We start from the raw sequence: 288,358 nt of genomic DNA, 5'->3' as shown, positions 1-288,358 counted from the left end.
AATTAGATTTACTACGAAGATTTAGTCGTACTTGAGTGTATGTAATTAAAAGATACTACCCTGACGATGATTAGTAAAAGAAGTGGTTGAACTATTGAAGAATCAACACAAGATTACCAAGCTTTATTTTATTTATACATTCATAGTTGTTATGCAAGTAAGAGATTGTAAATGTAACAAGTTGTTTTGGTGTTTTTCAATTAGATATCGTAATGCCTGCAGGGAAGAAGACCAAAGAGGAAGAAAATAAGGAATTGCTTGAAGAAATGGCCAAGAGTGGCAAAGGTATCATTGACAGAATTCTTGGCGATGTTAGCAAAGCATCAGCATCCAAACAGTTAGTTCTGGGATCTGTGTCCGGATGGTACGTATTTTATGTCCTTATTCTAATCGTAAAAATAATATTAACCTCTTAAGCGGGAGGACCACTTAGAAGCGTCACGGCCAATTTAACATTTGTTGGGTAAACCGCTTTTAAGCTGTTTTAAAGCTTATTTTCTTTTTTGTAGACTGCTTATTTGCGTCAAATTGGTTGAAAACAACCTGCCACCTATTGAAAACATTCCTGGTTGCTTCCTATATGATGGGTGTTCCTTTTGCGTATTATATTGTATCGTGCATTGTATTTGTTACAAAATGGCTGCCACCACAAATTCTGCAACGGGCGCTATTCGAAAGAAATGTGTTCGTGACGAGAGTATAGCAAATTTGCTCAGCGATTTGACTGTAGTAAGTGAAATTGAACTGATAACTCTGAAGAGTATTATTCTAGTGAAAGTAGTAGCCATAATGAGTTTCATGATGATTGTACTGTTAGTGATGCTCCATTATCAATCCAGTGGATAGACTTTGGACGAATGAAGAAGAAGAATGGGCTGAAACAAATCCTGTTAAAATAAAGCTGCTGGGTGATCTTGTAACATCGCAAGATATTGTATAGAAGCCATCTTCAGCCATGTTTTTTAGTAAGAAGAAGAAGAAGAAGATAATAAGCACTCCCTTCTTCAGTGACGTAATAAGTGAGCAGCGATTCCACCTTCTTCTGAAGTATTGTACCTCAATAACAACCACGAGTATAAGCCAGGCAGGGAGCCAGATCCTAAGCTTTATAAGATCAGACCTGTTCTTGATGATCTCGTATCAAAGTGGAAATGAATTTACACATCAGAAAGGAATATTTGTGTAGATGAAGGTCTACTTCTTTGGAAAGGGCGATTAGGTTGGAAGGTATACATAATAATAATAATAATAATAATAATAATAATAATATGTATCTGGTTTACATAATATGTACCCTGCTTTGTTACATGTAATTCTCTGGTGAAATTAGCTGTAAATAATATAAGTTACATTACATACTTGATTTTCTAAAAGAAAATTACCCAACATGTGATAAACCTACGATTAAAAATTCTCCGCTTAATGGGTTTTCTAGAATGTTTTTTCTTCAAATCATTGTGTTTCAATTCAAGTCAACGTTTAAAAATGTTGAGATTTCAAATTTGTTCTGTTGTTTCCTGTGAGATGCGTCGTTTTCTTTTTAGAAAGTTTTCCCTTTGCTTATTCATGTAATATTCGGATTAGTTCTTGAATTACCTCTTAATTCATGTTTCCTCTGTCGAGTTTGCGTTTTTTTTTTTTTTCTGATTAAAATTCATAATTGTACACATAACAATTTATGATGATCATACGAAATTCGCCGTAAGTACTGAAATACTTCTTTTCCCCAAACGCAAGAGAGGAAAACATACATTAACAAGCAGTTCAAGAAGTATGTTTAAATAAATCCCAAAATAAAGTCCGGGTAATTAATTTTTTGTCCACGAGCTTTCACGTCGAGAATGGCCTGAAACAAGAAGATGCGTTGTCGCCATTATTATTCATCTTTGCTCTGGAGTACGCTATAAGGAAAGTCAAAGATAGCAACCAGGCCTTAGAGCTGAATGGTATTCACCAGGTTATACGCTGATGGTGTAAATTTAATAGGTGATGATAGGAGAACAATAGAAAGAAATGCAGAGGTCTTATTAAACGCTTGCAGGGTCATGGGTTTAGAAGTAAATGCAGAGAAAACTAAATACATGGAAGTTCACCGGGATCATAATATGGCAAATTATAGATATATCAAAATATCATATAATAATTTTGATAAATTGAATACTTTCAAATATCTAGGATCAGTATTAACGGACAAAAACCATATTCACGAAGAAATTAAATGTCGACTAAAAGCCGGGAATTCGTGTTATTATTCAGTTCAAAATCTCTTGTTGTCGCGAATTCTGTCGCGAGGAATTTGAAGTTTAAAATATATAAAACGTTAATTATGCGGGTCAATACATTTCAAATTACCCAGGCAATGATGCCAGCATTTTTTTTATATTCCTGATTTTTTAATCATGAGTTCCCTATAGGTACATAGACACAAAATACTGTTTATATATATATATATATATATATATATATATATATATATATATATATATATATATATATATATATATATAATTTTTTCTATCATACAAGAGAGTCAGTCAAACTTTTTACTGTGAAAACTTGGATAAAATGTGTCAGTCGTTAATTTTGAAGTCCACTAGTTTTATGAAGGAAAGAAGACTCACTAATGATATGTTATTCCTGTGTTGAATACTTATATAATTACCTCCAGTACAAATTTTAGTCCTGAGAATGCAGTTTTTTATAGAGCTTTTCCGGAATGGCCGAAAGCCTTTTAACGTCAATTTTCTTAGGTCAATATCTAGAAAGGGACTGAATTCAAAAGAACTGAAAATTTTACAGAATATTCTTTATACAAATAGGAATAACTTTTTTAAAAAAACTGAGATTCAACTGCGTTTAGAGTAATAGAGCAGTGAATTTCAGTAAAACCGCTATCTTTCTGCACGCTCGTGCAATGCCACGGTGGCAAACTACGGCTTGAAATTATTACAATTGATATTGGTCGAATGATGTTTAAATCTGTTACGGTATGTTTTTCACTACCGGTAACATTAGATAAAATTCTGTATTACAGTATTCCTTGTACATTTTATCGGTAGGTTATATTCCTTGTACATTTTATCGGTAGGTTATTTTTATAATAATATGTATCACTGCTGACTAGCATATTGTAAATCAGTACCGACAATATAACATTGATAGCTACATAACGTAAGTGATGTAGCATGACGGCTCAGATGGTGTGCTTTGCAGTCACTATATTTATCTTGTTAATACTACGGAATTATACTACGATAAAATGAGATACATTATTTATTATTTCGATTGTAGTCAATAATAATGAAATTGTTTTAAATCCAAAAGTTATTCGGCATTAATTCACGAAGAAATGTTATAGGTTATTTTTGTTTACATAATTTTAGGCCTAATGTTTGACCGGAATAAAGATAGAATTTATTGTTAATATTTATAGACATTCAAATTATATTTAGCATAACTGCCATGATTCTCATAAAAGTACGAACACCTTAATGTGTTCCGTGACCAGCTTACCTGGTCTGAGGTTTTGAAGTCTGACCTTGCATGAATTGTGCGTCTTTTTGAAATGTAAACAAACGTTCGCCATGTTGGTATGTCTCAAAGTGGGAATAGCCAAATTAAATAGTTAATATAGAAGAAAAAGAATAATGAAATATGCGGAAATAAATAAATAAATTCTCTTTTCTTTTGTTAAAACTGATTTTATATATTAAGAGTCATAAAAATTAAATATCAATACTTATTATAGTTAAATCTAGTGTTGTCAAGAGGGGGTGTGTAAGGTGTACAGAAGATCCTATAAATAACATAATAGTGAAAGAGCCCAAGAGCCCTTCTAAAATATAAAAGGAAAATGTGCATCTAAAAGAAAATTTTGGACCGTAAACCCTGTCAAAACCAGAAATTTGACTAACCTGGCACACAATTAGGCAGAATGGGGCTCTTGGGAAATAATAATAATAACGAGTAGTGTTTCGTTTGGAGACGGCCTATCTTTAACATGGCAATTCAAACGGAGGTTAATCAAAATGAAGAGAAGCCGTCCAAGATGTTTTCTCGGTGCTATTCAGGGTAATTTGGGAACAAGAAGGATGCTCAGGTAATGTTGGAACCAACGAGACAGTCAACCAGGTGGTAAAATTTTGGTACTGTGTGAGCATCTCAGAATACAGGTCAGTGACTTTATCCTCCATTTTGTTGACTTCTAGAAGTTGCATGAGAACTCCTCTTTAAACCACTTGAAGTATTAGTGACTTTGGGGTATCAGTGACATTGTTTTGATGACTGAATTCAAAATTGTTAATCAGGGACAATAGTCAATTCTCCGTTATGTATGTGATTATGATGAAGAGTTGTTAAGCGTATCGCTAAGTCACACAATTTCAGACAGTCTTTAGAGGGGAAGGAAATGAGTAATGACAAAATCTAATAGTCACGAACTTCGAGTCTTATAATTAGCTGCTGCTATGAGACCAGATAGTGAAAGCTCTGCACATTGTCTTGATGTTGACATCTTAAAAGCATGTTATTTGATAAATATATATTGATACTGTTGACGGTATTTATTCCATAATCACTTTAAGTTAGTTTTTTTTTTCTTTCTTTCATGAGCGTTGTTGTTGTGATACGGTTAACATAAATTCAAAATTCCACAGAAATTTGAATTATGTTGTATAATCAAAACCTCATTTGCATACTTTCGAGAAACTATTGAAAAACAAATTTGTTATTCCTGATAGCGTAAATAGATGTTGAGGCAACTCCAGCGTGCAATTTATTTATGTGTCTGATTTCTTTTATTATTGTGTGAATTTCGTATGATGTGAATATATAAATATATATAATGTGCAAGTTATCCGCCCTATTAAATATGAAATGTGGTTTCAATATTCGTACTAAATGAGGTAGAAGTAGGATAGCTATAGGTTAGGTTAGATTAGATTAGTTAGGTAGATTTCTTTCTTATTGTGTGTTATATTGCTTTGATATTAATGTCATGCACGGTCTTGCGGATAACTAAATGAATATCGTTAAATGAAATGAGATATAAATATCAAGCTTTTGCCCTCCGTAAAAGGGAGTGTATTCAGTATTTCAAATATGCTGAATTATAGGGAAAATAATAGTAACATTTTTTTTTTTTTTTGTTGTGTGTTTATTGATTGGAGATTATAAGTATGGGCACGCCTGGTGAGATATGGAGCTAACCTCAACTGTAAACTATACTATGTTTAGTGATAGCAATGAGTTATTTTCCTTTTCCAATTTCTTAAAGGAATTTTGTTATCCGTTCTTGAAAATGACTCCTTAAGAGATGAAGGAGTATTGTTGTTATTTAAAGAATATGAAATTGCAATAAAAGATATACAAATATTTAAAATTTTATTTGGTCAAATCGAAAACAGTACATATTTGTACATACAGTTGACTGATTAATATCGTCTTCAAGCTGAAGTACTATAAATAAGATTAATGATAGTCTTCGTTTAAGTAAAGCTTAAAGGTTTCGATGCTGGGTGTCGCTTCAGCAAGATCTTGGAATTAATGACACGACATTTTTTTTTAAATAGTCAGATGCAATAAACGTTCGTTAATTTTAAAAATAAAACTTGTCTGGTCAGAATTTGAGTTAATCCTTTTAGGCCATTGTGGTTGTTCTGTACTGCATTGGATTGGCGCGCGAATGGTGGTGGTGGCCACACTACTCTTCGGGCATCTGTTCAGTGGGGTATAGACGAGCCAGTAATTATGTCCTAAAAGGAAAACATCATGAATAGGATTTTTTTTTCTTTCTCCAAAATTTATTTAAAATTTTATGATTCGTACTAGATATAAATGTAAAATAAAATATCTACATTAAATTAACATTAAAAAAAAATAAGCGTTTACAAAAATGGCGACCCTTTAGCCATGGATATATGGGAATAAAATAAAAGCGGGAGTGTACATTTACTGGCACGAAACCTTTAGGGTAAGTAAGCGAAAAGCAAATGAGGTTAAATTAGTTTCTTTTCTTCCCCCTTTTGATCTGTTTGAGATTGTGTGACAAGCGAAATATGATATTATAATGTTCATTAATTTTGACGAAGAGAGGTGTGAGCCAGATACTCATGCGTGTTGTGGAAAGACTCGAATTTCCGATTGTGTGGAATCTGTAGGATGTGATAGTTGTGGACAACTATTCCACACAACATGTATTAAGTTAAGTCAGGCTGATGTGACAAATATTAAAGAAAATGAAGGTAAATGGATTTGTCAAAAGTGCTCAGCCATGAACAAGACGAGTGATAACCCCAGTGAAATTGACAGAGAACACACGGTAGTGTCACGTAAATCGGTCCCTCAAATTGAAATAGCAGGAGGGCCGCTATTGGAAAGTCTGAAAGGTATAATAGGAAGTTTGGAAACAAAACTGGACAAAAAGTTGTCTTCTGTTGAGAGTTTGGAAACAAAACTGGACAAAAAGTTGTCTTCTGTTGAGGCTCAATTGTCGACTGTAAACTCTGAAATTCAGTCAGTAAAATCACAGTTAATGCAAAACTTAAAACAGGTTAGATTAGAACTTTCGGGTGAGATAGCTTCTGCAGTGAGTGATGTAAATAAAGTCAAATCTGATTTAGAAAAATTAGCAAATGATGTTGAGAAGAATCGAGAGGTAGTATCCCAAGAAATCAATTCCAAAATTGACGATGTGAATAGTGATTTAGGAAAATTAAGACTTGACATAGAGAATTGTCAAGAGAATTGTAATGTAAATTACAATCATGTAAAGGAACAACAAATTAAAGAGTATAGAGACCTGAAATATGCAAATGAGAAAATAGCTAACAATGTGAAAATTTTAGAACGTGACACAGTAGCTGCGTTTAAACACAGTTTAGAAAAATGCCGTGAAACTAGGGAAAGTATTGAAAAGACAGTAAACGAAAGGTTTCTTATGGCAGAAACTAGATGCGAAGGTCTCATTACTGAAAATATTAATAAATTTGAGAAAAAGATAGAAAAGTTGTCGCGTCGACTCGATAATCAGGAAGCTAGGTGCGAGCGGGTAATCCGGGAGAACTCTCTTTCTCGTAAGGGTCGAAGGACACGGGTAGAAGTTCATTCCACTCGTGATAAAGTAGAGGAACCAATTTCTGAAGGTCCTTTAGAAACATTATTGAAAGAGTTCGCGGTGACAGAGACGAATAGAGAGAATACCAGTAATGGGATAGGAGCCTCAAATGATTGCTCAACATCCGAATCCGACCAAGGGAAGGATACGGTTGATGAGCATAATATGCCGAGAAACTCAGAAAATTCCTCCGCGAATAGGCGAAAGAAATATATCCGGCGAAGATGTAAAAGTCAAAGAGAAATTTATGCAAATCGGTGTGACCGGGTTAAACCACATGATGTTAATTTAGATTCTGGTACGGATATGTATGATAAGTTAGGAATAGTCGAAGTACCGGCAAAAACAACTCTTGAAGAGAGTGACGAAGCTGATGATTCTCCACCACCTAGGCCAATTGGTGCGTATCTTCGGGAAATGCACAATTTTCCAAAATTTGATGGTAAAATGACTACTTCGGGTAGAATATTCCTGGAGGATTTACTCCAAACCATGAGTATGTATCAATTAAGAGAAAAAGATCGAAGATACATTATAGCTAGGTGTCTGGAAGACTCTGCGAAATCCTGGTATCGTAGTATTTCGCACAAAATAAGAACTTTCCGGGATTTCGTCAACCTCTTCAGGAATCAGTATATATCTCCTCGGATGGAGAGGGCGCAGAAACGCCATCTCTATTCGATGAGATATGACAAATCTAAGTTTTCTTCTTTATCTGACTTTGCCTGGTCGATAATTGATTCATATCACTTGGTCGTAAGTTCACCGTCAGATTCGGAATTAAAGGACTTAATTCTTGATTGTCTACCTGCTGACGAGAAAAAAATATTAAAATTGGGTTCTGTAAATTCTGTTCACGATTTAATGATGAGATTAACAGAATTGGAGGGTGAATCTACTGGTAACTCCGGAAATGCGTCAAATTTGAAGATTCAATTAAAGAGACCGAATATTAGACAAACTAGTATAGGTCAGCATAAGCTTTTGAGAACTGACAATTCGGCTCAAACGGAACCTATAAACATAGAACCAAAATCTGAAAAAAATTACTCGACTGGAAATAGAAAGAATTTTTCCAGAAATAAAAATTATAATACTCAACGTAGAAATGAACGTGCGAATAGAGGATTCGGTTCCTTTAACCAAGGTTGGCGTTCCGGAACGAATAACAGTAATTCTTTTGTTCCAGGAATAAATTATGGGAATATTCCCCCACCATATGTGACCAATATATATGGAGCGAAGCCACCATTTGGCGCATTTCCTCCGGTCACGTTGTTTACACCGAATACCTCTCTACCGGTTCCGGGAATTACTACAGTGACATCTACTCTGACTCCTCCATATTCTGCAGTAGGAGTGTATCCAAGTAATTCTAACGTTTTCCAATTCGGTAATTCGAATAATAGTTTTTATACTGGACCGGAAAATACAATATACAGTCGCCCTCAAGGGTAAGGCGTCTGTTTTCCGGAACTTCTCTCTCTCAAAAAAAAAAAAAAAATCTTATTGAAATTACAGAGATTAATTTGACTTATAAACATCTTAAGAATGCAGTTTGTTTCTAATCGTTAAAAAAAAAAAAATTATTGTTTGGAGCATAAGATGCATCATATTCTTACTACACCCTATAATCCTAAGGCCAACGGAATCGTGGAACGTTCCCATCGGGAATTAAACCGAATTATTCGATTAATGTGTTACGAGAATCACACTAAATGGAAAAATGTATTAAAAGATGCTCAAGATTTGTTAAATTATTCGTACAACAGCGCGATAAATGGTACTCCAGCTGAACTTTTCATTTCATATTCAGCTATTGATAGATTTAAAGAAAGTTTCCCTTGGCCATTGGAATTGCAGGGGGTAGAGGAATAAGACCCACTTTCTTTCAGATGCATATAAAAGAATCACTCATAAATATATGCCCGTATACACTGGTCCTTATGTAGTGGTTCGAGTTCATCACAATTCTGTGTTTTTGAAAGATTTGAAAGGGAGAGAAGTACCGAAACAAAATTTAAGTAATGTAAAACTTTTTGATTGTTCGGCGGAGAAGGGAGTAGATTTATTAAAGGATTACAAACAAAAAAAAATTATTCAGCTTTAAACATGCTTCATATTTTTTTTTTCTTAACGGCCGGGGAAAAATGTTACGGTATGTTTTTCACTACCGGTAACATTAGATAAAATTCTATATTACAGTATTCCTTGTACATTTTATCGGTAGGTTATTTTTATAATAATATGTATCACTGCTGACTAGCATATTGTAAATCAGTACCGACAATATAACATTGATAGCTACATAACGTAAGTGATGTAGCATGACGGCTCAGATGGTGTGCTTTGCAGTCACTATATTTAAGTCACTATATTTATCTTGTTAATACTACGGAATTATACTACGATAAAATGAGATACATTATTTATTTCGATTGTAGTCAATAATAATGAAATTGTTTTAAATCCAAAAGTTATTCGGCATTAATTCACGAAGAAATGTTATAGGTTATTTTTGTTTACATAATTTTAGGCCTAATGTTTGACCGGAATAAAGATAGAATTTATTGTTAATATTTATAGACATTCAAATTATATTTAGCATAACTGCCATGATTCTCATAAAAGTACGAACACCTTAATGTGTTCCGTGACCAGCTTACCTGGTCTGGGGTTTTGAAGTCTGACCTTGCATGAATTGTGCGTCTTTTTGAAATGTAAACAAACGTTCGCCATGTTGGTATGTCTCAAAGTGGGAATAGCCAAATTAAATAGTTAATATAGAAGAAAAAGAATAATGAAATATGCGGAAATAAATAAATAAATTCTCTTTTCTTTTGTTAAAACTGATTTTATATATTAAGAGTCATAAAAATTAAATATCAATACTTATTATAGTTAAATCTAGTGTTGTCAAGAGGGGGTGTGTAAGGTGTACAGAAGATCCTATAAATAACATAATAGTGAAAGAGCCCAAGAGCCCTTCTAAAATATAAAAGGAAAATGTGCATCTAAAAGAAAATTTTGGACCGTAAACCCTGTCAAAACCAGAAATTTGACTAACCTGGCACACAATTAGGCAGAATGGGGCTCTTGGGAAATAATAATAATAACGAGTAGTGTTTCGTTTGGAGACGGCCTATCTTTAACATGGCAATTCAAACGGAGGTTAATCAAAATGAAGAGAAGCCGTCCAAGATGTTTTCTCGGTGCTATTCAGGGTAATTTGGGAACAAGAAGGATGCTCAGGTAATGTTGGAACCAGCGAGACAGTCAACCAGGTGGTAAAATTTTGGTACTGTGTGAGCATCTCAGAATACAGGTCAGTGACTTTATCCTCCATTTTGTTGACTTCTAGAAGTTGCATGAGAACTCCTCTTTAAACCACTTGAAGTATTAGTGACTTTGGGGTATCAGTGACATTGTTTTGATGACTGAATTCAAAATTGTTAATCAGGGACAATAGTCAATTCTCCGTTATGTATGTGATTATGATGAAGAGTTGTTAAGCGTATCGCTAAGTCACACAATTTCAGACAGTCTGTAGAGGGGAAGGAAATGAGTAATGACAAAATCTAATAGTCACGAACTTCGAGTCTTATAATTAGCTGCTGCTATGAGACCAGATAGTGAAAGCTCTGCACATTGTCTTGATGTTGACATCTTAAAAGCATGTTATTTGATAAATATATATTGATACTGTTGACGGTATTGATTCCATAATCACTTTAAGTTAGTTTTTTTTTTCTTTCTTTCATGAGCGTTGTTGTTGTGATACGGTTAACATAAATTCAAAATTCCACAGAAATTTGAATTATGTTGTATAATCAAAACCTCATTTGCATACTTTCGAGAAACTATTGAAAAACAAATTTGTTATTCCTGATAGCGTAAATAGATGTTGAGGCAACTCCAGCGTGCAATTTATTTATGTGTCTGATTTCTTTTATTATTGTGTGAATTTCGTATGATGTGAATATATAAATATATATAATGTGCAAGTTATCCGCCCTATTAAATATGAAATGTGGTTTCAATATTCGTACTAAATGAGGTAGAAGTAGGATAGCTATAGGTTAGGTTAGATTAGATTAGTTAGGTAGATTTCTTTCTTATTGTGTGTTATATTGCTTTGATATTAATGTCATGCACGGTCTTGCGGATAACTAAATGAATATCGTTAAATGAAATGAGATATAAATATCAAGCTTTTGCCCTCCGTAAAAGGGAGTGTATTCAGTATTTCAAATATGCTGAATTATAGGGAAAATAATAGTAACATTTTTTTTTTTTTTTGTTGTGTGTTTATTGATTGGAGATTATAAGTATGGGCACGCCTGGTGAGATATGGAGCTAACCTCAACTGTAAACTATACTATGTTTAGTGATAGCAATGAGTTATTTTCCTTTTCCAATTTCTTAAAGGAATTTTGTTATCCGTTCTTGAAAATGACTCCTTAAGAGATGAAGGAGTATTGTTGTTATTTAAAGAATATGAAATTGCAATAAAAGATATACAAATATTTAAAATTTTATTTGGTCAAATCGAAAACAGTACATATTTGTACATACAGTTGACTGATTAATATCGTCTTCAAGCTGAAGTACTATAAATAAGATTAATGATAGTCTTCGTTTAAGTAAAGCTTAAAGGTTTCGATGCTGGGTGTCGCTTCAGCAAGATCTTGGAATTAATGACACGACATTTTTTTTTTAAAATAGTCAGATGCAATAAACGTTCGTTAATTTTAGAAATAAAACTTGTCTGGTCAGAATTTGAGTTAATCCTTTTAGGCCATTGTGGTTGTTCTGTACTGCATTGGATTGGCGCGCGAATGGTGGTGGTGGCCACACTACTCTTCGGGCATCTGTTCAGTGGGGTATAGACGAGCCAGTAATTATGTCCTAAAAGGAAAACATCATGAATAGGATTTTTTTTTCTTTCTCCAAAATTTATTTAAAATTTTATGATTCGTACTAGATATAAATGTAAAATAAAATATCTACATTAAATTAACATTAAAAAAAAATAAGCGTTTACAAATCATTACAAACAATAAATGATCAAATATTTCTACTTTTAATTAACAATGGGCAGTGCAACTACAGTTAATGTGTTAAAACTGCGGAAATTACTCATCGAATACAAGCACAATATGGTGGCAGCGGTTTATTGCGAAGGAAGTTCTACGAATGGATAGATCGTTTCAAACGAAAGAACTTCTTTTTACGTGACGAGGAAAGATCGGGTAGGCCATCGACGTCAACGACTGGAGACAATTTGAAAGTCATTGAGGATATGGCGATGGATATGACAGTGGACGAAATCGCGATTTTCATATGTTTGGACCATTGAAGAAAGCGCTCAGGGGAAGAAGAATTGCAACCGATGCAGAAGGTATTGATGCGATCCAAAATTGGTTACAGGTGCAACCGACGGAATTTAAAAAAGTTGTGAATCGTTGGAAAAAGTGTGTTGAAGTGCAGGGAGATTATGTAGAAAAATAATGTATGTTTCTGTTTTCTATCATTAGAATAAATGTACATTTTATGCATATGATTGTCCGTATATTTTTCTGTCTGCTCAAAGATTTGTTGCGTTATTTAAGTTTTGGAATCCTTCTCCTTTTCCCTCTGTGGCACTAACTCATCGAACTACGTATCCAATTTAGTTACATTTTTTGTTCTTTACGTAGAAATTCCAATCCTCCCCATCCGCATTACTAAAGTGAGTGTGAGTGAGTGTACTATCGCGTGATGTTTTCTACAAAGAACTAGATACTTGATCAGTTTTGTGTGTAAGTGAAAACAGCATTAATTAAATTAAAAATAAAAGAAAGAAAAGAAAAAGATAATTTTTTAAAAAAAATTATTGTAGAGTATGTTATGCTTGTACTTTTCTATGTCCTGTAGAAATTTTATTAGAGTAATATGCAGTGAAGTATTATAAGGTGTCAATAATTCATCCCTTATTCCGTAAAACTCAACATGTCCGCTCCTTCTTAGTCCACATTAGGTCAAGTTCGCAAAACTATTATACTTGTGTACTAGCTGTGCATACGTATTGTGCTCTTCTTTTGTGTAACGTAACAGTAGCCCTTTACAAACTCTACATAAACATTAAGAAACAAATATAAAATAGTACTCGTGGAGGACGCGTACCGCATACAGCAACACCACATCTAATTAATTAACATCTCTCACTAAGTATTTGTACACTCACATCCAGTATAACGTATTCAACTCTGTACAGTAAATATCAGACGCAATTACTTTATTACACCTATTCTAAACTGACTTCTTGGGTTGAGTTGATTTCGAGTTTAATGTCCCTTTCAGCAACGAGGCCATATAAGACACTGACTCCTTGGGTAAGAAATAATGACACTTACTTATTGTAAAAACATAGCACCACTTCAGCGAACTAAACCTAATCACGATTTCCTTAAGTGGCTAATTCCCATTAACTAACTCTATGGCCTATGGCTCCCAGAGGTTTAATGCCGCGCAGTGGCGTAGCATACTTTTGCGCCCCCCCCCCCGCAAAGTATAGAGAAGGGGCCCCACTTGTAAAGCCGACACAAGTAAGGTGGAAGTTCTACTTCTTTAAAACTTTATTCATCGCAAGACTTCGGGGCCCCTATACATCGGGGCCCCCCCGCACTGCGGGGGTTGCGGGGGCAGCTGCTACGCCACTGATGCCGCGTTCACCAAAGCTTTCCACTGACTTCTATCCTTAGCTAACTGGACCCAGTTTCTACTTTGTATTCCTATCTCTGCGAAATCCATCTTCAATATTGTCCTCCCATCAACGCCTAGGTCTTCTAATGTCGTGTTCCGATTGAATTATTAGTTAAAATTTTGAAACCGTTTCTACTTTCTTCAGGGTGTCTATTGGTCACGAAACTCACGAATGTCATGAAAAAGTCACGAAATCAGAAAACAGTCATGAAACTAAAGAAAAAGTCACGAAATTTAGGTTTTGGATCACGAATTTTTTTATGTGTACATATATAAGTACAGACCGGAAAATTTTGTTCTATAAAATGTCAAAATTCACCACCAAAAATGTTTATAGTCGGCTTTAGACGCTACCAAAGCGCTACCAAAGTTGCTTCTATCGCATGTATGAAAATTCGGCCTAATTCGCACCCAAATTCGCACTTGAGAATGTTACGAAATTTTATGGTTTGGTAAAGAAAAGGTCATGGAAAAGTCACGAAATTTCATTTTGAAATTCTAGTAGACACCTTGTTCTTCAATCCTGGCTACAAACCGTATAAATCACGCAGTTCCTCGTTATAAACTTTCGCTATTCCCAATTCCCGTTCCTCTTCGGTCCGAATCTTCGTCGTAGGATCTTGTTCTTAAATACTTTCAGTCTGTGTTCTTCCCTCAGCGTAAGAGAACATGTTTCGCAACCATACAGAACAACAGGCATGATTATCGTTTTATATATTTTAAGCTTCAAATTTCTTGTCAGAATTCGCGACAACTGAACTGAATAATAACACGAATTCCCTACTTTTAGTCGACATTTAATTTCTTTGTGAATATGATTTTCCTCTGTTAATATTGACCTAGATATTTGAAAGTATCCATTTTATCAAAAATATTATTTGATATTTTAACGCATCCATAATTTGCCGTATTACGATGCTGACGAATTTCTATGTATTTAGTTTTCTCTGCATTTACTTCTAAACCCTTGACCCTGCAAGCGTTTAATAAGACCTGTACATTTCTTTCTATTGTTCTATCATCCCTTATTAAATTTACATCATCAGCATATAACCTGGTGAATACCATTTAACTCTAGGCCCTGGTTGCTATCTTTGATTTTCCGTATAGGGTATTCCAGAACAAAGTTGAATATTATTGGCGATAGCGCATGTTTTTGTTTCAGGCCGTTTTCAACATGAAAGCTCGTAAAAGAAAAAAAAATCCTACTCGGACTTTACTTTGGGATTCATTTAAACATATATTAATTAACCTAATTAGCTTTTTCGGTATTCCAAACTACTTTTAATCGATATGTATTTATTTGAATTAATTTATAATTCTGGATAGTCTTTTCAGTTTTGAAGAAATCACACTACTGTTGAATATAGTTTATATCTCCATATTTAATAAATTCGTAATTTTGTATTTCCAGGTGCACAGGTTACCTCTCGATGAAGGTTGGCAAAGTGGTTGCCTTAGGATTAGGAGGCGGAATAATCCTTCTGCAGTATGCCAACCACAAAGGCTATATCAAAATAAACTGGGATAAAGTCTATAAAGAAGTGGATAAAGTTACAGATAAAATTGAAGAGAAAGCAAGCGGGGAAGCTCCAAAATGGATGGACAAGGTATTCAAAATTTATGTATATATATATATATATATATATATATATATATATATATATATCTTTGTATATATGTATAGAAGGCATGTACTGCACTTTGTCAGTGAATGTATTGTATATTCATGTGCTAAAGTTTGTTTGTAGTAGCTACTAGATGGAAATTAGACTATTGTATTGTAGGTTGCAATATACAGGGTGTCTCAAATAATAGTAAGCCCAAATTGAAATTCAGTATAATACTCTATTTTTTGGTTTATACGTGGTGTTGAGAAACAATACCCACAAACTTTACGAAATAAATAATTCGCCACACGGAAACCTACACAAAAAAATATAGACCAACTTGAGTGCAGAAATGCGTCGTATATTGTTATAATTCGTCGAAAATTGAGAGAAATTTATTTATTATTTTTTTTATTTCAATGCACTTGACAGCTATATGTTCAATTTAACTAGTGGCATAAAATAAAGGTAATTTACAACAAAGGAAAGCATACAAAATACTAAGGGAAATATCTACAAATACAACACTTTAAAAAATATTATAAAATTATAAGAAGGATGTGTGAATACCTGAATATAATACAAGAAAACAATGCTAGAAATACAAAAAGTAAAAAAAGTACTAATACGGATAATACAAATGATGTGCAAATACATAAAAAATGATGAAGTAATGATGGAAATACAGAGTGGCTATTGATAAGAGTGCTGCCGTGTCGTGACAAAACGCTGTAACTTTGGCGGAGCAGTTTTGCGAAAATGAGCCGTAAAGTTTTCATCCGAAAATGTGATCTGTATCGTGTAGAACCAGTGTAACTAGGAAATAATGGTCAACCAATCAATTTTCATCAAATTTAATCACACAACGTGCATTTACGTAACATTACATGTAAAAACGTGTTTCCAAAGTCAAGGTATACTGGTTGTACACGATACAGATCACATTTTCGGATGAAAACTTTACGGCTCTTTTTCGCAAAACTGCTCCGCCAAAGTTACAGCGTTTTGTCACGACACGACAGAGTGGCTATTGATATAAGTTTCAAAGCGCATTTGTATACACTCAGCGGCGGATCCAGAATGGGATCAAGGGAGGGGCTAAACCATAGTTTGCCGCTTTATCCAGTGTAAAACAGGATTGAAGTCCTTTTTATCCTGTGTATACCTGAAGGTCAAGGGGGGCTATAGCCCCTATAGCCCCCCTTACATCCGCCCTTGTATACATTGAACATTGTTACTTTTAATAATTTCGAATTATAGAAACATATTGATCAGAAGGCATAGAAAAATCAATCTTTGTACGCTTCATAATTAACTGAAGATTGTGATTACATAATCTAATTGCTGGCGAATGTTGATGCTGAATGATATTTGATCTGCCTTATAGAAAATGATCAAATAATAATAATAATAATAATAATAATAATAATAATAATAATAATAATAATAAAGTCATAACTCGAGAATGAAATGTTGGATCAAAGTTAGGTAAAAGAAAATAGGGTTAGCCATGAAACATTGGAGAAAATTCAGGACGTCTTCTACAAACGAAAAATGATAAAACAGGAACTGAAAACTGGTACGCATTTTATATTTACTGGTTACATTAATTGAATCTGAGTCAAAATGATTATTTTGTTTTTCTGTCCGACCGTGATCCAACATCTTATTCTCGACTTAAGATCTTTATTGTTCCTTCCAGTTGTCGATAGACTAGAATTCCGGAATACATTTCTGCACCCATTTTGGTCTGCAATTTCTTTCAAGTTTCCGTGTGAAAGTTTATGGGTGTTGCGTCCAAACATCCTGTATATTAAGTATATATATATATATATATATATATATATATATATATATATATATACATGGTGTATTATGGCAAGTGTAAGTCCTGTCTCACTAAAGGAGGCGTCGGAAGTGTTTTTTCCCCGCCTGCGGACACAGGTCTGTTCTTTTTGCTTTATTTTGGAAGTTTCGAGTAATATTACTGTTGTGGTGTTGGTTCTAAATTCATCAATTGTTGATTGAATCCTCATGAGTAGCAGTCACACACCGACGGGTCAGGGAGTCGAAAGATTGTCACCGTTCTGTACTCGGACTTTTTTTTTGGGGGGGGGGCGTAAGATCTACAGAATCTTCTTTATTGACTGACGTACATTATGAATTACATAGTTGAAAGTAACCATGTAACTTTTCTTCTTCATCAGCTAATCAACTAATTAATTGAGTAGTTGTTCGACGTAACACTATTCAATAGTTTGAACAGTTTGAAGTTACGGTTTTGTTAAAAGCAAAGTTATGATCCATGTCATTTTTCTGAACATGTGATAAGGTCTCCACATATTACCGTAGTTTTTCAGAATGCCAGCAGCGACCGTCCTGAGAATTTACATACCATCGTAAATGAAACGAAACCTCAGTCTGATATAAACAACAGATTAATTTTCAACATCTTTAGTGCAATTTATTCCAACATGCTTCTTTATCCTCAACTTTCACGTTATAAATAACGTCAACTTTGTTTAATTTCATACCCAACCTTATGCTATTATTCTATAATACGAGAAGCGCGGCTCAGTGGTAGAGCGTTCATCTTTGGTGCATGGAATCCTTTGTTGGATCCCAGCTCCCGCCAAGTGAGCTTTTTGGTGGACAAACACCATGTGCATGGATTTTCTCGGGGTTCTCCCGTTTCCTCCCACTGTCTCCATTTCATTCATTTCACAAAAGGCCACGTTTTCACTATGTTTAATGTGAGGATTAACTTATTTCTTATAAGAAAAGGGATTACACGGAAAGGAAGGAACTAATCTACATGTTAACAGTCTATCAGCGCAGTAGTTAACTTTGAAAAAGTTGCCAGAGAGTGATAATACTGTAATGGTAAGTTTTTCTTCCCCAAATACAAGATAAGTTCTTTGTATCTTTAAGCATCTGATGAAACATTTGGTTTAGGCGAAATGTTCCTCTTGCAAGGCGTTTAATTTCATTTAATTGAAGTTATTACCGTTTTTTATTTTTTCATATTAGTGCTTTAAATAATTTGATTTGTGTTTACATAGCTATGTTGTTCTTCCTTTTTTTAACATTAATATTTTTTTACAATTATTTTTAGGTGCATATCAGGGTGGGATAACAAATGTACTGTTAAAAAACTCACTAAAATGTTTGAAATATATTTCAATTTCACTTAATCTTATTCTGTCTTTATTAGTAAGCTTTACTACGTAAAACGCGTAATGTTTGCAGTAAAAAAAAAAAAAAAGTTTTTGAAATAGTCCGTGTGTAAATAACTGTCGTAAGAAACCTGGCTAGAGTGACTGCTATTAATTGTTATTGCAGGCACGTCAATTTGCACAAGAGAACTCTTATTTGGCTGCTGGCTTTGTGGGGGGATTCCTTTTAGGAATGGCTACTTCCTAGATGTCTTATCACCCGCCCTTTTATTTTAGGTGAGACGCATGCTTTCCTTTCATTTTAACTTTTTTGTTTCGCCTATTAACCCTTTAGAGACGGGTGTGACGTATAAACATAGCCGATTGTTCTTCCGTTGAGAGCAGGTGTGGTATGTAAACACATCTGGACGTCGTCGCCTATTAACCTTTAGAGACGGGCGTAACGTATAAGCTCAGCCGATCGTTCCCTTGAGGGCAGGTGTTGTATATAAACACATCTGGACGTCGCCTATTAACCCTTTAGAGACGGGCGTGGCATATAAACTCAACCGATCGCTTCGTTGAGGGCAGGTGTGCTATATGAACACATGGACATCGCCTATTAACACTTTAGAGGCGGGCATGTCATATAAGCTCACAGCTAATCGTTCCGTTGAGGGCAGGTGTGGTATATAAACATCGGCGCAGAGGACGATTGTGGTTTATAAGCCTCTTTTGTTTTTAATTTGTTAAATAAATCACTCCATACCCAATTATAGGCTTGCATGGCATTTGTGTTTTTTCATCTCTGAAGAAGCATTTATAGCCGTCCCTAAACCCTTTAGAGACGGGCGTGGCATATAAACACACAAGAGATCGTTCCGTTTAGAACGAATGTGTTATATAAGCTTGGTCCACACGCTTGAACAAATTTGACAAATAAGCCATTTTATATATTGCAATATAATAAAAATACAGTTTGAAATTTTTATTCATTTTTTTTTTTTCCGTCTCTGGAGAAACACACTGCTTGAAAGAACAGCTGTCCCTAAAGGGTTAATTCAGTGGTAGTTTGTAAGTGTTTGTTTATATGGTTATTGATTTGGAAGTAGTTTTAGTTCTAGTTTACCTATTGTTCAGTTAACAACTGTAACAAAAGTAATATCGTTCTTCCTTAGAACTATATTTTACATTTCTTTTCTTTTCGCAAGTTCATGCTCTTTTTGATAACCCAAAACGCAACTAAAAGTATCATCTGTAACTTGTTGTTAACCATATTTTTTTTCAATACTTCCTTTGTTTGCTGTGGTGTAATTTAGTTCAGTCTAAGATGGAGACCGCGGTAGCTTAGTGGTAGAGCGTTTAGCTCTGGTGTATGGGGTCCTGGTTCATTCCCAGCTCGCGCTGTTGACTTTGTGGTGGACAAACACTGTATGAGTGAATTTTTTCTGGTTGATACCGATTCCTTCCATCTTCTTTCTGCTATTTCACTCATTTTCATTATCACTGTCTCCCTTAACCTCGATGCATAATTGTGGGATATTAACCTGAAAATTTCATTCCATTTATTCAATTTAAGAAAGATCTCAAATGTGAAATTTACTAGTTATTCCGCTCAGCCTTCCCGCTGTACACTCATGTCCAAAATGATTGTCGTATATCTATAACTGTCTTCTTGTGAGAATATAATTTGATAATTTTGCAGGGTACTTTTAATATTGCTACAACGTGTATAATCGGGAAATGTATATTTGTGATAAATTTCATAGGAAAAGAATTATAAATACGAAAATTAGAATGAGTAAAACAAAATGTTGCTAAATGGACAAGAAATTTTTATTTTCGCTTTATAGTTCTTATTTACTGCTCTTTTGACATGAAATTTGCTACGTACATGTCTTTGCCGATTATACACATACTAACATTATAAGAAATAACGGGCAAATTCGTTATCAAATTATATTCCTACAACAGCATATTTATAGCCATGCGACAATAATTTTGGACATGAGTGTACAATTACCTTTTTACACCTGGCAGGGATTTGAACGAAATCGTAGACCCTCATGTGAGGGCTCCGACGATCTCCCTAATTGTCATAGAGTCAGGATTGATTCATCGTTGGAAAGCTTATGGAACACAAATTCCAACGAGGTAACATTTGTACAATTCCCACCCAATTCGTAGAAGAAGAAGAAACAAAATGATACATAAAATGCAAAAAAAGTAGGATTTGGGGGGGGGAACACATCTACGTTACCTTTATTCAGTCTTTTAGAAGAAATTTTGCGTCAGTAAAAAGAAAGGCGTAATGAATTCGTTTTATGTAGGAAATATTCTCCCCAACCACCCAAAGAAGGTTACTCATAGAAAAGGTAAAATAATTGAATTTGATACTCACCCCTCCACCACCATAGTATTGCGTTATATGCACATTATTTTTGCTGCACACGTCATGTATAGGAACAAGAATTATACTTCTAGACCAAGTTAATGAAAAGATATCTTGTGTTACATGGAACTGTCCTGAAAATAAATGACACGTCAAAAAAAGTCATGTTAATTGACCTCTGTACCTTTGTATAATCATAGCATGTCTTTATGCATTTTATAATAGTGGTGTGCCCATTCACAACTACAGTGGTACAGTCCGCAGCAAAGAAACCTGCAACATGAGCACGTGAGTTTATTGTGAACCTACGCCTAACAGCGCATTGAATCAACATAACATCAAAGTGGCACGAATCACGCCAAGAGAATTTTCGACGTCCTCCCCTGCACACTTATTTTGGAGCAAAAGACTTCATCGTTTCACAATAAAGTTACATGCTCATGTTGCAGATATTTTTGCTACGGACTGTACATCTTCAGCATACCCACCGCACCAATTGAAATTCCACAAGTTATTAAAATACAATAGCCTCCTAAGGACTAACATATTAATCATCCTTTCTTTTATAACTCTCTCAAAGGACGAGCATACTTAACATTCTTTGATTCTTAACTTTTGCGTGCTCTTGCTCAAACTATCACTACTTAAGATATCATTACTATAAACAAATTCTAAAAAAGATAAACACACATCAGGATCTATTTAGACAAGGCCAGTTTCATAAATGAAAGCATTTTCTGTCTCAGTACAGTACAGTACCGTTAATTCAATTTAACATTCCAGTAATGTTTTTATTGTTACAATTAATATTGCGACGAAGATGTTCTCAACATATGTATTAGTTTATACTGGGCCCGTGAGAGCAAAATAAAGCATGGGCTTCAAGCATCTGGTGTTGCCAAATCATATACCAGAATGGTATGCCATTATAATACTTAGAGCCAGAGAGTTTAGATGCTGCATCTTAATTTTTGTTTACTATTGAAATGCTCAAATTAGCTTGTCTTACAAAGAAAACATGAAATGAATACTACTAACTGTTGTCTGGTTGCATGTTTCAAGCACCTTTTGTCGACATCATAACCTTTTTACGCTTTTAAAAGATTTATTTTGCTGCCTTTGCTTTTTAAACGAGGAACACAGAACATATATTGCATTACTTTCGGTTCAGTGCACTCCCCGCCAGGCAAATCCACTCTCCTCGATTTAGGGCGGACGGATCTACTGCTATATGGGTAACTACATTCAACATCTTTTTCAGTTCTGCTTCAGTTATAAGAAAAATTTGGAATGAAATTTTTCACTCCTAAAATGTCTAGATAAAACAGCCAATCGAAAGGTATTAAATAGGAAGGGAAGGGAGGTGACATCAAACTGGCCTATCACGACTGTCACCAATCGATATTATTGAGTGCTTTTGTACATACAAATATTTACGTAGTGATCACAGATGCAGCTTTAGAGAGAAAAATATATATTAAATGTTACGTGTTTTAACAGTTTTGTGGACTTGTGACTTGAATAACATTGTGTTCTGAAAATTATTTTAGGGAATATATATGATGAAATTAACTTTGATGCTGTTTCTTTGAAGATTTACATTTAAAATTTACACCTTTTCCCCCAAATTTATGCACCCAAAATTTCTAGGAAGTCAAAAAGTTCCCGGAATTTCGTTATAACTATTTATTGCCACAATATAGGTACACCTTCGCAAAATCGGCTTCATAATAGGCTCCGTGAAAACATACACATTTGTTTCACCGCTCCTGTCATTGCTGCAGACAGCGCTGAAAATCCTGTTTTGGTATGTTGCGAAGTTCAGCTGTCGCGTTGGTTCAGAATTGGATGTGTTCTACGGTGGCAAAACGGTTATCTTTGCCTCGCACAAACGAACATTCCCCTCCTCTATCAACGTCCCTATTAACCGGATTTAGCACCAGCGGATATCTGACTCTTCTCCAAGATCAAAAATGGCCTCAAAGGTAACCGTTTTGCCACCGTAGAAGACATCCAAACCAACGCGACGGCTGAACTTTGGAACATACCAAAACATGATTTTCAGCGTTGTTTCCAGCAATGGTGGAACAAATGTGTATGTTCTCAGGGAGCCCATTTTGAAGACGATTAAGTGAATGTGTACCTATATTGTGGTAAGACTATTTGAAGGCGATTAAGTGGATGTGTACCTATATTGTGGTAAGACTATTTTGAAGGCGATTAAGTGAATGTGTACCTATATTGTGGTAAGACTATTTTGAAGGCAATTAAGTGAATGTGTACCCTCCGGGAACTTTTCGACTCTCCTCGTATATGTACACTCATGTCCAAAATTATTGTCGCATGTCTATAAATATGTTTTTATAGGAATATAATTTGATAACGAATTCGCCCGGTATTTATTATATCGTTAGTATGTGTATAATCGGAAAATACGTGTATGTGCAAATTTCATGTCAAAAGAGCAGTAAATAACAACAATAAAATGAAAATAAAACTTTCTTGTCCATTTAGCACCATTTTATTTTACTCCTTCTAATTTTCGTATTTATAATTCTTTTCCTATAAAATTTACCACAAACATACATTTCCCGATTATACACATAGTATCAGTATTAAAAGTATTCTGCAAAATCATTATCAAATTATATTCTTACAAGAAGAGTTATAGATATGCGACAATCATTTTGGAGACAAGTATACTTCAGGAGTAAAAGAACGAGTTTCCGCTTTTTTTTGAGGAAATTAATTTTTATTTTATTTTTTATTTAAGTTACTGCTCGAGATGTAATTTTAGGCGATCTTTAAGTGGCATAATGCCTGAAATCTAAAACCTTAAACTAGTTTTGTAGATAGCGAGTGATAAAATGTCGGATGTCCTTATGTTAAGTCTGGTGGAGAAAATCACGTTCTTCTTTCTGTTATAAAATTTAACAAGTATGGTAGCCGACCTTGTATCTCTGAAGTAAAAGATATCTTTTTGTACATGTGGCACCCAGTACTCATTTTTTGCACTATAATACGATTGTGCATTGCATTTTTGCTTATTTTTTCCAGGTTGAGAGGTTTGTAGATCGCAAACTGGATAAGGCAGAAGATGCTCTGAAAAAAGGTGAACGCAAAGCCAAACGATGGTATAATATATTTACAACAGGTGAAGAGCCGGATCACTTACGAGAATTTGATATTTTTATTTTGTCTTTTGCCGCTGGACTAGCAATTGGCGTTGTGACGGGGAAATAAACAAAACAAGAAAAAAAAAAAGTGTGATTCGTGTGGAAAAAAATCGAAGAAATGGAGCTCATAGTTTTTGTAGTAGTGTGTAACCAAGAATCTCGTACAAGTTCACTCCCTTAGAACAAATAATACATTTACTCTGTCTTAACAGTTTATGATCCTTTTGAAAAAATAAAAACATTTTTCCCCAAGTTTTAAGAAGAAAACAACCGTAGTGATAGTATTCTTATTATGTCAAAAATGAAAAATCATTGTTAATAATCGCAATATAAGTACCGGTAAATAGTTTTCCTATGTTTAGTGAAACAAAGATTGTCTAACGTTTAAAATTTCTATTTTGTAGCCATCAGCTATTATGAACTAATTTCGTGTCTTGTAGTGAGATTTCTTCAGTTTGACAATAGCTGAAATGTCGATTTCTTTCTTTTCGTCCGACGTTTCAGGTAGTAAGTAATGTATTAATGAATAATACGTTGCTGTCAAGTTTAGTTGCCTCATAGTCCTAGTCACTCATATATTTTGTTCTACCAAGCAGCATTCATTATGGTATGTTAGATGACTTAAAGAAAAACAAAAAAACCGAGATAAGACTGATTTTCATTCGTAAGGTACTGAGTGTTATGCAGTGATTCTCAACCTTTCTCCAGTCGTCCCATCGAGAAGATTAAACTTAATGAAATGGAAAGATTTAGTTCCCTCGTACGGTTGTGATATCCCAGGAAGTAAATTATTCAAGTAGGTCTTTCTGAACCGTGCATATTGGAAAAAAAAAAAAATCAAATTAATAACGTTAAGATACTTCACATCTAAAACAAACCAGGAGGGACACTTGTGACTCATTTTGTGTTAACACAAGAAATGGTCTCAACTTAAATGAAGACAGTTTCAGTGAGTCATTTTGTATTAACACAACAAAAGGTTTCTTAATTTAGACCAAGGCTGTCTCAATGAATCATTTTGTATTAACACAACAAAAAATCTCTTAATTTAGACCAAGGCAGTCTCAATAATATATATATACTGGACATAATTAACAATTTTTCACCTAATTAAATCTAAGAAGTGATTCCTATTACATGCGATGTGAATTTTCCAGTATAGGTGCAATTTTTTTAAAATCCATTTCTTTATTCATTATTTGTTTGCCGTCAAATCGTGTCTTACATTGTTTAAAAATGTAGTTTTTTCATGATGTTTACTAGTGGTTTCTGAAAGACAACTACGCTTACAGAAATATTATTTTTGCTTATTCTTGGGTCTCCCTTTCTTCTTTAGTGCGTGACAAATTGACGGTAGTTAGAGAATCGAATCTGTACTCTCATAAATTTGATGAAAAGAATTAAGTTGATTCTTGCAGGATACTTTGAAATCATTCTAACCAGCAGCTTCTAAAATTTAAAATAAAAACTGGTTATAATTAATGCATTATCGAATAATTGCTCATATACCGGTTTTGCGTAAGTTGTTTATTGGGTTCTGTGATCGAAAAATTAAGTCTTTAAATCAACGTGTGCGTCAATTGTATTTATGGACTTCATTTTCATTTGAATCAAAAATGGACGTACATCTCCGCATAAATATGAAAAGAAGAATATCGTATGCATCGTACATGCCACTTGTCTTAAATGTTTGTGACAGTTATGTCTTAAATGACAACCTAAAAACTTCTTAAGCTTAGATTTAAAAATAATAATAATAATAATAATAATAATAATAATAAAAATAAAGTTTTATAGTTGGTATAACACAGATGTTTTCTTTTTGGATAAATATCAAATTGAATTTGCTGTTACTTGGATTTGTAACAGGCATTTTTCATTATCATATTAAATAGGTTATACTCGAATATTATCGTGGACTGCCTGATTCCCTTGCCTTATGCAACACAAGAGTTTTGTGACTTACAGATAGGTTGAGAATCGCTGTTTTAGACCAAAAAAACAAGTGAACGGTATTATATACATATAAACTATTTATAAATCTTTTGGTAATTATGTAGTTAATTGTTCATTTTATTCTTGTCAGAGAACAAAAAACAATGTTAATTCAAGTGAAAATATTGTTTATTTGCAGCTTCTACACTGATTATTATATATGAAAAAAATATAAAATTTTGTCTTAGTACTCATAAAAGACGTAATTAAATGCAAGTACGGAGGGGGGGGGGGGGGGAATAGGGTCGAAATGTAATTTCGTACTTAAAATATTCTTTTGTGATCGTTAAAATGAACTCGTAAGTGGTAATTTTGTAAACAGTTGTGAAAATTTTAAAAGTATTAATGAATAAACAAAATGTATTTGTAATATATTGTGCAAGTTCATGTTGAGATGAATGTGAGATGCTGCTTACCTGTATTGATAATAACAATAATAAAAAGTTTTGCTGTACAATTTACTTTGTTTTTATTGTATGAGGGTGGATCATTAAGTAACGCACAATTTATGTAGACAAAAGTGTAATAGCTTATACATCAAGAATATTTACAAAGTAAGGGTTCATGTTGAAGTTATGTACTTTTCAACATAGCCGCCAAGTGTTTCAACCCATTTCTCTCATCATCGCGCAAGTTTGAAAATACCCTCTGTATAACTCCATCTTTTGAGAGTATACTCATCTGCGCAAAACTGATTGTATGAAATTTTAGTTTCTTACGCATAATCATACAGTTTATCATTTGCCAGTTATTGCAAATTGCCTATTCAATGGTGAACCGTGACATTCAGTTCATTTCATGCTGTTAGTGTACACGTGGCACATTTGAAATCCATGAAGTTTTCATAGCCTCTTCAAAGAATATGTACCAGCTGGAGTTGTTGCTACGGTTCATACAGTCTTCCTCATGCACACATACTGTTTGCCTGTGAATTTAACTTTGGTTTTGTCCTTTTGACCAGAAGAATCTCTTTGCTCTTAAGTAGACAGCTGTAGCACATACAACATCTTTTCTCAATAGCTCATACTTCTGCCGCTACAGGTACATCTGACCGAACAACTGCCAACTACATTGCGAACTCTCAGATTTCACATCAGTATAATTGAAACAGAAGTATTTTAGAAGTAAATAATTGAAGTATAAAGCTTCATTACCACAGCACTCACTAATTTTAAGAAAACCAACCTCAAAAATTATCCCGCAGATGGGGCTATGTCTGGTATTCAGACCTTTGCAAGTGTGAACTAGATCGAACGTTTGGCAATTTGAACCCTGCAAGTAACATAATTATGAACTGTGCATGTCGCAGTGAATGAACACTTACGGCTGCCAATCAAATGGTCGGACCTGCAGCATCATCCGAGAGTGTCAACTTCCTGCTGTTAGATATATATATTTCTAAAAAATCAGATTTTCAATTCCTTGTAATTTTGTTCCTATTCTTTTGAGATTGCAGTTCAAAATCTCTTATCGTCGCTAATTCTGTCGAGAAATTTGAAACTTAAAATATATAAAACGAAAATCATCCCTGTTGTTCTGTATGGTTGAGAAACATGGCCACTTACTCTGACTGAGAGGAAAACGTAGACTGAAGGTATTTGAGAACAAGATCCTGAGACGAATATTCGGACACAAGAGAAACGCAAATGGGGAATGGCGGAAACTTCGTAACGAGGAACTGCATAGTTTATACCGTTTGCCAAACATTGTTAGGATCATCAAGTCTAGGAGGCTCAATTGGGTAGGTCTTGAGGCCAGAGTGGAAGAAAGTAGGAACGCTTTCAAAATTTTAACTGCAATATCAATCAGGAAACGACCATTAGGAAGACCTAAGCGCAGATGGGAGAATGTTATTAAGATGGATATCGCAGAAATAGGAATACAAACTAGAAACTGGATCCAGTTGACTAAGGATAGAACTCAGTGGAGAGCTTTTGTGAACGCGGCATTGAACCTTCCGATTCCATAGGCGATAAGAGTGAATGAGTTATTTAATTCATTGGAGATTGATAATATGATCATAGTATGCTACACGAAGATAGAACATTGGTTTTCCTTTATAAAATACCTTGCATTGCATTGGCCCGTCTACAGGGTTGGATTAACCCAACTGGAGGGCCGGGGCTGTGTGTGTGTGAGTGAATGAGAGAGAGAGAGAGAGACCGACCCCTCCTGACGTCACCTAATACATTTCTGTAGAAGTACAGTAGGAAAGTTAAAGGGAATATGCTTCACATTTTTGGACATATTTTATTTTATGATAATTTTATCTTCATGATTCTTTTTAGATAGCGAGTTGAGATTTTGATCAGAATTGAGTCCCCTGTCGACCTGAAGGCTCGGCGCTATAGCCTCCCCTTAATCCCGCCCTGCCCGTCTATCAACCTTGCGTTATGGCTGTTGTAAAGGCCTCCATAATTTTGATGTCCGTGATACTGGAACACCCTTGGTTGGTAACACTAAATAAAGAATGTGCTATTGTAAATTTTGTTTAATATGTAGATTTGAAATATGTAATAACCGGATAATATAACTTTATGTAGGGTTGACTATCCGATTAGTCGGTCAACATTTGCATGGTGCACTTCTGATCAAAAAAGTAGGCTACCTTCCAGAGATTACGTCCAAGAAAACGACCCTAGATCCTCACGAATTCCATTACGTCTGACTCATTTTCACTGCAGTGGACTTTGTGATGGACAAATACCGTGCTCGTGGGTTTTCTCGGGGTTCTCCCGTTTCCTCCTACTTTCTTCATTCCACCATTTCATTTATTTTTTCATCATCACCGTCTCCTTTAGCCTAACCGGCATTACGTGGGACGTAAAACTTGAAGATATCATTTCATTTTCTCTGCATTTTCATAACATATAGGGTTGGAAATTGAACGATAGTATTACCGTATGCATACCCTAGTTCGGTTGACCTTATTGTGTACGACCAAAACATAGGTGCTATACAAGAAAATACTGTAATTTTAAATGGCAAATTTGATACATGATCTGTATTCCAAATCTAGAATGATTTTTAAGAAAGAGAGGTCTAAGTACTGGCAATGAGACTATGATGACTTTTTCAATTTGAAGCGTAATATAGGTTTAAAAATATTACGAGGCAGCCGTGGTAGCTATGTCCTCTATTACACTAAGAAAATGTCAGAAGGTGAGTAAATTGTTTGCACTAGTTATAACGACTTACCATCTGTTTTGCATGTTTTGTTGTTTCATTGCCAATTCGAGTGTCGTCACAACATATCCAATGAGCGTTCTTGAAACCAAAACCAAGGAGTACTTTATCAAAATCTTTTCGAAATCAGCACAATGCAAGCAGTATTATTTTAAAATAATATCTTTCCTGAAAACATGTTACTTTTCCTATTCATCTGTTGTATAGAGGAAGGCCGGTCTTTCTTTCTATAAGAGTTGAAGATCTCAAGAAACAGAAGTAAAATGACATCTACTTGCTCTGACAGTGTTACAATCTTCATGACACTAAAGACATATGTTACAAGAAAATAGAACATGAAGTAAATCAAAGTTGGGAGTATCGATATATTCCTAAGTTAATATATTTTGCTGCGCATACAGTGATGTCTTTTTCTCTCTGGACCCTTAAAACAATCTTTTTTTTTTTTTTTTTTTTTTTTAAAGCGAAGCAGTTAAAAGTCATTTGTTACTTATTTTCTGTTGTACTTTTTTGAAACATCAACTAATTCTTGAAATCCTTGAATCCAAGTAATCTCCGTAATTACTAACGAAAATAAAAATTCAAATACTGATATCAAGAAAGATTAAAACAAAAGAGTTCGTTTTTTTAATATTTATTTATTACATCTATTTTTGAATTAGGACTCAATTTACTGTTTTAAGGGGACAAAGTGGCTCAGCGGTAGCGTGTTCACCTCTGGTGCGGATCACTCATTCTAGTGATGATTTCAATAATTCACTCGGGGGAATTTACTTTTCAAAGAAACCTCAAGTTCTGTTACACATTCATTCTTCGTTTTATGAGGAAGGTGGTAGACATTTGAAAAACGCACATCGTATCTTTCTCTGAGCCGTTTTCCTACTTAGCGAAGCAGGCAATGTTCACCTAAACGACAAATGACGTACAAATATGGCGGTCATTGTTTTAAGCGCACGAGTAACAGACCGAAATTTAATCTCAAATTTCGACTAGTTAGAGTCAACGCATGAGCAAAAGGAAGTGTTTTCCATAATCAGCTAGCTCTGAAGTATTGTATAGAGCAATAAAGAAATCAGTGGAAATTTCTATTGATATTAATGGACCTTGTTTGGTCTTTCTTTCTCAAAGTAAGCTCTGACATTATATACAGTGTGTCTCAAAAGTTCCCTGATATAGGGTAATTCTGTTATTATCAGAATTACAACAAAATGTAAAAGGGGAAACCGTCCTCAAATATGATGTTTTCAATCTAAAATGAAGGAATTTTTAAAATCGGAGGAGCCACTTGGGCTGTACACTTTTTATGCGCCCAGTCTTAAATGAAAACACAACGTTACCATTTACCTGGACCCACAATATAGATGAATGAAGTGGCTGCCTTTTACGCTAACGTATCGATGGGGCATGTTTGAAATGGAGGCTGGCTATGGACACGTTAGTGTAAAAGACAGTAACTTCATACGCTTATGTTGTGGGTCTAGGAAAATGGCAACGTTATATTTTCAGTTAACATTGTGTGCATAAAGAGTATACAGCCAAATGGCTCGTCCGATTTAAAAAAAAAAAAAAAAACTTTTCACTTTAGATTGAAAACATCACATTTGAAGACGGTTCCCCCTCTTACCTTTTGTTGTAACTCTGATAATAACAGTTACACTGTCAGGGGACTTTTGAGACACCCTGTATAATTTCCCTACTTTCATCCCTAATCGTAGCATCGCGTCCAAACTTTTCAAAAGATCTTTTACCTTCCGTCGTCATATAATTACTTAACCAAAGTACAAGAGGATTTCAAATTAATTATTAAAATAAAGAATAACTGAATATATCATACATGTGAACATGCCGGCGTAAAAAAAGTAAAGAACTTAGAGCTGCCATTCGTCTCGGAAAGTCCAAGACCGTCATAGAATAGAGATCTGCGTCCCGAAAATATTTCTCGGGACGCTTAAATGTTCCGGATTTCAGCGAAGAAGAAAGGAAAGGAATGTTATAGTTTGCTTTTCTCACAGGAGTAAGTATATAATTATTCTCTTAACAGAAATAAAGTAAAAATTCAACGAAAGAAGTCTTTGAAGATAAACATCGCCGAACATATTGCCAATGAATTAACCACTCAAAATAAAAAAAAAAAAAAAAAGAAAAAGAAAACGTGTGAAAGGAACATCATACCTTGAATGAGTTAAAACAGACTCTAAATGCCACGCAACATAACAAATAATGAGAAATTACTTAAATAATGCTTATCAGGGGAAGGGGATAAATCATCTGCTTACATTTGCTTAATTAGGGAGCAGGAGATCTACTAAAATAACTAAAAATGTGATTACCTAATACTTGAACAATTCTATCTAATGGAAGAAAATAAATTAGTATACAGGGTGGCCCAAAAGTAGGTATACAGTCCCGTACTGATCAACTCATTGCTTCTATATCATTTATTATTGTTATACATTAGGTAGACTTAATTTCTTTATTATTTGTTCTTAATATCTTTTTACTTATATCTTAAGCCCGGAACAGCGAAGCAAATAAACCTATAAGCTAGAATGTTATACTTGATCAATGCAGGGGTGCATACCTACTTTTGGGCCACCCTGTATATCACTTCTTTTCATTTTAAGCATTTCAAAGATTCTCGTAATTTAGTAGCGTCCCGGATTTTCATTTTTGAAATATGACAACCCTAAAATAACTCATACAAACATCTTCACAGAATCCAAAATAATAACACACAATAAGAAATACACATGCAACTTTAAAAGTTCCACAAAACACAGAAGTTCAGTTTTATATACACAACCAACACAATGTTAACTAATACCGAGTGGAAAACATTCTTTTGCCAATCTTATTTTCGACCTTTTGGTTAAAAAAAGAAGGAAGAAGAAAATCTCCCACACATCGCTTGGTCAACAGGACACATGGTACACTCTATTCGAAAAAAAAATGAGCTAATTGATTATGGTATTTTGAAGTTAAAATTATCTAAGTTCGACTTGCGGTATCTTCAGAAACAGTAAACTAAATATGCCAGGTTCGAACCCCCTAAGCCAATCCTCGCAAACGGGAAAAATTGTGCACACGTATTTTTCTTCTTTAAGTGTAATGAGACATGTTGAAATGTTATTAAGTGTAGAAGAATAGTAACCTGCAATGAAATACTTAATGATACAATATTTCGAAACCATATGAATACATATGAACACATACTCGTTTTGTCATTTACGTTTTTAAACATTTGCAGTGAAAGGAAAGAGAGTAAACATAGATCTCGTATTCATAATAGAATTAAAAAGCCAAAGGAGAAAAAAACAACAGCATTTGCAACAGATATGAATGTCATTGTCTTGGAAATTCAGTTATGTTTCTTCAGATGGAGCTTGGCAACATTGTTCAGTGGTAAACAGCTGAACTTCTAATCGTAAGTTCGATTCCGGTTTGGGTCTAGCTTTTTGGTATATAATGCTATTTTACTCGATGTATCAATATTTAAATAAATAAAATAAATTATATATATGACTATTTCAGAACAAGTAATTATTATGTGTAAAATATAACATCTGAGATGCAGTGGGTGTTGACAACGTCGGCATATTATATATGAATGTTTAACGCAAATTAAGAAAATCGTGTAATAGCAATAAATAAGTGTGTGTAGTGTATTTGTCTGCAGTTGTGTGTCAGAGAGGAGTTACCTTTCAATATTCTCATTACAACACAGAATTTAATGTTAAAATATAGTCAGAGGCGTAAAGTGAACATGTAGGTATAAACAGAGAATATCCAAGATCGGATCGTCGCTCCAGACAGAAAACTCACTATCCCCAATACCATATCCAGACAAAGTTTACGATCTCCACAACTCACTTTAAGAGACTGATGTGCTTTAGTAAGGAAAAGAGAACTGAACTTCTTTCCATAATTTTTCAGTTCAATACTCGGAATTGCTTGTAGAAGGAGGTGAGGCTTTGGTTACGCTTTCTTTTTGTGTATTCCAGACGCCTGGAGCAATTTTAACCAAACTTCCTAACATATTTCCTACAGTCTGTAGAATAGTACTCTTGGGGTAAACTCCCGAGCACACGTTTGGGGAGTATGAGGCAGTATATATAAAGATGATCAAAAGTAATCGGTTTTAATGTGGAATCCATAGTTTTTAGTTCCGCTAACGAAATCGATCTATATTAGTGTCGAATCATTAGTCTTCAGCGTCGCTAAGTTAATTGGTGGCAATTTTCTTATGCCATTTAAATTCAAGTTCAGCACCCAGTGATAGCAATACCTCTTAGCTCTCCTAGGGGGAATGAGCGTAGTAGACATAAAAACGATTTTTTAAAAAACGACAGTTATTTATCCATAATTTTGGGGTCGCTTAGATAACGAGGGACACACTAAATGCCGTTTAAGTTGAAGTTTGGCTTCCATTCGTATCCTGAAGACGTTTGTGAAATTGTGACATAAAAATAATTGAAAATGACCGATATTAGTGTTAAATCCATAGCTTTCGGGATCCCTAAATTGATTGGTAGCAGTTCCGATGACTTTTGTGTTCAGCCTCCAGTAGGATAAAACCCCTAGTACACCTAGGGAGAATGGAAAAGAGTAACATATAACACTAACAAAAACGACTGATATTAGTATAGAGTCTATAGTTTCGGGGTTGCTGAGATGAATAGCAACACTTCCGATGCCGTTTATATAAAAGTTCAGCCCCATTAGTTGTCATGCGCGGCGAGAAATGGAAACGTGAAATCATAACGAAAAAATACTGATATTTGTATAGAAACTATAGTTTTTGGGGTCTCTAAGTTGATTGTCGACACTCCTAATACAGCGTGATTCTAAATTATGTCAACGATAAGGAAACATTCTCTAAGTGATAATACTCTATCAACAATGAAATCTCTATGGAAATACTTTCAATATTATCCTTAAGTTTTGTTTGGAACGAGCGTAGTAGTTTAAAATTTATCCACTAGGTGGCAGAGTGATTAGTTCCAAGATGGCTGCCTGTGTTGCAGAGAGATCATTTTGCGTTTTACAGTTTCACGTTTGTTGGTCTGTTGTTGGTGTTCAACGCGAGTTCCGCACAAAATTTCATAAAGATCCACCATCAAAGAACTCCATACGTAAGTGGTATGACAAATTCAACAGAACGGGATGCATTTGTAAAGAAAAATCGCCCGGTAGGCCGTCTACTTCTGAGGCAGATGTCGAAAAGGTTCGAACCAGTTTCCAACGCAGCCCACAAAAGTCAACAAAGAGAGTTAGTAAAGAGCTTCAAATGCCTCAAACAACTGTTTGGCGTGTAGTGCATAAACATTTAAAGATGTATCCGTATCGAGTGCAGTTGTTACAACACTTAACACCTAATGATCACACGTGTCGCAAGACTTTCCCAGATAGCAGAAACAGCTTGTCACAAGCATGATATAAGGTTGTCGTGACAAGGATGTAAGTTTGTTCCAAGCTTGTTATGACAAGTCTGTAAGCGTATATCAAAGCTGATTCAAGCGACGAAGTTGACAGGCGACAAGCATATTGTAGGCTTATACTGTAAGAATGTTTCAAGCTTGTCACCTCAAGCTTATTTCAAACTTGTCACATAAAGCATGTTACAGGCTTGTGATCTCAAGTCTATTTCAAACTTGGTACATAATGCTTGCTACAGGCTTGTCACCTCGAGCTTATTTCAAGCTTTCCATTTCAAGTGTAGCACATGCTTGATATGTCTCGTTTATTGCAAGCTTCTCAGTAAAGCTTGATACAAATTTATTTCTGCACCTGAGAAAATGATTCAACTGGTTGGCGTCATGTATAATGTTTGATATGAAGGTTAGTATAATGTTCAATGTGTAAGTTACATAAATGATTGTGTGTATTCTTTTGCCATCTGAGGGTGTTTGGATATTGCCACCACTTTATTGGCATTCTTTTAAATATATATTGGGGAAACCATACCATACTTACTATTAATAGTAAACAGTGGCGTATTTACGATTTTCTTTCGGGGGGGCTTTGCTAACTTTTGGGGAGGGCTTTGCCTGAAAATGTGAAAATTCTGCAAGATATTTCATATACTTTACTATTGTAAGTAAGATTTCGGGGGGGGCTTAAGCCCGGAAGCCCCCCCCCTAAATACGCCACTGATAGTAAACATAGTAGTAAGCTATGGTTAGGGGAAACCATACCATACTTACTATTAATAGTAAACATAGGTAGTAAGCTATGGTTTCTGCAATATTTTTAAAAGAATGCCAATAAAGTGGTGGCAATATCCAAACACCCTCAGATGGCAAAAGAATACACACAATCATTTATGTAACTTACACATTGAACATTATACTAACCTTCATATCAAACATTATACATGACGCCAACCAGTTGAATCATTTTCTCACGTGCAGAAATAAATTTGTGTCAAGCTTTACTGAGAAGCTTGCAATAAACAAGACATATCAGGCATGTGCTACACTTGAAATGGAAAGCTTGAAATGATAAATTGTAATAGACACTGTAAGGCAAAAGAATTAAATTGTAATAGACACTATGACCCAAATCTTACGATTTGAATTGGCCTGTGAAACATGAAGTAATACTCAAAGAGGCCCAGATAAAATCTGTATCGGCCTGGTCCTGAAACGTGCCTTTCGCGAGAAATGAAGCGCCAAATCTCTGAGACTATTCACCAATCCTACAGATGGCTCCAATTTCTAAACAATCGACAAACGTCAAGCGCTTTGAACCAAGCTTGAAATAGGCTTAGTAGAAAGTTGATAAATTCAAGCTTCTTTTCAAGTTAAAAACAAGCTAAAATAAACGTTGATTGTCGCTTGTCGCATCAACTGTACATTGCTAAGCCAAAATCAAGGGAAAGCGACCCTTGATTTAAGCTTACGTGCTATCTGGGTTTGTGAGTCATTTCAAGAGTTGTGCAGTGTTGATGATGATCTTTTAGGCAAACTGTTTCAGTGATGAGGCTACGTTCCATGTGACAGGAAGAGTGAATAAACAAAATGTTCGCATTAGGAAAACTAAAAAGCCTCACCAAATCTGTGAAATTGTTCGTGATTCACCGAAGACGAATGTGTTTTGTGCAATTTTATCTTCAAAAATTTATGGTCCGTACTTCTTTGACGAAGGAACTGTGACTGGACAAACATTTCTACAAATGCTTACTACATGGCTTGTGCCACAGCTCGAACATGACAGTGCAAACTTCATCTATCAATTGGATGGAGCTCCATGTCACTTTCATCACAATGTCAGAAATTTCCTCAACAACAGACTGTCATACCGCTGGATTGGACGGTCAGGTAAAAATGATCATCAGCTTCTACGTTGGCCACCAAGATCACCGGACTTAACTCCCTGCAATTTTCTTCTGTTGGGCCATCTAAAAGACATTATCTACAAATACCCTCTACCCCAAGATGTGAATGAACTGAAAGAGCGCATCACTGCTGCAGTGCAAACTGTTGATGCAAACGTGTTGAAACGGGTCTGGGCGGAATTGGAATACCGAATAGATGTATGCAGGGTAACAAAGGGGGCCCACATAGAACATTTGTGATGTACTATTTTCATTTTTTTATCACAAAAACTTGGAGAGATTTAGTTTTTAACTGTAAGATTTGAAGCTATTTGGATGATTAATAAAAAAAAGTTATGAGGAGTTGTATTCGTTCACATCATTTTGAATCACACTGTATCATTGAAATCTACGGTCAGCTCCGATTCGTCTCCCTGGGGTGGTGGGAAGGGATTGACATGTAAATATTAGTGTCGAATCCATCTTTCTCTACGTCACTAAAATTAATAATTACAATACTGATAGCGTTAAAGTACAAGTCCTATCACCATCGGCATGAGGATAAAGAAAGGGCTGGACAGTTAAATGTCTCAAATAACAGATTATTGTCAAATCTATAGTTTGTGTTCCTTAAGCTATTAGATTACAATCGTGATGACTGGACGAACATGTCAGCTAGATTGGGAATTTACAAGTGCAGCACAAGTGTGTTGCTCGCACATTTATAAATATGTTTATGTATGTATGTATTGCGTATGTATGTGTGTGTGTATGTGTGTGTGTGCTTGTGTGAATTTCCTCGTGGCTATATGGTTAGCATATGCGCCTTGGGCGCGAGAGACCTGATTTGTTTCTCGGTGGGAACTCATGTAATTGTTATCCCGTGTTTAACTGTAAGTGATGTCTCATATAACCACACACATCTATGTTCAGATGTGGGGCGCCATCCATAGATTTTCGCCGTGGACCGAAAAGTGGGAAGCACTACCACAGAGCAAAATTGCCACTGGGCAAAGCTATAGATTTTTAAACTTTCTAATACATGCTATCCCTTATACGTAATGTAACTTGCTTGGTCAAGTTTAATGGAGGAAATAAATCTCTTGCAATAGTTCGAGAACAGAGAATGCTCGTCAGGTATTCCGCCCCTAGCACGAAATTTCTTATGAAAAACTCAATATTATTTATGTACTGTTTAAACACAATATAATTTTGTGTAAATATAACAAACAACAGCGGTGGTTACCAGGGCCCGATCTAGGGGGTGCACGTGCACTCCTACGTTCTAAATAGACCCTATATACTATCTAAAATGAGAATCTAGCAGTGAAAATAGCAACACTTTCCGAAACTCTCTGCCGTCATGTTTACGTTTTATAGTGCCACAATTGCCACATTTAGCTGGACAAAATTCATAACCAAAGAAATCACAGTGAAGGATGTACAAAACCACGCACAGAGGGACAAGCAAGAGGTAAGCAATCACATATCCTCACTGGAAGAACTAATATTGTGTTCGGTAGTATGATAAGCTGAAACGTATGTTTGGCACATGGGAGGAACTTGTAACAATAGACGTATTTCTTCGGAAAGATGTTCACTGTGTTTGAATGTAAATTTGTTAAGATTTGTTATGCAGAGATCCGATGTGATTAACAACATGTACATTAAGTCTTTTGTGTTGTTATAACGAGAACATATCCTGGCATGATATTCGCGGAACCTTCGACAGTCTTTATTCCGAGCTTATTGTGCCTCCTTGGAAAGCTGTTCAATAGGAACCAGCGCAGATTCAACGATGTCCTTACCATGTATCAATAATTTATGCACAGATAGCCGGCATGTAATACCAGTTTTACAAGTCCACATATAATCGTGCAATATGCAGAGAATACATACCAAACACGTCACAGTTAATTGCATAACCTCCGGCAAAGGTACGTAAGGGAACTGCAAATCGTTTAATCAACTCTTCCTTGATGCCAGTAATGGACGCTGATGATGATGGATTCAAGAAAAACTTGCGGGCAGTATTACCATCATTGCTTGTTTCGTAGCCCGGTTTTGGCACATCCACCACGAGACCCATTTTCTCGTGAAATCGCTTCTGAAGTAATTTCTTTTGTTGATCAACATTTGGTTGGTCCCTCTTTCTCACTTGTCAAGTTTTGATATCCACTCTATATGCAATGTGCAACAGACACTCAAAACATCTGACCCAGGAATGCAAATTTGACAATCTGAATTCAACTGTTGTTGTGTCAGGTGGTATGCTGTGGTTTTGTTTAGATCGTTCATTTGCTTTGGAAATGCGCCACGTATGTAACATCGTTGATATGATTATTTTGTGATATCACTACAGACCTTCCCATCTACCAAGGTCAGCATTATTCTGTGGTTCACTACTATTTGCTGATCATTACAGGTGATAGTTGCTGTCGGGAGCAGTGGCGGCGGTTGGACGTTAGAAGTGGGGGGGGGGGGCAAGACATGGTCTGAACAATTGTATATCAATGTTAGATTTCCTGATTGTTTCTAACACTGTTTCATGAAAGGTTGTATAACTAATAGGATACTATGTTTTTTCACTTAAAATGTTGTATATCGTATTTCTATTTTATTAAGTAAATTCATAAGAGCAATACAGATAGGTACTAGCCCTTTATACTCTTAAAAACGAAAGTGTAAGAAGAGATTTGAGTTCTTGCTCATAAACATCTTAAAATTATGTCTGGAAAATTGTGATCAGATTATTTAATAAATTTGTAACATAAATAAATAGAAGGGATAATATTAATCATAATAGTAATGAATAATGACGCTTGTTTTGCACAAGTTATATTGAAACTGGGAATTAATTAACAATTTATACTTTTAATTCCACACGTGCCATTAAATGAATGATTTAAGTCTTAGAAAATGAAATACAGTAAGTGCTGCAAGCATATGCTACGACATTTAAAGAAATATGCAATTGCAATATTAATTGCTTTGAATTGCAATTAAAACGCAATTCCTGTAGCTTTCTTAACTCCATGGGAAGACAAATAACCAATATGTACTCACGCAACGGCAAATATCATATGGCACCATTTTTTCTATGAAACAGTAATACATACAAAACCTTTACCAGGGTGTCCACATTCTGGAAAATAAGTGCAAGTCAGGGAAAGGTCAAGGAAGTAAAAATGTGTGAGGTGAAGTCAGGGAAATGGCAGATTGGTCAGGGAAAGTCAGGAGAAAATCGATTCAGGTCCGATGTTCAATTACTGAATTTATGAAATAGGGTTGATTCTTTATTGTTACTGGATTCAAAATGTGGTGTTCTCAATTATGATATTGTGGGAGTCAGTGTTCTCTGATGTAGTCGCTGAAACTAATTTTCTGCAAAAAACACATCTAACTACATCCTGAAAAATGAAATCTTTAAGTTTAACGTCCCACGGTTATGCCGGTTAGGCTAAAGGAGACGGTGATAATGAGAGATGAGTGAAATGGTGGAATGAAGAAAGTGGGAGGAAACGGGAGAACCCCGAGAAAACCCACGAGCGCGGTGTTTGTCCACCACAAAGTCCACACGGCGCGAGCTGGGATCGAACCAGGGACCCCAAGCACCGGCACTGAACGCTCTACCACTGAGCCACCGCGCCCCCCTTAACTACATCCTGGTATATTTGCTCAAAAGGGTAGACGCTGTTCTAAAAGAATTGCATGGTGCCAAGAGGATATCTGGACAAGTGGCTGAGAACGCGAAGAAATAGTATCTCCAGCTCACAGTGAAAGCTGAGACTGAAGAATTTAAGGAACACTCGAATGAATTCATAGCCAATGATAGAGATGGTATTGGACTTGATGAGGTTTTTTTTTTTTTTTTTTTTTTTTTTTTTTTTTTTTTTTTTTTTTTACATAGTCTTAGGAAATGGGGAGAACTTGGTTGACTTATGGTCAGTTATGAAATGTGTTTTGTCTTCTTTCACGGAAACGCATTTTTTGAAAGTCGTTTCACAATAAATAAAATTCTCATTGTTGACAACTTACAAGAAGAATCTCTGGTAACTCAACGGATCATATATGATTCTGTGATGAGAATAGGTGGATCATCAGGATTAATAATTACAAGAGGTATGATAAATTCAGTGACAAGTTCAATGAGACAATATCAGGTGCATCTGGAAAAGAAAAGAGAAATAAATGCTGGAGACGAGAAGAGGAGAGAGAAACGGACAATTCAGCAACAACTAAAGGAACTGGAGGAAGAAAAGAAAATTAACCTACGAAGACAAGGACATTCAGATCAATGAGGAGAAAACTATGCGAGAAAATATGAAAACAAATTTCTAAATTTGTTGCATTTAACAACTGCACCAGCAAAAGTATGTTACATAATGTGTGTGTTCTTTTTTTTTCTTCTTCTTTTTTTTTAATAATCAGTAAAATCATGGATGAACTGTTTATTGCTATAGGCAATATTATAATGCTGTGTAATTGGTATTATAATGTGTATTTTTTAATATCTTAAGTACTCTGTATACTGCACACTTTCGTTTGTAACTTTACATTTTGTGTAATATGTAGGCCTAATCAATAATGGCCTAATGCACATATTTGTAAATTTACATTCCTTTGGAAAGAAAATTGAAAACGAAAGAAACAGAAGTGGAATAGAACAAAGCCAACTATGGGGAATGTGGAGGCTGGGATTTCTTTCTTTTTTCTATATTTTTAAGTTATTCAGGGGTCAGGGAAATCTGCAACTTTTGTCATGGAAAGTCAGGGAAAAGTCAGAGATCTTTTCTCCAAATTGTATGGACACCCTGCTTACATTTCCAAATGAAATTATATAAATTAGGGTACTTCAAAAAAGTGGGGGGCAACTGCTCCCTCTTGCCCCCCCCTAATCGCCGCCCATGGTCGGGAGAGCTTGTATTTGCTGCTGTATGTTTGTAACTTTTGAACGTGTTAATTCTGCTGTTTCTTTCATGAACAGTAACTTGATTGGGCGATAATAGTGTATTGACGATGGCAGTGGATTTTACCAGAGTGTCTCTCCATCATATTGTAATTTTTAGAGGCACTAACGAAATAATAAACATGCATCGTCATGTATGTCTTCTGTGTTGTAACTATACTGTTGTTTGTACGCGCTCTGACCTGACGCGATATCACCCCCCCCCCTGAAGAATATTGTCATTTCCACTCCCTGATTGATCTTTCGCAGTATAGTACTGTCGCTGTGGTGATCAACCATTCGATAGTATGATCAAGTAACGCTTGCAGCTGCATTTCCGCTGATACATCTGCGATAATAATGTCATCTTGGTAACACACTTTCTTTGCCTTTAACAGTTTATGGTATGACGAATAGATATTTGCATTTTGAACTTTTGCCTGGTTATCTTGTCAATTTCGCGTCAACGTCTAATGCAAATGTTTCATCATGTTAATTGGTACCGTTATCTCTGGACTCCTGTACGCCTTTTTGATTCCCTACCCCCTCATTTGTGATCAAAGAAGCATGTTTTTCTTTTGCACGTAAACCCATGTGTGCTGCATACACCAACTTTTACAGCCGTCGTTTTTTTGTACTAACGACTAGAACCGCCCTCTCTTTTTTTCTCAATTGCTTCTTCAAACAGTTTTGTTGGACGCCCTACAGGTGTCCTCGGTGTCCCAGCTATACTATATGTTCCTGGTCGTCGTAATGTTGCTGCATTCCATACATTTCCAGGAAACTCCACTGCACTGTCGAGCCATTTATCATATTTGGTCACAAAGTTATTCATTACACTATGACAATTTTGCCGTTTGTCTTTGACATGTACACATAAACAGTCCGTAACCTTTCTGACATATTCTGCTACATCCTCATCACAGTTTTGTAACCTTAATTTGTCTATTACACAGGTGTAGATACTATTAGTCCTTTTGCAGATGTTGGGTTCACCTCTCCAGGCGTCAAACAACTAGTTGTGGCAAGGTACCCTCCATTTCTAAAAGTACAAGATACAACAATTATGCAGACATATGCACGTAATAGTTACAATGCACACACTATAATCATTACACATCTATAGTTATTAGAAGCTGGAGACTGTTGGAGAATTGTGTGTAGTCATCAAATCATTATACATATTCCTAAATACAGTGTACGTTCTTATTCGCAAGTGTTTCCCATCTTGCCATAGTTCACCCATATATCCACGGCACTCCTTATTCCTGTCACATGCACGTCATACCTTCATCTATAGTCGTCACACCATATACCTGGTATTGACCCACAGCTGTCTGTGTCATATGCTGCAGACATAGGGTCTAGCACGAAACCCGTTGATCAGCTGATTCTACATTGCGTACAGTGCGTCTTGTTCGTCCGACCCAACACACTTCGCCATATCTAATTGGGGACTTTGCTGGTCTTTTCCCATAAGTTGGGACCTTGCCCCAAGAATTCCCACTGTTTCTCGGAACTCATTTTTATACATTTTGTCCACCTAGATTTTGGTTTTGAACCACTGTGCGTTTGGAGCTTAAAAGAAAAAGGAGTCTTGTAAAATCAATAGTTTTTCGATTTTCTGAAAGTTGAAGGAAAAGGATTCACCAAGCAAAGCAATATAACACTTGTCAAGTAGGGAAGAAAACGGAAGCCAAGAAGAGAGAGGGGCAATCTTTCCTGCACATCACTTGTGACTCTGTTTAAAATACTAACCCCTCCGCTTATTTTATGTATCAGGGTTCTCAGGTGTAAAGAATATTGTCACATGTCATTTGGAAGAATCTCAATGAGGCTGGTTATTTTGGTAGCTGTGGTGCACACCCTCAGAAACTCCTGGACCCTGGTGGTTACTATTCAGCTTTTGCTTCCATATATCCTTCAGCATATAGTAGTAGCGTACGCATAATTTCATCAAGGGGGTTCAAACTCTCAACCATATCCTTTCAGGACAGGGGCGTCATTTCAGACTTTGCTTGGGGGGGGGCAAGAGCACCACCGATATAAGACTTTCACGTTTTGTACTACTATATTAGTAAATAATCGACTAAAGTATATGTATTTCTCAAACTCTTGGGGGGGCGGGGGCAATTGCCCCCTCCTGCCCTCCCTAAATGACGCCCCTGTTTCAGGACATGCGTTATGTTTGTGTATATATCGTTTAGTGATTTAGTGACCTACGAATTTTTGATCTAATACTAAATAGCAATTGTCTGTTGGCAATCCTGCAACGTGGGTGTTGGTGCAATGATGTAATACTTGGAATGAGTTCTGTTTTTATATCAATGTCCATATTCTGACAGTTCTCTTACTAGTTCCTTACTTTTTTGTGTATCATAACAATTCGTATTTGTGGTTGCCCCACTTCATCATCTAATCAATATTTTATAATTGTGACAAGCTGTTCGAGATCAGGCACTTTTAGTTCGTCCGTGTCATTCACTTTTCCTTATTTCCGCAGTTTTACTGCAACTTTTTAAAAATTATTTTTTGTTTAATAAAAAATTTCCGTAAAAAATAATACTTCCTTTACAGTTAGTAATTTATCCATTAACTTTCCTTGAAGAAGGTTATATATATGGAACCCGGAGTTGTTTCAATGCCTCGTTCACAAAATTTCTTTAGTGACTTCTATCCTTAGCCAACTGGATCTAGTTTCTACTTTATATTCCTATTTCTGCGAGATCCATGTTAATATTGTCCTCTCATCTGCGCCTAGGTCTATACTTAATGGATGTTTTCTGATTGGATTTCCAGTTAAAACTTTGAAAGCGTTCCTACCTCCATCCATTCTGGCTAAATGACCTGCCCACCTGAGCCTCCTAAACTAGATGACCTTAAAAATATTCGGTTAACTGTGTAAATTATGCAGTTCTTCGTTATGAAGTTTCTGCCATTCCCCATTCCCGTTTCTCTTGGGTCTGAATATTCCTCTCAGAATCTTGTTTCGGAATCTTGAGGAAATACTTTCAATTTTTTCCTCAAAGTAAGCGACCATGTTACGCAACTATACAGCACAAGAGGCATGATTATCGTTTTATATATTTTAAGTTTCAAATTCCTCGGCAGAATTTGCCACGACAATAGAGTTTGAACTGAATTATAAAACGAATTCCTTGTTTTCAATCTACATTTAATTTCTTTATCTATATGGCTTTGGTCTTTTAGTATTAACCGAACCCTATATACATGGGCGTAGCCAACAGGTTTATCTAGGAGGGGCCCGCCGTTTTTTACAGTGTACAAAGTAAAAAAAAATTGTTACGGCTAATGATTTAGAGGCTAAAAAAACCGGAAATGATGTAGCAGATGTGGTAGCAAGCTTTGCGTTTAGTTATTCGTTACATGGAAGGAATACCATACTACTTTTCGATAGGTAAGGACAGTAGCGCACGCAAGAATTTATTTCCGGGGTGTCCAAACACAATATGAGAGTATTTAAATTAAAATTCCTAAAATTGACCCTAAAATTAGTTTACATTTACACAAAAGTCAAAATTTCAGGGGGGTCTGGACCTCCAGAACCCACCCCCTGCGTACGTTCCTGGGTATGGATCGGTAAATTATGATAAACTATCGGTATCGGTACTTTACGGTAAATTATGAATTTTATGTGTTTTTTTTAAATGACTGAAGCGAGGTAATCTTACGATGATGTTTTAAAAGCTGGCCATTTGGGGGGCCCTGGCCCCCTACCCCCCTCTCTCTCTCTCTCTCTCTCTCTCTCTCTCTATATATATATATATATATATATATATATATATATATATATATATATATTTACAGGGCCGGAACCAGTATTGTCTGAGGGGGGCACCAATAACTACCAAAATAACCAATCACACTGAAAACTCTTCAAAGTGACATGTGACAATATTCTTTACCCCTGAAACACTGATGCATAGAACGGAGGATAGTATTTTAAAGAGGGTAGCAAGTGTTATGCAGGGAAAAATGTTCTTCTCTCCTTCTGGCTTCTGTTTCTTCCCTACTTGACAAATGCTGTATTCTTTTGCTTGTAAATCCTTTTCCTTCAAGCTTCTGAAAATCGACTTAAACCATTGCTTTTGCAAAGCTCTGGTTTAATTTTAAGCCCCGAACGGAAACATGATGGCAGAAAGATAGGAAAAGTGTTGGTATTTTCACTAATATTATATATATATATATATATATATATATATATATATATATATATATATATATATATATATATATATATATATATATATATATATATATGGAGAGAGAGAGAGAGCAAAAACGAAGCTAAAAAGAAATGAAAGGAAGTTCAACGTGGGTGCTGGTGCGTCTACGTTGGAAGCCAGCGATTTTTTTTTTTTACATGCAATCATCCTGAACATTTGATAATTCTTTTACTAGCGCATTCATCTTTGATTCTTTTATAACAATCCATCTTTGTGCAGCCCAACCTCTCCATTTAATTAATATTTTGCAATTGTTCCAACTGTCCTCAATCAGGCAATTCGGTTCGTCCATGCCATTTATTTCCCTTTCTTTTCTTACTTTGAAGTTTTAGGCTAGTTTTAGACGGAAGCATTTCTCGTAGCAAAAATCGTATCATCCTACCATGTAAGGCTAGTTTTAGACGGAAGCATTTATTGTAGCATTTCTAGTAAAAAACAATCGTATTATCGATATTCCATTTCCCCAAGCATTTCTGGTCCGATTGTAGCGCCGTGGTGTGTTAAAATGAAGCGAAAGATTTTGTGTCAAATATCCATGGTCTTTGTTTTGTGTGGGAAATTGAATTGTAGTAGGGATGCTCTTTGCCCATATACTTCTTTATGGTTTTCATTTTTTAATATAACCGGCGAGAACTGTTGTTACAACCACTATAGCGTTAGCTACCTCACGGATTTTCAATATTCCCAAGTACAATTTCCTCTTAGGGGGGGGCGAGCGCCCCCTTTCCCCCTGATGGGCGCCATTGATCATAATCAATTATTTCATACAGTCAATTTTACTGATTTGGACGACGTGGCTCAAAAGCTGCTAACGTAGTAAGTCTTATTACCTAAATTTTAATTTCAGAAAAGAAATGAAAAGCGTAATGCGTTATTCTGCTAGTAAACTGCAAACTGTATTTTGGGTTGTTAAAGTGAATAGTTGAGAATTTTAGAACTTTTGTCGCAATGACTTACGACATCCACATTATAGCAGAAGGATATTCAAGAGTAACAGAGACTGGAGAAATGGTTGCGAATTGTACTTGCACTTTAATTAAAGGTTCTGAAAACAATGTAATAGTTGACACTATGACAGCTTGGGATAAAGATATTATAATTAGAGGTAAAGATATATATATATATATATAAAGAATTACACAATATTAGGGTCAGGTTCATGTTTACAATAGGAACTGACTAGAAAGTAATTCCTTCTAGATTTTTTTTTTTTTTTTTTTTGGTACATATAGCCATCCCCGCTGGTCTAATGACTAGGCATGCGTGCTCTAGCATCGGTGGATCACTAAAAAATTAGGGTAAACTTTACACTGCTCACACCAGTTGGTATCCTTACGCAGACACAAAAAATTGCACTCTATTTATTTTAAGAAAATGAGTCCAAATTCCCCAAACCCTAAGCTAACCCGACTTGTCCCTGGTTTACGATATGCTATATTCATTTATAGGCCTAGTGGTTCTACTATTCGATGAACATCTGGAGCATGTACTGTAAAGTTTAACCAAAATATAATTTCATAATCATTCAGTGTCATCAGTTATCAGTCTCCTTTAGCTGAAAAGACACCCGGGTTCGATTCCCGGCGGATCTCGTGGTTCGGATTCTTCGTTAATCAGTAGGTCCACGTCTCATATAGCTTCGCTGCTGAACGGGACGTTAAACTCCCACTCAACCGAAAAGACATAAACGTGAGACGTTAAATTTAAAAAGAAAAATATTTGGGAGCTGCGGTGGTAGTTTTCACCTCTGGCGCGTGAGTACCTGGTTCAATCCCAACTTGCACCAAGTGAACTTTTGTTGGAAAAAGACACTGCATGGATGTTTTGGCGTTCTCTCGTTTACTCCCACTTCAATCATTCCACCATACATCCACCTCATCACTGTTCGACGAATGGACTTAGTATCTTCCCTACATCCATTGACTTCTCCGGAGCCAGTACTGTGACTTATAGTGAGCCGTTGTAAACGACCTTGTTTATTTGTATACCTATTTTCTCTGACGCGCCTGCTCCCTATGGACGCACCCCTTTGCTACCGCTCGGCCCCCTGCTGCGTTTCTGCCTTGACTCGCTTAGGTAGAATTCGTGGTTTTTAGTGGCCCCCCCTAGTATAAGTTCGTTAGTGTATACTGTAGTGTTTATGTCATACGTGTAGACTTTATATATTCATGATCATATTACAGTTACAAATAACAAACCATAATCACTCTCAAGTAAGACAGAGTACCAAGTGAATTAGGGGAGAAACTATATCACCCCAAATCGATTATCAATATCTTCAATAATCGGTATATATATATATATATATATATATATATATATATATATATATATATATATATATATATATATATATATATATATATATATATATATATATATATATAGGTGACTGGGTAAGAGTGCACTTTACGCCGAACATTCATTGGAACCGATTCCTCTGAACAGTTGAGAGATAAATTCCCAAAGATGATCCCGTCAATCGAAGCAATAGAAAAATAAATTCCGGACAAGTTCTGCGGAACACCTAATAAGCAATCACAATGGTAACTTCGCACCAGCAAACTAAGGTGTATCACAACAGCAGCAATAGATTACGATTGTTAACCAATGATCTGCCACACTCACCAAAAATTTACTCTTCAGTTGCTACGAATAATGGAAATATAATTGAGAACTATCGCTAAACTATTCCGAGAGATCAATTCAGGTAAAACGGTGACTATCAATTTTCAGATCTAAATGATGGGCTCCCGCTCCTAACCCCCCCGCTCAAGAACCAGAAAAAACAACACCCAAAACAATAAATAATAAAACCACTATTATAAATCTAAGGTAAGAAGGAAAAAAATAAAGTAACACTCACCAGTAATTATAAATCAATCCAGCATGACGAAGAAAAATGAAATACATTTCACCAATGGAACAACCGGCAGCAAACCTTCTTCTCCATAAGTAATAAGAAAAATGAAGCATTAAATTATCAGAACAATAAGTTAAATTTAAATTCCTCTTTAAATGCAACCACACATTCTCGATAGACTGTGTATGTGCACCACTCTCGGGATCAACAAAGTTATGCGAATGATTCACAGTCATATGAGTCCACTGTCTCTCATCCAAACCCTCGTACACCTTCCAACAATGATAATAACGGAGTCAGGACGTACATCGTACATGCTTAGAAATAATTTCTAAAATGGAATCAGCACTGCATGAGTTCTCGCTACACTCACTCAAAAATATTTCATTAGTTTCACAGCAAATACCCACTTCTGACTACGGCACATTCGACCGACGTTAAATTTGCGTCTGCCGAATTCACTTCAGTATCACAAACATGTTTGAACACACACACACATACAATTTACGGTATATATATATATATATATATATATATATATATATATATATATATATATATATGAACAACGAAACTCGAAAATGGTCTATTTAAATCCTGAACAATATCAAAAGAACGAAACGACATCGAAACTGACTTCACTTAACACACGTGACTACACTTGACACATGTTCAACGTAAAACATTCAAACATAGAACATGATCAGTCAAGAATACATAACAACCAATCAACGACTTGAACACAACCAATTAACCACAGCACACGACACAATATCAGTGCCATCAAGCGCTAAAACACCAAAACAACATTCTCAACAGGAGGAACAAAAACACCGATTCCGTACCTGTTCCAATGACCGTGATTCCATTCTTCCAATGCCAGATCCAGTGACAAAATCATTTGTTCGGCATAAAGTGCACTATAGCCGGTGACTTTATTGGTTTAATTTAGGACGACATAATTGTTATAAATAAAACGTTCTGTTTACAAAATGCGATGTAAACCGTCGAGAAAACTGTTTTTCACCTTAAGTTTGCACCAACGTATGTTAGGTGGTTAATAAAAGACAAAAATTGTATATTATATATATATATATATATATATATATATATATATATATATATATATATATATATATATATATATATACCGGTTCAGGCAAGGCGAAGGGATGTGCCAGTATGAACAGGCGCTATAGCGACGTTAAATATACGCTAAAATGAAAAGTGCAAAGAGGATGTAGTAACCTTTGTTCTGTGGTTACTAGGATCTAATTTTTTGAATTACAATTGTGTAGCACTGAAGCGCTTTGAAATCATGTTTGTACATACATTCACATAGGTTTAATGTTTGGCGCATACATATATAACTTCATTTAACAATGTTTATGCTTTGCAGGTGAATACATTTTACCTTTGATGATGTCGGGGTGTCCAAGCAGAAAACAGGATGGCGATGCAGTTTATGTGAACTGAGTAGCTGGATGCCGACATCAAGATTGGAATAATGTATGGCTGTTCAGAGACAGGATTTGGTGGCGTAATAGTTAACTAGAGCCTGTCTATTTCACCTGTGCCCTCGGAAAATATGCGAGACATACTCCGTCCTTACCCCTGCCAGCCTCTGACGGAGAAAACCCTCCCTTTGCTTACGGAAAAAAAGTGAATGCCCTCTACTATGTTGTCAATTTATCATTTAGTCGTTTGGTCTTTAACGAGTGAATATCGTAGACTACTTAGAATGGCTAAACAAGACAAAGCAGAGGGAAATCAGTGAAATAATTCATTGTGGCAACGCTTTCGCATCCAACAAGTAAAAGATCTCGGCCGCAGAAACATTTCCCTCCTTTTTCGATGGAGGTACGTGAAAACATCGACAGCAGCGCCAAAAGTGCCACCCCTAAAATAAAAAAGGCTCTAACCAGCAAAGTGTGCTGGCGACATAGGATTTAATTACGGACCAGACGTGCATATTTTCTCTCTTTGTATATCATGACATTTTTATGTGTAGTAGTAGGAATTGATCTTCAATTTTATTCTAGGCTAAACTGTTACAGTTAAATTAAATAACTGTTAAATATTTCAATCTATTTTCCTGTTATTTTGCAGGTCTTGCTGAGTGTAACGTGACGCCAGATGAAATCAATTACGTCATCTCTTCTCACGGTCATTCCGATCACTTGGGCAACAATAACTTGTTCCTAAAAGCGAAACATATTGTTGGATTTAGTGTATCTCATAAAGACACGTATTACATTCATCCTTTTGAAACAGGTAAAAGCGGCTTTTCCCTCTCTCTTTTTATTTTGTAACTTTTAAAATAAACAGCCACAAATAGTTGGTTATATATTGCCCTAAATTCGTTAAACGGAATTACAGAACTATTTACAACATAATTCACACAAGAAATATCCAAATGATAAAATAGATTTTAAACATATATAGGGTGTTTCAAAAGTCCCCTGACATAGGATAACTCTGTTATTATCAGAGTTACAACAAAATGCAAGAGGGGAAACCGTCTCCAAATATGATGTTTTCAATCTGAAGTGAAGGAATTTTTTAAATCGGACGAGCCGTTTGGGCTGTACACTCTTTATGCGACCAGTGTTAAATGAAAATGCAATGTTGCCATTTACTGGGAGGTGGATATATTGTATAAGAGTATGGTGAATGGGAGCATGTTTGAAATGACACGTTAGCGTAAAAGACAGTAACTTCATTCGCTTATGTTGTGGATCCAGGTAAATGGCAACGTTGCATTTTTATTTAACATTGGACGCATAAAGAGTGTACAGCCCAAACGGTTCGTCCGATTTAAAAAAATATCCTTCACTTTAGATTGAAAACATCATATTTGGAGACGGTTCCCCTCTCACATTTTGCTGTAAATCTGATGATAACAGAGTTGTCCTATGTCAGGGGACTTTTTAGACACCCTGTATTTTTCAGAGATTTGTCTTCTACAGATTGTATATGTCACCATACTTTTACGTCTGAACTCTTGTATATGTATTATCTCTTGAAATCAACCGTAACAGTCTTATCTCCATTGAAACGTTAAAAGAACCAAATACACACGTTGTCCAAGTGATTAGTAAGTAACAGCAATCTGTTTTAAAACATTAAAAGACAAGCAATTCAATATCAATTACTACTAATACGTAATAAGACGTGTCAATATAAACTACATTGTGCTAATAATGCTATAATGATAAAGATGCATGATGTAATAACTCGGTAGTGCAAATTACCTTGTCAGGCGAGAAAGAGATCGGGGATTTTATTAAAGCTACTAAAATTCAATGATTACTCTCATTCCTAGTCTATCAATTTTATTTTAACACTTAAATGAATTAGACAAGTTGAATTGGATTGGTCCTTAGAAGTGAATTTAAATATCTACATAAATGATAGTCTACCTGAGAATTGAACCAATCAGCTTGCGTAATTACATGAACATTTACATAAATCAATTAGCAATCAAAGATATTATTCCTCTCTGGTCATACTCAATAAAATTCTATTGATTTTAATGATCTAAAAGTTAAACCAAGAGTTAACCTGAGGCAACAAATATAATTATAAGTCCTGGCACAAAGCCCTAAGGTGCGTGAGGAATACAAATTGGGCTAATGCTACCTCTGGTAATCATTTCATGCTTATTAGAAAACAATAAAGAGATATTCCAACTTACATGTTTCTATCCTTACAGCTATCCAATAATGATATGACAAGACAAATAATTGACTCGCGACAAACTACTCGGTTAACGCGACTCGCAAGGTCTCGTCGGTAAAAGGCAACTTCTCCTTTGGTAGTATTTACCAGAGTTTTTTATACACAATTTGTGTTTCACTTTCCATCTTTCTGTTCTCTATTTCTGGACTATCCTAACCATAAAAGGTTGTTTTCTGTGACGTCAGTACGGAAGTCCTTGTAATTCACTTCGTAACTTCACAAATATTTTGACACAAGTATACATCTCTGTTTCACAAATAGCTTATGTTTTCCCTTTCACTTCAACTTGTTTTGTTCCTAAAAGTAGTTTATATCCGTATAGCATCCGTGAATTCGCTTTCTAGACATTTTTAAAATTAATTGTTTAATAAAACACTAAAAAAATTTTGGTCTAGTGTCTATATTCACGTAACACTACATTTCTTCTCCTTTTTCTTTCTTTCTGGTTCGTACCAAATTTAAAAACACTTTCTGCCCTTAATATTAAAACGTTATCATCACAATTTTTAAATGCTTCTTTAATCTTTCTCAGTTTATTATGGAGTCTTTTATGTTTGAACTTTGAAACCAATAATGGGTTGTTGAATAACACATTAAGAGAAAAGATGAAACTGAATGTAAAATATTCTCTTATTTGTTTCATAATGGATGTGGGCATCCCTGAGGAGCAGTCGTGGTTTGCATCTTTCGATGTAAGTTGTGAATAATATGACAGACATTCTCGTGAATACGAAAATAATAATGACACGTTACCCAACTTCTAGTGCAACGTTAATCACACTACAAATCGTCTGTAAATATGTAACGTAATGTTTTGCAAAAGACACATTACCTTACAAATATTTACCTTTTTATTTCATACTCACGTTTTTAGTATTGAACTGCTAAATTTTTAGTAACTAGTTATTAATTTAACACTACTGGTAGTTTTGTACTAGGGATGTCTGGATAAGAAAAAATATATTTTTTTAAACTAATTGTCCATATAATGCGGTATTATTTATCTGAAAATAATTTTAGGAATAATAATTATTATAAAAATAAATCAAAACATTGCGATCTTGGCCAATAATTAGTTTTTGGATCAGGGGCCAGAAAATTTTTGAACGGCCCCTAAATCAAGTTTTCGTATTTTCTGCGGAATAAGCACATCATACTGAGTTAAGTGAGAGTTTGGGTTTGGCTACACTATGTGTAGTTCTCCAGATATAAGACTTACAAGAAATTTTTTGACTGAAACGTATTAGATATTTTGATCCAAAAATAGAAATAGAAATTAAACACGGGAATAAAAAGAATATGTTACCTTGTGTCTCCGTGTTCCTTACTTTAATTGAATATTTCCTTCTTCTCTGGTAACGTCATCTACTTCGATTTTGTTACTGAGTCACAGGATCCTTACTTTTATATTTCGTATTGTGAGTTTTGTTTTCTTTTAAAGAACTATGAGTGCAAAGTATTCCGTGACTTAATTTCGATTTTTGACTACCTTTAACAATTATCCCTGTATTTCTTTCAACTCATTGTTTTGTTAATAATTCATGCAGAATTCCGCGATATGTCTTTAAAATTTAGTCCTTAATCTACACTTATGGAGTCAATTATTAAGGGTAATGAGAAATCGAAATTAAATCACTTAAATACTTTAATTCAAAAACAAAGCTCTTATAGTTTCTTAATATTTCTTTATATTGTTAACCTGGCTTACTCTAAATAAAATTGTTCATGGGGATTGTAGTATTTGAGTAATAGCCAGATTAAATAAGAGAAATATCTAAGACTTTTCTTTAAAATACACTCCTAAAATTTGAGCTAATTTGGACAGTTTTTATGCTTAGATTAATTAGGGCAATATTTGTTGCTGTCTGTAGGGGAAATAGTAACGACTTTGTGTTTATGACATTTCAGTGTATTAGAATAAGGTTTTAACATAATCAAAATGGTTTTTAAAGAGTGTTAGATTGACTGTGTTTAAATTGTCTGGCATTTGTAGGAATAAAGAAAGGAATTAGGCCAATAGAATGTCATGCCTGTGTGATGCTGATTCCTCGTTGTCTGGAAGATCCAAATTCACATCTCAGCTCCCGGTCAATACAAAAGATATCCTTCAGAATTCACAATGTTTGTTGTTGAATACACATAATATTATGTCCTTTTAGATCTCTAAAGTGCTGTTCAAGTTCGAAGACTCTAACACAATCATAATGTTATCTGATAGTCGTATATAATGATTCGTGTAACTTCTCACTTCTAACTATACCCTGGCCGGTGAACGATGATTTCTGACAGCTTCGCACAAGGCCACGGCGAGCGAGCAGAAGACAGCAGGTCAACCAATCTTAGGCTCACAACCTGTCGCGTCTCCATGGTAACCATCGCTCATTGCCAAACTTTCCCCCTCTCACCCTCAACGAGGAAGCAGACGATTCTCCCCTTGCGCGAGAAGCACATGGCAACACCGCACTCCTCAGTCGTCCTCGCGAGCTGAGCTGTCAGAAATCATCGTTCGCCGGCCAGGCTATAGTTCAACTTTCAGTCTTTTCTCCAAATCTGTTCTGAGGATCTACTCCTACGAATCTCCTCAAGACTCTCCCTAAGTCTCTCTACTGCGATTTGAAAGGAATCGTTTTATATGACCGAAAAACGTGAGACTGCAGATTTCAAAGAAGTTTCTGGACAACGACCGCGTTAGCAGCAGGTGGGACCTCAATTGAGAAAAACATTCTGCTGACCAAAAACCTTTAAAGATTCCAGGACACCAAATTCCAGATATTCTAAATTCTGCCAATCTAAGAAAATACTGAAAAGAATTAGTACAATGATTTTACAATATTTCAGACATTTGCTGAGATACATATTTTTGAAAATAGAACGCTGATTAAGTGACAAGTTATTTAACAAAGTCTTATTATGTAAATTCTTTTGATGCAGGGGGCGCGGTGGCTCAGTGGTAGAACGTTCCTCTCCGGTGCTTGGGGTCCCTGGTTGGACTTTGTGGTGGACAAACATCGTGCTCGTGGGTTTTCTCGGGGTTCTCTCGTTTCCTCCCACTTTCTTCATTCCACCATTTCACTCATCTCTCATCATCATCGTCTCCTTTAGCCTAACCGGCATAACCGTGGGACGTAAAACTAAAGATTTTTTTTTCTTTTGGTGCAATGTATTAGCTTGCAGTAGTGTTTCAAAACAGTAGACAGATATCTTAATTAAAGTGAATAAACTTTTCTTTTTAAACCTTTGCAGGATAAGAAAATTTAATAAACACAAAAGATTATGTAAATAAAATTAAATTGAATTACTTTTATAATATAACATATCGTAACATTTCTTTGTTTCGAACCCAAGTACCTTAACATCACTTATATATATATATGGTTATTTAATTTCAGATGAACCATATGTAATAGATGACGACCTGAAAGTAATTCCAACGCCTGGTCATACTCTTGCAGATGTTACTGTATTAGTAAATACTAAAAATTATGGAGTGGTAGCTGTTACAGGTAAATATCAAAGCTCTCTCTTTAATATAAAACTCGTTGAGCAGATAAATTATGGTAAATTCTAAAATACTTCTCTCCCGACTTTCATATCCTCTTCTGTTATCGTCCTACATTTGAACTTTTTCAGAAAAATCACACACTATATGTGGTACGAGTTCAACCGAAACCATTCCATTTGACATGCTTGTAGGCCTTCACTTGCTACGAAACTTTTGAAATATTACAATGTCCAGACCTTTGGCTCCTAAGTTATACAAAAACAAAAATTAAGCAAAGAATTATTTATTTGTTTGTTTATTTTATGAATTTGCGTTAAGAGCCTGCTTTACAAAAAAATAATACAAAAGTTACCATTTTTCTTTTGCTTGTTTATTCATAAGTGAAAGGAGATAATGAAATGCAACTTACCACATTCATAGATAATGTTATCCTACAACAGCAAATATGAACCTCAAGAATTTTCAGTGTTGCCATCCATAGAAATTAGTGTTGCCAGAAAACAATTCCTCTAAAATCTAAGTTAAAGCAGTGACAAGAGGAACGAACTCAGTTGCATTTGATTATGTACAGTAACGGATTTGTGTATAAGCTAAATAAGCTATAGCTTACGGCCCCACTGTCTTGGGGCCCCAAACAACTTTAAAAAAACTGGATATATATTTCCAAAGTGTAAGAAAATCAATAAATAAAATATACATATACTTAGCAACAGTGCTTCCTGTTGTGTAGGCTATGATTAAATAATGGAGCCCCTTCTGGTAGCCTGCTTTCTAAAATATCACTAGTTTCTTAATTTCTGTATATGTGGTGTCTGTGTTCATTTGGACATATAAAGAGCTCCATCAAACCTTAATTCGGCTTTGATTATGTATCATGTCTTGGAATCCTGTGAACTACTTTTGTAAATAATACTTGTATTTAGTTTGTAAAAAACAAAATAGTTTTTAACAGACAGTTATTAAAATGAAATAATATTATTTAAAAAGTCCCGTGTCCTGGAGAAAATAAGGGTTATTTTAGAAAAATCATATCTTCCGAAGTTCTTACTCTAAACGTTTGAAACTTTTAGAAATGAGAGAAAAAATACCGATCTACTAGAAGATGGCGATCTATGTACAAGACATTGCAAACAGTGATTTTATTTCTTGCAAAGTAATAATGCTTGTGTGTTGTGAATGTTAATGCTAAACCTTTAGTTCTCTTTCTACAATGACTGAAAGGCATTTTTGGACCAGTTTTTCCACTAAATAATTCACAAAGCACTCAAAATTACTTTTTCAAGTAAGAGAACATACAAAATTCATTTTTGATTGGCATTTTAAATTTTAAATGGAGTGTCGTTCCCGAACGACACTTGGATTTAACGTAAGTTTACAGCATATTCCGGAACTACAGTAGGATTGAAAGCGTTAAGTAGCTTTGGTAATTAGATTACCTAACTGATGTGTGTCATTTTACGTGCCGTAGGTGATCTTTTTGAGAAGGAGGAAGACATTGAGGATCCGTCCATTTGGAAGTTTGTGGCTGGGAGTGATAATGCTGAAGCACAAGAAAGAAACAGGAATTCAATTCTCTTGAAAGCTGACTATATCGTTCCTGGCCATGGCCCTATGTTCAAAGTTACAGACAAGATGAAACGAATGGCTAAACAGTTTCTGGATAGCCGGATCAATGCGACGTTAGTATAAGAGATTGTTTTGGTATTATTAAATCATCTTTTTTTACAAAAAAACAATCAGTTGATTTTTATTAATAAGGACTTTCGTTTACCAAAATTCTTTCATATATTTTTACCCTATATGTCCGTCTGCCCGGAAGACACAAAATCTTAAGAACTAACTGATGGATGACCATCAATTTTGACCAGGATGTACAGGATTGAAAGGTAGGAACCAGGTTCGGTAATGATAGTGATCCATCCAGTTGATCCCGAGGTATAAACAATCAAAAGTCCCTTCCCTATGCATTTCCATGGGGTAGTATACCAATCAGCAAGACAGATCTTGTATTACGCAACACTCACAGCTTTGCTGTTATTGAGGTTGCCTACGAACTAGGCAACCAGTTCAATTTTTAAAGAATTTGATGTAACGAAAGCTCCTTTGTATACATTTCTATGAGATAGTATACCACTCGGCGAACCACATCTTGTGTTACGCAATACTCGCAGCTTGGTCGTTAATATGGTTGCCTATGAATCAGGCATTAGCTTTCAATTTTTAAATAATTTGTTTTATTGAAACTCGTTTATATATTTACCCTGTCTGTCCATCCGTCTGCGAGAAAAAATCTCAGGAACTGATGCATCATCATCAATTTTGACACATCATGGTGATAGCAAAAATCGTTGCTTAAATCCTTCGGTCACTAAGTTCAGGAATCTTCATTCTCTGTTGGAGATTGGATCGACGGGGGCCATGGGAGGTTTGCACTAGACCAGCCTTTCAGAACATTTTCCACACTGTGGCCCCCTGTAGAGTCTGCAATACATGTGAAGAACCCCGTGCCATATATACAGTTAGTATTTATATTTCTTCTCCATGTTAGTATATATATAATATGTGTGGGTGGCAAACTCATGGTCTCGGATCGAACCAAGGTCTCGATTTAAAGAGGTGAATGCTACACCATTGAGCTATCATGCACCTTAATGCAATGAAAAGACTAGGCACATCCTACGAGGAGAATTTCCAGATAAATCGACTACTTTCGAAATCTAGTTTGAGAACCAACCTAGGACTGGAACTCATAACATTAATGTGGCACCAAGCACAGCATTAGAGGTCGATATTCCAGAAGGATTTGAAGTACGTATTGTGTTACGAATCAGAATGTCTTTGAATACCTACTTGCAATCCCCATTTCACAATGCGTTCTTGTTTCTGTTTACGTGAGCTGAAAAGTGAAAGTTTTATTTATACTATAATGTTTCTAAATGCCACTTCAGTACTTCAACGATACGAGTAGTCGTGGGGTGCACTCGCTGAGTGAAATAGCACATGACTATCACGTCCCATGGGCGTCTCTGGGGGCGAGGGGCACGCGTTCCCCCCAATATTTTGAAGTACAAAATATTCAATATTTTATTCTAATTTAATTTATGTATTAATGACATAATAACATATAAATAATAATAATTATATTTATTTGGAATATAATATTCAAGCTGTGAAACCATTATAACAAAGTTCTTGATATACTTTAGAGGGTCCGTGAAGGTAAGCAGAAAGGTAACAAATGGAATCGAAGATAATAAACAGTTTGAGCTAGGTAGTACCATTTAAATCACTTCCTTTGATGCCCCCAATTTTAGATGTCAGAGACGCCAGTGGCTCGTCCTCATTGTGTGTAATATCCCTAATAACTCCGCTCTACTGTAAGTGAGGAGCAGAGGTATTACCATTAGCGAAGAAGTTATGGGTTCCATTCCTCTTAAAGGATTGCTACTATAATTATTACAATTGCGCTATATTGGGTAAGTGCTTATCCCTAGCTGTACTATTTCAGATTATAAATCAATACCATTTTTTTTTAAATAAAAAAAATTATAATCATTATTCGTATATTCGAGGATATTGTAAAGTTTTATTCATGCTATAAGCAGAGTGCAATGATAAGAATTTAAACAATCCCTTGACTAATACATGTATATTCATGGACAAAATGACAAACTTCTTACTAAACATTTATGTTCTGTAACCTTCCGGAATAATAGTACAATTTCACGCATATTTTCTCCCAATAACGGATACTTCACGATCGGCTGTAAAATGATGAACGCAAAAAAGAAAAGTATAAACAACACTTACCTCAAATGTCTGTACTAGTTGCTTGGTTAACAATGTTTCAAATTATATCATGTAAATGAAAAAAAAAAAAAAAAAAACTTTTTCTCCTAAATTTTTCAGAGTTCCAGACATTTACACATCGCTTCTACTTCATATACAAACATGGTGCCTTTAACAATGAATTTATTGTTTCGTTGAAAATAGACAAAATAACAGCACTTAAGTAACGATCATTGTTAAATTTTGAGTAGGCAACTTTGTTATGACGCAAATTCTGAGGTATGATCATAAAAATGTGGTAAATAATTTTATTAGAAACGAAGTAATAAGCTTACATGTAATTTGATTTAATCTTTTGTTTTTGGTTGCCAATGCACTTATCCCAACGTTGAATCCATGACTGGAAGGTCGTTCGGCTGTTCTGTCGTGGTCCTCTAAATGTCAGGAATGATGTCAAAACTTTTTTTTTTCTTTTAAGCACGTTTTAATATTGGGAAAGAGACGGAAGTCCCATGGTGCTGTATCTTGAGAGCATAGCGAATGTGAACAGACAGGAATATTTTTTTTTTTTTTTTTCGGCCAAAAACACGGCGATCAAAAGCAAGGTGTGGAACGGCGAGTTCTCGTGGTGAAGAAGAAAGCCAATAATCGGCGGTTATAAAGCTTTCACGGACCCATAGGAGATGTCTAGTTCTCGAATAGTCATTCGCCAGTTTGAACATAATCATTTGTGTCACTTTTTGTATGTTTTCATCTGTTTTTGACGTCGAAGGACGTCTCGATCGTTCCTGGTTTCCAACCGTCTCCTTGTTGCTTTTGAATCGCTCATACCACTTGTAAACAGACTTCAATGTCACCACTTCATCGCCATACACTAATTTTTACATTTCCTGAGCTTCTTTGACACTTTTTTTTTTTTTTTAACTTACACGGGATGTACACGGTTCTGAACATGGAATCTGGGGTCAACCTATATATGTTCAGAAAGTACGGGTCATATAATGTAAGAATCCGCTTGCGAAAGTTCCGTCGGGCCTAACCCAGCCCTCAAAATAAGGGAGTGCGACAAAACATTTGAGCTACCCTGTTGACCTATAGAGCAAATTACTTGTAGCGACCTCTAGAATATTGTTCAGGTGGATTTGACACGACTCACATCGAACGACATAAATATTTAGTGTGAAAACCTATTTCAACCATTTGGTCCTATACATCGAGACATATAAGGAAAACGAACATGAATCCGTGACTTACTCTCCAAGACGAGTAGTGTAATATGTCGCGTGCTATACCCTGACAGGCATCTCTAGAATGTTTACTCGGACCCCTTATTTTTGAAGGGGAGTGCAAGCGGACTGGGTAAGCCCGACGGAACTTTTCCAAGCGGATTCTTCCATCACATAACGCATACTGTCTGAACATATATTGGTTGACCCAAGATTCCATGTTCAGAACCGTGTACCTGTTAGAACAAAACTTAAGGTTGGCGCGCGACAGACAACTATTAACGCATGCACAATCTTCTACCTCTGGAAGCCAACTAACATGTCACAACTCGTTCAAACACTGACTGTACCAAAGGTTTAGGCTACCGGGCTTATTAGCTGAAATGAATACAACATCGATATATGGCAGTGTGCAACTACATTCACTATTTTTGAATCACACCTTGTAAGAAGGTATTATCTTGTACATTACCTTGGAAATATATATCTCGGGCTCGCTCCCAATCTAATTTCAGTTTGCCAGGAATGATAAACAAAATAACACTGCACTGTTATCATGCAGCGAAACAAATAAATAAGGATAAAACTACTGGTCGTACTGTCAGCAAAATCAAACACTATAAAAATCTTTCTTTTTTTATTTAAAACATACATTTATCTATTATATATATATATATATATATATACAGTGAAAAGAATTTTATTTATTTCAAAGTTACTCTCAAAAAATACTGAAATGTACGGTAGTTGTATACAGAAACAAGTAATTTATTTTTGTTTTCCTTTTCTTTATGGAACGTAGAAAACGGATTTCGGTACCACTAAAGCATTATTTGCATGAAACATAAGTACGTGAATTTGGAAAGTTCAACATACTATTATGCAACAAATTTATCAATAATAATAATAAATATCATTATATATTTACTTCAATTCACACACACTTACGCAAATTAAACTTTTTTTTTTTGTGAAAATGCAGAAGTTCAGGATCCTACTCATTTCCAACATTGTTAAACTTTTTCTTATTTCTCTCTCTTTTCAGTTTTAAATATCTGACCATTCCTGAAACGAAAATAGGCTCCTAACAAATGTATAATAGTTCATTCGTTCCATGGATTTGTTAATGATGAATTTCATTTTTACGCAAGTTACAGTACTATGAAATAAAAATAAAACCTATTATCTTAGTTGTATTCAATCCTATTCGAACCAATACTTCGGTGCGAGCGGTCCCGCGTTTGATTCCCGGCGGAGCACTCGGTCGAAAAAGTGTAAAAAGCTTTTTCAGGCCAGCTTCTTGAATGAGGTTTTCCTCATTGCCACCAGGCAAATGCCGGGGTGGTACCTACTTTATAGGTACCAGGCCACTTCCTTCCCTAATCCTTTCTTCCATCCCTTTCCTCAGATAGTGTCATCGCCGAGGGACGTCATCCTTCCTACGTGATGGCCACATGCCCAGAGCACAAAAACCTAAATCGAACCAATCAATACTTGAATTGGTACTTCGTCAGCCTCAAATCATCGAGGCTTCGGACATGGCGGGAATATTCTATTAGTACCGGTTATTAAATATTTTAAGTGATTTTTCACGAATATTTTAAGTGTGTCTACTAAATTTCAAGACTGGCAACACTGTAAGAGCCATCAAGCGGCTATTGTGTGTAGCTTTTAAGTACCGAGAGTGTTGTGCAAGACTCCACGAATCTATGTTCCGAATTTTGGAGTTACAATGATTTCAGTGTACTGTGTTTTCTTTGTTCGTCATGGATAGTAAAGTGAGCAGAGAGTAGCCATCAACTTTTGAGTAAAATTTGGTGAAACAGCCACGGAGACCGTGGAACATGATTCAAACAGCTTACAATAATGATGCTCTTTCTCCAGTGAACATTTTTGTGTGGCATCGTCGTTTTTGCGAAAGTCGGGAGGCGATCATGGACGATCTTAGATCTGGCCGTCCGGTAACCGTTCAAACTGACGAAAATGTTAAAAAAACAAAAAAACAAAAAAAAAAAAAAAAAGTGCGGGAAAACCTGGCTGAAAATTGTTGTCAGTCCCTCGGGATGATTGCGAAGGACTTGCACATTGGTAAGGATACTGTTCTGAAGGTCGTGAAACAAGATCTACAGAAGAGGAAGATTATTCCACATTTGTGCCCCACAGTCTGACAGCAAAGCGAAAAGACCGGGTGTCGTGAATCCAACTGGCGTAAATATGTTCCAGAATGGTTTTTGGTAATGAATCACTTGTCCACGTTGGAAGGAAATTTTGACTCAATTTCGTACATCCAAAGGGCTGTGACGAAGGAACTTAACACTGTCGGACAAGAGGACTTCCAGAAAGCAATTCAGAAGCTGTACAGCCATGCAACTGCCTGTATACAACAAGGAGGGTCATATATTGAAGATTGGCAGCCAATCAACGTAATTCTCTCTAGCATTATTTTCTGTAATGCCAATCTTAAAATTTAGCAGACCCATTATGATATATATCGAAGTACCTAACCACTGATTGATCAACGCGTCGGCCAAACTGCCTACACTTGAACAATACATAGGATTTATGATGAACGTATCATGATGGAATATTTTTTTTTGTGAATTCGATGTGGAAGGAGACGAGATGGGAGGACATTTTTTGATATTTGACCTATAAGGAAGAGGGGTGGAGATGCCTATATCTTGGAATTCCTTGGACTTAGAGAAATGAAATTTGGGATTGACTTTTCATTTAAAATAAACACCGTATATATTTGACATAAAAAGACTGAAAGAGGTGGAGGACGCTATCTTTAATCGCTCAGCCCGACAGAAGTTTGCCGATAAATGCATGAAGTGTGTGCTACGAATAGCCACACATGTCACAGGGTATGTGTTATTCATTAAACCTTACTCTCCCCATGCTACGAACGAAGATTTCTGCTAGTTTGGGGTGTTAAAAAAAAATATAAATGCTCAATTTTAAAAGATAGAAACAAAAAAGAAGATTCAAGAAGCTGAGAAGACATTGACAATGTCCGCAGGATTCTAGGCGGACGAAATATTAGTTCGAATAGGATAAAACATAACTAAAATAACAAGTTTTATTTTTACGAGTGATTATAAATTTAAATCTTGCAGTATTTTTACAGTAAAAAAGATGCAAACAAGACTGATTACAGTTTAACAGCTAATAAAAAAAAAAATATTAAGCTTGCTACACATCTGGAACCACAGCCATGTACTATTGTTATTCAACTACGTGTATAATTCGGACACTTTCAGGAACCAATATAGAGTCAGTTAATTACAAACACCGTTTCATATTCTGTTGACAACAATGTATTGTTTCGGACATCCCATGAAACTCTTTTCTGATAAAAGGAAGAATTTAACTTAAAAAAAAAAAAAAAAAAAAAAATCCTGTCGGACCGCGTCAGTTTCTGGCTACCATATTTACGCACGTCAACGCAATTACATGAGAACCTCAAGACAGATTGGTTGTTTAACAAATGCGATAAGCCAGAAGTTTTAAGTACACTTAAGAGCCTGTAGTAAAAATAATAGAAAAGTTACCATTTTCTTTTGCTTTTTTATTCACAAGTGAAAGGAGAGAATGAAATACAACTTACCACAATCATAGATAATGTTATTCTACAACAGAAAATATAAATCTGGCATCCATAGAAATTACATTACAGTGTTACCAGAATAACATTTCCCCCAAAATTTAAGTTAAGGAACGAATTCAACGAATTGGAATCATGTGAACTATTTTTTAAATAACATTTAATTTTAATAACTGTATGTTAAAACTATTTTGTTTGTTACAAATAAAATACAACTATTATTTAAAAAGTAGTTTGCAGGATTCCAAGACAACATGATACGTAATCAAATGCAGTTGAGTCCGTTCGTTTAGTCGCTGCCTTAACTTAGATTTTGGGGGTAAATGTTATTCTAGCAACACTATAATTTATATGGATGGCAACACTGAAACTTCTTGAGATTCATATTGTCTGTTGTAGAATAGAATCTATGATTGTGGTAAGTTTCATTTCATTATCTCCTTTCACTTATGGATAAAAAAAGCAAAAGAAAAATGATAAATTTTGAATTATTTTTAGTCTGTCAGGCCCTTAAGGTTTATTATTCCGACGGTTCTACGCCATGAACATTTTTTTTTTCATTTTTTGCGGTCAAATTAACCCAATATTAAAATTACAAAGTTTAACAATGGAAAACATGAGTAAGGCTAGTAATTCGTATACTGCAACAGAAGCTAACAAAAAACAACAAAAGACGTGGAAAATTCTCGTAATATACAATATCTATATACATACATGACAATAAATTACACTGAGAAAATGAGTGATTGTTGTCACCATAGATAACAACGAAAGAAAATAATACATATTGCACTTCACACTCGCTAGATATTTGATTTTTATATGTAGAGTTCTTGTATTTTTTACAAAATGCGATGAAAAGGTCACAAAAAAGTATTTTTTCTTAAAATATTCAAAAGCACGATTATTATGCCTCAGAAGTTATTTCAAATTAAGTGAAAACATGTATAATGCTTTTTAGTATCATAATAGTAGTTAGGGAGCGGATTTTAGGTACTTTCTTCGTTACCTTTGAATCTAATTAATGGTTTTGCTTTACTTTAAAATATATAATTTCATTTTTAAACACAAAATGTGTGGTTAACGTAAAAACGATAAAATGTATATATTTTACACATTCAAAGCAACTTCTTTTAAGTAAAGATTTTTTTCCAGACTTGCAAACGTATTCACAGCAAAAATAGCTGAACCATCTGTTAAAGAAAAAAAAGAAGAAAAAAATGTGTACCAACTCGCAACATTTTTCTTCCCCTCGTGGAGACTTCCGTTCTTATCTGGTTACTATAGCCCACTAAGAATTACTTGATCACTGAGTGAATTAGAATTATACCGGAATCAGTGCCGTTCCGTGAGGGCAGAGGGGTTGACGGCTCCGGGCGCCGAAGTAAGGGGGCGCAAAATTCGGGAGGAAAAAAGAAAAGATATATATAAAATGGAAGGAAAAAGTAATAAAAAGTGCCCAAAATCAAGGAAAAACATTTGAAAATTTTTTTTCGCTTCGTGTCAATCATGGTGGCGCTTCGCGGCTGGTCTGTTGACCTCACTCATATGTACGGGAGCGCCGTCGTATACTCTCGCCCCGGACGCTGATTTTCCACGGCACAGCACTGAGCAGAATATACCGTAAAAAATCGTGACATATCCAAAAGAGGAAAATAATAATTACAAGTGACTTATTCTCGATCAACTGTTGTAAACAGGTCTCAACAGAACGCTGTTACTTTTATCTTTCTTTAATTTCAACGCCTGAGACATGAAGTCATTGTTGATTGCTGACGAGGTATAGCAGTGCTACTATTCGCTTCTCACATCATAATCACCTTGAAACTTATAGTGTTATTATGTATGAATAAGATCTTAGTTCTGTAACTGGATTTCTTTTTTTTTCACCCCAGCATTGAGATACCATGATTTCTGCGTGTTACATTAGGAAAAATACGAGGATTTGAAAGCTGTTTTATTGCCGACGTTGCCTTCTTTCCTTTGCCATAAATGTGGGATAATTTCCACAAAAGAAAATATATATGCGTAATATTTATCGCTCACGGTATACATATATATTAGACGGCGACGTCTATGACGGGCAGAATATGTCGCTCGCGTAAGAATTAGAATTTCTGTTTTGAAGCATCTGCGAGATATCTCTGAATAGATTGTTGCGACTTCCAAGTGAGGAAAAATAACATTCTGCTTAACTCTCGTATTTGGAACGTACGTCTGTTTTCCACAATGTCTGATCCCAAGTTGTTTTCGGCTGTTAGAAATATGTCTGCACATAAAACTATTTACACAATCTACGCACAAGTGACGTAAAGTTCCGGAGGGTTATTTCTCATATCAAATGGAAGAAAAGCCCTAATAATCAGATCTATCAGCCGCTAAAAGTGCGAAAATAATAGTAGTTGAAGTGTCCAAGTTCTTCAAAACTATGAGACTTAACTAAAGAGGTTCGAGAAATAATAAGCTACTATGAGGTTCTATTTACTAAATATCCAAATATCTATGTTAACGAATACGCAGTATCTGCAAAACGAATTTCAGAAGAGCAAATTCTTCCAATCATACCTTCTTCCAAAATTACTTACATAGACACGCACGACTCGCAAATAGGACAGTTTTAAAGGATAAAAAGCTTTCTCACGGCTTCAGCAGCTTATGAGTTCTTCATTTATCATATTATATACGTGGGTCTGTCAGAAAAGTTAGCTGCACTCCTTCGTAAATATTTTCGGTCAAAGGCTATTTTGATGAGACTGTGGCAACACTGCAGACATATAGCTGTATAGTGTGACGTAACGGCTTTCATGAAAGCAAGCGGAGGTGTTCTTATAATGAGTCGTAAACATGTCTCGACATCTGCAAGTGGCGTCCAATGCCTGCAGTGATTCGTTTTTTTGTGGGTGAAAAGGTGTAAGTGCACTGAAATTTATCGGTAGTTGCATGAAGTGTATGGTGAAAATGCAATGTCACGTTAAGCTATCGTGAAGTGGTGCAACATGTGAACGTACAGATATTGACGAAATTGGAAACTTTTCACAAAGTTTAGGCCAGAAGTGTGGGATCATTCTCCTTATAGCCCAGACCTTTCACCGTGTGATTTCCATGTGTTTGGTCTCCCATGAAAGAAGAACTTTCAAAGCGACGATACCATTCGGATGACGAGGTGAAAGCTGCAGTCCAAGAATGGTTATCGGGCATTGGACGGGATTTCTTTGCAGAAAGAATAGAAAAGCTTGTACCACGCCTCGATAAATGCTAAAATAACGGAGGTAATTACGTTGAAAAGTAGATTGGGAATGGAACTTTACGATACCAAAAAAAAAAGTAAAATTTCAATTGTTTTATTTTCTTAAGCAGTGCAACTAACATTTTGACTTACCCTCGTGTATAGGCAAGCATATATTATATATATATAAACACGAGATTTGTCTGATGAATTTATCCAGACGCTGAATTTTTCTTTTCTTTTTTTTTTTTTAATTTAAGCACCTAAAATAAGTCCGCTCCCTAATAAGCATAGTAATTATAACAACAATAATAATGACAATTATTGACAAAAGGGTTTTTTTCTTTTTTCTTTCTTTTTTTTTTTTTTTTTTTTGAAAATACAACAAGATGACATTTCTGCATTTATGCACTTCACTTCGAAACAAACTGTTTAATAATTTCAACAAAGTCAATACAAAAAACAAATGAGAATCGTTAGAATTTTGTTTTTTTTTTTTCCCTCCACTTCTTGGATAATGTTCCATCATATTTATCTTGATGTGATCAAGTAATGAAGGATGTTCTTTTTAGTAGATTACAATAATAAACTTGACATGTAATGTAAACACTAAAACTCACCTTCCATAGTGTCTTTGGTGCTACACAATATGTGAATCACAGCCATTTTTCTTTTTTCACTGTTAAAAGACGTTGCACAATCGCTTAATACCGACCAGAGAAATTGTGCTCTTCCAGCAGGACAAACACTGGAGATAACTCTCAAAAGAAATCTCTCATTATATTAGTAATAGAATTATGTACAGTTACGCTCAAAAATTGTTCCGTTTTTTCCTTCTTTAAAATTTTATAAATCGTCGCCTGCAGGTCCTTGTAATCTTACTCTCGTCTGCACAGCCATACCAGCTCCAAGACCCAAATCGCCGTCGTGTAAGGAATCACTCTGCAAACAGTAAATAGCCTTACTTATAGCCTACTACCAAATCACTAAATATAACATTTTAACACATATATATTTCAAACGCAAAGACAAATAATAAAATATTCTAGAAGGACTAGAAAAATAACACTAATGTCGCAGGTAAAAAGTGTCAACGCTTGAGAAAGAAAAAAAGTTCTAATTGTGCTTTTTATACTACGAGGGAGGATCAGAAATTAAGGTTACAAGGCCCATATTTCTCGAGTTTCATTTGTTATAGGAAAATGAGGAGTATGTGGTAATTTTAATATATGCAGTTGGCAACTGTGCAGAATTTCAGCCACCTACGGCGCTAGTCGTACGTAAACACAAATGAGGCTCATTTGGGAAACTGGTCTCGCGAAAAAAGTTTCCTCAGTTATTTGATTTCTGTGGGCGAAACATGTAGCCATGGCTGAAATTCACTGGCAGCTGGGAGAGACTGTAATGTCTCGTCAGCATGTTGCAGAATAGTGTCGAAAGTTTACGGCTGGTAGGATAAACGTCACCGAGAAGGAACGTGGTTGCCAACTCAGCACGGTGTAAACATCATCGACCACCCTCTCTCCATCCCGGACCTAGCTCCGAGTGACTTTCACTTGTTCCCGCACTTCAAGAAGCAACTCGGAGGCCGTCGCTTCGCTTTGCTTCAGACGAGGAGGTGAAACTCTTCGTGACAACGTGGCTGAACACGCAAGGACAGGATTTTTACCAGGAGAGAATCTTCAGACTCATCCCACGATGCAACAAATGCCTCAACCGATATGGAGACTATGTCGAAAAATAACATAATGTATGCAGCTACTATCAGTTGGCTGTATGAAATAATATATACATGTTCACGGCAGACTTTGTAACCTTACTTTTTGATCACCCTTCGTAATTTGGTGATGCTATATCTAAACACATCCATCCACGTCGTCACGAGAAAAATGTCAAATTTGGGATATAAATATCTCAACTTCGGAGTCACTTTTCTCGTGAACCTGTAAAGGGATACGTTTAAAAACAATTCGCTTGGAATCAACATCCCTATATTAATATAAAAAGCGCAATTAAAACTTGATCTACCAGCGTGGGCACATTTTCACCAGTGGTATTAGCTTATTTCTTTAATTTCTCACTTTCGTACGGCATCTCTAACCCAAAGATGCCATTGTGAGCTATTTTCTATTGAGAAGGACAGTACAGCCGAGATGACTGTAAGGACAGAAAACAAACTATTATAAAATTGTAAAACCAGAGTGGTGTAGTCGGTGTCTACCTAGCAACAGGGCAGGCCGGATTCGATACTAAAGAAGAAACATTTATCCTTCTAATGCGGTTCACTCAGACTCTGTAAAATGGAGACTGTAGACTGCAGTTCCCTAACTTTTCCCGATCACGGTTTACATATTTCCAGACCTATAACAGTTTGGCTGAAACCTCAAGAAGTTTAAGACCAGTCCTCTTTTCATAATACCCAATGTAAGTTATGTAACGCTAATAGTATGCTTCAGTCGATGCTTAGGATAGAAAATCGTTTCTAAATCTAAGGAGAGAAAGACTATTTTCCGTCCAGTGGTTCATATTCTATTCTAAGTTTGTTTCATCATATATATGTCAATCTAAAACGCTGTTTTACTCTTCCACCTTCTTCGTTCTGAGTTTTACGTATGAAGAAAGCATCGAATGAACAGACAGAATGTTTAGAACAAATATTCTGCCTTTGATTCACACAGGAGAAACAAGGAACCTCGTTCAGTTTGACATTTGAGTTCAGGGCGCGTGTGTGTGTTTCTTGCGCTCTCTTAAGCAATACATTTGTTTTATTCAAGTGTTTGTGTGTGTATGTTACAGCTGTATTTTAAAAAAGCCGTTTAGTAAGCTTAGTACAAGTGATAATGAACATTGAACTGGGTATTGTAGTAAAGAGAGGTTTTTTTTTTTTTTTTTTTTGAAAGGTATGCGTCTGAGGGCAGCAGAAAAAGCAATTTCAAAAGTATGTCCACATATACATATATATAACACTGTACAGTTGTAAATTTGTAAGAAAGAAACTGTTTTTTGATATCTTAATTTTTGACGTTAATGTTTCACGTTATGCTTATAGACGAAAGGAAACGAAATCCGACAACATCGCACTTGCATGCCATTGGCTTTCGCCAGACGTCAAGAGGTTTTAGCCAGACCGTAATGTAAAAAAGCTACTACATTTTTCCCAACTAGGGAGAAAGGTTTCTTAATCTGCTATGCATGTGCAGAAGTTTTCAAAACAAACTGATTTATTTTATAAAATTTCCCCTACCCCTAACAAACAGCCACGTAAGGCGAAAAGAAAAATCCGCCAGACCTACAATTCTCAAGTACTCTCGAAACGGAAAACATAACTTGAACAGGGTTGACATCAATATCAATTTTGAGGCACGTACGAGCGCTAGCCCTTTGCTCATTACAACGATGTTCACAAATTTCTAAAACCCTGCCGCTAGCTTGTAATGCATGTAAAGTCACATACATAATTTTATGGATATTTCAGTGAAAGCCCTGCTCTAAACGATTTCTTTTAAAGTGAAAATATCAAATTGCTGGCTCTAGTTCCAAGTGTCACCATTTTTTTTCTTTTTTTTTTTCTTTTTTACTATATGAAAAATGCTAGCTGTAGCAAAATAAAGGTTTAAAACAATCCACTGTAAGAAGTAAAAATCCGTATTTAAAATTCTGACTTTTCCAGCTCTTCTTAAAACTCCCTGATTTTTTAGGTTTTCTAGGTCGGTGGGAATCCTGAACTAGAACGTTTTATTCCGTTGTTCTAATTCTCCTTACTGGTTAGTGTAGCGTCGAAGAAGAAGAAAAAAAGTCACTGAGTCAGAATCCAATAACTTAGTAAAAGCACATACTAAAAAAGCATTTATTTCTCTCACTAACGAAAAGTCTTTTCAAGCAAAAGCATTGTAATCATATAGTAAGGAAACAAAATAGTATGCACAAGAAGATTGGAAATTATTTTCTTTACAACACAGTTGGGAAGAAAGAAACTTAAGTTGAGCTTGAGTACAACACAAACCTACAAATAGTTTTATAACATTCAAATTAACCCGATATACAGTGTCATATATTCATACATACACAGATTTTTTGCGAAGTTGGATCGAAGTATGGTAGGAATATGAAGTATGGATTCCTCTAAACAAATATTTTTTCTTAAATGACTGTAAAATAAGCATGCAACTCTATCCATCACGACTCTGGAACTCACTAAAGAAATAATAAACACTTCTGACCAGAGTATATACACTTGTTTATTAAAAACTAAATTACAGTGTATCGGTTTCGACGTTGTCTTCATCAGACACTAACCCTGATTCGGTTACACTGGGTTAACCCTGATTCGGTGAGTTAGTGTCTGATGAAGACACCGTTAAGTTGTCGAAACCGTTACACTGTAATTTAGTTTTTAATAAACAAGTGTATATACTCTGGTCGGAAGTGGTTAAAATAAGCATGTGACGTAAGCAACGTTCTCAAACTAGAAACACAACTTTGAAAGTCTTACGGACTTCGAACGACAACCGTGCGCCAACCATTTTGATTCATTGTCTTATGTCAGATGTTTATTTTACATGTCACATAAGTAATGACATCTGTTGAGAGGTAACCATACTACGTATTGCTACCTTCCTTCGAACAAAGTTCAAAAGTTTACGTACAACAGAGAGTCTGTCCGGAAAGTAGTAGGACTGAATCTTTCACGCCGAAACGTGGTGAAGGAGGGCGATGTTACTGCGCTGGTTGGGTGGTGAGGGGTTTTAGCTACCAGCGCACCAGTCATATTCAAGCCTTCATGAAGTGTAGATCAAGTTTAAGGTGAATCCCTTTCAACGTGCCTTGTCACCTCCACAATGAATAATTTGTTAGAGCAGCGTTAGACGGTGAAGTTTTGCGTGAAACTGGGTAAAAGTTCCAGTGAGACCCATGACATGATCAAGACTGCTTATGGGAGTGATGCCATGGGTCGATCAAGTGTTTTTGAATGGCACAAATTGAGCAAGTCGAAAATGAAATGGTGCTGATCATATTTTTTGACTGCAAAGGAGTGGTTCACAGAGAGTTCGTACCGTCCAGTCAGACTAAGAATGATGCATTCTACGTGGAAGTACTTAAAAGATTCAGAAAACGAATCGCCCGCGTCCGTCCAGCAATCGCTAGATCACGGAAGCTTCATCACGACAATGCGCCGAGCCACACCATCTTTGCTGACCAAATATGGCATCATACAGCTTCCCCAGCCATCCTACAGTCCAGATGTCGCTCCTGCAGACTTCTTCCTCTTTCCCCGACTGAAAAGGGTCGTGAAAGGACGACACCACGGCTCGGTCCAGGCCATTCAAGAGGCCGTAACGAGGGAGTTGAAGAGCATTCCAGTTTCTTCCTTTCAGGGAGGGTTCAGTGATTGACAAAGTCGCTGAAAACGCTGTGTTGATGCATAAGGGGCAAATTTTCAAAATTATTAAGTCGCTGTGTCAAAATTGTAACTTAAAAAAAAGTTCTACTACTTTCCGGACAACTCTGTATATGCTAAAATATCTATACACTATTTTTACGCACGTATGTGACTGTTCGAAGTAAAACATCCGCAGCAAAGTATGTTTTAATAATAATAATAATAATAATAATAATAATAATAATAATAATAATAATAATAATAATAATAATAATAACACTTAAAACTTTACTTTAAAAAATACAAATAGGATATATAAAGTCATTTTGTAGCAAAATACAGAATGGTTGAAGACAATATTAATTAAAATATTTCTTTGATTCCTTATTTAGTATTTGCATCAGGATGAATAAATCAGAAAGGAAGTTAAGTAAAATACTAATTATTGTAGGAAATTAAATACATTTTACATAAGAGCTACCATCATATCAACTACATCTTTAATTGCTTGAAGAAGCAAGACATTGTTTGATACCATTCTTATGTTACAGGTGCATTATTTGCTAATTTAAATTTACCTGACCATCGATAGATCCATTAACACAATATAGATCTAACCAAGTTTATGGCCTATGGAATCTGGAGGTTCAATTCCACATAAAGAAAGCTCTCCACTGACTTCTGTCCTTAAGTCAATTGCAATCCAATTTCTGTTTTGTATTCCTATTTCTGCGAGATCCACCTTAACTCTTTGTTTACCAACCACGGTATGGGCATACCCAAGTGCTATTGATTTCGTTGTTACTTAAGTAATAATATTTATTTAAGAACGGTATTCTTTGACTTTTATTATTTATATCTAACTAACCAACTTTATGTCCTATGGAACCCGGAAGTTCAATGCTGCCTTCACAAAAGCTCTCCAATGACTTCTGTCCTTAGCCAACTGCATCCAGTTTCTACTTTGTATTCCTATTTCTACGAGACCCATTTAATATTGTTTTCTCTTCTGCGCCTATGTCTTCCTAATGATCGTTTCTCTATTGGACTTCCAGTTAAAACTTTGAAAGCGTTCCTAACTTTTTTTCCATTCTCGCTACATGATCTGCCCACCTGAGCCTTCTAGACTTGATGACTCTAACCATGTTTGGTAAGTGGTATTTATATCTATTAAGCATATTTTCGAAAATGCAACACTAAAGCTCATTACATTATTTTGTAGAAATTTGAAATTAATTAGAGTGAGGTGCATGTATATCCCAATTGGTAACTGAAGCAACAAATATTTATTTGAACTCTAGAATATTTCTGTTAATACGTTTTTAAAATACTCATTTACTTTGACGGTTATAGTTACCCCAAATATCATACAGCACATTTCTAATCTAACCGCTATTTACTTATGCTTACGGTACTTCTGACAATAGTAGCTTTGGAAAGCAATTTTATATCTGTTCTAAAACCAGAGATGGGATTGATGACTTAATGTATTAGAAGACTATATAAAAAAAGCGTTTCTCCAAACCTACTACTACTACGTGCGCATTCTAAATACATTTACAACGGAAAGAACTGAGTTTTCTATAACTGTACCATATTACCTTTTTAAGTTCATTGATATTACTACCATTTCTTCAATTTAATACGCACCTTACGATTTATACGGTGTTGTTTTGAAACACCCTGACAACGTTCGGGAGGTGATTCCTGACACTAAGATCAGACAAAAAGTAAAGACAAACGTGGGTGCACAAATGCTTCCTTTCGGAGTTATAGGCTGCCGAAAACATGAAATTTAAAGATCCATAGCTCCAAACTATTGGACCTACCTTAGTCAGGTCAAGACTTCGCTTAGAAACTAATATGTGCGCTATCAAAAAATACATGTTTCAGAATCGTAAAGTACTCACGCAACAATTTTTATAGAAAGAATTTGGCTACGGGCATATAATTTGAAGTACACACCAACTACCTCAAAAAAAATGTTGCGGACGTATTGCAGGATTCTGAAATTTGGATAAGGCACATCCTAGTTCCTAAATCAAGTCTTGACCCGACTACGCTAGGTTCTATAGTTTTGGAGCTATGGATCTTTGAACTTGATTTTTTCGTGTTCTCGGCAGCCTATAACTCCGAAAGGAAACATTTGTGCACCCACATTTGTCTATATTTTTTGTCTTACCTTGGTGTCAGGAATCACTTCCCAAACGATGCTGGTGTTGTTTTGAAACACCCTGTATAAGTTAAGAAATATGATAAAAAATAGAACTACAATCTTGAAAATCTGGAGAACAATAATAATAAAACCATTTCTAGTACGTATGATGCTTGTCGGTCGCTAATAGACATTCGGTAAAATTGATGACACAACACGCAAAATCTAAATTGAAATAACATTCGTTTAAGATGCTTTTAAAAAAATAGTTTTTGAAAAATTGAAGATGTTATTTGTAGCACAAAAGAATAGAGAGAAAAAGGTAGGAAACTGTGTACCATTGTAACTTTTATAAATGTATACTCAGAGTGATTCAGAAACGTTGGTGAAATATGTGGGATGCAACTTCAGAGAAACTAGCAAAAAACATGCCTCGTACCAGAGGCATGGAAAAAATTGATGCACAACAACGTGAAAAAATATACTTCGAAACAATGGATGTATACTACAAGACAAGTCAATATTTGAGGAATGCACTGAGATATCAAAATAGTTAAGGATTGTTACTACGCTCTGCACCGTTGTTCTTATTTTCGTAAATAAATACATTACTGTGAACAATATGACAATTTTGAGAAGTCAAAGTTTCTATAAATATCTTAGTTTGATTCTAACTAACTAACTCTATGGCCTATGGAACCCGGAGGTTCAATGCCACATTCACAAAAGCTCTCCATTGACTTCTATCCTTAGCCAACTGCATCCAGTTTCTATTTTGTATTCCTATTTCTGCGAGATTCATGTTAATATTGTCTTCCCATCTGCGCCTAGGTCTTCCTAATGGTCGTTTTCCAGTTGGTCTTCCCGTTAAGACTTTGACAGCGTTCCTACTTTCTTCCATCCTAGCTACATGACCTGCCCACCTAAGCCTCCTAGACTTGATGACCCTAATAATGTTCGGTAAACCGTATAAATTATGTAGTTCCTTGTTATGAAGTTTCTGCTATTCACCATTCCCGTTCTTAGGTCCGAATATTCGTCTCAGGATCTTGTTCTCAATACTTTCAGTCTAAGTTCTTCCCCCAGAGTAAGCGACCATGTTTCACATCCATACACAACAACAGGCATGATTACCGTTTTATATATTTTAAGCTTCAAATTCCTCGACAGAATTCGCGACGACTTTAACTGAATGATAACACGAATTCCCTTGCTTTTAGTCGACATTTAGTTTTATTCTAGTCTTAGATTTCTGTAATTCCTCATTTATATAGTTCCAAGCTCTCGACTTTCCCTGCAATCTTGGTCACGAAGGTTAAAGGCAGGAAGAAAAAGAATAGAAACATTAAGGAATAAAAATGGAACGAACTTACCAAGGGAACAGCTGTGTTGTACAAAAAAAAATATGTTGTCAAGTGCATCAGCGATCTCCAGATGAAGCTGATACGAACTAAAATATGGCAGAATCAATTTGTGCGCCTTTCTTGTTTCTGCTATCCCACTAGGGTTGCCAACTAACCGGTACCTTTGCCAGGCTCAACCATTACTTCAAGATTTAAGATACAATTTTAAGGATTATCAATAGGCGGTGTTAATTTTATTTTTCACAGTCGGGAACTCTATATATATTTCACCAACGTTTTTAAATCACCGTGTATGATGTAAAAATTATGAAATAGGAACTGCACAAATATTATGAAGCAAGCTAAGACATACAAATGGAAGAACGAAACATACTCTTGGCTGTACCAACAGCTTGTTGCCCATTGCCACAGGGATTAGGGTTAATCTGGAAAAATAAAACAGCATCAAAAGTAAAGCAAATGCACACACATATTGCATGCTTTCACATACTTTCATACTCACAAATGTTACCTACCTATTTATCTACATATTGAACATGCACATATCCACACACACACACACACATACATACATACATACAACAGACAAAATAAAAGAGCTACCACTGGCATCAATGTATCTGCTAAACAAAAATTTTATTCAAACTTAATCAAGTGAAAAATAAAGAATACTGACTAGCAAGAAACAAGAGACGGGTATAATTATCGTTGAAAAGAAATAATTAAAAATAGATAAAATGCAAGCAAATACACAAGCTTATATTTCAATTACAAATTTTCAAGCTAACAGTGAAAACAAAATTACGAAGCATTAGCCTCATTCAAATAACAATATATAACAATATTAATTATACTTTACTAAGAATAGTTTTAATGATTCACACTAAGGAGTACAGTCCCCGACAAAAGTTTATACGTACCTCAAAAAGTCTGTTACCGAATTCAGTATTGGTAAATTAGCAAAGAGTTATGCTCTCTACGTTAAAGCAGTCTATCGTTCGTTCCGAAGTTAACAAGGAGCACGTAAGGAATGTATAGAATGGGAATTGGGAAGAAAATGCTCCTTTTTAATGCTCTAAAACGCTCTACATAAATTTCATTTAAAACTTTCATTTTAAAACCTAATTCCATATTAATATATATATATATATATATATACACTTATGAGCAGTTGAATTTCAGATAGTTGCTGCTCTCCGGAAATGGCGCTGTGATGGGCTCGGAGAATTTAACAAAAGGGACATGAGACCTCGTACGGGTTGTATAAATAACACTTGATTACGACATTGCGGCGTATTTATCGAGGCCAGACGTATAAACCACTCCATTTCTGACGCCGTGCAGGTAAGGGGCTTTTCAAGGGCCACTGTGTCAAGAGTGTACCGTAAGTTCCTGAATTCAGGCAAAACTACCGTCGTCAACTGTCATAGCTATGACGCGTCGATGACAGGAGTCGTCGTCGGCTAGCTGAAATGATAAGAGCGGATAGACGAACCACAGTGCAGCAGATCATTCATCTATTCAATGGTGAACAACAATGACGTCTAAGCAGCCATACCATCCAGAACCATCTCCTTGCCATGGAGTCTCATGATCGAACCTCTGCTGAACATTTCTCTGCAGGAATTACGACTGTCGTCAACAAAGGAACACCGCCATTAAACACTCGAAGCATGGAGAAAGGTCACCTGGTTATATGAGTCAAGGTACCGTTTGGTACACGCCGATGGCCGTGTACGAGTGCATCGTTACCACATGACGCAATGGATTCTCCTTGCTAGCAGGATACAGTTCAGGCTGGTGATATCCTTGTATGAGAACTGCTCATATGGGATGCAGTCGGACATCTGACAACATCTCTCACCAGAGAACGTTATAGGAACCTTGCTAGAGATCATGTTCACCCCTTTGTTCGCCCCTAGCATCTTACAGGCGACTTGTGCCTACAACAAAACAATGTCTTTCACTCCCGAATTGTGGCTGACTGGTACAATGTACACTCATGGAATGTGAAGGTCCTTCCCTGGCACCAGAGGAGTCCCGATCTCAATCCCATTGAGCACAGCTGGAATGCTGTCGAGAGGGATGTGCGTGTCCTGAAACCTTCTCTAACAAATCTTCCTTTATTATGAGAGGGTTTGCAGTGGATCAGTATAACTTCTCAACACTTTTCATGTCTTGTGGAGTCCATGCCACGCCGCATCTGCCGTCATCAAGGCAAAAGAGGGTGCTACATGATACTAGCTAGGTATGTCAAATAAAATTGCTCATAAGTGTATAATATATATAGAATAAACCAATTATTTTGAAATACCCTTGTAATTTTTAAACAAATAATCCAAAGAGGCTGAAATTTTGCACCATGTACAGTAAGTATCAGCAGCGGGTATAGTAAAGATTACAAGGGTATTTCAAAATAATTGGTTTATTCTATATATATTATACACTTATGAGCAATTTTATTTGACATACCTAGCTAGTATCATGTAGCACCCTCTTTTGCCTTGATGACGGCAGATGCGGCGTGGCATGGACTCCACAAGACATGAAAAGTGTTGAGAAGTTATACTGATATATATCCAGGGAGTTCGGGAACAATGCCAAAGAACTATTGGAAATGAATCCTCACATGAAAACATGAAAGAAATGACAGGCCTACTTGGGTACACAAACGCATCATTTCGGAGTTATAGACAGTCGAAAATTGATCGAAGCGATATGAAAAGGGAAATAACTCCAGAACGAAATGTGAGATGAAAGAATAATGATTACTTGAAAAGCTTACATTGATTAAATTTACTGGTGGTTATAGAATATATGCCACGTTTCATTTCCTGATCTATTTCTGATTTCAGAAGGCCTTGTGAATTTAATTTTATGCTTCGAGGATAACCCTGTTGCCGTCTCTGTTCCACTGGTGCATTAATGGAGTATGTTCTTTATTTTATCGTTCCTACGAATTTTCGGAGAGCTTTACTTTCGAAAAGACGTATTTGTGCACTAATATTGATCACTTTTTTTTTTTTTTTTTTTTATGTTTTCGTGTAAGGATTCACTTACAAAGTACATAAAAATACTATCATACTTCAAAATAGTATTACTTCATTTTGGAGAATCGTATTTAAATGAAATTGGTTACATTTGAAAGAAAAACTCAAATATTTTTGTGCATGTCAACAATGGACAACAATGTCACTAATTAATGTGATCAAACACAGGAAAAGTAAATTCACTCATGTTTACTTTTGATTTTCGCAGACACAAAATTTCGCAGATATCAGGCGTGAAACTTCCAAAACTTTTAGAACAAAGAAACGCGATTTTTTGAAAGCTAAAATTAAGGAACTCGAAGATAATAGTAAAGATAAAAATATTCGGAACATGTATAAGGGGATCAGCGAATTTAAGAAAGACTATCAACCTCGTGCTTATATATTAAAGAAATCTGATTGTACAGTTCTCACTGACACAGATAGCATCTTAAATAGATGGAAAGATTTCTTTGACGATTTGCTTAACGCGCAACCAAAAACTAGTGTGCGTGGAGAGAAGGTGATACACACCGCAGAACCGTATATTCCAGAACCCAACCGAATAGAAGTAGAAACCGCTATAAAGAAATTAAAGGAACCAAATCTCCGGGTGTAGATTAAATTCCGGCTGAGTTAATTTTCGCAGGAGACGAAAAAGTGTGGAACAAGATACACAAACTCATCCTCCTTATCTGGAACAAGGAAGAATTGCCACAAGAGTGGAAAGAATCAATCATTGTTCCAATTCACAAGAAAGGCGACAAAACTGACTGTAATAATTATCGAGGCATGTCTCTTCCGTTAACATCCTATAAAATCCTTTGAAATATTCTGTTAGCAAGACTGACCCCATACGCAGATGAAATTATTGGAGATTATCAGTGTGGATTTAGACGAAATCGATCAACTATCGACCAAATATTTACCATTCGCCAAATACTCGAAAAAAAAGTGGGAATACAATACCCCGGTACATCAACTATTTATTGATTTTAGAAAGGTGTACGACTCGGTTAGAAGAGAAACATTATACAACGTTCTTACAGAACTTGGAATACCGAGAAAGCTAATTAGATTAATTAAGATATGTTTAAATGAATCCCAAAGTAAAGTCCGGGTAGGAAAATTTTTGTCCGCGAGCTTTCACGTCGAAAATGGCCTGAAACAAGGAGATGCATTGTCGCCATTATTATTTAACTTTCTGCTGGAATACCCATAAGGAAAATCAAAGATAGCAACCAGGTTCGTCATTGTTAGGGTCGTCAAGTCTAGGAGGCTTAGGTGGGCAGGTCATGTAGCTAGGATGGAAGAAAGTAGAAACGCTTTCAAAGTCTTGACTGGAAGACCAATCGGAAAACGACCATTAGGAAGACCTAGGCACAGATGGGAGGACAATATTAAGATGGATCTCGCAGAAATAGGAATCCAAAGTAGATATTGGATCCAGTTGAATAAAGATAGAAGTCAATGGAGAGCTTTTGTGAACGCGGCATTGAACCTCCGGGTTCCATAGGTCATAGAGTTAGTTAGAGAGTTACTTTTGATTAGTCAATATCGGTTCATTATTGGATATTTAGCAGGCAGTTGCTGTTTGTGCTGTAGCTCACTTGGGAAGCTTTTGTTTCTGTACTGTTATGCCGTAATGGTCTAACGTAAATTTATTTCCTTTTGTTGTGTTGTGTTATTAAAGAATAAGTTTTAAAGAGTTATGGCGACCCCACAAGAACGAAGTTGGTGTGTTTTGGAATATCACAGCACACAGACTCTGGTGCAGATTCATTGGACTTTTAGGCGAAGGTTTCAACATCAGGTTCCTATACACACACGTCAATTTTGAAGTGGGACTGTGATTTTGTAGAGCGTGGCTGCATATGTCATCAAAGGAAAGGCGATTCAGCGTGTATTGAAGCATGCGTAGCGTGAATGGGAATATCGTTTTGATGTCTGCATCGCCACTCGTGGGGCTCACATTCAATGTCTATGAGGTATAGTAAATGAAACCAATTTAATTTAAATGCGATTACGCAAAGCGATGTAATACCACTTTAAAGATGATAGCATTTTTATGGTCACGCAGTATTTTGTTTTTTGTTTCCGAACATCCTCTATACCAGTGCTTTGAAACGAAATATCTTTTAATATGTTTTGACTACCCCTAATTCGTGGGTATGCGCAACTTTACGCATAAGAGCAGATAACGAGTTTTTGCTTATGACTGCACGTTCATCTCTCAATTTGAGTAACACGAGCTCGCCTTCTGATATTGGGAAACATAACTGTCAAGAAAGTTACATGTACACCATTAGCTCATAAATACTACAACATTTTGAAAGAAAGTTTTCTCGCCATTTACGTCAATCTTACTACGCTACTAAAAAGTCACTTCTTAATTTCGACTGAATAATACTGTAAAATATGGATGCAGGACTGCCGGGGATTCGAATTCAATCGTGATTATGTACTACATTCTGACAGTCAACACGATTAGTTTTCTAGGTACATCGTTTTGCAGTTCATTTGTAGAGCCATTATCTACAGATACATCAGATTTTTTTTTCTATGTGTAAGTATAAATTTTAAATTTATTTTTATTTCCATACCCACAGCATTTGTTCTGCTCACAGAAGACCTAGATTCAAGTCTCTCGCTATTCAGCGATCAGGATTTACTCAAGTATTGTGGAAATGCGCCCTTACGGGTCAGAGTAGAACAAAGAAAACTTGAAGAGGTCGATAACTTTAAGTATCTGAGAATTATTATATGTCTGAGTATCTGAGGACGCTTACGGTATCAAAGAGATCAGGTCAAGAATTGCATAGCCAAAGAAGCATTCAACAAGAAAAGACCACTCTTAACCCTTTCGGACCCCGGTGGCCAATGGATGAGTCACTTTTTTAATCCGCTCCTGTGTAGACACTAATTACGATATTGGGATATATATATATATATATTGTTGCCTAAATATGGTTGGACCATAGTTTATCATATTAGTTTCTTTTTCTTCTGCGTGTCGAATTTTCTTCTCAAATTTCAGCCCAAAGTAAAAAAATTCGAGAATTTTCGATTTTTCTTTTATTCCTGTAGCTTCCTTCGTTATAGAGAGATCTCCTTAAGACTTGTCAGGAAATACCTCAGACGGATACCTAATTTTTGGCATCAATTGGACCGGTCCGCGTGCAGTGTTGCCAACTAGGGAAAATAAAGTTTCCCTAAATTGAGGCAAAAAAAAAAAAAAAATAGATATTTTTGTTTATAAATGCGTACCTATAAGTCCGAGCGCAAGTCAACCTACGCCATTCGAACATTGGTCCTTACCAAATAAAAGCGGATACAAATCGTTACAATTGGGTAATTACGGGGCGCACGAAAAATTCGTATTTAGGTTCTAACCCTTGATTTTTCTAGTTTTTCCCTAGTTTTCTGTTTACCGTAATCTATTATTTGTAATTAGAAGCTTTGTTTCTTAAATATCGCCATGATACTTGTAGGATATAGTAGTGGTGTAATAATGTTCATTTTTAGATAGTTTGCATCTGTGTACTAGCAGTGTTGTCAGCTACAGGAAATTCCCGATTTTGGGGGAAAATTTAAAAAAATATCCTTTTTTGTCTCTATTATTTCCCTCTTGTTGGGTACATTCGAAAAGACGTACCACTGTTTGAAAGCCTTGTCTTTATCCTACATAACATACCATAAAAAAATCAGTAGAATAATTAGGAGAAGTACAGCTGAAGTTTATAATAAACTATGTTCTGTAAATGGTAAGAAAATGAATTTTTGAGGTAGAATAAGATTTTTTTTTTTTTTTAATTTCATGTTTACTTTGTTTGATATCGCCATGATACTTGTAGTGGGGTACAAAGGTTTATTTTTAGATTGTTTGCGTCTGTCTGGTAGCGGGAGCCCAAAACATTCTCGATTTTAGGTACAAAAATTCGGAAAATTTCCCCTTTCCCCCCTCTATTATTTCTCTCTTGCTGGCTACATTGGAACAAACGTACGACTATCTGAAAGCCTTCTCCTTGGCCTACAGAACACACTATAAAAAGTTTCAATAGGATAATTATGGAAGCTGTAGCCCCCGCATATGTTGATTTTTCCCTCTGAGGCGTAAAAAGAGTCAAAATTTCATTTATATGATGACCAAGAATTTTTTCTTTCTCTCTTTGTATGGCAGTCAGCGACTTCAGATTTGCGCTGTATATTATCAATACGCCAAAGAATTTTTTAGGTGACTTGGACCCATGTGGCAACAGTGGTGCCAGCTGTAAAAAAAGTTGAAATTCGTTTTTTTTTTTTGTAAATTTTCAGCCCTACATTTCCCTTAATAATTTCCTTCCCGCTGGCAACACTGCAATGTAACTTACACCAAAATATAGTTACATCCCTCTTCTAAAAGCAAGGTGTTAGCCATATCAATCGAGTAAATAGTTTTTGAGTCATATGTCACTAACTGAAAATGTAGGAAAAGGCCAAAAATGACCTGGGTTGGAAGGGATAAACTAGCAGGCTTAATATTGGATTAAGGAGGAAGTTGGTCAGGTGCTATATATGGAGTACTGGACTGTATGGTTCAGAAACTTGGATTTAACTGATTTAATTGTTCTTTTCTTTGAAACCTCAAATGAAAGTTGTTTCACCTCTCAGAATATAATTTAGCACTTTTTTTTCGTGTGTCCAGTTGAAAAATGACGAATAAGGTTTAAACTGTTGTTAACGTATCTCTCTTACAACGTTGCTTAATAGGAATTTCAAGTAAGCAGTAAGTTAACTAAGCAAGTAATCTTATAAGCTAATTATCACAACACTAACTTCACCAGTGCTTTTCAAGGGTAAATACAATTCTGTAGAATTAGTTCTCAGTTATAAAAGAGTGCATGCTAGAGATATAGATGATCAAGAATTCAAACCTCATCATTTTTCAACTGAGCACACGAAAAAAAAGTTCAAAATGAAATTCTGAGAAATGAAACAACTTTGATGTGGGTTTTCCAGAGCTATTGATGAAGGCAAAAGAAACTACTGAAAAGTTTAATCAAAGTACATTTCGATGCAGTAAATTGTTAGATAGAAATTAAATATGCATCAGGTCATATTCTTAATTAAATATAGTCTTGTCTCTTAATTACTATTCAAGAAATAGGTATATATTCATAGAAAGAATTTATAAGAAGAGAAGAGCAGCATAACTTGAGGTAATAATATAACAGGTTGCTTTGAACGTTTACGAACAAACTCTGAGAAGTGATTCCTTATGTCATTATGAGGATTGTGATATAGGCAACTTAGGCTCGGTAGAACCTAGTAACGACACAGGATTTCCGAAAGTCTTGAGTAGATCATTTAATTGGAAAATTATATGGTTTTAAGGCTAAAGTTACCGATTGAATGAGAGCAAATCAGAGTCCGCCAGAAAAATGTATCCACTCTTTGTCATCCCGTATCAGGATACTGGCATTGACAATTATTCTGAAATTTAAGTATGTTGTACAGTGGCGTGACGTGGCCCTTTGAGGATTGTTACCGGTTGTTGATACTACGAATAACTCTAGTTTCAGTAATAACTCTAGTTCTAGTAATAACTCAGTAATAGCTAATAACTCTAGTTCTAGTTTTAAGATCAGAAAATTTAGTGTTCATTTTTTTCTTTCAGCGTACCAACAATTTCGAAATATAGACATTGGGAACGATTTTTTTTTCTCAAATCCCATTTCATTTGGACTTGATATTTTAAACAGTGTGGTTTTTCAAGTTTCTAAAATGCTTTCCATTTTCTGCCAAATACAGTCGAAACTGTCCCTCAATGATCTTACATATCCTTCAAAACCATCCATTTTCTTTTTGCAATAGCCTACATCATGAATTTTCTTTTGTAATATATTGAACAATATTTTTAAACTTGATAAAGCAAAAGAAAACAGATAAAAACAGGAAATTAAAATTAAAACTTCGAAAGTTTTAATTATATCCAGCTGCACAAACTGGTTTCAGAATCCCATTCGCACAAGACAACTATTATCTAAATTTTTTTCTATTAATACCATTTATGCAGCAATAAACTCTTAATTTAAAAAAATCTCATAAGCTCGAATTAACAATGAGAAACTTCATTTTGAATCTAAGTAAACCTGTATTAAATTTGTTAAAATATTCTATGGAATCGGGCGAAGATATATACTGTATATGTTAACATATAACTAACGCATTTCGAAACATACAGTCTTGCAGTAGCAGGTATTCAACGCTATTACTATGAAATACCTGGTACTTACGGTATATTTGTCTTAGATTGTATAACATTCTTGCAATAACAGGTGGTTAATGCTATTACTATGGAATATTATACTTGCTGTTTGTATTTGTTGAAAATTGTATACTGTAAGCACAATGAAATAACCGCATGAATAGAGGAATTACAGCTGTTTCCATCCTTGAAATGGGGAAGCAAACGAAAGAATATAACAGAATGAAGACGCTGATGAAATTCTAGATTCTCCTTGTTTTGTCAGGGATCGTTCCTATTTTTTCTTGATCCATTCAGCTGAGCGGTATCATGAAGGGCCATTCCGAAAGTCCAAATAAATACGAGAGCGCAGGATGCTTCTAGTTGGCACGCTGAAGGGTGCTTCTGGAGTGAATGGCCGCTATCGGGGTTCGCGTTACCTGTGAAATCTATGGTATCAACAAACAATATGTTCGTATTTGGCGTTGGCACATTGCGTTCGTTCAATTTTAAATGCGGCATAGGCTGCCCAAACTTTAAAAAGAAGAAAAGAAAAAGAGAAAATGTAAACATTTTCCCATGTTGATAATGAAATTTAGAGACATATGAAAACAACAGAAAATTGTAATTATTTTACCGTTACCGCCGGTAACAGCGGTAATATGCACTTCACGCCCCTGATGTTGTAGTATGGTTTTTCTACCAACAGATGTCAGTACTGTCAGCATGGTTAGTGAGATGAGAAAATGATAGGAGCACGCTTGACCTTCGAGAACTAAGTACGTTTTAAAGTATTTTATCAGGTTTGGGGATGCCATCGAAGTGCAGCGTCAGTGGAGAGGGGAGTTTGGTACTGAGCCACCAACCCGCCTAACAATCAAACGCATTGTTGACAAGTATGAGGCGCATGGAACGACGTGCAGTCGCTGCAGCTACAGCGGTTAATGTATCAATGGACATCAATGCACATGCCTCTGTGATCTTCTGGCGAAGGTTCTCGAGCGTCCCAACTGAAAAAAACAATTGACAATGCTGACATGTGTTGGTTGAAAAGCCACACTACAACATACTTAAATTTCAGAACAATTATCAATACCAGTACCCTCATACAAAGGGTCAAAGAGTGGATACATTTCTCTGGCGGACTTGTATGCTGGACACGATCTACCATCTTGGAATCTTCTACATTTTGGAAATGTGAACAGTATCATGTGGGAGCCAGAATTTGCAGACAAAACCATTTGAAAAGTCAGTTTTGTAATATATATGTACATACATTTCATCATCTGGACCTGTCACCGTCTGAAAAACTTGATGTGTTTCAGTAGCAGCGAAACTAGCTTTACCTCCATCACTTGAAAATTTTGAGGGGGCGTGCAAGACTATGGGCCCTCTCGTTCCGCGGGCGGGGGCCGTTATCGCTCTCACTGATGTGATTTGAAAATGAAGCCAAGTGCTGTGTATGCATCCACGACACTTTTCCCAACTTACATTCATATTAGTGAGTTCTACACAGAATCACTTCTCAGTTATATACAAATCTACATATATAAAGGGACATTCATTCAAAAAACGTAAAAAGTAGTCCATACAACAAGAGTTTCATCCAAAATGCAGGAAAAAAATCTACTGCAAATGAACAAAATTATAAATACAACAAAAAACACACATTTTCAATAATATATGTATTTTTTTAAAAAATGTGCTTCCATACAGCATGCTAGTAAGCTTACTATTGTAAAACATACCACTGGGTGTTATTTTTATAAGAGCTTCCCCTACAAGGCGTTTTTACATAAAATTTTGAGCTTCCACACTTAGTTGGCTATGTATATCAGCATCATCCTGGAGGTAGCATGCAAATAAAATGGATCAAGTAACAAAGAGGATAATCAAAATTAAATGTACAGTTTTTTCTTTTCTTTCTTTTGGATAAACATGGAAAGCGGTACAAGTGTATGATGTTCTCGTCTTAAAATATATATATATACACACACAATACATATTGTCTAACGTATGGTAATAGTAATAGAAGCTGAAATCGTGTTTATCTATGCATTATTACACTGTATCAGTTTATGGTTGTTGGTAACCTTTGTTGTCTGGTCTTTTAAATTAACTAGAAAATGAGTAAACAACTCCCAAAGACTAAAAAATAATCATTGACCGTGTATCCAGAAAGATTATTTCTTCGTGATACGATTTCGACCCTCTCTGGGGCGTTCCTAACTCTCTCTTCTCTTGCTGCTATTGGCTTTCTTTACATTCCACATCCACATAGAGAATATACTTGAAAACATCAGAATCTGCTGAAAACCCAATAAATGATGGAAATATACCATAATAAAGGGAAGAAACCACTTACATATGTTTGAACAAATGTACTCTTTCAACACAATGGCGCGTAGTGAGCCGTATTCATATAAAAAGCACTTTTACACTTATCTACACTCAGCTTGCTGGAAAAAAAAAATATTTGAAAACTTATATTGATTTATTTGTTTAGCTTACAGCTATGGTTTTGGTGTCATTTTGTAGCAAGATACATCAAAAAATGAAATGAAATCGTTAAGTTTTACGTCCCGCGGATATGCCGGTTAGGCTAAAGGAGACGGTGATGATGAGGAATGAATGAAATGCTGGAATGAAGTAAGTGGGAGAACCCCGAGAAAAAAACCCACGCTCACGGTGTTTGTCCACCACAAACTGCAATATACATCAAGTTCTTAACCTTATACTTAAAGAGATTCAATGTTGCTTGCATTAGTGAGCGGTACACATCTCATCTGAAGTCGATTTCTTGCCAAACCTGCTGCCGCATGTCAGATGTATCTTTTAATTCTTGCGCCATTTGTAATTTGTATGGTTTGAGAGGCAACCGTTTTCTTAACACATGCCAAACTGTCATGGGTGGGACTCCCAGCTGACGAGAAGCACGCCGGGTTGATATTGTTGGACTGTTCACAAAGCCTTGTCTTACTTGCTCTACAACGTCTTCAGACGTAGGAGGACGGCCTGAAGATCTGTTGTGTCTTACCGAACATCCAGTTTCAACAAATCACTTACGCCACTGATAAACAGTAGGCCTACTGGGAGGATATTTACCATACTTTGTACGAAAATTATGTTGCACAGTTGTCGCAAACTTGGCTTCTTTAAACCAAAACACACAGCTAGCACGCTCTGAAGCAGTAAAGGCAGCCATCTTTACTCCAACTGCCGCTAGCGCTTGCGATGGCTTGTTTTTGAACTAGAGTACTACTTGAGTCAAAACCTGATGTATTTTGCTGCAAAATAACACCAAAACCATGTCTGTAAGATAAATGAATAGATCAATATGAGTTTTCAAATTTATAACGTTCTTTTTGATACACCCTGTATTAAAAGATACAGGGGTCGTTGGGGAGACGTCGATGATATATATAAAGATATGTTCGCGTCTGTGAAGTTTTCTTGTTATTATCTCTTATTAATTTTCCAAACGTTTAATAGATCTCTATAAGTGAAGATATGTGAGGATGTACAACAAGCAACACTCCAAAATTGATTGGATTCTCAGCAGATGTTTTGAAGAATGTCCTCTACGTGGATGAATAATTAAGAAACGAAATAGCAGTAAGAGAGAAGTTACTTACGAAGGCCCCAGAGGGTTGAAATCGTATAAGAAGAAATAATATTTCTCGATATATATGGCCAGTGCTTAATTTTAATCTACAAATATGTATTTCATAGCGTTCATTAGCCACAACCACGTAAGAAATTAAACATACAATGAAATCTATTTTAAGACAGGCAGCCAACATTTTCTACTAAGATCAGTCGTTTAGAGGGGTGGTCTTCTGAAAAGGGGTTCAATAAGTAAGCAAAAATTTCCGAAGCAGGAATAAAATTCAAATAGCAGGAGGCTTCAACTGATTTATTTTTGAGTTCAACGTCCTATGATTATGCATCGAGCACAAGGAAGACGCTGATGACGACGTGGATGATAATCCTAGAACGAAGAGAAGGTTCACTTAGTGAAAGAGCTGGGATCGAACCAGGAACCCCATGCACAAGAGGTTAACGCTCCGCCAGTGAGTCACGTGTCTCTCTAAGTGGAATCCACAATTTCAGGGCAATGGAAAACAATTTACCTTCACAAATCACCTACAAAAATATTAGTCAGAAGCATCAATTTTTCATACAGTACTTGTACTGCACAGTCTTTAGTTAGTTCACGCATAACTACACTTATCTGTTAACACTCGGTTTGGAATTAGAATAAAACTGCAGATAAACCCGGTACGCAACTCGTATCGGAACCTTGTGTTAAATGTGTACACTGTAATATTATTATTAAAACCTGCTTGAGGCTTACCATACGAATCAGACAACGTAAAAATCCACCCCTGTTTTCACAAATATGGCTGTAAAAAATACGCTGACTATACGAGGGTATTTTCAAACATTTTGAGCCTGACACTGAAATATCGCGCCACTAGTAAAGTTCGTGGTGAATAGTGCCATCTATGGAAGAAATAAGGTATTAGTTTCAACTCTCTACCTGCGTCAGTTCCTTGGAGGAATTGATACGCACAAGAAGCTGTGTGTCTCGCATGCTGCATGACATGCTCCAGTCAACGCGGCTGTTGTTGACTAGAGATCAATGAAAGATTGTGGTTTCGATGAGATTCAATACTCACTATACAACCCAGATTTAGCACTGGAGCCTTGGCAACATCAACCGTGTGAACTGGAGCACTATCATGCAGTGTTCATACTCAATGCACAGCAACTGATTCAAATGACTGTGACTCCAACGAACTGACGCCCCTAGAGAGAGTGGGGCGATATTTATGTCAGACCGGAAACTTTTGGAAATTCCCTCATATATATATCTAAAACCCGTTCTTTATTAATTCCAGCGACCTTGATACAGAGGTGTCATACTACTAAGGTCAAACAGATTATCTTCGCCATAATGTACCAACAACAAAACTATGCACATATATGCATTCCATGGAGACAAGCAAGCGGTGTGATAAAGGGGAAGTTAAAAGTGCACTCATTTGAATCTTCAAAGAACATGCAGATTAAAATTCTATCATCATTGCACAAACGAACTTCAATTCAATATATTCTTAAATATTATTTAACGGCTTGTGAACAGATTTGAGTACAGTTAACGATTTATCACTCTGTGTTCGAATGTATGTCTTAATGAGTCTTTAGAAATTTCAAATAATTTTACTTCTTCAATTGTTTCAGTTTAGTATGGGATCAATCCATTTGAAATCACCCAATTTCAGATTAAAAGATTGCTGACAAAATTTATTATTTTAAATTTTTGTACACAAAGTTGTACTACATTCAAAGAGAAGACAAGACCAAAAAAAAAAAGAAAAAAGTTTTCATGTTCATTTTTTTGTGTCCATTTTGTACAGACACGTAAGTACTATACAAAACTGAAATATTGCGCTGTTATTTTTTCTAAAGATATTGATTTAAAGAAAAACATCTGAAAGGGAACTTAATGTGTAATATTTTATGTCTGGTGCACATTGAAGCCTGTTACATTGCAAATATCTTTAAAACCATGCTCAAAATTAAAGTTTGGAAAACGCAAATTGTCCTTTCCGAAATAAAAATTTCCAAGAAACAAATAAGACTCACCGTTAATTTTCCCGCTAGATACAGGATTCGTGATATATTACTTCTTATAAAAGTTTGATACCTGAGAATCATACTTTTAGACTTCCAAACTATTGTATACAAGTATAAATGTCGGAAGTCCTATAGAACGGCTTTGTCCACCTATCTGTCGAAAGGTATCAGAACAAAAACTCAAACAGATATCAAGTTTTTTTTTTTTTTTTTTTTGTTTGTTTGTTTTTGCAATAGCGTCCAAGGAATAGGTTCCATTTCCTTCGTTAACTCTCTGTACAAACCTGAAGTGGTTCAACTTATTCATTACCAGTTTCAACGTTTACCACCATAAAACGAAAACGGAACCGGAACCAGGTAGCGACAAACGGTTTCCTGCAGTTAACTCATCGTTTCAAAAAAATATATAATCGAAACCCGCAACACTCTACCAAAACTGGAAATGGTTCAAATTTACTATTACTTATGGTTTCAATGTTGATTTATTTCCATAGAGCAGAAATGGAGATATTGAGATTTGGCTTTTCGCAATCGATTCAGCTTTCTAGGAATAGGTTTCGTCTCCTCCACTAACCCTCTATTCAAACCGGAAGTGGTTCAAATTAAGAATTTCTGGTTTCAATATTTGTCGCCATAGAACAAAAATGGTAATAGATAGCGACAAAAACGATTTTTTTTCTAATAATCGGCTCAGAGTCTCAAGAGAACATATAATCGCAACCCGCAACACTTTACCAAAACCGGATGTAGTTGAAAGTTACTACTACGTCTAGTTTTAATACTGATTTCCATAGATCAAAAACGATAAGGGATAACGAGATGTAGTACCTTGCAATCGATTCAGCTTCCCAAGGACAGGTTCCATCTTTCTCGTTAACCCTTTATTCAAACCGGAAGTGGTCCATATCAACAATTTTTGGTTTCAACCTTTATCGCTATACAATACAAATAGTAAGGGGTAACGAGTAGTGGCTTTTTGATACGGATTCAGCGTTCGAGGCACAAGATCTATCTGTAATCTTGTTACTCTATTGCAACCAGTAGTTATAGATGTACAGTTTAAGTTTGAGTATTGAATTCGCAGTCTACCTAGCTTCACACTGTGAAACGAAAACATTTGCTTTGTTCTGGGTCTACAAACATTGAAATTTTTTTGAAAATTGGCTATGTTCAAGCTGAAATATCTCAAAAGAAACATACTTGAAAAACCTTAAATTTTTACAAAATCAATCGTTATTTGGGTAGTAATAACTGGTTAAAATTTGATAACTGAAACTTTATTTTATTTTATTTTATTTTTTTTTTTAGTTGTTGTTTATTTTGTGGGGCAAAATCGCAAGAAGTGGTGCGCTGTGCAAATACGATAAAAATTTATTGTAAATCAAAATAATAATTCAGTAACTATCTAGTATATTTTTAGACTTCCAAACTAAGTGTCCGAAGTTTTAAACAACAGCTATATCCATCCATCCGTTTGTCTGTCTATCTGTCGACAGGTCTGAGGGCAAAAACGCTGAGAGATCGAAAAGCTGTTTATGCAATCGTTTTAGTCTCCCAAGAATAGGTTCCAACTCCTTCGTTAACAATCTATTCAAACCGGAAGTGGTTCAAAGTAACAATTTCCGGTTTCAACATTTATGACCATGGAACAAAAACCGCCATAGATAGAGATACGTGGTTTTCTGGAATCGATTTAGCGTCTCCAGAAAATATGTCATCACAACTGCAACACTCTACCGAAACCGGTTCAAATATAGTAGCACTTCCAGTTTCAATATTGATTTCTATAGAGCAAAAGCGGTAAGAGATATTAAGAAGCATTTTCTTACAATCGATTCAGCCACCCAAAAATACGTTCAATCTCTTCCGATAACATTCTATTCATACCGGAAATAGTCAAATTAACTATTTCCAGTTTCAACATTTATCCCCATAGAACAAAACGGTAATAGATTGCGACAAGCAGTTTTCTGCAATCCATTCAGCGTCTCGGATGAGAATATATCATTACAACCCGCAACACATTTGTGTAACTGACAGCATATTCTTTTTAAGACGCTGACTCATTGCTGAAATCCGGTAGTCGTTATCTATTATCGTTTTTTTTTCTTCTATGAGGATCAAGGTTAATACCAGAAACGACTGATTTATACCACTTCCGGTTTGAATAGGGGGTTAAAAGAAGAGATCGTATCTATTCTTGGGACGCTGGATCGAGTAAAAACCGCTTCTCGATATCTCTTACCATTTTTGTTCACATCAGGTCAGTACTTACACAGTAATAAAGCAGGGGTGCCCACAGAGGGGGGGGGGGCTATGACGCAAAGTGCGTCATTGAAATATTTGGGGGAAGTTAAAATCTATATAAATATGTTTGAGGGGATGTAAAAATTAATCGAAAAGAATATTTTTTTCATGGAAGAACACCTACGGATAGACAATTGGGGGGGGGGGTACGTCATGGACATAAGGGGGGTGGGCACCACTGAATAAAGTACCATGTATCAGCCGAGGACGCTACCAAATACAGCGATCTTTATCTCCACTGAATTTCGTTCAGATCCGGCCAGTAGTTACCCAGAAATAAAGTACCACATAAAGGCGAGTCGAGCGTGTTCCTAGCCGAGCTTGGCCACCACTTTTTTATTCGTTTGGCCATGGGTATTTGCCGACAAAATTTGGTTTACAGCCGGCCAGTAGTTACCGAGAAATAAATTGCCACACGCACAATCTGGAGTGAAACTATAAGCCTCCGTATGCTTACGTTGGGAGTTAATCTGATCGATTTTTAGTTTAGTTTCCCTTTCAGCAGCGAGGCTATATGAGACGTGGACCTACAGTTTAATATGGAATTTGAACCACATGAGCTCGTACTGGGAATCGATCCGGGTCTCGCACGCCAAAGGCGCGTACGCTAACATTTTGGTAGTTAATAACAGAGCTATGACATTCACCGTAAACATTTGTAAACTGCAAAATAGACTTATACTGCGCGTATACAAAATGACTACTAAAAACCTGAATGTCTTTTTAAAAAAAAGTAAATGAATGAATGCTTGTTTTCAACCCAAATATAGTGCAACTTTGTGTACAAATATTAAAAAATAATAAATTTTGGCAACAACTATCATTGGTTAATTTGATATGGATTTATCCTTTCGTCATTTTTTTTTTAAATTTGTTTCGTAGTTTCAAAGCTAGAGTGAGCAACATTCAATCCATAATAAAATCCTCTGGTTCAAAAACCTCTTATGACAAACTTGACACATACAATACAATGTTTCTTCTAGTAAAAGTCTACGGAATCAGCATCTTTTCTTTTTTTTAAAAAAAATTAAAAAAAGAAAGAGAAAAAAGGTTACCAACAGCACATTTTTAAAATCTAAATGTATAAGTGGGAATTTTTCTTTCAATACTTGTGTTAATTCGCTAACTGTTCAAAGATCTTTACTTAGCACATCATCAAAATTGGGATCAATTTTGGTCTATCTGTTCGTAATTATTATTCCTGTTGCAGTTGTTAAGGCTGTACTTACGCTTTCGGAACGTAAATATTGATACATATGTTTTGTTAACTTTTCTTAAAAAATCGATTTCAGAATTCTGATCTGAATGTTATATAAGGTTATCTGAGTGTTTCTTGCTGTACAGAATGAATATCTATTTATAAATTTCATCCTGTATTACAATACAATACAGTAGACTCCAGAGTATCCGGTCTAATGTGGCGGAAGGGCAGGCCGGATAACAAAAAAGTCGGATAGGCCGGAGTTCTATGAACTCAGGGGTGCCCACAAAGGGGGGTTATGACGCAAACTGCGTCATTGAAATATTTGGGAGGGGGGTTAAAAAGCTGTATAAATATGTTTGAGGGGGTGTAAAAATTTATCAAAAAGATGATTTATTTTCATGGAAGAACACCTACGGATAGACAATTGGGGGGGGGGGGTGCGTCATGGACATAAGGGGGGTGGGCACCACTGATGAACTCATTTCTTTATGAACATTAAGCATACCCCAAGAACAATTTACGAATACAGTGCTGTACGTACTGTATAGTTATAATCAGGAACAGCGGCAAATATATTGTATTGAGGTCTCTTACACACTGACGACGGACGAGGTGCAGAACGCTGCTCTTTTCCTGACACAACTTGGATTTTGCACACGACACGTAAAAGGATCGTAGCAGACCCCGCTTCCAATGTCTTGGCAATGTTGCCAATGCAACGCCTTGCCTTTCTCATTTAACTACGATAATAGAAAACTAGGCCAGATAGTCGCGAGCTGGATACTCGGGGGTCTACTGTATATTATTATTTACCTGCCATTAGATTTATAAACTATAGACGCAAGGTTTCCAAGAATGAATGGTAGAGTTTAGGAAGAGTGTTAGGGAACACATTTACTTCAGCTATTTAAAAGGTTGCTCGAGCAGAACGAAACTCTGCATCATCTGAAAGGCATTCTGTTACGCATACGCCGCTCAGGAGGCTTCTACGAAGTATCTGATGAATCACTTCCTAATTCCAGAAGATTATAGAACCGTTCTATTGGATAACCATTTTTGTTGAAACGATGGCACTGAACTAGCTGTTCCTTCAGCTTTTGTTTGGCAACATTTAAGCTCACAACTGCCGACTACAAAAACATCTCAAGAGAGCATTATCAAGCATACTGGCGATCGTTCCTCCTTCGAACGCTCCGACCTGATGTCGCAAGGGGTGAGAACTGAGCTGAAGAAAAACCATTCGTATTGGCCACTCACCAAACAACGATCATGCAACTACTTGCAACCATCCTATGGAAAATGAGGTTCACAGCATCATGCATACACAGCATTTCTGTAGTATTCTATCAGTATCAAATTATTGGGAACGTACGGTTCTGTAACGAAGAACGGCGTAGTACCGTACAATATTATCATCTTCGGACGCTCCTGCGTCTTTTCAATACAGATGTGTAGATTCTCACTACCCCAATAATGACATATGTTTGTTTATAACATGAAACAGCACAAAACACTGTCAAACAATTCCGACCGATTATATGTTATATCCGAAACATCTCCGTAAATTCCCTCTACCTGTTATAGTTGATAATTGCTGAATTAATGTTGTTCCTGACATCTAAGGAAGATCCTTCTTCAGAACAAATCCAATCGTATAACATGCCATTTTCACGAGACCCTTGATGCACTGATTCCTATAGACTTCTTGGAAAACATAGGATTCGAATCCCTTCTTTGAAAAATTAATATCTAATGGAAATCGATGAATGAATCACAAACTTAAGTGATGCTCCATCTTGTTCAAACATGACTGTAAGTGTGTCGGTTTTCCTGTCCTTTTGATCTGAGGAAAGTAAACATTCTGTAGTGTGTCCAAGTCATGTTGTTATACTGTTAATGATTGGTACAATGAGGCAAAAATAGTTTTGTAGTAGTTTTGTAGACTTATACTGAAATTTCAGTATTGTGAAGTTCTGCTTAGATAGAGCAAATTATACTCTGGAATCGTTTTCCCACTATAAAGTTTTATTACAAAATCCTCTTTTCTATGAACAGCATGTTACAAAAAATACTATAATGTAAAATCCTCTAATACTTGGGTAAAATATGCTATCTTAAGACCCGAGTAGCCTCGAGAAGGATTTGCGCAGAGTTCCGAGCAAACTAAGTGGAGTGAATTTAGGATCTTCAATGCTCCGAGCACGCAGAGCCAGTTCCAGGCAAGCAGGGTGACTGAAGTTAGGAATCCCACAGAGTTCCGAGCAAAATAAGTAGGCAGGATAAGAGGCCTAGAACTCCGAGCAAGCTAAAGCCTTTTGGGTTACGTAGCTCCCAGAGCTCCAAGCAAGCTAAAGGAGACGAGGTGACCAGCCGTAGACTGATACCAAATGTGGAAGTCCTTCTGGATTTATAGCTACTCCAATGTGGTGGTGACGCTGGAGATCCTTCTTCATCACATGACTAGTGGTGCCATTAGTGTCCCTGTCGTCTACTATTATAGTAGTTTGTAGTAGGACGCGCATGGTATTGTTTATAAATAAAAACATGTGTTGATTGTTTGTAAACAGATCCATGTGAGGGATATTATAATATGGATTTCACTGACTTTTCCTGAATTTACGGACTAAGCAAGCAAATTTTTCCTCACCCGTGACATCGCGAACACTATCATTTATGGTTAAGTTACATATATATAAAAATAGGCTTCCACTGTGCTCAAGCCGTCCACCACTTTCCTTTTTATTTCATTCTTATTAAAAATACAGTATAAGCCTGGTTTCTTGCTGTTATACTTATTATGCTGTTTTACGAATGCAATAAAACATTAGTACCAAGCAATAAGTATTCACTAGCGATTCTTTAATATATTGGCATTCATAATTTTAGAGTATCTCTTTGATTTTCAACAATTAACAAGTAAGTGTTTTTCTTTTGTGGTTTAAATTTTTTATTTAATTTATTCTTCTTTCAAAGCTTGATGTTTTAACACCTTCCGGCGCTGCCCAAGCTTCTTCACTTATACAGATATTTTTTTTCACCTTTTTCTTATCGTTTTCCTTTGGAATCTGTCTTTGATTCTTTCAGGTCTTCTTCACATCTTCTGTCGGCAAAAAATCTAGACTTTTGCAAAGTGTAGCAGGTTTTCCTTACTTTTGGCATATTTTGTAAAATTTCTCTGACTTTCAATGTTAGTGTAAACACTGGTCAGACCACATCACATGCTAACTGCACTATTTCATTTTCTCTCTTCATTCCAGATCTCGTAGCGCTGCTTGTGGAATACAGGTCTGCACTTTGTTCGAGAAATTTGCAGCTTTGGAGCGCTGCTTAGAATCATGAATAGTGTGTACAGAAATAAAATGTCAAATATATATATATATATATGTATATACGGGGTTTGTCCGAAAAGTAGTACAACTAAATTTTTCCCGCCAAAAGTGGTGCAGGAGGAGAATGTTACCATGCTGATTGGGTGGGTTTTAGCTATCAGTGCATCAGTCGCCAGGCCTTTATGGAATGTAGTTCGAGTTTAAGGTGAACCTCTTACGAAGATGCCCTGTCATATCCACAATGAATCGTTTGTTAGAACAGCCTTACGCGGTGAAGTTTTGCAAGAAATTGGGTAAAACTGCGAGTTAGACCCATGACATGATCACGACTGCTTATAGGAGTGATGCCATGGGCCAATCAAGAGTTTTTGAGTGGCACAAATTGTTTCGGGAGGGAAGAGAGCAAGCTGAAGATCAGCAACGGTCAGGACGCCCTTCAACGGCACAAAGCGACAAAAACTTTGTGAAAAGGCGAAATCGTTTGAATCCCGACCGCAGATTGAGTGTTCGTGATCAGAACAATTAAACTTGCCCAACACTATTGTGAACGAAAGTCTGACCGAAAACTTTGGAATGACAATGTGTCAACCCACACCGCCTTTGTTGTCATAGAGTTCCTGACCAAACATTGCATCACACAGATTCCCCAGCCACCCTACAGCCCAGATGTCGCTCCTGCAGACTTCTTCCTCTTCCCCCGACTGAAAATGGTCATGAAAGGACAGCACCATGGGTGATATCAATAAAACGGAGAAGTTACTCATTACGCCCAATTTTGAAGTAGTTACTCGCATTGGTATCAATAAAAAGAGAACTGAGCACTAGTCGTCTCGGCTGACCTCGGAGAAGCCCCGCCCTTTTGAAGTAACCACACCTCTATTCTCGAGCCGAGTAACTACTCCGCGTTTGATATCAATAAAAATCAAAGACTCCTCTGTGATGCTAGTAACTTCTCCAAATTTGTGGAGCAAGCTAAATAGGTGACTCCGTGCGAAATATGGCAGAGTATATGATTGTTTTACTACGTAGAAAAACTTATAAACTGCATAGAAATGTTGGAAATGGAGACTACAAAAAGCATTATAAGTTTATGAAAAGAAAATGTAGTGATTAGCACAACATTTTTTAAAGGAGAATCAACCGAAATTCGGGGTGATGGACTACGTAATGATGAAAAGGTGCGGGTTTTCTTCAAGGGCGCCGATTCTGTGGGGGCCCGGGCTCCCCAAAGCTCATGTGGGTCCCTATTGTATTTATGAATATACAATATTGGCATAATTAGAGTGCAATTTGTCTTAAAATCCTGGTATATATACCTTCTGCATCTGAATGCCCTCCCCCCCCCAAATTTACAGAGAAATCGGTGCCCTTGGTTTTCTTGCGTTACGTGAGTGATCAGGGATTCCAGGTCGGAATGTCAGGGGATTCTGGTGTGGCTTAAAGTACTGTCTATGACTACCTGAAAATGGATTGTTTCCGGAAGTGTGCGTAATATACAAACAGCAAAGGCAGAGTGGCAAGAACAATATACATTTCCGGGTGCTATCGGAGCACTTGACTATACACAAGTGGCATTAAAGAAACCTAGTATTTTAGAGAGTAATACGTTAATAGGAAGAACTATTTCGTGGCTAAGCGGTTAGCGTACATGCCTTTGGCATAGGAGACCCGCGTTCGATTCCCGGCAGGAGCTCATGTGGTTTGGATTCCACGTTAATCAGTGGGTTCTGTCTCATATAGGCACGCTACTGAAAAGGACGTTTAACTAATAATCAACTCAACTCAACGTTGATAGAAAGGGTGTATACATGAGAATGTATTTTGTTTATGTCAATGCGAAAGGGGACACGTATGGTGTGGAAAACGCAATCAGATGGACGAGATTTATGACGTGGGTGGCTGGACTTTTTTAAAAAGAAAACAAAGGAGCCAAGTGTCTGATTTCGTACTTAAAGCCAAACAATCTACAAAGACCTTGGACAACACGTGATATGCGCTTGTCGTGTGCTGGATTCCAATCAACATCCATCAGCTCAAATAGGTTCATTCCCATGGTTTCAGTACTACTTTCTTCTTTCCCGTTTTTTATTTTTATTTTTTTCTTATTTTTTATTTTTGTTTTATTCTCGCTCGATTATTAAAGATTCTCTTTTGAATTTGTGTCTCAGTCGTAGATGTATTTGATATTTCGTTGCATTTCACTGTAATTACCTTCAAAGTTTCGGCTTTTCTTCGTTTACTTTCTGGTAGCTGTGACTTTGAAAGTACCACTGGAAACTCTTTTACAATATCCACAAATGCACTTTGATTGAAGCTATCGTTGCTACTTGCCCGTTTCATGGCTTTTAAGATACTACGCCATAGGTTACAAACAACGAAATGACTGCGCGATGAATGGGAGAAATGAGTAATCACTTTTTTTATTGATACGACTCAGTGCTACGTGCAGAGGAAGCGCGAGTAAACGTTCATAAATCTGGAGCAGACTAGACCTGAGTAGTGTCTTGTTTTATTGATACGAAATTGAGGGAGGAGATTACTCCAGGTGCAGTTACTCCGATTCCCGAGCAGGTCTTCTCAGGAGTAGTTACTTATTTTTATTGATATCACCCCATGGCTTGGTGCAGGCCATTCAAGAGGCCGTAAGAAGAAGCTGAGGATCATTCCGTTTCTGCGTTGCAGGGAGCCTTCAGTGATAGGCAGAGTCGCTGGAAACACTGCGCTGATGCAGAAGGGGCATATTTTGAACACTATTAAGTCGATATGTCAAAATTGTGAATGATTTAAAAAAAAAGTTCAGTCCTACTACTTTCCGGACAAATCCTATACATACATATATATATACAGGGTGTTTCAAAACAACACCGACAACGTTTGCGAGGCGATTCCTGACACCAAGATAAGACGAAAAGTATAGACCAACCTGGGTGCACAAATGCTTCATTTCGGAGTTATAGGCTGACAAAAACATGAAAGAATGAACTTTAAGGGCCCATAGCTCCAAAACTATGGAACCTACCGTAGTCGGGTCAAGACTTCACTTACGGACTAATATGTGCGCTATCCAAAAATACATATTCCACAGTCCTAAGGCACTCACACAACAATTTTTGGAAAGGGAGTTTTTCTACGGTCTTATAATTTGAAGTACTCACAAAAACCACCTCTATAAAAATTGTTGCGAAAGTACCGTAAGATTCTGAAACATGGATATTTGGATAGGGCACATAGTAGTTCCTAGGTGAAGTCTTGACCCGACTACGGTAGGTCCCATCATAGTTTCAGAGATATGAACCTTTAAAGTTCATTTGTTTATGTTTTCGGCAACCTATAACTCCGAAAAGAAGCATTTGTGCACCCAGGTTAGTGTATACTTTTTGTCTTATCTTGATGAAGAAATCACCTCCCAAACGTTGTCGGTGTTGTTTTGAAACACCCTGTATATCGTATGACGTATCTCTCACAACCACCTCACCAAATTCCACCATTCACTCTTGGAAACCCCGTATTAACATCTGCGCACAACAGAACACTAAAATAACGTGTAACAGAATTTGGACTAAAGTGTTTTCTTATTTGATCTAAAAAGACTTCTCGACACCAGTGCACACAGTGAATTCTCAAAGTGACAAAAGCCTAAGGCTTAAGAAACTTGAGATGAAAAGGTTTTAAGATTGTAACTGACGAAGTCTTTGGCTATTTTCATTGAAAGAAAAGAGGCAGAGCAAGAGGATGAATTGTAAGCTAGTAATGTTACCCTCAGTTATTTTAACGCTTTGTGCACCAACTGTTTTTCCCAGCACGCGGAAGTGTTTTGGTGCTTTTCCGAAATTCAGGGAAAAGACTCAATTAAGTTATTTTTATTTTAAAGACATTTCTGAAAACTACAAAGCTCAATATCAAAATGTAAAGAAAGGAAAGAGATGGGTATGGTCGTTGTCCGTCCTACTAGACAATAGTTCCACTATGAGAAGAGCTCATCCGCTCGTCCGGAAATGTGTTAATAGGTTGTGATTTATAGGATTGAAATTACTGTTTATTCACTGAATACGAGGGGATATCAGAAAATTTTATTTATCTCCGAGAAGCTATTGACTGATTTTGCTACAACTTGGTCCGTGTCGACTTTAGACCTTTTATGTGCGATTTAGTGAAATTAATTCATATATATGTCATTCACTTTCTTTACAAGTGGCGCTAGCTGTCAGTAACGTGCAACATGGAGCAGATAGAAGCCCCTTGCGTGATTAAGCGTCTGCATTCGAAGGGTTACAATACCCAGCAAAATCATAGTGAAATGAAGCTTGTGTATGCTAAGGACTGACCAACATATCACACTGTCGTGAGGTGGATGAGGAATTTCCACACAGGTCACATGTCCCTTGCAGATGGGCCAAGACCTGGACGATGATCTATTACGGACGACGCCGAAACAGTGAGAAAAATCGAAGAGCTGACTCTCGAAGACCGACGAACTCATAATATTACGCAGCAAAGTCAACAGTTATGTGGAATATAATTCATGAAGATATGCACATGTTTAAGGTGTCAGCACGTTCGGTTAAGCGTTTGCTGACTCCTCTTGAGAGACCAACACAGTGTGACATGGCAAATCACCTGTTGAATCTTTTAGAGCAATGTGACATTTTTTTTTCTGTCTGACAATTATGGGCGAATGTTGGATTATTTATATGATCGTGAGACAAAAGAGATGAGTAAGGAGTGGAAACACTCCACTTTACCTCTCCACGAAAAGGTAAAGGTGCAAAAGTCTGCTGGTAATATGATGCTCTTGGTTTTATGAGACTGTCGTGGAGTCATTCTTTTTTTCAGATACCTTCAGAAGCATGGTACCATCACTGGCACATACTTATACAGGTCAAAACACGATGGCAGAAACATGTAACTGTGTTCGGAGACTATGCAGAGAAGTCTTAAGACAGAACATAAAACTCAACACTTTGTCTCTACTAGTTCATGGTTTTCGATAAGCCCTCGTGTTAATAACAAAAAAATCTGGCGCTGAAGTTCAGAACCAACTTTGGCCGGCCAATTGATACTCACTCAATTGGATATCAACTTTCAACATTAGCTTATTTCTATTATTCTTGCTTTACACTCCGCTTCTTGCATATTCAAGTTGGTTCGTTTTCACGGTGCAAGTTTTCTTGCTTATTTTCACAATGGAAGAACTATCACTCCTAACAATAGTACAAAAAATAATTATGAAGGATTGGTTGAGGAGTGGAGATGACGGGCGTGCTCCAGTATCTGGAAGCAATGACACTGCTTTTTATGACATATTTCCTAGGCGCTAGATGGCATAACGAGTCTCTGTACCATGATCACCTGATTTCAACCTCATGGACTGTGATATATGAGGGACGTTCAGAAAATAATTGTACTAGAATTTTGTAGCTTTCAAAAAATTTATTAAAAAAAAAGTTTATATAGTTACATCAGAACATATGTGAACTATTTTTTCACGTAGTCGCCATCCCTCTCGATGCACTTAGTGAGATGAGGGATCATTTTTTTTTATGCCTTGGTCAAAGAAGTCTGCCGCCACCTCTTTCCCCAATTCTTCACTTCCACCTTCATTTCCTCGTCAGTTGAAACTTTCTTCCCACCCATGTGCATCTTTAGAGAGGTGAACAGATGATAGAAGGCGCCACGTCAGGGGAAAGTGAGGGGTGGTTCAAAACGTCCCACCAAAATGACTCCAAAAGTTGCTTTGTTGTATTGGCCGTATGCGGTCTGGCATTGTTGTACAGAAAGCAGACTCCTTTCGTCAGCGGTCCCCTCTTGTTCTGAATTGTCCTTCTAAATTGTTTTGATCTCGTTAAAAACTTCAGATAAAGATATTCCCTTCACAATGAGATAATGGATAACGCTGCAGATCTACCACTTGGCGGCACATTTTATCGACATCTTTCACGGGAGGCGTTACTGTGGCCACAGTTTGTCGTACTGACGCGTTAATGGGGTCTCTGGAAAGGATAGGAGCTAAGCTACACGGCAGTGTGACCAACAAAGCAATAACAAGGTCCCTCTGTCCGCGAGGGCCCCAGTACACTTATTTTGTGGACGTGCCTCGTACAAGATATTTTAAAACTTCTGAAGTGCATACAGATAGTATGCGTACTCATTGGCGTACTAGTGAAATTAAGGGATAACGAACTTTTCTCTAGGAGGAGGATTAGGAACCGATATATTTACCACATCTTAACATGAAAACCGTCTGGTCGATCGCAGTCCTTCGTGGATTTATCTGCAGCATATATTACATTAAGGTAATATATTTTACACAATCTGATACTTTCTAACCATCTGAATGTGTATGTAACAAATATTCCAAAGATATGTTTGATTTGATTCCTGAAAACCATCGTTCAAGTTCATCAAACTATATTGGAATTATCTTCTTTACATAATCCATGACATTAAATCTCTAAGGTATCTTAAATTACTAGCCATTAAGAATTACATAGTAATTGAAATAACAAAGCAGATAATGGAATATACAGCAAATTTTTGATAACTAATTGATTTCCCCTTACTTACCAGTTTTCATCTACACCAAGCTGTAATGTTTCCGCATAGCGTCTCCGTAACTAGAAGTCACCTAAGTGTACATTAGAAGAAAAAAAAAGCATTGCCTTGCTAGCAGAAAACAGCTGCAACAAAACATTTCGGAAAAACTTACGCATTTTATTTTCCGCATGAAACACACTACATGCAAGTATGAAGAAAGAATGACCCAGGTGCTTAAGTAAAAATACATTAAGCTCAGCTTTTTCTTCTTCTTTTGTTCTAAGACTTACCACAGATATTTATGATGCACTTGAAACAAATTAATAACTGCATATTTGAAATAACAATACGAAGAGGGATACCATACTTTCCGATCAGTCCTTGCAGAAAATTAAAAACTCACCCTCTGGTTGTGTCCATACGAGAGTTCATTTTCATCAATACAGAGATCAGAATCTGAGTCACGTCTTCCTGACGATCTCGTCTCCTGGAACAATTTACACAAATTATTTTAACTTCTTACTAAGATATTTTATATCGAATATATGAAAAATCATTATTAATATAAAAATTAATTCATTCAAGTCTATTGAGAAGTATAAAGTTTTATTTAAAAAAAAAAAAAAAAAAATGGTGGAAACAGAATGTGTTGATCTTAAAGTCTCATACCACAAACCATGCATATTATATACACAGAATGTCTCAAAAAGACTAGTCTCAGAGGGAATATTGAAATGTCGTTTATTTAGAATACAGACTAGCCTTTGGCTAGCTGGGGGCTCTACCTCCAGACCTCCCGACTTTGCTCGCCCTACGGCCTCACACCTCTTAAACCCACGATTCCGCCGAATTTCAATTTTTTTTTCCTATTTCAACTACCTAAAAGATACGATTTTGTATCCCAAGAAAACATCCATTAAATAACATGGGAATTTCTTCCTCCCCCCTTTGACCCCTTAGAAACTAAAAATGTTAACTTTTGGCGATTTTCCTGTGGGTTAGTCCTGGAAGGCTACACTCATGCCAAATTTCATCATTCTAATCCTGCCGGAAGTGCTTACACATGTTGGGGTGTGAAAGATGTACCATATAAATAACATGGGAAAGATTTTTCAGTTCCTCATAAAACCACTCTTAACTTGGAAATTTTGGTGATTTAATTAGGTAACGCTAGTGCCGGAAAGATACAATCATGTAAAATTTCAACTTTCCACGTCAAACGGAAGACCTGTTATTTTATGTCAGTTTATGTAGTTTTATATATAGTTAGGATAGTTAAGAAAGGAACTGTAGATATATTAAAATCGTTCTTCAGGTATGAAAAGCATTACGGCAACAAATGCTCAAATTGATATCCCTTACTGAGTCTTGCAGTAACGATCTAACTATGGGAAATTGGTACATTGCGTATCCTGTAGAAAGAAAGCTCACTTTTCATTTATGCCAATGTTTCTACCTGAAACAAAGGCTATAATATAGTTACGTTGTACCTTTTAACTATGTGTACTTTAAATCTGTAACATTTGAATATTAATTCCCTATGGGACCGGACTTTTGCGACACCCTGTTTATGTACTAGTGAAAACGCACAAGTTTTCGTCGTGTACATCGTCTGATTCGAACGAAACTCTCACCATCCAGTTTGTGTCAGAAGGCAAGTTGACTCTGTACGAGAGTTAATTGGGAAATAACCAGTGGCTATGGACAAAAGTGTTTATGCAGGACATATATTATACTGCGAATAAAGAAGCCTTACTTTATTTCTACACATGAGAACCAAGATATGGATGCATTTGTCATATTGCTTTACAACATTAAAAAAAAGTATCCTGCATACGAAAAAAAAAAAAAAAGTGTGTTCATCATTGGTTCTGCTACGCTTTCCACTCAGAGCCTTCTTAAATGTCAGAAAAAGATGGAAGTCGCTGGCGCAGATCGGGACTGTATGGGGGATGGGCAAGGAGCTTCCAACCGAAGATGGCAAGATCATTTTGCATTGCTGCCGTCCAGTAAGCCAGACCGTTTCCCGTGAACAGCACACTTTACTCTTGTTAGTGTCTGAAATGCCGCTGCGCATAGATTGTTCCAACGCCCACACATGCCAGGAAGAAAATGGGCCGTTCATCCGAACTTTGTCAGCACCATTTGCAGGATCTTGGTCTACGTCATTAAATGACATATGGCTGGATGGCTCTTCGATTAAAGCGATATCTTGTTTGGCCCATTGCTTGCGATTTCTCAGGTAAATAAAGAAAGAAACTTATCTTCCGCCCTCCCTCGTGTGAGATCCTAGTAAACCGCCCATCGCTCCAGAACAAATTGATCGTAGTCCTATAGAGGGCAATTTGAATGTCGTCGGGAAATAGCATGAATGTACTTAAGTGTATTACACAAACTGCGTCTGAAATTTCTGGACTGTCAAAGAACGTTACTAAAAATTTAAGTGACTGCTAGAAACCAGATGATCCGATAAGTGACTGACTAGATGGAATATAAAAAAACTATTGCTGTATAATTTTTCTGTGTTTTCATGAATTTGGGAAGAAGTGGGGGCTTTTGATATTTTCATACAGGGGAACATGCATCCTTAATTACGCTACTAGTAGAACTCCTGTTGACAGAACACAAAATTTTAATCACACAGCTCGTATTTTATAAATTCTACCGTACACAGACACCTCCATCTCTTACCTGTGTCATTTGTTCCGTTGTGGTTAATAACCTGGCTATTGGATTGCAACAAACGGGTAGCGTTTCCAACAACGTTGGGCGAGCGTGGGTGAGGAATGGTTTCATATATTTTACATCAAAATCACCCCAGATACGAGCCAACCACGCTTTTTCATGTACTTTCGGGTCTCTTGAAGCATCATTTGTATCCTAAGAAAATATAAAAATAAATATTAATTTGAATGAAAAGGTTACAGTATTGATAATAAAGAATTACATAGTCACACACACACACACACACAAAATAAAAGTTCGGTAGAGTATGGATTCGATATATTTTCCAAATTTCAAAATCTCAGGACGATTGACCGTGTAAATTCCTTTTTATGAGCGAAAAACTTGAGCAATTTTGGATAGGGAGGATACATGTAAAACAGCCATACAAAAAAACGAAAGTTCTGAGTATGGACCCCATGGAATGGTCATGGAAATTAGTTTACTTTAGTAGAGGCAGATACAATAAATTCTTAGGTTAATAATCTATGAAGAATAAGCATGTTAAGTACACAAAACAATTCACTTTTCATAATTATTTCTGTATTAAATTTGCACATTGTAAATCTAACGCCACAGCTAATATTTGAGCACAAATATTTCTGTAAATTATGTAATTATACAAGACATGGAAATAAAGCACCAACATGAGTCAAATTAAGGGGACAAACTACTAAATATTTTTCAAAAGCTAACATTTTTTCTTTTGCCAGTTTTTCGTAAATGAAAAGAGATAATGAAATGTAACTTACCTTAATAATAGGTAATGCTATTCTACATCCGAAAATAAGAATCGGAAGAATTTTCAGTGTTGCCATTCATAGAAATTACGGTGTAATCAGAATTTGAATTACACAAAAATCTAGGTTATGGCAGCGGCTAGAAAAATGAACTCAACGGCAATTGATGACTTATCATGCTGTCTGTGTTCTTTGTTAACTACTTTTTAAATAATATTTGTATTTATTTTGTAATAAGGAGTACAAAATAAATAATTTTTAATAAACAGTACAATTAAAATTCAAATATTATTTAAAAAGTAGTTAACAAGGAACATAGACAGGATGATAAGTCATTAATTGCCGCTGAGTTCATTTTTCTAGTCGCTGCCATAACCTAGATTTTTGTGTAATTCAAATTCTGATTACACCGTAATTTCTATGGATGGCAACACTGAAAATTCTTCCGATTCGTATTTTCGGGTGTAGAATAACATTATCTATTATTGAAGTAAGTTACATTTCATTATCCCTTTTCACTTACGAAAAACTGGCAAAAGAAAAATTGTTAGCTTTTGAAAAATATTTAGTAGTCTACCCCCTTAAGGAATAATCACAGAAAAATTAATTCTGACACAAAACGGCAGACATGCGTCTTAATCTTATAAAATTTTCCACTTATTCTAATTTCGCCTTCTATAATACACAATTTGTCACATTTTAGAATGATTCGTATACTTACATTAGCTTATCACTGGGAAAAAGGAAAGTATTGTACGTTTCATCGGAACGTTATGATATTTTATCGACAAACAAGTAACGACTAACACAGAACATCGATGAGCATAAAAAAATACCTAAACTCTATTGTACACAAACATACGAGATTCTAAAGATCATGTGAAACTGGAATGGAACTATTTTTCGCGACCACTTTCAACCAACTTCAAACCCACAAATAAATATACAGGTTGTTTTAAAAAGAATGACCTGATTTTAGATTGCAAAATACAAAATCTTCAAGTTTTAGCTACGCTATTACAAATGCTCTATGTGTCCACCAGCAGGCTAAATTCCACCATTTCATCGAAAGCGCGAGGCCGACCTGGACTCTTACCTGTGCACAAGCATTCTGTCTCTTTAAATTGGCGATACCAACAACGAATGTTTTTTGGGTGCAGGCCGAACAATGCCAAAAATGCCTACGAAATGCACGCTGGACCGAAATCACTGACTCAGTCTTTGTAAAGTGCAGCACATAAAACGCCTTCTGCTGAGCAGACGCCATCTTTCTTCTAACTGACTGCAAACTGAGAAGACGCATTGACTGACATCTAACGGTGATTTTCTGAAACTCTAGGCCACGCCCATTCAAACAACACTTACTTCCTTGCCGGCACGTCCCATGTTCCATAATTATTACCGTCCAAAATCAGGTCATTCTTTTTGAAACACCGTGTATTTTAAATATTTCTTGACTGTGCTATATACAATTCAATACAAGATGAGCACTCTTATGAATGGTCTTATTTTCGATTTTTTGTTCTAACTGGAAATTTAACCTTTGATTATTAGTAAGGTAAAGGTATAAAGGTTCTCCTCTATTTGGAACAGGCCAAAGACTGGGTGAATGTGAAACTATACTTTCTACACCTACGACACATACAGTAGGTAATGTAGTGGCGACCACACCCCAGCAGTTACTCGGATATATTGACTTCACAAAGACTCGGCGAATCCCACAGTCACATTTGAATCTTAGAACACAAAGGACATAAGCGATAATATAACACATAATACATGGACATTCAATGTATGTATATTTCACAAACAACACAGAAAAGTGCTTCAAAACAGTCAGAACTTTGTCTTAAAACTACAAATATAAGAGGCGCGTTCGGAAAATAACCTCGATTGGTCACTGTGCGTGAAGTAGGGCTACCATCTTTGCATCGATGTGCGCGGTAGATTAGTCTGCATCCAGCCGTGGTAGAACAAAAATTGTCTGATCACTAGTTGCATATTTGTAGCGTCTCAAAATGTGTGCTGCAATAGAAAACCCCGCCAAGTGCGAGGTAAGAGCTATTATACGTTTTCTTACAGCGAAACAACATTTTGCAGCAGCTATTCATCGGGAACTTTGTATCGTGTATGGACCAAGTGTGATGAGTTAAGGAGTTGTTCGTTCATTTAAAAGTGGACGAACAAACATTTATGACGAAAAGAGGAGGAGCAGGTCATCAGTGGTCATTGATAAACTCTTTCAGAAAATTGATGCAAAAGTTCGTGAAAATCAATGTTTCACAATCTTGGAGCTTTCCGATGAATTTCCACAAATTTCCAGGACTGTGTTATATGACGTCGCCTAAGATGCAGTCACAGGCTGGCTCAAGGGACAGGCGGGAGATTTTTATGATGATGGAATTTCTAAGCTAGTGCAGAGTTATGGTAAGTGCTTGAAGGTTTATGGAAACTATGTTGGAAAACAGAGCAAACAAGTAGTTTTGAGATGTATGTAATAAATTCTTCTTATTTACTTTGTTCCTCTTTTAACCAATTTCGAGATGTATGTAATAAATTCTTATTTACTTCGGTGTTCCTTTTTTAACCAATTTTGAGATGTATGTAATAAATTCTTCTTATTTACTTTGTTCCTTTTTAACCAATTTCGAGATGTATGTAATAAATTCTTCTTATTTACTTTGGTGTTCCTTTTTTAACCAATTTTGAGATGTATGTAATAAATTCTTCTTATTTACTTTGTTCCTTTTTAACCAATTTCGAGATGTATGTAATAAATTCTTCTTATTTACTTTGGTGTTCCTTTTTTAACCAATTTTGAGATGTATGTAATAAATTCTTCTTATTTACTTTGTTCCTTTTTAACCAATTTCGAGATGTATGTAATAAATTCTTCTTATTTACTTTGGTGTTCCTTTTTTAACCAATTTTGAGATGTATATAATAAACTCTTCTTATTTACTTTGGTGTTCCTTTTTTAACCAATTTTGAGATGTAATAAATTCTTCTTATTTACTTCGGTGTTCCTTTCTTAACAAATCGAAGGTTACTTTCCGAATGGCTCTCGTAGGACAGGTAAAAGCGTTTCAATAGCTGCGAAGACCTGTATTAGCAACAAAGCAACGAGAAAACAACAAACACAATACTTTACAAATATGAATATATATTAAAGCACAACAAGCACAAGCACACCAGCACCAAATAAAAACAACAAAACAAACAAATAAACAAACCAAAATACTCCATTCAAAACTTAAAGCTAAAATCCTCAAATAAACAAGTCTGTAGTGGAACAAAGAATAATATTTTATTTCATAATAATAAAGTGAATAGGAAATACATTACTGTATTTATTCTTTAACTCCCATTTCTTTTACATATTTTCGGTTCTACAAGATACAATAAATTATTATTTAACAAGAATTCTAGGAATGATTCCAAAAAATGGATTAAAAGATTGCGATCTTGGACAATAATTTTAGGAATGATAAAAAAAATAATAATAAAGCATCAAAAAACTGCGATCTTCGCCAATAGTTAGTTTTTGGATCAGGGGCTAAAATTTTTGAACGGCTCCTAAATCTTTTTTTCTTCTTTCTTAAGGGAATAAGCACATCATACTGCGTTAAGTGACAATTTCGGTTTGGCTACACTATAAGTAGTTCTCCAGATATAAGGCACACAAGAAAATTTTTGATTGAAATATATTGGAGCTTTTCATGCATTTTTGGATCAGGACCCTCCCTACAGCCCGGATCTCGCTCCAAACGACTTTCACCTATTCCTGCACTTGAAGGAACACCTAGGAGGCCGTCGCTTCGCTTTAGACGAGGAGGTGAAACACTTCGTAACAACATGGCTAAACACGCAAGGACTGGATTTTTACCAGAAGAAGAATCTTCACACTCATCCCACGATGGAACAAGTGCCACAACCGATATGGAGATTATGTCGAAAAATAGCCTAATGTATGTTCTATCTGTTGGCTGTATATGTTGTATGAAATAATATATACACGTTTTACTGCAGGCTTTGTAACCTTACTTTCCGAACACTCCTCGTAATAATATGTACTTAACGCATACTAAGTACATGGATACGGATACAACAAAATATACAGAGTCATGGTGAAAAGTTGCGTTCACATAACTGTACACATAAAAATAGTATTGAATTGTAATTTAATGAAAGATAACGAAACTGGTAGAAATATTGTGAATCAAAACGTAACACCTGCTACAGGGATTTTTTGTAGAAATAAAAATATCGAATTCAGAAACCTTCGAACGAAAAAAACATGAGCATTCAATTAACAGAAGAAAATAAAATACTTTCAAGAAAACAAAACGATACGAAAATCTAAAGAAATTTTCTAAGGAAGATATCTACAACAAGCGAAACCATGAAGAAGTGCACAAAACATTCGTCCTGTACGCTGAATCTTTTCGTTCTTTTTCCTCCATATTTCCCTTTGAGTACAATACAAAGTGTATGAAAAGCCCTGGACCATAGGGCAAATCCATTATGAGTAAACATACTAAAAAGTGGACAGAGAGGAAAGCTCTTGTAATGAAGTATATGTTGTTTGTGTGACTGTGATATTTCTAATTCTGGACAAAAGGTTTAGATATGACAACACTGTATACCTTGATAGTGGGGATAACGGTCACTGCATTTAGAACTGATACACTGTCAGTAAGATGGAGTATCACCACACTATGCTATACCAGTGTAAGAGTGGCTGAATGAAACATTCCCTGATCGCTAGATCGGACGACGTGGGTCTGTGACTTTTTCTTATGGGTTGTTTTAAAAGACGAAGTGTATTAATATCATATATGCAATTTGGCCGAACAACGGAAAGCTATCACCACGGAGTTCCACAGGATACCAGTGCGGGTTTATCAAACTGCTTGTGACAACGTTGTTCTTTGTCTCCAGGCATGTATCAATTTAGATGGTGGATTGATGGATCATGTCATGGAGAACAGAGATTAAAATTCTTGTAAAGAAAGATATGAGAGTAATGTGTTTATGTTGCTAGTTTCTTTACCGCAGTCTTTGAAAAATCATATTCATAATTACGGACCATCCTGTATTTTTTTTTTTTTTTAAATCTACAACAGAGAAATTTTCCCCAACAGCACCAGCCATTTGAGCTCCACACTAGTAAGATGGTATATGTTCAATGAAAAAGCATCGTTTTCAGTTCAGCAGATTGTTCAAACGGAATGTACGAGTATCCAAAAACGAGAGGGGAAACGTCTACATTGTTCTGTGAGAGAACCCAGAACACCGAATTCGTTTCCCAAAATGCTGTGAAGGGTAAAGGACACAAATCTGCTGATTTGGCAACGTTGCTTTTTTTTTTTTTTTTTTAAACATAGAACGTTTAAACAGTGTGGATTCCAAACAGTTGGTATGATTGGAGAAATTCCACTTTTCTACTGGGTGGCCCATAATTGTGTATATAATGTTTCAAAGACTGCGGTAAAGAAACTAGCAACGTTAACTTGAATATAAACACATTACTCTCTTACCTTTCCTTACAAGAATTTTAATCTCTGTTCTCCGTGGCATGGTCCATCAATCCACCTTCTAAACTGATATATACCTGGAGACGAAAGAGCAACGTTGTCACAAGCAGCTTGCGAGGCCCGTACTGGTATCCTGGTATTCTGTGATAGCTTGCCGTAGTTCGCCCAAATTGCCTATGTGATGTTGACACACTTTGTCCCTTACAACACTCCACAAAAAAGGCAGGTGGTGACAAATCGGGAGATCGAGATGGCCACTCCACAGACCCACGTCGACTGATCCAACGGTTCGGGAATGTTTCTTTCAGCCACTCTTGCACTGGTATAGTGTGGCATACGCTAACAGTAAAGTCCAGTGATAGTTATCTGCACTCTCAGGCTACACAGTGTTGCCATATCGAAACTTTTTGTCCAGAATTACATATACTACAGTCAGCCACAGGGGCGGATCCAGGGGAGGGGAGCGATCGCCCCCCAGAAGAGGAAATTTTGTTATTATATATATATATATATATATAACCCATCCCAAAGTTCGGAGACCTTAAAAGTAGCGGTATGACAACCCACCGCTCCCCCCCCCCTTCCCAGAAGTCGGCCCTGGATTCGCCCCTGCTCAGCCATACTTCATATACATAATTAAGGAGCACCCTGTACATTGGAAACCACTTACTCACAACAATTTTCCTCTCTTTCCAGTTTCCGTATCTTTTTTCACAACGGAGTTGAACTATGGCCCCAGACTTTTGATACGCTCTGTATATTTGTATTACTTTTCCCTGCACATCTGAATATTTCTAAAACAGTTTTTTTTCTCTTTCTTTCTCAACCAAGGATCTATAGCAATGTTCCCTTTAACATTATCTTACGTTTGAGCATCACGTTCCCTCAAGAAAATCAAATAAATAGAATTACTGTCAACGGCATGTTTACAATATAAGCTACAGAATACAAGTCCTGAGTTCCGGCGAACTCATCCTCCCAATCGATTTCAACCCTAATCAATACACAAGATTAGTAACTCGCAAAGAGAATAGACTACGTTTTATAACGATTAGTTTTTTTTTTTTATTTTTGCTCTTCTACGCAAATTATCCTAATAAAGACAAATATACACACAGGAAACGACTTTTTTTTTTTCAGTAGGGCGAGTCAAATATTTTATAATATTTTAGTCTCACGTATTTGCTATATTGTCAAGTTACAACAAAGCTGCCCAGCATTCAAATCAGAGAGCTCCTTCATGGCTAAGCGGTTAGCGTACATACCTTTGGTGAGGAAGACCTGGGTTCGATTCCCGGTGGAAGCTCGAGGTTCGGATTCCACGTTAATCTCATGTAGCCTCACTGCTGAAAGCGACGCTAAACTCAAAATCAACTTAATCATTCGAAGTAGAGGCCATCGCGTGTGTGTTACTCTGTCTGAAGCTATGGGAGTTCTTCGATCCAATGCCGACGGTGTTTTTACCTTGTTCTTTGAGGTGCAGAATTCCTTTCACCTCTTCGTGGTTGCTGAAGATCGGGGACGTAGGAAGTGACTCAGAGACCGAAACAAATAATAATTGAAAAAGGTCGGGCACCTGTTGGAACGAACTCTAATCGCATTATGCCCTCACTGTCGGAAAAAAACAGTGAGCATAACTTTGATATTCGATTTTGATTGACGTGCCTTTTTTTTTTAGGGCCAGGAAAGTTACTGGTTTTCTGTTGGAAACTGAATTTTCGTCTCAAGGCCATATCCATAGACCCAGCTTTTATCATCATTTACAATCTTGGACATGAAGTTCGGATCTGAATGAAGACGATCCTTTAACTCCGTACAAACTGACACACAATCTTCCTTCAGTTCATCACTCAAAAGTCTGGAAACAAATTTTGCATTCACTCGTCTCATCTACAAAGTATCGGTTAAAATGCTTTACACGGACCCGTACGAGATAATAAGTTCTTTGGTAAGTTCTCGAATAGTTATTGGACAGTTTGAACTAACAACTTTTGCCACTTTTTGCACTTTTTTTTTTTTTTTTTTTTTTTTTGTTTCTAAGGTTAATAGACGTTACAAACGTTGCTGGTTCTCTACCGACTCATATCCGCTTTTAAATCGCTCATACTCCTTGTAAACAGTCTCCAAGAGTTACAGCATTTTCGCCATACATCAATTTCACATTTCACGAGTTTCTTTGGGACTTTTTTTTTTTTTTTCAATTTGAAACATAATGTTTACACGTGTTCGAAATCCATAAAACGCGACAGACACGATAAACACAACACACACAACTTCACTCTCGCTGACTGACAAGTCAGAACGTGTTCCAACTTGCTGCTGCCTGTCGCAATGAATCAGACTCTTTGACAAATTATATCACATGGTTGTAGCGTCGGCAGTTGTTCCAAAAAATAATTCATTCACCGTATTTTTTTTCACACCTTGTACAAAAAAAAAGACTCAAAAACTGTGCATAAGAATTTATGCTCATCCACTAAACCGCACAATATTTTAGAAATTAACCAGTTCTCCAATTATCTCATAAAACTGGTTCGAAACATTGGTTGAGAAACGGAGGGAAAACTTAGCTGTGAGCTTCAAATGCTAGGGGGAAAATTATGCAAATATGGGGGAAAAATAAGTACGAAAAGATACAGCATAGTACTTGAAAGTGCGTCTGGACACATATTCTGTACACGTCTCGTATGGTGACAGAAAGAAACCACACAACACTGAGGAATGTGCCAAAAAAAAAAAAAAAAAAAAAATCTCACCGCCTGGTACGTTTTATCTTGACCAAGACTTCCTGTTTCTGCATCAGTACAAATTTGGTCTCGGGATGCTCCTGCCTGCAAAGAACTACCTTCAGAACTTACACAATTACACAATAAACATCTATTTTTCACACCATCTGTCTTACGGAAAAGATAAAGAAAAAAACTTCAGCAACAGATACGCCCTAAGAAAAAGAAAAAAACGCTTCAGCAACAGATATGCCCTAGACAGAAAAAAAAAGTAAAGCACATCTTTCTGCTATGCAATTACAGCTTGGAAGTGTCGACAACATAAAGTAATGCCTAAAGTCTCACTTTCAAGTTGCTGTCAAGAAGAGTTAAGTAAGCGAATTATTTACAGGACACCAAGCATGAATTACGTTTTGACTAAGATAAGCATACTGTACATAGGGTCCTGCACAAAGTTTACCACAAACTTTAAACATAAATGTTAGTACAAAAGTCATTTAGAAATTAATACTTGTTTTATAATTAATAAAGACAGAAAAAGCAACAGTTTCTTCACGAACGCTTTATAATGCACACCCTCTATTATTCCATAATTCTCAGTACAGTAGTTGGACTTTTTGTTTAGAGAGGACTAATTTTTCTTCTTCTTCTTCTTCTTTTTTTTTTTTTTTTTGCTGGATAGTGAATTTGTGGGCTGTTATTCCTTAGTAATATTGAAGTCTTGAATTATTATTATCTAATTACAATTATAATATATTAATTTGTTTTACATCAGACATTTGACGCAAAGTGACTCTTTTACTTCTAGTTCGGTTATAAAATATATTAATCTCAGTTACGTGAAAATATTAACTGAAAGCCTCAGGTACATTTTTTTAAATATAATAATTTCCAAATTCATAAAGATCAGTATTCAAATTTTGATTTTATACTACTCTAGTGCTTAGAAAGTTAATTGAAATTAACTGTGTGTTTTGTGGCATAATAACAGTCGAGCTACGAAATATGGCAAAAGTACTGATTTTGAAATCTTTAAGTTTTACGTCCCACGGTTATGCCAGTTAGGTTAAAGGAGACGGTGATGATGAGAGATGAGTGAAATGGTGAAATGAAGAAAGTGAGAGGAAACGGGAGAACCCTGAGAAAACCCACGAGCACGGTGTTTGTCCACCACAAAGTCCACACGGCGCGAGCTGGGATCGAACCTATATATATATATATATATAAAAGGATGGTCCTTAATTTTCGATTTCCGAATTTCTTTGCTCCCAACCCCTAAATTGATTCCATGTCGGTCCAGATTAACACATGGAAAAAATTGGCTCAATTGAAAAATATTTAGCCGATCCCCAAGCGACCTAAACATCTGATTATATATACAATATATAATATATGGCAAAAGTTTGGAATATACTCTTGTAACTTTGAAACGACTGAAGGGAAAGGGATCATATTTTGGCTAAAGGTAATGGAGATAGATCCACACCTGAAACTGAGTAGTACGGTACCATGGTGGCGGCCATCTTCAAGTCCGCCATCTTGGATTCAGACCCAAAACTTTAAATAGAATTGGGGTTGTGTGAATATCGTTTTGGGGTAGCTTTTCTCCACAAATACACATCTGTTTTTATTTCTGACTAATCTCTGATTGTGTAATAGTAATTACCTTCGAAACATAAATATACATGTGTGTTATTTTCTGTAACGAAACCGGAATGCGCTAATATCGAAAGTTTTAAGGTGTGGGTACCCTAGCTGCAAGTAGCATAGAGAAGGTTGACAGATTAGCGATATTTGTAACTTTTAATGTCAAAGAACAATTTTCAGACATCTCTGAAATACCATCATCTGCAGGAGAAACAAGCTACAGCTCTTTACGAAGCAGTGAAGAAATGGGACATAGAACACAAAATAGATGGCGCTTGTACAAACCTTGAAAAGAAGTTTGATCGTGATTTACTGTACCTATCGTGCACACATCACACATATTAGCGCACATACTAGTTCCTAAGTGAAGTCTTGACCCGACTACGGTAGGCCCCATAGTTTTGGAGCTATAGACCATTAAAGGTTTTTTTTTTTTTTTTTTTTTTTTCATGTTTTCGGCAGCCTATAACTCCAAAAGGAAGCATTTGTGCACCCAGATTCGTCTATACTTTTCGTCTTATTTTGGTGGCAGGAATCACCTCCCGAACGTTGTCGGTACTGCTTTGAAACACCTTTCATATATATAGTTGGTTGGTTGGACCATTATAAAAGTAGAAAGTTTCTTAATATAGGACTCCAAAGATGTATTACTAGATACTGAACATTAAAAATCTTTTTGTTGCAATGTCTCAAACGCATCTTTGGGTGAACACGTAATCAAACAGAGTAAGACACCCACGTAAACTGAAGTAACATAATCGCTCTCGTGTTTTATAAATGAATTCTTTTCATGGCGTGATTTCCAAAGAAACTGCAAACGAAATTAATGAAATTTCTAGTTTTACGTCCCATCCTTTATGTTATTTCCTTTAGGCTAAAGGAGACGGGTGATTAATAGAAGTGAATGGGAGAAAACTCATGTATACGATGCTGTCAACCACAAATTCACATAGCCTAGGTCGAACCAGGGATTCCTAGCAACAGAGGTCAGTGTTCTACCACTGAGCTAACATGCCCATATCTACTGTTGGAGTAAGTACTTATATTAATTCATTTTATTGAACGAACTCTCAGATAAAGTCTGCGGAACCAATTTACACTGGAACCAATAACAGCAACATTGACAAAGAATGTGAAAGAAAATCAGCCACGAAATTTCAAAGTTTCATGTTATTCCTAGAGTGGAAATGAAAATCTTTAAATTTTACGTCCCATGGTAATGCCGGCTAGGCTAAAAGAGACGGTGATGATGAAAAATGAATGAAATAGTGGAATGAAGGAAGTGGGAAGAAACGGGAGATCCCCGAGAAAACCCACGCACGCGGTGTTTGTCTACTATGAAGTTCACTTGGCGCGAACTGGGATCCAACCAAGAACCCCATGCACCAGGGGTGAACGCTCTACCACTGAGCCACTGCGACCCACTAGAGTGGAAGTGAGAGAAAATATCAGTCAAAATGGCTGACCACTGGATTTGATCCTAGGACTTCTCAACTGCGAAGCAAAAATACTAACCACTAGCATTACGCTCCCTTGGTATGAACATAATGGTAACTAGCGTGGGAAAGTCGGCACCGGTTAAGTGGTTATGCATGTTAAGAGGATTGTGGGCAATCCAGGCAGTGAGTAATGGAACGATCAACAGTGTGGTTTTCTAAGAAATAAACAGCAGACCTGAGTGATTCACTTGTCGATATGGTTTATTGTAATAACAGCGATATATCTTTCTGCTAAAATTGTTATCGTATTAGCTTCACACTAGTGGGTCTTATAAAATTGTACTGTTAGTACGTCCCCATTAATCATTATAACTACAACGAAAGCTATTTTTTGCAATAGATAGTTACAGCGATTATCTCGGCTGAGTTTGTTAGTGAAGACAATGCGTTAATATCTTAACGGATACATCCGTTAGTCGACACGTTAACTCTTTAACAACAAAAACGGCAATTTACGTACACCCGTTAGTCCGCACGATAACTTTAATAACGGTAACTTACGTACACCCGTTAGTCTACACGATAATCCTTTTAATAACGGTAACTTACGTACACCCGTTAGTCTACACGATAATCCTTTTAATAACGGCAACAGCAACTTACGTACATCTGCTAGTCCGCATGATCGCTCTTTAATAACGGTAACGGGAACTTACGTACACCCGTTAGTTCAGGTAACTCTTTAATAGTGATAACGACAACTTACGTACATCTGTTAGTTTGTACGATCACTCTTTAATAACGGTACATCCGTTAGTTCCCACAATAACTCTAAATTCGTCCACAATTTCTCTTTAACGAAAGCGATATTTTTAATTCCGGTTTTCTCTGCAATAGATAACTAGAACGATTAATTTCGGTTGAGTTTGCCAACCCATTAACATCTTCACGGGTAACGATGACTTCAACGATGGCTATCCATATTGACATAGATGTAAGTTTCACGTGATCCTCTTTACTGTCTTCGCCAGTTTATTTTCTCTTCAAATGTTTGCTAACATTAATGCAACACCACTTTCTATGCCCCTGCGCTCTGTATTCTGAAATTTTAATTTAAATTCTTTTGACAAAAAGAACAATGACACAAAACTTCCATTTACACCACTTTTATAAATGTGTCACCATGGGGCTAGTTTGGTTCTAGAGCGAAACCATTGTAATTTGTCAACAAAGTAAAGCAACTCACCAAGTCTGACCTACAGCCAGTCCTGGTCTCTAGTGATTTATATTTTCGAAAAGGTGCAAAACTTTTTGGAAACAAAGCAGAGCTATAAAGGAGTTGAAAGCAAAGAGGTTCTTCGTAAAAGAATATACAAATGTAGCAAAAGACACAGTACATATACGGATATCTAAAAAGACTACATGAGAAAAGAGTATTAAAAAATGCAAAACGTTTTGTTAAAATTTAATTGTACAATTTTAAAAGATCTCTTATTTGACAGGAGGTGGTGAGTTTTGGACTTACAGCAGTAGATAAGTTAAGCTAATAACAATTATTTAGGATAATATTGCAAAGCTAATAGCACATACAAATTGTCAGAAACACGTACGTAGAAACCTAAAAAAAAGACCTTTTGAACTTAGGATTATAATCAGACACTGCTCTATAAGCACAGAAGACATTTCTTCAAATACATCAGAATTCTTGTGGCTTATTAACAGATTCTTTTTTAAAGAAATCTTTCGGGTAAAATAGTGTTCGGAAAGTCGTATTTCATTGATTTTAAATTTTAGGAAACAACAGAATAACTACTTTGAAAAAATACTAGTACTTTGAACTGTTGAGTAGTATTTGAAGATGTGCACTGGAAAGTAATTTAGTTATATGTTACTGTTATTTCCTGTTGAAATTATCTGGTGAAGTTTTCCTCTATGAGAATAGAAGTTGAACATTTTGTCTTTGATATGCACAATTTATACACATGAACTTATTAAAGCTACGGATGATGTGTGACGATTCTTTGCCTCTTCTCATGCTACTCGTGTTATACTTTTAACATTCTATGATTGAAGTAACGTGTATGTGCGCCGAACGTACTAATTAACATTACTCACCAGATATAGCATAACCAGGGTGCTTCAAAACAATACCTACAACGTTTGTAAGGTGATTCCTGACACCAAGATAAGACAAAAAGTATAGAACAACCTGGGTGCACAAATGTTTCCTTTCGGAGTTATAGGCTGCCGAAAACATATAAAAATGAGATTTAAAAGTCCAAAACTCCAAAAGTTGAGTTGAGTTGATTTTGAGTTTAACGTCCCGTTTAGCAGCGAGGCTATATGAGACGTGGACCTACTGATTAACGTGGAATCCGAACCACATGAGCTCCCGCCGGGAATCGAACCCGTGTCTCCCACGCCAAAGGTGCGTACGCTAACCGCTTAGCCACGAAGGAGCTCAAAAAACTCCAAAAGTATGGGACCAACCGTAGTAGGGTCAAGACGTTACTTAGGAACTAGTATGTGTCCTATCCAAATATTCATGTTTCAGAATCGCGCGGTACTTCCGCAACAATTTTTATAGAGGAAGTTGGTGAGTGCTTCAAATTATATGCCCGTAGCCAAACTCCCTCTATAAAATTTGATGCGTGAGTACCTTAGGATTCTGAAAAATGTATTTTTGGATAACGCACATATTAGTTCCTAAGCGAAGTCTTGACCCGACTACGGTAAGTCCAATAGTTTTGGGGCTATGGACCTTTAAAGTTCATTTTTTTTATGTTTTCGGCAGCCTGTAACTAAGAAAGGAAGCATTTGTGCACCCAATAATTTATGTCTTATCTTGGTGTCAGGAATCATCCCTCCCAAACGTTATCGGTGTTGTTTTCAAACACTGTATATATATCATAATAAGGTGCTGTGATTTGTATTCCAAGCATTAGCCAACCAAAAGTAAAATCCGAATCTTTGGACTTCACATTTTTCCGAAATGACATGTTTCTCGTATTTATTAGAACTTTTCTGCTAATTTGGCTTGATTATTTGCCAGAGTTCGTATACATTTGACACACCTTGTACGAAGTCAGTTCTAAATTTAATACAGAAACTGACAAGCCAGTTTCAATCACTACTAACCTTCAACAGAATTTCCGAAGATATTCATGAATAAAATCCACGCGTTACTTGTCGATTTGCGCTTTAATTCTGAATAGTGAACACAGTAAACGAATAACTGATAAAAATATAAGTCTAATAAGGTAAAGTTAGGGATAGCTATAAATATTCAGGGTTCCCACTTATTTAGCAAGCACGAATTCCTTGACTTTTTCAAATATATATTAGTGATGGGAACAAAAAACAGTTTTACGTTAAAATTTGTCAAAAAACCGTTTTTTCACCTAAACCGGTTGTCGGTTTTCTAAACCAATTACCGTTTTGACCGGTATCGGCATATTGACTTTACGGCATTGTAACATGCGTCGAAAACACATATGAAAGAAGCTTAAAAACAACTGTTTATGTTGTAAACGGATCCAGTTTTCGGAGAACTACGAAACTCTATTCTGGTGAGAAACCGAACCGGGTTTTGGAGAAAACCGAAATGTCGGTTTTTCAGATTTCGTTTTTTCTAGAAACCTGTTTTTCCCATCCCTAGTATATATATATATATATATATATATATATATATATATATATATATATATATATATATATATATATATATATATATATATTTCAATCAAGGGATTCCTCATCTATTAGGGATTGTAAATGTACGTACTCAGGGTGTCTACTAAAGTTCCAAAATGAAATTTCGTGACTTTTTTGTGACCTTTTCTTTACCAAACCATACAATTTTGTAACATTCTCAAGAGCGAATTTAGGTGCGAATTTGTCCGAATTTTCATGCAAGTGATAGAAGCGTGCTTTGTTTGCAATTTGGAAGCTTTAAAAGCCGACTACCGACATTTTTGGTGGTGAATTTCGACGTTTTACACAACAAATTTTTTCAACCTGTACTTATATTTGTACAGGTTTAAAAAATTCGTGACCCAAAAGCTAAATTTCCTGAGTTTCATGACCATTTTCTGATTTCATGACTTTCGTGACCGATAGACAACCCGGTACTGTATATGTGTGTGTAGTTACAGAAATTTTGCAAAACAAACTATTTTGTAAAATATTTCCAACCAAATAGCCGGGTAAGAAAAAAAAAAAAAAAAAAAAAACAAATAGCCGGGTAAGGAATATATATATATATATATATATATGGGAAGTGAAAATCTGTACTTAAAATTCCTGGACTTTTCCAGTTTTTTTCTGCTTTTCATGAAATTCTTTGACTTTTTTCAGGCCGTTTTACGAGTGAGTTGAATTCCCTGACTTTTCCAGGTTTCCCAGGGAACCCTGATATTATATATCTTAAGATACCCGCTTCCCTACAAGCTTGTGAGGCAAACCAATAAAGCTTTGAACAGAATAGCATCATCATCGGTACCTTCACTTGCAGTCAAGCTCATAACAGGGAGGCAGACACCTTAAGGTTCTTCCACTTTCCCTGTCATCCCTATTTTCACTCTCATTGTGTTTATTGTTTTCAGAACGATTTCAGAATTAGAGCAAATATTTAACAAATAATACGTCAATTTTATTCAAAAGTTACTACGAATTTTTTTCTCCCGAAGCCAGTTGTGATTACTATTTGCTCTTTGCTGTTATGATTCTTACTAGCAGCAGTTTTACCTCTGAGAAACTTCTCATACTAGTAGCATGCACTAAAAGAGCGACTAACAATCTCAGTTTATCTCTGAGAAACTTCTCACACCGGTAACATACAATAACAGAGAATAATAATCTCAATTTATCTCTAAAAAAGACTTCTCATACTGATAGCTTACTCTAAAAGAGCGAATAATAATCTCAGTTTATTTCCGAGAAACTTTTCACATAGATAGTATACACTAAAAAGAGCGAATAATAATTTCAGTTTATCTCTGAGAATTGTAAATTTTCTATTGGCAACCCACATTACAAAAGAAACACTGGTGCAATGACACAGTCAAAATAGTTAAGTACAGTACACACACATGTGCAACATTAAGTGTGCCTCTGCATTGTGTGTTTTAACACAAGTTTTGCAATAAAAATTGAATCTAGTAATAATTTTGCGCTCTTGTTGAACAGAAAGCAAAGTGTGATTTTGAATCCTCTACAAACACAAACAGAAATCACCTTACAGAAAATACGTGAAACAAAATAAGTTGCTTCCCAACATACGCCATAACACTTTCGGTATAGCGAGAGAACTTGAGGTGCCGCCAACAGATTGTCCCCATTTCTTTCTTTTTTTTTTTTTTTCTTTCTTTCCAAAAACAAGTGAGAAAGAGAGAGAGAGAGATTCCACACGAAATATACTGAATCATAAACAGCTTACCCGTGAGTTGGTTCCTTGACCATTACATACAATATCATCACGATCCTCGCTTGTATTGTAAAACAAGCTAGCACTTTGTTTTGGTACCTATGGAAAAGAGTAGGTAAAAGGAATTTTTACGCATTAATATATAGCCCTAATTAATTCATATCTCAAGAGCTCCGAGATGGCTTCAGTAAACATTTTTTGTATAAAATAAAACACAAATTCTGACCAAGGCATATACTATTTAAGAGGTCCCATTACGGCGAAATTAAAATACCGCTAATTTTACAGTAATTATGTGATATCTTCAAATAGATAAAATATAATCGAAATGTGGAACAAGTGCGCTGCAGACAATATTATTTTACATGAGATACCGTTATCGCGACTCACTTATCTGCTTTCGATTTCCAGCCATTTAGAAAATCGGCATTTATTTTTGCGTTTATAAATGGCTACAAACGGAAAGCTACTAGGTGGCGCGTCACAATAGTATCTCATACAAAGTAATATTGTCTAGAGCGCTCTTGTTCCACATTTCGATTATATTTTATCTATTTGAAGATATCACTTAATTACTGTAAAATTAGCGGTAATTTAATTTCGCAGGGATTAGGCCTCTTAATAACTAATATCGTTACACTTTCAGCAAAATATGTGTGCCATCATCAAACACATTATGTTTTAAAATTCCCTTATTTAACTGAGCGAGAATCGAACCCAGGACCCGCAACTTGTAAAACCGACACTTGAGCCACTACTCTAAGATAATGTGTCTGATGAAGGCAAAGATACCTTACCGAAACTGTAAAACGACATTAATTATTAAATAGTATATGCTTTAGTCAGAATTTTTCTTTCATTGTATACAAGAAGTTCGAAAGCTATAATGAGTGGTGTTCAAAAATTAAGTTTCATTGATTTCCGTCAAGTTATTCGCAGAGGCTCAGTATACTGAGTGACCCATACTAGGATTTATATACTCTCATTTGACTAGCGTTGCACGAGACATTCACTGTACTTACGGCTGCGTACGTTAAACCAAGCCTTACCTTTTTTAGTTGAAGTTTTTTCCTAGATTATTTACCAAACGCGATTATTATAAAAGTATATAATATTTTAATAAATTTATATTTAATTAAGATTAGTTAAAATAGTTTGTTAAGAATTTCCTTGAAAGAAGCAAAGTGACATCTGGAAATGGTTAAAAGGTTTAAAAGAAGGACAAAGTGAAAAAACTTATACATTAATATCCATTAATATACATTAATATGCATTAAAATTGTTAAAACACAAGATAAAGATATGTAAGCGAAGCTGTTTCATCACCATATTACGGTTTTCTTTTCTTTTCTTTTTTTTTTTTTTTGTTTGTTTGTTTACCTGAGACTAGCATCAACATTTTATTAAGTTCTTTATTCAGTTATTCTATGATCTTTAACTTATCTATTCAGACTAGTTCCTGTTTTATATAGTGGGATTATTACCTTTACAATATCTGTATTTAAAACATAAATTTTAGTACTGCTAAACGGATTCTGATTACTTTCAGTTTCCGTACCCCTAACTTATTCCTTTAATGTTACATTTATACAGCGGGCTTGCAATATACAATTTCTCGCAACTAAGTACAGTGACTTCAGATAATGCAAAACCACGCTCAGAAATTCTAATCATTATTTTACTTACAGATTCCTTTAATTTTTGAATTTTCTTTACTCTTCCAAGCTTTCGACTCTCCTCTGGAGTCTTGGTCATGGAGGTTAAAAACAGGAAGAAAAAGAATAGGAACATCAAGGAATAAAAATGGAACGGACTTCTGTTGATCACTGACATACTTGACAACGTGTTTCCGTACAACACAGCTCTTCCTTTGTTAAGTCCGTTCCATTTCTATTCCTTGATGTTTCTATTCTTTTTGTTCCTGTTTTTAATTTCCGTGCCCAAGACTCCAGGGAGAGTCGAAAGCTTGGAAGAGTAAAGAAAATTCAGGAATTACAGAAATCTGAAAGTAGAATGATAAGTGCAGTGAATTTCTATTCACCCAAAAGAAGTTTCAGTGCAGTTCTGACTATAATTAAAGAGAAAACTACTTAATGTGACATTATGTTTTTGTTAGCTAGTGCTGTTGACAAGTAATTTAAAATCTTTTTGAAACCACCCTGTATATTCCTTTTCAAAACATCCCGTTGAATGAAACTCATAATGGGGAAAAAGAAGGCAACTGGACCGAGAATTGAATTCAGCTTTTTTTTTGGTTTACCATGTTGGTGCGTTATAACCCATGCACCACCCGATCAGTCTCCTGATGAGCTACAAATATATTCTTGAGAACATGCAGATCATACACTATACTATAATTAATATTATGCCTGGATAACTGTGTCTACGAGTATAAACACGAAGTTGTACAAGCAAACAGTCTATGTGATCGGAATGCGTGAACACCAACTTTCCGAGAGAGTGTATGGCCAGTCTGAAGACTGATCGGATATTGTAATGGTTAGGTTAGCACATCGAAACAATAAGCTATAGATGAATTTGCTTCTTCATCTCTTATTACTCTTTGAATTTCATTTCTTTTTCAGATGGTGGCAAGTCACTCCCTGCATACATAGTAAATACAGTGTGTTACAAAATTGTCTCACAATATTTTGGGAATTGTGTCACATCAAAATAAGAAAGAAGTTCATATGGACCTGTGCTCAAAAGTGGATAGTTTCGGAGTTATACGGTAGCGAAAACGTGAAATAAGTGAACTTGAAAAGATCATAGCTCACTACTATGTGACCTATCGTAGTCGGGTCAAGACATCACTAAGATATGGTAAGAGAGCTATCCAAATATTCATGTTTAAGAATGCTTCGGTATTTCCACACCAATGTTTAGAGAGGTAGGTGGAGAGTGATCAAGTATTCCCAAACAGCCTATCTAAAAATGATTGTGCAAGTACTGGAGGTTCTGAAAGTTGGGTATTTGGATAGTTCACATAATAGTTTCTCAGTGATGTCTTGAACCGCCAACGATCGGTCCTATATAGCAGCGTTTCCCAACCGGTGTGCCGCGAGGAAATCGAAACAAAATTATTAATTCTATAGCAACCAACTTGCAAAACATAGGAAAAAATGTACATTTTTGTATTTCACATTACTATGAATTTCTACCATGGAAAAATTACTATAATTGTAATATATTATTCTACATCTATTACTGTGTAGCAGACAGTATTTCGGCTCGTACACATTTCCACGTTTAGCTACTATGTTACGCTTCAATTGAGAGTCATACTAACACCGAGAAATGGAAGCACTTGTACGGTACAGGTCAAGTGAATGTTCGTAGAACACTCTTTCGCACGTGAATGACAGAACAACACTTTGTTCAACAGCTGTGTTTTGACTTCGACGCATTGCAAGCTGTGTGATTGCAATAATATGCACCGGTTTTGGTTAAAACAGTAAAGTTAAAAGTACAAGGCATTTGTTTGTTTGTTCGTTATTTAGTGATCTTCGTTCTTACTGAAAGGTTGGATACAGTTTTCGAAAAAGAAAGCGTATTTTTAAAAATCTGAGTTCTATATTTCATTACAACTAGTTGAACCTGCGCTCTCTACACAGCGCATCATTCGCATATGAGCATAAATCTCCTTATCATTCCTTACAACATCTGTACATGTCTCTTTACAGACACAAGTTAAAGACGTATTGATTAAAAAAAAAAAAAAAAAAAAAAAAAAAAAAAGCCAAGGGGTATCATAAAGGGGAGATTTTTCTGAATATCTCGCACCGTTTGCAAGATTTGAGTTTGCTTCCGGTTGGAGTTTCTAATTCATGTATGACCAGTGTTTTCTTTCTTCTTGCATGCATTATGTAATAAGCAAATATATTACATACAAAATTAATATAATGTCAGTTATATATGGTGTTCATTGGGCAAAACACTCCCAAAAAAAAGGTTCATCTTAGACTGGAGAAATGGTTATCCTTCCTTTTCCATTATTATTTGGCCATGAAACAAACGCCTGAGACATATACAACCTCTATATACAACAGTGTGGTGTTGGAATGTATAATGCTTAGGATGTGATGCGTCGAGTGGTTCGTAGTAGTTTGTTTTTAATTTCAACACTTCCAATGTACCCGTAAAAATGTAATAAAGAAATAATGGCCATGTTTTTTTTAAATATTCAATTAGAACTGGACAATCTACACGAAATTTGCAATCGATCAGTGAAAACGTCATCTTTCTAGAGCCTGTAGTTTCTGAGATCTCATTGTCGAAAGGATGGGCCGCAAACATATAAATGTAGTTTTAAAGAGCTCCAAAGATGGCAGCACAATTCATTTGCATTTATTTCGGAGAAGGCTTACCAAAGGCAAAGGCCTTTGAACAATAATTTAAAAGGATAAACTTTGTGAAAAATATTTCTTTAAGTAATTTATTTAAAGTACATTTTTTTAAAAAAAAAGTCTTTGTTATAAACGTGAAATCACAAATAACCGTAAATCAAAGGTTTGAAAGCTAAGGTTATAGGTTAGAGCTCGGTCGCTCTTAGTTGGTGCTGTAGCATTTTAATAGATAGATTGTGTTCTATTTTAAAACTAGAATAACAAATAAGCACAATGAATCAGCATAGGGGAAAACCAGTAATCGAGCTTTCATCTCTGTGAGGAGAACAGTAATCACAGAAAAAAAAACATGGTATTTTATAATTGCAAATAATAATAATAATATCTATGAGTGTGCCACGAGAATTGAAGTGACACCCGTAGTGTGCCGCAAGTTGAAAAAGGTTGGGAAACGCTGCTATATAGTAGTGGAGCTATGCACCTTTAAAGTTCATTTTTTGACGTTTTCAGCATTCTATAACTACGAAACTAGACACTTCTAACCATAGGTCCATATGAACTTTTTTCTTAGTTTGATGTGAGAAATTATTCTAAAAATATTGTGGGAGTTGCTAGCTTTTCCCAATGTGGAACAAAGTGCTTTGAGAAGTTATAACAGAAGTAGTAGAAGCTCTATTCAAATGATGGCGAACAAACGCTGTTTATTATTCAGTCAATCAGAAAAAAGATCACGTCATCCGTCTATCTAAACACAACAATATTATGTTTCAAGTTCAGACAAATATCTTCTAGTATTTTAGGGAAATTACGTAAGAGGGTAAGGATAACTATAAGTACGAATGATATTCTGTGTTCCTAAAAGGAAAACTTCTTTGAAATATAATACAATAACTACACATAAGAGTATATTTGATAGCTCTGCACTATTCCACGTCCTGTCATGTTGCTTGAAAACAGGGTTGGCAAAAATCATTGTTTTTATTGAAAAAAAAAACTGTTTTTTGGGGGGGTGGGTGGGGTTAAACCAGTTTTTTGGGGTTTAAATAATTTGCTCTATGCATTTGTATCACATATGGACAGAAGTAAGTTTGTTTCAATTTGGTGTTATTATGCAACAACCGGGTTGTGCTGGAAGGGGTGACATATAAGCTTAAAGCGGAGTCCAAACCGTTTCTTGACTTACATCCGAAACAAATTGTCCTCCATTTGAACTCGAAACCGGGACTAATTGGTCACAAATGTGATACGTCTGCCGATTCACTCAGGAAGGACTCCTGATACGTTGTACTGATCTTTATATACTTTTAATATAATTGTCAAATTGTCAAGAGGCATTTGAAAAGGACAAAAAGATAAACAGTAGCACAAGTGAAACCATTACACAGAATTACATATGGACAATTTCAAACTATTGCAGAGCACAGAAGAACTAATTAAGTCCAAGTTAGTTCACTAAAGAAATACAACGACTTAATTTGCATATCAGTAAGAAAAGTGAATAAAGATAAGAATTATTTGAGTCCACTTTGGCTCTGACCCATTTATACATAAATAGATACCAAAGATACTTCTGATTTCAGTAAATGCCTCTTGTGGGGTTTCTATGACCTTCCCTTCCGAAAAAAAAAAGTACGGTATTTCGATGTATTTTATCAATAGTAAACATTATTAAAGCGAAACAATATTGAGAATTTTTCTTTGATCGCAATTGCATAACAATAATAATAAACTCTTTGAGTAATGAATGGGGAATTTAGGTCTGAATATAATACGAATAATATGCGGGAGTGACACGCGATAACCCACAAATGTGTGTTTATCAAGATTTTGCGAACACTTAAACTTTTACGAACATTTTTCGTTTTTTTGGTTTAAGCCAGTTGGTTAAAAAAAAGCTTTAAACCACCTTGGTTTAAACCAGACAACCGTGCTTGAAAATCACATTCACGATCTCTTAATAACTGGCACGCTTCTTACATGTTGGGAAAACTTCTATGATGAATTACATCTCGACTACGGATATTTTTGTGATGTGTATGAGGGGTTTCAACTGTATTACATTGTATTGTATCTATTTAATCCTTATCGTAAGCATTCTTCACAGAGTGAACATACAAAGTGGACATGTCAAAAATATTACATGTATGCATCTTTACACACTGACATCTTGCGTACAGTATTTGGTTATTTGACTTAAATAGGATCGCAGCTTATCATTATTCTCATTTAGATATAATACAAAATATATACACGGTTTTTCAAAAAGAATATCGGAGTTTTAAGACTTTCTAATATTTATTACAATTAACTTACAATTATAAATAATACCTCAAATGATAGAGCAACTCATTTGTACGCACGCATGTGCATCCACTCTTCCTGTGTCTGCCGTTAGAAAGCGCTAGTAGCAAAGATGGTGACTAGTGAGGAGAAAGTTTTTTTTGTGTTTTACATTTTGCAAAATCTGGATCTGTAGTTACAATGCAACCGCCTGTGTGGAGAATTTTATGGAGACGCTTATAACTTAAGTCCTTATCGTTTGCAGTGTTTACAAACTCGTAAAGCCTACAGTTTACATACCAACTTTGCAAATGAAATGTTGCTGCATGACGATGAAGACTGTCCAGATCGTGTCGCCTTCAGTGACGAATTGACATTTTACCTAAGTGGCGATGTGAATACTCATAATGTTCGCATCTGGAGGTCAGCAAATCCCCACGAGATGTTACAGTTACAACGAGACTCCCCTAAATTAAATGTTTTTTGTGCTATATCCCGGTGGAAAGTTTATGAGCCTTTCTCACCTATAACTCGATATGTGCCGTGTGACGAATGGTACTCACATTGAACACTTGCAGCAAAAACTATTTGAATTGCTCTTTAATTTGATGTATTATTTATAATTGTACATTAAATGTAATAAATACTACAAAGTCTTAAACCTCGAAATTCATTTTGAAACACCGTGTATGCAAAACAAACATCTTAGGAGCATTAACTTATAAAACATTACATTACAGATTTTAATTTAATGAACTATACACATTTTTGTAACTTAATATTATTATTGATTCTAGACCTGACAGATATTCGTTTACCGAGTAGAATCAGTGCTCAAGTAGATAGTACTTACCTGCTCTATGGAAACTAATTCTTTTATTTCTTAAAGTGGAAAGAAGTCTGTTATAAACATTCAATGCCACAAGAAATATGATTTTCTTGTTTATTTTTAGACGTGAGGACTCTACATAAAGGTCCGACTTTTATTTTGTGTTATATAAATGAACACATGAACTGATCGAAAGTTGCCTGCACCTGCTTACCTTTCCTTAGAAATTTTATAAGTTGATTCACATATATAAACACGGAACAAATAAGACACTATGGGACTTAAACATGGATCAGCATTAAGTTCGAAAATTAGTTCCTGTCATAAACCTTAAAGCTCTATTCTCTAAAACGAATATGGAGTTTAGTAGTGCGGTAGATAACAAGAAAATTATACCAAACTTCAACATTGCATGAAAAATGCAAAATAAGTTGTGAGCAGAACATGTTGACCTGACACTATTTTCTAAAACCTTTAACATGTAACAGATTTGAGCCAGCTCGATGGATAATTTTTAAATGTGGATAACTAAATAACTCTATGGCTTATGGAACCCGGAGGTTCAATGCCGCGTTCATGAAAGCTCTCCACTGATTTCCATCCTTAGCCAATTGGATCCTATTTCTGAGCGATCCATCTTAATATTGTCCTCCCATCTCCGCCTAGATCTTCCTAATGGTCGTTTTCCGATAGGTCTTCCAGTCAAGACTATGAAAGCGTCCCTATTTTCTTCCATTCTAGCTACATGATCTTCCCACCTGAGCCTCCTAGACTTGATGACCCTAACAACGTTTGGAAAACTATAAATCAAGTACTTCCTCGTTATGAAGTTTCTGCTATTCACCATTCCCGTTCTTCTTTGGTTCGAATATTCGTCTCAGGATCCTGTTCTCAATACTTTCAGTCTATGCCCTTCCTTCAGAGTAAGCGACCATATTTTCAATCATACACAACAACAAGCATGATTATCGTCTTATATATTATTAGTTTCAAATTCATCGACAGAGTTCGAGACGACAAAAGATTCTAAACTGAATAATAACACGAATTTCCTGCTTTTAGTCGAAAAAAAAAAAATAAATCTTTCAGTTTTATGTACCACGGTTATGTCGGCTAGGCTAAAGGAGACGGCGATGATGAGAAATGAATGAATTGGTGGAATGAATAAAGTGGAAGGAAACATGAGAACCCCGAGAACCCACGTACACGGTGTTTGTCCATCACAAAGTGCACTTGGCGCAAGCTGGGATCGAACCAGGGACCCCACGCACCAGAGGTGAACCCTCTCATTCATTTCTCATCATCACCGCCGGCATAAGCATGGGACGTAAAACTTGAAGATTTCAATTTCAGATTTCAAGCAATACTGCAAGACTGCAATAACTGCAGAGCTATCGGAGACAAACTATGAGTATTATTGTACTAGATTTCAATCAGTTTTTAATTTTTAGACTAAGAATGCAGAAGTGCTTTCAACTATACAATGATACCTCTAGTTATTCTTAGCACTATGCACTTTCTTTAACATACCAGAAGTAGTTCCATACGAACTTGAAACATATTATTGGAGCTTTTGAAACTGAAGGATGGGAAGTATTGTTTTAACAATACCGTACTTTATCGCAATATACTAAAAACGATACTGATACTCAGATTTAGTTCTAAAAATTCGTTGCAACCATGTTTCATGATTCTGAAATATATCATTTCTAAAAACTTATACAGTTTGTAGAATTGCTTTGTTCTTAGTTTCACAGTTCTTAAAATAGAATGTTTCGAAGATCATTAGCTCTCACTTTACGTAATTTATAATTCTCAAATTTTGAGTTTTCCAACGTATATTAATGTGACATTTCTTGTTTATGGTGATCTAGATTTATTTGTGATTTTATTTTGTATCTGTCAGTTTTAAATAAACTGTATTCCTATCAATTCCAGTAAACCTACGATTTAACGGACCTCGAATTTAACACACAAAATTTAAGCAATGTAGCAAATATAGTTGGAAGAATAATAATTCGTGTGCAAGCACAGCTTCAAGCGTCGCTTCTCATCATTTCTTTCTGTTACTGTGTTTTGTAGCACGTGTTGAGTACACGTGGTTTCTACTGAACAGTAGCTAAACACTGGCGAGGATAATTCAAGTTAGAGCCTTTCCATTTCAACTGTACCCCTTCTGGCGCCACTGTCGATATGTGATTTCCCGTACCTCCCTCGAAAGAGAAGGGATAAGTTGCTGCGACCGACATCTCTCAATTGTTAGATGCGGAAGCGTTGCCACAATGAATTATTTCACAGACTTCGCTGTGGTCTGTCTTATTAGCCATTCTAAGTAGCCTACGATCTTCACTCCTCAAGAGCAAACAACTGAATGACAAATTGGAAACAGAGCTGAGGTCATTCACTTCTTTTCCCTAAGCAAAGGGACGGTTTCCTTCGTCAGAGGGCGGCGGGGTTGCGCCGAAGTATATTTCGCATAGTTTCCGAGGGCATAGGTAGAATAGACAGGCTCTACCAAGTTCTCACAAGGGAAGGTTCCACAAGTTATCGCTCAAATCTGATTGCCACATAACACATCTAATAGAACATGAAGAGAAGTTAAAATGAGCAAAATTTAAGGTGCTATGGCCCAGAACGATAGGACCTACGGGGCTTCAACATTTGAATATCCAAAATATTATATCATGGAAATATATATGTTTTAAGTAAATATCTTGAAAACCGTTAAAGAAATCAAAACAAAAGGTGCACAATATAATGAAAACAAAATGCCGTATCGAAAACCACAAACAGTGTTACCATAGATGAGGTAGTGTTGCCAATTCAGCATAAAAGTATTTTGTTTAAAATAGCACCATATACAAATGTGCACAGATTTAAAATGCATTATTATCACTAAACATAACAGTGACCTGTAGTGGTACAGTGTTGCACGCTGTTGGAGCTACGTGTGCTGAAAAATGTACACTGGAGAAGTCTGATATGTGGCAACAAAGGATAAAAAAGAACTCTGGGTCTCATATTATGAATTTAATTCAAATGCATAACAACACCCATAGTATAACATAGCAAAAGGTCAGTAGTGTCACAAAGATTGATGAATTTGAAAAACGAAATTGAGTGATGTCATTTTCACATCCTGTGTCAGCACCTAAGCTATATAGAACGGGACCTACAGCGTAAAGTCGGATCCGAACTACTATGAAAGACGAAAGATGACAACTAAGGTGAAAAGTATAACAAAAACCTCTATGTACGAGGCGGGATTGGAACCTGTAATCCCTAATAACAGGGTGTCTACTAAAATTCCAAAATGAAATTTCGTGACTTTTTCGTGACCTTTTCTTCACCAAATCATAAAATTTCCTAACATTTTCAAGTGCAAATTTGGGTGCGAATTAGGCCGAATTTTCATCCATGCGATAGAAACGTACTTTGCTTGCGATTTGGTAGCGTCCAAAGCCGACCACTGACATTTTTGGTGGTGAATTATGACGTGTTATAGAACGAAATTTTCCAATCTGTTATTACATTTGTACAGTTTTAAAAAATCGTGACCCAAAAGCTAAATTTCGTGACTTTTTTGTGACTTCCATGACCGTTTTTTGATTTCGTGACTTTTTCGTGACTTTCGTGATCGATAGACACCCTGTAATAAGTCGGTAGCTAGCCGGGCCGATTAAAAACAACGAAATGAGGTAGTACTAAAATAATTATATTTCCAATGTGAATATTGTTTTATTACAGTGTACAGTAACATAATCATATGATGTGTAGGTGAGAATGTAAAAGAATATGTCACTTAACACGAAAGACCTAAACCAAAATATTACTCTACCAAATCTGGATAAGATAATTTGCAAAAGTAGTTTACAGAATTACGGAACACGGGTTTCTTTCCTCGCGTGTAACATTTTGTTTTCGCGAGTTGTCTGCTTATTCACCGAGGCTACGGAAGTGTAATGTACATCCCTCACTTTTTTCTAATGCATTCCTTTATTATTCTCTGTTGCCACATATCAGACTTCTCCACTGTACATTTTCAGCACACGTAGTTCCAATAATGCGAAACACTACCATTACACTTCACAGTTATGTTTAGTGATAATAATGCATTTTAAATCTGTGCACATTTGTATATGGTGCTATTTCACACAAAATACTTTATGCTGAGTTGGCAACACTGCCTCATCTATGGCAACTCTGTCGTTTTCGATACGACATTTTGTTGTCATTATATTATGCACCTTTTGTTTTGATTGCTTTAACGGATTTCAAGATATTTACTTAATTTTTTTCCCCACTCAGATGCAACTTTCTGATTCGGAAACTCCCCAGTTAACAGGTTAAGAGACGACATTCAACGGAATAACAAATGGAACTAGAAACTTTTTCTCATTTTAATAGCAGTTGCAACGAGTTTTTTTTTTTCTTCTTGTTACTAATACGGTAATTTACATTAAATATTTTATATTATACAGCACAAGTATAATATCCTACCGTATTTACAATATACAGAGGCTGTTTCTGATCTATGGTGACGAAATTACACACCTTGTGCTGCACCACCATGCGGATAGCGAAGGAAGCTGCCAGACTATTGATTGTGCGTGACAGGTGTGATAAGTGCATATCGAGACAAATGCCGACGAAAATAAGTGCTTAATGGGAGGGCTACGTAACTGTCCTTTCCGACGTGAACTACGGTTATAGTGCCATTATCAAACCGTGAAAGGAGCGTGGATTCACTATGTCCAACCAGAATTTTAGGAACGATAAAAAAAAAAAAAAAAAAAAAAAAAAAAAAAAAAAAAAAAAAAAAAAAATCTTGGCCAATAGTTTTTGGATCAGGGGCCACAAAATTTTAGAACAACCCCTAAACTTTTTTTTTTTTTTTTTAATATATGGAATAAGCACATTATACTGAGTTAAGTGATAGTTTGAGTTCGGCTATACTACATGTAGTTCTTCAGATATAAGCCCTACAAGAAAATTTTTTATTGGAATATACTGGATCTTTTGATCCAAAAACAGGGTGTCTACTAAAATCCAAAATAAAATTTCGTGACTTTTCCGTGGCCTCTTCTTTACCAAATCATAAAATTTCGTGACATTCTTAAGAGCGAATTTGGGTGCGAATTAGGCCGAATTTTCATGCATGCGATAGAAGCGTGCTTTGCTTGCGATTTGGTAGCGTCTGAAGTCGACCGTAGACATTCTTAGTGGTGAATTTTGATGTGTTACTGAAAAAAAAAAAAAAAAAATCCAATCTGTACTTATATTTGTACAAAAAAACGTGACCCAAAAGCTAAATTTCGTGACTTTTTCTTGACTTCCATGACCGTTTTCTGATTTCGTGACTTTTTCGTGACCGATAGACACTGAAAAATGACATGTCACGTGTGTTGAAAGGGACAGGTAAGGCAAGGCGAGGGATGATTCCAATGGGCAGAAACAGGCCAACGTTCGGTCTGCCACTAACCGCACACGAGATAGAATTCGAGAAGTCGGGACTCTGGTCACCAGGGAAAATCTACCCACACAAAGAAGTATCGCGAATCGGCTACAGACATCCCTGAAGAAAATGCACACTATCATTTACTGCGATCTGAGGTTGGTAAAGCGGCGGAAGGGGCGTGTTCATAAGCTCTTGCCAAAACACATCAAGGAACGTTTCACCAACTGTAGACAGTTGTATGAGGGGTACCTGGTCGAGGAAAAGTGGAAATTTGTTGTAATATTGGACGAGGAATATGACTGTCACAAGCCACATGCAATTTTTTTTTATTGATCGACAGGTGGGAGGGATTTTCAAAGATGGTTCACTGAATGTAAGGAAAGTTGTGGCACAGGTTTCATGATCATTATTGGATACTCGTAACAGGGCAATTAACCATACATCGTGTAGCCAAAAATACGAAGGTGAATTTGGAACATTATCAGGCTAACGTCCTGACACCCATTTATCGCCATGAGATACCCCATTTCTACAGTAGGGACAAGAATCGTGTGTCGGTGCATCCAAACAAAGCGTCAAGTCACACATTTCACTCAACATGTCTCTTCCTCCAACAAATGGCAACATAATCTGAAATCCGTGCCATTCCATTCACAGACATCGCAGTGAAGTTCCCTGAAGCGTCACCGATAGACTTTTGCGCCTTCGGCTTCCTGAAACAAGCCTTGTCTCAAGGAAACCCCGCACCGTTAAAGAGCTATTGCAATCCTGTCACGAGGAGTGGCTGCGGCTTGATATGCCTACACTGCGTGCCATTTTCCTACAGTTGAAACTTCTCTGTCGGGCAATTGCCCAGATGCAGAGCCATCAAATAGAGCACTCTCGATGGTGGCGGCATGGGTTCTTTTACGGTAAGTGCAGTTTGAAATCGTCACCATAGACTGGAAACAACTTCTGTATAAGCGCTCCCCTAAAAATGTATGTTGGTTTTGAGAACGCATTTTGCCTTCCCTAATTCCCCGATCGCCGGGGGACGTCATCCCTCATATGGCACCTTTGGTTTGCTGTTTCCTGAAGATACCCCAAATTCGATTTAGAGAATTTTTGCCTTAAAACAGCCACAATAATGGTTCAGTTTTTTTACATGTACTCATGCTGTCATGCTTTGTCACTAATATGGCTACAATATTGATTTCAGCCTCATTTTATCTATATCTGATTTTCTGAAATGTATAAAGTAATTTCCCTGACCCAAAATTCGTTAGGAAATAAGGCCTACCAGTGGCTACCTGGTAGGAAATAAGGCCTAAGACCTACCCTCCTTATATGTGACGCGCTAAAATGGCCATAAATGCCGAAAAAGCTTAGAAATATAGTTTCTAATTCTAACCCTAATCTTTAAGAATTTTAGCTTTACATTTAGGAGGAAGAGGGAAACGCTGTGCATATAATCGAGTGAATACCGTATTTTATATACTGTTCAATTCACAATTCGCGATTTTATGGACACCTTTTCCCCCCCCATTTAGTCCGATAAATTAAGGTTTACTATATCTTTTATATTTCGCTAATTATACTCAGTCAAATATTATCCCAAATGTAGCTATAATTTTTCTTACATTGTCCATACTGAATTCTGTCCTCGCTTACTTAATTGTTATGGTGTTGTGGTTATGCTATGGAACTTTGATCTTAAGGTTGGTGTAAAGGGACAAGTTTTGCCAATAGATGTCACTACAGTCTTCGTATCTCTCTCATGTATTTTTTAACCTTCACAAAAAATTACAATCTCTCTTACAAATTTCAACCTAGAGGCTTCAAATTTTTGGAGAAGGAACTTCATAACCTATCAAAGGCAACAATCCGTGCCGATTTCTTATTTAGAATTTTCTTCATTGTTGAAACAGTTATGTTGTTAAAGGTTTGGATATCCCTTTCAACAATTAAGCCATTTCAACAATGAAGAAAATTCTAAATAAAAAATCGGCACGGATTGTTGTCTTCGATAGGTTATGAAGTTCCTTTTCTAAGAATTTGAAATCTCTAGGTTGAAATTTGTAAGAGAAATCGTGAATTTTCGTGAATGGTAAAAAATACATGAGAGAGATACGAAGATTGTAGTGACATCTATTGGTAAAACTTGTTCCTTTAAACTAACCTTAATTCTTCAATTTGTCTTTTGTTTTGTTGCAGATAGATCATGGCCGCTCCATTAGAAGTTTGCACCAAAGAGAAACAACGAGCAGTGATCCGGTTTTTGTGGTCGAAAGTATTTCACGGGCCGCAATCCATCAAAGAACTTTCGGCACAATACGGGAACAGTGTCTCGCTGCAACGGAGTGTTTACGAATGAACTGAAAATTTTTTGACCGTAGATGGTCGTCCGGTTCCCTCCTCGTGCGTTAACACTTGTGCGACCATTTTTGAATTTTTCAATCGATTCCTAGACACTGTTCCCGTATTGTGCCGAAAGTCTTTGATGAATTGCGGCTCCCTGATACACTTTCCGACCACACAAACCGAATCATTGCTCGTTGTTCCTCTTTAGTGCAGACTTCTTCTAATGGAGAGGCCATGATCTATCTGCAACAAAAGGAAAAGAAATGGAGAAATTAGCATCAAACTTTCATAGCACGACCACAACAGCATAACAATAAAATAAACGACGACAGACGTCAGTACTAACAATTTAAGAAACGTTATAGCTACATTGCGTATAACTTTTGACTTACCCTGATAGTATATTTGATAGTTAAACTTGCTAAGAGTGACGGCTTTATGTACGTACGAAATAAAATGTGTTTGCAGTGACAGCAACTGAAAGATCTATACATCCAATACAATTATACGCTCTACGTAAACAGCGAGAACAAAAGAAACAAGACTCATGATATACATACCGCAGGTGAGGCGTCCATGGAATTGTACACCTGCAATATGTGAGGAATACAAGCATAAAAATAAATTTATTTTAACATTTATGACTGTACAATGTATAAAAAAATATGTATATATATATATATATAGCTATTATTTTCATTTTGATATAAAACAAAGGAACATATACAGTGTGCGAAGAAAAAAAAATCCTTAAGAAAGCAGTGCGAGAAAAAAAAAATATACAAGCTTTCTTAGTTTACAGAAAAGAAAATAGTTTCAACAGTTAAAAATATTTTCAGCAAACATTATTTCTTTAATTTCCAATATTTTAAAATCTTTCCAATAAAATTGTCAAATACTCACCAAATAATCAACTACTGGTAAAATTTTACAAAATACCAAAACAATTCAGAAGGGTCATTTACTTTTATAGACATGTTCCCATCGATATGAAAATATATCCTGATTACAAAATTAAACATAAAAATGCTCTTCATTTCACCTAAATTTACAATATTTTAAAGTGGTACTACCACTGAAAGTTTACTAAAAATTTCTCTAAAATTTCGAAATTTCAAAATAATACTTTACAAAGATTTGATGTTTTCTCTTAATTTTATTAAAGATCTTTTAATAAAACGCTTGATTTACGGAATTTTTGAAATTAATTCGCGAAAGAACTGAATTACAACTTTGTAAATATTCGATTACGTTTACATATATATATATATACAGAGTCCAAAAAAAAAAAAAAAAAAAAAAACAGTTTTCGTCATCCTGTATCAGGATACCGGCATTCACAATTGAAGGGTAAGGGGAAAAAACAAGGAATGTCTATGTGTGTGCTTTATCGGGTACTTTGTCCTATCTGTTGGTGACTCTTGGTAGTATTTGACTGTATATGTAAGCATCCGTAGATGTAAAATTATCCATGTATAAAGGGGCAAAACTTTTGACTTAATCCTATTCTTTTTTACGCGGCTTTCAATATTAAAACGCCGTTTTCTCGAAAATACAGTTTTGTGACATTCCTTCTTTTTTCCCCTTACCCTTCAATTGTTCTGAAATTTAAGTATGTCGTAGTGTAGCTTTTCGACCAACAGATGTCGGCATTGTCAACCGTTTTGATTTCAAATGTTGTAGTACGGTTTTTCGCTCAACAGGTGTCGGTACTATCAGCACGGTTAGTGAGATAAGAAAATTTCAGAAGCACACTTGATGTTCGAGCAGCGTAAGTATGTTTTGAAGTGTTTCATCAGGTTTAGGAATGCCACCGAAGTGCAGTGTCAGTGGAGAAGGGAGTTTCATACTGAACCACCAACCCGCATAACAATCAAACTTGCTGACAAGTTTGAGGCACATGGAACGACGAGAGGTCGCTGCAGCTATAGCAGTCAATGTATCAATGGAAACCGATGCACATGCCTCTGTAATATTCTAGCGAAGATTCTTCAGCTCCCAGCTGAAAAAATAATTGACAATGCCGACGACATCTGTTGGGCGAAAACCATACTACAACATACTTAAATTTCAGAACAACTGTCAATGCCAGTATACTGATACACAATGACAAACAGTTGATACATTTTTCTGACGGACTCTGTATATGTAAATCGCGTGTTCTAAAGACGGTGCCCTCAGACTGCAGAGCACTATTCTAAAAGTCAAAATAAAGCGAAAAATAAATAAATTGTATATCTTTCGGGTCCTCGTCTGGAGATGTACACTGCACTACGTGGCAGTGTCGCAGATAAAGAACCACCAGGAAAAACTCGTATCAATCAACCAAATAGTTACATCGATTCTTTCTAGATGCAAGTTTCAAAGTCGATATACGTTGATACTAGCACCACTTATTAGCATAATAGACGATGTAAGTGCTTGATGCATTCGTAGAGCAATTGAGTTGATTTTGAGTTTAACGTCCCGTTCAGCAGCGAGGCTATATGAGACGTGGACCTACTGATTAACGTGGAATCCGAACCACATGAGCTCCCGCCGGGAATCGAACCCGGGACTCCCACGCCAAAGGCGCGTACGCTAACCGCTTAGCCACGGAGGAGCTCCATTCGTAGAGCAATGCTAATGGCTCCAAGTTAATCTGTCACGTTACCACATAGTGAAATTTTGGTTCTCTACCTATGTAACAGCCGAAGGAGGCCTTTGAGGGTATGCAATTATATAGGATTTTCGATTTATTTTAACCAAGAATAACGCTCTGTTGTTCGTAGGCACCATTTTTAGAACACCATATATATATATATATATATATATATATATATATATATATATATATATATATATAAAGGGGAGGTTTGAATCATGTTGATTAACTCAGTGTTTCTCAAAAGATGTGACGCGTAACTCAGGAAGTGTTCCAAGAACGTAAGTTTTTTTTCTTTCTTTCTTAAATCCTACATGAAACGAAAACATATGAATGAAGTTTTCTAACTTATATGAGATCTTTTTTTTTTCTTTCTTCAACCTCTGATAAGCCACGAAAGAAGAACTGCGTGAGATGACAAAACAGATATAAAACAGAGCTTAAACTAGAAATACAAATAACTGAACAAGATGACGTTAATTTGAAAATAATAACTGTGTAACAGTTTGGCCAACTAACTCAACATATTCGCTTCATCAGACACTGTAATAAACAAGAAGGAGTTGCATATAAATACAACCGGACCCTGTAAACTAGTTCTGGACGATGATTGGCTGGTCAGAACGGACTCAGTCAATCATAACAAAAGTACACAAAAGCGAAATGAACACCATAAATCCCTTTCTCTCCCTGGTCCGGCAGAAAAATTAGCTACATTTTTTTTTTTTTTCAAATAACTTGCCCCATTTCGTGGGGCTTTTCCATTTAGTATCACTTCTGTGAGCTTCTATTATGATTGGTTGAGTCGCTTCTGACCAGTCAATCAACGTTCAGAATACTTCTATGGTTCTTTCAGATTTACATGCAACGCCTCCATGTTTGATACAGTGCCTGATGAAGCAAATATGTTTAGTTAGTTGTCGAGCTCTGCGACTGTATCTGATGAAGCCAATATGTTCAGTTAGTTGCTGAGTTCTGAGACTGTGTCTGATGAAGCCAGTATATTCAGTTAGTTGGCGAGTTCTGAGACTGTGTCTGATGAAGCCAATATGTTCAAAATGAAATGAAATCTTTAAGTTTTACGTCCCACGGTTATGCCGGTTAGGCTAAAGGAGACGGTGATGATGAGAGATGAGTGAAATGGTGGAATGAAGAAAGTGGGAGGAAACGGGAGAACCCCGAGAAAACCCATGAGCACGGTGTTTGTCCACCACAAGGTTCACTTGGCGGGGGCTGGGATCGAACCCGGGACCCCAAGCACCAGAGGTGAACGCCCTACCACTGAGCCACCGCGCCCCCACCACCCAATATGTTCAGTTAGTTGGCGAGTTCTGAGACTGTGTCTGATGAAGCCAATATGTTCATTGAGTTGAGTTGATTTTAGTTTAACGTCCCGTTCAGCAGCGAGGCTATATGAGACGTGGACCTACTGATTAACGTGGAATCCGAACCACATGAGCTCCCGCCGGGAATCGAACCCGGGTCTCCCACGCCAAAGGCGCCAATATGTTCAGTTAGTTGGCGAGTTCTGAGACTGTGTCTGAGGAAGCCAATATGTTCAGTTAGTTGTCGAGTTCTGAGACTGTGTCTGATGAAGCCAATATGTTCAGTTAGTTGGCGAGTTCTGAGACTGTGTCTGAGGAAGCCAATATGTTCAGTTAGTTGTCGAGTTCTGAGACTGTGTCTGATGAAGCCAATATGTTCAGTTAGTTGGCGAGTTCTGAGACTGTGTCTGAGGAAGCCAATATGTTCAGTTAGTTGGCGAGTTCTGAGACTGTGTCTGAGGAAGCCAATATGTTCAGTTAGTTGTCGAGTTCTGAGACTGTGTCTGAGGAAGCCAATATGTTCAGTTAGTTGTCGAGTTCTGAGACTGTGTCTGATGAAGCCAATATGTTCAGTTAGTTGGCGAGTTCTGAGACTGTGTCTGAGGAAGCCAATATGTTCAGTTAGTTGGCGAGTTCTGAGACAGTGTCTGATGAAGCCAATATGTTCAGTTAGTTGTCGAGTTCTGAGACTGTGTCTGAGGAAGCCAATATGTTCAGTTAGTTGTCGAGTTCTGAGACTGTGTCTGATGAAGCCAATATGTTCAGTTAGTTGGCGAGTTCTGAGACTGTGTCTGAGGAAGCCAATATGTTCAGTTAGTTGGCGAGTTCTGAGACAGTGTCTGATGAAGCCAATATGTTCAGTTAGTTGGCGAGTTCTGAGACTGTGTCTGAGGAAGCCAATATGTTCAGTTAGTTGTCGAGTTCTGAGACTGTGTCTGATGAAGCCGATATGTTCAGTTAGTTGGCGAGTTCTGAGACTGTGTCTGAGGAAGCCAATATGTTCAGTTAGTTGTCGAGTTCTGAGACTGTGTCTGATGAAGCCAATATGTTCAGTTAGTTGGCGAGTTCTGAGACTGTGTCTGAGGAAGCCAATATGTTCAGTTAGTTGTAGAGTTCTGAGACTGTGTCTGATGAAGCCAATATGTTCAGTTAGTTGTAGAGTTCTGAGACTGTGTCTGATGAAGTCAATATGTTCAGTTAGTTGTAGAGTTCTGAGACTGTGTCTGATGAAGCAAATATGTTCAGTTAGTTGGCGAGTTCTGAGACTGTGTCTGAGGAAGCCAATATGTTCAGTTAGTTGGCGAGTTCTGAGACTGTGTCTGATGAAGCCAATATGTTCAGTTAGTTGGCGAGTTCTGAGACTGTGTCTGAGGAAGCCAATATGTTCAGTTAGTTGTCGAGTTCTGAGACTGTGTCTGATGAAGCCAATATGTTCAGTTAGTTGGCGAGTTCTGAGACTGTGTCTGAGGAAGCCAATATGTTCAGTTAGTTGTAGAGTTCTGAGACTGTGTCTGATGAAGCCAATATGTTCAGTTAGTTGTAGAGTTCTGAGACTGTGTCTGATGAAGTCAATATGTTCAGTTAGTTGTAGAGTTCTGAGACTGTGTCTGATGAAGCCAATATGTTCAGTTAGTTGGCGAGTTGTGAGACTGTGTCTGAGGAAGCCAATATGTTCAGTTAGTTGTCGAGTTCTGAGACTGTGTCTGATGAAGCCAATATGTTCAGTTAGTTGGCGAGTTCTGAGACTGTGTCTGAGGAAGCCAATATGTTCAGTTAGTTGTAGAGTTCTGAGACTGTGTCTGATGAAGCCAATATGTTCAGTTAGTTGTAGAGTTCTGAGACTGTGTCTGATGAAGCCAATATGTTCAGTTAGTTGGCGAGTTCTGAGACTGTGTCTGAGGAAGCCAATATGTTCAGTTAGTTGTAGAGTTCTGAGACTGTGTCTGATGAAGTTAATATGTTCAGTTAGTTGTAGAGTTCTGAGACTGTGTCTGATGAAGCCAATATGTTCAGTTAGTTGGCGAGTTGTGAGACTGTGTCTGAGGAAGCCAATATGTTCAGTTAGTTGTCGAGTTCTGAGACTGTGTCTGATGAAGCCAATATGTTCAGTTAGTTGGCGAGTTCTGAGACTGTGTCTGAGGAAGCCAATATGTTCAGTTAGTTGTAGAGTTCTGAGACTGTGTCTGATGAAGCCAATATGTTCAGTTAGTTGTCGAGTTCTGAGACTGTGTCTGATGAAGCCAATATGTTCAGTTAGTTGGCGAGTTCTGAGACTGTGTCTGAGGAAGCCAATATGTTCAGTTAGTTGTAGAGTTCTGAGACTGTGTCTGATGAAGTCAATATGTTCAGTTAGTTGTAGAGTTCTGAGACTGTGTCTGATGAAGCCAATATGTTCAGTTAGTTGGCGAGTTGTGAGACTGTGTCTGAGGAAGCCAATATGTTCAGTTAGTTGTCGAGTTCTGAGACTGTGTCTGATGAAGCCAATATGTTCAGTTAGTTGGCGAGTTCTGAGACTGTGTCTGAGGAAGCCAATATGTTCAGTTAGTTGGCGAGTTTTGAGACTGTGTCTGATGAAGCCAATATGTTCAGTTAGTTGTAGAGTTCTGAGACTGTGTCTGATGAAGTCAATATGTTCAGTTAGTTGTAGAGTTCTGAGACTGTGTCTGATGAAGCCAATATGTTCAGTTAGTTGTAGAGTTCTGAGACTGTGTCTGATGAAGTCAATATGTTCAGTTAGTTGGCGAGTTTTGAGACTGTGTCTGATGAAGCCAATATGTTCAGTTAGTTGTAGAGTTCTGAGACTGTGTCTGATGAAGTCAATATGTTCAGTTAGTTGTAGAGTTCTGAGACTGTGTCTGATGAAGCCAATATGTTCAGTTAGTTGGCGAGTTCTGAGACTGTGTCTGAGGAAGCCAATATGTTCAGTTAGTTGTCGAGTTCTGAGACTGTGTCTGATGAAGCCAATATGTTCAGTTAGTTGGCGAGTTCTGAGACTGTGTCTGAGGAAGCCAATATGTTCAGTTAGTTGTAGAGTTCTGAGACTGTGTCTGATGAAGCCAATATGTTCAGTTAGTTGGCGAGTTCTGAGACTGTGTCTGAGGAAGCCAATATGTTCAGTTAGTTGTCGAGCTCTGAGACTGTGTCTGATGAAGCCAATATGTTCAGTTAGTTGTAGAGTTCTGAGACTGTGTCTGATGAAGCCAATATGTTCAGTTAGTTGGCGAGTTCTGAGACTGTGTCTGAGGAAACCAATATGTTCAGTTAGTTGGCGAGTTCTGAGACTGTGTCTGATGAAGCCAATATGTTCAGTTAGTTGGCGAGTTCTGAGACAGTGTCTGATAAAGCCAATATGTTCAGTTAGTTGTAGAGTTCTGAGACTGTGTCTGATGAAGCCAATATGTTCAGTTAGTTGGCGAGTTCTGAGACAGTGTCTGATGAAGCCAATATGTTCAGTTAGTTGGCGAGTTCTGAGACTGTGTCTGATGAAGCCAATATGTTCAGTTAATTGGCAAGTTCTGAGACTGTGTCTGATGAAGCCAATATGTTGTTAGTTGGCGAGTTCTGAGACTGTGTCTGATGGAGCCAATATGTTCAGTTAGTTGGCGAGTTTTGAGACTGTGTCTGATGAAGCCAATATGTTCAGTTAGTTGTCGAGTTCTGAGACTGTGTCTGATGAAGCCAATATGTTCAGTTAGTTGTCGAGTTCTGAGACTGTGTCTGATGAAGCCAATATGTTCAGTTAGTTGTAGAGTTCTGAGACTGTGTCTGATGAAGCAAATATGTTCAGTTAGTTGGCGAGTTCTGAGACAGTGTCTGATGAAGCCAATATGTTCAGTTAGTTGGCGAGTTCTGAGACTGTGTCTGATGAAGCCAATATGTTCAGTTAATTGGCGAGTTCTGAGACTGTGTCTGATGAAGCCAATATGTTGTTAGTTGGCGAGTTCTGTGACTGTCTGATGGAGCCAATATGTTCAGTTAGTTGGCGAGTTCTGAGACTGTGTCTGATGAAGCCAATATGTTCAGTTAGTTGGCGAGTTCTGAGACAGTGTCTGATGAAGCCAATATGTTCAGTTAATTGGCGAGTTCTGAGACTGTGTCTGATGAAGCCAATATGTTGTTAGTTGGCGAGTTCTGTGACTGTCTGATGGAGCCAATATGTTCAGTTAGTTGGCGAGTTCTGAGACTGTGTCTGATGAAGCCAATATGTTCAGTTAGTTGGCGAGTTCTGAGACTGTGTCTGATGAAGCCAATATGTTCAGTTAGTTGGCGAGTTCTGAGACTGTGTCTGATGAAACCAATATGTTCAGTTAGTTGGCGAAACTGTTTACATTTATTATTTTAAAATAAACGTTGCTTTGTTCATTGATTTGTATTTCTAGCTTAAGTTATTGAAGATAGCAACGCTAGTATGAACCAGTTAGTTATAAGACAAGGCTGTTTATTGGACATCGTTCATCCCCACACACATAGACAGAGTTTTATTCAATCATTATGGAGGTGTGAATGTGAAGATATATCGAGTGCAATCAAAGTGCCCATCAAGTGTAAACTACGTCATGTAATTCGATTTATTTACGCGGTTGCTGATTTCTCTCCGCCAAGTGTGAACCACGTCATGTAATTAGATTTATTTAGGCGGTTGCTGAGTTCTCTCCGCCAAGTGTGAACTACGTCATGTAATTCGATTTATTTAGGCGGTTGCTGAGTTCTCTCCGCCAAGTGTGAACTACGTCAAGTAATTCGATTCATTTAGGCAGTTTCTGAGTTCTCTCCGCCAAGTGTGAACTATGTAATACAATTCGATTTTTCTAGGCTGCTACTGAGTTTTCTCCGCTAAGTGTGAACTACATCACGCAATTCGATTTTTCTAGGCGGTTGCTGAGTTCTCTGAAATTCCAAGATCAGAAAATGCGCGACATCATAAGCCAGCCTTTCACGTACCACATGATTCACGCGTGTAAGGTCGTCTGCTGCTACAGATTTCCACCTTTCGCTACTCTCATTGCTTGCTTGTGTATATTGGTAAATCTTTCTTTAAACAATCTGCAGCACTCGTGCACTCAACCATCGATTATGAAATTCCCGCCATAATCCTTTCTGATTCGACGATGAGTTGCGATTGTATCATGCTTTTCTGCTTGGAAATATCGAAGTAGATCATGTAGTTCATACTTGGCGGACGCTTTAACAGAACCCGATATTTTTCACGCTCATTACCTCACAATAATTGATTTTCACGGTCATTACTCCACAATAATTGAACGGCACTTCCACGGTCTTTACCTCACAATGACTGAACGGCACTTCCACGCTCATTACTTTACAATGATTGAACGGCAAGATCTGTTATCAGTGTAGAGGAGAGGCAACGTCCAATGAACAGCTTTGTCTTACCTTTAGTTCGTCACCTAGCATGGTTTTCTTCTGGTGAATTAACAGACTGAAAATAAAAACAGCCCTCATATTATTTATCTTCTATATCTACTATTTTATACAGTGAAAGACACTACAATGTATACAGCGGATGAAGTAATTTGATACCTTCAACTGTCATTGAAAATGAGTGTCTATCGCGTATTATATTATACTTTCCTTTTCTAGAACAAGATGGACTCAAATTCAATTTCATGAATTCTTGTCAAAATCTTTTCCGCTCCTTCTTTCATCATTTTGGGATAAACATTTTTCATTTCCCCTATTTTCCCGTGTACAAGATTTAGCTTCACACTTCACCGTATTAAGCATAATATACAAACCATTCATTGAATTCACCTTTGAAGTACGGAAGAACTTAACGTTCCTAAAAATTTTTTCTCATTAAAACCAAATCAATATCAGCGGTCTCGTAATCGATACTCCTTGGAGACACGCGGCCGAAAAGGTATAACAGCCTTTTCAAGCCAGCCACACTGAGTGAAATTTTTCCTGGCTCATCCTCATTCACACCAGGCAAATGCCGGGATGGTATCTCATATACAGGTCCTGGGCCTTTCTTCCTTCCCCGGATAGTGTGCTCTCCGAGGGACGCTATCTCTCACATATGACTGGTAATGCCCAGCAATATGTATAAATAAAAAAATTAAAAATAAAAACAGATCAGTACACTAAACGTTCGTAATTTTGATGGGAATTTATATAAATGTAAATGGCCCTAAGCATCAGGAGCATAGCAATTTTATTTTCAGTAATTCTACTGGATATACACCATGCACTATGATAATGTCAATATACAGCAACTTAAAAAACATGCAATACAAAATATTGGTTATAAAAAATCTGAACATCATATACAAACTAGCATACATTTACGAATGCTCAAATTTCTAAATAATTATATACAAGATATTAACTCGATTTAAATTTATTACATACATCGTGCAACCAACTTTACATGCAGTTTATATTAGTTTCAAGCAAATGTGCAGTCAAGCAGCAATTCGAATGTTAGTATGTTAAACATGTTATTAGTTCAGTAAAGTATACTTTTTTATTTCTTTATATACAGCAGCATAAGAGTTATTCGGAGTGGATATCGAGTTACTTTTCCTCTGCTTAACACAAAAAATACAAAAATTAAAATTTGGTGAGGAAATTCGTTATATACATGATGTCCCTAGTCTTTTCATCCGACTTCAAAATGTTAAGTTCCTTAAGAACAGTTAATCGTATTTGAATGAATCGAAACAGTGTGTTCACTTTTGTTTAGTAAGCCATAAGTGAACTTCCCAACTCCCGTAAATGTTCAAAGTATGTGAATTACCGACTTGATGTGTGCCGTGCGCCCGGAGGAGGGCACACTCAACATTTATGAAGTCAAAACTTGATGTGGCAATGATTATTTTTTTATATATATTTTGTAACAAGTTTGTAAAAAAAAATAAAATGAAATCTGAGTTTAATGTCCCATAATTATGGCCTTTAAGCTAAGGGAGACTGTGATTAAAGCAAGTCAATGATAATGGGACAGTTAGTGGAATGATAAAGTGGGAGGAAACAGGGGTACCCCGAGGAAACCCAAAACACAATATTGTTCACCACAAGCTTACTTGGCTAGGGAGCGAACCATGGACCACCATAGGTAAGCGCTCTACTGCTGAACCATCATGCCCCGCCCCATAACAACTTTGCATAATTTATGTATGCAGGGTTTTAATGAACTATACCGATCAATAGTAGATGTATTCTTACATCAAAATAAGAGAAAAAGTTTATATGGACTTGTCCGGAAAAGTGCATACTTTCAGAGTTAAGGCCGTCCAAAATCGTGGAAGAGTTACATTTGGACACTGTTATTTCGAACTCAGAAGAGGGCAGTTGGTACAGCGCTTACTTCCGGTGCGCGAAATCCTGATTGCATACCCGGCCAATAAATTTGTAGTCGACAACATCATATCCATGGGTTTTCTCCCACATTCTCACTCCATCGCCATTAACTCGCCTTAAGCATCCGTCTTCCTTAGCCTACAGGGCATACACATGAGATGTTAAACTGAAAGATTTCGAATTCAAGAAACTGCTTAGTGGTAGTTCATATCAGCGTAAAGGAACTAATACATGCGCTATTTAAAGATGCGTACTTCAGTAATGGGTGCGCACGAGTCTACTGGAGAGTATAATTCCCAGACAAGCCCCCAATAGAATTCTCAGATATTCTCTGATTTCAAGATGGATCCAAAGTAGCAGTCAACACGCAATGCTTCGGCAGGAAATCAGAAGTGTTAGGGACTGTCAGCACCACGGCCAACACGCGCTGTGATGTTTTGTTTCACGTTTATGCTTTAATAAAATACCATATGGGAGGTGCTATTCCAGTTTTTCTGACACTTGCACCACAGTTTGGACGACAGTTCTCAGTGGCAATACGTTTTTTTTTTAATGCTCGGCGGAACCTGTCCTCTTCGCCGATGTGATTTCGCCTTGAGCATGCTTTGTTTCTCTCTTAACTCCATCACCATCTTGGACACCATCTCTCGCCCCAGAACCGACACACTTGCTACTTTCGTTACGTTCATACAACATAACCGCGTGCCAACAATTTGCCCTCTCTGGAAATGAGAGAGTTCCTGCATTTTACATTATCACCATCTGCTCAGTTCATTGAGAACTCGTTAAACTGTTCCTCAGAGTTGGCTTTAAGATACAACCCGCGCTGTTGATGCCGACTACTGTTGCCAACGACTAACTTATTTCTGATGTCAGGTGTTCAACTGTCGACATATACAGCATATTTATAAATGAATGGTGCGGTTTTAAAAATTAATAATAAATCTATTTATTACTTTATATGGGCAAACCTTACAGTATAAGCAGCGGCAAATATAAAAATTTCTGATGGATTAATCACAATCCTTCAATATGTGAACCCTTAATCAAACGACACATATCTACACGGTAATAATTTTTTCCAATACTCGGTATAAATCGTCCGCCGTGATGGTTTGCAATCCATGCGTTATTTGATCACAAACTTAATCAAGGGACACGGGCATTGGCAGTACATAAACTCTGTGTTTAACAAACCCCCAACGAAAGAAATCGCACGGTGTTAAATCAGGTGAACGGGGTGGCCAGGGGAGAAAGTTCTTGTTTTCTGTTGCAGCACATCCAATCTAGCGTTGGTGACGAACACGATTAAGAAGCTCTCGTACATTCCTGTGAAAATGCGGTAAGCATGACAAGCAAACATCACGCAGCGCATGAGAAATCTGGACAGCTGCCACTACTTACGTATAGGTTTTACTCGCATAAGGTAATAAACTGATTTACTATTAATTTTTGAAACCGCACCATTAATTTATAAACATGCTGTATTTATTTAACGTCAATGCAGCATTCAGAAATTGGATGAAGACTTTAGAGAAACCGTGCATATTATGAGAAATGTACGTAATTGATTTTCCCAACTTCTTTTACTATGTGTATAATTAACCATATCAAGAAATGAATTCCGATTAAATTTTGTGCGTTAACCACTACGCTACGCAATTCTGCTCAAGTTCCAGAATAATGTATCCAGCCGAGGTGTTCACCAGATATGCTGAAGCACAAGAGAAATCAGCTGTGGTGAAATTCCATATAAACCAAGAAGTACATCACAAACCGCACGGGTGAAAAATATACAGCTGGTAAACAAGTCCAATTCTTCCAAAAATAATTACAGTAGATTCCCGTGTATCCGGCTCGCGTCTATCTGGCCTAGTTTTCTTTTATCGTAATTAAATGAGGAAGACCAGGCGTTGCATTGGCAACGTTGCCAAGGCATTGGAAGCGAGGTCTACTACGATCCTCCTACGTGTTGTGTGCAAAATCCAAGTTGTGTCAGGAAAAGAGCAGCGTTCTGCGCCTCGTCCGTCGTCAGTGTGTAATGGACCTCAATACAATATACTTGCCATTGTTCCTGATTATAACTATACAGTACGTACAGTACTGTATTCGTAAATTGTCCTTGGGTATGCTTAATGAGTTCATACAACTCCAGTCTATCTGGCCTACCTTTCATCCACATTAGGCCGGCTACTCAGGAGTCAACTGTACTTTCAACGCTATTTACGGCTGAAAATAACGCATCATCATTACAGTACAAGGCCATATTTCTCAGTTTTAGACAGCGTTTTAATAAATCGTGCTGATTTATTTTGTAGTATTTTCTAAGACTGAGGCCGATACGTTTTCCAAATTTTAATTTTTCCTTTTGTTTGTTATTCTAGAAGAAGTAATACAGTACGTATCAACTGACATGTTAATCATTACTGGAGTATGCAGCACATTACTTTACGCAAAAGCTTTGTAATTTAGGGCAGACTGTTTAAAGCAATCAACTGTTTGTTCTTTTTATATTAATAAATGAAGCGAAGCAAGTAGAGGCCACCCTCTTTTGGATAGATCATAACAGCCCAAACATACCCGGAAAACTATGGATTCGACACTACTATCGGTAATTTTCCATCATATATATATATATACTATGTGATCAAAAGTATCCGGACATCTGGCTGAAAATGACTTACAAGTTCGTGGCGCTCTCCATCGGTACTGCTGGAATTCAATATGGTGTTGGCCCACAATAAGCCTTGATGACAGCTTAAACTCTCGCAAGTATACTTTCAATCAGGTGCTGGAAGGTTTCTTGGGGAATGACAGCCCATTCTTCACGGAGCGCTGAACTGAGGAGAGGTATTGATGTAGGTCGGTGAGGCCTGGCACAAAGTCGGCGTTCCAAAATATCCCAAAGGTGTTCTATAGGATTCAAATCAGGACTCTGTACAGGGATGTTATGGTCATGTAACCACTCCGTCACAGGGCGTGCAGTATGAACAGGTGCTCGATAGTGTTGAAAGATGCAATCGCCATCCCCGAATTGTTCTTCAACAGTGGTAAGCAAGAAGGTGCTTAAAACATCAATGTAGGTCTGCGCTGTGCGAGTGCCACGCAAAACAACAAGGGGTGCAAGCCCCCTCCAAGAAAAACACGACCACACCATAACACCACCACCTACGAATTTTACTGTTGGCACTACACACGCTGACAGATGGCGTTCACCGGGCATTCGCCATACCCACACCCTGCCATCGCATCGCCACATTGTGTACCGTGATTCGTCACTCCCCTATGTTGTACCGTAGGAGTGAAATGATTCAAAAAAAAAAAAAAATCCTACGCCCAAATGTCACCTATGTGGAAAATTTGATCGAGATCGGTCGGGTCGTTCAAGAGTTATAAAATCACAAACATACTCACTTTCATTTTGATATATACAGATTTATTTATTTTTGGATGGAGGTTTTCCTCAAAAAAACATATTTTTATTCTTCGGCTGTTATTCAAGTAGTGCTTTTGTTTTCCTGTACTAGGTTCTATAATTAAGAAAGTACATTAACAACATTTAATGCTTGTGAGTTCTATGTTAAGTGCGAGCCTAGCTGTCTTGCTCAGTTTTCAAACTGACAAAAGCATTGGTCACCAACAAGTGCAGGTTATGGAGCTTACCATATGATAGGTGTTTCATTGGTTGCACAATCTCGCTTACATCTCTCTCTCCCTGTTCGGGAAACACTTTATCCTAGGCTTCAGATATTCCATTAGAACCTAATATGAGTTGTGTACAAAATTGAAGCCCTAAACGCCTGTATTAGAACTTCATAATTCCCAATTATTTTTTAACTATCAGATTATGTTAAAATGTCTGAAATAAGAAACTTATGGCTAGCGTATTAAATTTTCCCCTCCTTGAACTTTAACGGCCCGAATGCAAATGATATATAAGAAAGTTGTAGTTCCTTCATAAATTTTAAAAGAAAATTTTGTTTCAAGAAATCTAGTTCATTTTCGAACCAGTTTCTGCTAACACTAATGAACTTTACACTAATATTTTCTTGTCGCTGGACGATAACCCAACACCTCTACAAACAATTCGTAAGAACTAAGAACCCCTACGTCCACCCAGTTGTTATTTTTCTTTCTTACCGAATGACTGATTTTCTTTATTCTTGAATTTTTAAAAGGATTTTTCTTCAGAATACACTAATTAAATTGTTTTCAGTGTCATAATGCGAAAAAAAATCTCTAATACATAGTTCTCTCTCCTCTAAAATTCAAATATTTCAAAAAGTCCAAAATTTTCCAGGCAAAAAGAACAAAATTTTCCCGGCAAAAAGAACAAAATTTTCAAAAAAGCTGTCAGAAAAACTTAGTTTTAAAACAGTCGTCGTCTCCCCGAGCTTTTGCATCTCTAATCAGTACTGCACTCAAACAATATTTTCTGCTCCCACGGGGATTGAAGTCGGGCCACCCAGTTGGTAAGTGAAAACATTAACAACTGCAATGCAGCAGCTTCGTTCCATTTCAAGTGCTTGTCTGCGAATTGTGACCGATGGTGCCCACTTTGGACTAAGCTCACTCAAACTCACGCTCGTAACATAATTTCGACCTCACGCTCACAACACTCTTTCGACATCACGCTTACTCAACCTTACGCTAACATCATTTTGACATCATGCTCACAACATTCTTTCGACATCACGCTTACTCAACCTTATGCTAACATCATTTCGACATCACGCTCACAACTTTCTTTCGACATCACGCTTACTCAACCTTACGTTAACATCATTTCGACATCACGCTCACATTCTTTCCACATCACGCTTACTTAACCTTACGTTAACATCATTTCGACATCACGCTCATAACATTCTTTCGACATCACGCTTACTCAACCTTGCGCTAACATCATTTCAACCTCACGCTCACAACATTCTTTCGACATCACGCTTACTCAACCTTACGTTATCATCATTTCGACATCACGCTCACAACATTCTTTCGACATCACGCTTACTTAACCTTACGTTAACATCATTTCGACATCATGCTCATAACATTCTTTCGACATCACGCTCACAACGTCAATCCGACATTACGCTCACATCACGATCTGGAACTCACGCTCACTTCGTAAGGTCGAGTGAGCGTAAATTCCGAACTCACGAGCGCCGACCTCATGAGTTCGGGCACCTTTGACTGTGACCACATGAAAGAATCTGAGTTTTACGTCCCATGGTTATGCTAAAGGAGACGGTGATGATGAGTAATGAATGAAATGGTGGAATGATGAAAGTGGGAGAAAACGAGAGGACCCAGAGAAAACCCACGCACACGGTGTTTGTCCACCACAAAGTTCACTTGGCAGGGACTGGGATCGAACTCGGGACCCCAAGCACCAGAAGTGAACGCTCTACCATTGAGCCACCGCGGCTCCTGTTACCACATGAAAGACTAGCTCAAGTGTGCAAAGGATAAAGCAAAGAAAACGCAGAGTATGTGAAATAAAAATAGAAGGTAATTACAAAGACGAACTGAAACAATTAAGTACTGAGCTTTCCATACTGAACGGCTCGTCATTGCAATGTAGATAAGAGTAACACTAAATTTATGAAACAATCCGGTAGCGTATCGCTATCAGACATATTGAAAGTTTTGGGTGACTGTTATAATGGAAGAACTTGTGGCCAGGTCAAAGTCTTAGTGAACTATTGAAAGCAAATACGAGAAACGTGTAGAAATAAAAAGTGTGAAATAGTGGAGCATATGGGGATACTGAGACACAAGTCTAAGTCTGTCTGCAGTGAATTTTTCCAAGCTGTGCCCCTTTCTTTCTAATGCTTCCTTTCCTTAATTTATTCACTCTTTGACTTGGTTACATGGTCTTCCATCTTATTTACGAATGACATTTAACAAGACTAAACACCAACAACATAAATCTTTTGTGTTGTTACTTTTTTACCTCTGGTGTGTGAAGACCGCCCTGGTTCGATTCCAGACCATATACGAGAGGAGGGTTTTGAAATGACTTTTTATACCTGCGCTCTGGACTCATAGGCTGGGTTTCGTGAAAAGCGGGAGATGGACGAATAGCAATGAGACTTGCCTTGTAGTTGCTACTTAACTCTTTCGTGATATTTTTCCTAATCTGTTTAAAATAAGTAAGTATGTAGCCTAAAATTGTTAAGAAATTAAATACAAAGGTTCGATCATATGTATAACTGATTCAGTATAGTCAGCCTATACTAGGTTTTATATTACGTTACTTGTAATAAATCAAATTGTTGAAGTTATTGCTTTTAACATACAGTAACTCCTAATATTGTGGTTGTTTGAGGTAAGGCTGAAACGAAACTTAGTTTTGTTTGAATCACATCACAATTTGCAGAGAAACAGCATTTGTATGCAGATAGCATTGTATGCATTCAGGATGCCATTAGTAGAGCTGTCAATGCACAGGTGCTGGACGGATTTCAAGTTCGATTTCCGAGCTTGGTTATCACGTTCGTTTGTTTTGCCACCCGCTGTAATCATCATAACATTTGTGAAGGATAACATCGGTTTCGTGGAGTTTTCTACACGATTCTCTCGTTTCTTCCCACTTCCTGATTCCGTCAATTTTTTGACAACTATTCGTCTCCTTCACTCTACAGGACAAGAACGCTGGACATACAACTAGAGACATAATTTCCATTTCTTTTCTTTTAATTGCTTTCTACATTTTGATGACAAGGAAGTCAATGGTCTCGGAAGTTGTTTATATTGTAAGGATCCCCACATTACGACAAAAGCACATATCAACACAACACGTGCTATTGATTGTAAACAGCATAGCAAAAGAGAAGCCGACACGAAAAACACCGAGGATCAACGAAAAAAGACGGACCTCACGGAAGGACCCGAAGAGGACAGATAAAAGCCGGAATACCGAGGGACCCAGCATCAGTCGACCAACTGATCGCTTAACCTTTACCTTCCTATGTCGTTGTGGACTAGGAGCACCTCTTTCTTTATCCTATGTCGCACTGGACTAGGGATCCCATCTTAAACTTATAATCCTAATCTAACCTACAACCGGCCAAAGTGTTCTGGAAACTGCCATGAGTGGAAGGGGCACCCGGCAAAATATTTAATATTCCTTCATTTGGTAATTGAGGAAGAGACATTGAATTAGAGACATTTTGTATTGATTATATTTTGTAATAAAATTTGGTGAAGGAAAAAGTCGCCCGGGCCATCATTTGACTCAACCTATAAAAACATTGCAATATTTATCTCAGTACGAGAGGATGATCGAAAAACAAGGTTACAAAGCCTATTATGGGTTAAGTGTGAGACGCAGCTGGAAGATTAACACACCTGATGATAGAGGGCACTCAACAATAGTCCCTGATGTAATCAGAGTTTTTGTTCAACCGCTTATCACAACGGCAGATAAAGTTTTCTATACCATTTGTACAGGAATCCGCGTCACGTTCTCGTAGCCACCGTGAGGCAGCGGTTTTGACATAATCACATGCCACATAGTGTTGGCCAGCCATTTTTTTTCTCTTTAGAAGAGGGAAAAGGCGAAAGTCACTAGAGGGAGGTCAGGGCTGTAGAAGAAGTGATCTAGTCGTTCCAAGCGTAATGTCAGTTGCTGAAGCACTGGATCTACAGCTGTGTCCAGGGTTGTCATTAACAAACATTGGTCCATCTTTCTTTAAAGGCAGAACATCACTTCTCTACATGCTGTTTTGAAATTTAACCTCTCCATACACCTCAACAATGTGCCTATGAATATCAACAGATGTAGTGTTTTTGGCCCACAGAAAACGCACCACTGACTTCACGTCTACTTTTGACCAGACGAGTCATCATTTTTCATGTCCGCTTCTCGGGTATACATGGTCAGAATCCGAAGTCTTCACATATTATTCATCTACAAAAAAATTGTCGTTAAGATAAAGTGAATAACAAATGTTTTATGCTTTGTAGCCTATTTTTCGATCATCCTTCGTATATTTTCGTTTATCACTAAGCATCTTTTATATATTTTCGGGTCACTCTTGTATTTAGTTTCACATTTCGCCGACAATTACTTGCTTGCCTCCTACATCAAAGCCTGCAAAATAAAACTTGAAGATGTGCATCCTTTTCGAACTTCAAAGAAAAGATCGCCGATAGTCAGAAAATGATGTTAGTCACAAGATATAGAACTTCCCGATTGCGGGACAAAACAATCTATCACCACTGATTTGCCCATCTCATGCTGCACAAATAACTTTCTTTAAAAGCTAGGTATCAGTTAAACTATCCTTCGCTTTTGAAACACCAGTCTTGTACCACGCATTCAATTATCAGCAGTGCTTGAAGTGGGAGAGCTTTATTGATGGACGGAAGTTTATCTTTTGGTTCATAAATCAGTCCTTTTCCTTTTGTAACACATAAGTTTACAATTGTAAAATTACCAAGAATGTGGAAAATCAGCTTTCGATGCACAATTACATTAAGAGCATGCCGTACTAAAAATAATGCAAAATTTACCATTTTTCTTTTGTTTGTTTTTATAAGTGAAAAGGAGATAATGAAATTTGACTTACCACAATTATAGATAATATTATTCTTCAACAAAAAATATGAACCTGAAGAATTTTTAGTGTTGCTATCCATAGAAGTTACAGTGTTGTCAGAATAACATTTCCCTCAAAATCTAAGTTAAGGCAGCGACTAGAGGAACGAACTCAACTGCATTTGATTACATATCACGTTCTATTGTTATCCTGCGAACTATTTTTTAAATAACTTTATCGTTTAATTTTAGTAAGTGTATGTTAAAAAATCTATTTTATTTATTACAAATTAAATACAACTATTATTTAAAAAGTAGTCCACAGGATTCCAAGACAATATAATACGTAATCAAATGCAGCTGAGTTCGTTCCTCTAGTCGTTGCCTTAACTTAGATTTTGAGGGAAATGTTATTCTGGCAACACTGTAACTTCTATGGATGCCAACACTGAAAATTCTTCAAGTTCATATTTTTTGTTATGCAATAACATTATGATTGTGGTAAGTTACATTTCATTATATAATTTCACTTATGGAAAAAGCAAAAGAAAAATGGTAAATTTTGTATTATTTTTAGTATGTCTGGCTCTTACGTACGATGTCATAATGAGAACACTGTACTTTGCAACCAGGAGCGGATCCGGGGGGGGGGGGGGTCACCCCTTCCCCCAGAAGAGCAAACTTTCTTATTTTATATATATAAATAAAACCCATCTCAAAGTTTGGAGCCCTTAAAAGTAGCAGTATGACAACCAACCCCCCTTCCCCCAGAAGTCGGTCCTGGATCCGCCCCTGTTTGCAACTTTCTACAGGTTTAAAATAGAAAAATGTAGATTGAAAACCAGTGTTGTCTTCGAACTCTGTTCTGACGGAAAAGTTTAAAAATTCGGGCAGGACGTATCAAAAATTGGAATGTGAGCAATATTACAGGGTGTCTATTAAAATTCCAAAATGAAATTTCGTGACTTTTTCGTGACCTTTTCTTTACCAAAGCATAAAATTTCCTAACATCTTCACGAGCGAATTTGGGTGCGAATTAGGCCGAATTTTTATCCATGCGATAGAAACGTAATTTGCTTGCGATTTGGAAGCGTCTAAAGCCAAGCATAGACATTTTTGGTGGTGAATTTTGACGTTTTATAGAACAAAATTTTCCAATCTGTATTTGTACAGTTTAAAAAAGAAATCGTGACCCAAAAGCTAAATTTCGTGACTTTTACATGACTTTCATGATCGTTTTCTGATGTCGTGACTTTCGTGACCGATAGACACCCTGTATTAGTAATGTAACTCCTATTAACTTTTCATTAACAGCAGAAAGCCATGGTGTCGTCCTCTGGTACCCTGAATTTAACATTATTTAAGTGATCTAGTTTTTGCGAAGTATTATGAAATATAATCTACGTTTTTTTAAAGATCGTATCCTTACACCAGTAAAATATAGTACAGTTTGAAGAACTTGAGCGAAAGTAAGTAATAAAACAAATAACACTATCATCGTTGATGAATAGCGAAGTCTGGTGGTGGAAATATTCCAGGCACAATGATAAAGGACACTATGACCAGAGGAAATACTGAAAATAAAAATAATGTCTGATCATCACAATTTTAAATACCATGAATTAACGCTTTTTTCGCAGTTTAACTTCACCATTGTCCCATCACCCTGACGCAAGCCTTCTATGATTTTATAAACAGTACACACATACACATATGTTGTATTTAACTTCTGATATAAAAAACACAAGTCATTTAACCAACTTAGTTACTCAGCTGCTGTAAATTACTATTTTGTGTGTTGTCATTATACCCCTTACATTTGTCATTGCAACACCTTACTACTTTAGTAATTTAATTTTGTGTTAGTTAACTTGTGCAACTCAAATCCCGCCAATGCTTGCATTAGCAGATGTAACTATGAATGGGGAAAGAGGGTCGGGGAGCCAGTGAATGATCTGATCTCCCACAAATTGTAGCCGGGGTCTGTAAAAGTTCTGTATACCCTTGTTCCTATTTTGTAATAGTATAGTCCAGGGGCGGATCCAGGATATGATCAAGAGAGGGGCTAAACCATATTTTGCCGTTTTATCTACTGTAAAGCAGGATTGAAACCTATTTTATCCAGTGTATACCACAGCGTCAAGGGGGATATAGCCCCTATAGTCCCCCCCCTGGATCCGTTACTGGTATAGTTTCTCTTAATTTACACTGGATCCTCTTAATTTTTGAAACTGGCGAAGTCTGCAGGCTTCCACACTACAGCAATCTCCCTTCTACAACACACGTGGGCATTTTGCAATCAGGACTTACACGGGCTCAAGATCATTATTCTCAATGGTTCTTGCGCTCACAAGTCCTACATTCGCTCGAGCTCAGCTTCGCTACCTTCAAATGAGGCTCACGCTAGTTCACTCTCACATTCGCTCGAGCTCAGCTTCGCTACATTTAAATGAAGCTCACGCTAGCTCACTCTCATATTCGCTCGAGCTCAGCTTCGCTACCCTCAAATGAGGCTCACGTTATTTGTCATTTTCGCTTGAGCTCAGCTTCGCTACCTTCAAATGAGGCTCACGCTATTTGTCATTTTCGCTTGAGCTCAGCTTCGCTATCCTCAAATGAGGCTCACCCTATCTGTCTCTCACTTGCTCGAGTTCAACTTTGCTACTATCAAATCAGACTCACGCTAGCTGTCTCGCACTCGCTCCAGCTCAACTTCACTATCTTCAATAAGGCTCATGCTAACAAATCTTGCGCCCATTTACCGTAATGGGTTCGTACTCCAGGCCACACTCGTTCTCAATCTATAGCACTCGTGCTCACAGTTATTCGTGCTTAACTATTGAACTCAAGAACACAGACACATCTGTTGCGGAGACCATGAGTCCCATATTCCTTAACAGTGTTTACTCGCCTGCTGACACTACCTGAGCAAAGTGGCACCATATCCTACAAAAGGCAATGGTTGATCAGGTGGTGCACAGTTCAGTAAGCGATGTGTGATCGTCTCTCAACACCAGTAACTTTGACCTACTAAAGCAAATTGATTCTCTTACTATCAGTTACTTTCCAATTGCTTTAGAACGCTGAGTGAACACATAAATTTCTGAACCCTCAATGGAAACTTAACCTACGTACACTAGAGCCCGCATGTTAACGATTGGTAACAAGAGGAGATGTTTGCTCGCTTCGATTAGTAATACAGTTAAACTTCTAGATAACAGACCGTTGGTACATGACTATTTGCCCGTAAAGGAGAGACGTTCGTTACAGAGGGCTACATAAATTTAAATTACTCACGACTCATGTGGTAATCGTGTGCAGTACATAGTAAATACATTAGATATAAACATAAATATAGGCCAGTACCGAAATACCGTACTTCGATGAGGAGAAAATACTCTTTGTAAAGAAACAAAAATAGAGCTTCAGAATGTGTTTATATGAAGTGAGTGGAGTGAGTTGAGGATGTGTACTGCAAAATATACTTCACGTCTGGTCCTTTTCTTCTCAAGTATATGTTATCCTGTGTAACTCCCAATCATGATGGTATATGAATTCCTTGCGGAAAGAGTCTGTGAACGTTGTCTTCAGGTACATCATGTGGGCATCAGTTTTTGTTCGAAATGCGTTGTGCTGTCTAATGTAATCTATCACTAATGTACTCGCTCCCTAGTCCGACCTCTCAGTAGTCCGGTCCCACATCTGCCGTCTGCCCCATAACGTTACAACAATCTATCAACAATTGTATTTGTTTATACTGTAGCTGCAGGAAAATATATACAGTACTATTGTGGCTTCCGTTTACTGTTTCTTGTAAAGCGGTTGCGTTATAATTGCATGCCGCTATCGAGCATGTTCATTGCTTTAACTAAACATATGTGACATGTTTCATAGTGAGTGATAATCTACGTACAATCTCAAGCGTTAAGTTTCTCTATTTTTTTCTGTGATATGTACACTCATGTCCAAAATAATTGTCGCATACCTATAACTGTCTCCTTGTAAGAATATAATTTGATAATGACTTTGGAGGGTACTTTTAATACTGATACTATGTATATAATCGAGAAATGTATGTTTGTAGTAAATTTCATAGGAAAAGAATTATAAATACGACAATTACAATGAGTAAAACAAAATGTTGCTAAATTGACAAGAAAGTTTTATTTTCGTTTCATTGTTCTTATTTAGTGCTCTTTTGACATGAAATTTGCCACATCCATGTCTTTGCCGATTATACATATACTAACATTGTAAGAAATACCGGGCGAATTCATTATCAAATTATATTCCTACAACAACATATTTATAGACATGCGACAATAATTTTGGACATGAGTGTACGTAACCTTATATTTAATAAAGTATAGTAGTGTGTTAAATTCAATTTCAGATACTCTCAATAATCCAGCATTTTTGCTAATGCTCTTTGCAAGAAATGACCAGTTTAGCGAGAGTCTAGTGTATTTTCAAATTTGCAGAATGTATTTTCAATTGCAATAGGAATGGACTAAGAATAATATTTGACTGTTATGAAGAGATTACTAAAACGTTCGGGGAAAAAGAAATGAAATGAAATGAAATCTTTGAGTTTTACGTCCCACGGTTATGCCGGTTAGGCTAAAGGAGAGGTGATGATGAGAGATGAGTGAAATGGTGGAATGAAGAAAGTGGGAGGAAACGGGAGAATCCCGAGAAAACCCACGCACACGGTGTTTGTCCACCACAAAGTTCACTTGGCGGGAGCAGGGTTTGAACCCGGAACCCCAAGCACCAGAGGTGAACGCTCTACCACTGAGCCACCGCGCCCCCTCGGGGAAAAAGAAGACTGGCCATTCCATAAAAGGCAGGATTCTATCCCGTAATAATACATATATTCTTGTCAGGATAAAAATATCCGTTCATATTATGGAGGTATTCGTAAGAGAGATTTCACTAACGTTGAGATATGGACCACTGTAAAAATGAAATTGTGATACAACGAAAAACAAGTTATACGGGTGATCTCGATAACATACCAAAAAGCCCTACTTCAAGCACTGGCTTTGAACAGTGATAATATATTCTGAAGCATGCTATTGCTTGACATAAAACTACCAATTGCTATAAACACCAAATATAAAAAAATAGAAGCCAAAGCACGAATTCTCATTCTAGAACTCTTCGATCTGTATGAGTAGAAAGAAAGCAAACACATAAACAGCCGAATTCGCTTTTGTCCACCAATCCCTAGTTGTAAGCGTCAAGGCTGAACTAAGAGATTTATAAACACAGTTTATTTTCATAACTTACGCTTCTGACCCCACTGTACTGTAACATTTCCACTTCTTCTTCCACCCCAACACTGGAAAAACAGAATAGAATCACATTAGGAATTCTGACTTCCATTAACACTTTGTCTAAAATAATACGGTAAACTACTAACAGACACATATCGCCCACAGAAAGCAGAAAGGTGCTAAGCGCCATATTCCTTGATTTCCAACTAAGTGCATATTCTGCCTACCCATCTCATGTTTAATGTTTTGCAGAAAGGAGACAAGTAGCAGGATACAATATGAAAGGTCTGCAGTGAAAACTGAATTCTAAAAGAAAGAAAGAATCGGAATTAAGTAGTGTTTCATTCATTTTTACGCTCTGCTGAGAAATTTCCATTTTGGCGCTTAGCACCTTTTTGCTTTCTGAGGGCGATATGACAGGAAACAAATGTATCAATTGAACTAAATTGTAACGAAATTTCAAACACTTTGAGTTTAGTAAATGAACGGCAGAGTGAAAAACCAGTAACATTCCAAAAAGAGTGGAAATGTACTAATGTAGTTATTTGCTATGAGAGCAATTAAAAAAAAGCCTTTTGCTTATCAATGGTATACACTCGCACATACAGAATTTTTATTATACATATTGCAGAGGAACAACATTACATTACTTTCCAACATATTCACCATTCAGATTAAGACACCTATCATAACATTTTACAAGGTTTGAAATTTCTTCTGAAAAAAATCTCCCGCCTGGGAATGAAGCCACCCGCTACCAGCATTGTGAAGAGCACTGTCATTGTCGAAGCGGTGCGACGCAAGCTACTCTTTAGTGTGCCTGAAGAGGTGGTAGTCGCTCGGCGCCAAACCTGGGCTGTAGGGAGGATGATCAAAAACATCCCAGTGGAACTCTTTAAAAAGTTTTTGATTACGTCCTTTTCGATTGTTAATAGCGAACGAGTGAACTGCAACACAACCTTTTCCTTCCAATGCTCACTGTCTACTGAACTACTGCAGAACTGCACACAGCGCTACAAGACTAACGTCACTCTTCCCGGCCATTTCTCGCACATGTGCAAACGGAGCTTTTTTTTTTCTTTCTTTCTTTCGAATTCTCTTGTAGCAACCTTTTACTATTATTTTCACTTGAAAATGCTCATGCTTAGTTATGTTTTGATATTCGGGCGTTTTGTGAAGAAAGATTTCTTTCTGCGTAACGCATTAGAGGAAAATATTTTTTCTTCCTTTTTTCTCGATCTTCTGAAACGTCGTTCTTATGGAATGTTACTTGTTTTACACTCAGTTTCATAATGTTCATCATTTTTAGTTAGCATTACAAGAGATGAAAGAGGGGCCAGTGGTGAATAAAGAGGAGCTTGATCCCGAATCTTGATTCGGTGATCTCTATAGTTTGGGCGATCAATTTAGTTAAATTTCACTTCGTGTTATTAAGTGTTCTAATTTTTCAAAACTTGAATAAATACTCGAGTCAGTCGAAATAAACGTTTCTTTTTCCATGTTGATTTCATACCGGTGGAACGAGAACATGAGTAGAGAGCATATCCAGTAAAGTATAGTCCATCGGTTTCCAGGGTGTCTACTAAAATTCCAAAATGAAATTTCGTGACTTTTTCATGACCTTTTCTTTACTAAACCACAAAATTTCGTATCATTCTCAAGAGCGAATTTGGGTGCGAATTAGGCCGAATTTTCATGCATGCGATAGAAGCATGCTTTGCTTGCGATTTGGTAGCGTCTAAAGCTGAAAATAGACATTTTTCGTGGTAAATTTTGACGTTTTATAGAACAGTTTTCCAGTCTGTACTTATATTTGTACAGATAAAAAAATTCATGACCCAAAAGCTAAATTTCGTGACTTTTTTTTGACTTTCATGACCGATTCATGATTTCGTGATTTTTTCATGATTTTCACGACTGATAGACACCCTGGTTTCGAGCATCCTTCGTCATCTGCTGACTAGTTGTCCAATGCCGTACTGGTGCAATTTTGGTTGTTTTCATTGGAGACATTCCATCTCGTATCCCTTCTAAATTGTTGAAAGGCTGGCCTTGCAGAAATGCAACATGAAACGAAATAGGTGACAGTTGGAGGGTGCAAGAGTGGGGCAATGCAATGGATGCGGAAAAAAAAGTTCCAACACAGAAATTTGTTGTTTCACTGTTCTACACCGCTTGCGTAAACGGGAATTGTTCTCGTATTGCCTCCAAGTGAATTTCATCTCACTGCGACAGCCATTGATTCCAACCTTCCTTCACACAGATTTTTTTGCCCTTCTTTTTGTGAGCGGAATCTCCTCCGAAACATTGAATAGGAATTGTGAATACTTTCGTCTACAAAACTGACAGTGAAATGTTCATCGACAGTGTCTATTTATAAGTAATGTCATGAAATACCAATGAAAAACTTCCTTTTGTAAACTGGACTGCAAAATGTTTTCCTGTTTTGTTCTCCAAATTGCATCTTACTGAGCAAAAATACAAATCAGTAAACAATTTTGTATCAGTTATAACTATGTTTATAATAAGTTTTTCGAATTCAGGTATTGTGTACAGCACTATTCTCACGTTGTTCATACTGATGGCTATCAAAATAATGTAAACACCTGAAGAAAATCTAACGTTCCTGATTAATACGTAGTGACACCACTATTAGGGTACAGAACAGTAATTTGATTCATAGTGGAATGGAGGCATGTAAGTCTTGAATGATTTCCAGAGGAATATTGCTCCATTCCTCATGTAGTGTAGTACTCAGTACTGTCAGCAAAGATGAAGGAGAACATATGATCCGGATTCTAAACACTAGAATTGATCACGGGATTTTAATAATGTTGAGGTATGTGTTGGAAATGAGGCTACGGACACAATGGGTAACAGAATAATTGCACATGCCTCTATATTGAGTCTGTCCGTTAGTTGTCTGGACAGATTCTGTGCAAACGATTGAGGAGGATAATGAATTCCAGGTTAATTTCTTGTACGTTCTCCTGTAGTGGAATCTTTAATTATGTTAGCATGTATTTTGAGGCTTAGTTGGATCACAATTGGTAATGGAAGCTGCTATTATGTGGATTATGGAGTTGACCTACAATACATAGCTCATTAGTGAAAAAAAAAAAAATGTAATAGTGCCACTAATTATTATCCAGTACCCACAATCTGAGAAAGCTTGTCTATTAATAGAGTAAGTTCCTTCAGTAACTAGTTCTAAGGCTTAAAGCGAGCATCCTAACAACATCCAAAAATAAATATTCCGATACTGATAAACTATTTATTGCACTATAGGTTTCTACTAGAATTCCAAAATTCGTGACTTTTTCTTTACCAAAACAAAATTTCTAACACTCAAAAATCTAATAACAGTACCTATATTCTTGAGCACATATCTCTCCTTTCAAAGGTTCCCTGGAGCGATAAAAACTTGGAGTCTTCTGACAGTTGAATAAACTGGTTAGATGCGTAGGTTGTTTCGGCGATGCGATGCGATTTGCATCGCCAATGCTCAATGCTCTGAAAGACAATCTCAAGAGCGAATCTGGGTGCGAATTAGGCCGAATCTTCATGCATGCGATAGAAGCGAGCTTTGCTTGCGATTTGGTAGCGTCTAAAGGCGACCACAGACATTTTTACCGCTGAATTTTGACATTTTATAGAACAAAATTTTACAGTCTCTACTTACATTTGTACAGATTAAAAAATGTGGCCCAAAAACTAAATTTCGCAAATTTTTCTTGACTTTCATGGCCGTTTTCTGATTTCGTAACTTTTTCGCGACTTTCATGACCGATAGACACCCTGTACTATAATCTATATTCTACATAAGAGCTTACATTATGCAAATGTGATTCATTAAGCCTCAATAATACTTATTAACATAAATAGTAATTCCATCTACGAGAGAACACACACGAGCTTCCTCCAATTCCTAATTCATTATAACTTGTTTACACAGAATCTATTCTGACAACAAGCATTCAAAATTGAGGCATGTGCAATTATGTGTAAACCATTGTGTCCGTAGCCTCATTCCCAACAGTATGGGGACTGCGCGGACCAGAGGGACTGTTTATAATTCTCTTGATGTTCATGAAACCAAACATCAACAATTGTAGTAATTAGCACACTGTCATTTTGGAAAATTTCTTCATTGGCCTGTAACAGCACCTTGATCGTAGGATGCACGTGGTCCCTAAAATATCCATATAATCACTTGTAGTAATGTTTCCTGTAAATGTATTGTAAAATTATGTCTTATAGAGTAGAGCTACGAGATGGTACACGGGAAATTGGGGACTTTTCCCAATCATCTTTTATACATGAATGTTTCTTCTTCTATACAGTAGTAATAAATATTACACCTACGATATAAGTTCCCCTTAGATATTTTTGTGGTTTGTTGGAGAGTTTGTAATGCCCAATGACCAAGCGTCTTAGCGCGACAGGAACCAAGGCTCTTGTGGCCAAGGTGTGTTTGCAGGTACTTCTCAGAGACCAGGCGTTCTAGAGAGTGGAAGTGATGATCAAACGGTGGAAATTGATGCTTTCTGCGGTGTTCTGGCTTCTTTTATCTAGAGATGTTGCTGACTTGATTAATCTTCATCACCCATCAATCGCTGACGACATCTTCATGATTGTAGTCTGAATTGGTTTACAGTCAGTATGTGATGTTGGAGGCACATGTAGAAATTTGCAGTATCCACAAGATCCACGGAATACTGGGAAACTGCGGCCTACAGCATCACAGAGCATCTCAATATTTTAAGATAGGGAGGACAGAGTGTGAGCATACGGTTCTTTGGATATCCTCCAAGGTGAAAGAGGACTTATGGTTTCAATTATAGCCATGTTTTGGATACCATTTTCTTTCGCTACAGTTATCAGCGGTTTGGGAGCTGCAACTTTTGCGGATGTCTAGATTATCCTTCTCACGTTGGATTGTGATTGTCATAGCAGGATCTTCCAGGTACTCATCGAGTCACACAGTCGCTTTTGCCGCTCTTAATGACAATCATCTTTAATGATCGGCAATCCCTGCCACTGCCACTTCATCTATTATTACTCTTCCGATGTTGTTTTGTCATATTCTCTATAGATCGTTGTATCTTGGACATTGCTCCTCGTTAGATATCTAACACAATAATCTCCTTAGGCACACCTGAGCCAACTAACCGCACACCAATATTTTGGCCTCTTTGATACCCAGACAGATCTACCGATTTGAATCCCCACCGTCTGTCTACTTCAGAACATACATTTATTCTACCGCACCTAACGTACTAAGACGACCATCTAACCTATTTCTAATTACGGCCAGCGATGTACAAGTATCCTCAGTGTTTCCAACTCTACATCTTACGTTTTGCAAACTACATGTTTCCCAGTATTTTGATACCCATCTGTATATATACATACGTATTATTCGCTCCGGTACTATGATTAAACCATATTATGTACGCAGAAATACATTTTTCCCAATATGGATCTACTTACGGAATTTTAAACCACGTTAAGAGCTGCGTGGTGGATCCCCCACACACCATCACAGTGATTATGACTATCAAGGACGTCGTAGTCAGCATGGTCTGTCGAGCATCTGACACAGTATTTCGGATGGCTAATGCAAAAGCCATGGCACCACGAAGACCTACAACGGTAAAAAACAACACAATATACAAACAATCCAGGACACACACTATACAATTTACAGCATCTGCAATGAAATATTTAGTACTCATTAACAGTGAATTTTTCAGTACATGTAAAAACCGACAACATTGAGGTTTATAATAAATAAGTAAATAAAAATTATTATTATTATTATTATTGTTACAGTGAAACCTCTCTAAAGCGGACAGCCGTGGGGAATCAAAAAATGTCCGCTAGAGAGGTGTCCGTCTTAGAGAGGTTTCAATATGTTCTTACGTAAATTAATAAAGAAGGTAATATGCAATTAGAATTTTTTTTTTTTTGCATGGATCACGTATTTATGAATATTACCAAAATGTTACTGTGCCTGCATTATCTTGCGCCATCCAATTCAAGGCACAACTTGGGAATAAAATGTTATAGTTCTCTGCGCTTTACACTTATAGCTACTTACTACGTTTTCGGTGTGTTGCTCTAATTTGTGAGTTAATTGCAGTCCAGCAATGACTAAAAATACCAAACTTGTCTTCTGTTTGGCTAGAGATTCCAGCAGGACAGTAGAATGTGTCATTCCAAACAGTGGGCAACTGTCAATCACTTTTGTTTCTGAAGCAGGTTGGGTGGGGCTGGGATGCAAGCAAAGGATATTAGGGTGTTGTGAAACAGAGACCCTTCCTCTGGGTTGCTGAACAGACAGTTGAGGAGGCAAAATGTTGTCACACCCACACTTTCCTCCTTGGTGACATATATATGGTTTAGTAAAAGTGTATTTTTACTGCACTTTACAACTTGTTTCTAGAGAAAGTGTCCGTAATACGGAGGTAAATAATACCTATAAAAAACAAGAAAGACTGTCCGTGTCCGTACTAGAGAGTGTCCGCTTTAGAGAGGTTTGCCAATATTTTTTTTCCTATTACAGTGTTTGGGGATTACAAAATATGTCCGTTATGGGAGGTGTCCGCTTTATAGAGGTGTCCGTTAGTAGAGGTTTCACTGTATTATTATTAATGCGTTTATCCGAGTGAAAATTTTTTGAGCTCCTGTTCTCATCTTCGGTCGCTTGAAGTACGTAAATTGATTAATTTCACTTCTATATTTATTTGCCCATAAGTAACAGTTAATAAATCCAAAATTAATATGAAGTACACGTTTTTTGTTTTATTTATTTAGTTTTTGTGCTACTCTTTCAGTACAGATAACTATAGATATGAGTTCAGTGAATTAACAGATTTTCGTACTTGGAGTGACCGAGAAAGAGAGAAGCAACCAACTCTTGAAATTATTTCACTGAAATAAATACTGTACATTGTATCATTTATTCAAAATGCTCTCTGCACCCCAGTTCCATTATGTACAACCTAATCTCACGGGCTTTCCAAAGAACACCGTACAAAATGCATTGCATTTCCTCGTCTGTCCGATTTACGATATGTTGTAGCTGAGGACCCGCCGGGCAACTGTTTGTATGGGGCCAACTCTCTGACTAACCCTGTGACCTGCAGATGTCACCAAAGATCACAACGGGTTGGCAGAACTGGTTCAAATTTAGCACATAAAATTATTTATGTATTATACTGGGCTACGGCAAATGAGGATTGTCCACATAACTAATTGTGAGATCTCTAGAGGTCACGAGATCTGTTGCACTTGAAGTGGCTGTATTTGAAACTTCCGGTTTTGAACGTATAGAGTTTGAACCTGATGACTAGTTGCACGGCATCATCAAGGCATGAAATTATGTAGCACGGTGGGGCAACCGGCTGCGTGCTGAGAGAACAGAGTCATCGTTCCTTGCTTTCCACACAAATACCGGAAGGAGAAAGTCACCTGCTGGCTCGGAGGCCGGGGGTGTGGAAAATACTGGAGCAGTGCACGGAGAGAGGTCCACGTTCCCTGCTCCGGGCAATGGTAGAACTGATCAGCCGGCTGACGTCTCCCACAACACGTTTCGATTTGTGACTTCCATTACATCATTACTGCATTTTGTGTGCCAAATTTGCGACAGTTCCGACAAAACCCGTTATGTGACCTTCGGAGACCTCTGGAGGTCACAAGAAAACGATTCTCCACATTGAAAGCTAAAGATACTAGGCGACCAGAAGTGGGAAAACACAAGGCAGTTCTGATGGGTTAGATGATTTCTTCCATAAAAAGATCATCTAACTTAATCACTTCTAACTGGATGCTATGATGCTCGTATTCTCAGTAAACCATATAAGGAGAGCAAGGAAGAGAGAACAAACCTAAGAACCATTCCACAGAAGCTGATAGGAGATCAAAACAAGTTTTCTCTCCACCACACTTGCGCGCATGGTCTGGTAAACGTGAATTTTAGTGTTTCTCTTTCTACCACCAACCCCTGCATGCGGAGTACTGTATTACTAAGATTAAAAAAAAAAAAAAAAAGTTTCGTTCGGCCCTCTTATAAATAGATGTTTATACATTTAAAGAAAACAAACAAACCAAAATTCAACAGGAGTGGTTTGATTCACAAGATCTTCCGCCTTCTAAATGAAAGAACGATAGAAATTAACTTTATAACGAATGAGCCCTTATTTCTAGAAATTCAGTTTAAAAATACAACTCAAGTGAAACCGTTAGTACATCAAATAATAATCAATTAAAGGCAAAAATTTAAAATGGTAATTGATGGTAGCGGAGTTTGATAGTAGCTAAAAAAAACAATAATGGCTTCTCAAAATCAGGCGCAAACAAATTGGGGGTAAAAATTTAGATATTACACGATATTAAATCTGAAAAAAGTTTCCCCTCTCTGCCAAGATTAGAGCTTGTTTTTCCCTTTTGCAATGACAAAGAGATGGGGAGGAAGGGAGTTTGTTTTCATTGGCTATCAGCTTATCTGGAATGAATAGTAGCGCTAATAGAACACAGTGGCAACAGGGAAGCAAGGCATAATCGATGGTTTTGCAGATATATTACTCGTGTATCCATGACTAATCGTACCCTGGCAACATCTCTTCCATTCCACCTACTTCGTTCTCTCTGTGTTTTGCTCAACCTGTTCTATCGTGGCTCTGATCGTATAAGCCTTCTCTTACGTCATAAATCTGCCTAGTATAATTTGACCTTACCACAACTATAGTGTAATTTAACCTTATTACAGCCCTAATGTACTCGTAATTTGACCTTATCACAGCCTTAGTGTAATTTGATCTTACCATAGCCCTAGTGTTAGTTGACCTTACCACAGCCCTAGTGTAATTTGATTTTACCATAGCCCTAGCGTAATTTAACCTTATTACAGCCCTAATGTACTCGTAACTTGACCTTATCACAGCCTTAGTGTAATTTGACCTTATCACAGCCCTAGTGTAATTTGACCTTACCACAGCCCTAATGTAATTTGATCTTACCATAGCTCTAGTATAATTTGACCTTACCACAGCCCTAGTGTAAGTTGACCTTACCACAACCCTAGTGTATTTTGAGCTTATCACAATCATAGTGTAAGCTGACCTCACCCAGCCCTAGTGTAATTTGATTTTACCATAGTCCTAGCGTAATCTACAGCCCAAATGTAATTTGACCTTACCAAAGCTTAGTGTAATTTGACTTTACAAAAGCAGAAGACTTACCTGAGAAAAACAGCATATGCTGGAAATTAAATGAGATTTTGGGCTTCCTTCCCAAATTAAGCAGTAACGAAAGAGGATAGATGTTGGCTGCTCTTCCAAGCGCGACACAGAACTGGTTTCATGGTTAAGGAAGAAAAATGTCAACATAAACATGAAAATATGGTTAATTAATTATAACAAATTAACCAGTTATTAGAACATAAGTGCAAGATATCTTTTTAAGAAGTGACAAGGTATGCTTGTGAGTAACTCAGTTTTGTTGAAAATTGCACAGCAAATTCTTCGAATTTAAGTTCATTTGACTTCAAATCAACAAAACCCGAGTTCTTTACATTGACATTCCTTGAAGTGACAATTATTCTATGCACCACCTGAAACAACAAACTTCTTATACCTTGGCACAACCTTTCGGATTCCAACGTACTAATGTTAACTCAGGTCGCGCTTCTTATTGAGTTATTAACGTAGATGCACCAATGAAATATTAAAAAATGTGTTAATATTTTACAAATATGGAATACATACACTTCAGACTCATTAAAAATTAAATAAATGAATAAAATAAGTTACGATATGAATTTATAACGTTTGTTGTGGTTCTTTAATTTAGAATTAATAAAGGGATATTGGCAAGACACGTTCGAAGAACGGACAAACCAAGTTTACAGCATTTACAATAAAATGAATTATATTTTATTTCATACTGAATCAAAGGTAAAATGGCTGCAAACAACTACTGGTTATCTCTGTGAAAAATTCAAGAATGTTTTACTATTCTTAAAATGGAACAAAAAAGAGACCAACAATAATTGGAAGTTGTGTAGATGGACTTCAAAACAGAATATATTTAACCCTTTATTGGGCAGTGTTGCTCTCAAGCAACATCACATTCTATTGCGTTATCCGCACGAATTATAACTTCAGTGATCATTTAATTGGCATTTGCTCTCAAGCAACATCACATTCTATTGCGTTTTCCGCACGAATTATAACTTCAGTGATCACAGGGGCGGATCCAGGGGGGGGGGGGCGATCGCAGGAAACTTTCTTATTTTATATATATAAATAAAACCCATCCGAAAGTTTGGTGCCCTTAAAAGTAGCAGTATGACAACCAACCGCCCCCCCCCCCCAGAAGTCGGGCCTGGATCCGCCCCTGAGTGATCATTTAATTGGCATTATTGCTTTCATGCAATATTCATATACATGATTTGCGGGTCGCTTCTTTAGATACTTCTAGTTCTCGTCAACAGGGGAAAGTCAAATTTAGTATTGTAGAAGCTTTATCTCCTACGTTCCACAAAAGTTCTTTTTTCATTTTTTTTTTTTTTTTAAATTTATTTATTTGTGGTTTCTTGTTGCTCTGTAGGAAAATATTTCAACGAAACTGTTGGTAACTACTGAGAGTATTCTTATGATAGTTTACCATAATAGGGCAATGCTGCTTAGTAGCTACATGTAAGACCTATTTTATGTTAATGTTGCTTTGAAATAAACACCCTGTATTTTATAACCAAAGTATAAAAATACTTTAAAAATTACGAAATTATGATCGGGAAGACATGGTTCAACCATAAAAGCAAACTAAATATTTTAATGGTAATGCTATCAATTCTTGCCAATTAAAGGGTTAAAGTGCGGATAGATAATCTGTGTGCTAAAACATTATTTGCATTATTCTGGAAATCCTTGCCTGAAATTCTGAGATCACTAATTTTATATCTTACGTAGACTGAAGGAATTTTCTCTCACGTCTCATATAAAGGACCAGTAAACTCCATACCAACCGACAAATTAACCATTAACCTTATCATTTACGTTTAAATTCTATCACGGACGGAGTTAAAGAATCTTTGAACTTACAGTGAATTCTCTTGAAGGGCATGTTTATGTTTTCCATTGGCCTCCTACAATAACAAAATATTACACAGCTTTTTCATAAATTAGTTTTAGGACACATTAGCACGTAATTCATACATACAATAAGCACCACGATTTAATGCATTAGAATTTGATCAGAAAGTGTTGGCTCATTATGACTATTTCGGGCAATTTAGATCTTTGGTTATTAAGAAACAACATTCAATGGTAAAGCAATTGAATCCTGAGCCTTTTTTCATCCTTCTTTTACGCAACTGCAAGAAGTTCTTATTTTTTCTAATGTAATATCTAATGAAATACTTTACATTTACATTATAGGCCTACAGTACAAATTCAAACGTAATATCTTATTTTCTTTTCATGTGGTGTGTATCAAAATGAATTTCGGTGTTTTAAGGTTTGTAGTGTTTATTACGTTTAACGTACAATTATAAGTAAAGCATCAAATGAAAAAGCAACTCAAACAGTTTTTTGCTGCAAGTGTTCAATGTGAGCATCATTCGTCATACGGCACACATCGAATCGATAAGCGAGAAAGGCCTACAAACTTTCCGCCGGCAAATGGCAGAAAACACATTCAATTTATGGGAATCTCGTTGCAATTGTATCATCTCGTGGGGATTTGCTGACCCTCAGATGCGAACATTACGAGTATTCACCATTTACGTGAAATGTCGATTCATCACTGAAGACGACACGATCCACAAGATCTTTATCATCATGCAGCAACATTTCATTTGTGAAGTTGGCATATAAACCCTAATCTGTAGGGTTTGAAGCTTGTAGCAACTACAAATGATAAGGACGTTGTTGTAAGCGTCTCCTTAAAATTCTCCACACAAATGGTTGCACTGTAACTATAGATTCAATCTTTGCAAAATGTAAAACACAAAACGCTTTGTGCTCACTAGTCGCCATCTTTGCTACTAGCGCTTTCTAACGACAGATACAGGAAACAGCGCATGCGTGCATACAAAACTGTTTAAGTTCCTCTTTCATTTGATATATTATTTATAATTGTAAGTTAACTGTAATAAATACTACAAGCCCTTAAAACCCCGATATTAATTTTGAAACACCCTGTACAGTTCATAATACAGTACAGTCGCTATTTTAACAGACTTCAAACTTTTTACGGTAACCTTCTATCCCAATTAGTTGTTAAATCGTGGGTTTATAATTAATTCTAATAATAATAATAAAAAAAAAACTGTAATATCACTTTATAACTAAAAGTCTTGAAAGGATACAAATGCCGTGAGTATGAAGCCAACATCGAAGTGATGTTTAGGAAACGTAAACATGGACACTCCGATGTAAGAAAAAATGAAATTTTCTGCTAAAAAATTTAGTAGTTCAAATAACTGTTTCGTTCTTGTTCTAGAATCACTAGAAAGATTGTTGTAGGTATAATGCGCTTGACACATGCCGCAGAATAACACAGCAACAATACCTGAAACAAAAGAGTTAAAAGTAGAAATTCCAAAACATACATTGTTCGTACAATATTGATAAAAAAAAATTAAAAACAAGAAGAAGAAATAAAACGCAAACTAGATACTAGTTTCTCATCTCTGGGTTTATAAAACTAATGGTTACTTTATTGCTTCAGACAGGAAAAGCAACATATTTACACGGAGTTCGAAGTGGAAAAAAAGCAGAGGCGGTATGTTTTATTATGATTTTGACTCAACATACCGGCTATTTAGATATTGTCTTGATCACTGAAAAACCAGAGACGGTATGTCCTCATTACTGAAAAACCAGAGGCGGTATGGCATACCACCGTATACCGTCTCACTTCGACCACTGTATTTACATACATAAACAATAACATGTACTGTCCAATTTTATTCCAGGCAGTATTTCTTAAAGGCCATAGCCATGTTTTACGAAATATCCTTGCTCCGCTTTCTTGGACCATCTCAATATTGCTTTAAAAAGATACTTTACGAGGTGTTGCAAAAGTGTGTTGCAAAATATTTTGGGAACTGATTTCTCATATGAAAAATAAGAAAATGTTCATATGGGTCTGTGCTCAAAAGTGTACAGTTTCGGAGTTATAGGGTGCCGTAAACGTGAAACAAGTGACCTTTAAAAGTTCATAGCTCCACTACTATGAGATCTATCGTAGTTGGGTCAAGACATCACTGAAGAACTGGTATGGGAACTATCCAAATATCTATATTTAAAAATGCACCAGTACTTGCACACCAATTTTTAGAGAGGTAGGTGGAGAGTGATAAAATACTCGCAGACAACCTCTCTAAAAATGATTGTGCAAGTACCGGAGGTTCTGGAAGATGGATATTTGGATAGTTCACATATTAGTTCCTCAATGACCTTTTGACCCGACTACGATGGGTTCTATATTATGAAACTATCGACGTTTAAAATTAATTTTTTCACGTTTTCGTCAACTCATAACTACGAGGCTATGCACTACTGACCACAGGTCCATATGAACTTTTTTTTTTCTTACTTTGATGTAAGGAATCTTCCCAAAATATTGAGACACATTTATCTAACATCCTGTATAATTCCGTAAACATGTTATAATTACCAAAAAGTTCTTTTATAATGTTACAGAAGCAACTAAATAAAAACTTGTTTTAAAAAGTTCCTACAAATACACAGTATTTGTATAAGGAATATTTAAAACTTCTAACATTTTCTCATATTCTGGAATGGTTTGAGATATCAAATTGCTGTAAATGGCATTATGATTTTTTTACGACTATTCAAACTAAAAACCATGTACGTAACTGGATGTGATATTTATCTAAACATTTTGAAATAAAAAAAATCCTTTAAAAAAAAGTCAAATTTTCAATTCCTCGAACTTTATTTGTACTTGTTCGAAATACGTTATATGATGACCGTAGTATCCGACATTCAGGTATTTTGGATGTACATTACCTCATCCATCTCACCTGGTTAGAACTCTTACAGAATCTTCCAAAATTTGGTTATTTCTCGATGTTTGTGTCACTAACGTCCTTAGTTTGCAACACTGCGTAACATGCAAATTAAAAATATGTAATAGCATGACGTAGTGCCATTTGAAAAAAAAACTTTATCTCGGGTTGGCAACATTGTTAACCTGATAGTCCCCTCGTTGATATCTGTATGGTACAAAATTTAAGCGTTATGTACAGGGTTCACCTCCCGTATTTGCAGAGGGCTCTGTATGAGTTCTGTTTGAGATACGGCGGGGGAGGGGGTATCGATCGTTAGCGGTATACGTGTCATTTTTAGCAGTCGCAATGGCGTGGCACGGTGAGCATCACGCGTTTGTTCTGGAGGTGTATATTCGTAATGGTGGTTCTATGATTACGACTCAGCGGCCATTTCACATACGGTTCGGACTTGGCCGACACGATTCCGTTCCGTATACAATAACTGTTCAAATTTGGGCAGTGTTCTGCACTGAGAAAAACATCACCTGATCGACCTCGGACCGTAACAATATCGGAAAATGTTGCGCGTGTGAAAGCGTCCATCCAATAATTCCAAAGTGTTTAGCACTTAAACAGATCGGCTAGGCGACTTTTTTCTCAGTGCAGAACCTGTTGCTCAAACGTTTCATACCCAAACTTGAATAGTTTTTCTTTTCGAAAAAGAAACATCGGTCAAGTGATATTTCTCACTGCAGAACTTGTTCCTCTAAAGTTTCATGCCCAAACTTCAATAGTTTTTCTATTCGGAACAGAAACATGTCGGCCAAGTCCGAACCTAATGCCCGCTGTGTAGTAATCACAGAACCACCATTATGAATATAATGCTCCACAACAAGCGCACGATGCCACGCCACTACGACTATTGAAAATGGCACGTATACGGCCATCGATCGATACCCCCTCCGCTGCCGTATTCCCACCATAACTCACACTGCGTCCTCTCCAAATACGGGAGATCTTTTTGCAGGACCCTCTACGTATTAGTTTAAAATTTATCAGGGCGTAGCACGATAAATGATCCACTCTGCATACACAAAGAAATAATCAGAAAATGTTTTAATGTATCAGCTATCTTACCTGTCAAATCCGTGGCTTCTGCTACGAGAAATGTACTGTATGACATCAGTACAAACAACGCTGACTCAAGCAGCGGAAAGTCCTTGATCCGGGTAAATTTTGTTAGGTAACAATCAGTTAAGGAATTTTTTATGATCACAAGGAAATTTACATTAACCTATACAAATTCTACTACGAAAAAGAAATCACAACTGAAATTCAAGAAATTAAGAAGCTTAAAATGACACACAACCAGAACAACACACTACAAAGGTTCAGATTCAGTTTTAACGTGTAGATCTCCTGGTACATAATCTCACTGCTCAAAAAAAAAAAAAAAAAAAAAAAAAAAAAAAAAAAAAAAAAATAATAATAATAATAATAATAATAATAATAATAATAATAAAACTAACCACAAATCAATCAATGAACTGCAATGTTCACAGATGGCAACTAAGTAACTAACTCTCTGGCCTATGGAACCCGAAGATTCAAAGTTGCGTTCAAAAATCTCTCCACTGACTTCTGTCAACCAACTGGATCCAGTTTCTACTTTGTATTCTTATTTCTGTGAAATCCATCTTCATATTGTCCTTATATCTGGGTCTAGGATTTCCTAATGATCGTTTTCTGATTGGTCTTCCAGTTAAGACTTTGAAAGCGTTCCTACTTTCTTACATCCTGGCTACATGACCTGCTCACCTGAGCTTCCTAGAGTTGATTACCCTAACAATGTTTGGTAAACGGTATAAATTATGTAGCTCCTCGTTATGAAGTTTCCGCCATTCCCCATTCTCGTTCCTCCTGAGTCCGAATATTCGTCTCAGGATTTTGTTCTCAAATACTTTCAGTCTGTGTTCTTCCCTCAGAGTAAGCGACCATGTTTCACAACCATATAGAACAACAGGCATGATTATCGTTTTATATATTTTAGGCTTCAAATTCCTCGACAGAATTTGCGACAAGATATTTTGAACTGAATAATAACACGAATTCCCTGCTTTTAGTCGACATTTAATTTCTTCGTGAATATGGTTTTCGTATGTTAATATTGATCCTAGATATTTGAAAGTATCCACTTTATCAAAAATATTATTTGATATTTTAACACATCCATAATATGCAATATTACGATCCCGACCAATTTCCATGTATTTAGTTTTCTCCCCATTTACTTCTAAACCCATGTCCCTGCAAGCCTTTAATAAGACCTCTGTATTTGTTTCTACTGTTCTCCTATCATCCTCTATTAAATTTACATAATGAGCATACGCAATAACCTGGTGAATACCATTTAGTAAATGATGACAACTGCCATGTTTAATAGCTCTGTCGCATCTGCTCTGGTCCAAAGCCCGCAGATCTAAACCTACATGAAAAATATATGAGGCTATTTTGAACAGTTACGAAGAAGAGATCTATCGAAGTATAAAACAGCTCTCCCAAGCGAGAGAAAAGTTTTAAAATTTCCATGTTGCCCACCAACCTATGATTGAGGTGAACAAGATGATGATTTTGAAAAGCAGGTGAACAGATATGTTCTAAGGAAAGATTACTATTTTTTCTCCGATCTGCTTATACATGTTCATTATTTTATATTTAATGAAATATTACGTGGTCCAATAATAAACTGCTCTGTGTGAAATGAAAAGTTCCGAGTTCGAATCTCCAACGATTGAATTTGCACAGCAAAATGGTAACGTGCTTCTCCCTTTTCTTTCTTCGGGTTTCTTCCATTGCCTTCTTGTCTTCCTTACACCAATACTTTACTCATCCCTTACTTGCATTCATCGTCGTTGTCTTTAATCCACATGTTACGAGGGATGATCAGAAAGTAAGGTTACAAGGCCGATATTTCTGGAGTTTTTTTAATACATGAAGTTGGCAACTATGCAGAGTTTCAGCCACCCGCCACGTACGGCGCTAGTTGTAGGTAAACACAAATGGCGACTCGTTTGGAAAACTGGTCTCGCGAAAAAGTCCGCTCAGTTATTCGATTTCTGTGGACGAAACATGAAACCGCGGCTGAAATTCTGCGGCAACTGGTAGAGGTTTACGGAGAGATTGTTAATGTCTCGTCAGCATGTCGAAGAATGGTGTCAAAAGCTTGCGGCTGGTACAGAAAACGTCACGGACGAGGAGCGCAGTGCCCGACCTAACACGGCATCAACAGATTTCAACACAGCTCGCGTGGAGGAGCTGAGTCAGAACAACAGGAGAATCACGTTACCTTGAAGGAGCACCTAGGAAGCCGCGCTTGGCTACAGATGAGGTGAAACACTTGGCTGAAGACGCAAGGACAGGATTTCTACCAGCAGGGAATCTTCAAACTCATCCCACGATGCGATAAGTACCACAACCGATATGAAGACTATGTCGAAAAATAACCTAATGTATGTACTATCTGTTGGCTGTATGAAATGTCAGCTGTCAGCATGCTGTACAGCCCACTTCCAACAAAAAGCAATGCCACTCTGATCCAAAAGGTACAAAATTCATGCATCCGCTTCTGTTACAATGTACGAAAACTCGATCATATTTTGCCTATTCTGAACAGCAATAGCATGCTGACAATGTCCAGAAGACGACATTTGCATTATTGCTCTCTCATTTATAAAATTCTTAGAACAACACGTCCCGCGTATTTATACAAGAAATTCACTGCTAGGTCAACTATTCACACTCACTTAACACGCAAAAGAAATACGTTTGATATTCCACACCATGGACTCAAGCAAACCACTCCGGCATTTTCAGTATTAGCAGCAAGGTCATGGACTGCTCTACCAAATGTAATGAAAGAAGCTAAAACATTTAATTCTTTCAAGAAAATGTTAAAAAATTATTTACTCAGACAACAAAATTTAAGTTCAGGTACCTATGATTTGTATTCTATCACTTGAACCACGTAAATGAAATCAGACTTGACTTGGTACATATTCTTTATTAAATAAGCATGCATTGTAAAAATATTTCATCACCCTCCCCCCTATATTGTGAATCACAAGTATAACTTATTTTGTCTCTATGTTATTGATCGGTTTGTGTTTGTTTTCATTTTTGTATTTGTATGCTTATTTCTTTCTTCACTTGTAGTACTTGTGCGTGTATGTGTGTTTTGTTAAAAGTACCACATTTTTCTTTCTTTTTTTTTTTATCATCTTAATGTATACCTCTATTTTTTGTTGTATATCACCGTATCTTTTGTACTCAATTGATTGTATATTTTTTGCATAACTCAATGTATTTCCTTGACAACTCAATGTTAGGTGGTAGAGCAGCAATATGCTGAACCTCGCCCCCTTGAATAAAGCATTTTTCAATTCAATTCAATATGACTGTAAAACTTACTAAGACTTAGTTTCGTTCTCACAGTTCTACCAAGAGAACTATTTAGCATCAAGTAAATATACAATACAAAATGAACAGTGTATTTTATAAATAAAAGGATATCAATGCAGTGACACAGCCCATTACTCCTCCAATCAGGAATGACAATGTAAAAATTCCAATGAAATCTCCAACTGCTTTGAAAAATGCATGCGTTTCGAAACCTCCAGATCCAGATTGGTACTTTTCTTCATAATTCTGAATAGCACTGGAAAAATAAGAATTGAAACATTAAAATAAATTAACAAGTAAGATATGAATATGTGTATGTAAGTTTCTAAACTATAAGTTACTTTATGACAGGTAAAAATTCTTGTTAGCTGCAATTTGCTCCCTCCGTGTTCCATTTGGTAGCCTCTTAATACTAGTCTTATCTAGTATTATGCTTATTAAATTAATATTCGCAATTTCCTTACATAGTTTAACTAAATAACTTCAACCCATATACAGGGTGTTACAAAAAAAACTGTCACAATATTTGGGAAATAGATTCCTCATGTTAAAATAAGAAAAAAAAAGTTCATATGGACCTGTGGTCGGAAGCAGAGATGGGCATTTTTGCTAACCCTCACTCACCCTCACCCTCAATTGACTCCCTAACCCTCACCCTCAGTCGACTCCCTTCCCCTCACCCTCAATCGACGCCTTCACCCTCACCCTCAATCGACTCCCTCACCCTCAGCCATCCTCAACCGACTCTCTCACCCTCACCCTCACCCTCAATAGAATCTGTCACACACCCTCAGCCACTTTCACCCTCATCTATCGAAATGAGGGTGAGTGAGGGTGAGGGCGGCCCTCTTGAGGGCAAAAATGAGTGAGGGTGCCCATCTCTGGTCGGAAGTGCATAGTTTCCTAGTTACAGGGTGCCGAAAGTGTGAAAAAATTAATTTTAAAGGTCCATAGTTCCACTACCGATTTTAGTCGGATCGAGATATCATTGACCAACTAGAATGTGAATTATCCAAGTATCCATCTATCAGAACCTCAGGTACACTCATGTCCAAAATTATTGTCGCATGTCTATAAATATGTTGTTGTAGGAATATAATTTGATAACGAATTCGCAAGGTATTTCTTACAATGTTAGTATGTGTATAATAGGCAAACACATGTATGTGGAAAATTTCATGTCAAAAGAGCAGTAAATAAGAACAATAAAACTGCAATAAAATTTTCCTGTCCATTTAGCAAAATTTTATTTTATTCATTATAATTTTCGTGTTTATAATTCTTTTCCTATCAAATTTACCACAAATATACATTTCTCGATTATACACATAGTATCAGTATTAAAAGTACCCTGCAAAATCATTATCAAATTATAGTCTTACAAGGAAAAATGAAATGAAATAAAATCTTTGAATTTTACGTCCCACGGTTATGCCGGTTAGGCTAAAGGAGACGGTGATTATGAGAAATGAATGAAATGGTCGAATGAAGAAAGTGGGAGGAAACGGGAGAACCCCGAGAAAACCCACGAGCACGGTGTTTGTCCACCACAAGGTTCACTTGGCGGGACCAGAGTTTGAACCTGGGACCCAATGCACCAGAGGTGAACGCTCTACCACTGAGCCACCGCGGCACGTAGTCTTACAAGGAGACAGTTATAGATATGCGACAATAAATTTGGGCATGAGTGTACTTGCACAATCATTTCTAGAGAGGCTGTCTGGGAGTATTTGATCACTCTCCTCCTAGCTCTCTAAAAACTGGTGTGAAGTACTGGAGCGTTCTTAAACATGGATACTTGAATAGTTCACATACCATTCCTTAGTGATGTCTTGACCCGACTATAATAGGTTCCATAGTAGTGGACCTATGAACTTTTGAAGTTCTCTTATCACAAGTTTCCGGCACCCTTTAACTGCAAAACTATCCACTTTCGAGCACAGGCTCAAATGAACTTCTTTCTTATTTTGATGTGAGAAATCTGTTCACAAAATATTCTGACACATTTTTGTAATGTGACACATCTCTGGAGCCCCTTTTTAATATTGTGACACATCTCTGTATAGATCGACTTTATACTTGCATTGCAATGTCTTTTGCACAACAAAAACAAGAAAGCGTGTGAAGAATATCTGGCCCCTATTAGTTAGTTAGTATTCTATGATAATTCTGTTTCGAAATGGTAACTACTTACCCACTAAGTACAATAGCTACAGCATCATTCAGCACACTCTCTCCAAACACCAAAGCATATAAATTAACGTCAACATGTAAATCGTTAAAAATAGCCAATATTGTAACGGGATCCGTAGCTGAGATTATAGCACCGAAATAGAGTGTGTCCAGGAAACTAAAACTCCTCATGTTCGTCAACTGAACGAAGCCATACATCACAGATCTGAAATAAACGAAAATTATTATTCACAGGAAAACAAAACAATTTACACATGAATAGCTTTAACATCACTGCACAGATTAAAAATCAAAAGAAGTCTTTAAGTTTTACGTACCACACTTACGCCGGCTAGCTAGGCTAAAGGAGTCGACGATGATGAGAATGAAGGAAATGGTGGAATGAAGTGAGAGGAAAAGGGAAAACCCCGAAAAAACACGCACACGATGTTTGTGCACCACAAAGCTCACTAGGACCTCATGCACGAAAGGAGAACGCTCTACCACTGAGCCACCGCGGCCCCTATTCCACAGATTAGCGATTCCTAGTATATCAATTACATTAAGAGAAGATATTTACAGAATTCTTTCAGCATGTTGTTGGGAAAGACTCGTGTTCAGTGTTGAGAACTTCCTATATTTAGAATGTTCTTGTTCCGCGCTTCGTTTTATTTCAAACGAGAGTTGCTTTTCGGTGACAGTGTATGCATTTCTGAGAACTTAAGTTATTTATATGAGCGAAAGCTAATTGTTTGGGTTCAACTCGTATTTTTCTCATTTCTGTAATACAGGGCTAGCATAAATGATTCATTTATTTTGAAAAGGCTATATTTTCAAAAATATTACAAGCACACATGAAAGATACATGAAGAGAACCATAAACTCATCAAGTTTATACACTCCTCACAAATGTTCAATATGTGCCCCTTTGATGACACGACACTCGTCCAGATGATACTCGAGCTCATTCCTGCATTCTCTAGCATAGTCCTGTCAATCGTCTGCACTGTAGCACTGATGCTTTCTTTGAGCTCGACTAAGGGTTGCGGCAGTGAGGATACGTAAACGAGGTCCTTAACGTAACTCCACAGGAAGAAGTCACAGGGCGTTAAATCAGATCTGGGAGGCCAATGGAACAAACCTAGGTCATTCTCACCAATACGCCCAATCCAGCGATGCGGAAGTTCATTAAGGAATGCGGTAGTGACGATACGTAAACAAGGTCCTTAACGCACCCTCAGAGCAAGAAGTCGCAGTGTAAATCAGGAGATCTAGGAGGCCAGAGGAACAAATCTAAGTCATTCTCACCAATACGCCCAATCCAGCGATGCGGAAGTTCATTAAGGATTGTGGTAGTGGAGGATACGTAACAAGGGCCTTCACGTAACCTCACAGCAAAAAATCGCAGGGCGTTAAATCAGGAGATCTAGGAGGCCAGAGGAATAAATCTAACTCATTCTCACCAATACGACTAATCCAGCGATGCGGAAATTCATTAAGGATTGTGGTAGTGGAGGATACGTAACAAGGGCCTTAACGTACCCTCACAGCAAGAAATCGCAAGGCGTTAAATCAGGAGATCTAGGAGGCCAGAGGAACAAATCTAAGTCATTCTCAACAATACGCCCAATCCAGCGATGCGGAAATTCATTAAGGATTGTGGTAGTGGGGGATACGTAACAAGGGCCTTAACGTACCCTCACAGCAAGAAATCGCAAGGCGTTAAATCAGGAGATCTAAGAGGCCAGAGGAACAAATCTAAGTCATTCTCAACAATACGCCCAATCCAGCGATGCGGAAGTTCATTAAGGATTGTGGTAGTGGGGGATACATAACAGGGCCTTAACGTACCCTCACAGCAAGAAATCGCAGGGCGTTAAATCAGGAAATCTAGGAGGCCACAGGAACAAATCTAAGTCATTTTCACCAATACGCCCAATCTAGCGATGCGGAAATTCATTAAGGATTGTGGTAGTGGGGAATACGTAACAAGGGCCTTAACGTACCCTCACAGCAAGAAATCGCAAGGCGTTAAATCAGGAGATCTAGGAGGCCAGAGGAACAAATCTAAGTCATTCTCACCAATACGCCCAATCCAGCGATGCGGAAATTCATTAAGGATTGTGGTAGTGGGGGATACGTAACAAGGGCCTTAAATCGCAAGGCGTTAAATCAGGAGATCTAGGAGGCCAGAGGAACAAATCTAAGTCATTCTCACCAATACGCCAAATGCAGCGATGCGGAAATTCATTAAGGATTGTGGTAGTGGGGGATACGTAACAAGGGCCTTAAATCGCAGGGTGTTAAATCAGGAGATCTAGGAGGCCAGAGGAACAAATCTGTCATTCTCACCAATACGCCCAATCCAGCGATGCGGGAGTTCATCGTGTAGGTACTCAGGAACCGGGATGTGCCGAACTCTTCACAATACAAACTTGGTGAGTTTATGGTTCTTTTCATATATCTTTCATGTGTGTACGTGTAATACTTTTGAAAATATAGCCTTATCAAAACAAATGCATTATTTATGCTAACCTTATATTCTCAAACATGTATATATATATATATATATATATATATATATATATATATATATATATATATAAAACTGGGAGAGGGGGATTGATACGCTCCCTCAAAGATTTAGCATAAATAATGACACTTCACGAATTAAATTATTCATTCGTGTACTGGTCTCAACCATGTAAAAGCGTCATAAAAATATAATTTGTTTTGTTTCCGAAAAAAAAAAGTACGGTAAACAAATTGATGATCTGGATAGCGCAGAATCGAACTTCAGTCCTTTGCTGAAAACAGAAAAGCCAAGTTCGACACCGCGCTAGTTTGTTCAACACTGCTCGAAATACATACATCTGCTAATGTGTGAAACCGAAATAATTTAAAATGTGTATGTGTATATACTACGTGTTTAAAACAGAATCATCTTTACTCAGTATGTTTAGAATACCCGTCTGATCTCCGCCGACAAAGGGGAATTAGAGTCTGACTCACATTAATTTAGCAATAAACTTTTCTGTGCTTTTCCAATAATATTTTACATACACTTATAATACGACAACAACAAATGTATTTGTAAAGATCAATATGATTCATAAGGAATTAATTCGACCAAAACACGCTTATATTTTTGTTCTGTAATAACAGCCATACACAAAAAATACAAGTTCTGTAGACCGGATACCAGGGTATGAATTCGATGTATTTTGTTACACAGAATCCAAATTCCGAAACTCTAGAACGATCGATCGTGTCAATTTTGATTTATGGGCGAAAAACTTGGGCGATTTTGAATAGGGAGGACATACTTTTTCATCCATAAAACAAAATTAACACGATGAAGCGTCCTGGGGTTTCGAAATCTGAATTCGTCATAACATAATATATCGAATCCATAATCTGGGATCCGATACACATAACTTTGTTTTTGGTACGACTGTTTTACGAGTAAAATCCAAAATCGGTAAAGTTTTTCGCCCATTAAAAAAATGACACGATCGATTGTTATGGGGTTTCGAAAAATTTGGATTCGGCGTAACAAAATACATTGAACCAGTGGCGGATCCAGGGGGGGTGATCCCCCAGAAGAGGAAACTTTGTTATTTTATATACATAAAAAAAAAAAACTTCCCAGAGTTTAGAGCTCTTAAAAGTAGCTGTAAGTAGCAGTACTACAACCCCTTCCCCAGAAGTTCGTCCTCGATCCGCCCCTGCATTGAACCCACTTCCTGCAGACCGGAGCACAGAGCTTCTTTTGTGTGTGTGGGGGGGGGGGGGAAAGCTGTGTAATGTTTTGCAGTTTTAATAAAATTTTGTCTAAAATATAGTTTCTAGTGACAGAGCAAAACGAACCTAATGACCTACTATATTTATAATCATTGAAGTATCATTAACGAAATAGGATACAATTTTCAATACATTTCCTGCTATTCAATGATAACAGCATATCATACAAAGAAAAATATTTCTCCTATCTTTTCACCACTATCTCCTTTTCTTAGAAGTAAATACAACCATAAAAACTAATGTTTTTTTCTTTCTTTCTTAATATCTGATTATTAAAAGAATATAATCTTACCCTATCACAAACGACGATATCGTAGTGCCAATAAAGGCAAAGGTCATTATGGCACCTAAATTTCTGAAGAAATATTTCTGTGAAAGAAAGATAAGAAACAAATAAGTACAGTAGAGGAGGTACAAAATAATTAGGCTTTTACACTGAAAATGTCTGACGCACAATAATACACAATAAATCTCGTTGTTCATGACACTGATATTGTACAGTCGCTAGCAAAAGTGGGTATCTACTCACAAAATTTATTTTCTCCAATACTTTTGAAAAAAATATATGATTTCAATTACAGTTTCTTAAGTCTGTTCATCATAATACAAAGGTTTTATTTCATTTCCTGAATATTTCGGAACATTTTTACTTCTTCCTTTATTCAACAGAACGAGGCCTTCACTTGATTCCATTTTTCTTTTCTTCTTAGTTTAACGTCGCACAATTATGGTTCGAGGTTAAGAGAGAAGTGATAGTGCTAACGAAATAAATGGTGGAATGAAGAGCGTGGGAGGAAACGGGAAAACCTCAAGAAAACCCAAGACATGGCGTGTTTCTCTCACAAAGTCCACCATTCGAAAGTTCGGATCGAACCAGGGACCGCATGCACTCCCTTTTATCGTAAATAAATCAATTTTTGTAGTTCAACGTCCCATGTTATGCCCTTTAAGCTAAAGAAGACGAATTATTAATGAAGTATATGATTGTAAAATTAATTTTTTACGCTGTCCCACCGGGAATCAAATCCGGAACCACATGTATTAAAGGAACACGCGCTTGCCACTAGGCCAGCGTTGCCGGCTCCAATTAATTGTGTCTGTAATATTTACATCTTTATAAATGCTTGGACTGGTTTAGAAAATGAAAATGAACTGAAATCTTGAAGGTTTTACGTCCCACAATTATGCCAGGTAGGCTAAAGGAGACGGTGATGATGAGAAATGAAGGAAAATGGTGGAATGAATAAAGCGGGATTAAACGGGGAAACCGCCAAAAAAAAAACCATACATACGGTGTCTGTCCAACACAAAGTTCATTTGGCGCTAGCTGGGATCGAACCAAGGACTTCATGCACCAGAAAAGAACGCTCTACTACTGAGCCACCACGGCCGTAGGCTGGATTAGAGTTTAGCGTCCCTTTTGGCAGTGAGGGTTATATGAGACAGCTTGACGTTGAAATATGATCAACAGAGCTCCCAATGGGAATCGAAACCCGATCCCCACGCCGAAGACGCGTACGACAACCATATATCCATAACGGAGCTCATATTTACAAATGTGCATAGCATCTTATGCAAGAAATTTAATTATAGAAAATTTGTAAAATGGAAGATTTTATAGTTGCAAAAGCACGAGTTTCTTGGAAGTAACCTGAATAATGCAATCAGCTTAGTTTATATTATCAAATAATAGATACTATTGATCTGATAATATAAACTAGTTGGTTGCGTTATTGAGATTACTTGGAAGAAACTCATGATTTAGCAATCGTAATATCTTTCACTTGCTTTGTACGAGAACTGTTCTACGAATTTGTAAAGATGTAAATATTATAAATCGTTTTAAATATAAAAAGGAAACTTTGTAAGACTTTCATTCTGTACGTCACGCTAATTGTTAATAGCAAACAGATACGCTAATAGGGATCGCTGTTTGATTGACTGGCGCCAGTACATGTTGCTAGCATGCAGCACATTTGCCGATTCAATTGCAAACTGAAAATTAAATTACATCTTTTAGTTTAACTTTTCCACATAATCTGGCAATTTGTATTCGGAATAAAAAGGCTTAATAAAAACGAACATCCATTTTTTTTTTAAGGAAAATATTCATTTTGCAGTTCGACTAGTATTACGTAATTACACACTTAAGGGGTTAACATGGGATCCGAATCACATGTGCTTGCACCGGAATCGAACTCTGGTCTCCCGTGTCAAACGTGTGTACACTAACCATATAGGTATGAGAAAATTCTGCACTTTCTTTTGTATCGCAAATTTTAGTAATAAAGATTATTTAATATATCTGTAATCATTTCATTTATTACTTTGCCTTTAACCATTCAGTCAGTGAGTGATTCTGTATGTAATATTGGCCACTATCAAGACCTGACATCATATATATAGGGATATCTTGGAGGAAAGAAAAGACAGTAATTAGTATCATTTAAATAATAATAATAATAATAATAATAAAAATTACACTGTAATTCTACTAAATTATTTCCGCAATCGCTGTCATCTTTATCGGTAGATCAGGGTAGCTCTTGTTATTTTTCAGAATATCATCTTGCATTTTCTGCATGAATCCAGTGAGCGGAGTGCAAGATCACATTGTGAGAAGTTACAAGTATTACATGTGAGTTGTTCTGGGCTATCGATGAAGGCGACATCGATTGCTGAAAATGTTTAGTGCAACTGCAATATAATTTGAACCTAGCAAGCAATTATTATTTCTTTTTAATAAATTATTCAAATTATATCTTTAAAAACATACAATAAACACTAAATACAACAGTGATTCAGTCAGTAATTTCTTGCTTAAAATCTTTTACTAAGAGGATTCAAACAGAACACCAGATACCAGAAAAAAGAAACGAAAATATCAGATAAAGGAAGAGGAACACAGAATCTTGCACTAGTACTAAAAGTCATATTCCACATAACTAACCCAAAACTTAACAAAGAAAGCGGCGTCACAGTTCCCCTAAAATACAGTAAGTACTTCAAATTACATAACTAACTAATTTTCACATTAGCTTTGCTATCTTGAATAACTTAAAAAATACACATCGCTGAGCAGGGCAAAGTTTATTTATAAAATAATAAATGTGTGAAAGCTTCTCCAACTAACTGAACACCAGTCAATGTGTCTGATGAAGCCAATATGTTCAGTTAGTTGGCGAGTTCTAAGACTGTCTGATGAAGCCAATATGTTCAGTTAGTTGGCGAGTTTTAAGACTGTGTCTGATGAAGCCAATATGTTCAGTTAGTTGGCGAGTTCTGAGACTGTGTCTGATGAAGCCAATATGTTCAGTTAGTTGGCGAGTTCTGAGACTGTGTCTGATGAAGCCAATATGTTCAGTTAGTTGGCGAGTTCTGAGACTGTGTCTGATGAAGCCAATATGTTCAGTTAGTTGGAGAGTTCTGAGACTGTGTCTGATGAAGCCAATATGTTCAGTTGATTGGCGAAATTGTCACACATTTATTATTTTATAAATAAACGTTGCCTTGCTTAGCGATTTGTATTTTTAGTGTAATTTACTCAAGTTACAGAACTTTTGAAACGATAAACAGTGCACAATATTACAAATGGCATGGTTTTCTTCAAGTTACAGTAAACTACCCAAATTGTGGCGACTGTGCTTGTAGATATTGTAGATATTTGCAAATTATTACATGTAGCTGAAACCACCAAATACTGGAGACAAGATAAATTTATATTCAGGTTGTTTTGAGCAGAGACAACTACATTAAACTCTGTAATGTCTGTGAAGTTGGATTAAAATAGTATTATACACTACTTGATCACAGAGAGAAAATGTCACAAAGGCAGCAAAGTGCATAAATCAGAAGAATTAATAAAACTTCTCAAATCTTAACTCTGAAATGTACAATTACACGAGGAGAACTTATTGTCCCACTTTATACACAGTCCCTGGTTATGTTAATTCATATTTACGTAAGAAATTTCCGACATAACTAATTCACAGACGGTATTTACATCCAAAGTAAGTAGTAGTATTACATTTCTAAACTCTATTTTGAAAGCAATCTAGTGAGTGAGATATGGCAACTAATTAGGTAAGTAACCGTTATTGAACTGTTACTAATTATTATTGTTACTTGACAAGCACAAATTCCCAGACTTTTATAGGTTTTCCAGGTCACAAGGTACACGTTTTCAGGTCTATATACAACACAAAAAACTACATTATTATTCTCAACTCGGAAGTTCTCCATCCACTACTACGTACAGGTATGTAGTATGTGTGTAGGTGAAGTTCTGCACATCAAACTAATTTTTTAAAATGAAATGTCCCCTACCAAATAGCTGGAAAAAAAAGAGAATGAAAAATGGCTTCTAAGCAGGTGAAATTCGTACTTAAAATATAGATTTTTCTAGTTTTTTTTTTTTTTTTTTTTTTTTTTTTCAGCTTTTCATAAAATTCTCCGAGTTTTCCAGGCTCTCCAGGTCGGTGAGAGCCCTGTAACTATTACCATTAGCATTGTAAAAATATAGTGTTCTGTATCCTATTTATAAATTAAGTTATGAACTTGAATTTTTTCATTGCAGTAGTGTGAAACAAAATACCTTTCTTATACGTATAACCGACAAAATTTATATTATAGTAAAATTTCGACTCTCACAGAGAGTGTCCTGAAACGATTTATTTACGTACGCAACGACTGTGTTTTGTGTATTTAAAGAAACGCTTGCAAATGAATGGTGCACATTACACACTTATCATCTACCTTTAATGTTTTGTGGTGGGATCTGATTTTAATGAAGGAGCATACTTTTTTTTTTATTTAGACCTAGGAGTTACATGAATCATGCGGCGAGCTCCGAGGACCCACAAATAGAAGCGATGGAGGTCAAGCTATGCAACTAAAATGCCGTTTGATTGCCCAGATGCACTGATGGGCTATAACACCATGGAGTTTTGGTGTCTTTTTAAATCTACCTGTTTTTTTTTTTTTTTTTTAATCTGGAAATGACGTAACTTTCAGCCTGTAAACCTGAATCTGGAAACTTTGATGATGACGCCTACATCTTTATTTTATACTAAAAGCACACTCTTTTTAGTCTGACACTATATTTATTGTGTCTTTGTGCTGTCTTTGTTAGTTTCGCTATTCAATATCTTCCCAAGCTTCTTCAAATGTTATTAAGCTTCTCTGCACCGACCTAATAAAATATTTTTCTAGATTGTGATTATAAATCATTTAGCTTTAATTTCTACAATTGTAATTAATAAACTGCTACTAACTAAAAATCGATTATTATTTACTGATTGAAACTGTAAGGTACTTAAATATTTGTAGTGGTGTATTTAGGACGAGGGAGGGGGGCTATCGGGCTCAAGTCGTCCCGAAATAAATTTGTTAGTTTTTTGCATTTTACGTACAACAATAATCCTTCTGGCCATCTCTAAGAATTTCATTAACTTTCCATTTGCTTATGAACTTTGTTCAGAAATAATACTGTATTTATCAAATTTCATTTTATGTAAGAACTGCGTTCTTTTTCCTTTCTTTCGTCCATTCTACTCTTCTGTGTCTTTTTCTTAGTTGTTACTTTCTTTCGTTTCTCCTAACATACTTGCGATCATTGTTACTTGTGATTCAAGTCGACTTTCACGAAAACTAAGAGGACCTGCTAAGCGAAACAGGTGTTGCACATCAACTTGCACGGATATCAACATAACGGGACTTTACTTATTATAGCAAAGGAATATTTGCATCGCATAGTTATACAGAAAGGTAAATGTTTGAATTAACGAAAATCAAGAGGAGGAATAAGTAGCCCGGAGTAGACCAAGAAGATGCTTTCATTTTCTTCTATGAATAGAATAAAAGGTTAGATTCACTGCTAAACTTTTGTGTGTATCATATCACATACGATCCACCAGTCTGCAATTCTTGCCATTAAAACTTGAATTTATGCATAAATTAAAATATATTAAATTCTTAAAGTCAGGGGGGGGGGGCAATTGCTCCACTACTTCCCCTTGTTGTGCACAGCCGCGTACCGAAACAAAATCCTAAATACGCCACTGAATATCTGTACACTTACCTAATTTTTTATGTGAAATATACATGTTTACACATATTAAAAAAGATCAAATGAACCCTTTGTGGATATTCAAAATTTGTTATGAGGGACAATTATAATTTTTCGAGCAAGTAATACACTCATCGTTTTACCAGAAAACGTGTTTCCACTTTTGTTTTGCAGGACAACAGCATCAAAATCACTGATTAAACAGGAAGTTTTGCAGGCAGATGTGATGCTGACTAATATCACAGAGCCAATTAGAATCATACACTAACAATAGGGCATATATCCTAGGTACAAAAGTAAGTCTATTGATACTTAAGATGTGCTATTATTTAATTATAATACAGGGTTATTCAAAGTGATCTTCCCGATCACAAATTTTAATAACTCACGTTTGTAAACAAGTACATTCATGAAAGTAACATCAAATGAAAGAGAATCTCAAGAAGTTTTACTACCTGGTAAAGCTGATCTATTAGTTGCGCAACTAGCCACTAGGGCGACACTAACACAAGATGGTAGAAAATTAAGACAGGAAAGCTTATTATGGGCTAAATTTTCATAGTAACCAGTCTGTTATAAGTGTCTAAAGAAGTTTTAGAACTAAGCTTGGAGAAGAACCCCTTAGCAGGTGCAGTATTCGTAAGCGGTATTTCGATTTTAAAGCAAGAGGTTGCATCTGCAAGAAGAAATCGCCCGGCCGCCCATCTGCAAGTGCGGAAACAATGGAGTGTGTTCGGGCCAGTTTCACGAGAAGTACACAGAAATCCACGGTGAAAACAACCGAAGAATTGAAGATACCGTAACCTACTGTGTGGAAGATTACCCGTAAGTGACTGAAATTTTATCCATACCGTTTGACATTGTTGCCAGCCTTGAGACAGGTTACTATGAAAATTTAACACACGAAAACCTTTCGTCTCTTCATTTGTTGCCAACTTGTGTTACTGCCGTCCTAGCAGCGAACTGGGCAACTAATAAAATTACTTTCGTACATTTAAATTTTTATTGCCCTCTTTATATATATATATATATATATATATAAGAATCCGTGACGTTTCTGAAATAAAAGGTGAGAAAGAAAATAATATATTTACCCTCTTTAAACTATATCCCGCGTGGAATATGATTGGCGGAAGGATGATGTTGAAAAAGATTTCGGGATCGAATGTTGCCTGCAAGTAAAACACACAAAAGTATTAAACTCAACAACATACCAGCGGAATACGATATTACAGAAGATAACACTTGTTCAACTATTAGAAATGGCAATCTATTAACATAAACTTTACGATATTTTAGAACTATATGCATATAAAAACTATGTACTAACAGTCTGTGAAAGTATTTGGCAAAATAGGAATTGTTCGGAAAGTTTTTTTTAAAAAAAAAAAAAAAAAAAACCTTTGAGAGCTATCATCATTTTTCCCACCACAATTTTCGAGAATTCTTCAAAAACTGAAAAAGAATATTGATGAACACTTTTCAACGCAAGTAACGAGATGTGCCAGAAAACAGTTGATCATGAGAATTCCATTGCAACTGCTGGAGATTTCCGAAAATTTTCGATGTTTGTTCTATTTCACACACATTACAGTTTAGCCATTATTTTAGCTTTGTAAACTGTTTAAACTTCCTAAACTATGCTAAAGTCTTATGGAATAGCTACATCTGCTCGCCTAGCAACAGACAAGAGCAAAAGCAGTAATAGACAAGGAGAAGCAAATTCAGTTCCCTAAAAATAGTTTCCCTTGATCGTCTATTAAAACCGGAAGTGATGGAACTCCACCATTTCTGATTTTATCCCATCAAAATACAGCACAACCAGTATTTTTACAAGGAATTCAAGGTCCTACCTCCCTTATTTGTAAAACCGAAAGTGGTAGAAACAACTTCCGGTTTTTATTATTGATTTTTATTAACCAAAACCGATAAAAGTATATCGGAAAATGGTTCTCTGATACGGACTCAATGTTGCAATTATAGGTCTCATCTTCCTTACTATCTACTCAAACGTAAGTGGTAGGAATCTTTCACTTCCGGTTTCAACAGCGATCGCAACAGTGCAAAAACGATAATAGCGAAAAGATGTTTTACATACGAAGACTACAGGGAAAAAAGGAGGTAAGTCAGTTTTTTTTTTAAAAATAATTTTACCTTCATAATTAATTTTTTAAAATACTTTTTATTATTTTACACAATTGTCCTGTTTTCCACTGACTTACCTACTCCTTAGCATTGTAGGCAAACATTTTAGCATTAAATTTTTAAATGACTAACTTTCTTCGTACTGTGGGATTTAGTCCATGCAAACTACACCTTTCAGGCTACATTATTCTGCTGTTAAGTCATTTTCGACTATTTCTTGACTTACATCCTTTTTCTCCTGTAGTCATCATATAGATTCTGTGTCTGAACAATATGCTCTATCTGCGCTCTTTTTCTCTTTACTAGAACCGGAATTGGTAGGTATCTATTATAATTTCCGGTTTCCATACTGATTTTAATACAACAAAAACGGCAATAGATAGCGAGAAATGATCTGACATCAACTCAATGTCCCTAGAACACATTCCGTTTTCGACCTTATCCCTTTATAGAAGCTGAAACTGATAAGTTTACTACTTCCATATTGAACCCAATAGTTCGGCAGTGCACTGTATTAAATAAAATTATTTTGAATTTTAAAATGAATCGCTTACTTTAAGGTCAATCTCGTTTTCCTCCACGTCGACTATCTCCCCTCTGAAGAGGTAAGCGTACGTCTTGTTGGTCTGTCCTCCGTGGGTGGCGTATCGCAGCCACAGCGTGTCTGGAGGAACTGACTGGTTGTACTTGCTTCCATTCTGAGGCACCACAGTCATGTGCTCCACCGTTGAAATGCTCCCTGCATAGCGTATGAAGGCACCAACTATCAAACCTGCGTAGAAAACAAAAGGACGACTCGATTAGAAATCATGTGATATTTAATGAAGTAAAAACAACAAGAATTTTAGGAAGGATCCAAGAAAAAAAATGCATCAAAAGATTGCGATCTTGGCCAATAATAGGTTTCTGCATCAGGAGCCACAACGCTTTTGAACTGCCCTGAATCGAGTTTTCGCTGCTTTTTTTCTCTTTTTTTTCTAAACGGAATAAGCACATCATACTGAGTTAAGTGATAGTTTGGGTTTGGCTTCAGATATAAGGCCTACAAGAAAATTTTTGCCTGAAATATGCTGGATCTTTTGATCCAGAAAGGAAGAATGAGTAGCCTAACACAGACAGACTCCGCTTTGACATTAACAGTGGCCGCCTCTACCATGCCCTTTCAGCTCTTACAGTAACAACTATGGGATGCCAATGTTTTGGTCCGGAAGCTTTAGAAGGAGATTTGATTTGGAGTTTAACGCCCCTACACGAGACGAGGATCTACAACTTAACGTGGGATCTGAACGACATGAGCTCCCATCAGAAATCGAGTCCCCCGTGCCAAAGGCGTGTACGCTAACCGCTTAGTCGTGAGGGTGAGTGTACAACATCTATAGATCTGCTGTGTTCCGGGCTGGCAACCGCAAAAATAAATAGATAAATAAATAATTCAATGGCCTATGGAACCCAAACATGACCCTACACACTTCCGACTACATGACCTGCCCACCTGAGCGTCCTAGACTTGATGACCCTAACCATGTTTAGTGAACGGTATAAATGAATCTATAAACAGGAAAGTGACTGTTTGTGACTTAATAGCTCTTAAACCACCCGAACGATCTCGATGACATTTTCAACGTAGGTGAGTTCCGGGCGTGGCATGTATTTTATCATTTCACCCTGACAGTGCAACTTAGGGAAGAGGGAGAGGAAATATATAAAAAGGATCGAAAAATGACCGATATTAGTGTCAAATTCATAGTATTCGGGGTTGATGGGACGAATAGTGACATTTCCAATGCCGTTTAAATCCAAATTCAGCCTCCATTAGTACTCCTAAGCGGGGATGGTGACATGTAAAAATAATTAAAAATGACTGATCAGTGTCTTTGGAGTCCTTAAGTTAATTGGTGACAGTTTTGGTGCGTTTTATGTTCAAAATGAAACGTATTCTCCGCTTGCGAAGAACGGGTATTCTGCTAAAAAATAAATAAAAATAGAACTCAGAGAGTATAATTTAATTTTTTACGGCTTCACGGCCCGCACTTTCATGAAAGAAGCAGCTGTAGCTATGAAATGCAGAAGAGGGGCGAGGCGATCGTCTATCAGTCATGTAAGGTTACTGTAACCCTTAACGGTTCACAACCTTTTCTTTTCTGCTTCCGGCACTGCTTTGCAAAACAACATATCCACGGACTATTTCAAGCATAAAATTCACCAGAGTTGTCACCAGGGGGAATAGCTGCTCTACCATCGCGGAAAGTATGTATACAAATAACCACAACGAACAATACCTGAAAATAATACTTTTCAAACGTAACAGGCAATATCAAAAAATGTGTAGCCCACAGAGACATAGTCCATCGCTCTAGCTGCTGATACGTTGTTTTGAATAGTACAAATAGAATTCAACACAAAGGATGCATTTCGCATCTTTCGTATTTATTCTAACTTCAGTCACTTTTAACGATCTTGTTTCAGGTTAAAGACGTTTTACCATATTTTGTTTTTCTCTTTGGACGGACTTCACGTCCCTCACCTCTTGCACTTAGCGCACGTGCCCGGTGAACCCATTTATAAAGGCATGCCTGCAGAAGAGGTCATATATAGATAAGAGTATCTGTCATTTCTGGTGCGAAGGATCCCTAATTCGATTAACCCTGAGAATATGTGCGCTTGTGTGAACAATATGTTGCAAATGATTCTTCCTGGGATTATTTTGCTTTCTTCTACTCTCATCATCTACTTACAAATTTTGTAATAAATAAAAAGAAAAAGCTTTAAAACAATAATTCTTATAATAATAATAATAGTATAGGTTTCAAAATAGATAAAGTAAATATCTCTAAGTTTCACGTTCCACTAGGTTTAAGGAAACGGCGATGATGAGAAATGAAGAAAATGGTAGAATAAAGGAACTGGGAGGAAACGGGAGAACACCGAAAAATCCCACGCACACGGCATTTGTCCACCAGAAAGTTCACTTGGCGCGAGCTGGGATCGAACCAAAGACGCGATGCACCAGAGGTGAACGCTCTACCACTGAGTCACCACAGATTAAAAAATTCCGAATTTTTCTGAAATGCGGAAAAGTGAAATTGCCGAAAATTTCCGAAATCCGGAAAATTTTGGACATCCCTGAAACATACAGTACTTCCCCTAATACAACGTGTAACTATCCTAAGGTACCACACAATTCTTCGAACGTGCAGCCGGTCAGATGCCGTCTGTCTGTCTGAGAGATGGTCTTTGTCAGAGCCGACTGGTAGTTTGGCACTGTCCAACCATGACTCATAGGTGAAGGAGGTCCTAGCAGGCTGGGTTCACCGGACGGTATGGGATGCAAAATATGCTGTTGGAAGCAGGGGAGGATCCAGAGCCGACTTCTGGGGGGGGGGGGTCGTCACTCTGCTACTTAGAGCTACAAGATTAAGAACCACATGAATGCATTACGTACTAGTCATACTACCCTGAATAAAAAAACAGAATCTACAAGGATATTTAGTTGTCTCCTCTCTCTTTTAACAAATACGAGAAAGTGGGTTCTGCATGATGAATGACATAACCCTGTTTTTTTCTCTCACCTGTACGTTTACACACACACACAGGATAGTCACTATGTCTAGGATTGAAAGCACCCACAACGGTGAATACCACCCTCTTCCATTTGCCTTGCCACTGAAGTCTCTCCCGATAACACCGAAAACGATCTTGGCGATGGACAGGTGTCACGAATAACCGAGGAAAGAAATCGGAATTGTGGACTGATTTTCAATAATAGTTTCTGTAGTGTTCGGGGAACCAAACTTGACCTATTGCATTGACAGACGCCGTCCTGCCAGTTAAGGCGGCCCGAATGATTCTTTTCAGAAGCATTTTGGTACGTCGCGTAGGCACTGAAGAGGGCACGTCGGCTATGAGAACCTCTGTCTCCCATCATGTACACCATCGATTATTTACTAACACGATATGACACGCGAGCGGTAATTCAATGGAACGACAATCCGGCCTCTCGCTGCTTCAATATACGGCCACACTCTGAGACATACAATGTGGTCCACACATGCTGTCCGATAATTTTCATGTTAGTACCTGTACAGACATTACGATCTGCCTGTCGTTTACTGCGGCCGATGTGCTGGAACCAAGGATGTTATAAAATAGAGGATCGGCCCATTCGTTTCTTCATCATATGAACTCAGTGGGGAAAAAAAAGAAAAAAAGAGCATCGTCTGAGCCGGAACATCTGATTGGCTACTTTCGTTTCCGCCATGATTGTTGGCTCGAAACATTGCGATCTTAGTGGCTCGGAGTGGGCAGAGTAGGTGTGGCGAAGCTGTGACGTATGGCTTCACGATTTTGTTGTATGGGCAGATCCTCTATTTTATAAGATCCTTGGCTGGAACCTTCAAACTAAGATCGGCATGCCCTCTAGGGACACATTTTATGGTGCGTATTTTGTTCGGCTGTATGTTAAGTGATCTAAAATTCGTTCCACCAGTTTCACTCACATCGCACGCAGCAAAAATCAGCTTTGAAGTTCGTATATGAAGATTATATAAACGAAGTAGTAAGGAAGTTGAACAGTTTTGACTTAGAAGGAGATAAAGCACAAAAATATAATTACCTTGCATCGAATAAAATAAGTGAAAGCTTTTTAAGCAAAGGAAAGAAGTATATGCAGTATTCGCTGATTCAAAAAAAAAAAAAAAAAAAAAAAAAAAAACTATTAACTGCTTAAACTAAGTACAGTAATCGCTCTTTAACTCGGCATCTTTGCGGCTACGGTCGTACCGGATTAAAACTCAGGAATAGAACAGATCAGCAGACGAAAAAAATGTAAAGCAAGTTCTCTTTGTGTCTGGATTTTTATTTCTTTTCGGTTTCCCTTCACTTCTCTCGTTTATTTCTCTTTCCCTGAGCAGTAGCGTAACTAGAATTTTTCTCAGGGGGGGGGGCAATGAAGGGCCCAAGAAAATTATGAGGGGACCATCTCAATGAATGAATTTTTTCATATATATATATATATATATATATATATATAAAATGTGTGTGTGTGTTTTCAAGGTGATCTTTGTTGTTCATGATTTTACTCTTTTACGGTGAAAATGTATGAATTTACTACTTTAAACAACTAGGATACATTAATACAATTGATTTCCAATATAAGTAAGTAGTAATTTAATCGCTGCATTTAAAATATGTGTGGCTGTTTGATTTAAATGGAAGCAGAGAAATGCACTTTTACAGGTCAACAAAATAACTTAGAGGTCCATGCCTCGACTTAAAAGAGGATCTTTCTATTCTTGTGGGCAGCAGCAAACTTATCAACAACTTCTTCAAGATCTAACGATTTAGCAATTTTCTTCAATATAAAGTAATCCTAAGTTTTTCAACCTATCACCAGTCATTGAATTGCCTATATATCTTTAGGCCTTTCACATGTAGCACTAGAAACTGATATTGTCGCTGAGATTATATCTAACTTGCTGGTTTCTAGGAATACGTTTTTGTAGACGCAAAGATCAACGAAATTCATCAAGGAATCAACTTTGGTTTTCTCTCGTTTTCATACAACTTAATTGTGTTTGGAAGGATTTTGAGTTTACATTTAAATATTTCCAGATCACTTTCATAATACTGGGCCATATGCTCCACAATGTTGTAATTTAGAAAGTTTTCACCTTTTGGATGTAGAGTGGTGATTGATCTAATGATTTTGCTACATGATCCAAAGCGGGTTCCCGTCTCAGTGATTGCTTTATCAATAGTAGGCAGAAAAATGTCTCTTAGTATATTACCTTTAGAAAATTCGTTTTCTGCCTCCAATGAAGGAAGAGATTCATCCAAAATGAATATGTGATATTTCGGGTGATGGGGAATGTCTAATTCGTTTCCACGAGGAACTCCTATAGCTTATCTGTTTCCGGCTCTGGAATTTCAGGACCATTTTCTATTCATATCCACAAATATTCTTGATAAATTTGTTCGATTGCTGTTCGTTGAGAGTCATATTCTCCACACCACATTTCCGACAGCGTTTGAACTAGTGAATCTACGAGAATCAAACCTTCCGACATGTCTGCATCTACTTAAAATAAGGCAAAGCTCAAAGTTACAGCATGGCAGCAGTAATATTAAATTTTACCCGAAAACATCCCATCTCGTATAAATGACATTTATTTTCCGAATGGAATGATGGACGTAAATAAATATCACAAGTTCCAGATTTGGTTTAATACCGCATAATAATATAAATAGTTGTTTGGTAGATAAACTGTATTAATAATAATAATAAAGTAAAATATGATGTACGAGGACAAAAGTGCTTACGAGACAAACGTCGCACAGAAACAGGAACTGAACTCGAACAGGACAGTGATTTGCCGTTCCACCCCACTTTAAATTATAAGCCTTGCTCTTGAAGCTTAAGTTTCACTCTAAAGTAAACTGCCAATAATTATTATGTATTCTTAATATTTCAGAAAAATGTCAAAATTTCACGCTCTAAAAAAATGGTAGCCTAATCAATGACGAAACTAGACATTTGATGCCCAGGGCAAATTTTGCGATTAGTACCCCTTTCATCTACATCCACACCAATAAACACACATATTAGTTTGCTGGCGCCCGGGCAACTGCCCCGGTTCCAGGATCTTGTTTTGATCTGGCCGTAGTTCAATTACTTTTGGTTACTTTTACCCTTGAGCTCTAAAACTGAGTAATGAATGTGTCTTTACGTTATTAAAATGATGAAGTGAGCACTCTTTGAAGCAAAAAGAGGAAATATGTTTTTATTTCCCTAATATCAAACAGTGTTAGAACAGACATTTAAATCGGGACTCTTTACAGCAAAAGAAGTATACGTGGTCCTTTCCTTCCTTTCGTTTGTTTACCTTTACTACTTTTTAGAATTTGACGTGAATTCAAACACACAAACACTTCACACCCACACCGAATGGCCAAAGCTCAGCGGTAGAACATCAGCTTAAGCTTCGGAAGATGGTGAGATTGATCCTCGTGGATAAATATTTCAACTGAGGAGATTACCAAGATTCTTCCTCGGTGGCCCTATTGACTAATTTCCCTTATTTCTATCCTCTGAGTCTCGGATGTTTCAAAGCCTTAAAATAAATTCAAATGTAGTTGAAATAACGCTACTATCCTGTAGTCGATGCTAAATTAATATTGTAAGTTTTGAGAGTAGATTTGAAGGAGGGGCATTAATTAGTATATCCTGTTGAAAATCCATGTCACCACTGATTTACTGTTCTGCATAATTCCTACAATGTAATTTTCTCAGGAATGCTTAATGCTTAATTTTCTCAGAAATGCATATTTTGACGCAGAATTAATATAAATATGCGATAAAAATTGGTATTCACTGACTGAACTTACTGAATGGAATATCTGTAGACCAGTCCACAGTGGGCCAGAATCAGAATCTGACTGGAAAAAAATAGTTTTGGCAACTATGTGTAATCTACATTCGAACAGTCAAGTTGTGTTAAGTGATAACCAAAGTTTCTTGCTGCATATCAATAAACACAGATAACAGCCTGTAGTGGTCGTCGAAGCTGGTCAAAGTTGATAATTCATTATCTGCTTTGTAGCGCGCTGAATTGGGGTGGTATGAACATAAAGTTTGTGGTTTAATTATACCTATGAAAAGGCAAGGAACATTCGCGAAATAAGCTACGAGTAAAGGTATATATATGTACTTACTGTTTGACTTAAGTTTTGTTTGATTGGCTTATGTTGCTTTCCTGTGGAAGAATTTCTAGAAAGTGGAAGTAATTATGCAGTAAAGAACTGCTATTGGAAATTCAAATTGACATTTAAAAATGTACGCCCATGTCTGTATCGAGATCTTTCGTCATTGTGTACTTTGATATATGTATTTTGAAATACAGTTGTGACCTACTGCCCATTCTTGCCCGATTTTTATATTTATCTTATTTTCAAGGTAGGTATAGAGAGTCGGACATGCTCGCCATGACGCGCAAGGACCTGTACAAGGTGCTGCGTTCTAAGCCATCAAACCAAGCACTTTATAACTGTGTTACGAACAAATATGTAATGGAAACCCTTTCTGTGGATGTTCTCAGTGTGAAAGTGCCTTTAGTGTCATCAAAGGTGATTTCGAGAAGCGTTGGAAGCTGCGTAATAAAATGACTGACAGATTTTTATCCAAATATAATGATTGGTTGGAAGAATAAATTAAGTTCTCTGATAAAGTGGTTATTGCTTTCAAAACGATCTCTTGAAGCCAAGAGCATAGGCCTTCGACAAGCAAATCAGGCAGACCTAGTAAACTCTTCGAAGATCCGGAAACAAAGTCGAAGAAAAAACTTGTACAACCACTTGTTATAAAGCATTCTGAGCAAGAGCTGGTGTTGGCTACCCAATGTTCATTGAGAGCTGCTGGAAAAAGAGATGCCGCAGTTGTATTAGGAGAAATCACTCAAACGACATCTAAGGGAGCAACGAAAGACAAAAAGGCTTATCATTCGCCAAAACTCTCTCAAACACTTATTCTCCGGATGAAGCCGTGGCACTTATTGTAGATAACAATTTATCTAAAAGACAGTATACCCATTTGAGACTAGGCGCAAAGGCAAAATATTGTGGCATATATCCTTCGTATAATGTGGTGCGGGAAGCAAAATTAAAGTATTATCCCAGAGAAGAGAATATTATAGTAACTGACGTGTCAGCCGAAGTTCATTTATAAGAAATAATAGAACAGACAATTGAGCGCATCGTGACTTTACAGGAAGATGTTATTAAACAATGTGTCAGAGATGGGAACATAGCCAAACTAATGTGTAAGTGAGGTTGCGATGGAAGCAGTTCTCATAGTGTATATAAGCAGAAAGTTCAAACAGAAGATGAATCGAACAGTGGAACAGTGTATATAGTGACTCCGATATGTTTGCTATCTCCTTCGTTTTCTTACAGTTGTATTCAACATCACGTGAAGAGGTTGACAAAGCAATTTTGTGGCAAAATCCCAGACTATCATCACCCAGATTTTGTCGACCCATTAAGCTGTTGTACCAGAAAGAGACAACTGAACTGTCGAGAAAGGAGGTACGTTTAATGGAACGCAAATACATCATTTGAAGCCTACTAATGTACTAATTCAGGAGAAGGAAGTAAATGTTATCCCTGAGCTTGTGTTCACACGATGATTGGGAAGATGTGCAACTCTTTACAGAAACTTTCCCTCAAACGTGCTATATATGTGGATCTACTTATAAAATATGAACAATATTGAATTACGAAGAAAGGCAATAGGTAGTAGCAGATATGAATTTGGAATCTTCCCCTTACATGCTTGGAACCGATTTTTTGAATGTCTAACACATAACTTATTGATTGGACATTCACATATGGCAGGTTAGAGATCGCGAAGACAAAGTCAAATTCTCTGCACGAAAGGAGCAAATTATTCAAGAGTTTTGAATGAAAGTGGGATTAATTGTAGATCAGCCTAAAGCTGGAGGAGTAGGAAATTCTAATGATGGAAACAGCGCGGCGTTTCTTCCAAGATCCATCGCAATCCAATGAGATTGTAGGAACTAATGAAGAACTGGTTCGGCGATTTGGTATTATATCATGTGGTTTTCCAATTAATGTATAAAGATTTGATACATTCACATTAGAAACTACAAAACTGCATCTTAGTCTATATCCATCGTTCTTCAAGCCGGTTTCTGTTCATAAAATTCTAATTAATCGAGGAAGAATTATCGAGACAGCCATCTTGCCTATCGGAATGGTCTCCGAGGAAGCTCAAGAAGCAACACATAAGCACATTAGAGCACATAGGGCAGCTCATGCAAGAAAAACTTCTCGAAAAGAGAACATTCGCGATGTATTGCACATGCTCCTCCTCAGGTCCTATCCAAACATTTCAAGTCAATCTCCTTCCCGAAACAAAAACAAAAACACATTCCCCTGATGTCAAGAATGTACTTACAGAACCTGCTATTAAATGTGCAGCATTTCAGGAAGGTGAAGTAGGCCATGGCCAACATCGCGATAATGATAACTGTGATTATGGTGATGATCATAATAACTATGCAGACGGTGACAACGAAGACTACAGTGATTACTTCTAGGCCTCTGAAAGATTAGATGCTTTCTCTTTTCAATCTCTGAAGGTAAAGCACATTATTGTTCTCTATTTGTCTAATTTATTTTTTCGTTTCTTTTATCTCATAGCTTTTAGCTCATTATTTCTATCTTACGTATCGTTTCTAAGTTGTTTTGAATATATTGTTGTCACTTATGGCACCGAGTAATAATTTTACTGGTGTAATGATCATATATTGCATGTATAGGCGGAGTACTAATTTTTTCCAGTCAGATTCTAGATCTGGCTCACTGTGCAGTCCCACAAACATCAGATAACAGGATTATACAGCCTGGTCATGGGAGTAACTACACTTTTACAGAAAACAGCATTACTGCCACGACCAACTTACCTAGTGGTTAGTAATCAGCAGATTGTGGCACTGGCTCTGTGATAAATTTCGGAATTTCTCTAGTAGTAACAGTTTTGGGATTAAGCTAAAGTTAAAATAGTTTAAAAGGAAATACTTCTGAAAGATTTATTTGTAAAGAATCTCTGATTTTTGTTAGCCTCATTTCCCCAGGCTTTAGTTAGTAGAATAGGTCCACCAAGCGCTGACTCCGTTTTCCTTGGAGATCGCTAGTATCGCTTATTAACATCGCAGCAGAAGGTTTCTACTTAGTTGCCACGGCCAAGAGTGTTAGGAAATTAGACGTACTAGAGACAAGACCAGAAGGTAGTCGAGAAGGAGAACCAGTACCAGTAGCAAATAGTATTTGGTCTAGGAATTAATTCGTGCGGTTTTTAATAAAAATTGAAGCTTTATTTCAAAAACAAAGTAAATGAATACGTTAACAAAAATATTGTCCATCGCTAGCCACTACTTTCTCCCACCTTTCAGGCAATTTACGGATTCCGTGTCGAAAGAATTCCTCATCTTTTGACGCAATCTAATCAAAGATCCATTTTTCGATATTTTCTGAAGAAGTGAACCGCTGTCCAATCAAATCGTTATTCATGCAATCGATCAAGTAGTAGTCAGACGGAGCAGTGTCTGGTGAATATCGCGGGTGGAGTAACACTTTCCATCCGACATTTTCCAAATAGGTTTTGACCGGTTTTGCGACATGTGGTCGAGCGTTATCATCTTGATAAATAAGTTTATTATGCCTGTTATTCCATTCTGGTCGTTTTCAGGCCAGAGCTTGCTTCAAACGCATTAATTGTTGTCGATAGCGGTGTCCATTAATAGTTTCACCAAGTTTCAGAAGTTCATAGTACACCACACGTTTCAAATCCCACCATATATACAGCATAACCTTTGCACAATGAATATCTCGTTTCGGTTGTGAAGGACCTGGTTCACCTTGCTTCACCCAGGCCTTTTTTCGTTTAGGATTCTCGTAATGAATCAACTTCTCATCACCAGTTACAATTCGATGCAAAAATCCCTTCCTTTTCTGTCTTTGAAGCAGCAATTCGCAAACGGTTTTTCTTCTTTCAACGTCTTTCTTTTCAATTCATGTGAAACCCAATAAGACATCTTTTGAATCATTCCTATGGCTTTGAGACGTTTGGAAACTGTTGTTTGCTCAACTCCAAATGCTTCTGCAAGTTCGTCCTGCGTTTGACACGAATCCTGATCAAGCAATGCTCTCAATTCTTCATCTTCAAATTCTTTTGGCTGTCCAAATTGCTTTTGGTCTTCCAAGCTGAAATCACCACCTTTAAACCGTGCAAACCACTTCTGACACGTTCGCTCAGCTAGAGCATGGTCACCAAACACTTCCACTAAAATATGATGACTTGCGGTAGCACTTTTCTTCATGTTAAAGCAATGAAGAATAACTCCCCGCAAAAACACTTTATCAGGCACAAAATGCGCCATTTTCAGTTGAAGAAAAAATGTTGTTGTTTCCGCTTCAAGCAACTGACATATACTAAACAAGATGCTCAATGACAGTAGTTTTCAACGCATGTTTGGATCAACGAAACTATGGGACAATAAGCTAGTTACGCCATCTTTTGTAAAACCGCACGAATTAATTCCTAGACCAAATAGGTGTTGGCAGTATTCAGTATCTTAATTTTCTCGAACTATTGAGATACGAATAGCAGAGAGGATGACAGAAATAATAAAACATTTCTGCTCTCTTCTTTTACTGTATATTAAACAAGACCTCTCGATATTATTTGATGATAATAATAATAATAATACCAAATTATTTAATGGATGCTATGCATTTGTTCTATGTCGCCATAATCGATGGAAATTAATTACTTAGTGTACGAAGACTTCTTTCGTCCAACACGAGTGTAAAGTTCTACTGCAGTGCATGCTATTTGTAAGTAAGCATCTGTTATTTTAGTATGACTTTGAAGCAAATCGGAATGCAGACAGATTTTGCTTTTTTTTTTTTTTTTTTTTGTTCTTTGTCGAAAACAAAGAAGACAACCAGATAAGGGACAGAGGTTAAAAGGAACGTTCAGATGTTGAGGTCAATGCATGTACCTTACAGATTTCGATAAATTAGATCTTGCTATACTACAAAGAAAAAGGAGCCTGAAGATTTTTGCTCGGAACGCAGACTATTTCAACATACGATATTCTGCAGTTGGTAACTTTGTTGTCGAGATATGTTTCGGTAGTAGTTTCACTTGCGGCCACTATTAACTCACCGTTTGTCGACCTATAGCAGTATCACTCTGTGTGGGGGGGCCGCTAGAGGGGCCAAGATTTTGAGCATGGGGCCTGGCCCCCCCTTGGCTCCGCCATTGTCCCTGAGAGACAGATACAAAGACTTTTCTTTCTCCCTCTTTTACCTTGTTTACTGCGTTTCCCTCATCTTGTTTTTTATCTTTCCTCTTTTCTATTTTCTTTCTTTCTTGTCTTCAAATTTCTATTTTTCTTTCTTTTTGACTGTTGTATCTTCTTTCTTTCCTCCTGTTTTTGCTTTCTCTCTTTTGTTTCCTTTCTTATATATTTCTTTTCCTTTACTGTTTCTTCACTCTATTGGTTTATTCTTTTTTCTTTGTTTTCTTTCCTTTTCTACTTTTTTCTTTCTCTCTTTTCTATTTTGCTTCTTTTTAGTCTTCTATTTTTCTATCTCGTTTTCCTTTTCTTCTTTCTATCTTTTCTTTTCTATTCTACTTCTCTTTCTTTTTGATTTTTTAATTTTTATTTTCTTTCTTTTGTTTCTTCTCTTCTATATTTCTTTTCCTTTACTATTTTTCTTTCACTATTGTTTTCTTTTCCTTTTCTTTCTCTTTTCCTTGTGTTTTGTTCCCTTTTTCATTCTCCTCTTTTGTTTTATTTTTTATCTTTCTTCAGTTTTATTTTTCTTTATCTCTTGTGTTCTACTTTTGTTCACTATTTTCTTTCTGTCTTTTTTATTTTCCTTTCTCTATTGTTTCCTTTTCTTTAGTAGTTCCAATAAAACATATTTTATAAGGAATGGTATATATATATATTTTGAAAGGAGGAGCAAAAGGCATTAAGTCAATCATTCTAATGTTAGCGCAGTGACAAATGCCATTATAATATATACTCCCTCGGCCCTCCCGCCACCTCGACCTTCTGTAACCTTAATATGTCCCCGAGTGAGCGCATGGCGTCGTCTTGTAGCCACAATCAATTCAGGCATTGCTTACAGTGTGTAAAAGCTACATGTTATAAAACCAGAGAGAGAGAAAAAAATATAAGCAAGCAAGCATCCGTCCGACGGTGAAGGTCGTTGACGACGTTGCCATGACGACCGATGGACGACGCGATTAACGTTTCCGAAGGCGGCAGGTTGTCTCAGTTGGGGGGCGGATCTCCACCTGTTGGCTACTTTATATGTCAGAGATAGATCTGGTTCTTCTCTAATGTTACACAAGACAGTGATTAACTTGTTACCCGCTGCTTAGAAAGTCGACACTATCTAATGTTAAGGCACTGGAAATTGCTTTATCAATAGATGTAGTAATTTTCAATAATCTTACGTTAGCGTCAGGGGCGTCATTTCAGACTTCGCTTGAGGGGGGCAAGAGCGCCACCGACATAGGGCTTTTACGTTTTGTACTAGTATATTAGTAGAGAATCGATTAAAGTATATGTATTCCTCAAACCCTTGGAGGAGGCAATTGCCCCCTCCTGGCCCCCCTAAATGACGCCTCTGGTTAGCGTCCACGTTCAGACTGGCGCTCAGACTCTGGGATTTAGATTTGTTTCTGTCCTCACAGACTATGTTGCATATGCTACAAAAAAAGCTTAAATACGAATCGTCTTGTGTTTCCGAAGTAGCCGAGTAGTTTAATGTCTGTACCTTAGGTATGCGTGGTTTCAAGTTCGATTTCCGGTAAGAGAATTTTCAGTGATATACATAGTCATGAAGCAGTTGACAAGCTACTTGAGTTGAGAAGTAGCGACGGTATAGAGAACTTCGTAGAAGCAGCAGTGTTGAGAGTCGGTACGTTTAACTGCCATTGTAAAGTTGAATTTACGTCATTTGTCTGGACCTAAGATTCTTCATCCCGGCGAAATTAAAATACCGCTAATTTTACAGTAATTATGTGATATCGTCAAATAGATAAAAGATAATTGAAATATGGAACAAGAGCGCCCTAGACAATATTATTTTGCGTGAGGTACCGTTATCACAAGTCACCTAGCGACTTTCCGTTTTCAGCTGTGTAGAAACGCGAAAATAAATGCCGATTTTCAAAATGGCTCGAAATCGAAAGCAGATAAGTGAGTCGTGATAACGGTTTCTCATGTAAAATAATATTGTCTAGGGCGCTCTTGTTCCATTTTTCGATTATCTTTTATGTATTTGACGATATCACATAATTACTGTAAAATTAGCGGTATTTTAATTTCGCCGGGATGAAGACTCTTAAGCTCGGGAAACGAGCATGTTGGTCTAGTGGTAGAATGCTCACTTGTGATGTGAAGGGTCCGTGGTTCAATCTTTGACCATGAAAGTTTGTAGTGGACAACGTCATTTCCATGCATTTCATCGAGATTCTTTTGTTTTCCTCCCACATTCTTCTTCCACAAATTATTTATGACCATGAATGATTCATTTTCATTAACAATCTGTTTCGTTCGGCGTACAGGGCGTAACTGTAGGTTGTAAAATTACACATTCCATTTTCATTTAGACACAGCCTGTTATAGCGTGAGGGAGTTCTGTTTCAAGTTTAGAGCAAAGTATAGAAACCATACACGCTATATTGTTTGACGTAATCGTAGAATCATATCAATTTGTCTATAAGATTGGATTAATTAAAACAAAAGCTACGTTTCCGTGTAGTCCAATTTGTTGTTATTAATTCATTCACATACCATTCACTCCTTTAGGATTATGCAACCCGACAAATCAACATTATGATATGGTTGCGTGCATCGTAGGATAAATCCATGTAATCCTCAATTTCGCCAGAGAAACCTTCGTTCTGTTTTAGGTCTGAAGTGTTTCCTGTAATATTGTGTAAATGAATGTTTTTAGATTCGTGTGTGTGTGTTCGGTGGAGACAGAAATCTGCGTTGCTGCGAGCAGAATTTGCATCAATACTTGTCTAATTAATGCGTGCGCGCCGGTGCGTGCGTATTATAAAGTATTTCGTTACGTCACGTGTAGCATACAAGAGATGTCACAATTTCCTTATTGGAGAATAGCCGAGCAAATAAAAGTAAAGGAACACAATATAAAATGGAAAACTGAGAGGGAGCTTACGGCAAATGTGTATTTGCATTAACGTGGAAAGAAAACAGAAATGGATGAAAGACTGTAAGGGTCAATGATTTAAGGCCTGATCCGTGACCCGAAGGCAGGCAGACCCATGACCTACAGTGACCCGGAGATGACGAAATACATGGAGAACCTGCGTGAAATTCATAATTCTAACAAACATTAATCTCTCCTCTCTGTGTTCTCAGTTCATCTATTTTTTCACTTATGTACGTCTGTATGCGTCAAACATTGCACTAAAAGATAACTACAAGTTTATCAGTATAAACGCGTGAAAATCACAGAAAATCACAGAATCACAAAAATTTGCTGTATGTTTTTCCTACAGAGGGATTGTCAAAGTATAATGGAACAAGCCTGTTAATTGTATTGTGTAGAATATAAAAGATGCCACTGGGCACAAAGTAAATCTTTCTGGGGCCGTGGTGGCTCAATGGTAGAGCGTTTACTTCTCGTGCATGGGGTCCTTAATTCAATTCCAGTTCGCGCCAAGTGAGCTGTAGTGGACAAACTCCTGTGCGTTTGTTTTCTCGGGATTCTAGCGTTTCCTTCCACTTTCTTCAATCCACCATTTCGTTCATTTCTCGTCATCACCGTCTCCTTTAGCCTATCCACGTAACCGTGGGACGCATTTTTTTTTTTGGTAAATCTTTCTATTTAGTGTATGGTCATAAACCATTGTTTTACTTTTTAGTATGGGAACACGAATAAACATGAAATTGTATGTGAAATATTTAGGACATGGTACCAGTACCTTCCTCGAAAAAACTCACCGGGAATCATAAATGAACATTCGAGTTCGAGTACTGGATATCATTAACCCAGTATAAAATCCTGCATCTATTAATCTGTAAAAAAGAAGAATAAATAAATAAATAAAATAAATAAATAAATAAATAAAAAATCCGTCATTTTGAACAGTCCTAGTTCTGAAACTAGCTCTTTTCCTCCACTGATCTATATGAACTTTTTCTAGACTGAGCGCACTGGACGTCCACGAGGGTACATCGTGTTATACTTTTGCATGCCAATCATATGTGCAGCAGGCGTGGTTACCGTATTATTTCGACCGAGTATTCTTTTCAAAATTCGCACCCATTTTGGAAATAACTTTTCAATATTCCTCAACACTGTTCAAATGTAAATCGATACATTTCGTATAACGAAGTACCGTGTTTCTTTCAGTTGTTTGGACACGAATGAGGTGTCACTCTTAACTTTATACTTTAAAAAGAAACCACCAGATGCCCTACTACAAAGGCGTTAAAATGCCAAAGCAAACAGTGTAACACATTGTTTCTTGGAGCAGTTTTTTTTTTTTTTTTTTTTTTTTTTAAGTCAGGAAAAGGGGTGATTTTTAGAATTTTAGCGATAATTAACCACTCAAGTGGTTATGATATGCTGAAGAACACTGAGTCTGATGTTTGTGAATATAACGACATGCTTTAGTTCTCACTTAACTTTTGTATTATCTGCTGTAGAAGTCATAGAACGTGAATTACCTCAAATGAGTAGTGCCTCTTCAAAACTCGCATTACTCATTTTAGTAATTTTTTTTTTCAGAAAACGTAAAATACTACTTGTTATTTTATTTTTTAATATCAGTACACTAAAATTTGACTGTTGCTTCTCTGTAACTTTAGAAATGGCTGTAGAATTTCATTTTAAAAATTTAATGCGCGTATACTATGAAAACAAAAATCTTTGAAAATTAAAAATACCGAGTTTGCACAGGCAATACGGATAAGGCAAGTTATGTTGCGGTAATTTATGTTAGGTTTGGTAAATATATAGGTAAAATGAAATAAAAGGGTTTTGGTCATCGTTGTATTTATTAAGTTTACACAACACTGTCTAATAAAACAGGGTGTTCTTTAATTTTAATGTAGTTTAGAAAAGTATAAAGGTAGGCTATATTGAAACCGCTATCATTGGCTAGTTTATTTTAGTTATAGTAGAACTCAACAAAAATACTGTAAGGAGACTACAGTGAACCACCTACCATTACTTTGTGGCCCAAAAATTTATAAGGGGGGCGCGGTTTCCTCTAGTTTGGGGTCCCGGGTTCGATCCCAGCCCAAGCCAAGTGAACTTTGTGGTGGATAAACGCCGTCTGCGTGGGTTTCCTCGGGGTTCTCCCGTTTCCTCCCACTTTCTTTATTCCACCATTTCATTCATTACTCATCAGCACCGTCTCCTTTAGCCTAACCGGCATAATCGTGGGACGTAAAACTCAAACATTTCATTTCAGAAATTTATAAAACTCCAAAATCAATATTAGATCATAGATTCAAGGCAAGCTCGGTCACAATCTGATGGTTAGCACGCGGGAAATTTCAGAAGAGTGATGTTCTTCCTATGCAGCGATGTCTTCACTGTACAACTCAAAGAACATTTTCTGGAACCTCAGGACATCAGTTGTGCCGCCCAAGATTCCTCATAATACGAATTAACAGTCACTAATGTCATGACTGTTAATTTCTGTTAATTAAAAACTTACAGAAGCAAGATTACTCTCATTGATCACATAGCAGTACTCATAATTCCTGCTGGTCACAAACAAACCACCTCATTGGTGGAAGACAAGTTTCGCACCAGCACTGCTTGGAAATATAACAAGTTTTGCACCGGTAACCATAATTCAAATTCGAATTATTGTTATATCTAGCCACTTTTTGACAAGAATGGCATGACATTTGAAGAGAGCACACTCAACATTACTGAATTCAGTTACTAGCTCAAAAATGAAAAAAAAAAAAAAAATGGATAAGGCGAGTTTTGAAAAGTCACTACTTAAATAGTATTGACACACTGGTGCAGTGCAATCAACCAATATATAGAAATTAATCAATATATTATTTCAATATATAGAAATGTTGCAAATACTGCGTACTGTACCTATGACAACTGCTTTAGTTGAATGAGACTTCATTACTGAAAAGATCCCCGCAGGACGGTACAGTAAGGCATTGTCGACATATTACAATAGCTCTTCGAAGAACCATCGAGAAATTCCTGTAATTCCTGAACAAGTGGTTTTACAGTTTGCCAATTGAAAAATATACAGAAAAAATCTTTAGTAAGGTTTAAATATTACCTTTTTGCGATTAAGACTCATGTACGAGTTTTGAGTTACGACTGGCGTAATTTCGAACTTTTTTTTTTTTTTTTTTTTTTTTTTAATAAATGGACTGAGGTGCAGGCAGCGCAGAAACTTAAATACCTACTGCGGAATCGCAAGCTGGCGAGGAAAGCAACCACTTGAGCGGTTCAACAGGGGAATAAAAAACAAGTCTCAAAACAGGTGGAGTAGAATAACTACAGAAGTGGTTTCTGCTGCGTTGTCATATCGAAGACTACTTACGGAAGCGAGACAGATTACATGCAAAGAAGTAGTGGATATTTCTAAATGCATACAGTTCTCAAACTTGTATCATTGAAAGATGATTCTAAAGTATGAAATTATCAATATAACTTACTGTTACTTTATATTATAATAACATTATTTTGCAATATTCTAGGGCTACAGTCGGTAGCCCACAAAATATGCCACTGCTTAACGTATTGACAAAGGAACAAAGCTAGCTTTCTTCTTTTTTTGCTGATGACTGTAAAACTTAAATCTATAAATAACTCTCTCTGTAAATAAAATAATTAAGTAATAAAAACTTCCCGTGTAATGTTCAGTTTTTCCTTTCCTATTGTCTCCTTCCCGTGTAGCCCGTATAATAACTTGTTTACGTTGTCACGAAGTTCTCATGGAATGTTCGTTGATGACGATAATTGAGGAGAGATATTCCTGCATCTGAATGCGCGTTGCTTATTGTTCTATTGCCTCCCGTGCTTTGCTGAGGAATGGAATTACACTTCTTGCCACACTCAGTTTATGTGGCTACGGCATCATCTTCGTGCGGTGTACCACCATCTACCATGCACTGGGAAGGCGAGAATTTCTAATCTCTGCTAGCCATGTGTACTTCCTTGCAAAAGGCGGAACAGGAAATATATATGAAAAAAAAATCAAGAGACAAATAGCGAAGTTGGAATTAAGTTGTTTTTATAGTTCCCCCTCCCCCTTTTGGTTCAGCTTAATAATTTCACGTAGGCATAGTAATAGTTTATTCCCTCGGAATGTTTCACAAATGCTTTTAGTTTTAGGAGTTTCATGAAGTGGAACGTGTGGTGTAGCAACCCTACAAAACATAGTAACTTACTCATTTCAAGAAGTGGGTGATGAAAAAAAAAAACTTTTTTTTTTTTTTTTTTAACTACGAGAAAACAACTTTGTATAGAATCGTATTAGAACAGTGATTCTGAAGAATGACGGATATAGCCCGGAGCCGAGGAGTATTTTGAGTGAAAAAAATTGAAGCTATAACCTATATATTTTTAGAAGTTTATGATCAAGTCATGATATACCTATCATAGTTTGGGTTCTGTTACCCCCCCCCCCTTCGTTTTTACCTCTTAGATCCGCCTCTGGTTCACAACCTATTTTGTCTGGCGCTCCCCAAATGAACTATACACCAGCGTTTCCCAACCGGTGTGCCGCGGCACACTGGTGTGCCGTGAATGAGCAGCTGGTGTGCCGCGAGGAATCGAAACAAAATTATTAATTTTACAGCAATCAAATTGCAAAACATAGGGGAAAATGTATATTTGTATTTCACATTACTATGAACCTCTACTATGAATCTACATTTTTAAGTTTTATACCGGGTTACTGTTCTGCATTTGTAATGTTGAATAAAGTATTTGTTATCATTCTTATGACCATTATTGCTTCTTTATTGTTGCAGACTATTTCGTAACTTGAAAATTTAAAATATAATTCAATCCTCTCGACAAATTACCTACTTTTATGTTTTAAAAGTAAAAGAAATTTATTTGTTCGTTCGTTATTTAGTGATCTTCCTTCTTAGTAAAAGGTTGGATACAGTTTTTGAAAAGAAGGTGTATTTTTAAAAACCTGAGTCCAATATTTCATTGAAATTGTTTTCTATTTTAAAATTAGAATGAAAAATAAGCATAATGATTTACCACGAGGAAAAACAAGTGATAGAGCTTTCATTTCTGCGAGGAGGAGATCAATAATCACAAAAAATATACCACTGTTTTATATTTACAAATAATAATATCTATAAGTGTGCCGCGAGAATCCAAGTAACACCCGTAGTGTGCCGCAAGTTAAAAAAAGGTTGGGAAACGCTGCTATCCACACTTCATGCCTCCTGCTCTTTGCCATTCGTCGGTTTGACCCCTTTTGAGATTTCGGATACCACATTGGGTTTTCAAATCATTATTATTATTATTATTATTAATGGAGCCGGTACTGTCACTCATAGTGAGCCGCTGAAAACGACCTCGTTTATGCGTATATCCACCATCATCGGCGCAAATCTGACTTCAACATTGGGAGGGGACGGGTTAAAGCTGTCTGTTTTCATAATATTCTTTTAAGCGACGTTCAAAATATTTATGAATCTTCGGCGTGGGAGAACCGGGTTCGATTCCCGGCAGAAGCTCATGTGGTTCGGATTCCACGTTAATCAGTAGGTCCCGTCTCATATAGCCTCACTGCTGAAAGGGACGTTAAACTCAAAATCAACTCAACTCACCTGAAAATACAGGGTTATTACAAATGATTCATCAGGTTTTAAAGTCTTATAACTTTAAATATTTAATGCCCACCTATTTGTACTAATAACCAATCGAAAGAGCATAATTCAAAGTTTTGTTTATGTCATTGCATCTTCTGTTGTGACTCACCAGGTGGCAGGATGATGACAGTTCGCAAAATGGTGAATAATCAACAGAAAGCCTTTTGTGTGATGGAATATGTGAAAACAGAATCCGTCACCACAGTGCAGCATGCGTTCCGAAGACAGTACAACATACAACCACCAACCCACCAAAGCACTTTGCGATAAAGGAAAAAGCTCCGGGCGACCACCTATCTCGGAGGAAACAATGGAGAGCTCGAACGTGATATGAGCTGAGCTTGACTACCGCATAGATGTGTGTCGTGTAACATGAAGAGCGCAAATAGAACATATGTAATGATGTGTAAAAAACTTGAAACTGTGCTTTTTCAAATGATGTGTTAATCATTATTTTGTACGTAATACTTGGTGAAATACATTCATGCAAAACCCGATGAATCATTTGTAATAACCCTGTATTTATGAAGTTGAAAAACAATGCTGTGGAGGATCAGGGGAGTAGAGTTGTCTTCAACTTTGGGAAGCGGGCAGATTTGAAGCTTATTTTTTGGGGTGGGAGGAGATGAGACTCATATTACGGTAGATGAATCTAATTTCTGAGGTGAACCTGTTGTATATTATATAGCAAGAGTTATCAATTTCATCTCACTTTCCTTTGTAGCAGTCGGATACAAATAATCAAATTTATCCGCCAAAACACATTTCAAATCGGATTATTGAGGGGGACAGTCCCCTCGAATTCCAAGATTAGGGGGACATGTGCCCCTCTTCCCCCCGAGATTTGCGCCAGTGCCCACCATCACTGATGCAGCTGCTCCCTACGGATGCAACACCTCTCTACCGCTCGCGCTCTCCTGCTGCGCTTCTGCCCTGATTCGGTTAGACGCATTTGTACTTTTTATGTCATACGTCCACAATGTATTTATATTCATTACAGTTACAAATAACGAACCGTAATCACTACTAAGTAAGCCAAGGGATTTGGGGAAGAAACTAAATAACACGCATAATAATAATAACAATTCTTACCAAGTTTTCATCAAAATTTGTGCACACTAGTGTAGTGAACTATTATTTACCAGTTTTGCTCCTAATGGAATCACAGTTCGTACTCAGAAATTACTTTCTGTTTGTACAGTTTTTCATGTTGATTCCTCTTTGTTAGAAGAATCGTAATATTTTAGTAGTTAAGAATGTAGTTTCCGTCAGTAGTCTGCGCCCGCCAGGTTGCGAACCATTGTGTAGTAAATGTGACCAGGGCCGGATCCAGAATTGTCTGAGGGGGGATTCATCAATAATTCCTAAAATAGTCAATCACACTGAAACTCTTCAAAGTGACATGTGACAATATCCTTTACCCCTTGTCAACGCTGATGTATAGAATGGAAGGGGAGCATTTTAAAGAGGGTCGCAAGTGTTATGCAGGAAAAATTGTTCTTTTCTCCTCCTGGTTTCTTAACAAATGTTATATTATCTGGCTTGCTGAATCCTTTTCCTTCAACCTTTGGAAAATCGATTTAAACTATTGCTTTTGCAAAGCTGTAGTTTCTTTTAAGCCCAAACGAAAAAATTATCGCAGAAAGTTTCGGAAAGTGTTGCTATTTTCACTCCTAGCTTTTCATTTCAGATAGTGTATATTTACAACGAAGGGGGGGGGGGGTGCATGTGCACCGGTGCATTACCCTAAATCCGGCCCTGAATTTGACAGTGGTAAAACTGCGTGTCTCACTTTTAGGCGTCATTCCATATCAACTCACTAAGGCAATGTGCTTCAATGTCTCAGATTTTTTCATGCAAAAATACCAATGAAATTATGCTAAATTAATTTTTTCCCGATATTTTTGGATGAGAAATGGGGTGGGGAGAAATTTTTGAAAATGTGAATTTGGCGACAATTTCACTTTCCGACACAGCATCATGAAACTAAAATTACCATAACTTTCTTATTTTTTAAGTTATTGGACTTATCCGGGTGTCAAATGAAAGCTAAATTTTTGTTCTTTCAGCAGATCCTAAGAAACTTTGCAAAAGATTACACTGTCAAACATTAATGAGCATAGAAAGCATTTTTTTTTTAACAAATGGTGCCATTGCTCAAAAGTTACAATCATGAAACTTTTGAAATCATTTTTTTTTTTTTTTTTTTTGTTTTTACAGAATCATTTTAACACACATGATATGGTTAAAATATAAAAATGGTGCTTTTGGTATTTTTGTAATTATTACTTTTGTACGTCAGACTGTAATTCATGAATCGCTCTGGGCTTTCTATATTCTGCTGGCCAGAAAATGAAGAATTTTGTTGAATACGTCTGAAAATATTACCTGAGAAGTTGCTGTCCACTCTCTTTTAAGCCAATCAGCCGAGACTTACGCAATTCAAAAGCAAAATTACATAAGACATCATATCATCAGTGAAAACAATGAGCTGTGAAACATAGGACACAACGTTTTGTATGTAAATCTGTGTAATTCTAAGAAATATTACCGATATGTGTGTTTAGTATTTTCATCTATGTACACTCATGTCCAAACTGATTGTCGCATATCTATAACTGTCTTCTTGTAACTAATATAATACGTTAATGATTTTGTAGGATACTTTTAATACTGATACTATGTGTATAATCGGGAAATGTATATTTGTGGTAAATTTCATAGGAAAAGAATTGTAAATACGAAAATTAGAATGAGTAAAACAAAATATTGCTAAATAGACAAAAAGTTTTATTTTCGTTTTTTTTTTTTTTTTTTTTTTTTGTTCTTATTTACTGCTCTTTTGACATGAAATTTGCCACACACACACACATGTCTTTGGCGATTATACACATAATAACATTATAAGAAATACCGGGCGAATTAATTAGCAAATTATATTCCTACAGCAACATATTTATAGACATGCGACAATAATTTTGAAATTCACATTTTTCAAAAATTTTCTCCCCGGCCCATTTCTCATAAAAAAAAAAAAAGTATAATTTCATTGGTATTTATGTATGAAAAAAAAAAATTAAGAGAATCTGAGACATTGAAGCACGGTCATGTTTTAAAATTAGGTGATTTAACATGGAATGACCCTTAGGAGAAATCGCGATGCTATCGGGTTGATGAGAATTATATCAGAACGAGTTCTTCATGTAAAAGAAGAGTTTTGTTTGTACTTCATCGACTGAGAAAATCCTTTTGATAGGGTCGATTGGACCGAACTTCTGAAAATACTTGAGTCAACTGGAGAGATCGGCGACTCATTCAAAACCTGTACATAGGACAACGAGTGAAGCTGCGCTTGAATGAATGAGAAACCAGTAGTGTGCAGATTGGAAAAGGAGCCAGACAACAATGAGTATGTCATCTCGAATTATTCGACATTTACAGTGGATGTTTAATAGGAATTGGAGATTTCAAGATCAGAGGACAGATCATTAACAAGATCAGATATGCAAATGATAGGATTATTATAGTTAGAACCGAAGAACGACTACAGGAGATGATTGAGGAAACACTTGACATTGGGACAAATATGGAATGGAAATCAATATCGAACAATCGAAAGTCATGAGAATATCCCGTGGAAACATGCCCTTACGGGCCAGAATAAAACAGAGAACTTGAAGAGATCGATAATTTTAAGCACCTGAGAAGTATTTTGATAAGAGACGCTTACTGCACCAAAAAGATCACTTCGAGAATTGCCATAGCCAAAATAAGCATTCAACAAGAAAAGATGACTCTTAACTAACAGACTTAATATTAAGGGAGAAGCTGATCAAATGCTATATATAGGTTATTGAACTGTATGCTTCAGACACTTGGACACTACGGACGTTAGAGAAGACATACTAGATAGCTTCTAAATGTGGTGTTGGAGGAAAATGGAGAACATAAAATGAACAGAAACAGTACCCGGGTACATGTTTTTGATACCCGTGAAATATGCTGTTTTCATTTTTAGTGGCATCGATTTCAACTGAATCGGAAAGATCACAGTTCATCTCAGCAACCCCGAAAATTATGGGTTCGACACTAATATGGGTCATTTTAGATCAGTTTTACGTATTTTCCTTTCCCCTCCCCCAAACTGCAGTGCTGAATTTGGATTTAATCAATATGAGAAGTGTCCTGTTCATCTTAGCGACCACGAAAACTAGATATTCGGCACTAATACCGATCATTTTTGATCATTTATAAATGTTCTTCTCCCTCCCTCCCTTTGATCATTTGGGGGGCGCGGTGGCTCAGTGGTAGAGCGTTCACCTCTGGTGCTTGGGGTACCGGGTTCGATCCCAGCCTCCGCCAAGTGAACTTTGTGGTGGACAAACACCGTGCTCGTGGGTTTTCTCGGGGTTCTCCCGTTTCTTCCCACTTTCTTCATTCCACCATTTCACTCATCTCTCATCATCACCGTCTCCTTTAGCCTAACCGGCATAACCGTGGGACGTAAAACTTAAAGATTTCATTTCATTTTTCCCTTTGATCATTTATAAATGTTCCCCTCTCCCTTCCTCATCGACAAAGAGATATGACGAACTTCATTTATGTTGAAAATTTGATCGAGGTTGGTTGGGTGCTTCAAGAGTTATTAAGTCACAAACCCAGTCACTTTCACTTTTATTTATATTGATTAATATATATATATATATATATATATATATATATATATATATATATCTCCTCCTCCCCTATGCTGTTCCGTCAAAGTAAAATAATAAATTCCATCTGAGTCCCGAACCTTATCAATATGGAAATTTTGATCGAGATCGGTCTGGTGGTACAAGAATTATTAAGTTCTATTTATTATTTTCTATGTCCCCTGGGCGGTTCAAAAGATTAAGAGTCACAAACAGTCCCTTTTCAATTTTATATTATAGACTACTATCAATTACCCTCTTCGCTGGGTTAAATTAAGAAAAAATAGTAATATGTTACCCTAGTCAGTCACTTTCTACTATTACTAAAGCGCTCTTTGATATTGATCATTTTTGATGATTTTTTATATATATCCCCCCTTCTCTCTTAATATGTGGGATACGGCATCAGAAGTGTCACTGTTCATCTCAGCGATCCCAAAATCTATAGATTCGACACAAATATTCGTCATTTTCCAACATTTTTAAATGTCTCTCCCCCCCTCTCTCTTAAGTTACACCGACAAAGTGATATGACACAAACCATCTCAGGTTTGAACTTCATCTATGTTGTAAACTTGATCGAGATTGGCCCGGAGGTTCGAGAGTTATTAAGTTTTATTTATTTTTATGTATCTCCCCCTCCGACCCGCTCCCCTAAGTTCTACCGTCAAAGTGAAATGATAGAAAACTTCTAAGTTATAAATTTGATCGAGATTGATCGTTTGGTTTAAGAGTTACTAAGTTTTACTTATTTTTTTTTAACTCCTCCCTTCCACTCCCTGAAGTTCTTCGTCAAAGTGAATAGATAAGTACCATTCCAGTCCAAAACCTCATCTATGTTGAAAATTTGATCGATATCGTTCGGATGGTTCAAGAATGATGAAGTCACAAAAATAGTCAGTTTCATTTTTATTTTTACATATGTATCCCCCTCGCCCTCCCCTACGTTGGACCGTCAAAATTAAAAATTATTCCACGCCCGAACGTCATCTATGTTGAAAATTTGATAGAGATCGGTTGGGTGGTTCAAGATTTATTAAGTTTTATTCATTTTCATATCTCTCTCCCCTCCCCTCTACCTCCCCTAAGTTTTACCGTCAAAGTGATGTGATGAAAACCACCTCAGGTCTGAACCGCATCTATGTTGAAAATTTGATTAAGATTGGTCGGATGGCTTAAGCGTGATGAAGTCACAGTCACTTTTATTTATTTATTTATTTATTTTTTACAAATATCTTTCCCCGCCCCTTCCCTCAAGATGCACCGTAAAAGTGAAATGGTAAAACCATCCCAGGTCCTAATCTTATCTATGTTGAAAGTCTAATCGAGATCGGTTGGGTGATTTAAGAGTTAAGTTTTATTCATTTTCATATATTTCCCCTTCTCCCCTACCCTAAGATCTACCATCGAAGAGAAATGATTAAAAAAAAAAAAAAAAAAAAAAAACTTCCAAGTTCTGAACCTCATCTATGTTGAAAATTTGATTGAAATCGGTCCGGTGGTTCAAGAGTTATTAAGTCACAAACCTAGTCACTTTTATTTTTATTTATATTGATTTTTATATTTATCTTCCCCCCCTCATCCTTCTCATCTACATTGTTCCGTCAAAGTGAAATGACAAAATCCATCACAGTCCCGAACCTCATCTATGTTGAGAATTTGATCGAGATTGGTCTTTTGGTTCAAGAGTTATTAAGTTTTATTTATTTTTTCCATCTCCCCCTACTTCCTCCTCAACTAAGTTCTACCGTCAAAGTGAATAGCTGAAGACACTCCCAGGCCAGAACCGCATCTACGCCAAAAACTTGATCGAGATCGGTCAGGCAGTTCAAGACATTAAAGAGTCACAAACATACCGTAGTCATTTTCAATTTTATAATATAAATTCGTTACTTTAAATAATAATTATTTTATTAACAGCTGTATCTCACTTCCTGTTTTATACCAGGTATCATAAAATAAATGAATGAAATCCAAACTGTGAAACTGAATAAAAACGTTGTTTTTCACCAATTTTCCATCTGATTAAAAAAAAAAAAAAAAAAATGTTGTTGTTTAAAACACTTGTTATAGCATACAAAATATATAATGTTTTTACTAATTAGTTTAGTGCCATTCTTTTATGGTAGTATTTATAGTACCTTGTTAAAACGTTTGTCTTCAAACTGGCAAATATAAATGGCAGTAAATTGTGTAATCTGCTGTCACAAAAAGGTATACCGTACTATTTTCCGACCGGTATAAGAAAGAGATTCCATACTTTTTTTTCAATTCGTATGGTAAAATAATATTTTTTCATACTATTTTACCGTAAAGAATTAATTATATGTAAACTTTGTTATTTTTAAATGACTTAAGCGAGGTGATCTTACGATGATGTTTTAAAAGCTGGTCATTTGGGGGGGGGGGAGGAAATCATTTGGGGGGCCTGGCCCCGATGGCTCCCGCCCTTGGCTACACCCTTGCACTTACGTCTTATCAACATATAACTGTAACATCAGCTCAAACGCCTACTGTCACAAATCAATTATATCCAAATAATTATGGGATAAACTAAATCATAACAAACACAATATTTAATTTGCATCAACAAGTAGTTGTTACTGGATTCATCTTAAGAGAACTGCACAACTTGGCATTTTTCGTAGATAGAACGTGCATTTCCTGGAATGAGGTGAAAAGAGTCAATGGTGTAACAGGTGCTTGGGATTGGAAGAACTCTCCAGAACGCAGAAAGGACCACTTATAAAACGACTTGACTCTGCCCCTTTTATCGATCAACCCACATGGCCCTTCAACATGTTCTTTCTCTCTCCGCATTTTCCACCTGCCTTCCCCATATAGTTACACACAACAACTCTTCCAACAGAACGCACAACTTTCCACAACAATGCTATTCCAAAAGAAAGAAAGAAAACTGCGATGTTCAACGATCTCCATTATCAACAAGTACTGAATACTATTCTGTTGAAGATAGGAGAGAGAATGATGCGATTCCATTTATGGGATATTCAGAGGTGCATTTTCCAATAAGGAAAACTACCTACTTTTTATCACAGGCAACCATTATTTCTTTGCTACTATGCAGGTTGCATAGAAGCTAGGGAATACTATAGATTTTAACTCTTATCCGGTGCTTGGTACGTTTTCGTACTAAAATGCAGTGTTGACTTTAACCGCTTATTTGGGTCCTATAACAAACATTTAAGCCAGTTTATTATTATTCTAATCATTATTGGTCAAGTCAGACATGGAACACAGAATATCACAGATGCATTTTGGAACCAGATAGTCAACTTGGAGGTGCGAAATGTGGGCGGGGGCGTGACATCACATTTTTTCTTGAGTCAATTTTCTAAAACTTTTCCCGCCCTTAGTTTTCAAAATATCAGATTGAAATTTTGCTTAGGCATTGTGTACACCTCTATCTATTAACCAATTTTTTTTTAGATCTTTATGTCAACCCGGATCCGGGAGGCTCAAAGGTTTATAAAAGGGAATTTTTTCGGAAAATTTCTCCCGGATTTTCCCTAATTTTCCTTTTCTGGTGTATGATATGGGCATGTGAGTAGTGATGGGCAGTGGGAATATTCCCGGTGGGAAGGAATTTAAAAATGGAAATATTCCCGGGTTTTTTCCCTGGCCTATAAATTCCCGGGAAGGAATTTATTTCCATTTCTTTACTTTATCTTCCAAATTATAAGAACCATATCACTTATTACTTTATTTTAATATATTATGATTTACTTCTAGGTTTTAAAGAATTTGGAAGTTAAAAAATTTAAAATTATTTGACGGTACTTTATATAACTAACAATATGATTTTTTAAGTTCCATTTCCATTTGCACTAAAAAATAGGGTAATTGTTTAGTGTTGGAGGCCAAAATTAGCAAAAAGTAGGATGATTTACAGAAGAAATGAGTTGATAGTAATGTTCAAGTAGTCAAGAAAGTATCGAACATATTTTTTTTAAGGCAGTAGGGGATTTATACAAAACGGGAAGGCAAGTGGAAATGATTTATGTGTGAAAAGAAAGTGAATTGTTGGTAACGAAGATAGAAAACAACGTGCCATGCGGGGCTCTAACCCGCCTCCATTCGCTAACGCTCGCTCTGCAATGATGTCTGAATTTAACGTTGGTAACGTAATTTAACGTATGAAACTATAAAACAACCGCATCGGAATAGAATATCGCAAAAAAGTAGGTCTCTAATGCTAACAGCTAAAATTAGCGAAGTATTAATTTACAAACGATGAAAAGGAACCATTTTGTAAAGTAATTTAGAATTATGCAGAACTACTACTGAAGTACTATTTACAAACCCTGAGCCACTATTAGTAATAGACGTCGGTCTGTCTCCTTTCTCTGACTCGAATTTCTGAAGAAGTACTCGGACTTCTTTTACATGTGAATTAACGTATGGAATTTCGAGAAATAGGTAGAATGAAAGGTCGTGTATGGCAATGTTACGTGCTAAAATATAAAGATAAGTAAGTATCTTGCAAATTTTGTGAACATAAATATATATGCGTAAATGTTGATAAACTATTGAGACATTTATCTTCTAGCATTTATCCATTCTAATTGGTTTATAACATTTATAAATTTAATGTGTTTATAATATCAGTAATAGAGTCAAGTTGTGCAAATCCACTTACATATAAATTTAAACTGTTACTATATAATTTACTATATAATTTTTTCACACAGTTAATTGATAGAACATATTGTAAATAAATATACATTTATGCGTACTCTCTAAATATAATAAAGTGTTAATAAAGTAACATAGTACCGTTCAGAATATATAGATTTTAAAGAATCCTCTGTGGACAACAGTAATAATATGCTGTGATATAAAAATTATTTCAACTTTGAAATCATAATATAGTAATAGAATGCAATTTTCTTTCTGATTGTACATAAATTCCCGGATAAATTCCCACTTTGGGAATCTTCCCGGGAATTTACCCATCACTACATGTGAGTGGTACCCTTTGAAATGTTGCTTTATTCTGACGAAAATGAGATATGAATCATGATCCAGAGACAAATAGTCTTGCTTTAAGACAGTTTTACATCACGTTGTATACATAATTCCCTTGAGATTTTTTAAAAATCCCTCCCTTAGTTTCCAAGATATCATATCAAAATTTTGCACACTTATTGTGTACGTAACTACGTATTTTTCCAGTGATTTTGAAATTACTACGTCAACACAGGCCCGGGCAAGAGGGGCGCAAAATTTTTGAAAAGTTGTTTCCGAAAAAAAAAACTCGGTTTTCCCGTTTCAGGTGTATGATACGAAGAAGCGAAGTAGCTTTATTCTGAAGAGAATGAGGTATGAACCATGATCCTACGATAAATAGCAATGAAGCAGCACATACTTGACTGAAAGTTTAAATTTTACCTCAAAAAGCCAGGACCGGATAAGGGTTAATACATAGCAAGCGTTAGAGTGACCGTTACCGTGAAGATGTTAACGAACGGACTCTGTTAACGAACATGGCCAAGAGAATCACTATCTACTATTGCAAACAAGAGAATTCAAAAATTCATTTTTGATTAAAATTTATCATATGGGAAAGGACAGACGGCCGTATTCGCATTACAATTTTATATACACTAATAGCGTGGCAACAGGAATAGATAACATACCAATTGAATTCATTAAACATATAGGAGACAAGGGAAAGAAAGAATTGTGGCGACTATGCAATGAAATATATGAAACAGGAGAATGGCCAAGAGACTTTCTGAAAACGATCATGATACCGATGGCTAAGAAATCGAACCCAAAGAGATGTGAGGATTATAGAACTATTAGTCTCATATCTCATGCAGCTAAAATTCTGCTCCGAATACTGAACAGAAGGTTATATGGAAGAACAAATAAAGATGTTGAGGAAGAGCAGTTCGGGTTCAGAAGAGGCAAGGGCACAAGAGATGCTATTGGATTATTAAGGGCGACCGGTTAAAGGTTTATAGAAAAAGGGAAAGAGGTGTATGTTGTATTTATTGATCTAGAAAAGGCTTTTGACCGCGTGAATTGGGAATTGTTGTTGGGAGTTCTAACAAAGATAGGGTTGGAATGGAAAGATAGAAGACTCATAAGAAACTTATACATGAACCAACAAGTAAGTGTTAGAATAGGGGAAGAACTGACGGAAGAGAGTACAATTGGAAGGGGAGTTCGACAAGGATGCTGCCTTTAGCCAACACTATTTAATGTCTATCTAGAAGAGATAGTAAAAAAGAGCCTACATGATGATGATGGCATTTCGGTAGGAGGTAGAATGATTAGATGCATAAGATTTGCAGACGATATGGTGCTTGTTGCAGAATCTGAAAAGAAAATCAATAAAATGTTAGAAAAAATGAGAAGGGGCTTTGAAGAATATGGGATGAAAATAAATGTTAGAAAGACAAAAGCCATGGTGATTGGAACGAAGAGGTCTGTGTCAAATATAAAAGTAGGAGGGGAGAAAATAGAACAAGTGAATAGTTTTCGATACCTGGGTAGTGTTCTTAGTAATGACATGAAATGCGAACGTGAAATAAAAGCAAGGATAGGAATGGCGAAAGAAGCCTTTAAAAGAAAGAAAAGTCTGTTTTGTGGGACCCTGAACAAAGAGTTGAGAAAAAGACTCATAAAATGCTTCGTGTGGAATGTTGTGCTGTATGGGGCGGAAACGTGGACATTGCGTAAGGGTGACGAAAATCGACTGGAAGCCTTCGAAATGTGGGTGTGGAGAAGAATGGAAAGAGTTAGTTGGGTCGAGCGGAAAACGAATGAGAGAGTGTTAGAAATGGTGGGTGAGAAAAGAACACTTTTAGATATTATTAGGAAGAGGAAGAGAAACTGGTTGGGACATTGCCTAAGAAGAGATTGTATCATGAGGGACGTCCTAGAGGGTATGGTGGCGGGAAAGAGAGGGAGGGGGCGAAAGAGACTACAATTAATGGATGATATTAAAACAGAAAGATCATACGCGAAGACGAAAAGGTTAGCGGAGGATCGTGGAGCATGGAAGCTTCTCAGCTGCGGCAAGTGACCTGCCAATAAAGGCAGAATACCTATGATGATGATGAATAGCGTGATCCTAATACGACAGGACTTGGTGCGTGGTCTCGTCATCAAGCTCTTTTGGAGGCGTTAAAGTGTGGTGGGGACAGCCTGCTTGGCGTAAGTTATTTTCCTTAATAACCTATGCACCCGCCAATTGCATTCGATTTATCTCGGTGTGATCTGGAATTTCCCGTCTCTCATAACCTCAGTGTTGCATGCGGATATAAAAAAGAAAATGAATCAATGAAAAATGAATATAAAAAGAATCACTGCTATAGCTCGGAGTGAGCCTTGGCTCCTCTACTGCTTCATAATTAATAATAATAATAATAATAATAATAATAATAATAATAATAATAATAATAATAATAATAATAATAATAATAATAATAATAATAATAATAATAAAAACCTACTGTTCTGCACGACAATCGAGATATTTCTCTCTTGTCTCGAGAAAGGCCTAGAGTTTTCATGCTTGTCGTCCCGTCTAAAATTTAAAAATATATTTCTCATCTTGTAGGGAATACGGGACCTTAATAAACTAAAATCCACTTTAAAATGTTACTTTCATACAGCCTTGGTACCGAAACGAAGGCAGTGTTATGAAGTTTAGTATCACTTTGTAATAGTCTTGTGTATCGCCTCAAAGGTCTCTGTCTCGTCTCGTGGCAACACTATAATGCCTTCCCTGTGAAGTTGAAAAGATGGATGGAAATGCTGACGAATGGTAGGGGAACTAATAAAACAAGAAAGTAAAGAGAAAAGGAAATCCCCGAGAAACCTCACGGACAGCATACTGTCCACCACAAACTTACATGATCAAACATCGAAACAATTTCTCGTACAATAAGCGAGGCCTCCAGCACTGAGCCAACGTGCCAGTATGCTTTAGTCCTGGAACTGGATATTATCACCATATTAAGTAGAGAAAAATAAACTATTTTTTTCTGTTCTATTTTTTTCCTATTAGAATTTATGCTGAAAACGCTCGCGATATCTTGATACAACTATCAGATCTCCAGCTTTGCTTTTTGTCCGCATGAAATTCCATTATGAAATTAAATTTTTAGTTGAGCATTTCGTTCTACGTTTCGCTCCTATGATACCTACGACCTTGGAGGTTTTTCCCTACACTGCTGGAAAAAAATCGATGAAAACATCATTACTGTCAATTTTCATGACGTAAACAAGACACATGGCTGTGCAGTGTTCATGTACCTTTTTTTCTGAATTATGTAACTGAAATATGTTTCCTACCACAATGTTGGATAAAAAGGCCGAATTAGCTTCGTCTACCTATTGGGCGAGGGAAGACAGGAAGACACAAATGTCGAATAGTCTCTGTATGGTCATTGCGTGAGCAGGGAACACTTCTTTTTTTCCCACAATTCACGTGAAACGAAGTTATGAAACCAAACAACTGGTAACAGTCACACTGTATTCTGTAGAAAATGATTCAGCAAAGCCTTTAGCAACTTCGTGAAAAAGTAAACACCTTACCAATAGCAATGTCAAGAACTAAAATGAGACTGAATGAAAACTATGCGTAATAACGAAATGCATTCTGTCAAGGAAGTGCCGGGAATTGGTTAATAAAACACAAAATATGTATCATTTATCTAAATTTATTATATCGCCTTAAAAGCAGGCCCCTTCCGAAATAATACACTTATGTCAACGAATAATCCGTAATCAACGAAACACTTTTGAAACTCATTTTCCGGAATGGAATTCAGTACTCGCCGCGAATTCTCTTTGATGTCCTCTATCGGCTGAAAACGGGTGCCTCCAAGTAGTAATTTGAGTTTTGGAAAAAAAAAAAAAGGTCGGCCGGAGCCAGATCAGGGGAATATGGTAGTTGTTCCAGAATATCTGTTGAGTTTTGGCTAGAAATTCGTTCACAACAATAGCCTTGTGAGATGGTGCGTCGGCGGACATACGTTTCATGCTCAAACTATGGTTTAAAATGGTACGAATCGATTCGTGAGACACTCACAAATGTCAGCGGCTCTCTCTCTCTCTCTCTCTCTCAGACTTAAACGATGATTTTAAGTCACTATTTCCTTCACTTTAGCGATGTTAAGTTCAGTTGCAGACGTTGATGGTCCACCAGAGCGAGGTAATTTTCCACCACCTCTCGACTGCTTTTGAATGCAGTGTACCACTCATACGCATGTTTTTGATAAAGTCGATTCACTGTAAGCTTTATGTAACATTTTCAGCGCTTCGGCACACGTAATTCCACTTGCAACGCAACATTTCAAGACAGATTTTTTGTTCGATAGTTTTATCCATTCTAAAAATCGCCCACACACACTTGCGATGAACTGACAAATGAAGCACTGTAAACAAACTGACAGATGGCGCTCAAACTCCGCGTTGAGTATAGAGGACAGTTGTGCTAACGTAGCGACAAGAATCTGGACGCTCACTTTTATTGGGCTTTGTAAATGTACAATTCCCGGTATTTTCTTGGCAGAATGTATTTATTATATTTATTAGACTTCTAAACTGTTATGTACAAGTATCGGATGAAGGAAGCGCACCCATGGGGCCCACCGGGGCCGGACATGCTTTCGAAAACTTCCTAACAAAATATATATTTTTACACTTTTTCATTAAAACTCTACTTGTTTAACAGGGAAATGATTGATGTAGCATGACAATTTGATCTTACACTTTATCTGTATTCTTTATCTTATAAAACCGTCTAGTTCTATCATTTTTTCCCCTGAAAATATAGGTGGAAGTATTTTTACAATTACCTATCATCTTTTCGGGTGCAGAAAAATACACTTTCAATACCACACAGACGTAATGGCTTGTACTATCAGACCCTCCCCCCCAAAAAACGTGGATCCCTCTCAACAAATTTTGTGGATACGAGCCTGATCGGAAGTATTAAGGAATGATTATGTCCGTCCATTTGTCTGTCGACAGATATCAAAAGAAAATCGGTCAGATAGATCAAAAAGCTGTTTCTGCAATCATTTCAGCGTCTCAAGAATAGGTTCCATCTTCTCCGTTAACACTCTATTCAAACCGGAAGTGGTAGAAATCACCCACTTCCGGTACTGACGTTCATCATCATAGAACAAATACGGTAAGAGATAGTGACAAACGTTATTATTATTTTTTTTCCTACTGTATTCAGCGTCTTAAGAGCAAATGTCATGACGACCTTCAACACTCTGCTGAAACCCAAAGTGGTTGAAATTTACTTCTACTTCCACTTTCAATAATTATTTCCGTAGAATAAAAACGGTGGAAAGCTGTTTCTGCAATTGTTTTAGCATCCCAAGAATAGGTTTCATCTCCACCGTTAACATCGGTTCATAGTTTTCTTTCTTTTTTTAAGCAAGATCATGACAGACGAGTCATGGTGCTATGGATACCTCCCGATGATAGTTACCTCATTCGTCTCGCCCCCCCCCCCCCAAAAAAAATCGTCAGGTTAAATCGAACGTAAAGACGATGCTGATATGTTTTTTCGACCTCAAAGGAATCATACACTCAGAATTCGTCTCTCAAAACCACATCCCTAATCAAGCTCTTTTTTTTTTTTTTAAATCAGGAAATTCCAATTTATTTTTGCTCCCCCCATTACGCCTCCCCTGACGAAAACAAGAGGATCCAATAGTATCGCATTGTTTGGTTTGTCAAGTTGTATATAATATAAAAATGAAAGTTGGATTTTTAAAGCCTCAACAATGCATTTTTCTTCACCTTCCATTCCTCCCTCTAGGGATGCGCACGAGACACGATTTGTAGCTGTCTCGTTTCGAAAATATTCTGTAAAAGTGATGTCTCGACTCGAAAAATGTATATTTCTCTATTGGAAAAGCCGTGTCTCGACTCGAATTTTGTCAGGAAAATCCTGTCTCTCGACTCGTCTCGTGCGCATCCCTACCTCCCTCAAAAATTTTAGTGTTACCATGACAATCGATTTTCTTTATCATATTTAAGACCTACTATTGGCGTGGTATTGTATAAATTAGTATTGAAATCGGAACTAGTAGTCGGTTTCTAGTACTGCCCGTTGTAGTAGAGAAATTAGAGTGGAAAGGAAGAAATATATTGTCAGAGAAAGATGTTTATCGCTATCTGTTACCGTTTCAACCCAATAGCTATAAAAGTTGAAACCGGAAGTGGTTTATTTGTAGCACTTCCGGTTTGAGTAGAGCGATAACAGAAGATGGTACATGTTCCTTGAACGATAAATTGATTTAAGAAAGGAACTCCTCTTGCTATCTCTTACCGTTTTTGTTCTGTGTACATCAATACTGAAACCGGAAGTTGTAATAGATTTCTGTCCCTTTCAGTTTTAGTAGAGAGTTAAGGGTATATTTCTACCACTTCCGGTTAGAATAAAGGATTTAGAGAAAGGATGACGTCTATTTTTAAAACGTTAAATTGATCTAAAAATCCTCCTTGCAATTTGTTATCACTTTTGCTCTATGTATGCCTAGACCAATATTGAAACCGGAAGTTGTAGTCGATTTCTATCACTTCCGGTTTTAGTTGAGAGTTAACCCTTTGGAATTCTAATACCTATTTTTACGTACTAAAGTAGTGCCTTTATTATTCGATTATAAAAGAACCAATAAAACTTTTTACTTCGGTTATCTTTTGCTTTCTCAAGTCTAGAGACATTGTAGAACACGTTACATATGGTTTCAGGCCTTTCTGCGTCGAGACATGGGAGGTGATGACGTCAAAACTTTTTAAAAAAAATTCTTTGTTAGGCCTATTTTTGTTATTTTTTGGTAGGCTTACTTTTGCACCTAGAAGATTGAAATTTTGCAAACATTCAGTCTACTGCGTAGTATTTATCAGATTTTTTTTCAAACCCCTGCGTTATCACAGGAGGGGGTCCAGAGGTAAAAAGGTTTAAAAAAGGTATATTCTTACAAAAAAAATCCCTTTTTCGCGATCTTCACGCCTTAGATACATGAGACATGTGAATGGTACCGTTTGAAAGGCAGTTATATTCTGAAGAGAATGATGTACGAACCATGATCGTAGGATAAATAGGAATACCTCAGGAATTTTTTACGTGAGATCCTGTTTTATACGGGAATCTGTGGTATTGTGGGGTATAATATTTTTTAGTGGGCTTACTTTTGCACCTAGAACATTGAAATTTTGCACACACATTCACCCCACCGAATAGTGTATATCTTTTTTTTTTACGATCTCTGCGTTATCAGAGGGGGGTGAGTCCAGAGGGGCAATTTTTTTAAAAAGGGATATTTTAACCAAAAAATTCCTTTCTTTGCGATTTTTCCGCCTCAGATACATGATGGAGACATGTGAATGGCACCGTTTGAAAGGTAATTTTATTCTGAAGAGAATGGTGGGCGAACCGATGTCCTAGAGTAAATAGGATGTCACAGGAAATTTTAACCTGAGATCCTGATTTTTTGTTTGTTTGAACTATTTTTACTATGTTATGGCAGGCTTATTTTTTCACCTAGAAGATCGAAATTTTCCTCAAACATTCACTTTACCGAGTAGTATTTATATATTTTTTTCATATCTCTGTGTTAACATAGGGGGGATCCAGAGGGGCAAAAACATTAAAAAGGGAAATTTTAACCCAAAAATCTCTTTCTTCTCCATTTTCCCACCTCAGATACATGATGGAGACACGTGAATGGTACCGTTCAAAAGTCAGTTCTATTCTGAAGAGAATGATGGGCGAACCATGATCCTATGATAAATAGGAATGACTCAGATTTTTTTTATCTGAGATCACGGTCTTTTGCGGTAATATGGTGCATTGTGGGGACTATTCATAAATATTTTTCCCGCCCTTACTATTCAAGATAGAAGCTTGAAATTTAGTATACCACTCACTATTTTTCAGGTGATTTTACGGTCTCTGCGTTAACACACGAAAGGTCCAGATGGCCTCAAAATTAAAAAAACAAAAATTTTAGAAAAATCCCAATTTCTCTCAAAATTTCCCGCCTCAGGGATATGATAGGGAAATGTAAATAGTATTATTTGAAAGGTTGCTCTATTGTAAAACAAAACGAGGTATGAACCATGATCCTACGATAAATAGGGATGATGCTGTAAGTCGGTTGACTGAAAGTCTATAATTTACCCCAAAAAGAAGCCGGAATTTAAAAGGGTTAAGAATGGAAAATGAAATATAGTCTCGCGATGATTAATCTATTACACGAAATCCCATCTCAGTACCTATTACCGTTTTTCTCAATAGTAATGAACGCTAAAAAAATTAAATGATTGATGACTACTGCTGGTGGATGGATCACCTTAATCAACGAAATCGATTCTTAACATTTGATCCTTTACATCCGGCCAAAATTGTTGGCCTGCTGATCCATCAAGTAGTTCTTCAGATTCTTTTGGTCTCCTGAACGGGCAAACAGGAGATTTTTGGTCAACTAAACTTCTTACAAGCGTTAGTTACTTCTTATGGGCTATACTACTTCTGTACTCGGAAATTACAATTGAGAGAGAAAAATAAGAAGACTTATGCAGAGGAGTGCTAAATGAATCACTGTTTCTAGACACGCACGCTCTAATGTATTCCACAAGCAACAATATTCTCATTTTAAAACTAACCGTCATTGATCCCACTCAAGGATAAATTAATAATACTAATAACCAAACAGTCTTCAAACAACGCCATCGGTCAAGGTTCTCCACGCTCATGTATTCAGTGTACATCAATAACCAAACAAAAGTGTTGCTAACGTCAGACATAGTCCACAACTCGTCAACAGTAGCACAAATAACATTTCTACAGAAGGAAAAAAAATACATATAAGTATATATGATATAAACATACATGGTTATTCGAAGTAACCAAGATGCAACTACGTTCTAACTGTAAGCTATTATTTAACCCCTTGCGTACCAGTGATATCCATATGAATGTCATGAAAATGTATCCCTTAAGGGTCGTATTAACCTTGGAGATGCTGAAATTTATTAGTGGATGCAACGCAAGACTTAGTTCTACTATTTCTCCTTAGGTGGCAGCACCTTTGTCTCAGTAGATGGCAGGCCTAAGGGAGAATTCAATTACAACACACTTGTGTTTGTTTTGACGATAAACAATTAACAACTTCGAAATCGGAAAAGGAAAACATTTGTTTTTGATCTCCGGTCAGTGTTGCCAACCCGAAGCAGCATAAAATCCCTTCAGAACATCAAAAATTTCCCTTTTTCCGTCTAAATATTTCAAAATACAACAAATAACTATTTTTTATCAGTAATGTGAATGCTCTCCTCACGCGCGCACAATAACTATTCCTTATATAACGGTCTAAACAGTCTTTAAACAGTAAATGAAACCGATATTACAACACGCACCTAAGACGCAAAACGTTAACAATGGAGTCAGTCAAAGACACTTTGAGTTTATGTGAATGACAATTTGATAACCTGAATCGCAAAACTATCAGAAACAACACATTTGTTCTAAAAGGTTGCCCGGAAATAGTTATCTGACTTCTTGCGTAAAAATTAACATGAATTTAAATGTTTTACTGAATCTAATTTGAACAGCAACTAACAAAAACGGCAAATTATGTGTAACAATACACTAGCACCAATAAATGGATATCAAGGTTTCTTCCAGAAAATTTTGTGCGGGGAAGGGGTGTTGATGGAATCCGAGGGTCAAGAATGGAACACGTCATGGGTTATGACTATTGGTCGTGGAAGTATGGTTGCTGAAATCCGAGAGCCAAGGATGGAACGCGCCATGGGTTATGGTTATTGGCCGGAGAAGGGATGGTTGCTGAAATCCGATTGCTAAGGATGGAACGCGTCATGGGTTATGACTATTGGCCGGGGGGAGGGATGGTTGCTGAAATCCGAGGGCCAAGGATTGAACACGTCATGGGTGATGAATTTTGTCCGAGTCACTGGGTATGGGTCTCGTTTCTCAGATCCGGAAACAGACAGAACCGGTAACCGGGAGCCAGCCGAATATAATCTCTGCAAAATTTTATAGCTGATAAAGAATGATGAATTTTCGAGCTCGAACATTAATTTGTTTGATTCCCGATCAGACATTTCTTAGTCATGATAGCATGTCTTAAGTATTTCACGTTTATTCTTTTTCGCTTATGTGACTGTTCAACAGATATACATATATATATAAAACTGTCTGGACTGTGCAGCATCTTCTATATTCTGAATGACAAGTCTTACAGATCGATTAAACTTTGATGATTATTCATAAGATAAACATGTAGCTTATGTTTTCTGTTATTCTGTCGCGTTTATACTCTGAAAGAAAATTGTATTTAGTGAGAAGACAGAGTTACAATCACAGGAGCAGCCTCTCAAATACTCCCCATATGTATAACGATGCTTCGTCATCTCCGGGTCATAATAGGTCTGTCTGGGTCTTCCGGGTCACGTTTCTGACACTTCGCTGTGGGCAACACTAGATAAGCCAGTTCTTTTCTTTCGTTAAATACTAATTCTATTGTACAATTTACAGAGACAGAGACAGAGACCAACTGCTCTTCAGAAATTGAGAAGCAAAGACGTCTACAACACACAAAGAAATAGATTTCATGAAGAATTTAGAAATCGAAGGTTGTAAAACTGTCTATGTTGACTGGTGTAAATTTGGGTCAGTGCAACCAAACACAATGTTCGTGACAACGTCTATGGAAATTGCTATGAACGTGAGTGCAGATAAGACGAACTGCCTGGTGACAAGGAGAGATCACATTCACGGAAACAGAGCAATCAATAAATAACATACAGAGAGATTTAAATACATTGGGTGTAGTGGTGACAAATAACAACGAAGTCGAGGACGAAATAAGCTGGTTGGTCAGAAATGCATGTGGTATAACACACTTTATCGTAGCGACTTAAACGGACAGGTTTTTCAAGATATATTTTATTGGTTTTCAAGAATTTAATGCAAAAGAATCGAGAACAAAACAGTTGTTTCCTTTATCACTAGAAGTTTTAATGCCATTTATTGATAGTTGAACGGAGCTCTACCTCACGTTCTCCGTCATCAGATTGACATGTCTAGACTTGTCTTCTGTATCTTAATCTTTCTTTTTTAAGTAATTTACACCACTGTCACTTCAACCCATCCACATATACAGGGTGTGATCGAACCTTTGGTTGGTACGTATATTTATTGATTTGGAAATCTGAAGCACTAATTCCCTTCAAAGTAGTCTCCTTGGTAATGTATACACTTTTTCCAGCGCTCCCACCATTATTGGAAACACTTCTGGAACGCAGTCTTTGGAATGGTGCAATAACCAGACCTCCCGTTTTAGCCAGGACAGTCCCTTTTTTTCAACCGTCGTCCCGTTCTTTTCTGATTTTTAAACGGGACGTCTAAAAATGTCCCGTAATTGTTATTCAAAATATAAATGGTCAATGCAAATTCTACACTCTTTCGTACCACACTCATTGGGAAGGTTCAGTCGTGTCTGGAATTTCTGAATTGAGAATTGACTGTTCTGTGGTTCAAGTGGAATTGAGTGTTCAACTAGTTAAAGGTATTGTTGGGTAGTACTTAGGTTAGAAACGTTTTTGTTATCACTCTTACTAGTGTATTTTGTAAATTGAAAACATTGCTGAGCCCCAAAATGCAATCTGGAAGTCAGATATTTACCCCTCTCCCCTTCGCCGATTTGTGTGTATAGAGTAATGATATAGTATAGAAGGTTTGAACTGCTCTTCCCGTTGAAACTGCGGAGACTGGTAGCGCCGCCACTCAAGGGAGTTGACTACCACGAACTATTAAAAGAACAAATCAAATCATTTAGAGCGCGTGGGTCTGATAGAATTAGCCAAATGATACGCTTAGCTACTGCCAGTAGCAGACGAAGCAGTTAGTACAACTCTAGCCGGTAGTGTCGCAGAATCACTTTCGCTGTATTGTGGGAAAAAATTAATTTCCATTAGTTATATAGGGAGTGGCTTATCACTATTATCAGTGTTTATGTGCGTTCCGTTTTTGGAAGTAAAATTCTGATCACCTTGAATGGCGAGCACACTTGCCGTCGCATTCCACATGACGTCTTTCCTTCACTCAAATCGGGTCCCTTTTCGTGGCATTTTCACCTTGGAAAATAACCAAAAGCCACATGGATGAATGTCGGGTGAGTAGGAAGCCTGACGACACACACAAAAGTTGTGTTTGGCGACGAAAGCCTAAATCAAATTTCGCAGATACTCTACTCATGCCCTAATTTTCGTTCAAAATTGAATATACCGATCCTATTGAATGGTTTCCGTTTGGGTATCGCCAAGCTTTTGGCAAAATTTGATTCAATATCAATGTTTAAGTTTTTCTGTCATTTTACAAAAAAAAAAAAAAAAAAAAAAGGAAAAAAAGACCGGTCAGTACGTCTTCACTCACTGGCCAATTGCCAGTAACTGCCGCTTTCAGCGGGCGGAAAAAATTCACGACTGCGCACATCTACTGAAGTCTCCCGCGCTTCTTTGTTTACGCGGGAAAAAATATTCGATACTTTTTGAACATACCTCGTATATCAAAGAAATTAAAAGTCTATAAAAGACAGACATACCGTTATGGATGATAAAGTTAATCACCAAGTCACAAGTGTTGAGTGTATCTGAAAATGATATTATGACAAAAACATTTTATACAAAAATAAAAGCGTATCAATAGAATAGTGGAGTAAGTTATATAATAAGGTTTTTACAAGACCTACGATACAAGTCACTGAATTTGCTTAGGCATAATAAGATACAAACATTCTACGAATATAAGGTAGGGGGAATATACTGATGAGTTAAGCGTGACTAACTTCTGGCATAATTTGTTTCCGGCGGGTCATAAAAAGATGTGCTACTTAGCAGGTATTTGTAAAAGTTTCTGAACTGACATTAAAATCACCAGTCACTGGTAATAAGCCGTTCATGACATACGAGCATAGTGCCATATATGCAACAAATAATGTATGAGTTTCAACTGTCTAACTGCGCCAGTTCTTTGGGGACAGTCAGTCACTGTAGGTTAAGCTTGGATAGCGTGCTTTCTAGGATGGCTGCTGAATCTCCCCGAATCCACAGTCTTTCATTGCAACCATGTGGACTGGAGCACTGTCATGCAATATGCGTTTCGATTTCTTGCCCAAAAGCAATATCCCTGTCGTAATCATCGTCTATACTCGCCGGATCTAGCTCCGTGTGGATTTTTCGTGTTCCTTATATTTAAATTCACTTTAAAAGGGACACTATATCACATTTACGGAACATCACGACGATTGAGCTCCGACAAATTCCCCTTTACGATTTCTTCGAGCGATAGCAACAACCTTGAAAGCGCTGAGTAACTTAGATGCAGCAAGATACCAGGGGTGCCCACAAAAGGGGCTATGACGCAAACTGCGTCATTGAAATATTTGGGGGGTAAAAACCTATATAAATATGTTTGAGGGGGTGTAAAAATTAATCGAAAACATTTTTTTTTCATGGAAGAACACCTATGGATAGACAATTGGGAAGGGGGTGCGTGGGGCACCACTGAAGATACTATGTATTTTGAAGAGGACTAGCAGCATGGAACTATTATTTTGAAGGAGACAAGCATCCATAAGTGGTATGTCGTTCTAATGATTTATTTCATAGCATCTATCAGGGAAATATATGAACAGCCCTTGTAGATATGAAAGCCAATTGAAGATAAAAGTTCACTTAACTTGTTAGTAAATCTGTGCACGAAGTTAACTACGGACACTTGTTCTTCAACCAGTAGCTATTATCTTGACAGGAGAAAGCTTATGTTTAAAATATGCTAAGTGATAGGCAACGGGGGTTACAACAACTGTTTGCAATTGATAACAATCCTCAGTAACTAGTCGTGCTGTGGGGTAAAAAAGACGAAACTTAACAAACAAAAAAAAAAAAAAAAAAAGTTGGAGCTTTGTAAACCCTTAAGAAAATTATCACGTTTAATGACGAAAATCTTTTCTTTCTTTATTTATTTATTTATTAAAAAGGGTTATTACTAATCAATTTGTTATTGCAACTGGAGATTGATAAGTCCTTCTTCCGTTGAATGATTTCCACCTCAAACGAAGACCGCAGACAAAAGATCCCCATTAAAAAAAAAATCTGTACTGTGAGTTTTTAACCTTTTAATTCTGTTTTGTTGTTTTACTTTTCAACTTATGCTACAATGACTGAACGTACTGTATGGTAATTACTATTGGCCCATTTATTATACAGTACCTCATGCCGATGGCATCATTTCAGATTTTGTCGGGGGGGAGGGGAGGAGGGACAAGACTGTTTATCACGTAGAGATCTACGTTGTTTATTAGTATATTGGTATACAATTTATTAAAAAGCAGATGTTTCTAAAATCCACCGGCCCTCCCCAAATGACGCCCCTGCTTCACGTATGTACAGTAGTGCATTTTATTTTACAGAAAGTCTGCACTGTATGAACCCCGATTATCCAAGGTTGGTTAGGTCAACATTAGCTGGGATAATCGTGGGTCTACTGTACTAAAGCAACATCTAAGCTTGGCCTAGAGTGACAGAAACATTATTATACGGTAGTGGGGAAAGCTTAACTGCACGAACAACTAATTACAAAATTTATAGAAAACAGAAGTCATAGACGATGGATCAGTAGCGTACATTCAGAAAAAAAAAGCAAGTGAAGCAGTGTTCCAGTGAGCAATTAGTTTTTTCGAACATAATCTATACTTGTGTTTAATTTTATTTTCTCTTGAAAACTTTCAGATGAATCACTCTTTGTTGCTAGGCATAAATTCCCTTATTTTATGAATGAACAGTCAGGGATTGGGGATAAAACAAATATGGCATAACAGGTCGTGTAGTAAACCGTGCTTCCATTCAGAACTTGTCCTTTCCGAAGAGTGACAGTGTCATAGAGCGGTATTGCGTAGTATGACAAGTTGCTCTGTGGTGCAATGTATTTTAAAAAATTAAAAATAAACACTGCGTGCTTGAAATAAGCAAGTAAATCGCGCTTCATTTCGCCAACCCATCATCCTGGGGTTGGTACTAGGGATGGCCACATTCGAAAATATCTGTAAAAATTTACGATACCATCTGCATACTTTTAAAATTGATAAACACTGTATAGTGTATTGTCCTATACGTATACTGTACAGTATATTTGCGATGAACTCTGCAACAATATTATAATTAGGTAAATCGTTCCACTGTGTTTCTTGCCTATCTGCAACCAACATTACAGATCTCTTAAGCAAAGTTGTATAACATTCCAGGATAACGTGACCCAGACTTGCCCACGAGACAAGATAACAAAAGAAATAAAAGATTTCTTAATTCACTTCGTAGATTTTGTTGAAGTACCATCTCGTCTCGAATCTCAAAGAATTCTTTCTCGTCTCGTTTTATAAATTTATGTACAGTCAGCGACAAGAGTTCTTTCCATTTGGTAAAATTTTATTTTGGGAATAACGGTGGTATGGCTGAAACGTACAAAAAAAATCTTTTCAATTTAATGAAAAGTGTACTCAAATTGTCCTTTCATTCTGAACCTAATTTACGAAACCAATTACATCAAACGGAAAGAACTTTTGTTCCTAACTGTACAAAATTTATACTTCGACTTCCTTTCCTTAATTTAATCTGGAAACTAACCAAATCCGTGCACGTCAGAAGAGGTTCTCAAAGTATGTGATATAACAATATTTAAACCAAATTTGTTATTGGAGTATATTCTGTAATTACTAGGGATGGCCAGAACCGGTTTCTGGTGGAACCGGGTTTTCGGATCCAGGTCTGGAACCGGTTCTGAAAACCAATCTCCAAGAACCGGTTCCTCGCGGAACCGGTTCCGCTGGAACCAAAAGTTTGTGGCCATCCCTACGTTAAGCTCGAGCTGCTGGCAGGCTGTGAACAGTGTGCTAGATGAAATGGTGGAAGCGACAGGCAGACGACCAGGCGGCGGCCGCTTGTCTCAGTTGCCTAAACAAACTGTGTAACTGGCAAACTCATTGGCTAAACAGGCAAAGTGGCAAAATCATTTGGCTAAATACCCACTGATGGACCAAATTTTTTTCTGGGGGCACAAGCGGGTCTGGGCGGGGAGGGCACAAGCGCATGGTCCTTTTTGCAGTGTTTTGAAGGTGAACTTTGTGCCTCCTTTACGGGTCTTTGGGGACTTTCGGATCCAGATCTGGAACCGATTCCTAAGACCCGGTTCTGGAACCGGGTTTTCGGATCCAGGTCCGGAACCGGTTCTGAAAACCGGATCTCCGAGAACCGGAACTTTGAGGCCATCCCTAGTAATGACTTGCACGTCTTAAAAACGTTGATAAATGTTGTTCATTCTGTTCGTGAAATCACTTTATCAATTTATAGTTTTTATACTGTGATTCATGTAAAGCTAAAACTATGGTTGAGGTAAAATTCTTCCTCTCCTTAGCAATACTACGTGTCCCGCAGATTAGCTCCTTTGATATCCAGTACCGGATTAACCCATATGGAGGTCCGGGGCTAGAAAAAATATGTGGCCCTTGCAGACTTTTCCTAATGCTCTTCTGTGAAAGTGTAGTATGAAAGTTAAGGGAATATGTTTCATATTTTTAGTCATATTTTATTTTATAATGAGTGTATCTTTATGATTCTTTCTAGATCGCCAGTTGAGTTTTTCATCACAGTAGAGACCCTTGGCCACCTGGAGGCCCGGGGCTACAGCCCCCTAAGCCCCCCTTTAATCCGGCCCTGTTGATATCCCTTATAAGCAGGGTTGGCTGATTTAAACCAAGGTGGTTTAAACCATGATTTAATGCAGCTGGTTAAAAAAAAAAAAAAACTGGTTTAAACCAAAACCCACGAAAAATGTTTGTAAAAGCGTGTAAAAGCGTCACAAATATTCAAAAAAATGTACTTCGGAGGATTGTACAACACGGAGGACGGGATAATGCAGATGCAAAGTACCTTAATGTCGAATACTAGTTATCATATCATGTATCTCGAACAATTAGAAACAAACTTACATGCAACTGAAAATTTAAATTTTTTACAAAGAACTTTATTTCGAAAAAAAAAAGTTGAGACAAGGACTCCAAATGCATTCATAGACATGACGATTGCAATGTCATTCAGAGCAATTTGATGTCTGAAAATTTTGTGCAGATATGCTAAAAGCATTTAAAGCTTGCAACACTGTTTAAAATTATGTAATTCGAAGAACCTTTTGTAATTTAACCTACAAAAAAAGTATTGTTGTAATGTTATAGAACCAAAGTAAATCAAAAATTGTTTTAAGAAGTTAATAAGCCACAAATAAGCCATGTTAAGCACTATATCGAACTTCATCCTTTTTCAAAATATCTCCGGAATGGTGGGAGATACTAAACTGCTATAAAATGGCATTATGATCTTTATGCCTATTAGAAACTATCTTCGTAATTGGATGTGATACTTTTTTCAACACTTTTTTTCGAAATTGAAAGAAAAACTCAAACGATGATCGTAGTATTCTACATTAACGTACTTTGGAAATGGCCCGACTCACATCGGTTACAATTGTTGTAGAACCCTCCAATATTTTGTTGTTTTTCTATGTTTATGATACTAGAGTATCCTTAGTTTGCAACACTGCATGACAAGTGTGCTGTTTGTAAGTTTTCATTTGATATGTTGATTTGAAATGCATAATAATCTGACATAATTGCATTTGAGAAAGTAGAACTTTATGTTCGGCAGAGGCGAATCCAGAAGATAAAAACTATGGAGATGGCAACCAGAACCCAGACTGTGATAGTAGGTATATCATGAGTTTATTATAAGATTTTAAAAATATATAAATAATACCTTCAGTTAGTTTTGTCATTCATAAAACTGGGTGAGCCTAGGCCCCCCGGCCCTGGACTAGATCCGCCTCTGATATTCGGTTGGCAACACTGTTAACTTTATAATATTTATATCATCTCAAACAATGTTCCCCTGCCGACGTTCACATGTTATAAAATTTCAGCGTTTTCTACCCAGTGGTTTAAAAACTTATAGGGGCATATCAAGGTAAATGGTCCACCCTGCATACACTGACAATTAGAGCGCTTCAGTAGGCTTCAGAACCACCACACGCCACTGCCATCGGTTGTCCTCCCATTCAATATAGAGCTGCTGTAAAGGCCAACTGAACAGTCAGGGTTCGACTCTCGGTGAGATGGGATTTTTTTCCCCTTTTACACCCTTCACCTACGCGCTACATCATAAGGCTTGATACAACGGAAGTTCAAAGTTCTCTGCTGGTCAAAGACGCTAGCGAAACCGCATCTTTCCGCATCCTCTTCGTTTGAAACCACCTGCTGCCTCTCGGACTGCAGCCAGGTGAACGGTCTTTGCATTGAGACATAACAGTGGCATCAGGCCGCATTCATTCTTCTGAGAACATACAAAATAGTGGTTAAATGTTACAACATAAAAACTGGAGTAGTAGATATAGTTATTTTTTAAAAAAAGAAGAGCAGAATGACAGACAGCAGCACTTTCTCCTTTCTCCGTTCATTCATCGAATGAGTAACCAAGTGAAACAACCAGAATGCAAGAACAATGCATGAACAGCATTGAACAACAAAAACAGAGAGAATTTTCAGAAGGCGTTGAAAACAAGCCATTAAACCAAAGGATCATAGAGTATCTAATCAATGTCTTGTAAAGTAAAAGCTGACAGCAATAACTATCCATTGTGCCTTACAATCAATCACATTTACACTGTATCAGTAAATAGTCTGTGATACTCAACTCTGCTATAGTACTCGCGCCGAGTCGTGAAGCTTGGGCTCTAAACCAATCATAGAAATATTTTGCTTGAACGCCAACACATCGGAAAACATCGGTACAATTCGTGGAGCTGCTTCCCGAGCGCACACTTGGGGACCGAAGTTTTCCGATGTGTTGGAGCTCAAGCAAAATATTTATATGATTGGTTTAGAGCCCAAGCTTCACGACTCGGCGCGAGTACTATAATTACTAATTAGAAACATGAAGGAGTTATAACGGAGAGATATAACCAGTAGTAAAATGTGTTTTACTTACTTATTAATACATATTTTTTTTTAATATTACCAGCGTATATGGGCTTAAGAGGCCTCATCACGTCGAAAATAAAATATCGCTAATTTTACAGTAATTATGTGATATTTTCAAGTAGATAACAAGATAATCGAAATGTGGATCAAGAGCGCGCTAGACATTATTATTTTGCATGAGGTTCTGTTAACACGAGTCACCTAGTAACTTTACATTTACAGTCAATCATTTAGAAACGCGAAAATAAATGCCGATTTTCTAAATGGCTGGAAATCGAAAGCAGATAAGTGAGTTGTGATAACGGTATCTCATGTAAAACAATATTGTCTAGCGCACTCTTGTTCCACATTTCGATGATCTTTTATCTATTTGAAGATATCAAACAATTACTGTAAAATTGGCGGTATTTTAATTTCGGCGTGATGAGGCCTCTGAAGCCTGTGACACATGAGGGATGATATCTCTCGTCGAGCACAATATAAAGGAAGGGAAACAAAAAAAGAAATGAAATCTTTAAGTTTTACGTCCCACGATTATACCGGCTAGGCTAAAGGACACTGCGATCCATGAGAAATGAATGAACGGGTGGAATGAAGAAACTGGGAGAAGACGGGACAACCACGAGAAATCTCACGCATAGTGTTTTTCCTCTACGAAGTCCACTTGGTGCGTGCCGAGATCGAACTAGGAACTCCACGCACTAAAGATAAACATTCTGGGCCTTATGCAGAGTCATTCTGACGCGTGATTAGTGCCATACTAAAGACTTCGACTAATATAGGTTTCCTGCAGTAGTTAGGCCTTTAATATGACGCCAATCATATGTCAAAACGACTCTGCATAAGGCGGTCTTTCTCTAAGCCACCGCGGCCCCAGAATGCTTACTATCGCAGGAATATTAATTGGCATCTATAAGCAACTACCTGTATACTGAATCCGTAATTTCGCAGTTTTTGGCATATGTGGCATCTTTAACTCTAATTTTTAACTTATTCACGCATTTCAGCTTGAAATCCCAGTTCGACACGTGTACATAGCTTTGATAAAAAGTAGTGGGGAATACTGTTCTCATATCAGAGGGTTGCGTCTCAGCTTTTCAAAATAGTTTCGTAGCTGATAAGGCAATGTGAGGGGACGAAGTGTCGCCGTGCCATACGGCGGTCTCTGTGGGACATTGATAAAGATTGACATGCTGACGCGATACGATGCCTTCCACACGTGCGGCACAACGTGATATAGGCTATTTAGGATTTGGATTTCTGGGCTTTCGGCAATTATAGCCATTTAGCCCGTCACATAGGAGGGATGACGTCCCTCGGCGAGCACACTATCCGGGGAAAGAGAAGGATGGAAGTTAGATGCCATCCCGGCATTTCCGTGGTGTGGATGAGGAAAATCCAGAAAAGCTTCACTCAGGATGTTGGCCTGAAAAAGATCCGACCGAGTGTCCCCACCAGAATCGAACCCGGGACCGCTCCCATCAAACGTCAGAGCGTTAGCGACTACACTATGAGGGGGCACAGAAGGTGATAGAGATGGGAGACGATTACACGAAGGGAATATAACTAGTGATGCCAACCTGAAACGCTATAAAATCCCATTTCGAAGCAGAAATCCCCATTTTGCATCTAATTTTTTCCCACGTTGTATTGTTATTATTTGTGGGTTAATTATCAACAAATTTCGGCTTTCCACGTTTATAAAGTAGTTTGTAAATAACTATTTTCCTTAATCGAGAACAGGTATATGTTCTTATGTTATCAAAAATGCAGTAACTCCATCACATCTTTGTACTATCACCTCATAGTGAGTCAAATGCTGCTAGGAAAATTTTATTCTTCACACATTTCGTGTGGAACCTTTCGAAACTGTTTGATACAAATTATTTTACATTATTTTCTTTCATTCGTTCATGGTTGTTTTCTTCATTCTTTAAATACCGGAGCCCAAATTTTGTTTCTTGGTACTTGATTTTTAAGAATCACATATAAGTTAAGTCACTTCTCACGAGCATGCATATTTGCCCATAACAGAGAAAAGACTTCAGTCTAAAAGTTGACAACACTAACATGCTTATTGATAATTCGTTATGTCTATTTCCTGCTCGCAGAGAATTTCATTGGTGTGGACTATACATATAGTGAAAAATCCCATATGTGTTGTCAATTTGGACGAAAAGACCCTTTATCCAATTCCGAATAATTAATGTCACAATATCACACAAAATGGGATTTCCCCATGGGTTGGCAACAGTGCATAAAAGCCAGGTACGATTTATACCAATATTTCAATTAGTTTATTTGCCAGCTCTTGTATATCACTTCATGACGCGTAGGGGAAAGAATCTGGTAATCTACTAGGTAAATGAGCTAGAACCTACTTTCGGTCAGAACATTTAAAGAGAAAAGAAAGAAACAAAATATATTCTTAATATGGTACTTTCGAGCTAAACGAAAATCTTTTTGAGTTTTACGTCCCACGATTATGCCGGTTAGGCTAAAGGAGACGGTGATGATGAGTAATGAATGAAATGGTGGAATGAAGAAAGTGGGAGGAAACGGGAAAACCCGAGGAAACCCACGCACACGGTGTTTGTCCACCACAAAGTTAACTTGGCGGGGGCTGGGATCGAACCCGGGACCCCAAGCACCAGAGGTGAACGCTCTACCACTGAGCCACCGCGGCCCCTTCGAACTAAACGATCTAATGAAGATGACAACTGCATTACAGTGAATACAGGATTTTAAGGTATGCATCATAAACAAGATTCAGCCACAAAATAAGTAGTAAACAAATCACTAACAATATATATATATTGGCCAGGTTCATTGAACCAGAAGACCACAAAACCAGACGGATTGCGCCCACTCAAAAAAAAAAAAAAACTCGAGAATTTTGCGTTCGGCAATTCCGGTGTTTCTCGTTTGGTACCTAATTCCCCGCGGCGGCATCTTCATTCATTGGCTAATGTTAGTGCTTTACGCCCTCGAGCAACGGAATGCTGTATCTCGTATGGCGATGGCGAAAATGAAACAGGCGATCCCTTTCTTTCTCGAGATAAGGTAACCAACCCAGTCAAAAACCACGATAACTTAACAATTGAACAGACACGAAATATTCTGTAAGAGAAAAGTCTATTTCTGTAGATTCACATGCAACGTCACCATCAGCAAAGCTTAGCAAGAATACAATTACCATTAGAAACATTCAACAAAGAAATTTTATTATTATTATTATTTAATGAAATTGAATTAACTAAAGGATACATTTTGAAGCAACGCGAGAGGGTTAAAACTGAGTTAACACACAACACTAAAACTCTGTGGTGCTTTCTTTCTTTTTTTTCTTGTCTTCCGAAACTTACGAAATGTAGGTGTCGAGAAGAATTGAAAGAATTAACTGGTTCGAGCGGAAAACGAATGAGAGGGTGTTAGAAATGGTGGGGGAGAAAAGAACCATTTTAGATATTATTAAGAAAAGGGAAAAAAACTAATTGGGACATTGGTTAAAAAAGAACTGTATCATGAGGAACGTGCTATAGGAAAATGAAAAATGAAATCTGAGTTTTACGTCCCACGGATATGCCGGTTAGGCTAAAGGAGATGGTGATGATGAGAAATGAATGAAATGGTGGAATGAAGAAAGTGGGAGAAAACGGAAGAACCAGCGAAAACCCACGAGCACGGGGTTTGTCCACCATAAAGTCCACACGGCGCGAGCTGGTATCGAACCAGGGACCCCAAGGACTGGAGGTGAACGCTCTACCACTGAGCCACCACGCCACTAGGACGTACTACAGGGAGTGGTGGCACGAAAGAGAAGGAGGGGGCGGAGGAGACTACAATTAATGGTTGATATTAAATCGGAAAAATGGTACGTGAAGACGAAGAGGTTAGCGGAAGACCGCGGAAGCTTCTCAGCTGCAGCAAGTGACATGACAATAATGATGTCAATCACATTAATATCCTGGAGTGTTAGACAACCTTACTTACGAGACCTGTAACGCTGGTTGCAGAAAAGCAAGGGACGGGATGATGTTAATTCCTAGTAATTAACAGTCGTTGCGTGCGCCTCAGTTCCCTACTTGACAATAATAGATGTCGCCACTCACAGGATTGTCATGTATGAGGAAGTCCTTTAATAACTGAATAAAATATATGATATGAAGTTTTGGAATGTTGGTGGATAAATATAAAGAATTAGAGTTTTTGGCTAGATACGATTTTAAGCTACAGTACGCGGTGAGCAGAAGGTTTGGACGCAAAAACCAGTATCGGATGGGTGAAAAATATCTGGTTATTTTTAAATACTGAATAAAAATATATTACTAATTTAATGTTGAAGACTGTATTATAATATAAAGTATTTATTAACCTCTTGAATCCCAGCTCTGTAGATGGAGTGCAGAACCTCACGACAATGCTAAGCGGAGAGCATTAAGCAACTTTTTAATATTTTATATACAAGACGAAGTACGAACTTCCTCGGATATCCATATTCTAGTTAGGTCCTTTGGATGTTAACCAGGGTTGGCAAAAACCATGCTTTTTATTGAAAAACCCAAAAACCCGGTTTTCTGATTCAAACCCGGTTTATTTGGTTTAAACCAGGTTTTTTTCTTTTTTTGGTTTAAAAAGTTTGCTCCATGTATTTATATTACATATGGACAGAAATAAGTTTGTTTCGCCTTGGTGTAATTATGCAACAACCGGGTTATGCTGGAAAGGGTCACATAAGCTTGAAGTGGAATCCAAACCGCTTCTCAGATTACATCCGAGAGAAGTTGTCCTCCATTTGAACTCGAAACCGGGACTAATTGACCACAAATGCGATACGTCTGCCGACTCTCTCACGAAGGACTCTTGATAAAAATACGTTGCACTGATCTTTACATACTTGTTAATATAATTGTCAAAGAGTCATTTCAAAATATATATATATATATATATATATATATATATATATATATATATATATATATATATAAACAGTTGCACAAGTGAAACCATTATACAGAATTACGTATGGGTAATTTCAAAATACTGCAGAGAATAGAGGAACTAATTTAGTCCAAGTTAATTCACTACCACTTTTATTGGTCCAAATTAAAAAGAACAACTACTTAATTTGCATATCAGTAAGAAAAGTAAATAAGATATGAATTATTGAGTTCACTTTGGCTCTGAACCATTTATACATAAGTAGATACCAAAGATACTTCTGATTTCAATAAATGCCACTCGTGAGGTTTGTATGACCCCACCCCAAAAATCGCCATTTCGATGTATTTTATCAATAGTAAACATTATTAAAACGAAACAATATTTAGAATTTTTCTCTGATTGCAGTTGCATAGCAATGATAACTATAAAAAAATCACAAAAGAAACATTCATAAACTTGTATAAAAAAAAAAAAAGAGTTGCTTTTGTAGTATAATCTCTCTGAGTAATGAATGGGGAATTTAGATCTGAATATAACAGGAATAATATACGGGAGTGAGACGTGATAACCCACAAATATGTGTTCATCAAGATTTTACGAACACACACTTTTACGAGCATTTTTCCTTTTTTTGGTTTAAACCACCCTGGTTTAAACCAGCCAACCCTGATGTTAACTATCCAAAATCCCATTCCTATGAGACTGTGTCAAAGTAAAAACTACAATTTCAATCTGGACACATGACCACCTCATGATCTGGAAGGAAAGAGAGGAATAGGAAGAAAAAGAATACAACTGATCGATGATCTGAAGAACAGAAGAGAAATATTGGGAGTTAAAAGAAGAAGCTGAAGATCGAGAAACGTGGAAGAAACATTCCCAAGCCTAAACCTAAATAAAAAAAAAAATGACTTATTAGGCAAGAGACCTGCTAAAAAGCAGAATACTTAATAATAATAATAATAATAATAATAATAATAATAATAATAATAATAATAGTAATAATAATAAGAAGAAGAAGAAGAAGAAGAAGAAGAAGTATTCTGCCTTTATTGGCAGGTCTCTTGCCGCAACTGAGAAGCTTCCATGCTCCACGGTCCTCCGCTAACTTCTTCGTCTTCGCGTATGATGTTCCTGTTTTAATATCATCCATTAATTGTAGTCTCCTTCGCCCCCTCCCTCTCTTTCCCGACACAATACCCTCTAGAACGTACCTCATGATACAATCTCTTCTTAGGCAATGTCCCAACCAGTTTCTCTTCCTCTTCCTAATAATATCTAAAAGTGTTCTTTTCTCACCCACCATTCCTAACACACTCTCATTCGTTTTCCGCTCGACCCAACTAATTCTTACCATTCTTCTCCACACCCACATTTCTAAGGCTTCCAGTCGATTTTCATCACCTTTACGTAATATCCACGTTTCCGCCCCATACAGTACAACACTCCACACGAAGCATTTTATGAGTCTTTTTCTCAACTCTTTGTTCAAGGTCCCACAAAACAGACTTTTCTTTCTTTTAAAGGCTTCTTTCGCCATTCCTATCCTTGCTTTTATTTCACGTTCGCACTTCATGTTATTACTAAGAATACTACCCAGATATCGAAAACTATTAACTTCTTCTATTTTCTCCCCTCCTACTTTTATATTTGACACAGACCCCTTCGTTCCAATAATAATAGGAAAAGGAGGAGGGGGCAGAAATCATAGAGGGAAGCGAAAAATTTTTATTTAATAAAGAGGATCGAAACACATACTCAAGTAAGTTTGTGAAAGAAAGAAATAAAATAAAGAATATTAAACTTCAGTATCTATATTCTACGCTGGACTTCCGCGAACAGAAACATTTAGGTTAGACGTTTATCGTAGTTGCAACACTCAACGATTAGTTCATTATTCTTGTTAAGTAGTTTTTACTTCAAGGTAAAAGATAACACCGTATCTGTTAGCGAACAGAAAATTCACAGTAAACAATAAAGAAATACTCGAACTACATTGTCCCACAATCGGCAACAGCGTTACCAATCGAAAGGAAATTTCAGCTTTGGTGTTTGCTTTCTTGTTTTCATCCACAATAAGCAAGCAAACAGAAGCGTTTTTAAATGTTCGATCTAGGATGGAAGAAAAAGGGGCGCGGACTTTCCCTAAGACACCCGGGTGGCTGAAACTCTAGACAGTTGCCAACTCCATGTATTACAATAACCTCACAATCCTCATTCTTGTATAACAGACGAAACTCCAGAAATATCGGCCTCGTAATCCTAGTTTGTCATTCTCCCTTGTATCTATATAATGCAAATTTTTGTACAGCGGGGGACACTTCTAAATGGTACACCTTAGCCGTAAATCTCCATATGGCTGTACCATTTAGAAGTGTCCCCCGCTGTACAAGCTTTCATTCAGATAGGATTCATGGCTCATTCTATCCGTAACAAAGAACGCAGTAAATACTTACAGAGTTGCCGTAGACAAGAATAATTTGAAGAACAATCCTAGGATAACTCACTATTTCCAATCTATGTGTCCTACGTTGTTGGCACAAGCTATACTATAAATTACAATCTGCTAAGGTCCTTGGCTCTGCGAGTTACACCCAGTACAGCGATAGAAATCCGCCATTTTGAAGGATAAAGGTCACGATTCTTGAGTCATACAGATAGACTACTAATTTTTGAAAAAGTAACTTACTTTCTAAAACACTATCTCCTTTATTTAGCGCCCTAGTTCAAGAACCCCGAAACATCAGTCCTTAAAGGGTTAAAATTAAGAAAAAATGAATTAAATAATAATTCATACTTTCTCCATATTTTTTTTCCTAGACAAAACATATTTATAATTCCTTGCCTTATTACTTTAATTCCTTTCACATTCGCATAACGGAACTATCGTGACGTTCAATGAAGAAATGTGTTTTTCATTAACATTTCCAAGAAGCATGTTACAACATGCATAAAATGATAAGAGGACAATAAAATCAATAGAATGCTTACTGATAAATATATTTTTCCATTCAAATATAAGCAGTTGAAATGCTTATATCAACTCTACCAACCAAACATTATTTATTATGTAATAAAATTGCCTATCGCGTCACAGAGATCAAAAACAACCATGCTCCGACAAAAGATGCACGTTCAACTATGTAGTATAGGGTTCTGTTTTGCTTTTTAGATCACAGTTTAGTACTTCTTAATTTTAGTTTACAACAGACAACGGTTGATATCTTACTACTTTTGGTTTCAATATCAGCAGTGGCGGATCTAGCCTGGGGCCGAGGGGGCTAGGAATCCCCCAGTTTCTTTGAGTGACAAAAATAATTTAAGCCATTATTTATAACGCACCTTTTCGAGAAAAGTGACATAACACGAAACTGGTCATTTTTGTTTTTATATACTCTGATGTTGGGATAATTTGAAGCTATATTTACAACAGTTCTGCACAAAAAAAGATAATCTTTGAGTTTAACGTCCCACGATTATGTCGGTTAGGCTAAGAGAGACGATGATTAAGAAAAATTAATGATGATGGAAGAATTGGTGAAATGAGAAACTGGAACGAAACGGGAACATCCCGAAAAACTCAAGAGGCCTAATCACTGCGAAATTAAAATACCGCTAATTTTACAGTAATTATGTGACATCTTCAAATAGATAAAAGATAATCGAAAGAGCGCCCTAAACAATATTATTTAACATGAGATACTGTTATCACGACTCACTTATCTGCTTTCGATTTCGAGCCATTTTGAAAATCGGCATTTATTTTCGCGTTTCTAAACGGTTGAAAATGGAAAGCCACTAGGTGACTTGTGATAACGGTACCTCACGCAAAATAATATTGTCTAGGGCGCTCTTGTTCCACATTTCAATTATCTTTTATCTATTTGAAGATGTCACATAATTACTGTAAAATTAGCGGTATTTTAATTTCGCCGGGTATCAAACCAGGGATCCCACGCACGAGAGGTAAGCACTCTACCACTAAGCCACCGTGCTCACGGCACATAAAAGAATAAACCATTATGATTATAATATAATTTTAAAACAAGTTACGTCATTTTTCTCCCGAGGATTACGAGCTTCAACCTTGAGGTTATTTTGACTTGTGTCACTTTTATCGAAAAGGTGCGATATATTTTTGGAAGTTAATACTAAACTCATGATATATCTATCCCAGTCTGATTTTTGGCTGCCCCCCCCCCCTTCAGTTTTTACCATCTAGATTCGCCAATGAATATCACCTTCAACGAACTCGATTACTAAATAATCTATCCTCCATATTATGGGCAGGATTTATGACGATCCATCAGTTAGTTCCTGAGATTTTGTCTCTTAGACGAGCACAAGAGTTTTACTAAACACCTTTAAAATGCCTAAGAAAGGGGCGCGACTGAAATATACGTACCAAACAATACGAGTTACAGAGAACAAAACGTACAGAGAAATAAGAAATCTGTCTCAGGATAGGAAGAACATACAGTAAACCTGCATCAAACCAATCAAAATATTGTAGACTTAAAGGGGCAGACTACTAAATATTTTTCAGAAGCTAACAATTTTACTTTTGTCTGTTTTTCGCAAGTGAAAAGAGATAACGAAAGGCAACTTTCCACAGCAATGCATAATGTTATTCTACACCCGAAAATACGAATCGGAAGAATAAACAGTGTTGTCATCCATAGAAATGACAGTATGGCCAAAATTTGAATTACCCAAAAATCTTGGTTAAATCAGACACTAGAAAAATTAACTCAAAAGTATTTGATGAGTTACTATAATATCTGTGTTCCTTGTTAACTACTTTTTAAATAATAATTATATTTATTTTGTAATAACTTACATAAGTTTTTACAAAATAAATAAGTTATTACAAAATAAATACAAATATATTTTTTTTAAAGTAGTTAACAAGGAACACATATTATAATAAGTCATCAATTACCGTTGAGTTTATTTTTCTAGTCTGTCACTTAACCAAGATTTTTGGGTAATTCAAATTTTGGCCACACTGTCATTTCTATGGATGGCAACACTGTTTATTCTTCCGATTCGTATTTTCGGGTGTAGAATAACATTATGCATTGTGGTAACTTACCTTTCATTATCTCTTATCACTTACGAAAAACAGGCAAAAGTAAATTATTGTTAGCTTTTGAAAAATATTTAGTAGTCTGCCCCCTTTAAGAAGTACAACTGTGAAAGGGTGCAAAACAAAAGAACTAAAAATAATCACTGCACAGAAAGAAAACACACGTATGTGGCGTGCGTAAAAACGTAGGTTACATGTGTAAATCCTGCAGTTTTTAGACTTAAAATACAACTATATATATAACATCCTGCAGCAAACATATAACTAAAAACGTATGTTTTATAATACTGTCTTTATAAGTGTTTCATCTATACGCACTTTCCGTATGACTGTACATAAGCGGTAACGATCTCATATACGGACGGATATATATAACATATACTAGGGATGGCCAGAACCGGTTCCTGGTGGAACCGGTTTCCGGGTCTGAACGGAACCGGTTCTGAAAACCGGATCTTCAAGAACCGGTTCCGCTGGAACAGAAAGTTTATGACCATCCCTACGCTAAACCCGAGCTGCTGGCAGGCTGTGAACAGTGTGCTAGATGAAATGGTGGAATCGACAGGCAGGCGCCCAGGCGGCGGCCGCTTGTCTTATTTGGCTAAATAAACTGGGTAACTGGCAAACTCATTGCCTAAACAGGCAAACTGGTGCTCATTTGGCTAAATACCCACTGGTGGACCAACATTTTTTGTGGGCACAAGCGCATGGTTCTCTTTGCAGTGTTTTGAAGGTGAACTTTGTGCCTCCTATACGGGTCTTTGGGGGCTTTGGGATCAAGGTCTGAAACCGGTTCCTAAGATCCGGCTCTAGAACCGAGTTTTCAAATCCAGATCCGGAACCAGTTCCTTAGGTCCGGTTCTGGAACCGGGTTTTCGGATCCAGGTCCGGAACCGGCTCAAGAACCGGTTCTGAAAACCGGATCTCCGAGAACCGGTTCCAACCGGAACTTTGTGCCCATCCCTAACATATAGCTGACGTGTAATATGCGGAAGACATTTAAACGTCAGAAATCCTCCAGATGCAGAATGCAACATCTAAGTAGGAAAAAGATAGTACGTATTTAGCATATGGAAAATATATGCTCCGTACAGATTTCCGTAGTAAACATACGTATTCCGCATATTCGTACAATATACCGCTATCCGGATAATGGATTTTTTTTTTCAGTATACCATTTGCTTACTATTACTATTGTTAAGTATTCAGCCTATTGCAAGGTATTGGAAATTTGCTTTTGTTTGTTTGTTTTCAGTTTCGGGCCCGGAAATCTTTCTTTCATGTTTCTCGACCTTTACCCTCAAACTTTAAGTAAAATTATATTCTTTTATTTTTCAAAGCATCAATCACTTCTGTTGTTTTTATTCCTACTTCCCACTTTCCTTCCATCTCTCACTTTATGGCGTTATCAAGAATACAATTTCTTCGGAAGATGTGTTCAAATCAATTGGTCTTCCCACGCTAAAAGCGCCCTCTTCTCTCCTACCTGTTTTAAAGCATACCCGTTTGTTTCTCACTAGGACCATTTTATCTTCTCTACCTACCTCCCACAATACATTTCGAAGCTTTCTTAATATTTCTCCTCTAATTTCCGTAATGTCCAAGTTTCTGAACGATACTGTCTCTGAACCTGAGCTAAAGCCTAGTATATATATACATTGAATATCTTAATACAGTAAATTTTTTGCAAGATGTGTCCAATCCCATTGGTCTTTCTACGAAGGATGCTGGCTAAAAGCGTCCTCTTTTCTCCTATCCGTTTTAAAACATCTTTGTTTGTTGCTACTCTCCGTCCATTTAATCTTTTCCACTTTCCTCCAACACCACATTTCCAAGCTCTCTAAATATTTCTTCTCTAACTTTCGTGATGTCCAAGTTTCTAAACCATACAGGTCCTATGCTCCATATATAGCACATGACAAATTTCTCCCTTAGTCCAATATTACGCCTCCTACTTAAGAGTGATCTTTTCTCATTGAATGGTTCTACGGCTACGGCAATTCTCCACCTGATCTCTTTGGTGCAGTACGTGACTTTCGTCAAAATACTTCCCAGATATTTGAAATGGTCAACCTCTTCAAGTTCTCTTTGTTCTACCGTAACCCGTAAGGACGCGTTTCCACGCGATATTCTTATGAGTTTCGATGTTGATTTCCATTCCAAATAGTTTCCCAGTGCCAACTATTTTGTCCATTATCTTCTGTAGCCTTTCCTCGGTTCTACCTATAATAACCGTATCATCTGCTTTGCTGATATTGATCTGCCCATAAATGAACTTTTGTTTCGAAAAACTAAATTGAACATGTTTCATTCACGGTTTCTCCGGTAGGAAAAATTCGAGACTAGGTAAACATATCTTGTGCAAACAATATCTTTGCAATGAGTTGTTGTGCGAACTAAACCTGGGCTTTACTTTGCAAATTATAAAATTATATACTTTTCTTGTTTCTTTACTGCATTCTATGCCGTCATTGTTTTGCTGTTTTTTGATTCTTTGTTTGTAATTCTTGGTCCTGCTATTATCAATTTGACCTCTTATCACGTTAATGTTCCTTTCAAAGGTTGTGCAGAAGAACGACAGACTCCGCACAATATTTATGGAGATTGGATTTTGGTGGAATTACTTGAAACTGTGATATGTTATAAATATTGTGATCCTGACAAAAAGTTTCAATGGGCACAATCACCAATCACTGATCATTTGGCCACTTTTTTGAAAGCAGGAGAAGATAACGAAATTCTGGATTTGTGTAAACTATAGGAGAAACCAACCAGGACCACACAGTATAGGAGACGGGAAACAGAGCATGTTATCATGTATTTGAGCAGCATTTCCCAACCTTTTTCAACTTGCGGCACACTACGGGTGTAACTTGAATTCTCGCGGCACACTAATAGATTTTATTATATGTAAATATAAAATACCGTAGTCTTTTTCTGTGATTACCGATTTCCTCACAGAGTAGAAAGCTCGATCACTGATTTTCCACCGTGGTAAATCATTATGCTTATTTTTCATTCTAATTTAAAAATAGAAAACAATTGCAATGAAATATCTGACTTAGGTTTTTGAAAACAGGTTTTCTTTTTCGAAAACTGTATCCAACCTCTCACTAAGAAGGAAAATCACTAAATAACAAACAAACAAACAAATTTCTTTTACTTTTAAAACGCAAATGTAGGTAATTCGTATGGATGTTTGTTTTGCCAAAAGGATTGAATATTTTAAAATTTCAAGTTACGAAATAGTCTGCATCAATAAAGAAGGAATAATGGTCATAACAATGATAACAAATACTTTTTCAATATTAAAAATGTACAGAAAAGTAACGCGGTATGAAACTTAAAATTGTAGATTCATATTAGAGGTTCATAGTAATGTGAAATACAAATATACATTTTTCCCTATGTCCTGCAATTTATTTGCTATAGAATTAATAAATTTGTTTCGATTTAGTTGCGGCACACCAGCGGCCCATTCAGTGCACACCGGTTGGGAAACGCTGTATTTGAGTGAGGACGTTCAAAAGCTATCTCTGTCGGAAATACCTTTAAATAATAATGAACCCGCATATCAATAAGCTTTCAATATAATACGGGAAAGTCACGGAAAGCTATCATTTACCAAACATGCTTTATTTTTCCTCTCAAGGCCAGGAAATATTTCTTCCGGTCGTAATCAACTGTATTTATAAAAATCAAATATTCATGTTCTACTTGCAAACCAAGGACTATACAATCAGCTCGCAAAACCAACATCTAAAATTATCAAGGATTAGCTCATGCCGGGGAAATGATCTCACCATCTAAGCTCTTAAATTCTAAATATTATCAGTGTTTAACGAAAATATAGTCCACACATAGGACATATATAGGGTGTTATAAAAACGTATCAATATTTTGGGAACCGATTTCTCACATAATAATAATAATAATAATAATAATAATAATAATAATAATAAAGTTTGTATGGACTTGTGTTCAAAAATGGATAGTTTCGGGGTTATAGGGTGCCGAAAACGTGAAACAAGCGAATTTTAAAAGTTGATAGCTCTACTATTATGGGACCTATCGTAGTCGAGTCAAAACATCACTGAGGAATTTGTATGTGAAGTATCCAAATATCCATGTTTAAGAATGTTCCAATACTTGCACACCAATTTTTAGAGAGGTAGGTGGAAAGTGATCAAGTACTTAAAAACAGCCTCTCTAAAAATGATTGTAGAAGTACTGGGAGTTCTGAAACATGGATATTTGGATAGTTCACATATTAAGTTCCTCAATGATTTCTTGACCCGACTACGATTGGTCCTATAGTAGTGGAAGTATGGGCCTTTCAAGTTCATTTCTCCATAATTCCGGCATCCTGTAAGTACGAAACTATGCACTTCCGACCACAGGTTCATATGAACTTTTTGTTATTTTCATGTTAGGAATGTAATCCTAAAATATTGTGACAAACTTTTGTAACAATACACCGAATTGTGCTCAATAAAAAATGATGTGGAGTATGAATCATCATGCGCAGATTTCGAGAAAATTAACAAAGTATTTTGTAAAACAATAAGTAGCAGTGCGGTGTGCATCAAGAGAAGAAGTTTGGTTTGTATGGCGTGGTATTTCCCCAATTAATATGCAAAACCGGAAGTGGAAGTAGATATCTGTCACTTCCGGTTTAAGTACAGAGATTAGAGTGAAGGTGGAATATATTCTTGGGTCGAATAATTAATTCGAAAACCCCGCTTCTTGCTATCTATTAGTATCTTTTCTCTATAGCGATCCACGTTAAAACCGGAAGTGGTCGATTCTTGCCACTTCCGCTTTGAGCAGAAGGTTAAGAGATAAAATATGATATATATTCTTACAATGCTAAGTTGATCCCAGGAAACAGCTTCTGGGTATCTGATACCGTGTTAGTTCTATGTAGAGCAATATTGACACCGGAAATTGTCGCGGAATTCTACCACTTCCGGTTTTAGTAGACAGTTATAGCTGGAGATCTAATTTATTCTTGGGACGTTTAATCGATTACAGAGAACCGTTTGTCTCTATATATTACCGTTTTTCCTCTATGGGGGCAGTCAAAATATTTCCCGAATCTCGTTGTAACCACTTGTGTACCCCACAATACAGGTACACATTCACTTAAATCGCCTTCAAAATAGGCTCCGTGCAGTAGCGTAGCCAGGATGTGTGTTTGGGGGGGGGGTCAAGTGCTGTTATAGGTACGCACAGAAAAATTACAAACATAAAAGTACCAAAGTACATTGTCGGATCTCTTTGGGGGGCCTCTGCCGCCGTTCCCTACGCCACTGGCTCCGTGAGAACACACACTTGCTCCACCGCTACTGCCATTGCTGGAAACAACGCTGCAAGTCCAGTTTTGGTATGTTCCAGAAGTTCAGCCGTCACGTTGGTTTGGATGTCTTCTACGGTGGCAAAATAGTTACCTTTTGAGGCCCTTTTTAACCTTGGGAGAGAGTCAAGAAGTCCGCTGGTGCTAAATTGAGTGAGTAGCGAGACAGGTAGAGGAAGATTTCTGGCTTTTCCCCCAAGATCAAAAATGGCCTCAAAGCTAACCGTATGTTATCTCATAAAATAATTGTTTTCAAATAATCAAGAACTCATTATAACTACTAATACAGAAAACAAGAATTCTTGTACTGCATATCTACTTATGCACCCCCCCCCCTGTAAAGTTGTATACATTAGTTGTAAATATAGGCTAAAATCGACATACTGTACTTGCAAGTAAAATCGAAGCACCAGAAAGAAGTGTCGCCTGTTGATGTGTTTATGTGGACGTCAACCGTGACAAGATTATGTGATTACCTTTATAGCCCATATTTCTACAAAAGTCCCTTAATTCATTTTTACGAACTTCTAAAAGTTTCATTGATAGCGCTTTCTAAAAGCTATTTTCTAGTTTTTACCTTTTTCCCCCTTTTAATCAGTTAATATTGATATAACCTATATGTCGATACCAGAGAATCGAACATACAACCCTCTGCATGCAAGTCTTTGTTACCAACACACCGCGGCAGTTACTTTTCTAACGATGTTAGCCGAGATAGCTATTTTTAGTGTGCGTAATTTGTAGCGTGGAATAAATAGAAGAATTTATTCACTCACACAGCATATGAGTCATGACGTCACGTGAAAGTTTGATGTGACTATGCAAGGCTGACATTTCAGTTAATTAGTAAGCACCATGTGAGCGAGTGATGTAGATTTACCAGTTAATTCTGATTTTATTGAGTGTGTTTTCAGCGTACTGAATACTTGTACAAATAGGGCCTACCTATTCATTTCTCACTGCATATACAGTCATATGACCTTGGATACAACTATTCTAAATAGGAACGTAATCAAATAATTGAAAGAACGGTATAAAATAATAGCTATGTGTGGTGAATGATATATACACAGTTATTTTCTTGTTCTTATAAGACATATGGAGATAATAGATTCTGCTTTATAAAATATTCCTGCCAATACACTTCTTAAGGGTCTTCACTACAGTGAAATTAAACTACCGCTAATTTTAGAGTTTTTCTGTAATATCTTCAAAACAAATAAAGATAATCGAAAAGCAGAAACGTAGTGAACTAGACAATACGATTTTGCATATGATACCTTTACCATAATTCACCTACCTGCTTTTGGTATGCCGCTATTTACAGAACCCGCAAAAAAATGCTAAATCTATCGACAGTTGAAAATCGAAAGCAGGTAGACGAGTTGTGATAACGGTATCACATGCAAAACCGTATTATCTAGTTCACTACGTTTCTACTTTTCGAATATTTTTATTTGTTTTGAAGATATTGCAGGAAAACTCTAAAATTAGCGGTAGATTAATTTCGCTGTAGTCAAGACCCTTAATTGTTCATTATTATCACCAGCGATGCAGCTAGGCTAATTCTCGCCCGGGGCAAGAACTCGCCTTAGCGCCCCCACCCCCCAAACCAACCGAACCAAAACGCTCTCCGACTACACCTGATATTGCAATCACAAGTAATTCTCCCATTCCATTTTTTCCTCAAGTGGTAAAGCTTTACTTCAAAATTGCAGTTCATAATTTAATTATCAGTACAAGATAAAACACCAAACTAATTAGTATTTGATTGCCAAATAATCTGAGAAGAGGATGCTTGGCATATTCTTATAATCTTATTATAATAGCTGCAAATCACAATGTTTTTGGAATTATATCGGGATGTGCATACGATACGTATAGAATGAATCAATAGCCTGTTGCATTAGAACAGAATATTTAATTATGACAAACAGCCAAGCTGTTATCTCGAGTATTATACTCGGACATTTTACAAATCTCTGAAATCGAAGTTAAATGAAAACACAGAAAGCTGGAACTAAAATGTAACTTTGTGGCCTCTTTTAGCCTGAAGGGTTTTTACGATGCCGTCAAAAGATAGCTTTGAGGCTAACATATGCTCTATGGCTATAATCATAAGGTTGGAAAGTGGGTTGTCCTGTTAAATTTCTGAGAGGTAATATTTTTTATGATCTTTAGTTTGCTAAAACTCTTTTCCTTACCTTATAGCGAAAACAATATTTACCTAATTTATCGCCCTCCCAATCCGGCGCCCGGAGCATAAGCCCCGTTCCTTCCCCCTTCAGTTACGTGACTGATCATTGTATTTTAATAAGTACCGTAGGATCCTGGAAACTCGACCTAATGTTATCTGAAATATTGGTGAGTTACAGAAAATGCCGGGTTTTACGTAAGAAGAGATGAATATTCACAAACTTATAATACTTTGCTGCATATTGTTTTAACGTGAAAGCTTAGCTTACAAGTGGGCACAGTCATAAATTTTCAGGCAAGACTCTGCTAACGGCTAGGATGCGAGAGGTGATTGTCAGCGCTCACCTGACTTTTTACAACCACTTCGTTACTGAGAAGGCGTCGGCCAGGCTAAAGGAGATGGCGACGATGAGAAATGAATGAAATGGCGGAATGAAGAAAGTGGAAGGAAATGGGAGAGCTCCAGGAAACATGGTTTCGTCCACTACAAGGTTCATTTGGCGCGAACTGGAACCGAACCAGGAACCCCACGCACCACAGGTGAACGCCCTACCACTGCGCCACCGTACTCCCACAGCTATTGGAAGAGAAGCCATTTTTTAGTACAAACATTTTACTACCAAAATATCTTACATATTACGTCATCATCTTTGTCACGCTGAGTGTATATAGCTTGAAATGAAATATTTATGTTCATGTATAATTCATGATGAGAAAGTTATGATAAAACAAATATTTTTAAAAAGTACTTAATTTATAAACAAAGACACTGCAAGATGGTTATAATTACGGCTCGGAATTTAAAGATCTAAAAACTAGTGAACGATAGTGAACGAGCTGCGAGCCGAGCTGCTCGAGTCGTTGACAATTCTAAACTCGGGCCGAGCAGTTTGGAACATATTTGGCCAGCGCCCTATAACTTTTAACAATGTTTAACTCAAGCCCAAATACTCAAAACCTAGACCCTCAACCCAAATTCAGAAGCACATGAACAATGTCCTTAACGACTACCGAGGTTCGCAATCGAATAGTTTTTTATTATTCAGATATAAACAGTCTATCTTTCATGTTTATACAGTGTTGTTATAATAATAAGTTGTAGTAGTAGTATCATTGATAATAATTATATTGTCTATGTAGGGTGCTTGAAAAGATTACTTGAAATTACACACGGGATTTGGCTCTAAATTGATAGCTCGGTTTGACTCGAAACTCGACCCGAATTCAAGTAGAGTTGGAGGAAATTTTTCGAGCCGAGTTTCAAAGAAAACTCGCTCGAACTCACTCGTGCCCATCCCTACGGGTAACGCAGTATGGCATTTTAGTCAGTGTTACATTATATGAAAATGTTCATATAGCTATCAAGTAAGAATTTGTTCTTGCATCTACATAAAGCAATTCAGAACGTATAATAATAATAATAATAGTACGGAAATTGAAGTAATAAGATTTTTTTAAAACATATTCCAAGTTTCGAACCTAAAGATAACGCGTTACTTTCGAAGTAGGGTAACAGTTAGTTTTTGGGGGGCAAGTAACTCACCCAACACTGATTTTCTCTCCCCCTCCAATCCACATATTATTTTGGTAGGTTATTATTAAGATGTTTAAAAAGAAAAATAAGTAAGTTGATCATAAAAATATCTTTCTTTCGTCCAATCACTCTGAATTAAATTCGCACAATCACGGTGAGTGCGCCCTCTCTTAGATGTTGAGTGAAAAATATTGTACTCCTAATGAGCATCTGTTAGGTACGAGAAACACCCTGCAGAAAATATCGGGAAACTCTTCACTTTTTTTTTTTTTTTTTTTTTTTTTTTTGGTTTTTTGATTGTTACTCTAAAATCACCTAATAATTAAACCTTTACAATATAGCAATTAACGAAAGGAACACTATTTAAGCTTTATTCTGTTTCCTTCAAATAAAAGAATCAAGTCTTAAGTGATTTAAATAAAACTTTAAAAATAATCAACCCTGCTCGCAGCTGATGAGATCACGAGAAAACGGCTGAACCGTTTGAATTAAAATTCGAAACGTAGTCGTTATCTTCCTCGAATTGGGTTCAATTTCATTAAAGTGTCTATACTGAGGGGGGGGGGGGAAAGCAGGATCTAAAATGCATAGGAAAAAAATCTCACGAAAACGTAACGAAATATTTCAATTTAACGTCCCACAGTTATGCCTTTTAGGATAAGGAAGACGATGTTGAAAGAATTGGTGGAATGAAAAAGTGGGAGGAAACGGAAGTACCCCGAGAAAACCCACGGACACGATGTTGTCCACCAGAAACTTACTTATGCGGGGATCGAACCAGGGACCCCACGCAACAAAGGAAGCGATCTGACACTGATCCACCGTGTCTTCTTCTCTATGTGTATCTCATGAGTTCGTTAACTTAACAAGATGAAACTCAGTACATAAACTTCTCATTAGGAACAAACGAATGCGTGTCCAAGCCTTTTTGAAAATTCCAGTTTTAAAAGCAGGGCTTATAGTGGTCTGGGCTCTTGAAAATAGTCGAAAAGTAACCAAAAGCACACGAAAAATTGACCAAAAACTCATCATGCCCCTTTTTTCCTTTGTCAATTTCTCCATCTCCTCTCTCATTGTTCGTTGATTGAGGTCTTAGCGTATAAACGAGCTCTCCCAAATGAGATAAAAGTTTCGAAATTTCCATGTTGCCCACCAACCTACTGTTAAGACATAGACAATGAGTGGGATGCAGACATCAAGACAATATTCCCATTCACGCCACACACGCTGCAACATATCTGATGAAACGGAATGGAAGCCAGCACTGATACAAACTTGCACTTTCTACAGGTTTCGAGGCAATGGGGTTACATAAAAGCAAACCTTTACGTAACCCCATAAAAAGGAGTAACAGACCAGAAGTCAGGTGACCTCGGCGGCCACTTGCAGGATATATTATCATCGGCAAGGTTCTAGAACACAAGTCCCCCTTCCCATTTGGGTGTAGTAAAGACAGAAAACAACGTGCTCTGCGGGGCTCTAACAGGCCTACGCTCGCTCGGCAATACTGTGGGAATTAAATATTAAACTTTGGTACAGAAAGGAACCAACACAGCTACTGAACTATATTGGGGGATCTGTGTTCTAGAACCTTCCCATTATCATCACTTGCGGCACGTCCAATCCATCTTCCTGGAAGCCGTTCATTCAAATGTTCCCGAACACGTAAATGTCAGTAAGGAGGTGCTCTATCTTGTTGGAAAATAAAGTCATTGCCTTCTTCTTCTTCCAATTGCGGAAATAACCAATTAGTGAGCATGTCAAGAAACCCTGGACCTATGACAGATGCCTCTCGAAAGAAAAATGGGTCATACACTTGACATTTCGATACGTCACACAAGACATTCACTTTAGGGGAGTCCCTTTCAATTCCCAAAATGGCATGTGGATTCTCGCTCCCCCAAATCCAACATTATGCATGTTCACTTTTCCTCTAACGTGGAATGTTGCTTCATCGCTGAAAATTAATTTTCCTATTAATTACAAAGTAAACATGAATGAATTTACTTTTTCTGTGTTTCATCACATCAATTATTGGCATTGTTGTCCATTGTTGACATGCACAAAAATATTTGAGCTTTCCTTTCAAATGTAACCAATTTTATTTCAATACAATTATCCACAGCGATGTAATACCACTGTAAGGTATGATATTGAACACGCTGTGTTCCGTCCCCACCATAATACCTCTACTACAGGGTGTCTACTAAAATTCCAAAATGAAATTTCGTGACCTTTTCTTCACCAAATCACAAAATTTCCTAACATTTTCAAGAGCAAATTTGGGTGCGAATTAGGCCGAATTTTCATCCATGCGATAGAAACGTACTTTGCTTACGATTTGGTAGCGTCTAAAGCCGACCACGGACATTTTTGGTGCTGAATTTTGACGTTTTATAGAACGAAATTTTCCAATCTGTACTTACATTTGTACAGTTAAAAAAAAACCGTGATCCAAAAGTTGAATTTCGTGACTTTCATGACAGTTTTCTGATTTCGTGACTTTCGTGACCGATAGACACCCTGTACTAAAACTGGAAGCAATTCCAATATTCATTGAAAAAATATCAGCCCATACAAAGCAACTCCTTCACGGGGAGGTACACGGACGTTTAACCCGTTTCGTTTCGATCTCACATGTGAAATTTAATTAACAGATCTATCTATTCCTTGGCGATGATCAGCCATTTTATATGTGTATTCTTTACCCCAATTAACTCAGATTCAATTTTTGTGGTAAAGTTTTACGTACCACGGTTATGCCGGTTAGGCTAAAGGAGGCGGTGATGATGAGAAATGAATGAAATGGTGGATTGAAGAGCGGGAGGAATAGGGAGAACCCCCAAGAAAACACACGCACGCGGTGTTTGTCCACCACAAAGTTCACTCGGCGCGAGCAGAGATCGAACCAGCGACCCCAAGCACAAGAGCTGAACGCTCTAGCAACAAGCCACCGCAGCGCCACAATTCTTGCGGTACTGTTCGTGGCAAGAGTGAAACCGGGCTCCTATTCAAAAGGATACAAGATACACTAAAATAACCAACCTATTATGATACCAAAAATCATTTGCACTCACTAAATTCTTAGCTTTTCTGTCATAATCCTATTTACAAAATGAAATTCCAATTTCACTCCCAATGAAGTATGAATGCCAATGCATTCTCAATGCTGTATCAATATATTCATTCATTGTGTTAGGTGGAGCTCAGTGTTAGCGACATTGTAGCTAAATGGTACCACTCACGTAGAATATATTATTAATGATTGCTGTATGTACTAGGAATATATGGGTGACCAACCCAGTCAAAGGCATCTGCTTATCATCATGGAACCGCACTGAAAACATGTCTGTAGCTTACAGACTAGAGAAGCATTATGTGAAGTATTCAAAATGCAGGGTGAAAAAGTAAAAAGATTACCAGTCATTAATTGCATTACAAACAATTCCCATCCGAAAATAAATAAATAAAAAAAACTCAGTACCGGTGAGTGGTTTTGAGCCAGACCAATGATACAGAAACGTGCCTCCATAAGGTCAAACTATACCGAGGAATGCAATTCCTCCCATTAGAAACAAGGCTTAAAGGTACTAAGAATTTATTTCTTAACGAAACTTTGTGTAAATGTCAGTATGTCAGCAATTTCTGTATGCTCCAAGAAACTAGACCTCCACCTAATCCTTGCATACATATTCAGTATCTGTCTCTACAACAGTCGACGCAGAAGGTATAGTAACATTAAGAAAGATAAGAAAGAAGTAAAAAGAAAAAACCTGTACTCTAATAATTACTAAACTTACGTTGTTAATACCATTCGGCCTACTTAGTATTAATACCAATCTGTTTTTTCTACGGAAACTTTTACATCAATTACTTTAAACACATACTTTGCAAGTGCAAGGATTAATTTGTTTGTTTCACCTCACACACATACTTACATTTATGACATTTTCACTTTCTTCATCACGAATTCCACTCTCACTACCCTAGAAGTTGTCTCTTAAGATGTAAATTGTATTACTGACTGCAGAATCACTTTAGGAGGGATTATTCATTACGAGTATAAATACAGCGTCGCGACTTGTGCTATAAAAACTAGTAAAAAACACTCAGCAATTTGTGGCAGGTGTCCAATAAAAAGCAAAAATTTCACGTAACAGGGCCATGGCAGGAATGCAGCGAAGGTGTTCGCGGGTAGCGCGTCTGTAGGGAGCAGGCGCGTCGAAGATAATGAATATACGCATAAAAGACGATAGTAATAACACTTAGTAGAGAACGTATGGCATAGCTTTGCGATACTTCTACCATCATTTTGTACACTGCCTTTACATAAGACTTTCTTCACCATGGGAGTATGACGTGATAAAGAACTCAATTTGCAACTTGTGCTTCTAAGTTAATACACATATGAGAAGAGAAATCTTGATACATTACGCGTACGTAGACATTGGTCTTTCAAAATAATAACACATTTCTTCCTTAAATTTTAGAAATTTATGTTTACCAAAACTGGGACAGCACCTAGAAATACTATTAATCAAAGCTACTACTCTTGGGTTAAGTTTTGTAGGTGGCTCCCCAAAATCACACAATTTACAGGGAAACTGAGTGAATTATACAAAATGTAATGAACAAACTCCATGGCTCTGGATAAGTAGAGTAACAAATAAAACACAGTTCTGACCAGAGCAGAATGAAATATATTAAAAACTATACTTACAATGTGCTAAACACTCTGATGAAGAGGACGTTAGGTCCTTGAAACTGTAGCACATTGTAAGTATAGTTTTTAATATATTTCATTCTGCTCTGGTCAGAACTGTGTTTTATTTGTTACAAAATTTATGCATCAGAAAATAGGAAAGGTAATAAAAGTCACTGTGCGGTGGCCTAATTAAGTAGGAAAACGAAGTTTAATCTTGGAATATACGAAGGCGTGTAGTATTAGCTAAACAGTCAGTAGATTATATGTCAGTGTTACAAACTCACTGTCTTAGTAACTAACCTAGGAAATATGTGATGCAATAGTGGAGAAAGGTGTCGACCGATTGTAACAACTCTCTACAGTGCCCCTACACTGTATCTTTGGAGCCCGATGCTAACCTATGTTAGAGTGGCATATATTTGTAAAAATCTACGACAGAAATACGTGAATTGATTTCACAACAGAAGTGTACAAATAGTCAAAATCGGGATCTTATTTCTCATAGGTATTATAATAAGGTAGAAGTACGAAATGCAAATTGTCCTCCTCAACATGTTGCACTCTAAAAGGAAGACATGATAAAGTGAATTGCTATGTGAAAGTAGTCTATAAAATAGTCATGCAAAGGGCAAAAAGCTGTACTACACGAAAAGCATGTGCTTTCATGCCATACGAAGTGTTTCTCCACTGTCGTGTATCCGTATACCCACCATCGCTGACGCGTCTGCTCCCTAAAGACGCAATCCAAGGGCCGCCCTGCTGCACTCCTGCCCTTACTCGGTAAGATAGCATTGGTACTTCTTAGAAACTACTTCGCACAAACTAGTTTGTATTTTATGCACTGTAATGTTTACGCCATACGTCCATACCCTGTGTTTATACTCATCCCTCCTAAACTCAATGTGCATTCGCTAACTCTTCATAAATATTTTCTTCGCCTCCCTTTAAAACATTTTCTACGGCAGTATGAGTGTGTTTCCCGTTAAGAGTTCATATTTTAAGAGGATAACCATATGATATAAGTATATCATAAGATAACACGAAAATTATTATGAGTAATTATTATGATGTGCAAACATGTCAAGAACAGAGCACAACTGTGCAAGCAATAACAAGTAAAATACCATTGCTACAAGTGTTACATCATCTACTTGTAACTTCTATTATTAAAATATTTAATGCTCCTCACTTTTTAACAATTCAAAGTGCAAGGATTTTATAGAATCAAATATTCTTACTTTGGTATCCTTTCATACTCTTAGCATTCTATCGCTACACAATTACATAAAATTGCATCTATATATTTAATGCTCGCCCACAGTATACGATATGAAAGCAAATTGAAAAAAATAACTGTATGGATACAACCTTTTCCTTGTTCAAAATAAATTTGTTCCGCTAATAAATAATCCATTATACGTAAATTAGCTGTAATACGTTCATACTTAAAACGTTAATTATTTAAGCACTACCCTATGTGTCATTATTTTTATTTACGTTTCCAGAATAGGTTTTATTTTGTATACCGTTACGAGATGATAACACTAGCAGGCATGTACTGTGCGGTCACTTTGAGCTCTCGTCTTCGAACAGCTCACGAGGAATAGTGAAATATTAATTTCATGAAGATTAATATTAATTACAAAGTCTGTCACACTTACCATAAATGACAGCTAATCCCGTCTCGTGTAGAAATCTTACACGCCGGTGCTTGAACAACCATATTGTCAACACTGTCAGAATCAATAACACCGTATACACAAGCAAATTCAAACTGTCTATGCGATGTGTAGTCTGCGCCTTTGCATCCAATTCTATATCGGTATTCTCTGCATTACTGTAACTGAGAAAAACACAAACAATCACTGCTAGAAACACACAATTTACACGCACTAAAGCCATACTAGCATTCCCTTGACGTCCAGCAACAAACCACGGACTTCAAGCTTACGACTGAGTAAACTACTGCTGTTTTCTTCTTCTACACCTGCATCACATGATTTTCATGGATTGTGCAGCTACTGCCATCTGTTACCTAAACGTGGAACTCAATGAAAGAACAAAATGGAACAAGGTCAGAGATCAGGAAAGAGGAGAAACAACGGTCAAGTTAGAAGGAAATATTCTCAGTTCCAACATAAATTCCAGGAAATGCTATATATATAAATCAAACTGGTTGATTAAGGAGTGGCATTATTTGTGGCATTATTTCAATATTTAACATTGAAAAATATATCAAATTGTGGAAATACAGCCAATTTCGGAAACATAATAGATAAATATCAGTTGTAGTTACTTTTTCTCTAGTAGGGTCGTATCAGTGGCGGATATGTGAGTCCTACAGGGTGTCCAATATACAATGCAACCCGGAGTTTGGGATAGTAGAACTTTTGAACCTGAAGTGATATATGAATAACACTAGTTAACAAATTTAAACTTTTTGTTTGTTACATGAGAAAAATCGCCTGATCTTAAACGAACTTTTCGCGCTGAATTCGAATATGCACTCGGTTTCTCTCCATCACGTACAGTTTTCCCTAACAGAGGGATTTTCGGGAAATTCCCTCAAAAATTTCCCTTTATCAGATATTTTATTCCCCTAGCTCCTGTCCCCTTACATATAGTAACATAGAAATTATACCTAAGTATACCTTGATTTATATTTAATAAACCCTAAAAGTTTCGTAAAATCGCTTTGTTCTTTCTAGAGAAATAAATATATTTGTATGTATACTGTGTGCACTGTTCATTGCACCTGATAGTAATGCTTTCAGATCTCCTGAGTTGGGGTAAAAACGATTTGCTTTATTACTACAAACACAGACATAAAAATGAATATTTACAATAGTCAACAACACACTTGTATTGCTCTCTGTAAATTAGAAAAATGAAATCTTTGAGTTTTACGTCCCACGGTTATGCCGGTTAGGCTAAAGGAGACGGTGATGATGAGTAATGAATGCAATGGTGGAATGAAGAAAGTGGGAGGAAACGGGAGAACCCCGAGAAAACCCACGCACACGGTGTTTGTCCACCACAAAGTTCACTTGGCGGAGGCTGGGATCGAACCCGGGACCCCAAGCACCAGAGGTGAACGCTCTACCACTGAGCCACCGCGGCCCCTCTGTAAATTAGAAACGTGTATAAAAATAGAATGTACTTCCAACGTATATTTCTTTTCTCAATGCAAGATAATGTGTGCGTATGTACGGATATAAATGGGTTGATGGCGGAGCTAGGAATTCCTTACGTTCCAGAAGAATGGAGGTTATTTATCGACGCGTCAAAGGTCAGCCTTAAAGCTGTCCTTTTACATAATGGAAATAAAAAACCTTCTACACCACTTGCGCACTCAGTGAAGATTAAGGAATCCTATGACACCATGTCAACTTTGCTAAATCTTATAAATTACAAGGACCATTGTTGGCAAATATGTTGTGATCTCAAGGTAGTTGGTATTTTATTAGGACTGCAGTGCGGTTACACGAAGTACCAATGTTTTTTATGTTTATGGGATAGCCGAGCTGATGACAAACATTATGAAGTGAAGGAATGGGAACCTAGAGTGAATTACGTACCTGGAGAATGCAACGTCAAATACGCTCCTTTGGTAGATCCTAATAAGATATTACTACCGCCACTTCATATCAAGTTAGGACTTATGAAAAACTTTGTCAAAGCCATGGACACATCTGGTGAAGGTTTCAAGTATTTGCGAGATAAGTTCCCTAATCTGAGTGATGCTAAGATTTCAGCGGGAGTGTTCATTGGTCCCCAAATTAGGAAATTAATGCTTGATGATAGCTTTGACAGCAAGTTAAACAGTGCTGAGCTAGCTGCCTGGACAGCATTTAAGTGTGTTGTGCGCAACTTTCTGGGCAATAACAAAGCTGAGAGTTACACAGAAATCGTACAGGACATGATACAGAAATACAAAGAGTTGGGTTGTAGGATGTCTTTAAAAATCCACTTTTTGCACTCCCACCTCAGCTTCTTTCCTGCTAACCTAGGTGCTCTCAGCGACGAACAGGGGGAAAGATTCCACCAAGATATAATGGCAATGGAGAAAAGGTACCAGGGACGATGGGATCCTTCAATGATGGGGGACTATTGTTGGGGTCTTGTTAGAGAATGCAACATTTCTTACAAAAGAAGGAAGTAGTATACGTTTTTGTAACCCAATGGAAGTTTCATATATTGTGATAGTTTTGATTGTCTTTTCATGACCTTTTGGTAGATTTGTATTATTGTTTATTGTAAATTGTCACACTTGTAAATTATATTGTATTATATTTTATATATGTGTTTGTGGTAATAAAGCAATACGTTTTACCTCAACTTAAGAGATCTGAAAGCATTACTATAAGGTGCAATAAACAGTACACACAGTATACATACAAACATATTTATTTCTCTAGAAAGAATAAAGCGATTATTACGAAACTTGGAGGGTTTGTTAAATATGAATCAAAGTATACTTAGGTATAATTTCTATGTTAGTATGTGCATGGGGACAAGATCTTGGGGTGTAAAATAAACGAAAAGGGAAATTTTTGAGGGATTTTCCCGAAAATCCCTCTGTTACGGGAAAATCGTACGTGATGGAGAAAAACCGAGTGCATATTCGAATTCAGCGCAAAAAAGTTCCTTTAAGAACAGGTATTTCCTTTTATGTAACAAAACCTTTGTTAACTAGTGTAATGGTTATACCAAAATGAAGCCTCGTTCATGCATATATTTTTAAACTAGGAAGCAACGATTGAAGTACACTAGGAACCCCACAGTGTTGCCAGATGTAACCGAAGGTGTAAATCTTTTTTTTTTTTTTTTTTTTTTTTTGCAAAACATCTAAATAGACTCATAACTCATACGTATGGATGTTCTGTCGTTAATTTTCAGTTTGTTTAGTTTGAGTAGCTTGGAAACTATGAACAGAAAAAAATCGTTTCCACCGATAACTAATCGGATGAGTACTCTTTAAGGGGGAACTAGGGAAATCATAGTTTTCATAAATTAACACTCTGAATTGGCAACTTTGCTGATGTTTCAGTGCATCAAAAGGTGTGTTAAGGATCTGTTTACATATGCAATTCCTGAAAACAATGAAAAACAAAGTTTGAAATTATCATGATAAAACGTTTACTTACATGCACCCGGCAACACTGCTACTATCAGAAATGAGTTTCCAGCTCTACAGTGGATGCTGCGAGTGTCCCCTGTTTTGATTCAAACACTGGTTCACACGTTTCACCAGGTTGGCAGCAACTTTACGTTGATTAGAAGTGTTAATGTTCTCAATGACACTGCGAATGTTCATTTGCAGGTCTTGAATAGTTCGGAAATTGTTCTTCTATACCTCTTGCTTTAAATAGACCCATAGAAATGAATAGAGTGTTGCCGGGTGCATGTAAGTAAACGTTTTATCATGATAATTTTAAAGTTCGTTTTTCATTGTTTTCAAGAATTGCATAATGTAGACAGATCCTTAACACACATTTTGATGCACTGAAACATCAGCAAGGTTGCCAATTCAGAGTGTTAATTTATGAAAACTTGCGATTTCCGTAGTTCCCCCTTACAGAGTACTCATCCGATTAGTTATCGGTAGAAATGAAAAACTCTTTTTTTCTGCTCCATAGTTTCCAAGCTACTCCAACTAAACAAGCTGAATATTAACGAGAGAACATCCATACGTATGAGTTATGAGTCAATTTATATGTTTTGCAATATATATATATATATATATATATATATATATATATATATATATATATATATATATATATATATTTGGATTTACACCTTCGGTTTCATTTGGCAACACTGTGTTGTTCCTAGTGTACTTCAATCGTTGCTTCCTAGTTTAAAAACATATACATGAACAAAGCTTCATTTTAGTATAACCATTATTTGTGTATCACTTCAGGTTCAAAAGTTCTACTATCCCAAACTCCGGATTGAATTGTATATTGGACACCCTGTAGTTCCTATCCTTTGCTCTTGCAAAATGGAATCCAAAGTCCCATTAAAAGGGAAAATTATTGAAATTGTCATCGCGAGCAAAAAAAAAAAAAAAAAAAAAAAAAAAAAAAAAAATCGCCTAATCGTGAATGTAGTGCTTATATGCGTTCAATCAACTGTGTAATCAAAATAAGTTACACAAATCGACATAAATTTAGCATAGAACATTAAATGAAATCTTTGTTTTATGTCCCATGGTTATGACGGTTAGGCTAAAGGAGATGGTGACGATGAGAAATGAAGGAAACGATGAAGAGAATAAAATTGGAGGAAACAGGAGAACCACGTGAAAACCCACGCATATGGTGTTTGTCCACCACAAATTTCACTTGGCCCGAGCTGTGATCAAAGCAAGAACCCCATGAAGCAGAGGTGAACCCTCTACCACTGAGATACCGCGGACCTGCTAAATTTAGCATAGGCTTGTGTTACAAAAAATCTTTACATTCCTTTTTCTGGTTTTGTTTTTTTGTGGTCCAGGGTTAATTTTCTGGTCAATGGCGGATTTAAAAGGGTGCACGCTTTTCGATAAAGGAAAAATAGGTCTCTTTTTGTATTATTTCAACGACACGAACCAGTGATAGATCCAGGAAGAGGGCGGCAGGGGTGACGTACCCTAAAAGGTACATTTCATTCCTAAGCTCAGTACATTTTGCGATAAACAGACACATGTTTCTCTCCCCCTTCTTTTTAAAATTATATTTGGATAGTATTTATTGTTTTCAATTATGCACAACTATACAATGGTATAAACAGAAGCGGCAGAAACAGGTAATAATTTTTCCTGTACTTCTCTTGATCCTTTCTGAATATCACGTGCTACATTGTGTGAGTCACATTACAAGGATTTATTATATCAATTTGCTGTACAAAATTGTAGAATTGCAATGAAAACCAAAAGTTAGATGGCAAAATGTGATGCATCTATGATTGTAATTTATTGCTGTTTCTGCCAAAAAAAAAAAAAAAATCAATTTTCGCTTCTTTATGACGAAAGAGTGTGCTTTAGGCTGTCAATAAGACACACAAATTCCCTGTGAAACACACACTATAGTACTCAAGAATTGCCGTATAACTGACGACAGAGAGCTCATGAACATTTCGACATTGTGCGAGGATATGGAAATAAAATGCCTCGGTGAACTGTCGAAATGTGAAACCTCAGCTCAGCTCACTTTTTAGAATTAGCTTTTTTTTTTCTCTACACTCCATTGTTTTAGAGCACTATAGTAACAGGTCCGTAAATGACATATCTATATAGGTGCCATGTGTAATCTCGCCTTTGACTCATCTTATTGCGCTATCAATATATCCTACTTCGTCTAGAGTTTCTATTTCAAGGGAGCCCCTGCAGGCGCTGCTGTCGATACGTTTTCCCTGTACCTCCCTCCAAAGAGGAGGGACAAGTTGCTATGGCCGAAATCCTTCAATAGTTGGATGCAGACAGGATTGCCACATTGAATTATTTTAACGGATTCGCTGTGCACTGTCTTGTTAGCCATTCTAAGTAGCTTACAATCTTCACTTTCTAATACCACACGACTGAATGACAAATTGGCAATACAGAAGACGTCATTCAGTTCTTTCCCCAAAGTAAAGGGAGGGTTTTCTCCGTAAGAGGCTGGCGAGGGCGGGGGCCGAAGTATGTTTCACATATTTTCTGATGGTACATTTGAAATAGAAAGACTCTAGTCTTTACACTTTATTGCTATACCGTTCTCCACTTGAACCTTCTCCTGCAAGAGCATCGCTGCATCTTCCTCATCTTTTCCCATCATTTCAAGCATTTTGACTAACAGGGCTAACAGTCATCGCAAATTTCCCAGTAAGTGAGAGATCTGTGAATAAAATGGATGACACCGCATAATTCAAGTTACTGTTCCAAGTGCTAACAATTTTAACAACCAAACGACTGCTAATAATCATAGTCATAAGTGGCTGCTTTACTTATATACTACCTCAGCATGATTTATTCAATTGATTGTTTTTCTTAAATATATCCAGACTTTTAATGGCTTGAAATGCTGTGGAGATCTTTATACACAACACGGACTAAGGATATTAAAGGAAGCGAAAATGATGTTACATTCCATATTTTAATCATTGCTGTGCGAGGGACTTAAGTAGATTCCAAAGGGAAGTGAGAAAAGATAAAAATATAACTTCTCCAGTAAATATTAAGGTCTGTAACCACAGCATGAATAAAAAATGCTGATGTTATACATACCACTTTGTAAACGGTATATAACCTTGTTGAGCCCTGATCCTTGCTGTAATTTATTCGTGGTGTGGTGTTTAAAATACTTCATTCTGTTTCTTACCATTATTGCTTCGTGGAAATCAGTACTCAAACTAGAAGTGAAGGTAGATTTCTTCCACTACCAGTTTTAGGAAATGGATCAAGTTGATGATTGGAAATATTTTTGGAACGCTGAGTCCTTGTTAAAAATTACTTCTCGCTACTTGTAATCGTTTTTACTCTTTGGTGATCAATTTGAGATTGGATATATTTTATTTCTACCACTTCCAATATTATTACAGAGTTGAAGAAAATTGAACTTACTTTTAGAACTCTCAGATCATATTATATTTGCTGTTACCTATCGAGAGACGGATTGACGTGCTGTAACTATTATTATTTGCATAGGTTGTCAATGCAATATTTTTGCGAATTTGATTGAACTGCGTTTTCCCCATCAAGTATTATCCAGATTAAAATGCATCAAATTCATTTAAAAAGATTTTATAATAAGATCACATATTTTTTCTTTACCTTTCCGAAAGCGTAATTTATTTATATTGTGCTTGATTCATAACATTTCAATTTTTGAATATTGCTTTTCTTTGTAAAAAGAAGGCAAAAAAAATCTAAATAATAAATGAAGTAATAATCAATTTTCTTTCTCCTGAAATACAAAAGGAACAATATACATCAGATTTTTGTTTTGTAATTTTTGTTTTCTTTTGTATAAAACCTGAACTGAGGCTTTTTTCTGAAACACATTCAATATAATAAAAACTAAATCCATTCGATCATAGTCATGCGACAAAAATGAAACTTCATGTCGAATACATGGAAAAGGTAGAAAGTATATTTACAAAGTTTTCATTTTGTTTTCTACAATTTCTCACAAAAGTTTCAAGTGTTCTGCCACTGCTCTCTACAACAGACAATTCTTCATGTTCTTGTTGTTTGGTCTTCATTAATAAAATATATATTTTATCTTTCTTTGTCTTAATTTCTGGTCCTGTTGGCTACATTGTTTACGTAATGTTTAATCTGTTCCAGTTCTCCAGAAAGCAAGGAAACACTGAGTTGGTTATTGTGTCCATTTTAGGAATTTTCACGTACAGTGCAAAATTTTTGTGTTCAATTGGTATGTTGATATTTAGTCTTTGTTACGTCAAACATGTAAATTTCGTTGGGAAAACTGTACACAGAGTAGCTTGTAGCTTAGGACTCACTCACAAACACAAAATACAGCTTCACTTAAAAGTTTCCCTTCAGTCATTATGTGTGATAATTTTACTCCCGGTTCTTGTTGAAATTGAATACTCAATGTCAGGAACGACGTCATTACTTGAAAGCGCGGGACTTATAGGTTACCACGTTTTAACATTACAAAGCCTATGTTTCGATATACATTTCGTCAACCTGTTATCTTCTATGAAACATTGCTTTTCAGACGTTAATAATAGATTGAACAAGCTAGGACAAGCCCGAAGATTTTTTCCCTCTGATAAATCCTCACAAGCACGCCTCAGACTACCATTTTCTGTAGATATTTTATACGATCATATATCAATACATCAAACGCAATGTAGATTTCTGAGACAACTTTATGACGAATTATGTGACGCAATTAGCAAATTGAATGTTTCGTGTGGTCTTGTATTACTTCTTCACATCCTTGATATATTTTGTTACTTGGTCTGTTGGCTAAATTTTTCTATTGGCCAGTTTCGAGAAAACGCCTCTCCAACTACTCTTGAAATAATAATTGTCATCATTTGTTGGCTTAGCATCAATTTTTGGAGATTAATCACCCTGACATGGATTTGTTCTGCAGTTACAGATGAGGTAAGTACATTTCCAAGGTACCTTTGATAGCTATGATAAATATTATTATAAGTTTTATCAGTGTTGTATATTACTTTTTTTGGTTACCACTAACCTTTAAAACACCTGTACATTATTATTATTATTATTATTGGAATTGTTTCCACATTATTATAAAATCTTCAAAAATAATAGATTTTGCTTTGGATAAGTGGTGACTCTACACATCAGAGTAAATAGAAGTTGTGCGAATAATAAAGAACGCTGAAATAGGCGATTAGCCAACAAAAGAGCCTCATTCTGTAAGAGCCATGTCAATTTAACGCAAAATAATGTAACTACTATACCTACTATTACAAAATACTGTAAAACAAAATTTGTTTTGCGTTGACGCAAACCGCTACGGAAAGAGGCTCAAGATGTCCGAGGCAATTCCTTGCAACCCAGAAAATGCACTGTCATTTTTCATATAACTTTCATTACTCGTCTTCGTAAGCTGTGGTTGAATGAACTGAGAACCACACAATACTTGCTGAAGTAAGTAACTAGGTTTGTGCTTCGTTGCCAAATCAAAGATTCCCTAAGAAGCGAAACAGACTCCGTGCAAAGAAGCTAGTGGGTGTATCTAAATACATTAAGTTCTCAGAAACTTTATCATTGAAAGAAGATACTAAAATATAAAATTATCAATATAAATTAGTTTTTATTATAATAACTTTATTTTATAATATTCTAGGGCTAGTGCAAGAAGCCCACCAAATACGCCATTGTCTCCCTGTCTGTCTCCCTCTGGTAAATGTTTTGCGTTTGACTGAACAATATTGTAGTTTAATTATGTTCTTATCGATCATGTACATTATAATCTATAATTATTCAGTATTTTCACCTCCAACTTTTGGAGTAATCACTTCATGTATCGAAAGTGTGGATATACTGAAGTAGTTTCATTCTCGGTTATTAAATAATTACTTCGATGCTTGTATTTGTAACTAGATACATTTAAAGGTTAGATCAAAAATCATATCAACACGTGTAATTCACAGTAATTTAGAAATTTTGAATGATATCTAGTTCAGATGTATATTATTACAATTATATACGTACACGAGATACATTGATATTTTGACATTCGAATCACATAATGCTGGAGAAATATATAGTCCAGAAATTGTGTTTAGTACTAAACTTCTAAAACATTAAGCACAATATTATTAAACTGAACCAGAATCAGGGCTCTTCCACACTATCTATCTACACCAGCGTTTCCCAACCTTTTTCAACTTGCGGCACACTACGGGTGTTACTTGCATTCTCGCGGCACACTTATAGATATTATTATTTGTAAATATAAAACACAGTGGTATTTTTTCTGTTATTGTTGATCTCCTCACAGAGAAAAAAGCTCGATCACTGGTTTTCCCCCGTGGTAAATAATTATGCTTATTTTTCATTCAAATTTAAAAATAGAAAACAAATGCAATGAAAAATTGGACTCAGGTTTTTAAAAATACGCTTTCTTTTTAAAAACTGTATCCAACCTTTTTACTAAGAAGGAAGGTCACTAAATAACGAACAAACAAACAAATATCTCTTATTTTTAAAACACAAATGTAGGTAATTTTTTTTTTAAAGGATTGAATGATATTTTAAATTTTCAAGTTACGAAATAGTTTGCAACGGCATGATGTAACATCTAAGGCATATATAGCATCTAGGATGCATCTAGGCAGTGCATATATAGCATAAGGATAGGTATGCCTCGTCCTGATTCCTGTAGTAAGCAAGAGATTTCCGTATATTTGTACAATATACCGCTGTCTGGAGAACGGATTTTTCTCAGTATATGAAACTTAAAATTGTAGATTCATAGTAGAGGTTCATAGTAATGTGAAATACAAATATACATTTTTCTCTACGTTTTGCAATTTGATTGCTATAAAATTAATAATTTTGTTTCGATTTCTCGCGGCACACCAGCGGCCCATTCACGGCACACCAGTGTGCCGCGGCACACCGGTTGGGAAACGCTGATCTACACAATTATCATAAGATCGACCTTTGGAGCGACGCTTGTAATGGAGGCTGGAGCAACTGTGTTAAGGAAATTGACCACATGCATAATTTAGAGGTGAGCTAGTCTATCAGGAGATAAGTGAACATGTGATCATGTTAGTTCTCAAATAAGGATTTTATAGGTAGCGAAAAAGCAAGGACACTATATCATCATAATATGAAAATGAAACATGCTAGCGAATTATTTTCTTTACTTAGGTATATTTACTGAGTCATTCTTACTTTATCCTGCACATTTTGTACAGCGTGTCCACTAAGTCCCGTTATTCCTGTAAATAAGTAACAAACCACTAAAAGTGGTATGTAAATAACTAGACGGAAAGAACTGCATGACATGAACAACAATGCTTTCGAGAAGTTTTATTGGGATAGGAGTGACCAAAGGATCAGTCTGTCGACCGTCATTCTCATGACAAAGGATAATACGTCACAAGGGTCTGTGCGAAAATTTGCGGAGCATTGCAGGTGCAACTTGAGTGAAAACTTGTTTGACAGCTACTGTCAGTTCGGCAGTGGTATTATAACGGTATTGTGCAACGAGGTCCTTTATGAACCCCCATAGTGCATTATGACAGGTGATGAGGTCTGGACTTCTGCGGCAATCTCTTCACGGACACCGCTACAAAACGACATGTTTCTTTCCTTATCCCTCACACTTCCTGTGGCGAATAGTTTCTGTTCCCAGATCTCGTTGAAACCTTGTCCAAAAGTCTGCACGCACTTGTCAGTGTCGTACCTGTATAGTTTCTCTCATACACCCAACAACTTGCAATAATACGTTCTTCAAATACTATAACTGGAGGTATCAGCCATCGTTCACACAATCTGAAACAATGGAAAACCTTATATTAGCATTTATTAAGAGGTAACGGGACTTTCTGGTCACCCTGCATGATGCATTATACCCCATATGTGCAGATGTACATCAAAGTATGCAGGGACGGATCCAGGACGGACTTCTGGGGGGAGTGGTGGGTTGTAATACTGCTACTTAGAGCTTCTTTTAAGAGCTCTAAATCTGGGATGGTTTTATTTATAAAAATAAGTTTTCTCTTCTGGGGGGCGGAATTGCCCCGGTCACCCGGCTGGATCCTTTCCTGAAAGTGTGTATATGTATTCGAGACTGTGTTTGTCTGTGTCGGTCTCTTGCACCCTTGGAATCGATCCTTTGCCCCCTTCGAATCGATCTCTTGCTCTCCCCTTGGAAAAAAATCTTGTACGCGTCCCCGGTTTTAAGGTATATTGTCTTATTGAATTGAATTAATGTGATACTATAAACAAGTCTCACTCTCTAACACTTGGGTTCTTCAGATTGATTTCGACATTAACATAGTTAAAGTTTCGACACTACCATGTCAGAGAACAAGGAAGAAAGGAATAGTAATCCATCAGATTGCTGATCTGGTACTCTTGTCTCTAATTACGTATATTTGCTCAAGGATCTTAAAATAGAGGATTTGCCCTTACAACAAAATCCTAAAGCCATACGTCAGTTTCGCCAACCTTACTCTGCACACTCCGCTCAATAGGATCGCAATGTGTTGAGCCAACAATCATGGCGGAAACGAAAGTAGCCAATCAGATGATGGTAGAAACGAAAGGTAGCCAATCAGGCGATGGCAGAAACGAGAGTAACCAATCAGACGTGCCGATGCTCGGTTGTTTTTTGGCTTCATCGATTTAATAGGATGAAGATACATATGGGCAGATCTTCTATTTATAACATCCTTGTATTTGCTACTATACGTAAATCCAAATCTTGCAAATATTTCAATTTCACTTAAACACAATCAAATTTATTTTTCAACTTGTTCTAATGATTTTATATCAACTTCAAAGCCAATCTACATATCGTACTCCAACTGAACACTCGTCAAATTACCAATTAAAATAAGGATCTTATAAAATAGAAGATCTGCCCTTACAACAAAATCTTGAAGCCATACGTCACAGTTTCGCCATCCCTACAATGCCCACTCTGCCCAATAGGATCGCAATGTTTTGAGCCAACAATCATGGCGGAAATGAAAGTAGCCAATCAGATGATGGTAGAAACGAGAGTAGCCAATCAGAAGTGCCGATGCTCGGTGGTTTTTTGGCTTCATCGATTTAATAGGATGAAGATACATATGGGCAGATCCTCTATTTATAACATCCTTGAATTAACCTCCTTTCTTATACAAGTAGTTACCTATTGCATTTTATTTTGAGGCAGAAACTTCGGCCAAGTCCTCTAAATCCCAGAGTTTCTTATAAGATAGAAGTGTATTCGATAGAAATAATAATTACAGCATGCGATGCGACTAAGTTGGATCACATATAAGTTTAAAATTGCTTGTTAGAAAGTAGTAGATTAATTTATTTTAATTTTTCTTATTATAAAAGTCAATAGCACCACCGGATATATTCTAGTTGATCTATACAATGTAGAAACGTCACTTAGTATAAAAATTTTACAAATTATAAAAGGTAATTAGTATAAAAGTTGAATTAATAGTGAGTTTAAAAGCTTCTGAACTTATTCCAGGCATATTTGGTTTCCTCCAATCCACTCTAATTACAAACACCTACAAATCATTTCATTTTTCTGTCGAAGTCAATTCATAAAAAAATGACTTCTTTTACCTCCTGAAAAGTTTAGCTCTAAAGTCAGAACAATGTCCATAGCCCAAAACAAATGTTCGTACATTTAATCATTACACCTTCAACTTCTTTAAGATATTTTAACATAACCAACAACAAAGTAGTTAGGAGAGGCGGTAACTCAGTTCTAGAGCGCTTATCTGTAGCGCGTGGGTTTCCTGATTTGACCCCAACTCCTACCACGTGGTTTTGTGGCTGACAAACACCGCGTGCGTGGCTTTCTCGGGGTTCTCCCGTTTCTTCCCACTCAATTTATTTCACCGTTATCATCCATCTCACCACCGCCGTTAATCTTAGTCTCGTGGGACATTAAACCAGGAAACCTATATGAATAAAAAAATTAATTTATTAAAAAGCGGGACTAATCTTTTAACTGCTATTATGAATTTGCTTAATATAACTGCTAGTTTAGGTCATAAGACTAATTCAGATCAAGAACTTTCAAGTCATTAATGCGCACTGAAATTTTGATATCACTAGCAATATAGAAAAAGGTTAGTACTTTATAAATTTACTGTGTAAATATCCTTATGAAATAAATGATTTCATGTTTGTTACACACGAGAATAAGCATTGATTTATAGAGATGGTTTCCCTGATCGTTTTGTAATTTTATCACGTTTAAGGATTAAATGGATAAATGAAAATAGAACAGATTTGATTAATTTTCTTTTATGAATTAGACTAGAACTACTCGTACAATAAGCAATCAATCATGTTTTCAACTCACATCCTTGTGTATGCAAGTTTTTAATTTAGATGTTTATTTCAAAAAAATCTTTTACTTCATTGTGTTTTCTATGAAGCACTTAAGCAGAATTTCTATCTATTAATAAAATATGAGATATAAAAGTCGATTGGTGTATTGTTAAAGAAATTGTGTATTGTTAAAGATGTTAAGTATAATAATATTCTTATAGATGAGAATCAACAGCACAACGTTTAATGGGATTATTTGGGCAGAAAGTCTTGTATTAGTGTACTGTATTGACATGTCAATATAATGTTCATGTCCAGTTTTCCATTTTCGCTTTTAAAATTCGTTTCCAAATTTTTAAGCATTTCGCCAGTTTTCAGTTTATCATACACAAATTTATCGTGTTATTCGATTTCCAATAAATTTTATTCACTTCTTTTCTTTTTCTGTATTTCATGTCCTCTTGGTTACTTCGTTATGGCC

General features: G+C 36.7%; 3 protein-coding genes across 8 annotated transcripts in view; 2 read left to right on the top strand and 1 right to left on the bottom strand.

Moving 5' to 3' along the window:
- Positions 1–26,647, top strand: part of LOC145684408 (FUN14 domain-containing protein 1-like) — a 49,273-nt gene extending 22,626 nt beyond the window's left edge. Inside the window, exons 2-5 of one of the 2 annotated variants that reach the window (XM_081756712.1) lie at positions 205–364; positions 15,273–15,468; positions 18,811–18,920; positions 24,073–24,208. In XM_081756712.1, coding sequence (XP_081612838.1) covers positions 213–364; positions 15,273–15,468; positions 18,811–18,891 — 429 coding nt within the window. In that variant the 5' untranslated portion in view covers positions 205–212 and the 3' untranslated portion in view covers positions 18,892–18,920; positions 24,073–24,208. Of the gene's footprint in view, positions 1–204; positions 365–15,272; positions 15,469–18,810; positions 18,921–24,072 lie in introns of both variants that reach the window. The other variant, XM_081756711.1, reaches the window with a different exon arrangement.
- Positions 26,648–46,743: 20,096 nt separating this feature from the next.
- Positions 46,744–57,724, top strand: LOC145684405 (metallo-beta-lactamase domain-containing protein 1). The gene is made up of 4 exons (XM_081756708.1): positions 46,744–46,987; positions 50,855–51,019; positions 55,876–55,989; positions 57,457–57,724. Exons 1-4 carry the CDS (start codon positions 46,831–46,833, stop codon positions 57,675–57,677), a joined length of 657 nt encoding a protein of 218 aa, XP_081612834.1. The 5' UTR covers positions 46,744–46,830; the 3' UTR covers positions 57,678–57,724.
- A 10,674-nt stretch (positions 57,725–68,398) lies between these two features.
- Nhe3 (Na[+]/H[+] hydrogen exchanger 3) lies at positions 68,399–274,386 on the bottom strand. Of its 5 annotated transcripts, XM_081756703.1 has the most exons (18): positions 274,043–274,386; positions 198,844–199,061; positions 197,239–197,316; positions 190,370–190,446; positions 186,296–186,499; positions 184,208–184,357; positions 180,781–180,881; positions 177,994–178,196; positions 174,863–174,974; positions 171,111–171,264; positions 165,631–165,682; positions 141,059–141,088; positions 125,258–125,344; positions 116,765–116,839; positions 107,699–107,887; positions 105,411–105,494; positions 77,109–77,160; positions 68,399–68,778 (listed from the first exon to the last, which is right to left on the bottom strand). In XM_081756703.1, the coding sequence occupies exons 1-18, from the start codon at positions 274,281–274,283 to the stop codon at positions 68,774–68,776; spliced, it is 2,112 nt and encodes a 703-aa protein (XP_081612829.1). In that variant the 5' UTR covers positions 274,284–274,386; the 3' UTR covers positions 68,399–68,773. The 5 variants fall into 5 exon arrangements, with proteins under 5 accessions (XP_081612829.1, XP_081612830.1, XP_081612831.1 ...); XM_081756704.1 differs by lacking the exons at positions 77,109–77,160; positions 116,765–116,839; XM_081756705.1 differs by lacking the exons at positions 77,109–77,160; positions 125,258–125,344.
- Positions 274,387–288,358: the final 13,972 nt, after the last annotated feature.

Source organism: Thermobia domestica, chromosome 4 (assembly GCF_964235325.1).
Source record: "Thermobia domestica chromosome 4, izTheDome1.hap1.1, whole genome shotgun sequence".
Taxonomy (NCBI): Eukaryota; Metazoa; Arthropoda; class Insecta; order Zygentoma; family Lepismatidae; genus Thermobia; species Thermobia domestica.
The sequence above is the reverse complement of the archived record's forward strand: the minus strand, read 5'-3'. Positions and strand labels throughout refer to the sequence as shown.

Excerpts from the sequence above, each read along its gene's own strand:
- LOC145684405 (XM_081756708.1), top strand. The coding sequence starts at position 46,831 with ATGACTTACGACATCCACATTATAGCAGAAGGATATTCAAGAGTAACA. Across the intron at positions 51,020-55,875 it reads CATTCATCCTTTTGAAACAG|ATGAACCATATGTAATAGAT; the intron begins GTAAAAGCGGCT and ends ATTTAATTTCAG. Across the intron at positions 55,990-57,456 it reads TGGAGTGGTAGCTGTTACAG|GTGATCTTTTTGAGAAGGAG; the intron begins GTAAATATCAAA and ends TACGTGCCGTAG.
- Nhe3 (XM_081756703.1), bottom strand. The coding sequence starts at position 274,283 with ATGGCTTTAGTGCGTGTAAATTGTGTGTTTCTAGCAGTGATTGTTTGT. Across the intron at positions 199,062-274,042 it reads GGGATTAGCTGTCATTTATG|GTTTGATAGTTGGTGCCTTC; the intron begins GTAAGTGTGACA and ends TTTTCTACGCAG. Across the intron at positions 171,265-174,862 it reads GCATATGCTGTTTTTCTCAG|GTCTTCGTGGTGCCATGGCT; the intron begins GTAAGTCTTCTG and ends TTACCGTTGTAG.